This window comes from Microtus pennsylvanicus, chromosome 4 (assembly GCF_037038515.1).
Source record: "Microtus pennsylvanicus isolate mMicPen1 chromosome 4, mMicPen1.hap1, whole genome shotgun sequence".
Lineage (NCBI taxonomy): Eukaryota > Metazoa > Chordata > Mammalia > Rodentia > Cricetidae > Microtus > Microtus pennsylvanicus.
This window is the reverse complement of record NC_134582.1, coordinates 143,531,125-143,819,482: the sequence shown is the minus strand read 5'-3', so window position 1 is coordinate 143,819,482 and position 288,358 is coordinate 143,531,125. Positions and strand designations below refer to the sequence as shown.

The following is a 288,358-nucleotide window of genomic DNA, read 5'->3' as shown; positions in this document are numbered from 1 at the left end:
ATCTATGCCCCAAAGACAAGGGTGTTGACATTTGTAAAAGAAAAATTACTAAAGCTTAAGCCACACATCAAACCCCAAACACTATAGTGGGAGACTTCAGCACCCCACTCTCAACAATGAACAGGTATGCCACACAAAAAGTTAACAGAGAAATAAGGGAACTAACAGATGTTATAACTCAAATGGGTTTAACAGACATCTCTAGAACTTTTCACACAAGCACAAAAGAATATACCTTCTTCTCTGCACTTCATGAAACCTTCTCTAAAATCAACCACATACTCAATCACAAAGCAAACCTCAACAATAACCCCCTGTTTGTTAGCAAATCATCATGGCTTAAAGATAGAATTCAACAACAACACTAATTGCAGAAATCCCAGACACTCATCGAACAGTGTTCAACTGAATCACCCCTGGGTCAATGAAGAAATAAAGAAGAAATTAAAGACTTCCTAGAATTCAATGAAAATGGATGCACAACATACCCAAACTTATAGGACACCATGAAAGTCGTGCTGAGAGAAAAGTTAATAGCACCAAGTGGCTACATAAAGAACCTGGAAAAATCTCACACTAGTGACTTAACAACACAACTGAAAGAACAAAACAAAAAGAAGCAGACTCACTCAGGAGGAGCAGATGCCAGGAAAAAATCAAATTGAAGACTGAAATCAATAAAATAGAAATGACGAAAACAATACAAAGAACCAATGAGACAAAGTGTTGGTTCTCTATCAACAAGATAGATAAACCTTTATCCAAACTAACCAAAAGGCAGAGAAAGAATATCCAAATTAACAAAATCAGAAATGAAATGGGGGAAATAAAAACACACACTGAGGAAGTCCAGAGAATCATCAGGCCATACTTCAAAACCTGTACTCCACAAAATTGGAAAACTTAAAGGAAATAAACAATTTTCTGGATAGTTACCACATACCAAAATTAAATCAAGACCAGACAAACAATTTAAATAGACCTCTAATCACCAAGGAAATAGAAGCAGTCATCAAAAGTCTCCTCCACCCCACCCCTCAAAAAAGCCCAGGACCAGATGTTTTCAGTGCAGAATTTCAAAGAAGAGCTAATAGCAATACTCCTCAAATTGTTCCACACAATAGAAACAGAAGGAACCTTGTCTTTTTACAAGATTACAGTTACCCTGATACCTAAGCCAAAGACTCAACTAAGAAAGAGAATTACAGACCAATCTGCAATGAATACTCAATAAAATATTGACAAACCAAATCCAAGAACACACCAGAAAAATCACCCACCATGATCAAGTAGGCTTCATCCCAGAGATGCAGGGATGGTTCAACACACAAAAATCTGTCAATGTAATCTACCATATAAACAAACACATGATCATCTCATTAGATACTGAAAAGCCTTCAACAAATTCAACACGCCTTCATGATAAAGGTCTTGAAGAGATCAGGGACACAAAAAACATACCTAAACATAATAAAGACAATATATAGCAAGCCAACAGCCAACATCAAACTAAAGAGAGCAAAACTTAAAGTGATTCCACTAAAATTAGGAACAAGACAAGGCTGTCCATTCTCTCAATATCTAGTCAATATAGTACTCAAAGTTCTAGCTAGAACAAGACAACAAAAGAAGATCAAGCAGACACAAATTGGAAAAAAAGAAGTCAAACTTTCACTATTTGCAGATGATATGGTAGTATACATGAGTGACCCCAAATATTCTACCAGGGAACTCCTATAGCTGATAAACAACTTCAGTAATATGGCAGGATCCAAGATTAACTCAAAAAATTCAGTAACCCTCCTATATACAGATGATAAATGGGCTGAGAAAGAAATGAGAGAAACATCACCCTTCACAATAGCCGCAAATATAAAACATCTTGGGGCCACTCTAACCAAACATGTGAAAGACCTGTATGACAAGAACTTTAAGTCTTTGAAAAAAGAAACTGAAGAAGATATCATAAAATAGAAAGATCATTTTTCTCAATTGGAAAGGTAGGATCAACATAGTAAAAATGGCAATCTTCCCAAAAGCAATCTACAGATTCAATATAATCTCCATCAAAATCCCAGCAAAATTCTTCACAGAACTTGAAAGAACAATACTCAACTTTATATGGAAAAACAAAAAACCCAGGATAACCAAAACAATCCTGTACAATAAAGGAACTTCTGGAGGCATCACCATCCCTGACTTCAAGATTTACTATAGAGCTATAGTAATGAAAACAGTTTGATATTGGCACAAAAAACAGACAGGTGGACCAATGAAATCAAATCGAAGACCTTGATATTAATCCATACACCTATGAACACCTGATTTTTGGCAAAGAAGCCAAAATTATACAATGGAAAAAAGAAAGCATCTTCAACAAATGGTGTGGCATAAAAGTTGTTGACATGTGGAAGAGTGCAAATAGATCAATACCTATCATCATGCACAGAACTCAAGTTCAAATGGATCAAAGGCCTCAACATAAATCCAGCCAACTAAACCTCATAGAAGAGTAAGTGGGAAGTAGCCTTGAACACATTGGCACAGGAGACCACTTCCTAAATATAACACCAGTAGCATGGGCACTGATATCAACAATTAATAAATGGGACCTCCAAAAGTTGAGAAGATTCTGTAAGGCAAAGGAAATGGTCAATAAAACAAAAGAGCAGCCTATAGATGGTGTTGGAGGTCCTTCTGTCTATGTGTTGCTTTCATTGGTTAATGAATAAAGAAACTGCCTTGGCCTATTGATAGGGCAGAACTTAGGTAGGCAGGGAAATGGAACTGACTTCTGGGAGGAAGAAGGCAGAGTCAGAGAGATGCCATGGATCTGCAGTCAGAGGTAAACATGCTGAAAATTTGCTGGTAGGCCACAACCTCATGGTGATATAAAGATTAATAGAAATGGGTTAAATTAAGATATAAGAGTTAGCCAATAAGAAGTTAGAGCTAATGGACTATGCAGTGCTTTAATTAATACAGTTTCTGTGTGATTATTTTGGGGCTAAGCTAGCCGGGTGGCTGGGAATTGGGCAGCGGGAACCAAACAAGGTCCCTCCTCCTACATATAGAATGGTAAAAAAAAAATCTCACAACTCCACATTTGATGGTGAGCTGATCTCCAAAATATATAAAGAATTTAAGAAAATACACATCAAAAGAACAAATAATCCAATTAAAAATGGGATACAGATCTAAACAGAGAATTCTCAACAGAAGAATCACAAATGGCCAAACGACACTTAAGGAAATGCTCAACATCCTTAGCTATCAGGGAAATGCAAATCAAAACAACTCTGGGATACCATCTTACACAAGTCAGAATGCCTAAGACCAAAAACACCAATGACAGCTTATGCTGGAGAGGATGTGGAGTAAAGGGAACACTCCCTCATTGCTGGAGGGAGTGCAAACTTCTACAACCATTTTGGAAATCAGTATGGCTGTTTCTCAGAAAATTGGGAATCAATCTACCACAAGACCAAGCAATATAACTCTTAGGCATATACCCAAAGGATGCACACTCCTGCCACAAGGACATTGCTCAACTATGTTCATAGCAGCATTATTCATAATAGCCAGAACCTGGAAACAACCTAGATGTCCCTCAACTGAAGAATGGATAAAGAAAATGTGGTACATTTACACAATAGAGTATTACTCAGTAGCAAAAAACAATGACAACTTTAAATTTGCAGCCAAATGGATAAAACTAGAAAAAAAAACCATCTAGAGTGAGGTAACCCAGACCCAAAAAGACAAACACAGTAAGTATTTACTTATAAGTGAATATTAGAGCAAAGAATAACCAGCCTACAGTCCACAACCCCAGAGAAGCCAGGAAGCAAGGAGTACCCTAAGAGAGACATGCATGATCCCCCTGGGAAGGGTAAATAGACAAGATCTCCTCAGTAAAGTGGGAGTGGGATGAGGGAGGAGGGTGGAAGTTGAGTTGGGAGAGGAGAAGAGGAGAGGGGAGAACATAAGGGATTGGGAAGGTTAAATTGGGAAAGAACAGAGAGGGAGAGCAAGGAAAGAGATAGCTTGATAGAGGGAGCCATTATGGAGTTAGTGAGAAACCTGGCAGTAGGGAAATTCCCAGGAATCCACAGGGATGACCCCAGCTAAGAATCTAAGCAATAGTGAACTTTAATTGCACTTCCCCTATAGTCAGATTGGTATCTAAATATCATCATAGAACCTTCATCCAGTAACTGATGGAAGCAGACGCAGAGATCCACAGCTAAGCACTGGGTCAAACTAATGGAGTCCAGTCATAGAGAGGAAGGAGCAAAGTGGTCAAGACCACAATGGAAAGACCCACAGAAACAGCTGGTCTGAGCTAGTGGGAGCTCACTGACTCTTGACTGATAGCTGGGGAACCCGCATAGTACCCAAATGGGCCCTCTGAATGTGGGTGACAGTTGTGTGGCTTGGGCAGTTTGTGGGACCACTGGCTGTGGAACCAGTATTTATCTCTAGTGTATGAACTGGCTTCTTGGAGCCCATTCTCTATGGAGGGACACTTTGCTCAGCCTAGATACAGGGAGGAGGGCTTTGGTCCTGCCTCAACTGATGTGACAGACTTCATTGACTCCCCATGGGAGGCTTCACCTTCTCTGAGGAATGGCTGAGGAGTGGGGTGGGGGGAAGATAGTAGGAGCAGGAGAAGGGGAGAGAGAGGGAACTGGGATTGGTATGAAAAATAATTTAAAAAAATGGTTTAAAAGATAAAATCAATTAATCAAAAACAAAGTAAAAGAGAAACACTAGGATTTTTTTTAAATAAATTAAAGTTAAAGTAGAAGATTTTAACAACTTCCCTCTAATAGATCAAAGAGAGAGGGGATTATTCAGACAAAAGAAGGTCAAATGACACACACCCGGACACATTCAGGATCACTTACCAACTGCACAGCAAGCAAACAGGCCACACATGCTATTCTATCCTATATCCTATACCATGCTCTTTACCACAGTGTTATTGAATTACACATTAATAATGAAAAGTATGTATCTATCTCTCAAAAAAAAATAATAGCCCAAGTTGGAAAACTAAAAAGTAAAGTAACTAATAATTATAAATCATGAAGTTTGAAATTTAAAAGTAACGGCAAGGAAAATGTACCATATCAAAACCTGTGGAAATGTGCTAAGATGCTATGTAATAATTAAATATTTTGCCTTAAAGCTCCAGCAGTTTAATTCAAAGGGCTAAGAAGAAGCTGAGGGACCCAGTTTAAAAAATCCAAAGGTATAAATATTTCTGAAAGTCCATAAGCTTGGAAGTCAGCACACACAAGCACAAACAAGAAAAAAAAACAATAATCATTTGCAGCTTTTAAAAAATAGCGAAGCACTGCAAACAACTTCAATACATACCATGAAGAAATAAGCAAAGTTAATGTGGGTATATTGGTGTCATGGAACTAAATGTGGCCATTTCAAGGACTAAACTGGGAACCTGGAGAATGTTAGGGAAACTCCTTAACAATGAGGGTACAGACCATATTATAAAATGAAGGCTACAGTAGAACACCATTGATAGAGAATTTCAATACCAATTAATTCTGCTTAGCTTTATGACTTAATAGAAACTCCTCAGGATCAGAAAGTATAGAAGAGAAAAAGATGGAGGTGAGAGCAACCCACATTACACATGGAGAGAGGGACCCTCAGAGGGAGTTGTGAGGAGGCTCTGGCCAGGGCTTTCTCTTACTATCCCAAGGAAAGTGTTGAGGTTTGTTAAATAGGTCTCTGTTTAGATGTTTTGCTTAGTATTTTCTGTATGTCAGAGATATTTTATAAGTAGCAAGAATATTTTATAGAGTAGAATATCTTGTTTGAACTGCTTGTCTACCATATACCACCTTCTTGTAATTTTTGGCCCTTGCACTCTGAGTCCCCCCCCCTTCCTCAATCATTGGAATGCTGGGATTGCAGGCAAGTCACCAAATAGCTTTCATTGGCTGGCATCCATCTGAAATGTATGAATGAACTCGTGGAGAGGCTCAGAGGTAGAGCACTTGCCTCTTCTGCGATTGAACACAGGTTCCAATCACCAGCAGAACAAAGTAAACATAATAAAATAAGGTAAAACTCTAAAGGCATGATTCATCAGCTTGCTATGCCCTGCAGCTGTTCCCAGTCCTGCAAGTTGCTAACCTGTCCTCCTTTGCTCAAGGTACAATGTGGCACAGCAAGCCTGACAATAGCAAGTGCTTTTCAGCCGTGGGGGAAGAACAGTCTTCGGTTCATAGGCTTTTAATTCTATCAACAGCTCAGGCTAAATAAATGAAATACAGGTTCCATTGTTAGATCTCCTGCCCAAGAGGGCCTCTGCTAATATGGAGAAGCAGGCAGAGGCTGTGGGGCTGAGGGTCTGCCTCATCAATGGTCTTGTAGCTAAGTTCAACCATGTGGTTCTTATCAAAGACCTAAGGAGGGTGTTTTGCACTGTAATCTAAAGAGATGAGCCTAGATTAAATGCAGGTTTCATGCACAGACAGTTCAGGATGTGATAGATGTATTTCGATTGTATAACACATGTAGTCATTTCTGGTACATAAATTGGACTTTTACAAGCCTGTATGGAATCTATAAAGAACCTAGCCCTCTTTTTATCCCCCCTTCCTGGCAAGTCTTTGTACGAAAGTTAATATATACCCACTGTGTTGTATGAACCAACTGTTGTGATGTCTGGTGGCCTATAGGATGACTTGGAGGTACTCAGGTCAAGACCCATCAGACAATCTATCTGAGACTAGGAAACCCCACCTTCACTACCAAAGACCACCTGCTGCCTTGTCTAAGCAACCCAAAGAGAGCTCCTGAGAAACTATCCCAACAGTGGGACAGGGACACATGCTTTCTTGCATGGCAAATAGACTTTTCAGACTGACTATGTTGTAGATCTTGAGAGGGGCTCATGGCCCTGGATTAGCTTCATGAGCCAAAGTAACCTCAGGGGCAGAAGGATCCTACTCAGAGAAGAACACTGATGACAGAAGAGGAGGAGGTGAAAGTGGTGAGGTTATCTGAACAGTAAGCTCCAAGCTTTGAAGGCAGAGTCCTCCAATTCAGTAAGGAAACAGTCTCTCTTAAAGACTCCAGGAGTGCAACACCTGGCCTCTAGAACTGTGTTGTTTTAGGCTGCCAAGTTTATAACAGATTGTTACAACAGAAAGCTGATAATTGTTGGGGACTGCAGACCCTCTGACCCTGAATTTTCTATGACCCCTTGCCTGCTGGAGTAAACAACTTATTTTCCTATGTTTGCAAGTGCTCTGAGCATGAGACCCTCATGAGTTCCTGAGAACAAGGAAGTGGTTTCTGGTGGACTTGCAGCTGAAATATCCTGAGAGCTAGGGCGTGGCCATTAGTCAAAGAGAGCACTGTATAAGCTGCCCTGGAACACAATAAAATTGGCATTCTTGTTTCAAGAGTGACCCGTGTCTCTGTATGTTTTTTAATCCCCAGACCCTTGCCCCATTGCAAATCTAGGTGGTGCAGGCGCCACAGGTAATCACTTCCATAGTGAAAGTTCCCCCATGTCCTGCAGTTCTCTATATCCTTGTCACCCCCTCCCATGGGCCAAGTCCTCAAAATTTCAGTGGCTAGCAAGTAGAGGACGTCTAGTTGAAATCCTGTCAGGTTTTGCTATACTGAATGCACAGCACTCTAAACTAATTTTGAGACCTGACGTGAAAGTCTCTGGGGCTACAAAGGGAGATGATATCACATTAGATGGAAGCATAGGAAAAACAGAAGCCCCGCATCCACAAGACAAGGTTACCCCACCCAGGAAAGATGGCCATCTTCCCTCTCCCCTTCACTTTTGCCTGATGTCTGCCTTTCTGCCTCCTTCCACCATCCATGTTTTCCTTTTTCCCTTCCTCCCTCCTCCCACCACTCTCTTTTAAGAGGGGGTCTCCTGTATCTCAGGCTTGTACCCAGAATGACCTTGAACCCTTGATTCTTCTGCCTCCACCTCTCAAGTGCTGGATCACAGGTGTGAGCCACCATGCTGGGCACCTTTCTTGTCTTTCTTGAACTTCTTTGGGACTACATTCTTTTCAGAAAACCCAATCATCTTGAACTGGCTGAAAGAATTCACCCTTCATGCAAAGGTTCAGACATCAATATAAAACACAGCCAAGACCCACTGGGTATCTGAGGAAAGAACGTTCAGGGAAGCAGTTTGCAAAGGAAACTAATGTGACTTGGTTGATGCCTTGGATAACCTTGGAGATAGGCGATGAGGGTACATCATGTCAAGTCCATGAATTTCTATATGAGAGTGATCAGAAGGAAAGGAAGGAAGGCTAAAGCAGCAACCAGGAAATGTAAGTGGAGTGATTCTCCAGAGTTTAAAACATACCAGAATGAAAATAGAGAAATCAGATAAAAGTCTGCACCAAAAGCCAGAAGTTGTTGGGGAAAGACAGGGGTAGATGCATTTTACTGGCAATTTTGACAACTATCAAGTAATTCAAGTATCAAAGAGGAAATGAAAAAAGAAAGAAAAGGAAGGGGACATGGAGGGAGGAAGAAAGGAGGGAAAGTAAAGGAATGAGAAGAGATTGAGAGCAAGAAAAGCAAAGCATAAAGTTGATGGAGTAGATTACCTACTGTCTTGAAAGTTTCTATTGCTGCAGTGAAACACCACAACCAAAGCAAGCTAGGGAGAAAGGGGTTCATTTGGCTTACATTTGCACATCATACTGCATCATTGAAGGAAGCCAGAACAGAAACTCAAACAGGGCGAGAACCTAAAGGCAGAAGTTGATGTAGAGGCTGCTTCCTGTCTTGCTCAGCCCAGGGTGACACCACTCACAGTAGACTGGGCTCTCCCTCATCAATCACTAATAAAGAAAATACCTTACACCAGATCTTACGGAGGCATTTTCCCAGTTAAAAGTCCCTCCTTCCAGATAACTGTAACTTCTATCAAGTTGACACAAAACTAGTTAGAACAAGTACAAACATGAAAGTGAACTAGCAGGTGCCTATGCACCAGTGTCTTCTCTAAAAACAAAAAGGAGTGGGCTAGAGAAATGGCTTCACTAGTTAAGATCACAGCCTGCTTTTCTGCAGAACCAAGGTTCAATTCCCATCACCTACATGGCAGTTCAAAGCCATCTGTAACTCCAGTCCTGGGGGATCTTGGCCTCCAGAGGCAGCAGGCATGCATATGGTACACAGTCAGACATGTTGACAAAACACCCATATACATAAAAACATTTTTAAAAAATAAGTCAAATAGAGAACCATACCATTATGTACATTTTTATTCTCTAAACATATTTTGTGCTTTGTGTGTGGATGTGTAAGTAATGGCATACATGTGAAACATAGAAGACAACTTGCAGGAATAGGTTTTCCCCTTCCACCATGTGGGTTCAGGGAATTGAACCCAGGTAGTTTCTCAGATTGTTCAAGTCATGAGCTAGGCATGTAACAGACACAGGTTTTCAATGTTCATGCAAATATAAGCTTATCAGTTTCAAGATGTATAACTTCTAAAACCCAAAAGTATTTTAAAAGGACAAGAAGCACGAGGAAGGAAAAGGAGATAATAAAAGGAGAAGATGAAAGCACTTCATAAATGGACAAGAAAGTACGGTTAGTAGAACAATGAGCACCACACTACACAGTCAGCTGTTGCAATAATGATAAATGGGTTAAACCCAGGAAATAAAGGACAGATTCTGAGATGGAGCTAAACAGAAACAGAAATGAAATTCCATTTCTATGTGGTTACAGAATCTATAAATCAGAATGACACAGAGCTGAAAGTTGTAAAGTGGAACTGATAAACTTGAGAGATGTTAGCGCTTGGAGACTATTACTATCATGCATGATATAATTAAAGCAGTGAACATACAAAAGAAGTGCTTCCTTTATAGTAGTGAGAGACACTCTCCTAATCCTAATCGCAGTGAACTGTAAAACTGTCATTCCATAAAATAAAATTAACAACAGGAGAAATCATAAACTCAGGCTACATCACTAAAAACCCTGATATGATGGGCCGGGAATGATGAATAAGGGGCAGAGAAAAACCGCTGCTAACTGTTCCCTACTAAGGTTACTCTGGGCAGTAGGAAAGCACAGAATATAGTTTTAAAAAATATTTTGTGCCGAGATGCATCCAGAGGGGTAAGTGTGTGCCTGCTCAGCCAACCAGATGTCCTGAGGACTGAGTGCAGGCCCGCTCCAATTCCCTAAACATTTTTGGCCACTCAGTGGGGCGTCTCCCTGACTACTGGCTTTTTCTATTTACCCCATCCCATCTTGCCACCAAGCACTCCTGTTCATCTGTGGGGTGCTTAAATAAACCACAGCCTGCTTCTGGGTGGAGGGGATCTGAAAGCCAACTCCAGTGCTGAGGGGACCTAAGAGAGGGGAGACCAAGAAAAAAACCCACGTACACAGTTAGCCACAGCAAAGACTGGACAAAGATGCCAAGACTCTCCTGACCACATTTGAAGAAAGAGATGGGCAGGCACCAATGCAAGAATCCCTCCAACAACCTGAAAACAACATGATAACACCAGAATCCAGTGAAGATGCAACAGGAAGACTTGAAAACCCTAATCCAGAACAAGTAAAAGAAATCAACTTTAAACATAACGTGAAAGTGAGAGAGACCCTTAAACAGGATGTGAAAAACTCCCTTAAAGAAATGGAAGAGAATAACAAAAGTTTGAAGAAATGAACAAATCCCTCAAAGATACCCAAGAAAACCAAGAAAAAGCAATTAAACAGGCAATTCAAGACTTAAAAACTGAAATGAAGGAAATGAAGAAAACACAAATCGAGGGAAGGCTGGTTATGGAAAATCTGGGTAAACGAACAGGAACCACAAAGACAAGTATAACCAACAGAATACAAAAGACAGAAGAAAGAATCACAGACGCTGAAGATACTGTAGAGGAAATAAACTCATTGATCAAAGAAAACAGCAAATCTAATTCTAAACACAAAACATACAGAAAATCTGGGATACTATGAAAAGACCAAACAGAAGAATAATAGGGGTAGAAGAAGGAGACCATTTACAGCTCAAAGGCCCAGAAAATATATTCAACAAAATTATAGAAGAAAACTTTTTCAACCTAAAGAAGGATATTCCTATGAAGGTACAAGAAGCATAGAGAACACCGAATAGACTGGATCAAAAAAAAAATCCCCTCACCATATAATAAGCAAAACACAAAACATAAGAAATAAAAAAAAAAGAGTATTAAGAGCTGCAAAGGAAAAAGGTCAAATAACATATAAAGGTAAACCTATCAGAATTACACCTGACTTCTCTATGGAAACCATGAAAGCCAGAAGGTCTTGGATAGATGTGCTGCAGACACTAAGAGACCATGAATGCAAGCCCAGATTACTATACCCAGCAAAGCTATCTTTCACCATCGATGGAGAAAACAAGATATTTCATAACAAAAACAAATTTAAACAATCCATAGCCACAAACCCAGCCTTACAGAAAGTACTAGAAATAAAATCACAACCCAAGGAAACCAACAACACCCATAATAACAGACATCTGACAACCCTCCACCAGCACAACTCAAAGAAGGGAAACACACAAACACTAGCACCAAAAAAAAACCCCTAATAACCAGAGTTAACAGCCACTGGTCATTAATATCACTTAATACCAATGGACTTAATTCACTTATAAAAAGCCACAGGTTGGGCTGGAGAAATGGCTCAGTGGTTAAGAGCACTGGCTGCTCTTCCAGAGGTCCTGAGTTCAATTCCCAGCAACCACATGGTGGCTCACAACCATCTGTAATGAGATCTGGCTCCCTCTTCATGCGGGCATTCATGCAGGCAAAATGTTGTATACATAATAAATAAATAAAATCTTTTTAAAGAAAAGTCACAGGTTAAGAGAATGGATACAGTTCTGCTGTTTATAAGAAACACACCTCAACCACAAAGACAGACATTACCTCAGAGTAAAAAGTTGGGAAAAGGTTTTCCAAGCAAATGCACCTAAGAAACAAGTGGGTGTGGCTATACTAATATCAAACAAAATTGACTTCAAACTAAAATCAATCAGAAGAGATAGAGGCGGATACTTTATACTCATGACAGGAACAATTCATCAAGATGAAATCTCAATCATGCATCTCTATGCTCGAATATAAAAGTACCCATGTATATAAAAGAAACATAACTAAAACTCAAACCATATATCAAACCTCACACACTAATAGTAGGAAATTTCAACACTCCTCTCTCACCAATGGACAGATCAACCAGACAGAAACTTAAGAGAGAAATAAGAGAACTAGCAGATGTAATGAATCAAATGGACTTAACAGACATCTATAGAACATTCTGCCCAAACAGGAAAGAATATACCTTCTTCTCAGTACCTCATGGAGCCTTCTTGAATATTGATCACATACTCAGTAACAAAGCAAACATCCACAGATACAAAAAAATTGGAATAACCACCTGTGTCTTATCGCATCACTATGGAATAATGTTAGAATTTAACAACAAGTCTACCCCCAGAAAGCCTACAAGCTCATGGAAAATGAACAGTCAACTACTGAACCACCCCTGGGTCAAGGCAGAAATAAAGAAATTAAAGTCTTCCTTGAATTCAATGAAAATAAAGACACAAAATACCCAAACCTATGGGACACTATGAAATCAGTGCTAAGAGGAGAAAGTTCATAGCTCTAAGTGTCCACATTAAAAAAAAAAAAAACAGAGAAAGCTCACATTAGAGACTTAACAGCACAGCTGAAAGCTCTAGAAAACTCACCCAGAAGGAGTAAAAGACTGGAAATAATAAAACTGAGGGCTGAAATCAACAAAATAGAAACACAGAAAACAATCCAATGAATCAATGAAACAAAGAGATGGTTCTTGGAGAAAATCAACAAGTTTGACAAACCCCTATAGAAACTAATCAAAAGGCAGAGAAAGAACACACAAATTAACAAGATCAGAAATGAAAAGAAAGACATAACAACAAACATTGAGGAAATTCAGAGAATCATTAGGTCTTACTACAAAAGCCTGTATGCCACAAAGTTGGAAAATGTAAAAGAAACGGCCATCTTTTTAGATAAATACCATATACAAAAATTAAATCAAGACCAGGTGAAAAATTTAAATAGACCTATAAGTCTCGAGGAAATAGAAGCTGTCATAAAAAACCTCCCAAGCAAAAAAAAGCACAAGACCAGATGGTTTTAATGCAGAATTCTACCAGATATTCTAAGAAGAGCTGATACCTATACTTCTTAATGTGTTTCACATAATAGAAACAGAAGAGTCATTGCCAAACTCTTTTTATGAAGCTATAGTTACCCTGATATCAAAACCACATAAAGACTCAACCAAGAAAGAGAATTACAGACCAATTTCACTCATGAACATTGGTGCAAAAATTCTCAATAAAATACTGGCAAACTGAATCCAAGAACACATCAAAAAATTATCCACTATGACCAAGTAGGCTTCATCCCAGAGATGCAGTCAGTGCTGGTTCAACATATGCAAATCTATCAATGTAATATAAACTGAAAGAAAAAAAACATATGATCATTTCACTAGATGCGGAAAAAGCATTTGACAAACTTTAACACCCCTTTGTGATAAAGGTCGTGGAGAGATTAGGGATACAAGGATCATATCTAAATATAATAAAAGCAATATACAGCAAGCCAACAGCTAACATCAAATTAAATGGAGATAAACTCAAAGCCATTCCACTAAAATCAGGAACAAGACATGGCTGTCCACTCTCTCCATATTTCTTCAACATAGTGCTTGAAGTACTAGCAATAGCAATAAGACAACATAAGGAGATCAAGGGGATTCGAATTGGAAAGGAAAAAGTCAAACTTTCATTATTTGCAGATAATATGATAGTGTACATTAGTGACCCCCAAAACTCTACCAAAGAACTCCTACAGCTGATAAATAACTTCAGTGATGTGGCAGGTTACAAGATCAACTAAAAAAAATCAGTAGTCCTTCTATACACAAAGGAGAGAGAAGCAGAGAGGGAAATCAGAGAAACTTCACCTTTCATGATAGCCACAAATAGCATATCTTGGGGTAACACTAACCAAGGAAGTGAAAGATCTATTTGACAAGAACTTTAAGGCTTTGAAGAAAGAAATTGAAGAGGACACCAGAAAATGGAAGGATCTCCCATGCTCTTGGATTGGTAGGATCAATATAGTAAAAATGGCAATTCTACCAAAGGCAATCTATAAATTCAATGCAATCCCCATCAAAATACCAACAAAATTCTTCACAGACCTTGAAAGAACAATAATCAACTTTATATGGAAAAACAAAAAACCCAGGATAGCCAAAAAAAAATCCTATACAATAAAGGAACTTCCGGAGGCATTACCATCCCTGACTTCAAACTCTATTACATAGCTACAGTAATGAAAACAGCTTGGTATTGGTATAAAAACAGAAATGTTGACCAATGGAATAAAATTGAGGACCTCGATATTAACCCACAAACCTACGAACACCTGATTTTCAACAAAGGAGCTAAAATTATACAATGGAAGAAAGAAAGCATCTTCAATAAATGGTGCTGGCATAACTGGATGTCAACCTGTAGAAGAATGAAAACAGATCCATATCTATCACCGTGCACAAAACTCAAGTCCAAATGGATTAAAGACCTCAATATAAACCTGACCACACTGAACCTGATAGAAGAGAAAGTTGGAAGTACCCTACAACACATGGGCACAGGAGACCACTTTCTATGCATAACCCCAGTAGCACAGACAATAAGAGCAACAATGAATAAATGGGACCTCCTGAGACTGAGAAGCTTCTGTAAAGCAAAGAACACTGTCATTAAGACAAAAAGGCAACGTACTGAATGGAGAAGATCTTTACCAACCCCACATCAGACAAAGGTCTGATCTCCAAAATATATAAAGAACTCAAGAAACTAGACATTAAAATTCTAAATAACCCAATTAAAAAATGGGGTACTGAACTGAACAGAGAATTCTCAACAGAAGACATTCAAATGGCCAAAAGATACTTAAGGTCATGTTCAACTTCCTTAGCGATCAGCAAATGCAAATTAAAACAACTTTGAGATACCATCTGAAACCTGTCAGAATGGCTAAAATCAAAAACACCAATGATAACCTAAGCTGGAGAGGATGTGGAGTAAGGGGAACACTCATCCATTGCTGGTGGGAATGCAAACTTGTGCAACCACTTTGGAAATCAGTGTGGTAGTTTCTCAGGAAATTAGGAGTCAACCTACCTCAAGATCCAGCAATACCACTCTTGGGAATATATCCAAGAGATGTCCTATCATATTACAAAAGCATCTGTTCAACTATGTTTATAGAAGCATTATTTGTAATAGCCAGAACCTGGAAACAACCTAGATGCCCCTCAATGGAAGAATGAATAAAGAAAGTGAGGATCATACCATTTTTATGTCCTTTCCTCACCAAGATCTTCAGTGTAATAATGAGAGCATAAATGACGACAGAATGGCCTCGCCCCACTACTGATTTTAGGAGGCAGTGACTCACACTTTACTACTGAGACATCTCTCCATGTAGCTCTTGAACTTTCCTTACTGCCTTGGCTTCCTCAGATCTGGGATTACAGGTGTGCCTCCCATACCTGTCTGTACACACTATGATGTGAGTTTTAGAAAATTAAGAAGTTCCCATTTGCTAAGTATGGCAGTGCATACCTTTACTTCCAGTACTCAGGAGGCAGAGGCAGGCAAATCTCTTTGAGTTCTATGCCAGTCTGTTCTGCATAATAAATTCCAGGCCAACAAAACCTATATGGTGAGACCCTGCCTCAAGCTAAACAAAAACATAAGTTTTCATTATGTCCTACTTTGTTTTATAGTGCTGTGATAAACATCACAGCCAAAAGTGACCTGATAGGGTAGACTTTATTTCGGCGTATAGGTACTAGTCAACCACTGAGGGAAGTAGGAGCAAAATCTATCACCTCCATATGCATAAAGGAAACTGATTTGTAGTCTTGTCTTTCTCAGGGTTTTGGCATCAGGGTTATACAGATTAAAATGAAGGTTTTTGGAAAGCAGTGGATTGTCCTCAACCTTCTAAAAATATTTAAGTTTAAAGAAATTCTTTAAATATTTTATAGACATCATTGAAATTATCTGGCTCTAAGGTTTTCTTTATAGGAATATATATTAATTGCTTTTGTGATACGAGGCATAGAATTAGGCACAATTAAAAATACATCCTTTTTTTAAATGAGAAAGAAGATATTTTTATGTATCTCCCACATACCTACCACTTGAGTGCCCTGCATTCCTCCCCTAACTCCAGGCTCCCACCTGTCATCACCTGGCCTCAGGAACTTCCTCTAAGGCCACAGTGTAGGTATTCTAACAAAAAAGTCCCTGCCTCCATTTATATCAAAGCTCTTTTCAGCTCGTTTTGGATGTCACTCTAGATGGCTATATGATGTGGGGTAGACATACTTTCAAGTTTTATTTAGTAGCTCGACATTTATAAATAAATAAATCTTATTCCTATTGCGGTTTTTCAAGATTTTCTCTCCAGATTTAGATTTTAGAGCTGATTATTATACATCTATGTGTGTCTTTCATTGCATTTTACCTCGGTAAAGTTCTCTTGAGCTTTTGTTTATGAACACAAAGTAGTAACTGCACTATGTCTGGCCTTGCTCAGTCATTGCATTGTTTACCTTTCTCCACCCTTAGTCTCCTCAGTTAGGACTCAGATCCCATATATGTTACACATGGTCTCTGCCATTTTGCCCATTTGGGGATTTTGATTTTACTGTTCCTCAGGTTCAACAGTTGTTCCTACTAGCTTATCTTCAGTGCACCATTGTTTCTTATTCTTCATCTAATCCATGGGATGTTCAGAAAACATCTTATTTCACACTCTTTATTTCTGAAGCCTAATTTGATTTCTTTTATCATCAGAAACCTCTCATGTAGTGATCGTCTGTGTATTCACTATGGACTTTGCCTTTAAGTCTTTGAGTATATTCACAATAGCCACGTTTGTATTCTTGTCTGCTAACACTGCTGTCCTCTCAGAGTAAGGTTCTCTGATTACAGATACATCTTCCAAGTACTCACTTTCCTAGTATATTTCATTTGTATAGAAGAGGTGTTGGAAGGTGAGACCTTCAAAGGGTGTTTAGGTCATGTGGGCTTAGCACTAAGGAGTGGCACAGGGCCATTATCACAGAAGAGACATTGTTCCTACAGGCATGGGTTCCTTATAAAATGATGATCTGGGATTCCACTTGTGAGTCACTTCCTCTCTGTTTCTCTTTGTCTCTCCCCTCCTATGCCTACCCCATGTTATGATGCAAAAGAAGGCTCTTGCTAGATTAATGGCCCTCCCAGCCTCCAGAACCAAGACCTAATCAATTTCTATTCACTATAAATTATCCAAAATGTGGTATTCTATTATAAATTAGATATCATTTTTAAGTGCAATTTATCCAAGGTATACAGGTTCGTTCAACATAAAGGCTGATTAAAAAATAAATAAATGTAACTTACAATGTCAGGAGGCTAAAGACAAAAAAATCGCATGATAACAGTAATAGGCACAGAAAAACATCTTATAAAATCCAACACTCATAATGAGCTTTTCTGCAACTATGAATATAAAGAAAATACCTTGACTTAATAAAAACCATCTCCAAAAACATACAACCAATATGATCCTCAATGACAAGAAAACTGCTTTCCCCAGAGACCAGGAACAATGTAAAGACATAGTCTCAAAACACTCAACATCAGACTAGAAGTCCTAGCAAACTCAATAGGAAGAGAAAAAGAAATTAGATGACAATAGATAGGTAGGTAGATAGACAGACAGACAGATAGGTAGATAGAAGTAGATAGGTAGGCAGACAGACAGACAGATAGATAGAGGTAGGTAGATAGATAAATGGATGTAGATAGGTAGATGACATAATCATCTATGCAGAAAATCAAAAAAGAAACTGATGAATAAAAACAAGATTTACACACAAATGTCAATCACGTCCCTCTATACCAGCAATGAAGCTGTTAAAATTTAATATATCATCATTTACTCAGAGCCCTCTAAAAACTTTGAAAATACATCTAAAAATGTGCATAATATCCATGTGAGGAAAGCTACAAAACTCTGATGAAAGAAAGCAAAGGACTAAATCAAGCAAGAGATACTTCATTTCTGTGAACATAAAATCCGCTGTATCACCCAGCTATCAGTTTATCCCAGATTAGAGAATCAATATCATTCGAAACCCTGTCTTAGAAAGGTATTTTGTAGACATTTTTCAACTGTAAAGTTTGTGTGGCTAGGCACACCAAACAAACAACAGAAGCATCTGTGTTCAAGAGAACAAAGTCAGAGGACTAACACTACCTCACTTGAAGACATTACACGGTAGGCAAGATGTCTCAGTGGGTAAAGGAGTTTGATGTGCAAACCTGGTGATGTGAAGTCAGCCCCTCAAACCCACATAAAAAGGGAAGGAGCAAACTGACACTCACAAGCTGTCCTCTGGTCTCCACATATATGCTGCAGCACACACGCAATGGAAACAAATACTTTCTAAAGTCTTAAGCTACATTGAAATGAAGATGGAGCAATATCAGTGTAAGATTACATCAATGGATCAGAACAGAGAAGTTAGAAATAAACTTAGGTCAGGCATGGTCGTGTACACCACTAATAGCAGGAGTCAAACCTCTGTGAATTTGAAACTAGCCTGGTCTACATATCAAGTGCCAGGACAGCCAGGGCTAAGAAGAAAGATCTTGTCTCAAAAAAGAAAAAGAAAACCTACATAAGTATAGTTGGCTAGTTTTAAATGAATGATATGCAATTTAATAAAAATGGTAACAATCGGAAATTCACGTGAAAAGATGGTTGTAGACATAGACCTGATATCTTTTATTTTTTTTATTTATTTATTAAGGATTTCTGCCTCCTCCCCGCCACCGCCTCCCTTTTCCCTCCCCCTCCCCCGATCAAGTCACCCTCCCTCATCTGCTCAAAGAGCAATCAGGGTTCTCTGACCTGTGGGAAGCCCAAGGACCGCCCACCTCTATCCAGGTCTCATAAGGTGAGCATCCAAACTGCCTAGGCTCCCACAAAGCCAGTACGTGCAGTAGGATCAAAAACCCACTGCGACTGTTCTTGAGTTCCCATTCTTCCTCATTGTCCGCTATGTTCAGCTAGTCCAAATTTATCCCATGCTTTTTCAGACCCAGGCCAGCTGGCCTTGGTGAGTTCCCCATAGAACATCCCCATTGTCTCAGTGTGTGGGTGCACCCCTCGTGGTCCTGAGTTCCTTGCTCGTGCTTCGTCTCCTTAAAAGTATTATTGTCTTAAATATTACAACCTGACCACAGTTTCCGTTCCCTCCTCTACTCTTGGTCTTCCCTCGTATCTCTCCGCTCCCCCAGACCCATGGTCCCTCTATCTCCCCTCAAAAAAGAGCAAGCCTCCCAAGGACAGCAACTAAACACAGTATAATATGCTACAATAAGACCATAGACCTGATATCTTAAGAAAAGTTAACTGAAAATGAATTACAGACCTAAAAGATAGGAAACGTCTAAAGAAATCATGGGAGAAATCCAAATGACTTTTGATAGAACATAAATGATAGCTCATGAAAAAAAAATATTCTAAACTTTGTTAAGGTTAAATTTTTCTTCCTGCAAAAGAAACAATCAAGAAAATGGAAAGACAAGCCCCAGAATACTCAGGTAAAGAAGTGTTATTAAAAAAATCTGCAAAGAACTGTTACAACTCAATAATAAGCAAACAATACAACTGAAAAACTGGCTCAAAGACAGTAGTATACACAAAAAGGCAAATAAAAACATGGTCAACAGAAATGTTTTTTTCTTCTTTCTTCTTTCACATGTAGGGCATCAAGTCACAGAGAGGACACAGTGCTGTGCTCTCCTTATGATGGACCAGATTCCTCTTGGATGTTCTGTGAGCAGAGAAGACATTCTCCAGGACACCTGCTCTAAGCACACCCCATGCTTTGGAAAACTTTAAACAACAATAAGACAGCACTACACACCCACTACAATAGCCATTAGGCGAAGCACTGACAGTACTATAGTCTGGTAAGAATGAAGAGCAAGAATTCTAGTCTCCTTCATTCCAGGAGAAAACAAAATGCCCAGCGAGTAGGATGACAGTTTGATCGTGTCTAGTGTTTCTCCAAGTGAATTACAAGCATGACTATGCAAATGGCTTCATTCATGTATGTTAGAATCTGGAAGCACCAGAGATACATAACACGTGCTATAGCTGGAAGATGGAATATGACAAACTGAGAAAAGATACAGAGAACTCAAAGACAGATTACCCAGCAAAAGAGGCCAATATGAAAACACAGTACTGCCACTCTCTCAGGGTACATTAACAATACCTGTGGCTGCCAGGTGTGGAGGCAGAGAGTGGAATGGAGAACATTCAGGATAGTGCAATCGTCCTATATGATTGCTATAGTGACAATCGGGTACCATTAAACACTTCCCAAAGCCCACAGAAGTGCACCATTGAAATCAAAGCCTAATGGAAACTGTGAAACTTGATAGATAAGGATGTGCCAGTGTGGGGTGGAGCTCACCACAGTTATAACAAATGCATCACACTGCTGGGGCTGGGGTGGTAACTGCTCTTGTAGCCTTATTATTCTTTTTGTGATTAAAAGAAAAAAAACAAGTGAGGAGTGGGTTTTGTAACTAATGATTGCTGAAGAAAAATAAAGGGTGGAAATATCAGCAATACAATGTAAACTTTATCAACAAACCCAAGATTTTTTTCTATTTTTAAATTTTTTTTCATACAAGATATTTTAATCCTATTCTTTGGCAAGTGTGATAAAGGATGCTAGTGGAGGAGCATCAGACTTGGTGGTACACGCCTTTAATCACTGCAGAAGCAGACTTATCTGTAGGTAGGCTATCTGGATTAGCCTGATCTACATAGTAAGTTCCAGGCTAGCCAGAGCTATACAGTGAGACCCTGTCTCGAAAACAGAAAAAGAAGGGTAGGTGTAGAGAGTTAGCTGAAAAGACTTCTGGGTTTTCTAAACAGATTCTAACATAGAAACACGCTCACACCAAGGATGCCACCACTGCCCAGAAGCAGTCAATAGCAAAGCAAGGAAGAGGAATGAGGATGCTGTCCAACTCTGATGAGCCACACAAAGCAGAATTGTCTGAGTCTGAAACATTTAAAGAAGGAAGCTTGTTAGAATGAAATATATTCAATACATTGGTGTCAAAATCATCTAACAATTCATTTAAAAATTTGGTGGAATATGAAACACAATTTTTAAAATGCTTTAAGTGTATCCAGAAAAGTTTGTCTCCTCTCACAAAAAGAAGTCTGGTATAATCTCATTTTTAATCTTTAAAAATGGATTTAATGGACAAGTGAAATAATTTAAACTCTTAAAGTTACTCTGTTTTACAAAACCCTGGTGGAACCCTCATTTTCCTGGGGATGCCTCTATTGAGTCCTCCAAAACCTCTAAGTTGTCTGTGCTTCTATAAGCAATCCTAAGTAAACTCAGTGGCTCACCAAACCCAAACTCAAACCCTAAGCAAACAGAGAACACTAATCATGCACCACAGAAAGTGAGTCAGTCCCTCCTCTAAATGCAAGGTTAATGTGCTTCCTCCCAGTGAATGATCTCTTTAGATGCCTGTCTACTGACTTCAGCATAAACAAGCCACTGTGGAACAGAAAGGTCCAGTGCTAACAGAAAGGTGATTCATAGATGGACTTCACCAAAAAGAAAAACAACAGAGCCACAGAAGAAATCTGGCAAAAGCAAGCATGCACTTGTAAAAATTCTCAGTTAGACAGCATCTTGGGCTGCTTTGAACTTGGCCTTCACCCTGGGCTCGCTCAGGTTATGGACAGCTGCTGCCACCTCCTGGACAACAAAAGGAGGTCCTTTAAAACGAGTTCTGCCTCACACTAACCCTTCCTTTTTCCTCCTGTGAGTGTACGTGCGTGCAAGGTAGTACACGTTCCCGAACACATGTGTGCATATGTAGGCCAGAGGTCAGCCACCCTTGCCTTTGCTACAGGGTGTCTCTTTAGCATGGAATCTGGTGATTAGGCTGGCTGGCCGGAGCGGGCCCGAGTGAGCCTGTCTCTGTCACCAGTGCTGGAATTATGAGCAGAAGCCACCATGCCCAACTCAGGCCTTCATGCTTCTATGAAAAGCCCTTTACCTGCTGAGTGACAGCCCTAGCCCTTGCCCCTTTTCTTTTATTGGGAAAATAGAGTTCATGACCATGACCCTCTAGAAAGACCAACATGATGTATGATTTCCCTTTAAAGTCACAAAGCCAATCTTTGTTTCTGTGTATAGCTACATAAATTTAAACATACACTCTACTCTCGACAGCCACATAATACATGCAGGGGAAAGGAATAAAACATAGTTTCCTCTTGGACAACTGAGGTTAGGGATCATTACCTAGGTTTAGACATAACGTCAGCCAAACCGTGCTCCTGACTGCACAGAAAAACATCCTGACAGGACATGCTGCAGTTTGCCTTAACTTACTTTACAAAGATTGTAGCTAAGCTTCCCTGTTGGAGAACAGCAAATTAAAACTGATTCTGAGGCTTCCTGACCATCTTCTCTACAACATCCTAACAGCAGAAAGCTTGTCTTTCCCTGCAGAAGTGCCAAAGTGCGAGGTGGGATCCACGGCAATATCAGAGAAAAAGGTGTGCTTTTCACCGATGACATGCTCAGTGGAGAGCCGAGTGGGGCTTTTACCAGCCGTTCTGTCTTCTCTTTGAATACTGCACCCAGGTCCACTCCCCTGTCAACTCCATTATAAATCTGAGTTGTAATTTTCTTCCCTGCCCTTGCTTCAACTTAACATAAGAAATGCAGTAGAGCTTGAAAACAAATCTAACTGCTGGGTTCATATTTTGCTTCTCCTCCACAAATGTTTCAAAAGGTGGGAGAGAAAAATCAACATTTATTTTAAATTTAATTATCAAGGCTAGTTTATACAGAAATTTAAGAAGCCTTCAAAGGGAGTCATGGCACACACATGTGCCATACACATGTGCACATCCCCACACTCCAAGCACAACTTCAATAGTTGGTCTTCATATTGCACTTTATTTTTATTCTAGTTATACATTTTATAAAGAAAATTATACTAAAAAAAGCAATAAAACAGAACAGTTTCAGTATTACCATTATATCACATACATACACACTCTTAAGTATCTAAACTAGGCAATGATGAAGATATAAACAATAAAAGAGTCAGTGTATTTTTTCCATTCCGTAGTAACACAAAGCTATTAGCTGTAAGCTGAAGATAAAAAAAAAAAAAAAAAAAAAAAAAAAAAAAAAGCTTTCCTTCCCTAAGCTGCTTTTGGTCATAGTCTTTTATGATAGCAACAGAAACTGTAATGAAGACACGCATACACAAGCATGCTAAATGAACTACTCTTGACCTTGGCTGCTCTATGCAAAGTAAATAATGACACAAAAGATAAATAAGAGAGCCAAAAAAACAGAAATCAAATCAAGTTCTTAGCCAAGAAATCCTTAATAGTTACCAAAAGTATGTAGGTTTCATGTTTCAGATTCTGTAACTATAACAATTATAAATTGTAAGTTTACAGTATGGAAAACAACTCCAGGGAAAATAAATTTCTTAAACATAAAATTAGATTCACTCTTCAAAACAGTCCCCACTCATAAATAGAATTAAAACTGATACTATGATTTAAAAAATATTAGACACTAAAGTGCTTAGGACGGGATGCAGAGAGGTGTGCCTATAATCCCAGAGCCTTGGGGGAAGTAAGCACAAGAGTTCAAGGATAGTCTGGACCTTACAAGACCTGTTTCGGAGGTAAACTAAAACTAAGGAAAACATTGTTTAGCTGCTCCTACTATTTAAAAGATATGATAACAATAAACAAGTTATATAAGCAACTGAATAACTTGAAATAAATATGATGTCAAAATAAGTCATGGAGAATCCCAGGTAATGGCTCAAAACCACACTTTGATGTTTGTGGTCACACAGCATCTAGAGAAAAATATTCACAGTAGATTAATTTCTTTTAAAAAGCTATCAACCAGAAACAAAGACGCCTTACAATAAGTGAATGATTAAACCCAACTCTGGTACAGCACTACCGAAAAATGCTGCTTCTGGCCAGTGAAACAATACTGTTGATACACACATCTTGGATAACCAAGGACTTGTGCTAAGTAATAAGGGCTTATCTTAAAATGTTACTGTGTTCATTACCTTTCTCATCACTGCAACAAAGTTCCATGACAGAAGCAAGGTAAGGAAGCAGAATGAACTTTGACCTGTAGTTGGAGGGTAGAGAACATCACCTCAGAGAAAGTGTGGTGCCAGGACTAGCTCCATAAATATGTGTATAGCAGCAGGTTTTCAGATCTTGATGAACGAGTTCCAGAGAACCAGACTGAAGTTGTGCTAGACTGTAATCCTCAAAGACCAACTCCACTAACCCAGCTTCACCAGTCAGGCCCTAATCCAAGAGGATAACCCGCACCAATTGCTAGGGGCCAACCACATATGCAAACATACAAGGTTGTGGGAGGCAATTCATACCATGCCTCAACAATCATACGCCATGTGATTCCATGTATCTACTCTTTCAGTACTGGAGACTGAACCTAGCTCTTAGCATAGGCTACCTACTCTACCACTCACCAGTATCTTCCATCTGCTAAAGATTTTTAAAGCTTTCTAAAGATTTATTCATTACAGACCCCCAGCCCTGGACCTAGCAACCAGCAATCTTTGTTTCTATACATGTGCCTTCATAGCTTCATTTTCTCATTCTTCCAGAGCCTTCCCGTCAACACACTAGCCATCTCAATATTTTCTAAAATAATTACCCTTCCATCTACAATTCCCTGTCTTCCACAAATGCTTTGATATTTCCAAATTCAAACCCTTCTGCTCTTGTGTCTCCCCTTTCAGGAGCCAGGGACCAGCAGGTTCTGGAGCCACAGTGCTGGTTTTAAGTCACCTGTGAAGATGTGGGTGAGTTATTGACTTCCTGGTGCCAGGGTTTCTCTGTGGGTTTGTGTGTGTGTGTGTGTGTGTGTGTGTGTGTGTGTGTGTGTGTGTCTGTGTATACGTATGTTGTCTTTTTTTTAAACAAGGAAAATGTCATTCTAATGTAAGACAAAGGTTGTTTTTTTTTTAACAATTCCATAATTTCTTGTGGATAGCACTTTGGAAATATCTGCCAAGCTGTTAACCTTCCTCTACTGTTGGCTACTTTCTCCTCTGGTTGCCCTTCAAGCGTTCTTTTCTACTGGATTACAGGAGCAACTCCTCAGTCACCCCTGAGAAACTTTAAGGTCTTTGCCTCCACTCCTGCAACCACACATCACTTAGGCAATTTTGGAAACAAGTACCGGATCATACTCCTTCTATGACACAGCTGGCTAAGCATCCTCCCAGTCATCTATTCCTGCAGAATGCCTTTACATCTATTGAGCACAGAGGACAGCTTTTAGGAGCCAATTCTTTCTATGTGACTCCTAGGCACCAGGCCAGGCAGCAAGTGTTTTTACCCACAGAGTCATCTCATTGGCCCCTCTTAGAACTTAGATGTCACTAGAGGTAGCAATATGCTCAATCCATATTCCCTGGCTTCCTTTATAATTAAATGTGTGTAGGTGGCTATGCTCCAGGTAGTCCTATGAATAGGAAGCTTCATTTCTCTAAAAGGAGTGACCCCTATAAGGCAACAAGCTGGCCTCTCCTTCCTGCAGGGTGTTTCTCACACTGTAGAATCGGATATGAGAAATATAGTTCCATTGCCCTGCAGCAATACAAGAAATGGAATCTTCTTGAGAATAAAAAGCCTAAGGATGGAGATGGCTGCCATGCATCACCTAATCACCATTTGACCTTCTCTTAAAGGATAAACTCTCAAATGTTCAACTGACCATCCTGAATTGTGTCCTTCCGTATGGAAACCAAACTCTACCTGGTTTATGAAGTCCAAATGGTCTAATTCCTGTTCACGTCCAAGCTTCATACACAGCCTTGTTATTCCCCGGGATCTCAAGCTTCTTAATTCAGTCCCTCTTCCCCGAATGCTTCTTTCCCGGATTTATGAACAGTAGGCCTTTCCTGTTATTACAGCCTCAGCTCAAATACCATTTGCTGAGAGAAAGCTTGCTTGAGACTCTATGTGGTATTTTCTCCTACTCATTACTGCTGTTTCGCCGGGTGGTGGTGGCGCCTGTTTCCAGATAATACAATTTGTTTTCACTAAGCCAGGGAAACTAGAAGAATCAAATAAACCTTTGTTGAATAAATCAATCATTATGGTATTTCAAAGATAATATATTTTATGGCATGGTTTGTTATCATCTTGGACAAAAACATAAAAACAACACAAATTCCAAGTACATTACTACCTTTGAAATAGGCACAAAAACCAGTAAACAACTATGAAATAATAGAAGCAAATTAGTATTTGTATACTTCTGGGATGGGATTGCCCTTTTAAAACTTTATTTATTTATAAGTATAACATGGTGCCTGTAGAGAAGACAAAAGGTAAGCTGGGGGAGTTGGTTCTCCCACTCTGTAGAATTAAACTTGGGTTGCATGCTTAGTGGTAAACACCTTTACCCCTTATTTCTCCAGCCCAGAGTTGCCTTCTTAAGAAAAATTCAGAAACAATAAAGGTGACTATCTCTGTCCATAAAAAAAGAGGAAATGTTTTTTGTTGGGGTTTTTTCTTTAATTACAGATCTATAATAGAAAGCACAACCAAGCACAAGGCTTTCCCAAGTACATGTCAAACATACATTAAAGGGCACTGCATTAATGCCTCAGTTGGTAAAATCCTTTGCAAGCTCTCCAGAACCCATACAAACACCTGCGCACACTTGTAATCTCAATGCTGTGGAGAAAGAATCTAAGTCAATGAGATCCTGTCTCAAAGAGAAGGGAAGCAGCTGAAAACCGACAATGAAGACTGTTCTCTGACTCCTGATGTGGGAGTGTCATATATCAATCTGTTGATTTCATTGGTTAAGCAATAAAGAAACTGCTTGGCCCTCATAGGTTAAAACATAGGTGGGAGGAGTAAACAGAACAGAAGGCTGGGAGAAAGAAGCTGAGTCAGTGAGTCGCCATGATTCTCCCACTCCAGGCAGACACAGGTTAAGATCATTCCTGGTAAGCCAGCTTGTGGGCTACACAGATTATTAGAAATAAGCTAGTCCAGGTGTGAGGGTTAGCCGAGAAAAGGCTAGATATAATGGGCCAAGCGGTGTTCAAAAGAATACAGTTTCCGTGTAATTATTTCGGGGCATAAGCTAGAGCTAGCCATGTGGGCGGCCGGGTGCCGGGGACTCAGCCCCGCCGCTCTTATTTCAACAGACTCCCACAAGCACACGCACACAGGACAACCACATACACAAGCAGGCGTACACATGCAACAAAAAAAGTCAAAGGGCTTGAAGAAGAAATTATACTAGTGAAGTCCATGAAGAACATAAACATGCTGTAATATTTATACAGATTATGCAAATTGGTAAAGGAAAATGAAAGAGAAGGAAAAGGAAGCTGAAAATACATTGGTGAAAAATGCAGAAAACGGCCAGGTAAAGTGGAACATTCCTGAAATCTCAGCACACTGGAGACCTGAGGTAGGAGGACCATTGTGGGTACCATCTCTTCAGGCAAGATCCTGTCTCAAAAAAAACCAAACCATACCACAGTTCCATAAAGACAAAACCTAGATAGAAAGCTCTGGTCATGCCAGGTATAGTGGAGGCAGGAGGAAAGAGAAATCAAACAAAATGAAAAAGCAATGTTTGATACTAGGAATGTCATAGACATTGATTTTGAAAGCACTTAGTTGTACACAGTACCTGTTAAAAAAACATCCAAGTGTCTTTAAAATATATCTCAATCAAGTTTTTTTTAAACTACCTTAGAATCTTATCCTCTGCAGACACAAGATACTCTCTATCCCTTTATTTATTGAAAAAGTGATAGTATTTATTCATGGTTAAGTATTCATTTATAGTTAAGTAACTGCCAGTAGCAGAGGAGCAGCAGGTGGTAATTGAAGTTCAAGATGTCAGCCACCAGGAGGAAACTCCCTAATGGATGGATATCCCAGAATGTCTTTTGCTCCTATTGTGCCTTTACATGTTTGCTGCTGCTATCTTTCTCTGATATATGGTATGGTATAAATGGGTGTGGGGAGATGTATGATGTGAAGTGTTTATTTTAGGAAACACCCCCGTTCTTCTGGGCATTTTTATCCGTGGATTGTTATGAAGATGATTCTTCCCTATGCTGTGTATTGTCTAATAATACAATGTTAATAATAACAATGTTAGCATATACAGAGTTTTGATGAATAAAAATAAATATAAGTAAATGTTATACAGCTGGGGCCTATGGGTTTCACCTAAAGAGCTGCATAGATCATAGCTCAAGTTAATGATTAAGAAAAACAATTAAGTCCCAGGAGCAAGGATGGCTCAAATTCCTTTAATCTTGCAGGGTGGTGGTGGAGGTGCACACATTTAATCCCATCACTCAGTGGACAGAGGTAGGTGGATCTCTGTGAGCTTGAGGCCAACCTATCTATAAGAGCTAGTTCCAGGACAGCTGGACTGTAACACTGAGAAACCCTGACTTGAAAAAAAACAAAACAAACAAATAAATAAATAAATGGAATCTTACACAGCTGGAGCCTGAGTTTCACCTAAAGAGATGTATGATCATAACTCAAGTTAATTATTATGAAAAACAACTGGGTCCTAGGAGCCAGGCTGGCTCAAATTCCTTTCATCTTAATGCTGAAAGGCAGTCACAGGTTTCAGTGTGCATCATTAGCTGAAACAAAGCCTTAACATAAATTCAGGTTAGATCAGATGTTTTATTAATAGCTGTGAAATGAAAAACCCCAGGAATCAATATAAAGTTCACAAGGACAGAGCTGAGGTAAAATATGCAAAGCAACCCAACTGTTACTGACATACTTTCTTGCTAGGGTTGGTTGATGATCAAATGTGATGATTCTTTGTACTCATTCCTGTCCTCAATCTCCTGCTATAGGAAACTGTTGATGAATGGGTATGCATCCTAAATATTTAAAGTACAGCTGGCTGTTTTTTATGTAGAAAAATTTAGGTTTGTGATCCCTTTAAGACTCCTCATAAGATTACCTGTCAAGATAAATAATAAAATGATTCTTTGTAACCATAGTATGCAGCCTGCCAACAAGAGTTGGCTGAGGAAAAAAAAAATGCTCTCTGCTTGTTCATGTTCTGTTCATCTGTAACAAGTTACTAAGATGTAAATGTGTGTGAGCTGTTGGGATGACTTTGCTTTTAATCATGTAAGGGAGATGAAAAACATGTTTTTACCTGTACTCATTATAGTCACTCCTTTGAAAAGTAGAACACAACCAGACTGCAATTTTTATCTTGCCTGAAAGATTTTGTTGGGGTATATAAACCGTAGAAAAAAGTATAGTCTAAGAATAGACAATGAAAAAGTAAATCAAGAGAGAGTGTCTTTTCCCCTAATCCCCTCAGATAGATATAGAGGCCCAAAAAAGTGAGCCTATTCCACCTTGCCTGAAGGTGAATAAGAGAGTTTGAGCTTATTTTGCTCTGAAGGTTGTTACAAGTGTGGCTACATACCCTGACCTAGAGTGTGGCTGTTTGATGTTTTGGATATTGGGATGGCCCATAGAGGTACATCAACTCCACCCTGACCAAAGGTAGAAAATGCAAACATACTTCTGTTCCTTCTTTTGAAATAGGAGGTTTGCCTGCAGGATACCTGCTCAAGGGTGTTTTCACTACTTCAAGCATCAAATACTTTACTCAGGAATTAATGACCTGATGTCTTAAGCAGTAGAGCAAACACTGTTCTGGTTGTCCTTTGTATCATGCTAAAGCAGAGTTTTGCCTCCTTTCCCCCTTTTGTATTGGGGTATAAAAGTGTATGGAGAACTAAACATGGGTGGGTGAACTCAGGACTCAGAACAAAGAATTGGCATTCAGTAATTGCAGAGTTGCCCTCCCGGTTCTCTCCTATGTCTGTGCTTCTTTCTGATCTGTTTCTCCTACCTAACGTTTCTAATCCTCATGTCCCTACCCTGGAATGTATGAACCTGCCGTGGCTAGGATCACAGAAGTCACCCCAAAAAGGTGACTCTTGACGGAGAGAAAAGTCTAGTATGCTCCAATGCTATGTTCCCTTTAAGCTCTGTGTTGCTGGAGGCTGGCCCCCCAGGCAGCGATACTGGATAGACTGAACACTTTGCAATTTAATGTGGAATCCAGTGAATTAATGACCATCAGATTCAATGAGAGATGCTGCCTCAAAAAATAACATGGAAATAGATTGAGAAAGACTTCTACTTTAAACCTCCGGCCTCTAGACACACATGCATGCATATATGAACACATACATATAGCATACACAAAAATAAACTGTAAGTTTCCTCATCATTAGTATGAAAGTACACATTCCAATTTGAATTCATCTTTAAAAATATATTAAAATACTCACATTTTGGGGTTAAAAATTTTATGCAGTACTCAGTAGGGAGGTGGAAGCAGACATACATACATTTGAGTTTCAGGACAACCTAGCCTACATATCTCCTGTATCTTGGCAGTCATGGAATTCAGATCTATCCTATGTTATTTACTACTGGAGAAGAAGACAAAGTTGAAGAGTAACAGGGCCAATCCAGATGGCCAAGGGTACAGGGATGCCTCCCAAACACAGGCTTGATTATTTGCAAGGTGAGTTAGTCAGAGAAAAGGTAGGTGATGTTGGTATATGCTGGGAAGAGAAAGAAGTATGCTGATTAGTAACCACAAAATACATGAATAAGAGCTTAACATAATAGAAATACCCAATTAGAGAGTACTCAACCCCCCTCGTAATCAAAGAAGTTCATATAAAGATGTTATCATTTATCAGGTGGTTTGAATGAGAATGGCCCTCACAGGCTCATATACTTGATGGCTTAGTCCCTAGCTGGTGGAACTACCCTTGGGAAGGATTAGGAGTCTTGGTAGAGGATATGTGTCACTCAGGGTGAACCTTGAGGTTTCACTTTCTATGCCTGTTGCCTGCAGATCAGTATGTAAAGCTCTCAGCTACTTCTCCAGTGCCATCCATGCCTTACGGCTTCTGCCATGATAATCGTAAACTAACCCGCTAAAATTTTGTACAACAATTAAATGCTATCTTTTGCTATGAGCTGCCTTGGTCATGATGCCTTATCCCAGCAATGGAACAGCAGGACAGAAGAACCATGTGGACAAAAAACAAACCAAAAACTTGCTAACTATCGCTCGGAAAGTAGATTCAAGAAAGAACAGTAGAAGCCTGACACCTGAATACTACAAAGACTTCTAAACCATAATACCTATTATTTTCTTAAGACCCTTAGTTAATACTCAGAAAAAACAAACACCCAAACCATACTTCAAACATATTGTGGATTTGAATGAGTCTGAGCTAGCACCAGACAGTCAACCACTGGTGCAAAGGAACTATGACTCCTGAGTGTACAGTCCACAATCAAATTTAACTCTGTTGCGTTTAACTAGAATGAATCTACACACGGCAACTCATTCATGAAATATCCCCACCCACCCACCCCAGTTTTGATTTTAAGCAAAAGACCACTTCCAGACTGAATTTCTTTTTTATGTCCAATAAAGAGTGCTGGTGCCATAAGTTTTTGTACCTTTCCTAAGTCTTGAACCTTTATTTTGCATTCTTTGCTGCCTGGATCTTTAGACCAATGATTCTAGGGATAGGGTTCTATCTATGGGATTCAACTGAAATATTTCTATGACATATAGCCACATGGAATGTGAAGGAATATGGGCACACCAGCTCCGCTGTGTTAAGCTGCTAGTAACTCACCAATGAGGAGACCAAGAGTTCGGGAACAGTAGTGAAAACTCATGGACAGGAGTCCAGCTGCATCACTGAGTATCAGGGACCTTAGAGAAGTTGTTTCAAATACCTGTTTGATCACCTTCCTCATTAAAATAGATACAGCCAGATATGATGGACACACACAATCCACACTTCTAGAGCAAGGGGATTGAGAGTATGAGGTCTCTCTGGGACACACAGTGAGATGATCTTAAAAAAAAAAAAACTACACAACAAACTTTTAAAAAAAAAAGATAAAATGGGCACAATAGAAATACAAATACCATGAAGTTACTCTAAGACCTTAAAAGATAGTTCAGTATGTAAGACACCAAGCACCAAGAAAGCCTCAGCAAATGCTCACTACTCGCTAACTAAAAGATAATTCAATTCTTTAAGCCCATGCTGGTTTTCCCAAAACTCAAAAGACCATGTTCTAATAGCATCTGCAAAGAGCTTAAGATTACTTCTAATAATTCTAAAAACAAATCAGCAAAACTATTATATAGGTGATTGATTTTACATGTTAAAGTGGTCACTTACAAAATCTTCCCTATTGCCGGGCGATGGTGAAACACACCTTTAATTCCCAGCACTTGGGAGGCAGAGGCAGGCGGATCTCTGTGTAAGTTCAAGGACAGCCTGGTCTACAGAGCAAGTTCCAGGACAGGCCCCAATGATACAGAAAAACCATGAAAAACAACACAAAACCTTCACTATGAAACACTAATCTTTCAACCATACAGTTAAATAAAAGCCACATTAAAGAACTTGAGTACTACATTCACATGTCCTCTTGCTGATGACAGTAAGGAGAAATGTGGTTCCTGTACAAATTCATCTAGACAGCAAACAATATAAAGTTATAAAATAAACCTATCAAAAGTAATTTATTTGAGTGTATTGGAGTGCACATGTGTGTCCGTATGTATATATAGGGCTGAAGTTGACGCTGAGGCTTCCTGAGTTGCTCTCCACTTTATCCATTGAAGCAAAGTCTCTCTCAATTGAACCTGAAGCTTGCCAAGGTAAGCACTCTAGCTCACTGGCTGGATTCTGGAGACTCTGTCTCCACCTTCTGAATGCTGGAGCTACAGTTGTTGTTACTCACCTGGCATTTTAGGTGAGTTCTGGAGAAACAAACTCCAGTCCTCGAGCTTGTGCAGCAAGTACTCTGTCCAATGAACCACCTCTCCATACACCATAATCAATTGTTAAAAGTTACACTCAAGTGACTCATACTCAAGTTCTGATCAATCCAATGGTAATAAAGATGAAATAACTCAAGGAGTAAGAATAAGCAGAAGTCTTGTCAAGACATATTCAAAATGTACATAAATCGAAAATTTAATAACATGACCAAATTTTAAGTGTACTGTGAGCTACCTTTCTCTAACATTATAGAAGCAAAAGTCTCATATTTAATAAAAATATACAGAATGTATAAAAGCTCTAATCACATGTAGACTGCCAAGTATAAATGAAGTAGAATATGGAAACACCTTGTTCAGAAAAAAGCCAATCTGAAGTAAACCCACTAACACATATTGCAAAGACACACAAAAATGTTTATCATTTATCATTGTACATAGAGAATAAACTGCAAAAATGAATATCAGAATCTTAATAAGGAATAATACAGTGACCAGCCTAAGTACATCGTTACTTATGGAGCATAAATAGCATAGGTCAATGTAAATTAAATAGTGTATGAGTGAAAAAACATACATTGTACTATAACAAGGATTTAGAAAACTGAATACTGTGGGAAAGGTTTATTCTGTACAGGTTGGTTTTTAATAAACTATTGACTACTTGTTACAGTAAATTATCAACAATCTCATTGCAATAACATTTCCCCAACATTCAGAATTTGGAAGCAATAGGCCTTTCTTAAATTATCACTTAGTATTTTCTCTCCCACCTTCAAAGCACAGAAATAGGTTTTTGAATAGTAATTAGCCATTTATGGAAGCCATAAGATCAGATAGTCATTACATAAGCTACAGTTAGGCACCTGGATAAACACTGCCAGCAGGTGTAGGAAAGATGTTGGGTTTTAGAAGTGGAAGGAAGTATTAAAGGAGCTACAGTATACAGTTCATGTCCTTCTGAATCCCAAACAAGGGAAGCCTTGCTGCCATCCTGCCAGACGCTATGTATCTAAAACATGGCTCCAAGGATCAGGAACCCAAAGTGTGCAATGGATTAAAGTTCCAGGTAACTGAGCTAACTACTGGAGTAAATTAAAATACCAAACGGCTTTAAATTATCAATACTATTTTGGAAGCTCCATCAGAACAAAAAAAGATTTAATTATGAACTGGCCTGGGCTCCATTCTGAACTGAGAATTTTACTTAGTACTAAGACTCTCAAACATCCTAAAAAAGCTGTCAATCATGCTTCATTATTCCTCAAGGGAAACTGAATAGGCTTGATGATACCTGCTTACCTCCCCACGGTTCTAGTTCTGCATACCAAGTAATTCAGTAATTGATCAGAGCATTTAAGCAAAAAGGAGAACAAAAGCAGACTTACAGCAACACATCCTAGATGATAGTTTTTTTAAAAAATGACATGATAAATGTAAATCATAAAATCAAATGTACTCATGAAGGTACACCTATTTTACGTTACATTAAAAAAAAAAACCTATAGACTGCAAACTGTGCATGCTTACCATAACATTACATCTGGGAAAGCCGGTGAGGGGTTTCTTGTAAATACTCACTGCCATGATAAAAACAATTGTGTGCAAACTGCAAGGTCCCTAATAGCAGTTAACAGTTTATATACAGAAAGATGTCAATATCTGATCAAATATGCAAGAGAAAGAATCCCCAGAGTTCATAGCACAGAACAGTAACCACCACAGGCTCCTCCGCCATGGCTTTCTTCCCTGTGTGACAGCTTGACTCCTTTGTTCTGGTTCTCACTTTCCCACAGTCCAGGTGTCTGAATGATCTTTTCAACAAGCTCCTCAAAGGCACACTGAACACCATCACAGGTTTTTGCACTTGCCTCTAAAATTCAAGGAAAAGGATCACAGTATAATTTTTGTTGGACATATTCTCATTTGTTTCTGGAGAATTGATATGGCATAAATAGAAGTCTCCAAGATATAAACAATCAAATCAGCATTTCTTGTCACAAGTTTAGAACTGATAAATTTCTTCCACTCTACACACAGAGCTACTTAGACTCAGCTTAGCCCTGAGATCTGTAAGCAACTGCACCTTGTAAGCCACTACTCAAACAGCAGTCTAAGTTTCTTCTTAAGTTTTCAAATTAGCCCCCAAAGCAGATGGCATGACTATTTTAAAAGAAGAAAACCCTGATTTTTCTGAATGTGCAGTTATGTAGTGACACATAGCTGGATGAAATGCCGACAGTCAAGAACACTGGCGCATTTTATATGTGCTCACAGGCCTCTGAGCTGAGTGCTTCTCTGTCTTTCTCACTCCCTTACACTCCTTCTTCACTATTCTATCTCAGATGATGCTCTAAAGTCTGTTTCAGTTTTTAATAATGAGGATTGGATCTATTGCTTTGTGCAAGACAGGCATGTGTGCTCTACCACTGAGCTAAACCTCCAGCTGCTGATCTAGCATGAAAAAGATGTTTGAAAGTGGGGCAACAGAAACAGATTGGCAAGGATTGTCTGGTCATCCCACTAATAAGTTTTACAAGCTTCCTGTCTGAAAAAGTGAGCTGCCCATGTTACTGCCTGAACCACCCCTTCTCTAGCTCCAGGGACCCCACTTCTCATTTACTGAAGGTTCAGGCACTCTTTTTTTTTCTAATGTTATCATTCAATCTAAATGTCTTAATATTTTTCCATCTTATTAAGAGACAGAATTGTTCTATATACCTTTCACGGAGCCACTCAGTGTCTCTATTCTCCAGGGAAATCATCCCAGAGTGTTGTTTGCATAAGCTGCTTTCTCCAACTCACCACACAAGCTTTTCTCAACTAGTAGCTGCCAATCCCATCCAAGGGGCACATATACTATGAGCCTACATGTACAAGTCTTTAATAAAATTTAAATTTTAAATTGGGCACAGTAATAAATAATCAACAATAACTATTAATAAAATTACGCAATTATTAAAATGGAGCATAATAAAATCTCATTCTTCATGTTTGCAGAACAAGACTGACCATGGTAACTGAAACTGTGAGAAGGTGCGCTGCATGTGACAGCAGCACCATCTACTCTGGCCTTTGTTCCCATGACACCATTAATGGCATTCCTTTCACAGCCATCAACATGGCTCCTCCAGTCAGGCTGAGCACACTAACCTCACCTGACATCCTTGGCATTTGGTATCACTTCCCTCATCTCACTCCTGTGACGCCCAGAACAGTCAACATGCCTAGCAATCCTCCTGTCTCAATGGCACATCAATCATGGCCTTGTTGCTGGCCCTTCATTAGAGTATACCAAAGGTCAATCCCCAGCCCTATTGAATCCACATTCTTAGAACAATTTTACCAATAACAGCATTTAAACGCCACCTAAACAACTAGCACGTCTATTGGATATCTGAACACTGTGCCATCCTGTGTCTTAAGTAAAATCCTTGATTCCTACTTCCCACATCAAATCTGCTTTACTTCAATCCTCCACACCAAGGAGCAGAAATACAACCCACTTGGTCAAGCTAAAAATCTGTAGCTGTCTTTAACTGTTCTCTTTCCTTGGCCTCCTCATACAATTTTTCCACATATCCTGTCAGTTTTAACATTCAGAGTATCTCCCATAGCTATCAACTTTCCAAGACCCACAGTACTAAGCATACCACCAGTTTTATTTCTCTGTGCCACAGCAAGAGAAGAATCAGCTTCCTGCTTTCGCTTCATAGACCATTCTCTACATGTTAAGGAATTCTAGAAGTGTAGCAACTATTCCATGGCACACAGAATGCATTTCATCTTGTTACCATATTGTAAAGTCTAATCCCATGTTCTACCAGCCTATTTATCCTAAATGCATGCTAAGCTCCACCTACAAGCTTCCTTCCTGTTCTTAAACACACCATGCTGCCCTTAAGTCTAGAATTACTTGCTACATAAGTTCAATGCAATGTCCAGCAAAATTCTTCAAAGACCTTGAAAGAATGGTACTCAGCTTCATATGGAAAGGCAAAAAAAAACAGGATACCCAAAACAATCCTGTACAATAAAAGAACTTCTGGCGGCATCACAATCCCTGACTTCAAACTCTACTACAGAGCTACAAAACTGAAAACAGCCTGGGATTGGCATAAGAACAAACAGGAGGACCAATGGAACCGAATAGAAGACCCAGACATCAATCCACACATCTTCCAACACCTGATTTTTGACAAAGAAGCAAAAAATACCAAATGGAAAAAAGAAAGCATATTTAACATGTGGTGCTGGCATAACTGGATATCAACATGTAGAAGAATGAAAATAGACCCATATCTATCACCATGCACAAAACTCAAGTCCAAATGGAACAAAGACTTCAACATAAAGCCAGCCACACTGAACCTTATAGAAGAGAAAGTGGGAAGTATACTTGAATGCATTGGCACAGGAGACCACTTCCTAAATATAACTGCAGTAGCACAGACACTGAGAGAAACAATTAATAAATGGGACGCCCCTGAAACTGAAAAGCTTCTGTAAAGCAAAGGACATGGTCAACAAGACAAAATGACAGCTTACAGAATGGGAAAAGATCTTCACTAACCCCACATCAGACAGAGGTCTGATCTCCAAAATATACAAAGAACTCAAGAAATTGGACACCAAAAGAACACATAATCCAATAAAAAAAAATGGAGTACAGACCTAAACAGAGAAGTCTCAACAAAGGAATCTAAAATGGCTGAAAGACTCTTACGGATTTGTTCAACATCTTTAGTCATCAGAGAAATGCAAATCAAAACAACTCAGAGAGTCCATCTAACACCTGTAAGAATGGCCAAGATCAAAAACACTAATGACAACTTATGCTGGAGAGGTTGTGGGGTAAAGGGAACACTTCTGCATTGCTGGTGGGAATGCAAGCTGGTAAAACCCCTTTGGATGTCAGTGTGGCAATTCCTCAGAAAATTAGGAAACAACCTTCCTCAAGACCACTTTTGGGTATATATCCAAAGGATGCTCAATCGTGCCACAAGGACATGTGCTCAACTATGTTCATAGCAGCATGGTTTGTCACAGCCAGAACCTGGAAACAACCAAATGCCCCTCGACCAAAGAATAGATGAGGGAAATGTGGTACATTTACACAATGGAGTATTACACAGCAGAAATAACATCTTGAAATTTGCAGGAAAATGGATGGAACTAGAAAACATCATTTTGAGTGAGGTAACCCACACAAAAAGACATTATCACATGTACTCACTCATAGGTGGTTTTTAAACATAAAGCAAAGAAAGCCAGCCTACAAACCACAATCCCAGAGAACTTAGACAACAATGAGGACACAAAGAGAAACTCACACAGATCTAATCTACATGGGAAGTAGAAAGTAGAAAAAGACAAGATCTCCTGAGTAAATTGGGAGCATGGGGACCTTAGGGGAGGGTTAAAAGGGGGAGAGGAGAGGCAGGGAGGGGAGCAGACAAAAATGTAGAGTTCAATAAATATCAATTTAAAAAAAGAAATACTTGCTACTGTCTCAGCAGCTAAATGTGTACACTGATCTTTCTGATCAACTATGTCACCATGCCAGTATTCTCTCTTTCATTCTTTCCTTCACAGCATTGCTTCCTTGTTAAATCTGCTTTTCCACACTAGAATGCAAGCTAAAGCATTTGTCTGTCCAATGCTATATGCTCCTTGGAAAAGTGGGAAAACTGATACATGAAGATGTGGGACATGCAGCAAATCAACAATAAGGGTGGCATCCAATTCCCTTAGAACAGCAACTAACCAGCCACTTACACCATCCTGCTTCCATCTATGTAAATGTTCAAGTCCACCTGCAAGTTCCTAGTATTTAAATAATACGAGATAACTAGATCACTAATTCCTAAAGTTGCTGACACATCAGAATCAGTGTGGGTAATTCTTTTTTAAACATGACTGTTTGTGTGTGTGCCTGTGTTCACACATGTAAACTTGTCTGCCTTCAGAAGCCAAAGGATCTCCCTGGATCTGTGAGTCACCTATATAGGTGTTGGAAAGCAAATGTGGATCGGCTGTAAGAGTAATAAGCACTCTTAACTGCTGAGTTAACTCTCCAGCCTGAGCTTGAGCACTGTTAAGAAAGCTTCAGTCCCATGGCAGCAGAGAGAAAAGGTTGAGAGGTAATTCAGGTATAGTCAGGCCACTCTTCTAGAGAAAGATTGAGAAACTTCTGCAGGCAGCCAAAAACTAAGTATTTTTGGCTTTGTGAGCCATATAGCCTGATGGGAACTACAAACATTCAAGTATTACAAAAGCAGTCAAGGCAGTAAATAAATTAATAAGCATGCCTGCACTTAATATACAGGGGAGTGATTCATGCTTGCCAACCTTGTGCCCCAAATATTAAAATGCATAAAACTATACAAGGATAGCACTAAAATTCAGATTCCAATTCAAACACTGGGTTACGGCCTAGGATAATGCATTTCTATTAGTACCAAGCTCCTAGATGGTGCTAATGCCCTGTATACCAGTGGGAATAATTCAATTATATTCTATGATTTCAACCAAAAGAAAAGGAATCTCATGCTACAGTTAGATTTTATATCATAAGACAACAATGAACTGCATATATTTTACCATTTCAAAATTTTTCCTTAAGACTGAAAAGATCCAACTTATATACTTACCTATGAACAACATAGAATGTTTGCGTGCAAATTTCAGGCCTTCATTTCTATCAACTTCACGATTTTCCTAAAAGATAAAAGCAACAAATTTTAAAAGCTGCCAGCCATCTGTGTGGGTGGTGGGGTGTGACTGTATTCCCAACTACTTAGAAGGCTGTGGTGGTTTGAATAGAGATGGCAGCCATAAACTCATGTGTTTGAATGCTTGGCCCATAAGGAGTGGCATTAAAAGGTGTAGCCTTGTTGAAGGAAGTGTGGCCTGGCTAAAGGAAGTGTGTCACTGTGGGGGTGGTCCTGGAAATCTCATATGCTCAAGTTATGTCCAGTGTGGTAGACAGTTCATTTCCTGTTGCTTACAGATCAAGATGTAGAACTCTCAGCTACACCTCCAGCACCATGTCTGTCTACCACACTTCCTCCCATGATAATGAACTGAACCTCTAAATTGTAAGCCAGCCCCAACTGAATGTTTTCTTTTGTAGCAGTTGTCTTGATGTCTTCACAGCAAGAAAAACCCTAAGAAGTTGGTACCAAAGACTGGAGTATTGCTGTGATAAGCCAGAGCATGTTCTGTTTGAAAGAATGTGGACTTTGGAATTATAGATTAGAAGAGCAGTTGAACACTTTAAAGTGGGATTTAAATGAGCCTTCCTAGTAGGAACATGGAAGACAGTGATGTTGTGGGCAATCTGAACTGTGGGGGTCTGGCTCAAGAGGTTTCAGAGGAAAAGAATGTTAGTATATGGCCTAGAAACTAGTCATATGATATTTAGGTGAAGAATCTGGCTGGGTTTTGCCCTTGTCCGAAAAGTCTGCCTGAGGGTAAAGTTTTGGATTAATTCCTTTGGCAGAGGAAATCTCAACACTGCCTAGTATAGACTCTGCATTGTGGTCATTGGTGTTCACTCTATGAAGAGCTATAGTGAAAAGAAGCAAGCTGAGAAAGGAAAAATACAAAATGTACAACTTATGGAGTACCAAGAAGTGTAATGGAGTAAAGTCCTGTGTTCAAGGAGATGAACAGATTAAAGGAAAGCCTGATGTTAAATGGAATAAAAGGACTGGAGACCTCAGGGCAAGACCTCATCTAGCTAACACGACAAATTGTAAAGAGAAATTAAAGAACAACTTGGGTCAAGGCATGGTAGTACATGCCTTTCATCCTAGCACTTAGGAGACAAAGGCCAGTCTAGTCTACAGAGCAAGTTCCAGGACAGTCAAGCTTAGGCAGTGAAGGAAACCATCAAAACCAGAAAGTTGACGAAGATGTAAATGAATGAGGGTGCCATGTTCCAGCCCCAGCAAACAGCAGAACTGGGTAGCTTGAGCCTAGAGGTTCTGGCTTTAGAGTCAAGGACAGAAGAGGTTATGGAACCTTCTTCAGAAACTAAAGAAAGCTGCTGAGGCCAGGCACATGGCAAGGATGCACGGAGGCCTAAAGAAGCCACTGTGTCTTGAAGCTGTGAAGGTGAAGCTTGGATTGCCATAGTGTCCCTAGGATGTTTTCAGAGGCATGGGACACCGGCTGAGGAGAATTGCTACCACAGTGGAAGCAGCCCAAGATGCAATCAACATGCTGATAGGAGCTGGAGGTCTGAAGGACATTCTGACATCAGACGTGGAGATGCAGTTTAAGAGTTTATCCGGCTGGTTTTCAGTCTTGCTTTGGTCCAGTATTTCCTCATTATCCTCCTGTTTGGAATGGTAATGTATATCCTGTGTTGGAAGTATGTGATCTGTTTTTCTTATTTTGATTTTGTAGGGGATTATAGTTAAAGCAATTACATGAATCTCAGAAGAGACTCTGAACTTTTAAAGATTGTTGAGATTGTGATAGACTATGGGGACTTTTGAAATTGAACTAAATGCATTTTGCATTATGTAATGGCTACAAGACTATGGGGACCAGGGAGTAGAATGTAGTGGTTTAAATAGGTATAGCCCCCATAGACTCACTTGTTTGAATGCTTGGCCCATAGTGAATGGCACTATTAGTTTATGGCCTTGTTGAAGTAAGTGTGGCCTGGTTGAATGAAGTAAATGTGTCACTGTGACGGTGGTCTTGGAGGTCTCATATGCTCAAATTACACCCAGTGTGGTAGACAGTTCACTTCCTGTTGCTTGTCGCTCAAGATGTAGAACTCTTAGCTGCCTCTCCAGCACGATGTCTGCCTGCATGCTGCCATGCTTCTCACCATAATAATAGACTAAACCTCTGAACTGTAAGACAGTCCCATTAAATGTTTTCCTTTATAACAGTTGCCGTGAACATGGTGTCTTTTCGCAACAGAAACCCTAACAAAGACAAAGGCCAAGAAGATTTTAATTCTGGGACCAGCCTGGACAAGTTAGCATGACAAAATTAAAAAGAGTTGGGATGAAGCTTCATGATAGAATATGTGTTTAGCATGCAGTAAGTGCTATATTTAAATCTCATTTCTCCTCCTCACCCCTCCCCAAAAAGAGCTACCCAAATGTCAAGTGTCTGCTTTTTACCTTATCAATTTTATTTCCAACTAGCATGTTTACTATGTCATTTCTTGTACAGTATGTTTCCAATTCATTTAACCAATTATCCAGTTTAACAAAGGTGTCTCTTCTTGTGACATCATAAACTGAAATAAAAGCAAAGCCACTAATTTAAAAATCACACAAAATAAGAGCAATGACTTATTTCTGATAATTGCTAAAAGCTAACAGTGTATAAGCAAGCCTGGTTTTTGTTAACTCTTCACTGCTTACTAGTGAACACTTAGAACAAATTAAATTACTAACAAACATAGTAACATTATACCCTATGTGGCAACTGACAATCAGTTACAACAAAGCTACAGCTTGATAATGCTGAGGTCTATCTAAGCAAAGCATCTTAATCTAAATCTTAACAAGATATCAAAATATTACATGACTTTAAACATCTATGAACCTCTTTTTTAAACAAGGATCAGAATTTCCAACTTTAAAAAAATGTAAGTGTAGTTCTTGTGTTGGCTAGTTTTATATCAACTTGACACAATTTACAATTATCTGAAAGGAGGGAATCTCAATAAAGAAAATAACTCCGTAAGATCCAGTTGCAGCTGGGCGATGGTGGCGCAAACCTTTAATCCCAGCACTTGGGAGGCAGAGGCAGGCGGATCTCTATGAATTCAACACCAGCCTGGTCTACAAGAGCTAGTTTCAGGACAGGTGCCAAAGCCACAGATTTCCCTCAAAAAAACAAAACTAAAATAAAATAAAATAAAAGGTTCAGCTGTAGGTCACTTTCTTAGTGATTTATGGAGGGGGGGGACCCCTATCCACTGTGGATAGTGCCAAACCTGGGCTGATGGTCCTGAGTTCTATAGGAGAGTAGGCTGGAAAGTCATGAGCAGCAAACCAGTAAGCAGCTCCTCTCCATGGCCTCTGCATCAACTCCTGCCTTCAGGTTCCTGCCCTGTTTGAGCTCCGGCCCTGTCTTCCTTCAATGATGAGCTATGATGTGGAGGAGTAAACCAAAGACACCTTTCCTCGCCAACTTGCTTTTGGTCATGGTGTTTGAGCACAGCAACAGGAACCCTAACTAGGACAGAAATTGAGTGAAAGTGTGGCTTCCTCTGTTGTTATTTTTGTCTTGTGTCATCTTGTATCATTAAGAGTTTGGTTTCAAACTGTTTGCTACTCTTAAAAAATAACATACCCAAATGGAGAATGACTATGAACTCCTCAGCAGATTATCTGAAAACCAAATATTCTAGTTTTAAATTTTGGTTTATTATGAATTCTTAATGGTATTTAGTGCTATTTTTGATTAAAAAAATTCTACTTACTAACAAATACTCTGTTTATAGTCTGAAGCAAGTGTTAATTTACTGATAAATGAAGACTAGTTTCAGTAATACTCTAGGACAGATGTGGGTTAATTTTCAATTTATGTCCTCGTCAATATATTTTTTAAAACCAAAGATAATGATCTTCTCTTTTGTAAATTTCCACACAAAGAATAGAAAAAGGCTAACTTTAATGTTCAGTAATATCAAATAAATTCTCTGTAATTTACAAGCACATACACATGAACACATACACATAAAAAAGTAGCCCTAAAGAAAAATCAAAATACTGATCTTCCTAGATTAGAAATTTCAATGGACAATATTTTATATAATACATTAAAGTTAAACACTTACCTAATATAACTCCCTGTGCACCTCTGTAGTAGCTGGGAGTTAATGTTCTGAACCTCTCTTGACCAGCTGTATCCTGAAAATGACAATAAATTATTACTACGTAAAGCAAACTATAAACAGCATATCTTCAATGTTATTGAATATATTTAAGTAAGCAAAAAAACACTTACTAAAAACACTCAGAAATTAATATGATGTACACTTACTAGTAAGTGTTACCCAAATAAAATCAATTAATACTGGTCATCGCTACAGAAACACAAGTGAAGGTTTTCTGCCATTACAAGCTTAAGAATTTTATCACCATGAAACACATTTCTTTAAAAGTCATGTTTCTTAACTTCAGCTACACAATCAAATTATCTGGGAATGTTTATGTCTAATCCCTGAAGATTCTGACTGAATCCATCTAGGCAATCTAGGTTGGGGACAGTAAAACCCAATCTTCCTAGGTTATTATGATGTGAGAGATACAGGAGTATCATATTTCAGAGAAGGGATTTTAAAGATATGCTTTTTTAAAAAGATATAAAATATATAAAACAAAATGTATTATAGTGAGAGAAAGAAGCAGGGAAGGAGAGAAAAAGAAAGAGGAGGAGGAAAGAGGGGGAAGAAACAAATTTCATCTTCTTCCAGGCCTCCTTCCTAGTTGCTCGAGCACCTCTGGACTGTTTTTCAAGGTATTTAGGATCTTACAATAGAGCTGCATCTGGCAAACTGCTGCTTCAACCTATATAACCTACTCTTACTATAATGAAAGGTTTACTAAATAAAATCTTAGTATTTCCAGGCCCATTCATATACATATCACTATAAGGCCCAAGTTAAGGTTGGATTAAATATTTACTATCTGGCCTGCTGATGAAAGGTAACCTGAATGAAAGTAAAGATACACATCAAACCTCAGCTAGCTGCTAGAATCACTGTGCAAAAGCAACTTTTGCCATGGGACAAGCACAAGTTGGGTTTTTTTTTTTGGTTTGGCCAAAGAAGAGAATGCTGTAAGACAACAGGGAGTATCTGAGGAAATTTGTCGTCTCACAAGAGACACTTAAAAGGAGAACCACTTCCAGCATAAAAAGCTTTGAAATGTCCCATCATTGCTCCCAGATTCACAGCAGCAAGAACACTACCCCTAGCTCTGCTACATTTCAGATAAAGACATGGTTAAACTTTCTGATTAGAAAATTGTAGTGAAAACCCCATTTCTCTCTTCAAATTCCTCAGGCTTCAAAGTTTCTTACAAAACCTCCTTCTCACAATCCTCAATTTGCATACATGCTTAAGTTTTTAAAAACAATTTTATAAACTAAAGCTTCATCAAGCAGACATACTACCTAAAGCAGATTTATAATTGGTAATGATAGAGGTAACTATTTTAATAATCATGACACAAATATCATTGAGTGATCAAGAATGAAATTTGTAAAAGAAGTCAACTGGAAACCATGATACAATTTTTAAATAACAATTAAGTGTCTAATTCTGCCACCACAATAGAATGCAACTGGTTTTAATACACTCCTACAGAATGCACATAAAGGTTTTCTGTCATGTTAGGCTTAAGACTTCTTAATCACACATGAAATCTACTTCATTGAAAGCCAAGAAAGTATATATTACCAATAGTCAAAAATTTAAATCTACAGCTATCTGAGACATTCCAACCCAGGAAAATAGAGGCTAGAGAGGTGGCTCAGCAGTTAAGAGCCCTTGCTGCCCTTGTAGAGGGCCTGGGTTTTGTTTCTAATATCCATACAGTCAATCACTAGTCTGTAACTCCAGTTCCAGGGGAATTCAAAGCCCCTGGATTGATTCATGGCCTCTGGGGACACTTAAGTATGCACCTGGTACACAGAATACATGCAGGCAAACAGTCATACGACATAAAATAAAAATTATACTGTAAAAGAAAGTTATTATAAGAAACATATTCTAGCAATTTACCTACATACAAAGAAATAACAGCATTCAAATACTCAATATCCACAATACTAAAATTCTCAGAATTCCACTGTGAGAAGCATTTTAATACTCCAGGTTTTTTTTTTCAATTTTTATTGTTATCTTTGTTTTTGTTTTGAAAGAGAAAGGGAACATAAGAAAAAGCTACCACTAGCAACACTGTTTCACCATTCAAAACTGTTCCACAAGATTAGTTATGAAACAGAAAAATTCCAGTAAATTAATTTCTAGATCTAGCATAGGGCATTCTAGTGTGAACTCTAAAAACAACTTCAAAAACTGCCTTTGGGCTGAGACGGCTAAGGAGGTAAAAGCTGGCTGTGTTTGATCCTGGGATCCCATGGTGGAAGGAGGTAACAGATTCTGGAAAGTTAATTCCTGATTTAAGCATGCTGTGGCACTTGTGTGCCCTCACTCATTCACAGTAACATACACACACACACACACACACACACCCCATGTAATTTTCAAAATATGTATGTGAGAGTAATTTTGACAATGTGTATGTGAAAATTTAACTAAGACCAGATGTTAAAATCTTGGCATTTTTTGATTCATTTATACAAACATTTTAGTATGATAATTTCTTGCACCATAGCATTAGACTAGAATTTATAATAACTGTGAACTTAATAGTCAGACATTAAGCTTTTGCTTGTGTTTATCTTTAAAACCAGAAATAAATGTAAAGTATATGACATCTTTGTTCAGATGAAAGAGGCCAGTCCTTTTGTATCCCAGGTTATATTTTTCTAATGGAGAAAGGTAAGGAAATTAGAGATTACTAAATCAAATATGGATTAAACCCAAGGGCTGAAAAAGCTCTAGAATGGCTAAATAACAGAATTCAGAGCGTCCAAGTGAGACAAGGGTGTAGAAAAGAGGAGAAAACAAGTTCCCAGAGGCCGTATGTGTCATAGTGAGTGTGCACTTTGGAGGCAGTGAGGGCAAGGCTATGCAGCTAATGAGGAGAGGAATTCACTCACTGTATTTCTATTAAAAAAAATTAGCAGAAATTAGGATAAACTATGGACTCAGACATTTCTCATATTGTCTCGAAGCGCCTCTCTCCCAAATATAACATGAGACTCATATGTTATAAAGAAAACAAATGACCAGATCAAGTAAACACTACAAAGCTTTGGTAAGATAAGAGAATCCCATAAGTGTCTTTCCCATTCCACATTACTGCAGTGGTGTGACAAACTACAAAAACCCTCTAGGGCAAGAGAGTCAGGGCTACACACATGCATAAGAACATAAGCACACATTTACCATACAATTAACAGATTAGAAAACATAGCAAGCAAAGAGCTAACACTTTTACTATGTGAACGCTTTATTGTTCCAAAATAGTCCTTTACTACAGTAAGTGAGAATTCAGTTGAAAGTAAACAGAACAGACAGATAATAAATTGTTTAAGCATCAGAAAAAAAAAACAGGAATCATAAAATCTCTTCATTATGCCTCGAAAACTTTAAAATTTATCTATCTGATGTGACTGTTTACATTATAAAGATAAAAAACCAGCATGGAAGAAATTTCCAGTCCTTAAATGTAAGTATACATTTACAATAACATAACTCTTTATATAAAGACTTTAAATCATGGAAAAAACAAACGCTAATATAAAATGGACTATGAACAGAAGTAAATCCATTTGCAAATATGATCACGATCAGAAAAAACTCAAATACAAATATAAGTAAAAAAGTTATTAGAGAGACATAAATGAGGAAGAATGGTAATGCTTAACACGAAATCTCGAAGAGAGAATATGGCAATATGATTGTGGGAGTGAAACACAGTATCTGGTCTCCACACTCTTTCAGCCACCATTTCTGCTGCTAGCCTTACAACCCTAATAACTAGATGAGCACACGCAGATGCAGAAAGTGGGATGCTTATGGAAACAATGGTTATCTTTGTGGACAACTGTTATCAAATCAAATACCTTTGACTGGAAATTGCTAGAACTAAACTAGAGCATGTAATGGGTCGGAACATTAGGAGGCCACTCAAACTGATGCACCTCTATCTTTACTGATACGGAAATAAGTTCACATGCAAATGGGTGAGTAAGACAAAGAGGAAAACAGGTTAAAAACAAAAAACACTCTCTCCTTTGCAAAATGGCATATTGTATATGTATAATATATCATCACATGCCTAGGTATTTACAAGAACAGTAACTAAAGATAAACTAAACTTTTTTTACACTGATTTTACACTGGATAGAATAGTTTACACTTTAGAATAGTCCAGTATTATTGTTCTGGTCACGGGGAAACCAATATTTAAAAAATATAGATAAGCCCATGGCAAAGATGCCCCTTCAACAATACCATTAGCCTTTTCATAAATCAGGAACTAGATACAGACAAAACAAAAACAATCCTCCTCAGGAGAAAAAAAAAAAAACCCTGTAACCATGGGTCAGAATCTTCTCCAGAGTTTACCTCTCAAAGCAGTAAGCAGCAAGGGCAGAAAGAGGTAATAATCCAACCATGAAAACATGGAAAACCATGATTTACTACAAAAGCCAGGATTTGTAAATTGTTCAAAATATCTTAAGATGTACAAATGACATTTTTCAGAACATTTTCTGTTAGACATTACTGTTCTTATTGATACTAAATACACTTGGGAAAGAGGCAAGTAGACTAAAAGTTCAGAAAACCTCAGGAGGATGAGTTATAACCCACAACCAGGAGCACTTGCTGCTCAGCCTGCTACTAGCATCCGGGACAGCAGTTCTCTTTTACACACTATGATGGGACATATTTGACAACAACCACCTTCCTGGCACACTACAGAAAAATGTTAATACTCTGTTCTATTTTTGAAGGTGCTATACATTTCAAAACTTTTAAAAACTCAAAATATATTCTGAAGGCATTATACAACATTTCAAAAAATTTTAAAAAGCCTCTGTCAAATTAGTTATAAGATGCAATTATCATTATTGTACATACTTTAAGTAGTATCAAATTCCCAAGAAAAGTTATTTAATACAAATTGTCCATTCACCTCTAGGACACTAAACAAAATCAGGTTCTGCTTTGTTACAAAGTACTAGCTGGAGAGATCATGCCTCACAGCTATCTGTAACTCCACATGCGGGCAAAACACCCATACACATAAAATTAAAATAGAAACTAAATAAATAAAATATATGTTAGTGGGCATGAAAGATGGTTCAGCTGTTAAGAGCATTAGCTGCTTGTGGTGGTTTGAATGAAAATGGCCCCCATAGGTTCATAGGGAATGGCACTTAATTTCTGAACTGTAAGCCAGCCCCAATTAAATGTTTTCCTTTTTAAGAATTGCCTTCTAGAGTCAATACTCTTGCCAACCCTAAAATGGCTCCCTTAATTAAGATATATACTTCCCTGCTCCCATATCCACCCTTCCTTTATCCCAATCATCCCATTCCCCCAAGCTCTAGAGGGGTGCCCAGGGGTCCAGAGAGATGTCCCCAGCTAGGTCCTTGGGCAGCTGAGGAGAGCCTGAAAGGGCCCGATCCTATAGCCATACTAATGAATATCTTGCATATCACCATAGAACCTTCATCTGGCAATGGATGGAGATAGAGACAGAAACCCACATTGGAGCACTGGACCGAGCTCCCAAGGTCCAAACGAGGAGCAGAAGGAGGGAGAACATGAGCAAGGAAGTCAGGACTGCGAGGGGTGCACCCACCCACTGAGACAGTGGGGCTGATCTATGGGGAGCTCACCAAGGCCAGCTGGACTGTGACTGGAAAAGCATGGGATAAAACCGGACTCTCTGAACATGGCGAACAATGAGGGCTGATGAGAAGCCAAGGACAATGGCACTGGGTTTTGATCCTACTGCATGTACTGACTTTGTGGGAGCCTAGCCTGTTTAGATGCTCACCTTCCTAGACCTGGATGGAGGGGGGAGGACCTTGGACTTCCCACAGGGCAGGGAACCATGACTGCTCTTTGGACTGAAGAGGGAGGGGGAGGGGAGGGGGGTAGGGAATGGGGGGAGGGGGAGGGAAAATGGAGGGGAGGAGGCGGAAATTTTTAATAAAAAAAAAGGAAATAAAAAAAAGAATTGCCTTCATGGCCTCTCTTCACAGAAATAAAAAATCTAACTAAAAAAAATCTAACTAAAACACAGCTCTTCTAGAGGACTCAAATTGGGCTGCCAACATCCATAGCTGGCAACTTATAACCTTCTATATCTCCTGTACAACATGGCATATAGACATACATATAAACAAAATAAAATTTTAAAAGGTACATTTTGAAAATTCTTACCCATATTGCAAGTTTAGCCTTATTTCCATCCACTGAAATCGTTTTCACCTTAAAGTCAACACCTTGAAGAAATGAAAATTTTGGTAAGTCATCCAATAAAATATATGTAATTTTTAAATTATAAAGAAAACCAGAAAAAAGGAAAAATATTTTTCAAATGCCTAAATTCTGAAAATTCTAGACCTGAAAGCTGAAGGTTATCAATAAGGACAGCTCAGGATTTATAGTATAAATAGGAAGGGCTTTAGGAGTCAAGGTACCTACCTGTACTCCAGAAAAGGAAAACTCAAATTCAGCTGAGATGATCATAATGCACACTGACAACCAGCAGCTACAACTGAAGTGCTAATACAAAGAGGAGTGCATTTTGCTGATCATGGATAGCCGTTGTCTATGAACCTTTGTTCAGAGTATTGTCTAACCCATGATAAGGATACCACATCCATCAACTGTCAGCAATATGGCTCCTGTACCACACAGACACACCAACACAGAGCAGGTAAGATTTTATCCCTATCCCTAATGAAGACTATAGGTAGTCAGTGGCTGCTGAGCGGGAGAATCAGTTTATTTCAGAGAACACTTCTCTGATAGGTTCCCAATCCTACACTGTCAGCCCTAAACACATGCGCATATAGGTATCACAGACTGGACTTAGTAGGCTGGGGCGGGGGGAGCATGTAACAATAATAAGTATAGACATCACTAATTCAGGAAGGGAGATGGGAAGGGTATGGATAAATTGTAGAGGAAAAGGTAGAATGATGTAAATATACTTATGTATGAAATTCTCAAAGAAAGCTTAAAATTAATTTTAAAAAAAGTGTTGTCTACCAAACTCGACCACTAACACAATCTTAGCTGTAAGTGGCTAGGGAACTGCTAAACACGTAAAAGGGCCAACTTCTCCTTGTATTATGAACTCAAACCTTTTCCCCCTGGGAGGGGAAAGAATTATATAACCTAGTGAATGATCACTTGCAACTGTATTATTTTTTTAATGTGTATAAAAACACTTATCCCAATCCCTCTACTAGTGTTCCTAAGTGAAAAGAACTTTGGCCCAAAGTTCTCTCAAAAGCTGCTATGAATACTAAGGAGGGCTTCATAAGAAATCAAATGAGGCCACAAAACATTCTCTCCTTTCCAGGAAAGGAAATTGATGCAGGCCATTTGGCCCAAATGAACAGTAACTGCCCACATGTCTTTAAAATATCATCAGTGTAGGCCACTCCACTGGTCAGAAGGAAATACTACTCAAAACAAGATCCTATGAGCTAGTCACAACTAATTCACAACAGAGCCAACTAAAATAAGCAGCACCCCCTCATATTAAATGGTTTCTTTTTATGTTTTTGTTGTTGTTTTCCAAGACCGGATTTTTCTGTGTAGCTCTGGCTGTCCAAGAACTCACTCTGAAGACCAGGTTGGCCTCCAAGTCAGATCTGCCTAGCTCCCAAGTATTGGGATTAAATGTGTGAGACACCACACCCAGCATACTACATGTTTTCTAAGTTTTATGTTTTGATGGAGGAGGGTCATCTCTCTATCTGTTGTTTCATTGGTGAAGTAATAAAGAAACTGCTTGGCCTCTGATAGGGTAGAATTTAGATAGGCGGAGTAAACAGAACAGAATGCTGGGAGAAAGAAGCCGAGTTGATGAGTCGCCATGATTCTCCCACTCCAGACAGACGCAGGTTAAGATCTTCCCTGGTAAGCCACCTCGTGGGCTACACAGATTATTAGAAATGGGTTAGCTCAGTATGTAAGAGCTAGCCAATAAGAGGCTGAAACTAATGGGCCAAGCAGTGTTTAAAAGAATACAATTTCCATGTAATCATTTCAGGGCATAAACTAGCTGTGCGGGAGCTGGGCAGGAACGCAGCCCACCGCTCCACACTACAACAGAGTGGCGCCCAACGTGGGACTAAATCCACTTAAAAACCTGAGAAGGCTTAAAAATAAGGAAGAGAGAGTTTAACACAGATTTTTGGTGTTTGTTGGTGGCGTGCCATAGAGAGATTTCCTGATTTGGCAACAGCAGCAAAAAAAAAAAAAAAAAAAGCTGCGACATTTTAAAGCACAGCTTCCTGGGGCTGTGCCGCCAGTACAAACTCTGGCTTTAAAGCATTTCAATGGCTTTTATGGGACTGGATGTTTGTGTTCCCGCTTGGGATCGAAAGGAGAGTGCTCTGAGACCGTGCTGATGGCTCAGCACTCCCCGCCTGCACCTGGGCAGACGGCAGAATCAGGCTTAGGCAGGCAGAGGAGCATGGCAGATTCCTGAAGCCATACAGAGACGTGTTTTCAGACTGCGCAGTGCTCTGCAAGTCAGATTTGGCTGTAACTTGGATGAAAAGAGTTTCTGTGCCGCACGCTCAGTCTGAGAGTTAAAGTGCTGAGGGCGGCTCCTACCTGGCGGCCCCAGAGCTAGTAGAAAATGGTACATCCTCCATTTTGAAATTGGAGAGAAGTGGAGCCAATATCCAGAGCAGCCCTTTGCCCTGCAGCTCAGAGGCGCAACTGATTCCAGTCACAAGTGGCTCCGCCATGTTGGACTGGGCGGGGCAAGCCTGCAGTACCTGTTTTTGACCTAGGAATGTCACAGCTCAGATTCTTAAGAACTTAGTGATTTAAAGGCACAAAACAAAGTGTTCCTGAATAGTAAAAAATTTACAGATTCACAATAAAACAGATTCAGACAGACCACTAAATGGATCACAGTGTTGGATGAGTATACGTAGGCTTGAGACAGAGGGAAAAAAAGTTAATGGTTTAAAAAAAAAAGGTAAAGTCTTTAAAGACACAGAATAAAGTGATAGAGTGAAAATAAGCCACGTAAAAATGGAAAATTCACAGAGAGTTTGGATTCTTTGTATTATTGTGTTTTCTTTAAAATTTTTGACTGTGAAGGAGCTAAGTACAGAGAGACATTTCATTACATGGGCTGCCAAGCTAAACCAGAATGGATGTAAGGTATATGTATTATGTATATATGTATTATGACTTCAGAATTTGGGTCTAAGGAGATGATGCTTTGGAAAGGAGTTTCTTCTTTTGTTTTCACAAAGGATGAGACCCTGTGGATTACTTCTATCCCAATATGGTATGCTAGATCATGTCCTCCTGAAAGGTTGCTGTGAACACCCTCAAAAAAAATTACTTGACTCAACTGCCAACTGAGATGACCCTGGCACACAGGTTATACCATGAAAGACCTAATTAACAGCGCCCTCATTCAGCAGGAAGCAGTTTGGAGAGAAATAACTGCGCCCATGTTCCCAAATATTGTTTATAAATGTTCTTTTACATTTAAAGGGGGATATGATATAGATATGAATAATTTGCATTGATATAAATTTAAGGTCAAGTCTGTTATATGTATAAGTATTTCTGCTCTTGATTAAGGTATTGCGATTGTGGAGTTCATTTAAATATGTAATGTATAATTAGGAAATATAGGTTGTTAATGGATAATCATCAATAATAGTCAAGCTTGTAGTCATGTTAGTTAGATTTTCTAGATATGCATAGATATATTTCAGATAGGCATTCTTCATATCTTTCAAAAACTACAGAATATGGCATTTAAAATAGTTTAATAACTTAGGGCTTTTCACGACAATGAGACACGTCTGCTCCTGGCAGCACAAGCTACTTCAAGAAGAAGATGGGAATCGAAGAGGTTCCTTAGGGAGTTGGTTAGCCATTTGGGCAAGAGACTGTTCTTGCCTGGACTGTTGCATAGACTGGACACAGAGAACCCGCAGAGAGAGGACTGTTGAACTTGCCTAAAGGTGAGATGATCTTTCGGGGTTCCTGATTCATGAAAAAGTCTACGAGACATTCTGCAGGACACAGCAGAAAGTGACTGAACTGCCTTTGGAATTTCCTGCTTCATGGAACTGTCTGCTGGAAACTATGGGCCTGTAGACTGAAGATAGATGCCCCTACGGTACAAAAGAACTTTGAGTGACTATACAGGCAGCAAGATGTCTCTGTCATTTCTAGAATTTTAGAAGTTACTTATTTCTTGTTTGCTTAGGTAATATTATATCCTTCTGGAGTCTTTGATGGAGTTGAAGAATGGATAGTTATAGTTTTTCATTATTATGATAAAGATAAAATAGATATAAATATTGTAACTGTGATTCTTGCTTAACAACTGTTTTGCTATATGTAAATTTACTACGTTAAAGTTAAAGCTTTTCTTTTTTGTTTAAACAGAAAAAGGGGAAATGATGGAGGAGGGTCATCTTTCTATCTATTGTTTCATTGGTTAAGTAATAAAGAAACTGCTTGGCCTCTGATAGGTAATCCTTATCTGAAACACTTGGGACAGACTTGCTTAAGATTCCTGGACTTCAGACCACCTCCATAACAACCCCCATCATCACGTTGGTGCTCAGCTATAGACTCAAATTTCACATTTTTGGAGTAGTGATGCTCAACTTCTGCTAATTTTACAGAAGGAAAAAATAATTGAATAAAAGCTGGAAAACAAGTTGGAAAAGCCAGATGAATGAACAAATTCTTAGAAACCCAGTTCCCCAAAATTGACTCTAAGAAATAGGAAATCTTCAAACATAAAAACAGTAATCAATCAAAATAATACTACATTAGCAAAGAAGAAGTGCATGATCATTTTAATTGACACAGAAAAGGCATTGGACAAAATTCAATACACTTTCATAATTAAAAAAAAAATCAACAAACTAGGAATAGAAGGAAATTTCCTCAGAATGACAAAGGTATTTCTGTTCGTCAGATTTCTATTGCTGTGATAACACAACAACTTAAAGTGAAAAAAACATTCCACTTGGCTCACAGTTCTGGTGGGTCACGTTACTTAGCCTCATGGAAGTCAGCCACTGAAGAGGCACATTATGCTAGGGGGCATGTAGTAGAACCTTTGTTCTTCAGCTCAAGACAATCAGGAAGCAGAGGGAAGGGCAAAGGAGACAAGGACTAGATATAGTCCTCTAGTGGCCTTTCCTACTTTTGCAAGTTCGCATCATCTCCCAACACCATCAAAGTGTGATTTATCAGTATTTATAGGTCTACTGATCAGTTCAGAATCCTTATGATCTAAATACCTCCCAACAGCTCATCTGCTGAAACCATGTCTTAACCACATGATTTTCCAGGCCATTCTCAATTCAAACCAAAACAGCATTTTATATCTCTGAAGCAAATCCACAGCTACTAACATATAACATACTCAATGGTAAAAGATGGAATGTTTTTCTCCAAAGGTAAAAACACAATGTCACCAACTTTTACCACTTTCATCATTATACAAAATAATAAAAAATTATTGCCAGAGTTACTTAGAAAGAATATCATAAACAAAAAGGTATCCAAATGGGAGAAGGGCTGTTAAATCTAATTGTTTGTGGACAATACTATCCTATCTGCAGAAAATCCTGGAGAACACACAAAATTGTTAAAACTAATCCCATAAAGGAATGACATCAAAGAATATTACCAAGATGTAGAAGATCATCCCCACAATAGTGAAAAACATTTGCAAATTATGTATCTGATAAGAGATGAAAATCCAGCACAAGTCTAAGAACCTCTATAATAAGACAACAAAATACTTAAATCACCACAATATTTCAATAGACATGTCTGCAAAGAACATAAATGCCCAATAACCATATTAAGATATGCTTAATTTAATCTATTAGTGGCATGCTTATTAAAAACCACAATGAGCTAGAACTTCATACCTATTTCCATGGTTATTTCATATTTTTTTAAAAAAATAGAAAGTAATAAGTATAGACAAATATGTAGCACTGGTCCACAACCTTCCAAATACTGTGACCCTTTAATATAATTCCTCATGTTGTAGTGACCCCCAACCATTCACTGCTTTGTAACTATAATTTTGTTACTGCTATGAATTATAATGTAAAAACTATTGTCAACGGGTGTGGCTAGTTGCCAGACCTTGTGCTCCTGAAATAGGGAAGTAGTTGGTTCCAACCTAAAACAAAAGTCTAAGGATCCAACTAAGTTCCAGTTCCCTTTATGGAAATAACTTGGAATTCCACCCAGGAAGTGGTTTGCCTACAGAGTGTTTGGTCTAGGGCATGAGTCAAGGGCATGAGCAGAGGGGTATAGCCTGCTACTTTCAATTTGTTATATTAATGCAGTCTTTTGTTTTACTCCTACCTTTTGGGGTCAGGGATATACTAATCAGTTGGAAATTAAACAAGGGCGAATTTTCAATACTCATTGAAGAATTCCCTCTGGATACTATCCTAGATATTTCTGCATTTTATTATTTTCATTTGCATCTTCATATTCTTTACTATATTTCTAAATTCCCACGCCTGCACCCTGGAGAAAGGTACTTTTGTCCAGGCTAGCCCCTGACAGTTGTGAGTATAAATCTGTGTCACTACTTAATGCTTATGAAATGAACACTCTTTAAAAATCAATCCTTCTCAAAAATGTCCTGCCTATCAAAATCCCAGCGGTTTCTACTTAAAATAAACAAACCAATTCTAAAGTCCACTAAGAACTGTAATGGTTGTTCTGTCTCTTTAAGAGACAAGCCATGCCCACTCCCTCCCCCAACCACTGAGACAAGCTGATCTTCAGCTTCCAGCCTGAGTTCTCTCTTTTCCATCTCCCTCTCAGAGAGACAGCTTCTACCTCTCCCTTCTTTCTTCCCCCTCCCTCTCTGCCCTTCTCCTTTCCCTTCCATAACCACTAAATAAATATCTAACCTCACTCTGCATGGTGTGCCTATCTGTCTCTCTCACCCGCCACCCACATGGCTCACCTTCAGTGACCAGCCATCTTCAGAGACCTGCTACATGGCCCCATGAGCCAACCCTGCCTGGGACTGGCTGCTCTCAGGACCCCCTGTCCACTGCCTGCCCGCTGGGATCCCACAGCAAGCTACTCGGGGATCCACAGCAATTTTTAATTTTTCCATTACAAGAACCAAAACAGCTCAAACACTTTTGGAAGAAGCAAAAAAATGAGAAGATTAAGAACAGCTAATTTATAGATTTATTACAAAACTACATAAAGGAAGACAGTGAAATACTAACATAAGGACAGATATATACAATCCAGAAATACACTGAGATACCTAAAGACAACTGACATTTTTATAAGGGCAGGAAAGCTATTTAGTGTGGATTCTTTTCAGCCAGTGGTTTTGGAACAACTAGATACCCATACCAAAAAAAGAAAAAAGAAAAGAAAAACAAAAACATGTGGCCTTCTGCTAGCAGAAAAACAATACTGAAGTTGTAAAACTCTAGGATAACTCTGAAGCCATTTCTGACAACTCTGAGGCCTCTCAGTAGTAGTGCCCTCCCCCCCAGGAACCAAGGACCTAACAACTTCACATGCACGTACTAGAAGGTTGGGGATTTTCCATCTCGCTGTGTCCTTGTGGACGTTCTCCAGATAGAACTCAGTTATTGGAATTGGGGCAAGATAACCCTTAGATGTTGGCTCAGTTCCTCAGCCTTGGTCAGGGGATACTGACTCAGTTCCTCAGATACAGTTAGGATGAAAAACAACCCCCAGACTTCCCCCTTGTTTCTGTAGCTTTTTGCTTTAAAAGTAGCCTGTACCAGCTATTCAGGGTCCCTGGCTTGAATGCTGAGTGACCCTGTCATGACAGAATTAAAATCCTCTTGCTTTTACATCAACTGCGGTGTGGCAGTATTTCCTTGGGGTGACTCCTCCTTGGTAATTGGACTCTAGGGTCCAACAAAGTCATTATACATAAATGGAAAAGTTGATACACTGAATTTCACTGCAATAAATTTGTGCACTTAGAAATGTAGTATTAGAAAAGTAATAAGAGTGAGTCTAAAATATCTACAAAGAAAATAACACCTACCAAAAATTTACATGGTGAATATTAAAAAGAAAATGCTCTCAAATTTCAACATTAAGAAAACAATACAAGGGCTGGAAAGATGGCACATGTTCCTTTTTGAAAGATCTGGGTTTGTTCCCAGTACTCTCTTATCAACTAACAACAGTCCCAAAGAACTGAAGGTTCTCTTCTGGCCTCTGCCAGCACTATGAACAAGTGATGTACAGACAAACCACAAATACATATAAAACAAAAATGAATTTTAAAAAAGAAAACAACCCAACAAACAAGAAAACTTAAGACTCAGATACTTTACACATATGTGGACAGGAAAACAAATAAGAACTTAATATGATCAACATCAGTAGCTATCACAGAAATCCAAATTAAACCATAACAAAACTCCACACAACAACAAAAACAGTAATAATCTGAAAGACAGTTAAGTGTGTCACTTCTCAACAGTCACTGAAGTTAGAAATGAAATCATCTCCTTCGCTGATAGAAGGTAACATTTTCTGCAGGCATGGCTTGTTTGTATAGCTTCTCAGCTTCATCACTCCAAACATATTTTCATCAACAAGAGGTCTTGACTTGCAGGGCCTCATCTTATGAAGCCTTTCGTACTGGCTCTGCATTCTTCAATGTGGCATCTTCTCTACTTCTTCCCACTGTAGTAGCTTGATACTCCACTGCTTTAGGTTGAGGAATAATCTTTTTGTACATGGTGAAGATTTGTCACTTGGATTGGTTTAATAAAAAGCTCAATGGCTAATAGCTAGGCAGGATTTTCGGGGCAGAGAGGACTCTGGGAAGAAGGCAGCGATACCAAGAGACTCAAATCAAGCAGGATGGGAAATATGGAGACGGGGTAATAAAGCCACAAGGCAGAAAGTAAAGGAATAGAAATGGGTTAAGAGCTAATTAGAAAGAAGCCTAAGCTGTTGGTTGAGCTTTCATAATGTTAAGTCTGTGTCCTATTATTGGGGAGTCCACGAGAAAGTCCAAATACAAACGACATCTAATGTGAGGTCCATATATTTCCACATAAGACCTGAAAGAGCTTTAAAAAGGTTCCAAACACAGAAAAACAGAACTGAATGCAGTTGCTAAGTCCCATAGCCTCTCATGTGGGCCACCGTACAGGACTGCATCATCTGCTGCCAGCAGGCTTGTGTTGTAATAGGAGCAGTGGGGCTGCGTCCCCGGCACCCGGCCGCCCGCATGGCTAGCTTATGCCCCGAAACAATTACACGGACACTGTATTATTTTAAACACTGCCTGGCCCATTAGTTTCAGTTTATTAGCTAGCTCTTACATATTGGCCTAACCCATTTCGAGCTGGCTTACCAGGAATGATCTTAACCTGCGTCTGCCTGGAGTGGGAGAATCATGGCGACTCCTTGACTCAGCTTCTTTCTCCCAACATTCTGTTCTGTTTACTCCGCCTACCTAAATTTTCTGTCCTATTAAAGGGCCAGGGCAGTCTCTTTATTTAACCAATGAAATTAACACAAAACAGAAGACTCTCCCTCATCAGGCTTGAGCCACCAGTCACCATAAGCTAAGATACACAGCAGTTTAAGTTTTGTTCATGAAGACAGAAAAGGTTATAGATACGCAGTAAAGCAGGTTCAGACAGAAAAAAAAAATGGTTACAGTATATTAACAATGTGAGTAGGCTTAAGGGAAAAAAAGGAAAAGGATATAGACATTTATAAAAATAGTTTTAAAATAATAGTCTTTAAAGAGAAAAGTAATATAAGAAAATATTATGGACATGTATTGAATTGTCCAGTAACAAAATAAAGCAATAATATAATCGAAAAAAAGAGAAAAGTAATAAAAATAATAATAAGTCAACTGAGGATGGAAAAAATTATAAAACAGGGAGTTTGGACCTAATGGTGCTTTGTTAAGTTTGAATTTTTTGAATACTAATGAACAGACAACAGCTGCTAAGAGACACTGGATTGTGGAAGGAACTGCTATATTAAACCTATTTTTTTTAAATGTCTTAATTTTAAAATGGAAGTCAAATGTATTGATTTAGAGAAAACATTATGCTTATATTTCCACAAAATACAAAAGGCTATGGATTACTTCAAGGTTGACAGAGATTGGGTTTGATTGGCTACAGATAAAGAAACAAACTCCGAAAAACTACAAGACAGGTACCGCACAATTTACCTGTTCGAACATAATAAAAAAAAATCATCTTTGGCTGCCTTGTGTACAACACACAGTCCATACTTGTGTTAACACAGAAATGTATGCCACCTTTGAAAGCCTGTGTGTTTTCAGAGCAAAAGGACCAGATACCAATGAAAATGGGTGTCCCAGGTGATCCAGCCTCTCAGAGTGCCTCTGCTGCAGTTTTCTCAGAGTTCTACATCCAGAATAACTTCAAGGCTGCTGGCTGAGATGGTCCAGCCTCACAGACTATTCTAGCCAGTACTATATTGGGAAAAGCCTTGTGTTTTCCCAATGCACTGAAACTGAACAACAAATGTTATACCCAGCTCTCCCAGGACTTGGCCATTATCCTAATTTTTTCAAGGTCCCCCAAAGATGCCATTGCCCCAGACAACAGGAAGCAGACTAAAGAATACAATGCCCACATTCCAAAGAGGTAGGATGGGAGGTTTTTGGTTATTCAATGGGTAATAGATATTTGTCATCATTTAGAGAGGTTGCTTACAAGTTGTTATTGGTAATGGTCAGGAAAGCACTGAACAAAAAAGATTAGATTAAGGAATATCATTCTGAAAGAAAAAAGGGGCAATATAGAAATAATAGGATAAAACAGTAGATTTTTGATCCTAATTATAAAATAAAAAAGCAATTACTAGTCTTAAATAATTTATATTACTATGGATTTTTGTAATATTAATACAAATTTAAGGTTATGTTTGTTATACTGCACATGTTTCTACTCTTGTTTAAGACATTCTTGTATATTGATATAAATTTAAGGTTATTTCTGTTTGAACATACTGTATATACAGTTCTACTACTGTTTAAAGTATTGTACCTATGCAGCTCATTTAACAAAGTAAATTTCTAAACCTTGAATGTTATTACAAACTATTTAGGATAATAAAGAAATGCAGGTTAGCAGTTAGCCACCTAAAACAATCAAACTTGTAGTTAAGTATGTTTTCAAGGTCAAAAAGAGATATATTTTAGATAGACAGGTGGTGTTCAAACCTTCAGAAATCTACAGAATATGGCATTTAAGAGGTTTTAATAAAATAAGGCTTTTCATGACAATGAGATATGTCTGCTCCTAGCAGCACCAATCTACTTCAGAGAGGATGATGAGTATCAAAGAACCTCCATATGGAGTTTGCTTTCTTTGTGCAAAGTTACCCACTGGGCAAGAAACTGCCCTTGCCTCAATTGCTGATAGTATGCTGTCCAAATTGGACAAGCAGGACACAAAAAAAGCAACTGCCAAGCTTTGCCTAGACAAGGTACAACAGTCCTTCAAAGTTCCTTCTTTATATAAAAGTCTACCAGATAATTTAGGCCGTAGGCCAAAGATGGACACCTCACATTACAGGGGAACCTTGTGCTGACTGTCCAGGCAGTCAGATGTCTCTGTCATTTCTTTAGTTTTGGAAGTTACCTATTCTGTACTTCCTATTTACTCAAGTAATATTTTATCCTTCTTAGGACTCTGATAGAGACTAAAACCTAGACAATTATAATTTTACAGTTTTCCTTGCTACCAAATTCAAAAAAGACACACAAGAGATATAAAGTTTATAAGGTTAAGAGACATACAAGTTTAAATTGTCTAGTTTTGAGGTCTAGAAAGTTTGAAGACAGTAATACAAGTTATAACAAAAATGGTTTATGTACAAAACTTCATCATGATAAGATAAATAAGAGTTTTCTTTAAATATGCCAAATATGAATAGACTGGACATTGTGGACCTAATTCTTAGTTGATAATTTTTCTTATTGTAGATACTTTCATTTGTTAAAGTTAATGTCTTTCCTTTCTATTTAGACAATACCTGATAATTGTTCTTATTGTATATAATTTTACTATGTTCGAGTTAAAACATTTTCTTTTTATTTAGACAAAAAGTGGGAAATGTTATTGTGGAATAATCTTTTTGTATACTATAAAGATGTATCACTTAGATTGATTTAATAAAAAGCTGAACAGCCAATAGCTAGGCAGGATTTTCAGGGCAGAGAGGACTCTGGGAAGAAGAAGGTACAGAGGTGAGGTAGTAAAGCCACAAGGCAAAAAGTAAATTAACAGAAATGGGTTAATTTAATTATAAGAGCTTGTTAGAAACAAGACTAAGCTATTGGCCAATCTTTCATAATTAATAAGGCATTGTTTGGGAGCTGGTTAGTGGGACAGAGAAAAACTCGCTACAGCTTTAAGTATTGAGTCCATCTGCCTTGTGGCTTGAAGTTTTTTAGCTGTCTTCTATAGTGGGATATTGGGACTGTGTTTTAGTATTTCCCTCTCTGTTATGTTAGCTAATTAGTTAAGTACCACTGTGAAACACAATATGTAACAATTATCTAAAATTTTTCTTTATACATGATAGTCATTTTAATCTCTAATTATAGTACTGACATACAAAGATATATGTTCATAGTCTACTGTGAGGTAAAATATTGGTTTTGTATAAAACATTTTCACAACTGAAAAAAACAGACAAAACAACTGAATCAATTGTTTTTATCTTTAAAACCTATTTGTGTAATGGTTGCAACAGAAATCAGAATGTAATCTCATATCCAAATGTAAAGATTTTAAAAACCTCAGGGCCTAGTAAGGGAACTAATTATAGATATTCTTATTATATGCAAGTATTTTAGTATTTGTTTTGGTAAAAGACAACGCCTTTTTAGTAATATAGACAATCCATGGTGGCTGCCATTCTGTGAGTCCTTGTGTTATTTCCGTTTACAATGACACTTTTATATTAAACATGATTTATTTCTTCACTAAACATTCCATTTCCGTCAAGTTTCCCCTCCTGTTAGTTGCTACTCGTTTATGCTTCACTATCTATTACTGAGCAAAACAACCCATACTTTGAAAGAGCAGGTTTTATTACATAGTTTAAAATGAGCAAATACATCAAAACCAGAACAAAATGGAGTTTGACTTGCTAGTATCTTAAATGATTCCCTTTCTTATGCCATACAGATGCTAAGTAATGCTTAATAAAATGTATTAAAAATTTAGAGACATTTTGAGTCTGTATTGATAGGAACAAATAAGGATGAATGATTCCTCACAGAAATCTAAGTATTAAATGTGGACAACAGAAGTGCATTTGAAAAGTCATTTGACAACCAAAGCTGGGATGACAGAATCAGGTATTATCTTTCCTATCTGTTTCAGGTTAAAACAAGAGCACAAAACCATGAGAAGAAACAGGACATATATATACTCTCAAAAGAATCTTTCTACAGGAAAGCTACAAAGAGAAAAATAAAAACATTACAATGACGGAATGGGGCGTCTTATGTGACCAACAGCACCAGAACAATACACACGAGGCACCTCTTGCTATAATATTCTAAGAAGATTTTTGTGGAATTCCTACCAAAAGAAACTGCATAACTAAACTCTACCTTGGAAGACACTGGGCAAGCAAAATGAGGACAGTCTACAGAGCAACTGGCCTGTATTCTTCAAAACTGTCAGACAGGGACAGACAACCAAAGACCAGTGAACTGATAAAATTAAAAGAGAGTGAAGAGATGTGGGCATGGTAGCTGAAGCCTATAATCCCAACATCTGGGAGGCTGGGACAGGGGGGTTATCACTACTTTCAAACCACTGCACACTACAGAGTGAGTTCCAGGACAATCTGAACTAGTGTGAGAACCTGCCTAATGCAGAGTGAAGGGTCAGGAACTGGAGATGACTAAATTTGCTTGAACCAAAACATAGTTTAGTCCTAACTTTACTTTTGCTATATAGGGTATTGATAGGTAGTTGAGGAAATCTATCAATGGGCAAAACTTTATCTTTGTTCATTTAGGAAAGTAGACATTAAATTACTTAGATATTAAAGACAAAAGTCTGCAACATATTCTTAAGCAATTCATTTAAAAATAATCCTGTGTGCGATGCAGCATAAGTTATTGGCAGTAAGCGTAAGATTAAGAATAGTAAGTGTTAAGTAAGTGTAAGAATAAGGCATAGTGCACGCCTTTAAGCCTTTAATCCCAGCATTCGGGAGGCAGAGGCAGGCAGATCTCTGTGAGTTCAAGGCGAGCCTGGTCTACAAGAGCTAGTTCCAGGACAGGCTCCAAAGCTACAGAGAAACCCTGTCACAAAAAACCAAATAAAGAAAAAAATAAGGAAGGATAGAGGGAGATGACTAAGGACCTGAGTTCCATCCCTAGAACCCAGAGAAGAAAAGCCAGGAATGGTAGCACATACCTGTCACCCTAGCACTTGGAATATTCTGCTGGCTAGTTTTATGTCAACAAGTCCAACTAAGACACAAGTCATTTGGGAAGTGGGAAGCTCAACTGAGAAAATACCCTGCCAGAATGACATGTGGGCAGGTCTGTGGGTATTTTTCTTTATTAAAGTTGATGTGGGAAGGCCCAGATTACTGTGAGCTATGCCATCCCTGGGAAGGTGATACTGAAGTATTTAAGAAAGCAAGCTGAGCAAGCCTTGAGGAACAAGCAGCAAGCCAGTAAGCAACACTCCTCCAAAGCCACCGCATCAGCTCCTTACTCCAAGTTTCTGCTCTGTTTGCCTTCCTGCCCCAACATCCCTGGATCATGACTGTGATGTGGAAAGATAAAGCAAAATAAAACCTGATAGGGATCATAGGTATGGGTCCATTCTACCTTGACTAAAGGTCAGAGAGTTGGAACTTATTTCTGTTCCTTCAAGGTTATAGTCAAGGGTTCAAATAACAAGTCAGAGAGTTCTGCTCTCTCAAGGTTATTGTCAACAGGTGTGTCTAATATCCAGACCTGGTATTTCAGGTATTAAGAACTAGATCTGTTTCTACCTCAAGCAAAAGTCTAAGGCTACAACTAGGTTCTACTCCCTTAGGGAGATAACTATGGACTCCACCCAGCGGGTGGTTGGGTCTAGGGTATGAGCATTGCTTATCTTATTTTAGCAACAGAACATTTAACTAAGAATGTAGCCTGTAATCCTTCAGCTGGTCTGTTCATTCCTTGTATCGTGGGAATACAGTTTGTTTGTTTGTTTTTTTTTATCTTACTCCTACCTTTCGGGGTCGGGGTATTTAAGCAAATGGAAATGAACCGCAGGCGACTTTCAGTACTCACTGGATGTCCCTCTAATATTATCCTATGGTTTGGTCTCTTATTTCTCCTATATCTATGTTCCTTTTGCCTAATAATTCTAATACTCACATTCCTACCCTGGAATATACAAATCCACCGTGGCTAGGAGAACGGCAGAAGTCACCCCAAAAAGGTGGCTTACAACAAAAGCCTTTCCTCCCTAAGTTGCTTTTGGTCATGGGTATTTCATCACAGCAAAAGTAACCCTAAGATAGAGGTGCTTGCTGGCCAGCCAGCCTAGGCTCCTTGGCAAGTTACTGATCAAGGAAAGACCATGTCTCAAAAAAAATAAAGTGCCTGAGGAATGAGCACATATGTATACACATGTGCACATGCTCATACATAAAGAATAAAGCAAAAGTGATAAATATCAGCACTTAGAGAATATGAATAGAATATTTAGTATTTCCCACTTTCTCACTAACCTGAAATTATCCCACAATAAATAAAAACAAAGCCAATTAAAAGGAACTTCCTACCTTCACTAACAATGGCATTAAGATTCTTTAATAGTCTAGATAAAGAGTCACTTTTAAGCACTCCAAATTTTATTTCGAAAATGCTTTTGGGGCTGCGGGGAAATGATTCATTCAGTAAGTGCTTGCTGCACAATAATGAAGACATGAGTCTACACTCTAGCACCCATGTAAAAGGGGAAGCAGAGACAGGAGGGTCCCAGTGTATTGGTCTGTCCTGTCCCGTTAAGAGACAAGCCCCCCTCACTCCCTATCCCATCCACTGCCACTGCTAAGGCAGGTGGATCTTCCTTCAGCTTCCAGTCTGAGTCCCTCCTTTTCTGTCTCTTTCCTGAAGAGGTAGCTTCTGCCTCTCTCCCTTCTCCCCTTCCCCCTCTATTTCTCTGTTTCTCCTTCTCTCTCTCTGCCTCTCTCTCCACATCCCCATTCTCCCTCACTCTCCCCTTTCCCCTTCCCTTCGTAACCCGCTAAATAAATATTCAACCTCACTCTGCGTGGTGTGCCTGTCCTTCTCAGTCTCTCACCCGCCATGCAGCTCCTTGCCTGTGATCTGCTGCCACTCGTGGCCCAGGGGCTACTCAGGGAACCACAGCATTTTACCACCACAGCTCCTCGTGGCCCACTGTCAGCTGCAGCCACTTGCTACCGTTTTACTTTTACCATAGCACCTAGGACTTGCTAAGCAGTCAGTCTAGCCAGACTGGAGAAGTTCTGGTTCAGTGAGAAGCCCTAACTCAAAGATTAAGATGGAAGGTGATAGAGGAGAAAACCCAATGTCAACCTCTGGCCTCTAATCATCTATATACTTGCATGTGAACATATACACAACTGATTTTGGTATCACTGCTCCTAATTTTACTGGTATCAAGGATATAAAGTTATAATACACAATAAATACTGTAGCAAATATTAAAAGTATAAAATTAACTGACTTTGACCAAGTTTGTTATATTCATCACTATAATGATAGTGGGTGGTATGCAGTAAATATTTAAAGTACTACTATCTGATGCAGAATAAAAATAATCCATAGTACGGGAATAAAATGTGTGCAAACCATCATATCAGTAGTGCTTGGCTTTATGGACACCAAAGCTAAGTCTCACAGACAAGGACTCTACACACAGTGCAGGTGCTGAGAAGAAGGGAAGGGATGAAGACAGAGTCCAAAGGCATAAAAATATATGGCACTTCTACTGTACTTTTAAACTTAGCTCACCTATTGTTGCGGCAAGTTCTGGATCAAAGGTGTCATCTGTGAACCGCAGGAGCAGGCTAAAAGAGAGTTAAAGACAGGTCAGGACCTTAACTGCTTATTTCTAATCATATGACACATATGTTACATTTTAACACAATGATTATTCAGATACAGATAGAAGAGCTGATGTAGGTCTGCAGGGGAATTAGCATATTGAAAAGGCAGTAACTGAATTGTAAATTCCTAAGACTCCCAAGACTAAAGAAATCCACTAACAAATATGCCTTATGCTCTCTACCCAAAATTTCTCAAGAGTCAACAGTTTGCTTTTTGTTGAAATCTGTATTAGTGCACTCTTCTGAGAAAAAGAAAGCAATATCTCACACTGGTACAGATGGCAGGGGAACAATAGTCTCTTGGAATCAAAAGAGCTCACTATTTCACTCTGTGTTAAATAAAGACTGAAAGATGTACAAGCACAGCAAATTATAACAAGTAATAAAATATAAAGATGTGTAGTCAAACAACAGGGAGAAAGATGATGACAGCCAGGAAAATGCAGGGGGAAGCACAGAATCCAGAAAGGCAACTGCAACTACAAAGGGCTTTTAAGGGCAGTATGACAAGGACTGGTCTACAGTCTGAAAAGTTAACGCCAACCAAAATGGAGGAAAACCAACGGGAGATAACTGCCATGGTTAAAGTGTATGGTAAAAATATTACAGAACGGGAAAATGGCAGACTAGAAAGGTCCACTGAGGCTCTGTGGGACCCACACTGTTTTACTGACTGTTAACTGTCCCCTACTAGAGGCTCCTTGAGAATAAACTATAGTTTTTCATTAAAGCCCCACATTTACAAAGCTAATAACCTCCTGCACACCAACTCCTGAAGTACATCATTCCACCCGGCTGAGTCTGAGTGAGAGTCTTGAGGAACACCCTACAAGTCGTGATTACTGCTGCTAGTGATGTGTCCGTGGACCACAACAGCCTCCTGGTAGTGCCAAAAACAGCACTATCAATTATAGGAAAAAACTCTTTTTTCCTAGTTCTGCTATGTTTTATTTCACACAAAACAGACACAATATAGTCAAAGTAACAAAGAACAGTAAAAATCTAGAGATTTCTACTTGGCATCTGGACATGAACTTTTCTTTACTTCCAACATAAGTTAAGTGACACCATGTACATGAACCACACTTTAGGCCAGGACCCATACCCAGAAGTGGACAGCCAAAACAAAATGAACTCAAGGGCATTTGGGGAGATTTTTTTTGACTCAGAGTGCTTTGTTTGGTTATTTTTTTAATCTTACTGATTATTTGCTTATGCATTAGGATTTCTGATTTTGTATGTTTATGGTGTGTGTATGTGTGTACACATGCTTTTTTAACTCTGATTTGTTTATTGGCTTGTTTGTTTTCTAAAGAGAGAAAGTAGGTACTGAACTGGATTGGTGGGGAGGTAGGGAAGATCTGGGAAAAGACACAGGAGGGGCACCATGAGGAGAATATGTTTAAAAAATATTTTCAATAAAAAATATTGTGCAGCATGGTGGCACATGCCTTTAATTCCAGCACTTAGAGACAGACACAGGTGGGTCTCTGAGTTCAAAGCCACCCTGGTCTACAGAGCTAGTTCCAGGGCAGTCTGGGCTACACAGAGAAACCCTGTCCCAAAAACACAACAAAAAAAAACAAAAGTAAGTAGCAACTTATGACTCTTAATAACTACTTGTTCAAAGTATCCTGTCCCGACACACCCAGCTACCTAGAACTTAAGAATAGAAAAGACATACCTGTATACCTGGTCATCACAAAAAAAAAAAAAAAAAAAAAAACAACTGCCACAAAAATGCAGTCTAGCCAGGTTTGATGATGCACACCTTTAGTTCCAGCACACTAGAGACAGAGGCAGGCAAATATATGCAGATCAGCCTAATCTACAAAGTAGAGTTCTGGGACAGCCAGGGCTACATAGAAAAACCCTCTCTGAAAAAAAAAATGCAGACTAATATTACCTTGTAATTACCATAAAAAATGCAGGCAATCAGAATAGTATTGAGAATTTTAACTGAACAAAAAAACAATATGCCTGACATTGAGCCAGAAATGTTTTTTCTGTACTTGCTAGTCCTTATAAAAGGTACTTTGTCACTAGAAGTACTTAGTTAGCAAAGACAGGGAACTGGTACCATATGAAGCAAAACATTTTAATACAAACAAACCCTGAGTATAACCTGGGGTACATCAGTGCCCCAAATGTGTTCTAAACTCTATGTGGGTATTGTATTTTACTCTATAAGATTATGAAAGGAATCCATAAACCCCCACAAATAATTAAGAATTCACTGTTCTTACATAGTATCCTTATACAAAACATTCCTACTTTCAAAGCTAAAAGAGGAAAATATTTTGCAGATAGAACTACAGATGGTAGGAGTATGCCATGTAGACAATACTAAATTTATAATAATGTGAAGAAGCTAGGGTTTGTCTTTTTTTGGGGAGGGGGGAGGTGCCTGAAATGTCAGAACTTGGACGGCTGAAGAAAAAAAAAAATAGGACTGCTCCAAGTTTGAGGCTTGAGACCAGCCCGGGTTAGCAGTGAATTCCAGGTGAGCCTCAAGAGTCTGTCTAACACATTAAAAATAAAAAACGGAGTAGGAGGGCTATGGAGATAGTTTAGCAGTTAAGACCACTTGCTATTCTTAGGGCCCATTCCATTCCCAGTAGTTGAGCCCCTGTAATTCCAGCTTCAGGGGAGCAAGTACCTCTTATGGCCTTTGAGGGGACCTACACTCACAAACACATAAACAAAAATATTTTTAAAACAGCTCATCTATATTTCTTACTGTAAAAATAAAATCCACTTAGAAAATGGGAGGGAAAGGAGTGTAGAATGAATTGTAATTTACATGGTAGATTTCTGTATTTCATTCCAGCACTTACACTCACTTTGCTACATTTTTACTTCACCAAACTGAGCCACAGAATCATAGCCTTGAACTGTACATTTAAGTATCTGAAGGGTTTCTATTCCAGCCTGATTCTCCAAGAGTATTATACTGTTCAAGTATCAAACACAAGGTACAAACCAATCCTCACCTCATTCTACTGCAACTTTCTAACAGCTGAAAGCAACAAGGAAACAATCTGCTTATTCAGACTAAGGTTATCCTCTGCTAAAGTAATTTCTTAACACTGCCACCTCACTTGGTCTAGCTCCATAAAAACAGACAAACAGCTGCTGGTTACAACAACCCTTCAAAATCATGTCTAAGACAAATGTTTCTGTACTAATCTGCCTTAAAGGGCAGAGGCTTCTATTACTAGAGACATTTATTCTTGTCATATCCACAAAGATAAATAGTCAAGACTATTTTCCACAACATATCACAGACCAATATTCTAGTTCTCTAAATAAAATACTGATTTGTTGTTGTTGTTGTTGTTGTTGTTGTTTGGTTTTTAAAAAAAGAATTTCTCTGTATAGCGCTAGTTGTCCTGGAAGTCTCTATAGACCAGGGAGGCCTTAAACTCAAGATCCATCTGCCTGTCTTCCAAATGCTAGTATTAAAAGCATGCAGCACCATGTTGGCCCAATACTGCTTTAAATGGGCAAAAATATTTTAGGAAAAAATTTTAGTGAGTAATTTGTAACTCATTATTATGTACTAAAAAAAGAGTTTAAAGTACATTTGCCAAATTAAGACTGTATAGGAGAATGGATGAGAGAAATCCACTTACCACACTTTGAAAGTGTGATCAGAACCAAGCCTGGTATAGTATGGCTATAATCCTAGTACTTTCCCACACCAGTTCAGAATTAAAAAAAAAAAATCCTAGTCCTTGAGAGGCTGAGGTAGCAGGATTGTGAACCAGGCCAACTGCTGTTTACAAAACTAGTCCTAGGCCCACAGTCCATGTAACCAGAACCTATTTCAAGAAACTAAACAAAATAAAAACAATAATACAAGGGAACTTCAGTTATGTAGTTAACTGTACCTCCAGTTAACCCTCTAGACAACAACAAACTCAATTTTTCCCATTTAATCATCGTCTCAGCCAACCATATACTGGATTGAGATGACAACCTGTTATTCTTGATTTCAAAAACAAGCTCTAAACAGGCAGGGTGATACATGCCTGTAATCTTTGTGTTTCGGTGGATGAAGGAGGAGGATTCCCAGTTTGAGGCCAACAATGTGACATAAAAATTTCCAGGTCAGCCTTGATCACATAGATAGACTCTATGCCAAAAGACAGGAAACAAAACAAACGTCATGTAGGTTCTTTCTCAAATTAAAATGGAGAAAAGAAAGATCATGAAGGTGTATGATTCCTAGTAAAACTATATTTTATTCATAAGCTGTTTATCATCCATGTGCAGAAGAGTAACAATAAAGATTTATTCGTTACTTTAGCACACATCGTTCTACTGCTACAGGATGCTCTTTTAATTTGCTCCTTGGTATTCAGAAGCATGTCACTATGGGACACTAAAAGTGTACATTAAAAGGGAACAAACTTTTAAAAATACAGAATGATTTATTTAATAAATGATTCGGATTTATTTAGTAAGCTTGCTAATACTTAAGTACCTAAAAATCTAAGTCTTTTATGAAATGCTTTAAAAAGTTGATTGGAAGATCTCAAGCTAAAGCCAAATATGAAATTGCTGCTAGCTCTCTGGGTTTAAATACTGCTTAAAGATCAAGAGAAGCTCAAAAAACATTTATTCATAATCAGAGGGCAAGGATGACTTCACCTGGAGAACTTTGTTCAGACCTGGATGAAATAATAACCTTATGGCAACACCCACTCTACCGTTAATATAATCCTTCCCAAAGAGTCAAAGCAAAAAGACAACAGTATTTTTCCTTTCATGTCTTATATGATGTGGCAAAACAAGAATAATCTCTCTTATTACTGGTGGCTCACTGCTTAAGAACCCTGTGCCTTACTTAAGAGGTTCAAGCAGTTACCTAAAGAGTTCGTTCACTGCAAACAATCAAATAAATAAATGATGGAACAAAGATTGCGCTAAAATGAGGCACGAATGCGACCTAAGTCACCAAAGTTTCTGGGTAGAACATTAAGTATTCAGTTCTACTGAAATCGCAAAGTGATAAAGTTACTATTGATCCCAGCTCCGGAGATGGCGACTGGCTGAACTCTACCGTTAAAGGTCAGCTGGATTGTAGGGAGGGGTGACAGGCTGGCTGAACTCTAGGGCTGACAAGCAGGCTGGACTCGAGAGGGTTAATAGGCCGGCGGGGTCCGGACCGTCTCGGCTGGATCAGGCCCAAGCCCGGCCGCCGAGCAGTGAGGATCCCGGCCTGTGAGGCCTGAGCCGGGCGCCGGGCCGGGGCGGAGCCAATAGGGCCGCGGCGACCGTTCCTGAGAGCAGCCCGCAGCCCAGAGGCCGAAGACCCGCCGCGCACCGCCTCACCTGGACTTGCCCACCCCACTCTCGCCGATGATGAGGATCTTCAGAGTGGTCAGCACGTCCTCGTCCATCCTGCGTCCACTCTGCTCGGACACAGTCCCCGTCCCCGTCAGCGTTCCCCAGCGGCGGCGAAGACGGCCTGCGCATGCGCACCTCCGTGGCCACCGCCTCCCTCTCCCACAGGATTAGACCGCCCGGTTCCGCCCAGAGGCAGCTCTGCGTCTGCGCGCTCCCTGGAGCGCAGGCGTTTTCCGGGCGGCTCCTGCGTTGTGCAGGGGCTGATGGGCAGGGCTGCGTGTAAGTCCGCCTACCTTCTTCCGGGAACTGGCTCCGCCCCAGCCCTAACTCCTCCCGCTTCTGGTTTTGTACTCGGATGACTGGGTATTACTTCATCATCCTCAGAACAGCTGTTGCGGTGGGCAAAACTTGGTGCTTTGAGGTGAACTGTCTTAGATGGAGGCACAGCCTTGTGGCATTGCTGAGCCTCCTCCACTCTCTCCCACATCAGGGCCAACATTTTTAAAGTAACAGCTCTTAGAATTGTTGGGTAGACTGAGTTCAGTAAAGTAAGTGCTCAAGGGTAGTTGTGAACAGGCAGTAATTTCTTGGTTTCCCTCTGTCAGGTTTAAGAATGTTCATTTATCTTGTGAGGAACTAAAGGTAGATCCAGTACATACAGATCTTTGGTTCAACTTCAGCTGTTTCTGGTGATTAAACTACTCCAAAAATTACATGTGTATGCCCATCTATCCACTAAACTGCAAATCTTGATGAAATTACCAGAACCCTCTAAATTACCTAGCAAAGTGCGCTGGTGGACGCTCAACATTAATTCTGTCTTGCTTCCTTGTGGTTGTAGCTAAAATCATGTGTGACAGACATTTGGTTTAAAAAATTGGTAAAATTCTGAATCAGTCAAGAAATTAATTTTTTAGCCATGCGTAGGGGCACATTTTCTTAATCCCAGCACTCAGGAGGCAGAGGCCGGTGGGTTTCTGTGCGAGTTTTAAACCAGCCTAGTTTACATAGCGAATTCCAGACATAGACCATGTCTCAAAAATAAAACAAAACAAACAAATTGTTAAATGCCTTGCAAAGTTCTTACGATAACTAAACAGTGCCTTTGGGTCTTTTCCCAAATGTAATTTTAATGAGGTCAAGTACTTGTCTATACTTATAAAATTGACAGATATCTCCAGCATTTCCTATACATCCTTTGATTATTTTTTTCTATATAACACCTTCTGAAATACTACATGTATGTTATTTCATTTATTCACTAGTCTTCCACAGAGATGTCTTGTTATCATTATCGTTAAGTTTCTTAATATCTAATAGAAAAGGGAGAGTGAAGAATCGCTGTGAGAATTGAGTTGGTTTCCATTTGTTCCCACCTTGTGGCCATTTCTAGGTTTTTTTTTTGTGCAGACCTAATTATCATTTGAAGACTTTTTGCTGCTTGTCTGCTAATCTAGTTTCATCTTCTAAGTGTGTGTGTGTGTGTGTGTGTGTGTGTGTGTGTGTGTGTGTTGTACTGCCCCTTGATATCTCTTGGATCAACACTACTTCTTCAATTTACTTTGATGAGTCTTACAGTTATATTTCTGACTTAGATGTTTCTCCTCGAGTTCAGGCTCACACACACTGAAAACTGCCTTGGACCAAGGCTGACACTGAACTCATTATCTTCTCCTCAATGGGTGTTTTTATCTCGACTCCTTCCTAATGAGTAACATTAACACCCATCTAATTTCCTTCCCTCACTCCACATCCTCTTAGTTCTCACAAGTCAAGCATGCCTAAAATCACTGACTCCATGTTTCTCAGCGTTACCATGTCAGTAGCACACAGGAATCCTACCTCTAGTCTCTTTTCACCTTATTATAATACCACAGCCAAAATGAAATCTTTTAAGTGCTGACTTAAGACATTCTGTTGTTATGCCTCCAGCTTCATTTCTTGATACTTTATGCCTTGTGTTTTCTAGTCCAGTCAAACTAAACATATCTTCAGTGATCAGGAACCTTGCACACAGTTCTTGTGCCTGGAGGAGTGCTTGTCCTGCCCCCTTCCCCTCCACATAGTCACACATCTTTGCCAAGACAGTCCTTCATATTCTAGCTCTTCAATCTCTTTCTCTGGGTTGCCTCCTCCTTTCTGGACCTCCCAGGCCTGTGTCACCGACTTATCTCAGAAATTCTACCAGTACCGTGTGTTCCTATGGCAATATGTATTCCACAGTATTTCAACTGTGTTTGGCTATCTGTGCTTCTTATGTGTATGTGTGTGAGAGAGAATGTGTACGTGAGGCAGGAGAGAGAGAGACAGAGACAGAGAGAGAGAGTACATGAGTGCAGTTGGTCACAGAAAGCAGAAGAAGGTTCAGCTCTACTGAAGCCAGAGTTACAGTTTAGAGCCAAGCAGCATGGGTGCTGGGAACTGAACTTGGATGCTCTGGAGGAGCTGCAAGGTCCTTTGTCAATGAGTCATCTCTCCAGCCATGCAGTATTTGCTTCTTAAAAGCAGAGTTACATAATATCCACTCATTATTTTTGTCTCCAGCTCTTAATGCAATCCTTGCTCTGGAGAACTTGCTTTTAAAAATTTTCTTTCTTCCTCCCCCCTTCCTTTGCTCCCTCCCTTCCTTTCTTTTGCAGTTCTTGGGATGAGACCTAGGGCCTCATTTGTGTTTAAAACTATTTGTTGATTTGAAAAATCTCAAAGCATCATCAGGAATTTGGAACAATATAGTTTGCTTACCTGTTATTAGAATAGATTGGAATATCTCCTAAAACACTATCCTGAGCTAGACAATGGTGGTTGCAAGCCTTTAATCCTTTAAATCTTTAATCTTGGGAGGCAGATGCAGGTGAATCTCTGAGTTTGAGGCCAGCCTGGTCTACAGAGTGAATTCCAGGACAGTCAGAAACACACAGAGAAACCCTGTCTTGAAACAAACAAACAAAAAAACTGCTATCCTGAACATTTCAGTTGGGAAAAGTTCCCTCAATAACATCTGGCACACACTCACTACCAGATACTGCTGAATAGAAATACGCTGTTGTGCACCTAAAAGTCAACTGAGCCTTCGAGGAAATAATTTAAGAGAAATGCATATATATACCCAACAAAGGTGCAACCTAAATATATTCTTTTAGGAAATTGGGACATGGCTCAGTTGCTAAAGAACCCCGTGTGAGCATAAGGACCCGAACTTGGTGCAGCAGCTGCCGTGTAAAAGCCAGACATGGCAGGACTGAGTCAGGAACATCAGCATGACTAGGGAGACATAAGAGCCAGAGCCCTGGAGCTCGTTGGCCACCCAGCCTAGCCATTCAGTGAGCTCCAGGGTCAGTAGAAAGCCTGACATAGAAAAATGCAAAATAAACAAGTAAAATAAAACACATCACGGAAAACATCTGTGGTGATCTCTGGCATGCAAAAACATGTGGACACACACACACACACACACAATTTTCTATCTGTATTTGAATTTGAGAACCTGAAACCTAAAGACAACAGAGGACTGACATGACTCTTGGTTACTGAAGCTTACAACGACCAGGAAGAGATTCATGAAAAAAGGAAAAAAGTCCAGTTTACGCACGCATGATGGACAGGATCTTGTCCTGCTATTGATAGGAACACAGAGTATGAAATGACCCACCCTTGGATAGTATCTAATCAAGAAATGAAAACGACAAGGAGAGGCTGGCTGAGTACAACATTGACTCCTGACCTAAGGGGTTGGTGTTTTATGTTTTGGATAATGTTAAGTATCAAAAGTTTTAGACATCAGAGGGACAAGTAAAGTAATTCTTTTTGATGGAAAAAGGGCATGCACACACTGAACAGTAAGGAGATAGAGGAATAAAGGCATACAGACTCATGGGAAATTATCTAGAAAACCCCAGTTGTAGGGAGAGTGGAGTGGGGCTGCTGGCAATAAAAGGATGATTACAAAAAATGGGAATATTGTTCCATGGCCAGTGAAGGAGAGAGAAGGAAAAGAAAGGAAAGCAATGTTTTCCCAATATTTCCCACCTCAGTGTTCCAGATAAAAAAGAAAATCAAATAAAGAAGTCAGTGGCAAATGTGTTAGGTTTACATCATTAAAGTTTATGTGAAATATAGCCTTGGAGGCAAAGATTTTAGAACTTTTTTAGAGCTATGGTTCTAAAATTCAGGGTAGCATTTTTTGTTTTGTTTTTTGTTTTTCAGTTTTTTGTTTGAGTAACATGGTTTGTATTCTTTGAAATTTTTACACATGGATACAATGTGTTTTTATAATCCACTGAGTCCAGCTAGTGCTGCTCGTTTGTGTGCAGAGGTGGGGCCTTCCCCTAGGGCATGGGCAATGTGCCAGTGACACTCCTGAAAAAAAAGTGATCATTTCTCACTCAGCAATCAGTAGGCCAATAGCTCCTCCTGAAATGACAGGGACCAAATAGAAATCAAGATGGAGTCATTTCTGCTGAAATTGCATGCCTTAAGCAGAAACAAGTAAATATTGGACAGTGTGGGGAGTCCAGATCAGAAGACCCAGCTCTCCCAGCAGGCCCTCTTGATTCAGCATGATCAGGACATTCCTTTGCCTTCATCCTTACATAAAAACTTAGCCCAAAGTGGCCCAGTGTCTGCTGTGTTTCCTTTATCTTGTGTCTCCGTCCCCACTTCATGGGTCAGATAACTCTGAGGTCAGTAGTTGCCTCTTGTTCTTAGTTCTGTTCTTTGCAACCCAGATTGCTTAATCAATCCACATACAGTATTACTCCGTGGAAGCAAAAGTTATCTATTCTAACACTGAAAATAAGCCCAGTTAAAAAATCAGACAAAGTTGTGATTTTTTGTTCTTTCGTAGCTGGAAGCAAGACACACACACACACAAAGGTGAGGTATATGTCCTTAATGGTTTGCATCTCTGTGTCTCTGTGACACTCCATTGTCTTTGAATGACTGGAGAAGAGTCAGGTTCATATGCATTCTTTGGGCATGATTGATTGATATGTACCCCAGCATTAATGTTTCCCACTACATTCCGACGCTGTTATCTGCTGACAATGTGATAGCTCTACCAGTATTCCTTCCCTCTTCTTTTCTCCTGATTCCTTGCTTTTTCTGATCTGCTCTTTTCCCTCTCTCTCTTCCCTTTTTCTTCCTCCCATTGGGATGAGATTCAAACCCAGAACCTTATAGAAACTAGTGAAGCACTGTAACAATAGGAATTATTTGTCATGCCATGTGATTCCAACTGTAATATATGACATTCTACAGAAGACACACTATTAAGACATCAAAAAAGATTGTGAGAGACTGGAAAGTTGACTCAGCAATTAAGAATGCCTGCTGCTCAATCATGAGGGCCAGAGTTTGGGTCCCAGACCATAGCCAGTAGCTCAGAACTTCCTGTAACTGGAGCTCCGAGTGATCTAATGCCCTCTTCTGGACTCTGGACATGCACATTCTCTCTCTCTCTCTCTCTCTCTCTCTCTCTCTCTCTCTCTCTCTCCTCCCCCCACCCCCACTGTGTGTGTGTCTGTGTGTGTGTGTCTGTGTGTGTGTCTGTGTGTGTGTCTGTGTGTGTGTTTAGTTGGGAGTTATGGAAAATCTCTGTACCTTTCAATTTTTTTCTGTGTCCCAAGAAATAACATGTATTCTTTAATGGTCAGCAAGATACTCTACTAAGGAAGGATAAGAAATAACTGAAAAACACTTGGGAAATGATACAGATTCTGCTCATCTACACAAGACCTAGAGAACATGAAGATAATTGGATGCCAATTTGTATTTTTCTAGGTTACATTTATAAATATTACAAGAAACCAAGTATATCACCTACCTTTCTATGTGGACAAAGAATGGCACGCTCAGTGAAAACAAAGTGGGACAAAAGCTTCAGTCCCAGATAATTTATAGAGATAAATACTTACCAACTTTTTGTTGTCTATTGTAATTGTTCCCTATTTTAGTTTCTGGAACGTTAATGAGAAGTACTTTGTAGACAACAGAACAGAAAAAGTGCACAACTGTTTGGATATTTTTATAACACTCAGAGCATATAATCCAGAGAGCAGGATTTACATTTTTATACTACAGTCTAATATGATAATATGTTGTTGAATGCCTTCATCCCCTGACCTTCCATTCTATCTTTTAAATGTAGTGTGTGTGTGTGTGTGTGTGTGTGTGTGTGTGTGTGTGTCCCTATGCATGCATGTGTAGGTCAAATGAAAGCTTTAAAGAATAGGTTCTCTCCAACAACCATATGGATTCCAGTGATGAAAATCAGTCCTTAGCCTTGATGGCTACTTATCAAATTCTGTCTCTACAAAGACTTCACTGTTTCCATAGTAAAAATCCAATTTTATGTTTTATTTATACAATGAAATCTGAAGATACTCCAAACCTGACCATGTCTATAAATTGTGCATTGGCACTGTTTGGTAAGCTTCAACTTTTAATTTGTAGGATAGCTATAGAGCTTAAAGGCATAGACAGATATATAAGTAAATAGCACACACAGTACATTGTCATACAGGATATGGTAAGTATTTCACAATACATGATTAAAGGGGATATGTTTTAGATAGTTTTGATAAAATTTAGGATGTTTCTATATTTACAACTAACTTTTTACTTTGAATGACTGTTGTATTTGTCAAATTCTTCCTTTTCAGTAGGTATGACGTCCTTGTTTATACAGTGGGTTACATGGGCTGATTTTCCCCAGTGGTCCATTCTTACATTCCTAAATAAGGCACAGTTAGCGATGAGTTACTATTCTTTTATTTAGTCATTTGTTTGTTTATTCTTAATCAATTCAATTTACTAATGTTTTCTTGATGATATCATATACATTTTAAATGAATATTGATTCTAACATTCTCTGTATTTTTTTTAGTTTTAGTATCAGGTTATTGCATGACAGAATAAACCAAATTATAGGGTGTCTTTCTTCTATTTTCTGAAAAGTTCTCTAGAAAAATGGCCTTTACTAAACATTCATAAATCCACCAGTATATCTATAAATTTGGGTAAAGTTGTTACTCATGTTGCTCTTTAGAAATTTAGTAGAACTGGAGTTATTACTTCATAGAATTTATCAATAAAACTATTTCAACCTGGAAATTTCTTATTGAGAATTCCATACATATATCCACTGTGTTTTGATGAAATGAACCCTTCTTTCTTCCCCAACTTTTCCCTATCCCCCTTTACCTACCAATTTTACATGTTCTTTCCTAAAAACAAAACAAAACCAAAAAAAGAACTTAGTACTTGTATGTACATGAGTGTAGGGCTTCCCACTGGAGCATGGGTAGCCATTCAGGAGCTGCACCCCTGAAGAAAACATGCCCCCCAGCCCAGCAACTGTCGGTTGTCAATATATTCTTGCTAGAGTGGACTTTATGAGTCCCTCCCCTGTATATCAGATTTGTTTTGCTGACTTCATCTTGTGCATGTGGTCCCAAACAATGTCAGTTCATATGTGCAAATGGCGCCCTCATGCCCAGGAAATGTTTTGCTGAAGTCATCCATAACCCCGGCTCCTACAATCTTTCTGCCCTTCCTATGATGACCTTTGAGCTTTGCGGGAAAGGTGTGGTATCGATGTCTTATTCAGAGCTGAGCACTCCTGGAAAGATGTACTCCAAGTTGCCAACATTTGTACCAGTTACTAGTGAATTACTTAATATTGTGATGTGACTGTTTGGGTTGTTGTGTCAGTTTGACAGTTTGGTAGTTGCTGCTTTTTGCAGAATTACCCAGTTCATGCAAAATGCCACATTTGTGTAAATAGAGTAGTTCATTATCCTCTCATTGTTTGAAACATGTATAGTGGTTTCTCCATATCTTTCCTGATATTAGTAAATTATGAATTGTAGGGGAAGCCCCAACCAATCACCTTGCTTGTAGGGCGGGGTCCCCTGAGGATATTTTTTACTGCTAAATATTGCAAGTGTGCTCCCCCCTTCCCTTCTGCTTTCCTGTTCTCCACGGGAACTTCGGTTCTGTAAGTCTTTTCCTAATTAAAGCTGAATATTTTATTATAATTTCTGTCTGCCATTCATTTACGCCGCTACAATGAATTTAACCTTTTCCCTTTGATCTAGAACTTGTAGTCTTCCTACCTCAGTTTCTTGCATACTAGGATTACAGATCTCCCTTCCTCTGTCCTCCCCATTCCCTCATGCTCCTTCCCCCTTTCCTCCTCCTTTCCTCCCTCCATCCATCCTTCTCTTCATCCCTCTATCTCTCCCTCCCTCTCTTTTTATCTGCCACAGGCTCATCAAATTCATTGAACTTTTCAAAAAATTATCTTTTGCATTATTGGTTTTGTAATTATCAGTTACACTGATACCTCTTATCTTTACTATTTCCTGGCTTATATTTGCTTTAAGATTATTTTATTTTTGTTGTTATAGTTTTTATATAAGGAAATTATTGGTGCTGGTTTGGCAACTTTCTTCTAATATAAGCACTAAAGGCCAGAAAAATTCACACTACCCACTGATGAAGCTATACTCCAGGAATTCAAAGAGGTATATTTTCATTGTGCTTTATTTCAAAACCTTTTCTTATTTCTCCTAGGATTTCAATTTTGACCTGTGAATTGCATTACATAAAAACACTTTAATCCCCAAGCATTTGGAGGTTTTTCCTCTTTTGTTGTTGGTTTCTGCTTTGATTCCCCTTTGTGATTGTATCTACATTAATCATACTGTAATCTTCCTTGAGGGATAGTGTATAACCAGTGTTAGCAAGTGCTTTGTGAACACTTGGAGTCAGTGGATACCCTGGTCTGAAGTTCTTTTTTTTTTTTTTTTTTTTTTTGGTTTTTTGAGACAAAGTTTTCTGTAGTTTTAGAACCTGTCCTGGAACTAGCTCTTGTAGACCAGGCTGGTCTTGAACTCACAGAGATCTGCCTGCCTCTGCCTCCCGAGTGCTGGGATTAAAGGTATGCGCCACCACCGCCCAGCTTACCCTGGCTCTGAAGTTCTATAAAGATCCACTGATCCGGTTGGTGGGTGCTATTCAATTCTTTCCTAGCTTTGCTAGTATTGTGCCTGCTATAAAAGAAGAAGATTAAAATATCAGTTGTGAGTATCTATTTCTCCTTTGGATTCTATCAGTTTTCCTTCAGATATTTGAAGCTCCATTATTAAGTACAAAATCATTTGTATTCCTGATTTACTGACCCTTTTGGCATTCTGCAGTATTTCTCTTTATTCTGGTGTTTTTTCTGCTCTGGTGTCTATATGAACCGTTATCAAAATCTCTTATAAGTGGTGTGTTTCATGTGGCTGTGCTGTACGTGAGCTTTGGTAGATAGAACTAACCACTGAGCCATCTCTCCATCCTCTGTTTATATTCTGTGAGATATAGCACTGGATGACAGTGTCAGGACTGGCCCATGCTAGTCTCAGCCCAGTCACATTGTCAAAGAATTAGCTGTTCACAAACAGGCTACTTGTCCTTTCCACAAACCAACAGCCTGCCAGCCCAATACCAAGGCAAAGTTCTTGCCCCAGTGCTCTCTGCTGAGTGTTACAGCGAGCACATGTAACCCCAGTGTTCCAGAGGCACTGGCTAGGCACATCCAAATAGATCTGGGACCTCTTCCACTCAGATGCCCCACCTTCTTTCATCAGTGTACCGCAACATTAGTCCCCTGCAGATAAGGCCAGCTGCCTGGAATCCACTTCCAGGTCGACTCTTGCCAGCCTTGTTGCCTTGGGGCTGAATCCTGTTCTTCCTTAGTTCTGAGATAATTCTTAGAAGGCTGAGTCTCTGCACTTACTGTTCACACTTCCCTGTTCCTAAGAAACCTCTCTCCTTGTACTTTTTAGATCAGGTTCTCCTTGTCCATAAACTGAACTGAATCTGGTTGTGTGGTTTTCTTGGTAGAACAATGGCTTCCTGTTTTATATTTGTATTTGTCTGCGCTCTCCTTTAGCATGAAATAGCATTTGGTAACAATATGTTAGATAATGGTGATGATAATAATCATTTTTGTTCTTTTTGTTATAGATATAAGTTGTTTCTTATTATCCAAAGTATGTCTTCTCTCCTGCAACTAGAACACCCTATTTTTCTTACAAAACCTCTCATTTAATGTCACCTGGGTAAGCTTATCTGCTATTTCACCAATCTGGGAATGACATATTGACATATCGCCAAGTCCTAGCTGATAATTCAGTCCCCTAATAAATACTGGTTTAATCTAAGAAAGGGCATACAATTCAATTCCATAGAATGAAGTTCTCAAGATATACTGAAGCTGTTTTTTTAAAATAAAAAAAAAGAAAGAAAAAAAGAAAAAGAAAAGAAAAGAAAAAAAGGTAAGTTCCTTTTACAAGGCATTCCAGCAAGTTAAGACAGGCCTGGAGGTGTGAGAGACCTTTGTGTTATCACTAGAAAGGACCTGGCTCAGTGAAGACTCCACAGAGAAGAGAGGAGAGCTGAGGTGAGGAGAGCAAGCCCCTGCCAGCATCTAACGGCTGGCAGGGTAAAGCCAGACTCAGTCAGATACTAACAGATGTTCCTGGAGAGAGTCTGTATATTATTCCCTTCTGAAAGTAATTTGTAAAGTATTTAAAAATAGACATCTGAGGAGCACGTAAAGAACCAAGTTTTATCAATGGATTCAGCTTTCTTCTGTTAGATGCTTTACTGTACAACGATAACACTCAGCACAGTTTGGAGACACTTGATGATCATCCCTGACCCCATGCCTATCACCCAGATATAACTGCTAATATATTCAGTGTTTGTTATGTCCATACACTATGTTATGTTTTGTTTCCTACTTATGTATCTTAAGTTTAAATTTCATAATGTTGTCAAATTACATATTTCTGCAGTTTTTTGTCTAAGGTTAAGTTTTGGGGCTTAAATAAGTGGAACAATTTACATCTTTGTTCATTTACAATGCTATATTTTGTGTTCCATAGATCTACATATTCATCTGGTCTTTCCGAAGATATGGCACTTTGCCATAAGGATTAGTTTATCTGAACGCATTTGAAATCAATAGAGGCAGAGGATTCCTTTCCAGAGCTTCTCTTTTGAAAAATGAAGACTTCTATAAACACCCTTCCCTGGAGAAGCCTTATAGCAGGAAGAAAGTGGATAGTCAATCAGAGACGGAGCTGCAGTGACCAACCAAACTACTACGTGGCAACAACAACAAGCTCCATTTGTCTTCCCTACGCATTTACCTTCTGAGAACCTAAAGATCTCTCTTCATCCTGTCACCTTCCTACAAACTGGATGTTCTTTGTTAAGATGTTATAAACAGCAACCTTTAACCACCCCAAGAGTTACTCGTATGTGTTTTCATGTGCATGGCCACAACAGGTGGTAATAAGCTGTTTCCCTCTTAGTGTTCCCTTTGATCAGTCTTGTACACAGGGCCTCGGCCTAGGAAAATAAAAGAAGAAAGGTTTTACCACCTCTCTATTTCTAATGCTTTATAATTATACTTGAGATATGTTGCACCTAGGTTCCCCTTACTCTTCAACTGAAGATTCTTGCTCAGTCCATCCAGGAAACCTCTAAAAATTCCCCAGGTATCGCTTTCATAAAGCTGCATAAAACCCCAGCATCAGAGTCATTCTTGGCTCAGGAGTGGTTTCTGGAAGGCTCTCACAGAGTGACTTACCCAGGAAGAACCAAAGATAGATTCATCAATCTGCACAGAGCACAGCATTGTTGTTACTTCGGGAATCTGTCTCCTAGAGGAAGGCAGGGCCTTGGAAGGAAAACAGTAAGTGATTGTCTTCATGTGGATGCTGAAGGGAAGGAAACTCCAGCTGAAATGTGACTGGAGGAGATGTCGAGAATCCAAGGCTGACATAAAAGCAGCAGGCCCCTGGGAAGGTTTAGCAGCTTTGCCGTAATACTAAACATGACAACTTATTAGAGACTGCAGCCGTCAGACAGAGCAGACTTCAAAAGGCCACTTACTCACTGTGATCGGAGGCAAACCATTGAGGTTTCTGAGCCTCGGTTTATTCATTTATGGCATGGAATGAGTTATAGCTCCCTCAGCATGGTGATGTGTCGTGAGAACACAGGAGCATTCTCAGTGGACAGTCCTCAGGAGGTGGTGGCCGTGGTTACTTGTGCACTCAGTCCCTTCAGTCACTGTCGCCAGTGTCACTCATTCTCCATGTTTGTTTGCTTTTTATTTTTGTTTTCTGAAGCAGGATTTCTCTTTGTAACAACTCTGACTGTCCTGGAGCTCGCTCTGTAGACCAGGCTGACCTCAAGCTCACAGAGATCCATCTGCCTCTGCCTCCCAAGGGCTGGGATTAAAGGTGAGCACCACTAACCAGCTCCATGGGTTTTTCTATGGAAACCCGAGAACTGCTTGCTTTGGGATTATCTTGAAGCTGTATTTAAATGGAAGAGTTTTACCAGGAATTATGCTTTTTCTAACAAAAATAGTCCTTAAAAGACTGGAGTGGGTTAAATCATCAAATGTGATAGCCATTCTATTCTCAACACGAATAATGAACTTGAAGACCAACTAAAAGAAGCCTGAAGAGAAAGGGACAGGAAGAAAAGGTAGACTATAGAGACACTTTCCTTTAAACTGGGCATTACTATCATGAAATACCCAATAGTTCAAGACTCATAACAAAGTTTCGTGATGGCAGCATGATCTTGAAGTGTAGATGGTAATAGTTGGATTGTGGGCAAAAACAAGTGTATTATTTCTGGGACTGACAGCAGAGAGGCCCTGGAAAGGGTTGGGTTGCTCCTTTTATAACAGCCCTCTGGCAAAGCTTAGCATGGGAAACACCAAAGGGTTGAGTGAGGACTACCCAGGCACCAGTGACCAGGACTCCAGATGATGCACTTGACCCCAACCTCCTCCTCTCTATTCCTGGATTCCATGAGGTGGGCTCCCCATCAGAGTGTCTGTCTCACTCAGTACCCCCAAAAGTAACTGGCCTGTTACTGGAGCTTAAGAGCTGCGTGGGTCCCTGCTCAACCAAAAACCTGGCAGACTGAAGTCAGTGGAAGGAAATAGATTTATTAAAGGCTGCCTTGCAGGAAACAGGAGAGACCTTTTTCATCAAAATCTCCACTTTTGGGATTTTCAGTGTGGAAAGAGCTATGCTGGGAGGGAAGAGGTAAGCAGAGAGCCGGCAAGCAGGAAGTCAGTGTGCCAGGCAAGGAGGGACTGGCTCTCTCTTCCCTGGCAGGCACACTGCAGTGGATTTTGGCCTCTTGTGGTGTCATGGTCCAGGACCAGTCCAGACCTAAATTATTTCTCTGGCCAGAGGGAAGGTGTGGGAATAATTGAGACACATCTCACATAACTTTATCTGAGGGAGTTCTCAAGGATCCCGCATGAAATCCTGAGTTCACATCCTGAAAATTCACCCGCGTTTATTCTCCAAAAAGTTTTTATATCAAAAATAAACCGAGGGGGAAATTTATTAGCATTCTGTTTCCTAGGTAACCGGGAGAATGACTGTGGTCACATACCTTATCTATGTCCATTTTTGTCATGTTATTCTATCTTCCTGCTCTGTCACGGAGACTGAATTAACACCTCTTTCCCTGGCAACCTCCTAAATTACAAAGAAGGGGCAGAGCGACATTAGCGTATCCTGACCTTTGTTTAGGATGGCGTCAGTTTGTCTCAAAGGCTGGTGACCACCTCCTGTGTGGCAGGTGCAAACTGTGGCCTGAAAGTCTGGCCGCCATACATAGTATAAATATGGGCTTGTATAATATGGCCCTACACTGTGGCTACTTAACTAAAACCTAGGAAGGGCTTCTTTTGTGGTACAAATGATTAGGGAGAGGCCAAGGTAAAAAGGAAAGGGTAAAGGGAACAAGGGAAAGTTTCAAATCTTTAGAACTCTTAGAAACCAGATGATATTAGATGACACCTCTGAAACCGTAAGCCAAAATAAACCTTCCCTCCTGGGTTGATCTGGGGTATTTTGTCACAGTGATGAACTGCTGACTAACAGCACCAAAAAAAAATTGGAGGCTCTTTAGTGGCTGGGGAAGAACCCCACCTGAGACTGACAGGTGGTGGGGGGACAGACTCTAAGAAATCCCAGAACAAAGGCTCCTCTCTTTCCTTCTTGAACCTCTAATCAACAAATCAACAATATTCATACAGCAATACAATTGCCATGACCTGAGCACAGACCAGTATAAGCAACTGTGCCTCTTGTGTAAGCTTTTTATTTTGACATAGGTTTCTCACTACAAAACCCAGGGAGGGCTGGAGCCTGAGACTAGATGCAGCAGTTGTAAAACCATATTACTCAGTAGAGAGTCTTCTTCATTAAAAATAGTACATGGGCTGGAAAAGGGACAGAGGCTTCTGGCACACACATTAAGATTCTGTTTCTCATTCTGGATGCTGGTCACACAAGTATATCCAGTTAATAGAAATTCACGCACGCTTGTGAATTTTCTGCCTTTCAGTGTATATTCTACGTTTCAGTATTTAAAAAAATTAAAGCTTCTTTTGCTTTGCAATTTCTTTCTTAAAGATGTATGTGAAAGTTGGTTATGGAATCTTATGGAAAAACAACTCTCTGTACTGAATTACAGTTACAGAGCCTTCGGAGATTCATGAACATGGTTGGTAAAAATAAAGAGAGAGAGAAAAAATACCAAGTCTTTGGCAGTTCTTCAGAGCTACAAGAGTGGAAACAGATAACTTCCTGACAAAGTGGTTGAATCAGCCTTCAAATGTGCTGATGTAGATTCAACATGAAGAGAGAGTAGCAAGCTACTCCCCTATCCTGTAAGTCCTAAAGGGGAAAGGACGCAGGGATCAGAGAAAGAGTTACCAAAAGATGAGGTGGATAAGACTGATGGTGGTGGATTTGAGGCCAGGAGCGAGATGCTCAGAACTGAGAACATATTCTGAAGATGCTGTGACCACAGGACTTTTAAGAAAATGAGTATCTACAAGTGCGCTGTATTCAGCTGTAAAGAACAATGAAATCTCACCCCTAAGCTTCTTCGTTTATCACACTTTCTTCCAGAAGTTAATTGTGGTTCCCATGAGAACCAAGTCAATTTTTTCTAGTACTGTGTCTGCAATGACAAACAGTAATACATTCTAGATCCTACCTCTTAAAGTTAGACACCAGAAACCAATGCGGCCACCCTGAGGACCTAGTGCCACATGAACCTTTAGGAGGCATTCAAACTATAACAGCATATGCTGCAACTTGGTAATTTATGGATACACTCTTAAATAGTAAAATAGAAAAGTACAATTGTGCCATAAAAATGACTTAGGATCTTACAGTATGCCCACTTCTGACACATAGGTAGTTAACTGCTGTTCTCACCTCCTAGGGGTGTGGGAACAGTAAATCTCCAAGTCAGATGAGCACAGCTAACTCCCTGGAGAAGCTAGTTACTGTCTCTAATCTTGTTTCTTCTATAAAAAAGCAGGGACAATGACTCTATGAACAAATCAGCTGGTGGCAAAGTGAGAATGTATTTGAAATAAACCTTTTGGCAGATAACAAACAGATAATAAGTACCCAATAATTTTTTTCTTCTTTCTCCACCACAGCTTAAATACAGAAATATTTTACAAATTATCAAGTATCATCAAATATTGCTGCTATTTTAAATTGCTGGATGATTGTACAGCGAACCACATTTCTTCACAGCCATGCCCTTTAAGGAGCAAACAGAACACTTTGGAACACTTTGGCTTTCGTGCAGTGGTTTTTAACCTAGAGCGACATTGTCTTTTAAGTATTGTTCAGGAAAGTCTGCAGACAGTGTTACCACTGCTTGTGGAACAATTCTGGCATGTGTGAGTAGAGGCCAGGATTCTGCTAAGCAGTCTCCAATGAGCAAGATATTTTCCCACAACAAAGAAGTATCCCAACTCAAATGTTCCCTTGGAACCCTTTGGTGGTAAGACAAGTTAGTCTGGTCATCCTTGGTTGCAGTTCTGCGAAGTGCCTACGCACGTATTAATGTTCTCTGGCTTCAAAGATTCCTTTCCGTCTCAAAAAGGAAAAGAAAAACATTCCCTTCAACTGTGACCTGAGCTTCCTTTCTCACATGCTCAGATCAGGAGCTTTTCATCAACCAAAGATGTGCTGTCTGGCCTGGAAAGGCCTAGACAATTGTATCCACACTCCATTCAAAGATATATTGTTTTGCTAAATATTACCAACTGGAAGACCTAGTCAGTCCTGCTGGTCTCTAGGAATAAATAGTAAGTAAGCCAAATTGCATGGTACTCCACTCATCCAGTACTCAAGACAGGGATAGGTGTTATACTGTAAAGAAGGTGGTTGCTTCCGGTAAGAGCTCTCTTTCATACTAGCCCTGTATCTTAATTTTAAACATCACAATGAGAGAACTCAAAGCTAATGGAAAGACTGCTTAGAAAGGTTTCTGTTCCCACACAATGATGTTCAGAACATTTTTCCAGTTACAAATCCAACCAGGGTGTGGTTAGCAAACGTGTGAACCAAGCCACTCATGTTTCACTGTTCAGCTTCTCCATCTCCCACTGTGCCTCCCACCACTGCTGATTATAGGGCCACATGATCCAGCAACAAGGTTAGAACTGTGTCCACAACAAAGAACACTGGGAAGCCAGGGTGCAATCAGCAGCAGACTCACAGTGTGTCTGTGATTTATTGTGTACTTTCACAACTCGTTACTTATTTGATCTTTCCAACAACCCACAGCAAGATAGATTTCACCAGCCCTAGTCTCCATATAAAAAAGAAAACCCCCAGATCTATAAAGTTTGAGAGCCTCATCCTATATTGTGCAAGCAAGTGTTACAGACCCAGGACTGGGAAGACTTGAGCGTTCTCTATGCTGTAGCACAGAAGATCAAGCACAGCATGCGCTACTTCCCACCCATCCTCTGCATCTAGTCACTAGTCTCCATCTCGGGCGTATAAAGAGAACGGAAACAACTGGTCTGTACGGCGTGACCGGCAGCACAGAGAAGGAGCAGCGCCTTCACCAGAGCACGGCGGCTGCCTGCAATTTCTAAACCAAAAGTCACCTACCTGCTTTCTGCAGAACCATAGGTTCCCGGTGGATTCTGGGGCATCAGTATCTGCAGCTGTATGCCCACCCAGGGGCTGATCAGGCTCCTGTAGACAGTACCAAGTCCATGGTCACACAGGCAACCTTGGTTTAACTCTGTGGCCTCAAAACAACAAGAAAAATGTCTTGAATGTGGGAAGAAGACTTGTAGGGAAGAGGGGAGTAGTAGAGGCAGGAGGATGTTTAGACAGGGTGTTGAGATTAGGAGAGGGTGTTGATCTCAGAGGTGTTCACAACAATCAGCATGAGCATTCTATATTCATGAAATTACCAAAGAACACATTTAATGAAAGTGAAAACTGCCTTTATGGAATTATTCATTTCCTAAAATACTGTTTTATCACATAATTACTTATCTCAGGTAGATTTCTTTCATAGTCTTTATTTCTTCTTGCCTAAGTCCAGCTGTTACTCCTGCTGCAATCTAAGATGTTTGCCTTCGATTAAAAAATTGTTCCAAAGGAGCTATATCATGACCAGAAGGCATGCATTAACCATGTCATGACCAGAAGGCATGCATTTATTCCATTTATGAACTCAACTACAGAGCCTTCCCAGAAAGGCTCCTCAAGTTCCTTAACTTCCTTTTACTTAAATGTTCACTGTCTTATGCTCCCAGAACATACAGATCTTTTTTGTACAGATCTTTTTTTGTGTGACTAGGAGTGCAGAGCTGTGTTTGCTCCTTTTAAAGGAAATAATTCTAGTAAGCTCTCGTGCTCTCTCCCTCTTTCTTCCCCTCTATCCCTTTATCCCCCCCCCCATGTGTGTGTTTGCTCAGCAGTTATTTTAGATTTTTTCTTGTCTTTGGAGGAGTTTAAAAGTTCCTCAGATAATTCAGTACTATTTACAGTTAGATTAAACACAGCTGTAAAACTGAAGGCTGTAACTGCAGGACAAAGCTGAGATAGCAAGGCTGCAGCAGGGCACAGCAAGTGCAAGCCCGAGAAGAAGACATTAGACCACCATCCCCATTCACTTGAGTACTTTCAATTTAAAGACTTAGAAGAATGCCAAGTAGGAGACAAGAGTCATTCTTTTCTCTGTAATACAGGAAGATTCAGCTGGAAGAAAATTCTAGAAATATTTTGTTCTGGAATCTTCTACATCTCAGAGAAAACTGGGAGTTTGGAGTTTGTTTCAGAAGTCCCTATGGACCCTGAGGGTACAGCAAGAATGCAGCAGAACAAGGCGGTTGTTGGGTGAAGATGCTTCAGCTCAATTATCCTGTAGCAGCAAAATCCTTGTCTAGGTTTGAACTATATAGTAAAGACTTCCCTTCTTATAACTGAGTGCATATTTTCTCATGTTCAACCCATTTTTTTAAGCAAATCCTTGTTATTGTAAGTTTACAGGCACCAAAAGAATGCAGCCAGCAATGTCTTTGACTTTCTGTCTCTCACAGTCACACAAATACACATTTTAATTGCAAATATTATCTATGCATAAAATGCACGTGCATGCTTAGCAAATGGCTAAAAATGTACACCCATGTATCATGCAAGTGGAAAGATAGACCATTGCTGACACTAGCATCCCTCCAGAGCAGAGGTCCTCACTTACCCCCCTCTCCATTATAAGTCACTGTTGTTCCAACTTCTATGATAGTGATTCCTAGCCGTTCTTTATAGTTTTACCATCTACATTATTTTCTTTTGTTTTTGTTTATACTTTTTTCTGGATAGGGTTTCTCTGTGTAGTCCTGGCTGTCCTGAGACTCACTCTGTAGACCAGGCTAGCCTTGAATCAGTGATCTGCTTGCCTCTGCCTTCCAAGTGCTGGGACTAAGAGTGTACACAAGTACTGCCTAGCTGTTTTCTCAATTTGTCCATGAAATGCAGCTGGATTGCAGGCAACTTTTATTCATCTCATTTCATTTCTGTGTGAAACTCAATTCTCAATCACCTTCTTCTTCTTCTTCTTCATCATCATCATCATCATCATCATCATCTTCTTCTTCTCCTTCTCCTCCTCCTCCTCCTTCTCCTCCTCCCCTTATCCTCTTCCTCCTTCTCCTCCCCTTCTCCTTCTCTTCCTCCTCTTCCTCCACCTCTCCTTCTCCTTCTTCTTCTTCATCTTGTTTCTAGCTTTGGCCAGTCTTATCAGTAAATTTTCTGGGAGGATTTCAGTATATGGTTTAGTGTGTGCCTAAGAGTGAAACTTCTGAGTCATGAGGTGAGCCTATCTTGAACATTGCCTCAGCATTCCTAAAGTTGTCTTGCCGATTTAAATCTCATACCACACACATGCTGGTTCTTGCAAGTCTGCTTCTTAGCCAATTCTTGGCAGGGTGAGATTTTACATTATTCTGTTAATCATCGTGATAGCTAGTTTTTAGTCAATGTGACAAACTCTTGAGAGAAACTAAAGAAGGGAGGTTCTATCTTTTTTATTCTCCTTACTCTTCTTCTTTGGAGATGAAAATCTCACTATGTACCCCTGGCTGTCCTGTAACTCTATAGAGTAGGCTGGCTTTGAAGTCACAGAGATCTGCCTGCCTCTGCTTCCTAAGTGCTGAATCAAAGGTTTTTGCCACCATGCAAGTCTCTTTTGTCAGTTTTTTAACATTATGTGTCTTTTTTATCAATAATTCTAAACATTCTGAATGTTACCTGTCAGTTATATGGTTGAAAAACACCCACTGCATACTTAGCATATATTTTCACTGCTTTTATTTTTTTTAGTGAAATGCAATTGCAAATGTAGTTGAATTCTTGTACATTTTCCTTTATGAAATTTTGGGGATTTTATTGTATAAGGAACCTTTCCTTTCACAAAAACAATGAAGAGGGGGTGACCCTTATTATCACATAAAATACAGTCATTCTGACATTCTTCCTTCTCCTCCCATATGACTGGATTTCATTTCTGTTTATGAGGTGAAATTAGCAGCTCCATTTCTCTTGATTCGCTCTGAGCACCCCACTCCCACACTCTAACTGAGAAACTTTTCTTTCTCGCCATCCTTTCACATGTTATACAATAAGGTCCATATGTACAGGCTCCACTTACTCTCCTCTATTTGCTCTGCTAATTCCAGGCCACCATTATGCCAGAACTTTGGGAAGTGTCTTCCTATCCGATGTCTCGGGGAACATGCTATAATTCTTTCAGAACAACTTGGCTAACCATAGCCTTTACATTTTGCATGCAAATGTTAAATTTAGAGTTTGTCATTTGCACAAATTTTGGGAACCAATTTTTGTGGTTCACAAGTACATCTATTAGATTTTTTTCTTAAAATTTCACTGAACATGTGTTTTGAGAATGCTCAGAACCCATAAACTAGTTTTTGGAGAAAATTATCTTTGCATTATTGAGTCTTTTGATCCATGAATAGTAGAAACTCACTTCAGTTTCTTTTTGATCCTCAGTTAAGCTTTGCAATTTGCCCCATAAAGATTTCATATGCCTTTAGTAGGAATTATTTGTAGATAATTAACTTTGATGTTGTTGTAGATCACATTTGTAAAAGTTTTCTTTCTAACTCTTTTCTGGTTTTCAGAAACACAAGTAAACTTCATCCATTGATGTCTGTTGTCATCTTGCTAAACTCTCTTAAGGCTGATATTTTATGTGTATATTACTTTATCTGCAAATACAGTCAAATCATACACGAGTCGTGGAAGTTTCCCTTCTATCTTTGCAGTACACTGCACGATGTCCTTCTTGTATTGCTCTACCTGGGGTAACTTGTGTGTCCTGGTGTGGGGGGAATTGTGCTGCACATTGTGATCTTCACTTGAAGCCCAGGAGACATCTACAGTGATTGCCAGCTGCATGGGAAGCTTTTGGAAGGCTAGAATCATTTTTTTGCATTCCACAATTGCTGAGAGTTTTCCATTGTAAATTGTAGTAAAAAATGATGGATGCCATCTTCTGAATCTTTCCAAAGTTTTTATTATGTCACAACTTATATCCTTTGTCAATAGATTTTTCTGATTGATAGGTCCATGCCTGAGTTGCATTTTTTATCCCAACCCCAAAAAATGACAGATTATCCTGCTTACATAGTATTTGATTTGATTTGCTTGTGATTTTTCCTTCCTGTATTATCCTTGTCTAGTCTCTAGAGAAGTTATGCACACTGTGGCACACAAGCCTTACTATGCTTACTTCTGGCATCTGGGATAGTTGGTGCGAGATAGATTCTTGCAACCATTATCCTGCCCTTCTGCTTTCCAGGCTCTCTACCTCCTTTCTGGGTTAGGCCCGCGTTCTCTTTACTCCTTAGTTATATCCCCTACTCAGCGGGCCTCATGTGATCTCTGTAAAGAATTGCTCAGGCTTTAGAGACGGCTGCCTCCTTCTGCTATGCACAGGAGAGTGACCTTTTCTATATAGACAGTAGAAGTGAGCCTTTTTTATAGAGGTTATTGCTGCTACTCACGCTTAGAATTCAGAGTGTACACGGCCCTTCACCCACACCAGAACTGTGGGTCTGGAATCTAATTGTGCAGTCTCCTATACCTTTGGTTTCTGGGATTGGTTTTCAGTTGTATCTATGTATCTTCTTTGGTAGTTTAATGAGGGTTAGTTGAAGGGGTTATATCAGGCATGTCTACCCTCACATTCTTTAGGGTATTTGTCCAATATTTTTATTACTTATATTTTCATTCAAACAGGAAAATCCAAGAAATTTGGAAGAAACATCTTCCATATATTCACCATCTAGATTCTTTCAAAGTGTTGTTTTTACTAATGCTAAATTTTAATTTTAATTATTTATTACAATATATTTCAGCTTAGGTCAAGTAAACTGTTGTGGACATCCTTATGGCTTACATGTATTATGTGTGTTCTAAAATAGCAATGATAAGAATAACCAGAGAAATCAAAATAAGAATATGTGTGTTACTTTTTACGGTTTGCTACAGTCAGTTGAATAGTTTTTCAAATTACTCCATTTTGTAGATAAAATTGCTCATATGAAGTAAAAAGAAAGAAAGTGAACTGCGTGTTAACTAGGCTGTATTGAACTCTATAAAATAGTATTTAATCTTAGATATCAAAGGACCACCTTTTATAGGCTTTCAAAGTATTGCTATAATATACATTATTGTCTACATGGTGTGTGAGTATGGTGCCATCACACACTTGTGGAGATCAAAGGACACGTTTTGAGAGCCATTTCTTTCTCCCATTTTGTTTTGCTGCACTGAGTACCCAAGGCTAGCAGGCTAGCAAACCTGCACTGAGTACCCAAGGCTAGCAGGCTAGCAAACCTCTGGACACTTCTTCCTTCTCAGGTTCTTACCTAGTCACTGCAGTGCCTCACGACATCAGGCTCTCCGTGTGAGTTCCAGCAGTGAACTCAGATGGCCAGGTTGTTCGTTAAGTGCTGCTACCTGCTGGGCCATTTCACTGACCCTGGCCCACACACAGCCTGTGGAACCTCTCTACAACTGAGCTCGGTACCCAGCACTTTTGTAGACAGGCTTTAAAGAAATAGCATCACCTGTCACCTCACGGTGGGCGGAGGAAACTACATGACCCCACTTGGCCTCCCTCTACACCACTTTCAGTGTTTGATGACCGGGGAGGAAGTCATGAAAGTTGAAGCAGTAACTTCAAGTGCATCTGCTTCTTGAGGAGCATGGTTTCCAAGGCCTCTAGGAGTGCTTACATTCCAGCCTCAATAAGCATGTGTTTCCTATGAAAATCATGTTAGCCGTGTCCCTCCACTTTACCTTCCCCTTGTAATATAGCATGTGAGACACCCCAGAGGAGAGACCTCAGAGCAGTCTGACCCTTACTCAATTCCCTGCCATATGATTATTTCTTAAAATTGTATTTCCCTGGCACACATAACATAGAATTTTTTTGTAGATTCAAACCAAAAGCTTGTACAGAGGCAAAGTTCTTTTCGGTTCCAATCACCAGCCATCTGGGTTTGCCTAGGATTGGCAGTCCAAAGGGAAAGTACTGCCTGAACGTATTACAGCCTCTGATGTGTTCGCTGCTCAGGTGCAGAGAAACAAGATTAATCAGGAGAGGTGACAAGGAGAACAGGGCTGAAAAGGAATTGTGGGAGGCAGCAGGGTTCAGAAGGCCTAAGCCTTGGCAAGGCATACTAAGAAATAAACGTCTTTTGGACAGAATAGTTTGAGAAAGAACAAGGTTGTTTGTGATTCTGAACGCTTGCCAGAGCTTGTAGACACTTTTCAGCTAGAAATGCTTTCAGGACAGTACTGTTCCTACTGAAGAAGCTTAAGACCTGAAAGCCAGCTCTATTTGGCAATTATGAAACTTCACAATGCATAAAAATGCTAAAGCCAAGTCGATGGCTTACTTGCACCACACACACAAAGTGGCTTGATGTTTGCTCCTAGAGAGAGACTCCTTTTACTTCTAGGTTGTTACATAGAGATCAGGCATTCGATCTTTATGCAAGCTAAATTTCAGAAAAAGGAAGGCAGGGAAGGTAGTTTTGTTGGCTAGTTGTTATTTTCTTTGTCTAACAGACCAGATTTTGCTGGGTCAGTTTTGGTTGAGTCCTTCCAGCTCTGGGTGGTTTTGCCATATTGACTCTGCGATACTGCCCTAGGACATGTACTAACAACCATTTCCCCGGGGTCCAGAACATAGTGGATCTCCCCTAATGCTGCTAGGGATGAGGTATATGCATTTTATCTGGGCAACAGGGCTGATCTGGGCAATATAGGCTGATCTGGGCAGTTTTATAGAGAGAGTTCAGGGAAGGCCCAGGTGAAACTTCCAGCTGTTTCCCTCTGGAAGGAGAGATATGAATAACTAATTGACCTCAAAGGCCTACTTCTTCATTTGTAAAATGGGACCAATAGTAATGTCTACCCTGTAAAGCTGTTTTTAGAACTGAATGGTACATCTGGAGAAAGAAGAAGTCAAAGCTGGGTTTAGTGGTCATCATAGTCACATGGGAAAGACAATTGTGCAATTGCATCGCCGCTGATTTTTCTCTGTGTCATCAAGATTTCACTGCCTGCGTTCATTAGATACACCCTAAGTGAGATACTCGTATAACTGGGAAGAGGTGAAGAAGGAAGAGGAAGAAGAGCACAGGGAAGTGATTGGATAATCTGGACAGAGAGAACAGGACAGCCCTGGAATTGGTCCAGAGAGCACTGAGCTGTGACCATCAAAGGGGGCTTTGTTAGTCCAGGAGGAAGGACTCTTGGAAGGTCTCTAGAACAGACTTCTCTGCTTTAGGAACACATGCCACAGATCCATAGAGAGAAATCAGCAGAAAGAGACAACGAGCCTGGAAACAGCACAGGGACATCACTCTCTCATGGCTGCCAACGAGTGTGTCTACAGAAATACTTAAGATTATTCACAGCAGCAAGAAAGACTCCAACAGACAAGACCAAAATAAAATGCTTTTAATAGCCCTATTTTCTGTATGACACTTATTTATAATTTAGTTTCAGATAAATTATCAAAAAATGAAACTATGAAATGAAATGTGGTCTGTATTGGGCAGTTTTGGTGCTTTGCATGCACGCTGTCAGTTACATACTTAACATGAAGCTTGGGTGCCACTCGGTCACAAAATCACTGCAGACCGATGGAACATGAGCTTCACTGAAACATGTCTAGATTTTTGGAACTTTTTTTTTTAAGAGAGAAACTCTATAGAGCCCTGGCTGTCCTGGAACTCACTATGTAGACCACACTGACCTGGAAGTCACAGAGATCCACCTGCCTCTGTCTCCCGAGTGCCAGGGCTATAGGTATACAACCACACCCTGCCTGATTCTTGAGACATTTAATTTTACTTCTTTCTTTCATAATTACTTCTTTTATAAGAAAAATGTCATTCCATTTTCTCATGTGCTACCAGAGAAATATGGGAGACATCTTCACTCCCACGAGAAAGTCTCTGTAACATGTCCTCTGAAGTCTGGGGCCTGGTGTCCGTTCCGTGCCATCAGGGAACTTAGCTCACTAATGTTCAAACCTATAATATGGTTTCTTACTCATCAGGATTTATTTTATTGTCCCATTGGCCAAATGATAGGGGGAGAGCTCTGACGTGATCTGCTTCAACAAACACAGCAGTGACTCTGTTCATTCGCCTTTCGCTGTGCTCTCCTGTCACCCAAATTCTAGGATATGACAGTGATGCTGATGTCTTTCTTGCAGGTATCTCAGTGGGGATCAAAGCCTGAGACTAAAAGGATTTGATCCAGTCACTGCTAGGAATATATTTCTATGTAATACCTCATATATAATATTATACTTATGCTTTTTAAATATAATTTCTTTTCTTTTTTTTGACACAGGATTCCTCTGTAGCTTTGGAGCCTCTCCTGGAACTCACTTTGTAGACTAGGCTGGTCTACATAGAGATCTGCTTGCCTCTGCCTCCCGAGTACTGGGAATACAGGCGTGTGCCACTACCGCCCAGCTTAAATATACTTTCTTTATTGATTCTTTGGGAATTTCACATCATACACCCCAATTAAGCTCATCTCCCAGTCCTCCCACATCTTCACCTCAGCCCTGCATCCCCCAAAAGAAAAATTTAAAAAATCAAGTCAAAACAAAACATAGCAAGCAAGCAAATAAACAAACAAGAATAAAGCAAAACAAAAATGCACCCCCCCCCAAAAAAATCTTCACTTTTCCATCTACCCCGCCTCCCCAATACCTCTTCATCCATCTTGGTGGCATTGGGAGCAGTGTGTCACATAGACCCTTTTGTCCAATTCGCTTTACTAGCAAATTTTCATTGCAATAAGTCATTGGTATTGTTCAAGGCCTCTGATTTCTGGCACACCATCTTCACTGCATCCTCCCCAAAACTACTCTGGGATAACCAACCCCCAGTTGCCCCAAGTCATGGAGATCCTTCATATATCATATGACCCAAATAACCCCCCCCCTTTTATGAGCTCCAGAAGGTCCTAGATGGGATAGATGGGCCAACCCACAGCCTGACTATAGGCCTGGGAGGTAGCTGAACTGGTTGGTAGGGGCCACTGGGACTACCCTTCTCAGGTAGGGGTTGGAGTCAGCTCCTCTAAGCCAGTGCCATCAGGGTCAGTTTTCCTTCACCTGTGCTGTGGAGTGGGGCCATCTCTCTAGCATGCAGGGGTCAGGACTGTGAGGGTCAGAGCCAGATCTCTTGCTACAGTGTCCAGAAAGAGCCAGGGACAGCGTTCCCAGGGTTAGTGTAGGATGGGGCCACCTTGGCATGGTTCCTATGGCTCCCTGAGGTGACACGGGCCTCAGACATCAACACAGATCTCAGCTGCAGCTTGGTCATGGACCCAGACATGGCCCTTGGCAACAGCTTGTGACTGGACAGCGCCAGAGCCTCAGTGGCAGCACAGGCCACCCAGACCAGCATAGCTGCAGCAGTAACACAGTCTGCAGATACCAAAATGACCACAGGTTGCAGCCCAGACCCTGGATTTCTGTGTGCTCTTTGGTGACAACATGGGCCATGGATGTCCACACAGACCCTGGTTGTGTAGGACCAAGAATCCAGACATGGCCCTTGGCAACAGCCTGGGCCCGGACATCACCATGGCCCCGAGTGGCCAACAGGCCTTCCACATCCATCTACTCCTCACCAATACATTTCCTCCTTTCTACGTCTTTCCACAGCACGTGAATCATTCTGCTTCTCCTTCTCTCCCATTTCTCCACCACGGATTTGCTCATCATATTGGGAGTCACCGGCCCAACAGTTGGCAGATTCGTGGATGTTTTCCTTGAGGACCCAGGCTGACATGTAGGTGGCTGGCCGTAATAGGTGTGAGTGTATATGTGCATGTGTGAGTGAGAGTGTGAGTGTGAGTGTGTATGTGTGTGTCCATTCTGTGCAAGCGAGTGTCTGTGGAGATTAGAGGCTGATAGCTGGAGTCTTTCTAAAATCTCTCACTGAACCTGGAGTTTGTTGGTTTAGCAAGGTGGCTGGCCGACAAGGTCCCTCTTGTCTCCACTTCCCCAGTACTAGGATCACTACCACACCCGCCTTTCACGTGGGTTCTGAAGGTTGAACACTCACATTCTCACACACACATGCTCATGTGGCAAGAACTTTATTGACTGGGTAGTCTTGCAGCTCTAACTACTGATTTCTTAAGTGTCAGTGTTCCAATTTATTTTAGATGTTTTATCAGACATTTATAAACACCAGCTCACTCCTAACACAGTGAGTTAGGATTGTAGAGCACAAAGTAACTTTCTTGAAAGAGCTTTGGGACTTTTCCTTTAAAACACCCTTTGTGTGACTGACATCCTGCATGGCAGGCACAGGAGGCTTGGTTCATAACACAAGTTGTAAGAGGCTGTCTGGGTGGTAGAGGCCTTTGACCCAGATACCAGAATGCTTAAGAAAAAGAGGCACGTTTAAACTTCCCTGAGTTGCAGAGAATTCAAGTTCAACCCCGACAACTTATTCTGCCTCTGACTATAATAAACAAACAAATAAAGCAAAGTGGGTGTGGGGGGTGTTTGAGAAGGGTGACTCAGTGGTTAAGAGTACTTGCTGCTGCACCCGAGAACCAGGGTCTGAATACCAGCAGCCTTACTGGGTGACTCACAAAAGCCTGTTAGATGCCTATGCCCACACAGAAACATAAATAAAATCCAGTAACTCTTAAGAAAAAGAAAAGTAAGAAGGCTGACAGGGCAATGTAGCTGAGAGGTGAAGTGTTGGACTGGCATGTAAAAGGCCCTGCTTTCAACCCCCAATATTACAAAATCTCTCCATCACCAGCAACCCTTTAGGTTGACTGAAGTGTAGACACTCACTGGTTAGCATGTGAATGTAATCCGTGTAAAGTCCTTTGTTCGTTCGCAGCACCAAATAAACAAAGTGAATCAAGAGACCAATAATACTTTTTTCAAATGAGGATATTTTAAAAGTCAAAAAATATTATTATTTTCCAAGATAATTTCACCCCAAATGTTACCATGCCCCAAAATAGCACTCACTTCCTTCCCATCAGCAGAAGCCTGGTATCAACTTAGCAGATGACCTCACCAAACACCTGAAAGTGTATACTGAAGCCACAGGCTGGAGGATCACTCCTAAGTCCTTTCTTCCTTTCTCTCACATCCAGCATTTGATATGAGAGCAAAGTCTTTAGCTCCATCTTCCCCAGCGGTCTCCTAGGCAACCCTTCTCATCACCTACATCCTGAGGATCTTAGACCGCCATTCCTTCTAGCATGATTGACAGCAGCAAGTTCCTACCTGACTTCCTCTTCCACTCTTGTGTCTACACTGATCTACAGTTTTAAAACTCACCTTTCTAATACACCTTTCAGGTGTCTGCTGCTTGTCTGCCTTTCCAACGTGGTGCTGTTTTGTTCTTGCCCCCAGTCTGCTCCACTGAAACTTTCTCCCTGTGCTCTCCCCCTTACCTCCCATTCCTTTCCCAGAGCAAATCAAGCCTCCACTGATCGCAGGACCTCAGCCGTGTGCTCCATCTGCCTAGAAGGTGGCTCACTTAAGCACTAGCCTCATTCCCTTCATGCAGGCCTCTCTCCAGGTTACGCATTCCAAAAGACTTTCTCTCACGGCCTACCAAAATACTGCCTATTGTTTCTCTAACCCAGTGGTTCTGAGCTCTAGTGGTTATTGGACACACCCCAAATGCTTAAAATTACAGATCCCAAACTTTATTCCACACCCAGGGACACGGAATCTCCTCAGGTGGCACCTAGCACACAGTTTGCTCCAGGTATATGCAGCATTGAAGACCAATAATCCAATGGTGAGGCTGGGACCGAGCTTCATTCACACCTCTTCTTAGCGTTTAGCACTAGCGGTGCTAGATAGCCGATCTGTCTCTCACTCTCTGGAGTCTGCCCTGCATTTAGAGACTCTCTGTCAACTTCTTAAGACAGGTAACAATTCCTTGAAAACTGTAGCATTTTTGACCAATAGCCTAAGAAGAAGGGCATTTCTTCTGCCCAAACAAAAAGTTATGATCTTCAAGGAAAACAGAACAGTCCTGGTCAAGAAGGAAAACTTGGAAACTTTATTTTGGAATTTTTAAAGTATGAATACAGAAATTATAATATTATGTGCTGTCATAATGTATGGTGTGTGGTGATTTTTCTCCTTTCAGATAGGTTTGTAAGCTAAGAATCTATATTCAGCATCACAAGAGGAAGGAAAGTGCAAAGTCCAGCTTGTCAGTGTCCACTGTTGATGCCATGTCCCCAAAAGAAGCTGAAGCCACTGCTGTCAATCAGCCTGTGACAGTCCACCAAGATACTTAATGGAGGACCAGCGAGATGGCCCAACAAGCAAAGGTGCTTGCTCCCAAACCTGATGATTTGAGTTCAGTCCCTGGAACCTGTGTGGTGACGGGGAGAACCGACTGCCCTGAAAGTCCTCTAATCTCCACATATTCACTGTAGTGTTCATGTACACATATTCATAAGAAAGTAAATAAATAATGCAATTTTAGAACCTTTAAGGACATCTAGACTATCAGTTTCTCAAAGCCTGAAATAAACCAGCTCCTAAAAGACAAAAACTATAATTCACACTTTGTAACCCGCTAAAACTGTAAGATTATTTTCATACTGAATTTAACTTTCATAACTGAAATCTTAGCCTGCAGAAGATCAAGCAGGAGGAGCTATTGGCAATGGATGGCTGCTGGGAGGTGGAGACTCTGCTTTCTGCAGGAATTCAGCTCCAACATTCATGCACAGACAGGCAGCCCAAAGTGCTGTGGGTTTAAAAGAAAAAAAAAACAAATATGTGGAGTTAGGAGAAAAAAGCAGAGCATAAGGGACAGATTGAAAGACAGGGATGGGTTAATTTGATTAGAGTACATTACTTGCACATATGAAATTCTCAAACAATAGAAAAATGGGTCTTAAAGCTGGCATAATTCCAGTGACAAAGCCAGACTGACCAGGTCAGAATATTCATTGTTGGTTAGCTAATGAGTTTGTGTTGGTAAAAACTTCTTACCAGCACCCAGGGGTGATTTCTTAGGATAAGAGAGAGCTTTTTCTTGTTTGATGCTAAAAGAATATAGAATTGCCTAGTAAATAGCCAAGAAGGCAGATGGAATCTGTCAGTTATTTCTGAACAGTTTAAAATTTAAAATTGCTACTCAGGTCGAGATTCAGCAGTTATTTATTTTTGTTTTAATGTCGAACTCATTTCATACCGATAGTTCATCTTATTATGAATATTTCCTTTGCTATGGTTTCATGATATATATGGGTATGACTGCAAAACATTTTCAACAAGAACAGAAAATAACGGATAATGCTTTCCATCTGTGACATGGTCTGTCCCCAAAAAAACTGTTGGCTCCGCAAGTGCAAATGTCTAATGAGTTCATGGGGACCTTTGCTTAGACATCCCTGTAAAAGCTACCATATGCTTCCACACTGCCATTATCACAATTGGTGCCCGATGGTGTCACTTCCAAAGCTTCACGCTGGAAAGATCTTTTCAAAACCTCTAATTATTTTAATTTATTTATACAAAACGGACTGTCATCGGGGAAATTGAGCTAATGGCATCTTTCTAAATATCTAATTTCTAAGATTAAGCTAGGAATTCTGAAGTCCCCGTCTTAATTAGTTTTGGAGCTGTGTTTTGTTTTTTAGACAAGTTCTCTAATGAATAAAAACCAAGACAGGTGTCTAATAACCACAAAGGCAGAACACATTGCAGAAGAAAGGTGGGGTGGGGAGCTATAGAACTCCATAGACTGTCTCTGAGCTGAGAACTGGTCAGAGTGTGTGGAAGATCCCTATGTCCCCACCCTTCTTTGTCCATCCCAAAAAGCTGCCAGAGGAGCAGGACAAAAAGAGACGCTCTGAGACTTTTTCTAGAAGAATCTGTCCACCAGCTGGGCACAAGGTGCAGACCCGAAAGGGTTCCCATAGCCGAAGCCACTCTTCCAGGTATTAAAGACGCTGGCGTGATTTGCAGTTTAGGAAACAATGAACAGTGTTTAGTTTTACAGCGCACCATTGCTGTCCCGAGGTGAGCCTTCAGCTCCCCCTGCCGGTGTGCAGGGCACACAACCGCAGTTCTTTTTTTTAATTCTTGTGTGTGTGTGGTACATATGTGTGCGGGGATATGTAACACAGAGGCAGAGGACAACGCCAGGTGCCCTGTCACTCTCAACCTTATCCCTTGAGTCAGGGTCCCACACTGGGTCCGGAGCTAGGCTAGTGGCCAGTAAGTTCTAGCGGTCTCCCTGGCTCTGACTCAGAGACAGCACACCTGGGGTGACTTTTCATTGAGTAATGGGATTAGAACTTCTGTCCTCATGTATGGTGATTTGAATAACGGTCCCAAAAGCTTAAATATTTGAATGCTTAGTCACCAGGGAGTGAAACTCTGTGGCCTTGTCGAAGGAAGTGTGTCCCTGGGGCTGGGCTTTGAGATTTCAAAAACCCATGCCAGGCTCAGTCTCTCTCTCTCTCTCTCTCTCTCTCTGTCTTCCTCCCCCACCCCTGCCTGTAGAACAGGATGTAGCTCTCAGCTCCTTCTTCAGCACCATGTCTGCTGTCATGCTTCCCACCATGATCATCGTGGCCTAAACTGCTGAAAGTGTAAGCAAGTCCCCAATTAAATGCTTCCTTTAAAAGAGTTGCCTTGGTCATGGTGTCTCTCCTCTCCTTAGTTTCTTCTCCTGGTACTATCATTAAATACTCTGACAAAATCAATTTAAGAGAGGAAAAAATGTTTTCAGTCCACAGTCAGAAAAAAACAACAAATGCATGTATGTTGAAGCTCAGCTTGCTTTCTCCGCCCTGTTCAGTCCAGGATACCCTGCTAAGGGAATGGAGCCTCCCTCAGGTAAGATTCACATAATCAAAACAATCCTTCACAAACATGCCCAGAATCCACCCTCCAAGTGATTCCAGACTGTCAAGGCAACAATCAGAACTAGCCGGCCTTGTAATAACCAGCACTCTCATCCACCATCTCTCCAGCTGTGCAATGCCACTTTCTGAATGACCAAGTGTGAACAGCTAAGTGCATTATTATAAAAGTGAAATGCTGAACACTGGCACACACAGATATTTGCCCGAGGCTCAGCCATGTGACTTTTGTCAGTTACCCAAACATGAAGAATCACCACATTAAAATCCTTTCAGATATAAAAATGGAGGTTTTTGCACATAACTCTGGTATGTGGGATGAGCATTAGTTCATGCCGACTCTCATTATCTCTTAAAGTAAAGTAATACCCCCCATTGCAAGTGGTTCAAAAGCAAACTTGGGGGGAATGTTTGTGATGAGCTTTACACCGTGCACACAACCACATTAAATTGACGCGAAATTAATTGTTGATGCTACCCATGCTAGAATCTCTGACAAATCATTCCTTCCTATGTTTTCTAAAAAAGAAAGCAATTGGCTAGGTTCTGTGGAAGAGCTACTCCCTATAAGGCCCACACATCTTAGCCAAGGTCACTGAGATGAACTTGTTTAGTGTCCATATTTGAGTTCAGTACAGAATCCACACAGCTCAGCTGCAAGCTTGTGATTTGCAGAAATTCTCAACTGAAGAACAGTTCACAAGCACTTTACCGCTGAAAATGCCAAAAATTCAGAAACTCAACCACAAATGAATTGAATTGTGTGGCAAGATGGAGCAGGGTAGTGATGAAATTCCTGAGTGGGGAGTGATCAATTAGGGCAAAGGCAAGTGGACTATAAGGTCCTCTAACCTGCCCAAGCATGGCAGATGTGGTTCTGCCAGGCCTTGCCTTTCTCCCCTATTCCCTCTGTCTTGCTAAAAAACTATTAGATTACACTCCTAAAACTACCCCCAAGATCTAGTTCATTATTTGGCCACCTCCTAAGACCGACTACCAAGGTTCAGCTATTAAAATATTGAAGCAATCAAAAGTTCTCTTTGTCTCACCTAATTAACATGTCCAATTAAAATTAAATACCTCATCTAACACAAGGTTTTTCCTTTTACCTTTATAAACTGCCATTTGCCTATGGGCCACGCCAGTCTCTGCTCTCCCCAGAGGCAGTCCATTCTATTGAAGGTGGTCCTTTTGCCCCCTCCTCCCCAGGACAAACACCTCTTCCCCTTCTCTCTTGTCCTCTGTCTCCTGTGTTTCTCTCTTATTCCCTGCAGGTTGTCTTTCTGGGGCAGATAAATCTCCTTTGTGCTCAGAACTTTGTCCTGGGGTGTCGTGATTCGACTCTGAGGTTCCCTACACACTACATATGTACACTTGTAAACACATGCATAAATTAGCATAAGACGCCAGAAAAAAAGAACTTCAATAAGCTTACAGTTTGTTTTCTCTCTTCCTTTACATAGCAAGTGAGTAAGATCATTGATTGCTCTTCCAAAGCACATAGTCTTGATTCCAGCGTCCATGTGAAGGCTTGCAACCATCTGTAACTAGTCCAGAGGACCCAGTGGCCTCTTCTGTCCTCTGTGAGAACCAGGCATGAAAGTGGTACACAGACATGCACGCAGGCAAAACACCTATGCACATAAATACATTTAATTACATCTATTTTTATGTTATATTGTGGGTGTGTCACACACATGCTACAGTGTGCGCCTAGAGGCCAAAGGACAACCGGTGAGAGTCACCAGCCTGTGGATGAAGAGTGAGGTCACATCATCAGGGAGTAGTGGGAAAGTCTGCACCTAAGTGTCAGCACTCTCAGGGGACCAGATAACATCCATAAGACACCAGGAATTGTTGAGTTGTTTTTGTATCTTTAACCTGGAGTGATTGACAGAGAAAAGAAAGTATCTCATGGCTGCCCTTACTTACCCAAAATCTCTGATGCACATTCAGTGTCTGTTGTACAACAATATGAAATACAACAGATTTTTGAAATGTAGTTGGTGGCTTCGATATGGATTTTGGTTACAAAAACAGAAAGAAATTCTCTAGCACTTAGCTGCAGCCTGGGTCTGATGTTTCTTGCATTTTTATTTATTTATGTCTACACTCACTTACTGGGGGCAGAGTACAAGAGCCGGGATTTGCCAGGGTCAGAACTACCTGCTCTCTGCTTCTGCCATGGTGAACTCAGTTGTCAGCTTAGCAACAATTTCGTGTACTTGCAGAACCATCTCACCACCCCGTGATGTTTGCATTCTTAATCACCCCTCTACAAATTTCATTTCCCTAATTAGATACCATATACAAGCATCACCTCCCCGATTGCTTTTGGGGCTTTTGTAATAAGATCTAGTCTTATCAGAGTCGCCAGCTTACTACTTCCTTGCATTGCTTTGTTCTCTATCACAGGCCCAGATGCTGTTTTCTTTAAAATCTCTCTCATGAAATCCAACTTCCAGTACATTTAGCAACAGAGGATAAGACTTTAGGTTTTTAGGTGAGTATATGTCATGCCAACACTATTATTGAAAAAGGAGATTGCTGGTTTTTATGAATATATATATATATGTATGGATGGATACCCTATATATCCAAAGCCTATAGAGCAGGATCAACCCAGTGCTAATGCAAAAACTCAGTTTTAAACTTAGAAAACAAGAAAGTCATCACTTGGGATGCAGTAAAAAATACAAAAAAATTGCAGGAAGGAAGTAAAGGCAAAGGTAGAAATTAAATAAACAGAAAGATCAAAAATTAAAGAATGGGGAGGAATGAGAACGTGAGCAAAGAGGTCAAGACCATGATGGGTTCACCCACTGAAATAGTTTACCTGAGCTAGTGAGAGCTCACCAACTCCAGCTGGACTGGGAAGGACCAAGCATGGGACCAAACTAGTCCCTATGAATGTGGTTGACAGTTGCATGGCTGGAGGAGACTAGGGAACCACTGCAGTGGCACCAGGATTTATCTCTACTGCGTGTACTAGCTTTTTTTTTCCTCTTTGGACAAATGCCTTGCTCAGCCAGGGTATGGTAGGGAGAGCCTTGGTCCTTCCACAGGGCAGTGTGCCTTACCCTCTCTGAGGATTAAATGGGGGTGGAGTGGGAGGGTTTGTGCAGGGCGTGGGGGAAGAGAAGGGAGCAGAAAATTAAATTGGTATGTATAGCAAAAAGGATAGTTTTTTTCTTTTTTAAAATAAATAAATACATACATATATAGATATATATATCAAAGAATATTTATACAAAAATAACTTTAAGGTCAAAAGCTTGCTTTCCTTTAAAAATCAGCACTTAGGAAAAAAACTTTGAAATTCTGGTTAAGGAAAAAGAATAGAAACAGACCAATACTAATAATTGAAAGTTATAAAATAGAAACATTTATAGACCATATTAGAACACGTTTTAATATTTAAATAGAATTATTAACTGCAAATGGTGAAACACGCCTTAAATCCTAGCACTCAGGAAACAGAGACAGCAGGATCGTAAGTCCAACATCTGCCTCTACTCAGCCATATAAAGAATTAAGGGCAAACCTCAGACACATGAGACCCTGCTGTATGCTTTGGTTGGGGGTGGGGTATAAATACTTTGTAGCAATGTTTCTTAAAATAATAAATAAAACCACAAAGAAAGCCTAATGATAAAAATTGTCTCAAACCAGTTCTAAAGATTAAATCACACATTAAACTCCACACACTAATAGTAGGAGACTTCAACACTCCACTCTCACCACTGGACAGGTCATCAGACAAAATATTATAAATAAATAAGGAAACTAATAGTTATTAACGACTTCTGGACTTAGCAGACATCTATAGAAACTCTATCTGAACATAAAATAATATACCTTCTTCTCAGCACCTCAGGGAACGGAGGCGTAGCGGCAGCCAGACGCGGCTTAGCGACACAGCATTCAGGAAGAGGCTTTGGGAGACCAGCGCGGCAGCAGATGCAAGCGGCAGGGCCAGGCGGGCAATAAGGAGAGCAGATCGCCCTACTGCAATCAAATCAAAGAGGTAGGCCTTTGGTTGGCCAGGTCACTGGCAAACGGGGAGCCTGGTCCTGTCCTGAAGACCCTTCGGAGGGGTGAGAGGGTTCTTGGCCTGCGGCAGGAACCAGGAAACAGAGCAAGGGCATTTTGTAAGCTGAGCCCTGGGACAGCAGGGAAACCTGATCCGGTTTTTAAAAGACCCATTAGATAGGATTAATAGGAGGAGATGGGCAGACGCCAAGGCAAGAACTCACCCAATAATCTGAAAAACAACATGAAAACACCAGAACCCAAGGATCCTACAACAGAAGTATTTGAGCAATCTAACACAGAAGAAGTGGAAAAAATTGACTTTATAAACGCAATAGAGTCCCTTAAACAACATGTAAAAAATGCCCTTATAGAAATGGATGAGAAGTATAACAAAAAGTTTGAAGAAATGAGTAAATATGTACATGATACCCTGGGAAACCAAGATAAAACGATCAAACAGGTAATGGAAACAGTTCAAGAATTGAAAACTGAAATGAAGGCAAGGAAGAAAATACAAACTGAGGACCAGCCAGATATGGAAAATCTAGGTCAACGAGCAGAGTCTACAGAAACAAGCATAATCAATAGAATACAAGAGATAGAAGAAAGAATCTCAGATTCTGAGGACACCATAGAGAAAATAAACGAACAGATCAAAGAAAACAGCAAAGCCAACAAATTCTCAACACAAAACATTCAGGAAATATGGGACACAATAAAAAAAAACAAAGTTAAGAATAATAGGAATAGAAGAAGGAGAAGAGTCACAGCTCAAAGGCCCAGAAAATATATTCAACAAAATTATGGAAGAAAACTTTCCCAACTTAAAGAAAGATATTCATTTAAATATTCAAGAGGCATACAGAACACCAAACAGACTGGATCAAAGAAAAACATCTCCTCGCCATATAATAATCAAAACACAAAATATACAGGTTAAAGAAAGAATATTAAGAGCTGCAAAGGAAAAAGGGCAAGTAACTTATAAAGGTAAACCGATCAGACTTACACCTGACTTCTCTATGGAAACTATGAAAGCCAGAAGGTCCTGGATAGATGTACTGCAGAAGCTAAGAGACCATGGATGCAAACCCAAACTACTATACCCAGCCAAGCTATCGTTCATTATCAATGGAGAAAACAAGACATTCCAGGATAAGAATAAATTTAAACAATACGTAGCCACAAATCCAGCCCTACAGAAAGTAATAGAAGGAAAATCGCAACCCAAGGAATCCAACACTGCCAACACTGCCTACAATAACCCAGGAATCTAGTGACCCTTTACCAGCACATCTCAAAGAAGGGAGACACACAATCTCTACTACCAAAAGCAATAAGAATAACCGGAGTAAACAACCACTGGTCATTAATGTCACTTAATATTAATGGGCTCAATTCACCTATAAAAAGGCACAGGCTAAAAGATTGGATACGAAAACAGGATCCAACATTCTGCTGTTTGCAAGAAACACATCTGAACCACAAAGGCAGGCACCTACTCAGAGTAAAGGGTTGGGAAAAGGTGTTTCAAGCAAATGGTCCTAAGAAAAAAGCAAGTGTGGCCATATTAATTTCTAACAAAACTGACTTCAAACTAAAATCAATCAGAAGAGTCTGAGATGGTCACTTTATACTCATAACAGGAACAATTCATCAGGATGACGTCTCAATTCTGAATATCTACGCCCCCAATATAAAAGCACCTACTTATGTAAAAGAAATATTACTAGAACACAAAGCAGACATCAAACCACACACACTAGTAGTAGGAGACTTCAACACACCTCTCTCTCCAAGGGACAGGTCAATCAGACAGAAACCTAATAGAGAATTAAGAGAATTATTGGAGGTAATGAAGCAAATGGACTTAACAGACATCTATAGAACATTCCACCCAAATAGGAAAGAATATACCTTCTTCTCTGCAGCTCATGGAACCTTCTCAAAAATTGACCACATACTTGGAAACAAAGGAAACCTCCACAGATACAAAAAAATATCAGTGTCCACCTGTGTCCTATCTGATCACCACGGATTAAAGTTAGAAGGCAAACAACAATGCTACCCACAGAAAGCCGACAAACTCATGGAAACTGAACAGTCAACTACTGAACCACACCTGGGTCAAGGAAGAAATTAAGAAAGAAATTAAAGTCTTCCTTGAATTTAATGAAAATAAAGAGACAACATACTCAAACCTATGGGTCACAATGAAAGCAGTGCTAAGAGGAAAGTTCATAGCACTAAGTGCCCACTTAAAGAAAATGGAGAATGCATACATTGGGGACTTAACAACACACCTGAAAGCTGTAGAAAAAAAAGAAGCAGACTCACCCAGGAGAAGTAGAAGACTGGAAATAATAAAACTGAGGGCCGAAATCAACAAAATAGAAACACAGAAAACAGTCCAAAGAATCAATGAAACAAAAAGCTGGTTCTTGGAGAAAGTCAACAAGATCGACAAACCCCTATCCAAACTAATTAAACGACAGAGAGAGAACACACAAATAAATAAGATCAGAAATGAAAAGGGGGACATAACCACAGACACAGAGGAAATTCAGAGAATCATTAGATCTTACTACAAAAGCCTGTATAACACAAAATTGGAAAATATAAAAAAAATGGACACTTTTTTAGATAAATACCATATACCAAAGTTAAACCAGGACCAGGTGAACAATCAAAACAGACCTGTTAGTCACAAAGAATTAGAAGCTGTTATCAAAAACCTCCCTACCAAAAAAAGCCCAGGACCAGATGGTTTCAATGCGGAATTCTATTAGAACTTCCAAGAAGAGCTAATTCCTATACTCCTTAATGTATTCCACAATATAGAAACAGAAGAGTCATTACCTAACTCCTTCAATGAAGCTACAGTTACTTTGATACCAAAACCATACAAAGACTTAACCAGGAAAGAGAATTACAGGCCAATCTCACTCATGAACATCGACGCAAAAATCCTCAACAAAATACTGGCAAACTGAATCCAAGAACACATTAGAAAAATTATCCATTATGATCAAGTAGGCTTCATCCCAGAGATGCAGGGCTGGTTCAACATACGAAAATCTATCAATGTAATCCACCATATAAATAAACTGAAAGAAAAAAATCATATGATCATTTCATTAGATGCTGAAAAAGCATTCGACAAAATTCAACACCCCTTTATGATAAAGGTCTTGGAGAGAATAGGGATACAAGGATCCTACCTAAATATAATAAAAGCTATTTACAGCAAGCCAACAGCTAACATTAAATTGAACGGAGAAAAACTCAAAGCCATCCCACTAAAATCAGGAACACGACAAGGATGTCCACTCTCTCCATACCTCTTCAATATAGTGCTTGAAGTTCTAGCAATAGCAATAAGACAACATAAGGAGATCAAGGGGATTTGTTTTGGAAAGGAAGAAGTTAAGCTTTCGTTATTTGCAGATGATATGATAGTTTACATAAGTGACCCCAAAAAATTCTACCAAAGAACTCCTACAGCTGATAAACACCTTTAGTAATGTGGCAGGATACAAGATCAACTCCAAAAAATCAGTTGCCTTCCTTTACACTAAGGATAAGGAAGCAGAGAGGGAAATCAGAGAAGCATCACCTTTCACGATAGCCACAAATAGCATAAAATATCTAGGGGTAACCCTGAAAAGGAAGTGAAAGACCTATTCGACAAGAACTATAAGTCTTTGAAGAAAGAAATTGAAGAAGACACCAGAAAATGGAAGGAACTCCCTTGCTCTTGGATTGGGAGGATCAACATAGTAAAAATGACAATTCTACCAAAAGCAATCTATAGATTCCCCATCAAAATCCCATCAAAATTCTTCACAGATCTGGAGCAGACAATAATCAACTTTATATGGAGGAACAAAAAACCCAGGATAGCCAGAACAATCTTATACAATAAAGGATTGTCTGGAGGCATTACCATCCCTGACTTCAAACTCTATTATAGAGCTACAGTATTGAAAACAGCCTGGTATTGGCATAAAAACAGAGAAGTCGACCAATGGAATCGAATAGAAGACCCTGACTTTAACCCACAAACCTTTGAGCACCTGATTTTCGATAAAGGAGCTAAAATTATACTATGGAAAACAGACAGCATTTTCAACAAATTGTGCTGGCACAACTGGATGTCAATCTGTAGAAGAATGAAAATAGATCCATATCTATCAACATGCACAAAACTCAAGTCCAAATGGATTAAAGACCTCAATATCAGTCCGAACACACTGAACCTGATAGAAGAGGAAGTGGGAAGTACTCTACAGCACATGGGCACAGGAGACCACTTCCTACGTATAACCCCAGCAGCACAGACACTAAGGGCATCATTGAATAAATGGGACCTCCTGAGGCTGAGAAGCTTCTGTAAAGCAAAGGACACTGTCACTAAGACAAAAAGGCAACCCACTTACTGGGAGAAGATTTTCACCAACCCCGCAACTGACAAAGGTCTGATCTCCAAAATATATAAAGAAATCAAGAAACTAGACCGTAAAAGGCTAATCAATCCAATTATAAAATGGGGCACTGAGCTGAACAGAGAATTCTCAACAGAAGAACTTCAAATGGCCAAAAGACACTTAAGGTCATGCTCAACTTCCCTAGCGATCAGGGAAATGCAAATCAAGTCAACTTTAAGATACCATCTTACACCTGTCAGAATGGTTAAAATCAAAAACACCAATGATAGCCTTTGCTGGAGAGGTTGTGGAGAAAGGGGGACACTCACCCATTGCTGGTGGGAATGCAAACTTGTGCAACCACTCTGGAAAGCAGTGTTTCGGTTTCTCAGGAAATTCGGGATCAACCTACCCTTGGACCCAGCAATACCACTCTTGGGAATATACCCAAGAGAGGCCCTATCATACAACAAAAGTATATGCTCAACTATGTTCATGGCAGCATTGTTTGTAATAGCCAGAACCTGGAAACAACCTAGATGCCCTTCAACGGAAGAATGGATGAAGAAAGTATGGAATATATACATATTAGAGTATTACTCAGCAGTAAAAAACAAGGACTTCTTGAATTTTGCATACAAATGGATGGAAATAGAAAACACTATCCTGAGTGAGGTAAGCCAGACCCAAAAAGAGGAACATGGGATGTACTCACTCATATTTGGTTTTTAGCCATAAATAAAGGACATTGGGCTTATAATGCATGTTCCTAGAGAAGCTAAGTAAGAAGGTGAACCCAAAGACAAACACATAGGCATCCTCATGAATATTAACCTTCATCAGGCGATGAAAGGAGACAGAGACAGAGGAGCACGGGACAGAAATCTCAAGGTCCAAATCAGGAGCAGAAGGAGATGGAGCACGAGCAAGGAACTCAGGACCGTGAGGGGCGCACCCACACACTGAGACAATGGGGATGTTCTATCGGGAACTCACCAAGGCCAGCTGGCCTGGGTCTGAAAAAGCATGGGATAAATCCGGACTAGCTGAACATAGAGGACAATGTGGAATACTGAGAACTCAAGAACAATCGCAGTGGGTTTTTGATCCTACTGCACGTACTGGCTTTGGGGGAGCCTAGGCAGTTTGGATGCTCACCTTAGGAGACCTGGATAGAGGTGGGCGGTCCTTGGGCTTCCCACAGGTCAGGGAACCCTGATTGCTCTTTGAGCAGATGAGGGAGGGTGACTTGATCGGGGGAGGGGGAGGGAAATGGGAGGCGGTGGGGGGGAGGAGGCAGAAATCCTTAATGAATAAATAAATTTAAAAAAAGCACATTAGGGTTTTGTATAACCCCACAATCAACAGTATATTAGAGTATCTTAAGAGGATATAGAGCTTGGCTAAAAGTATTTTAGACCCTAAAATACAACATTAAGCTTTGTTTGTTTTGGATTTCCAAACCAGGATTTCTCTGTGTAATATCTCTGGCTTTCTTAGGACTCACTTTGTAGACCAGGCTGATCTCAAACTCACAGAGATCTGCCTGCCTTTGCTGTGTGCCACCACAATCCAGCACTTTGTTTTTAATAAATTTGTAAAAATAATTCAAATTAAAAAAAAAGAAATCATCAAGTCATATTTCAAAAACCTGTTCTACACAAAATTGGAAAACTTAAAGGAAATAGACAACTTTCTGGATAAATATCACTTACCAAAATTTAATCAAGACCAGATAAGCAAATTAAATAGATCCATAACTGCTAAAGGAATAGAAACAATCATCAAAAGTCTTCCAACTTAAAAAAGCCCAGGACCAGATGGTTTCAGCTCAGAATTCTACAAGATTTTCAAAGAAGAACTAATACCAATACTCCTCACACTATTTCACACAATAGAAACAGAAAGAACATAGCCAAACTCTTTTTATGAGGCTACAATACCCTAATACTCAAACCACTTAAAGACCTTATTAAGAAAGAGAGTTACAGACCAATCTCACTGATGAACATTGATGCAAAATAATAAATAAAATATTGGCAAATCTAATCCAAGAACACATCAGAAAGATCCACCATGATCCAGTCGGCTTCATCCCAGAGATGCAGGGATGGTTCAACATATGAAAATCTGTCAACATAATCCACCATATAAACAAACTGAAAAATAAAAACCACATAATCATCTCATTAATTGCCGAAAAGGCCTTTGAAAAAATACAACATCCCTTCATGATAAAGGTCTTGGAGAAAGCAGGGATACAAGGAACATACCTAAACATAATAAAGGCAATATACAGCAAGCCGACAGTCAATATCAAACTAAATAGAAAGAAACTCACAGCAATCACACTGAAATCAGGAACAAGACAAGGTTGTACTCTCTGTCTATATCTATTCAATAGAGTTCTTGAAGTCCTAGCTAGAGCAATAAGACAGCAAAAGGAGATCAAGGGGATATAAATCAGAAAAGAAGTCAAACTCTCACTATTTGCTGATGATATGATAGTTTAGTAAGGAACCCCGAAAATTCTATCAAGGAACTTTCACAACTCATAAACACTTTCAGTAATGTAGCACGATACAATATTAACTCAAAAATCAATAGCCCTCCTTTACACAGATGATAAACGGACCGAGAAAGAAATAAGAGAAACATCACCCTTCACAATAGCCACAAAAGGCATAGAATATCTTAGAGTAACTCTAACCAAACAAGTGGAAGACTTGTATGACAGGAACTTTAAATCTATGAAGAAAGAAATTGAAAAAGACACCAGAAAGTGGAAAGATCTCCCATGCTCTTAGGTAGGTAGAATTAACATAGTAAAAATGGCAATCTTACCAAAAGCAGTCTACAAATTCAATGCAATGCCTATCAAACTCCCAGTAAAATGCTTCACAGACCTTGAAAGAATACTCAACTTCATATGGAAAAGCGAAAATCCCAGGATAGCCAAAACAATCCTGTACAATAAAAGAATTTCTGGAGGCATCACAATCCCTGACTTCAAACTCTACGACAGAGCTACAGGATTGAAAACAGCTTGGTATTAGCATAAAAACAGACAGGAAAACCAATGGAACAAAATCAAAGACACCAGACATTAATCTACATACCTATGAACACCTGACTTTTGAAAAAGGAGCAAAAAATATAAGATGGAAAAGGAAAGCATATTTAATAAATGTGCTGGCACAACTGGATATCAACATGTAGAAGAATAAAAATAGATCCATATCTACCACCATGCACAAAACTCAAGTCCAAATAAATCAAAGACCCCAACATAAAGCCAGTCACACTGAACCTCATAGAAGAAAAAGCAGGAAGTACACTTGAACACATTGGCACAGGAGACCACTTCCTAAGTATAACTCCAGTAGCACAGACCTGAGAGAAACAATTAATAAATGGGACCTCCTGAAACTGAAAAGCTTCTGTAAAGCAAAGGACATGGTCAACAAGACAAAATGGCAGCCTACATAATGGAAAGAGATTTTCACCAACCCCACATCAGACAGAGGTCTGATCTCCAAAATATACAAAGAACTCAAGAAACTGGTCATCAAAAAAAATAATAATCCAATAAAAAAAAAGGAGTACAGACCTAAGCAGAGAACTCTCAACAGAAGAATCTAAAATGGCTAAAAGACACTAAAGGAAATGTTCAACTTCCTTAGCCATCAGAGAAATGAAAATCAAAACAACTCTCAGATTCCATCTTACACCTCTAAGAATGGCCAAGATCAAAAACACTGATGATAGCTTATGCTGGAGAGGATGTGGGGTAAAGGGAAAACTTCTGCATTGCTGGTGGGAATGCAAGCTGGTACCCTTTGTATATCAGTATGGCGATTTCTCAAAAAATTAGGAAACTACCTTCCTCAAGACCCAGCAATACCACTTTTGGGTATATATCCAAAGGATGCTCAATAGTGCCACAAAAACATGTGCTCAACTATGTTCATAGCAGCTTTGTTTGTCATAGCCAGAACCTGGAAACAACCTGAATGCCCCTTGACCAAAGAATGGATAAAGAAAATGTGGTACATTTACACAATGGAGTACTGCACAGCAGAAAAAAAAATGACATATTGAAATTTGCAGGAAAATGGATGGAGCTAGAAAACATGTTGAGTGAGGTAACCCAGACCCAGAAAGACAATTATCTCATAAGTGGTTTTTAAACATAAAGCAAAGAAAACCAGCTCACAAATCACAATCCCAAAGAACCTAGACAACAATGAGGACCCTAAGGAGACATGCATGTATCTAATCTATATGGGAAGTAAAAAAGACAAGATCTCCTGAATTAATTGGGAGCATGGAGGGTTGATGGGGAGGGAAGAGGAAAGGAGAGGAGCAGAGAAAAATGTATAGTTCAATAAAATCAATAAAAAACTGTTTCAAACAGTAATGATAAAGGGTCATGTTGTCCTTGATTTTCATGCATAATTAATAATTTTATGTTTAAAATAATCAGCAGAAGAATCCCGTACTAGGAATTATTTTGTCCATTTGATAGATGAGGAAAATGTGATCCAGAAAAATGAATTAGTTTGCCTGAAGTAGTTTGCTCTAATAAGAGGTAGAGCACAGATCTAAGCGCAGAAGTTTTTGCCTCAGGGTCCACAAGGGTACACAAAATGGCACTGTTATTTTCAACCTACGGGAGTCAGACTTCTTCCCGGGGAGCACTCCACATTTCTCTGTGTGACTTCTTCAGACATAGTGATTATTGTGCTGTTCTGCATCTGTATAGTCCTGTCTCAGAAGAGCAAGCCCAGCTTATTCCTTTCCTTTCCTGCTTTGAAGGAGACTTTAAGATCTCACACTTTCTTTTCTTCTCTATGTGACAACCAGAATTCTAATTCAATAAAAGAAGCCTGCATATTCTCTGCCCTGAACCCCAGTTTGTCTCGACCTCCCTGGTTCATTTCATTGGCATCATTGCACTACAGGAAATGAGAAATTTACTTTGTTGGAGCAAAAGTATTTAAGGAAAGTCCAGAACAAAGACACCCTGCCTGAAAGATTTACTCCCAGCATTGAGAGCCTCAGTCATATTAGTAAGAAAACAAACCCCAGATACTTTTATTCTAATATGCCATACAGTTATGTTCTGTGTCCAACCAATCAGCATGAAGCAGGGCTACAAACGGTCATGAATTTGGGGATCCATGATTCAATGGGGACCATGAATATGTGCATGCACCTGCTATAGGCATGTCGGTCATGTGAACCCCCTCTAGCCATTATTCCTGCCATATCTTTTTTCATAATATTTTATTAATTTGGAAATTTCACATCATAAACCCTGAGCACACTCACTTCCTAATCTTCCCAAGTCTGCCCCCAAACCTTGGAACGACCCCTGTAACATGGGGGGGCCTGCTTGTTGGGAATTATGTCCCACCCAGTACCCCACAGCCGGCAAGTCCCAAAGAAAATCACACAGAGATCTCTATGAGTTATAAAACTGATTGGCCCATTAGCTCAGTCTTGTTATTAGCTCTTGTAGCTTACATTAACCCATTATTCTGATCTATGTTAGCCATGTGGCTCGGTACCTTTTTCAGTGGAGCATGTCACATGTTGCTTCTTCGGTGGTCTGGGCAGGAGTGGGAGGAATGGGCTTCCTCCTTCCCAGCATTCTCCTGTTCTCATTGCCCAGCCTCTACTTCCAGTCTGGTTGACCCACCTATACTTCCTGCCTGGCCAATCAGCATTTATTCAAAATAAACAGATTAACAAAATACAGACAATTCTCCTGCACCACCACCTCCAAAAAAGAAGGAAAAGAAAAAAGTGAAAATGAACAAATAAATGACCACAACAATAACAATAACAAATAAAACAAGTCCAATTTGTGTTGCCCATATAGTCACTGGAATGTGGCCAAATGCCTGGTAGTCAGCCCCTTAAAGAAAACTAAATCCTTCTCCACCTATACTCTGCCAGAAGCCATCAATTGTGGAGAGCTACACTTCAGCATTCTTACCACCACTATAAAGAGTTCTCTTCGATAGCTTTCTTTTTACGGGAGTAGGGGTTGTCACAGAGGCCTTCTATGTCCCCTTTCTCAACAGGGAGTCTGTAGTCAGCAACACCATGTAGTTTCCTCATCCTTTATAGTCAGTGGGAGCATAAATCATGGATTTACACATGATTCCTGGTGACAGCACAGATCACAGACATCCATATGATCTCCAGTGTCAGCATGTGCCATGGACCTCAGCATGATCACTGGTGGCAGCACAAACCATGGACATCAACATGGCCCTCTGCCACTGCACGGGCCATGGACACAATCATAGAACTTGACAGTTGCACAGACTAAGGACGTCAACATGGTTTTGTTCTACAACACAGACCACAGACACCATCATAGTCTTCAAAGACATGGGCCATGGACATCAACAGAGACCCCAGATTCAGTAGGACCTTAGACCCAGATACGGCCCTCAGAAGCAGCATGGGCCCAGACATCAACATGGCCTCAGATGTCATATCAATATGCCTCCACTGATATCTCCATATCTTAATAACACAAATTAAGAAAGTAGGGCACCAGGCAAAAGCACCTGAATATAAGAACAGGGAGATGCATGGCTAAAAACATTGGCTTTCTCCCCATTTTGAACTACATCAGAATATTTTTTCCTCATTCTTATTAGCATTCATTAATTATGCAAACTAAATATACAAACAAAACTAATGGATTTGTTAGGACCTTTAAACATTAATAGGATATACTTTGATCATCTTCAATCCCTTACCATATTCTACTCTCTTCTCTCATGGTCCACGAGCCCTACCTCCTACCGTCATGCATTACCTCTATTGTTTTCTTTTTTCCTTAATTATTACTGTTCCATTGAGCTTCCCCCAACCAAGGCTGGCAGGTCAGCTGGTAGTGCAGAAGTTCATGTTGTTTGGGGCAGCTATGTTGTTGTAATTCTTGAGTGCAGCTTCCTTGTCCAGTGTAGCAGACACTTCACAGTCCTTTCTCCCCCTCTTCCACAATGCTTCCTGAGCATTAGATGGATTGTAGATGTATCAGCAGGGGATTGAGCATTGCTGGGTCAGTTATTTTCTGCATTTTGACCAGTTACAGCTTGTTTTTCCATCTACTGCAAACAGAAGCTTCTTTGATAGGTGATGAGAGCTACACTTCTCTGTGGAGACAAGGGACAAGGATGAGTGTTTGCAATACCATTAGAGATTATACAGATAAGGAAAGTGGTGGTAATTGATTCTCCTGTAGATTCCACGGCCTCACCAGCCATTGGTAATTGGTTGGATTTAAAGTGCCCTGCAGGAGCCCCTGCCATGAATAGAGTTCCTGCTTCTGAGTACTTTACAGGGGTTAGAAACTGATCTCATTATGAAAAGTGTTCTTTTTTTTCTTTCTGGTTTAAAAGCCAGAAGGATTGGTTAAAGCTAAAAGAAAAATCCCAAAGAGAGGCTTGATTGGAAGTCGCTTCTGTTATGTTATAATTGATTTAATGCAGTAGGGTCTCAGCACTGACTCCAGTATGAGAGAGATGGAGAGTCTCACAACCCCAACATAATAAGGAAGCATGAAGCATTTGGCCTCAGCTGACTTCCTAAACTTTGTAAGGAAGTCAAATTCTTCTTTAAAATGCCACAAGGACACCAATTAATGTGAAAAATTATTGATACTCAAGAGCCGTTCACCGTTAGTCATATAGTTACCTTTTCAAAATTACTTATGTGAACACTTGTGCACTTCTGTGTGGATATATGCACACTGAACATTTCTGTGTAATTGCACAGGTACATGGGGATTCCTGAGGGGACCAGAAGAGGATATTAGGTCCCCTAAAGCTGGATTAGAGCTAATTGTGAGCTTCCTAAGGTGCGTGCTGGGGACTGCACTCAGGTCTTCTTCAAAAGTAGCAAGTACTCTTAACTGCTGAGTCACCTCTCCAGCCCTTCCATATCTTGATGATACCTTGATTGCTCAAATAAAAAGGTCTAGGTCACATCATCTAGAACAGCAGTTCTCAACCTGTGAGTCATAACTCCTTGGGGGTCACCCAAGACCATCAAAAAACACAGATACTTACATTATGATTCACAATCGTTTCAAAACTATAGTTATGAAGTAGCAACAAAATAATTTTATGGTTGGTGGTCACCACAACATGAGGAACTGTATTAAAGGGTTGCAGCATTAGGAAGATGGAGAGCCACTGGTTAGCATGTTTGTTACTACTTTAAAGGTAGAACGTTGCTGCCACCTTGAGGCTGAACTGACAACCTCTTTTTGGGTAACCAACAATTATATCTCCCTAGGTGCTTATTCCCGCAGTTGGACAATCTGGAGACTTTATCCACATGAAAACATGATTATTATTAAACTGCTAGAGCTGCGTGGCTACCAACCATGTGTAAAGGGGACAAGGTGGGGAGGCTGGAGAGATGGATCAGAGGTTAAGAGCATTGCCTGCTCTTCCAAAGGTCCTGAGTTCAATTCCCAGCAACCACATGGTGGCTCACAACCATCTGTAATGGGGTCTTCTGGCCTGCAGGCATACACACTGACAGAATATTATATACATAATAAATTTAAAAAATGGGGACAAGGGGGATGTGTAGTTCTGAGAACTGGCTATCAACTAAGAGATTACTGCAGAAATTTAACCAAGACCAGACAAGCTAATGGCAGCACCCCTCCTGCTGTAGGAGCGAATCATGCCTCCACCCAGGTATTCTTGCTCTGTCTGTTGCCCCTGCTCCCTGAGCAGCCACATCAGTTATCAGATTGTGTTACAGAACTGTTCCAGGTTTCCCTTATCTTACTTGGTCATGGCCCCAAAGCCCTTGCCACCCAGATAAGAATTCAAAGAGCAGCTGTAGTCCTCACCAAAAGCCCATGGGTGAGAAACCCATAAACCCTAGCGGAGAAGCTACTGCTGTTGTTGTGCTACGTGGAGACGACGGAGTAAAATTTTCTGCTAAAGATGTATGACTGTTCTCAAAGGTCAGTGCTGCTCTCAGCTCTGGTCAGAGAAGCGTTGCTTGCAGAGGGCCATGTCTCTTTTGAAAAACTCCCAACTCATCAAAATGCTGAGAGTGGTGACTAGTGACTGCTCAGTCTAGAGAACTTCTAGTCCAGCCCCCTTCGTGGCTCAGGAAACATGGTGGAGGACGGCAGGCAGAGGAAGGAGCGGAAGGCTTCCCATTGCACTCTAGAACTCTCTGTGGGCTGTTGCTGGGGATGAAAGGAGCACTTTCTTTAGCGATGTAACCACTGACAAGGTGCACACATTCCTGTAAACAGCCTCCGTCTTGTCGCAGTAAACATGCCCAATTAAGCTTATAAAGGGCGACTAGTTGGGGGAAAAGGAGAACTGGCAGGAGTGGGCAGAGGACATGAGAGGGTAATGGGGTGAATATGATCAAAACGCATTATATTCCAATACAAAAACATATTTTTATAACATAATTCTTTATCCAATCTTTGGGAATTTTACATCATCCCCCCAAAGCCCTCTCACTCCCCAGTCTCTCCATATATCTGCTCCTCACCCCTGCAGCATCTTCCCCAAAAGAAATCCCCCCAAAATTAATTAAAAACAAAACAAACAAAACCAAAAAAAACCTATCTTGCTTCGCCATCTTTCCATGGTGTTGGGTGCTCCAGTGTGCCATGCAGCACACCCCTTTATCCAATCAGCACACCCATTGATGTTTGTAAGGCTTCTAGCACAGGGTGCACTGGTCTGAGGGTGGAGGGAGCAGAAGCGGGAAATGGCTCTGGGCACAAAGGACAAAGCCCTCCAGGAGATGAAGTCGGCGAATCAGCTGGTCTTTATTTCACAGTATAAGGAATACGCAGGATTGGGAAGCCTGGGAACAACTAATTTACATAAACAGCATGCCCCATCCTAAGGCTCCGGTGGCAAAGCTCCTGGTCCCAGTCTCAGTTACCATCTATGCAGCAGAGGAAAGACTGCTAGAAGTTAACTGTACCAGTGGTCACCCTAGAGATAAATCCCGCTTCGAGCTAGAGACAGCTTTCAGATAAGGCCAGTCCTCTGAGCCAGACGACATTCTCCAGATAAGGCATGAAGGGAGCAGGAAGTTTTGCTGGGGAGGGAATCCTCATGTCACTGAGCTTTGGAAAAAGCTGCTAGGCCATGATAAACTGCAACCTTTGACCAGCAAAGCCTATGTCAGCACACCATCGTTTCCGGACCCTCACCAAAACTGCTCTCAGACATCCTGCTGTTGTCCTGAGTCATGGAGATCCCGTGGCTAGTGCTCCACAGGACCAGTCCCTGAGGCACTCCAGCAGGTCAGAAATGGGGTAGATGTCAGGGTGAGCCAACCCAAGGCCCAGGATGTGGGTCTGGGTGGTAGCCGAGCTGATCAGTCTGGGCCACTGGACCACCCCTCTCAAGCAAGGGACACAGCCAGCTCTCCTCGGCCCATGCTATTGGGTCAGCCCTCCCATGCCTGTGGTGAGGGGTGGGGCCATCTCTCCTGCTGCAGTGCGCCAGCCATCCCAGGGCCTGTGAAGGGTGGGGCCAGCTCAGAACGGCCCTCGAATTTCAATGTGCGTGATTACTGTTCCTTGCCCCCCCCCCCCCGTGGTATCAAGGGCTATAGACATCAACACAGACCCTCACTGCAGCAGGAACACAGACCCAGACATGGTCCTCGGCAGCAGCTCAGATCCAGACGTCACCATGGACTCTGTGGCAGCACAGGCCACCCAGATCTCTATGACCCTAGCAGCAGCCTGGCCCCCAACACCAACATGGTCTTAGGTGGCTGACCAGACCCTGGTCATCTGCACAACCCCTAGTGGCAACAGGAGCTATGGACAGCCACTCAGACCCTAGCTGCTATAGGACCATGGACCCAGAAATGATCCTCAGCAGCAGCCTGGGCCTGAATGTCACCATGGCCCCAGGTGGCAGCACAGAGCACTCAGATCATCATGGCCCTGGTGGTGGCATGGACCTTGGATACCAACATGGCCACAGGTGGTGGCCCAGACATCTGAAGTGGTATCAGAAGCCATGGACATCAGTACAGATCCTGGGTGCGGAAGGGTCACAGACCCAGACAAGGCCCTCAGCAGCAGCTTGGGACTGGATGTCACCATGGCATCTTGTGGGCAGTGCAGATCTCTCAGATTTGTATGGGCTTGGCTGCAGTATGATCCTCTGATCCCCACCCAGCCTCAGCTGATGGCCTCTGGTGGTAACAGGAGCCATGGACATCAGCACAGACCCTGGCTGCAGCAGGACTATGAACCCATATATGGTCATACACTGCAGCCCAGACCCAGAAGTCACCATGGTCCCAGGGAGCATCCCATGTCACTCAGATCAGCATGACCCTGACAGCATCATGAATCTCAGACACCAACATGGACTCAGGTGGCTGACTGGACTCTCGGCATCTGTACAACCTTCGGTGGTTACTGAAGCCATATACTTCAATCAATACAGACCTTTGCTGCAGTTGAACCATGAACACAGACATGGCCCTTGGCAACAGCTCAGGCTGGGATGTCATCCAGTGTGGGAAGAGGGAAACAGGAATAAGTCAGTCACATGTCCTGCCTTTTGTTCTTTATATTTATCTTTTAATTATGTGTATGTGCATGTGTCCACAATCACTGTAATTGTGTGTGTGCATAAGCGTGGGAGTGCGTGTGACCACATTAGCTGGAGCTCTTAACTATGAGTCACCCCTCTGGCCCAGTCCTTTTTTCTCTTTAGATTCAGTAGTATTATCTTCTTGGGCTAAATATGGAGGTTAAATGACTAGCATTAAAGATCATTTCCTAGGTTTCTGCATGGCGCAGACCTGTAAAGAAAACACACAAGATAGTATGTTAGAAGGCAATAACTATCTTAATGCAACAGCAGTTACCATAGAGCCAGCAAGACAGTGCAGGCCCTCTCTCCCAAAAGAAAATGTGTGAACTCAGAAATCAGTATCAAACACTGTGCCAAGTGGTGGAAGAGCAGGGCAAGCCAGTGGTGTCGCATATGAGCAAACTGGGGAGAAGTGGATCAGAAAAAGGGAAGTGCCTAATCTCCCACAAATTATCCTCCGTAATTAGTATTTTGTTCTCTTTTCCAAAATCAGTTGGGGTCAGCCTCAACATTGTTTAAAAAAATGGATCTTGGATGATAACTTATATACAGAGTTACTTTAACAGTATTTATTATATCAGAGGGCTCGCCATACGCATTTTCTTAGGAAGGAAAAAATAATAAAAGCCAGCTGACAATGGAGGCTTCCTATGAAGCAGCCCAGGGCTGTTTACTGTGTGGCAACAAGTCTTCCCAACAGACAGTCAAGCCCTCCAAGCCTCCGGTGTGTGTGGCGGGCCTGGAAGATATTTTATACAGCACCATTACACTTGTTTTATAGAGAACTTTTTTTCTTTTCTTAAAGAAATCAGAGCAGAAAATAAAAGAATTCTGCTTTGTAACACCCAAAGCCACCCAATGGCACATTTTCCTCAACCTCAGTGGGCTACTTGTCCCCACAGACACTGCTCATCACTGGCAAATAGGCTGACTCTGGGGATACACAAACTGCAATATCCAGCAACAGAGAACTGTAGTAAAAAGTATGGGACTATACTTCAGGCAAAGCAGGTGATTAGATTTGGTGCTGGAATGCCAGATGTCCAGAGGCGTCAAAACAGACTCAGGAAGTACAGTTCATTCCTACCCAGTAACACTGGTCTAACAGAGTGTCCAGAGGCATCCCAAACAGACTCAGGAAGTACGTTCATTCCTCCCCAGTAACACTGGTCTAACAGAGTGTCCAGAGGCATCCCAAACAGACTCAGGAAGTACGTTCATTCCTCCCCAGTAACACTGGTCTAACAGAGTGTCCAGAGGCATCCCAAACAGACTCAGGAAGTACGTTCATTCCTCCCCAGTAACACTAGTCTAACAGAGTGCAGGTTGCATACAGCTTCAGGGGGAATCCAGCGACACAGGCAAATGACTCAGAGAATCCCCACCTTCCACGACATGAGCAGGAATATCAACGAGACCTGATCTGAAAAGATTCAGAAATGAGTGGGGTGAAATAATGACAAAATCTTCCTCATCCACAGCCGGACTAGAAGCCAGGTGTTAAACTGCTAGGGAAAACATAAAAGAAATACTAATAGGAAAAACACACAGCTAGTAATAAAAACCTAAAGCCAGAGAAATGTTGAGCCAAGAATCAATTGTTCTGAGGAAGCCAGTGAGGGTGTTTGTTGTTGTTGTTTAAAATATTTATTAGAAAAACAGATTTTTGAAAAAAAAGTAGAGGATCTTGGAGGTTCTTAGTATAATTTTCAAATCACCATTAGCAGTTATCAGTGGAGGTAACAACCAGCGCTCAGGCCCAGCACACAGCCATGCAGCACCACCTAGGGTCCCCTAGATTTAAAGGCATTGTAAGATTTCACCTTACACCGTCTCCCCCACCCTGTCTTTCTTTTTCTGTTCAGTAGAATCCAGTGGGTTGTTTTTGCACATGGTGATCTTTCTTCATTGTTTTATTTCCCTGAACCAGACAACTTAACGGCATCATACAAACCCACGCCCACGTCAGTACTTTCTTTCCTCTCTTCTGTCTTCTACCAGTATTGGCTGTGTCTCCAAATCCGTCTTATTTGATGTTTGTTATTCAGATACAGGCGCACCTGCATCTTTCATCAGCTCTGATGGAAATGACGCGTGAGCCATCTCCCATGGTGCGGCTCAAAAAGTCAAGGAGAGGACAGGCTCTTATGAATTTTTCAGATTGCTGACCCAGAAATACAGTTCATTTCCTTCTTTATCGACGTCATTTGAAATGATGCTCACAATATTTCTGAAATTGAATTATGCAAGCAATGGCTTATTTCACAGCCTAGTGAGGACTTATAAAGGGAAACACTTTATTGAGGCACTTGCCAATTTTTCCTAATAATAACACAAGTAAAGCTGATGTTGTACATCACAATTTCCTTCCTGGTAAGAATGAGTATCATTTATAATTTCAGATTTTAAATCTTTGCAAGGTTTTTGCCTACTGATTCCTTATTTCACTCGCATACAAACATGCTTGTTATATTCCTTTCTTTATTTAGCGTGCAGCACAGCACAGCCGTTGTGCACCTTGGAAGGTCGGTGTGTGGCTCTCAGAAACCTGAGCTCAGATTATCAGGCTCCTTCCAGGAATTTACCCCTCTTCTCAGGGTCTGTGGCAAGCGCCTTTACTATTGATCCATCTCTCAAGCCCACACATACGAGCCACCGTCCAGCACCCCTGCCCTCTTTGCTTGGTGTAGTGTGATAACAGGATTACAGCTTCTGGTGAGCTTGTGAAATGTTCAAAAGAACCTTGTATTCCCTCAAAAAAAAGCTTCATTATTTCCTTATCCAAGTTCTGCTCCCATGAAGCCATTCTCATGATGGTGTCCGAGAGTGCAGCCTTTCACACAGCTCGTTTCCTGGGCAGAGCCCCAACCTTCACATGTGTTTTTCTCACTCCGTTCTTGCTGTTGTTGGCTAGAAGAAAATAGTAAATTTTAAAAGGCACCAGTCAACAATAGCTATTTGCTTTCAAATGGCTTTGTCACCGTCAACTATCTAAAGAAAGAAATCTTTAAATCATGTGATTATCAACAAAGAAGAGCATGTGTGTCGTACCCAAGATCCTGGGAACAGCTTTGGTCCTGCATCACTATACCACTTTCCCTGGTTTAATGTGAGCAGTTGGGTCTGTCTTTGGTTGGATAGTCAACACCTACCATGATTCCCACCAAGATGATATTGGACTAAATGTCTGAAACCGTAAGCCAACCTCCAATTAAATGTTTTCCTTTATAAGAGTTGCTGTGGTCCTGGTGTCTCTTCACAGCAATAGAACACTGACCAAGGTAAAGGGGATGTTTTAAATTTCTGCCCTGGCGTCCCTGAAATAATGCAATAATAATGAAGACTAGTGAGTCAAGTAAACTCTTTTCTCTCTTATGCCACTTTTTGTGAAGTTACTTGTCATGGCAAAAGAACTGAAGCTAGAACATGTGTCTCTGTATAATCACAAAATTCCTTGAAACAGAGAAGGGAAGAAGGAAATGTAGAATCAAGGAATGGCCCCAGGCTAGGAGTGCAGCTAGCCTCTAGAAACTGGAAAAGACAAGGTGAACTGTCCTCTTAGAGAGAGTCTGAAAGGAATGTGGCCTAACCAAAATCTTGATTTTTTTTTTCTCCTGGTGAGGCTGATTCCAGGTTTCTAGAAGTGTAAGACAGCAAACTGCTGCTGCTTTAAGCTCTGACACAGTGCTAGGTGCAGCACTAATACGATGATGTCTTCGCCAGGGTTTCTACTCTGTGATAAGACTACGGACAGAAGCAATTGGTGAGCAAAGGCTTTTCTTCACTCATGTGTCCACATCATAGTCCATCAAAATGTCTAATGGGAACTGTAAGTCCACTAGATAGCTGCTGGCTACCACCAAGATGTAAAAGCCACTGCTGCACCCTTAGGAGTTTCTTGTCATACAGGTCATTGCTGTGGTTCACGGCCGTCATAGCTGGTACAACCATTGGTTGCTTTCCTCCCTTGGAAGCTGGCCTAGCACCTTCCAGTGATATGAAAGTTTGTTACCAGGAAGGAGGCTTTCAGGTCAGACCCAGGTCAGATCCTTCAAGTCTTGTATTCTAAATGTGTGCTGCCTGCAGCAATACTTATGTTCAACCCCTGAGAGGAAACGAAGGGTACAACAATAGCCTATATTGTTTTGAGATTCTCTTGAACTCATAAGGTTATTTTTGTGCCTGGTACTGAGGTTTTGTTAACTCTTGAAGAAGCTTTGTTAGCACAAGTGGCAAAATTTCATGTGTGTGTGTGTGTGTGCGTGTATAACATATATATGTATACATACATATGTTTATATATACACACAAATAATTATGTTATATATAATATATTTGCACATGTGTTTATATATAATTACAATTATGATTATATATGTGAATTGTATTCTATGCTATTTTAGGTAATTAAAAATAATTTTTATGTCTTTTCCAAACATCCCTAGTGTTATTTTGCACACCTTCCCTTCCTCCTTCTACCCCAATTAAAATACCCTCCATTTTCCCCATTTCTCTCTTTGTATCACCCATATTCTGACATTCCCCCTCCATGGTGCCGATTTACCTTCCAGACCTGCAGTTACTCCAGCAATGACTGTGTTCTCCTTTACCTAAGACTCTGACAGCATTTATTGGAATTTGGTTTTATTTTCTGTTTTTTGATATTTTTTAAATCTTACCTATTCTGATAGGAGTAAGATGAAATCTCTAAGTAATAAATTTGCTTTTTCCTGATGGATAAGGATGTTGAACATTTTTAAAAAGTTTCTCAGCCATTTGTATTCATCTTTCGAGAAAGGGTTAGCACGTTGGGGATTCAAAAATTCAAAACTAAACCTCCCAGTCAGGCTCTTTTTGTTCCTGCAGTTTTGCTGTGGATGAAAGTTAAATTCCAAAAGAAAGAAAGAAAGAAAGAAAAAGAGAGAGAGAGAGAGAGAGAGAGAGAGAGAGAGAGAGAGAAAGAAAGGAAGAAAGAAGACACAAACTTGAGCAGGTAAGGAAGGGGTGAGTCTGGGATGAGTTGGGGGTGAGGATGGTCAGAACACATTCACAGATGTCTCAAAGAACTTAAGAAATGAACGTGTTAAATATTCTTCAGAACTAAAGCTAAAACAGTTTTCTTAAGGAGAAAAATAAATAAATCATTGGTTGACTTCTCTGTTTTTATGCCAATACCAAGCTGTTTTCAATACTGTAGCTCTGTAATAGAGTTTGAAGTCAGGAACAGTACACTCTGGCCCGTACGGGGATCGAACCCGCGACCTTGGTGTCTTTGGGGGAGCCTAGGCAGTTTGGATGCTCACCTTAGGAGACCTGGATAGAGGTGGGCGGTCCTTGGGCTTCCCACAGGTCAGGGAACCCTGATTGCTCTTCGAGCAGATGAGGGAAGGGGACTTGATCGGGGGAGGGGGAGGGAAATGGGAGGCGGTGGCGGGGAGGAGGCAGAAATCCTTAATAAATAAATAAATTAAAAAAAATAAATCATTGGTTTCTTTCTCCAGTTCTCTCAAGAAATGGACTCCTGTCAGTAGAATTTTCATCATTGAAAATTAAATATGTAAGTATAAAGTAAATATGTAAGTATACTCAACACTGCTCTGTGATCATTACAGCAGCTTCTGGGGCTTGGCCCAGACTGCCTGCCTCTTTTTTACATTTTTTGATGTTTTTGTGAACCTTAGCTTTAATGGCTGAGCTGCAACCCCCTTCTCTCTCTCTCTCTCTCTCTCTCTCTCTCTATATATATATATATATATATATATATATATATATATATCTTAAAGCGTGTGTGTGTGTGTGTGTGTGTGTGTGTGTGTACTGCACATGTGGAAGTCAGAGGACAATTGCAGGAGCTGGTTCTCTCCATCTACCATATGAGTCTTGGAACTGAACTCAGGCCCCTCATGCTTGGCAGAAGATGCCCTTATTCAGAGGTCCAGGGCTCTTCTCTCATTCTTCAGGACTCCTGGTGAGAGCCCCAACATTGTGAGCACTTACATGCAGGACACTCAACTCACCTTGTGACCACGCATCACCACTAGCACAGGACCACGCATCACCACTAGCACAGAACCACGCATCACCACTAGCACAGGACCACGCATCACCACAAGCACAGGACCACGCATCACCACAAGCACAGGACCACGCATCACCACTAGCACAGGACCACGCGTCACACTAGCACAGGACCACGCGTCACACTAGCACAGGACCACGCGTCACCACTAGCACAGGACCACGCGTCACCACTAGCACAGGACCACGCATTACCACTAGCACAGAACCACGCATCACCACTAGCACAGGACCACGCATCACACTAGCACAGGACCACGCATCACACTAGCACAGGACCACGCATCACCACTAGCACAGGACCACGCATCACCACTAGCACAGGACCACGCATCACACTAGCACAGGACCACGCATCACACTAGCACAGGACCACGCATCACCACTAGCACAGGACCACGCATCACCACTAGCACAGGACCACGCATCACCACTAGCACAGAACCACGCATCACACTAGCACAGGACCACGCATCACACTAGCACAGGACCACGCATCACCACTAGCACAGGACCACGCATCACCACTAGCACAGGACCACGCATCACACTAGCACAGGACCACGCATCACACTAGCACAGGACCATGCATCACACTAGCACAGGACCACGCATCACACTAGCACAGGACCACGCATCACCACTAGCACAGGACCACGCATCACCACTAGCACAGGACCACGCATCACCACTAGCACAGGACCACGCATCACACTAGCACAGGACCACGCATCACACTAGCACAGGACCACGCATCACCACTAGCACAGGACCACGCATCACCACTAGCACAGGACCATGTATCACAGCAGCCACAGCCCTACCCCATCCCCACCGTCTCTATTCTCTTCAAGGCCCCAGGAAGTTGCCAAGTCAGAGTCTGGGAATAGAGTGAGGCCAAAGCTGAGTGCCTTGAAAGTATCCAGCTCCTGCCTTGGGCATGCTAATACCCAAAACTTGCTTTTTTTCTTCCCTCACTTCAACTGTTTCCTGGGGAATGCAGCTCTAAGCTCAGCTCTTCACTTACTGGCCTTCTCACTCTATCTCACACCCAGCTGACTGGCACATTCACAGGCAGGGACTACTAGCCAAAGCCACGTCATATCTGTCTACCTGTCTGTCTTCTGGCAAAATCCCCAGACATATATTTTACCAAACATTTTACCAGCCTGTACCAGGGAATTTCTATGAGCTTACACTGCCTTTGTGAGCGCACCCAAGTAGATCAAAACATCTGCACGGATGACTAGATCCCATGTACATACTGAGGTCATGAATCTCCTCCCCAAACCCTTTGATAACTTGCAGATGTACCTGGCATTGCACATGTCTCATCAAATGTGTTACGAATAAACTCAGATGCCTCCCCCTTAATCCAACCAAGTTGTCTGTTCTCTAGACAGCTCACAGGCCTCCCCAAACCCACGTTAACAAGAATCTCCGCTAACTACATTCTGCTGGAGCAGTCCTTGCCTTTCCACATGCCTCTGCATCAGACTGCCCTTCTGTGCAGCTAATGGTCTCCCTGTCATCCTCTAAGGTGGACAGAGATGCAGCCTGAGAAGCCCTGAACAACACACTTGGTAGGCTCTGCCACAGGGCTACACAACAGTCACACCTGTCACATGGCAATATGTTTAGAGTACAGATTAGGCAAGTAGAACCTTGGTAAGAACCAAAGACCAGCATGGTCGCACTGTACACCTAAGACTCCAATTTCTGCCATGCACTCATTCTTTTTGTGAATATCTATTGAGAGTTAAGCACCTGTCCCAGGGTTGAGGAAGACATCCACACCCATGTGGTTCCCATAAACAGTACACACAGGATCAATCAATGTTATCAAGTTATTCTTCTGGTTAAAGTGCAGAAAGTTCCATAGGCAATACAGAGGAAAGTTCTGGACATGGAGTGACAGCAATGAAGAACTGAAGAGCTATGCTCTCAGTGGTGAGAGCAGGGAGGAAATGTAGGAGGGTACAAAAAACGTGACCCAGCTTCCGAGGCTCATTTCTGCTCCCCAAGTCAGCATCGGGAGATCATGCAGTCAGCCACACGCGCACTAGCTTTGTCAGCTTCCAAAGCTTCAAAAGCACTAAAATAACATTTTTGGAATTATAAACAGCTCCTCAGAACCTAATACTTGTAATTCTGAGGTCCAGGGCTATGGTCAAGTTTTCTCAAGCATGGAGAGTCTGTGTTAGTTATAAACTGATTGGCTCATTAGCTCAGGCTTCTTATTAACTTCTTATTAACTCTGATAACCTATATTAACCCATTCTTATCTATGTTAGCCACATGGCTCAGTACTTTGTTAGCGGGGTAGGTCACATCCTGCTTCTTTGGTGTCTGAACAGGACTACAGAGAGAGCTTCCTTCTTCCCAGAATTCTCCTGCTCTCATTGCCTTGCCTCAACTTCCTGCCTAGTTGTCCTGCCTATACTTCCTGCCTGGCTACTGGTCAATCAGCGTTTATTTAAAACATAATTGACAGAATACAGAATTGTCCCGCACCGCCCACCCCTACCCCATTTTAATTTTGAGAATACTCCTTCAATCCAGCCGCATATGCTTGGTGAACTTTCTCAATGTTTCAAGGGTGGACCACAACACACAGGCATAAGCCAATGAGCATGGCTCAGGAGCTGGATGCATGAGTGTGCATCTGAATGGTGGCTTGTCCCCAAGAGACTAGAACTTCCTTGGTAATTTGCTGTCCTCAAAGAAAAAACTTTGAAGTCTGGAAGATCTAATGAGCAGCTTGAACACAAAGACAAGGCAGTGGGAGCAAGAGAGGAGGGACCCAGGGAAAAGTCATCAAATCCTACAGACATCAAGCCAGAACCCCACTCTGCCAGGTGCCAACATACCTGTGGACCTTTGCAGCTGAATGAAAAAATAAAGCCATCTGTGGCTCAAGTCCTTTGAGCAGATGTTCTAACGCTTGTAAATTAGCACAGGAAAAAAATAGGAGACATGCTTAATCCAAAACCATCTACTGGGTTCCAGGCCCCATCCCAAAGAGATTTGAGCCTCAAGACTGAGATGTGCATACAGCAGGATTTGAAGGTCTCAAATCACTTTAAACCCTACATCACAGTGTGTTCAGCCAAATCTCATTTTGTAGACACTCTCAGAAATCTGAATTCCATTTATGGAATAATCAAGAAGAAGTACTTCAAGAGTACTTAGAAACAACCCATGGCGAACATTGATCTTGGGTATTAGGACTCACAAACGCTTGAAAAAAACAGAGGAAACTAAACAGCACGAAGCTGTCACTGCCTTTGCTCTCTGGCACGCTGGGAAATGGTCATTGCGCGGTTCCTCCTTTTGCAAAAGTAAAATTAACCTGACAGATTGAACAGCGTGAAGAAGCCTCAACAATTGCCCATCACTGGCTTTGAACGTGACACTCTGTACTTTATTTGTGAAAAAAATTGCTATAATCTACACATCTACATTCCAGGGCGACTATAACCAAACCAACCAACAGTTACAATGTTGAGAAAAATGGAAACAAGAGTGTGAAAAGTTTAAAATGGAAAGTTGGGAGACACAGCGTCTGCCGCCAAGGGCGCAGACGCAGCAGAGATGCAGCGCAGAAACGTGATCTTATATTTTTTGATGGTCCAAGCTTGAAACAGTGAAGCCCACACTGAGAGCAGATCGTCCCACTACAACTAAATCAAGTATGTTTTTTGGTGACTGGCCTGCAGAGTGGTAGGCCTTTTGCTCCCTCCTGAGTGGTGAGAGTGTTCTTGACCCATGGCGGGACCCAGGAAAAGAAGTGGGGGCATTCCCCGACCCCCTTGACTCCCCTGTCAGTCTGTAAGGGCTGCTCCCCTCTGCTGGGGCTGTTCCTCCTCAGCTGCGACCTCTCTCTACCTGGCCCACCCCAGCTTATGGCCAGGGGCTTCCGTCCTTCTCCCTCCCTTCTGCAGGGCCTAGGGATCACCCAGTTCAGCCTGTTTGGGCACTGGGTCGAGTGCTCGGGACAGAGGGCAGCGGGGAGTGTCTTTGTTTTGGTGGCTGGCCTGCAGAGTGCTAGGCCTTTTGTTGGCTAGGTCCCTGGTGAACGGGGAGCCTGGTCCTGTTCCCGAAGACCCTTCTGAGTAGTGAGAGGGATCTTGGCCCACAGCAGGAGACAGTAAATGAAGCAGGGGCATTTTGTAAGCGGGGCCCCAGGCCAGCAGGGAAATCTGATCCTGTTATAGAAGACCCATTAGATAGCATTGGTAGAAGAAGATGGGCAGGCGCCAAGGCAAGAATTTACCCAACAATCTGAAAAACAACATGAAAACACCAGAACCCAATAATCTTACAACAGAAAGACTTGAACGCCCTAGCACAGAAGAAGTGGGAAAAATTGACTTTATGAATGCAATAGAGTCCCTTAAACAACATATAAAAAATGCCCTTATAGAAATGGATAAGAAGTACAACAAAAAGTTTGAAGAAATGAGTAAAGACGTACATAATACGCTGGGAAACCAAGAAGGAACGATCAAACAGGTAATGGAAACAGTTCAAGAATTGAAAACTGAAATGGAAGCAAGGAAGAAAACACAAACTGAGGACCGGCTGGATATGGAAAACCTAGGTCAACGAGCAGAGACTACAGAAAAAAAGCATAATCAATACAATACAAGAGATAGGAGAAAGAATCTCAGATTCTGAGGACACCATAGAGAAAAAAAATGCACTGATCAAAGAAAACAACAAAGCCAACAAATTGTCAACACAAAACATTCAGGAAATGTGGGACACAATAAAAAAGACCAAACCTAAGAATAATAGGGATAGAAGAAGGAGAAGACTCACAGCTCAAAGGCCCAGAAAATATTTTTAACAAAATTATGGAAGAAAACTTTCCCAACATAAAGAAAGATATTCATTTAAATATTCAAGAAGCATACAGAACACCAAACAGACTGGATCAAAGAAAAACATCTCCTCGCCATATAATAATCAAAACAAAAAACATACAGATTAAAGAAAGAATATTAAGAGCTGCAAAGGAAAAAGGTCAAGTAACTTATAAAGGTAAACTGATCAGACTTACACCTGACTTCTATATGGAAACCATGAAAGCCAGAAGGTCCTGGATAGAGGTACTGCAGAAACTAAGAGACCATGGATGCAAGCCCAAACTACTATACCCAGCCAAGCTATCGTTCACTATCAATGGAGAAAACAAAACATTCCAGGATAAGAACAAATTCAAACAATACGTAGCCACAAACCCAGCCCTACAGAAAGTAATAGAAGGAAAATAACACCCCAAGGAATCCAACATTGCCAACACTGCCTACAATAACTCAGGCATCTAGCAAAACTCAAAGAAGGGAGAAACACAAACTCTACTACCAAAAACAATAAGAATAACCGGAGTAAACAACCACTGGTCATTAATATCACTTAATATTAATGGACTCAATTCACCTATAAAAAGGCACAGGCTAAGAGATTGGATACTAAAGCAGGATCGAACATTCTGCTGTTTACAAGAAACACATCTCAACCACAAAGACAGGCATCTACTTAGAGTTGGGGGTTGGGAAAAGGTTTTTCAAGCAAATAGTCCTAAGAAACAAGCAGGCGTGGCCATACTAAATTCTAACAAAACAGACTTCAAACTAAAATCAATCAGAAGATATCGAGATGGACATTTTATACTCATAACAGGAACAATTCATCAGGATGAAGTCTCAATCCTGAATATCTGTGCCCCTAATATAAATGCACCCACTTATGTAAAAGATATATTACTAGAACTCAAGGCAGACATCAAACCACACACACTAGTAGTAGGAGACTTCAACACACCTCTCTCACCAATGGAGGTCAATTAAGAATTAAGAGAATTATTGGAGGTAATGAAGCAAATTGACTTAACAGACATCTATAGAACACTCCACCCAAATAGGAAAGAATATACCCTCTTCTCTGCAGCTTATGGAACCATCTCGAAAATTGACCACATACTAGGTAACAAAGGAAACCTCCACAGATACAAAGAAAATCACTGTCCACCTGTGTCTTATCAGATCACCATGGATTAAAGTAAGAAGGCAACAACAATGCTACCCCCAGAAAGCCGACAAACTCATGGAAACTGAACAGTCAACTACTGAGCCACACCTGGGTCAAGGAAGAAATTACGAAAGAAATTAAAGTCTTCCTTGAAATTAATGAAAATAAATAGACAACATACTCAAACCTATGGGACATGATGAAATCAGTGCTAAGAGGAAAGTTCATAGCACTAAGTGCCCACTTAAGGAACACTGAGAAAGCATACATTGGAGACTTAACAGCACACCTGAAAGCTCTAGAAAAAAAAGCAGCAGACGAGCCCAGGAGGAGTAGAAGACTGGAAATAATCAAACTCAGGGCTGAAATTAATAAAATAGAAACACAGAAAACAATCCAAAAAATCAATGAAGCAAAAAGTTGATTCTTGGAGAAAATCAACAAGATTGACAAACCCCTATCCAAACTAATTAAATGACAGAGAGAGAACACGCAAATAAATAAGTTCAGAAATGAAAAGCGGGACATAACCACAGACACAGAGGAAATTCAGAGAATCATTAGATCTTACTACAAAAGCCTGTATGCCACAAAACTGGAAAATGCAAAAGAAATGGACGTTTTTTTTTTAGATAAATACCATATACCAAAGTTAAACCAAGACCAGGTAAACAATCTAAATAGACCTGTTAGTCACGAAGAATCAGAAGCTGTTATCAAAAACCTCCCTTCCAAAAAAGCCCAGGACCAGATGGTTTCAATGCAGAATTCTACCAGAACTTCCAAGAAGAGCTAATACCTATACTCCTTAATGTATTTCACAATATAGAAACAGAAGAGGCATTGCCAAATTCCTTTTATGAAGCTACAGTTACTTTGATACCAAAACCACACAAAGACCCAACCAAGAAAGAGAATTACAGGCCTATGTCACTCATGAATATCGACGCAAAAATTCTCAATAAAATACTGGCAAACTGAATCCAAGAACACATTAGAAAAATTATCCATTATGATCAAGTAGGCTTCATCCTAGAGATGCAGGGCTGGTTCAACATATGCAATCCTTTCCATGTAATCCATCATATAAATAAACTAAAAGAAAAAACCATATGATCATTTCATTAGATGCTGAAAAAGCATTTGACAAAATTCAACACCCCTTTATGATAAAAATCTTGGAGAGATTAGGGATACAAGGGTCATACCTAAATATAATAAAGGCTATTTACAGTAAGCCGATAGCCAACATTAAATTAAATGGAGAAAAACTCAAAGCCATCCCACTAAAATCAGGAACACGACAAGGCTGTCCACTCTCTCCTTATCTCTTCAATATAGTGCTGGAAGTTCTAGCAATAGCAATAAGACAACATAAGGGGATCAAGGGGATTCGTATTGGAAAGGGAGTAGTTAAACTTTCGTTATTTGCTGATGATATGATAGTATATATAAGCAACCCCAAAAAACTCTACCAAAGAACTCCTACAGCTGATAAACACCTTTAGTAATGTGGCAGGATACAAGATCAACTCCAAGAAATCAGTGGCCTTCCTATACACTAAGGATAAGGAAGCAGGAGGGAAATCAGAGAAGCATCACCTATCACGATAGCCACAAATAGCATAAAATATGTTGGGGTAACTCTGACCAAGGAAGTGAAAGATCTATTTGACAAGAACTTTCAGTCTTTGAAGAAAGAAACTGAAGAGGACACCAGAAATTGGAAGGATATTCCTTGCTCTTGGATTGGGAGGATCAACATAGTAAAAATGGCAATTCTACCAAAAGCAATCTATAGATTCAATGCAATCCCCATCAAAATCCCATCAAAATTCTTCACAGACCTTGAGAAGACAATAATCAACTTTATATGGAAAAACAAAAAACCCAGGATCGCCAAAACAATCTTATACAATAAAGGATCATCTGGAGGTATTACCATCCCTGACTTCAAACTCTATTACAGAGCTACAGTATTGAAAACAGCTTGGTATTGGCATAAAAACAGAGAAGTCGACCAATGGAATCGAATAGAAGACCCGGACTTTAACCCACAAACCTATGAACACCTGATTTTCGATAAAGGAGCTAAAATTATACAATGGAAAAAAGAGAGCATCTTCAACAAATTGTGCTGGCAAAACTGGATGTCAATCTGTAGAAGAATGAAAAAAGATCCATATCTATCACCATGTACAAAACTCAAGTCCAAATGGATTAAAGACCTCAATATCAGTATGAACACACTGAACCTGATAGAAGAGAAAGTGGGAAGTACTCTACAACACATGGGCACAGGAGACCACTTCCTACGTATAACCCCAGCAGCACAGACATTAAGGGCAACATTAAATAAATGGGACCTCCTGAGACTGAGAAGCTTCTGTAAAGCAAAGGACACTGTCACTAAGACAAAAAGGCAACCCACTGACTGGGAGAATATCTTCACCAACCCCGCATCTGACAAGTGTCTGATCTCCAAAATATATAAAGAACTCAGGAAACTAGACCGTAAAAGGCTAATGAACCCAATTATAAAATGGGGCACTGAGCTGAACAGAGAATTCTCAACAGAAGAAGTTCAAATGGCCAAAGGACACTTAAGGTCATGCTCAACTTCCCTAGCGATCAGGGAAATGCAAATCAAGACAACTTTAAGATACCATCTTACACCTGTCAGAATGGTTAAAATCAAAAACACCAATGATAGCCTTTGCTGGAGAGATTGTGGAGTAAGGGGTACACTCATCCATTGCTGGTGGGAATGCAAACTTGTGTAACCACTTTGGAAAGCAGTGTGGTGGTTTCTCAGGAAATTCGGGATCAACCTACCCCTGGACCCAGCAATACCACTCTTGGGAATATACCCAAGACATGCCCTATCATACGACAAAAGTATATGCTCAACTATGTTCATAGCAGCATTGTTTGTAATAGCCAGAACCTGGAAACAACCTAGATGCCCTTCAATGGAAGAATGGATGAAGAAAGTATGGAATATATACGTATTAGAGTACTACTCAGCAGTAAAAAACAACGACTTTTTGAATTTTGCATGCAAATGGATGGAAATAGAAAACACTATCCTGAGTGAGGTAAGCCAAACCCAAAAAGAGGAACATGGGATGTACTCACTCATAATTGGTTTCTAGCCATAAATAAAGGACATTGAGCCTATAATTAGTGATCCTAGAGAAGCTAAATAAGAAGGTGAACCCAAAGAAAAACATATAGTCATCCTCCTGGATATTAACCTTCATCAGGCGATGAAAGGAGACAGAGACAGAGTTCCACATTGGAGCACCGGACTGAAACCCCAAGGTCCAAATCAGGAGTAGAAGGAGAGCACGAGCAAGGAACTCAGGACTGCGAGGGGTGCACCCACACATTGAGACAATGGGGATGTTCTATCGGGAACTCACCAAGGCCAGCTGGCCTGGGTCTGAAAAAGCATGGGATAAAACAGGACTCGCTGAACATAACGGACAATGAGGACTGCTGAGAAGTCAAGAACAATGGCACTGGGTTTTAATCCTACTGCACATACTGGCTTTGTGGGAGCCTAGGCTATTTGGATGTTCACCTTACTAGTCCTGGAAGGAGGTGGGAGGTCCTTGGACTCCCCTCAGGGTAGGGAACCCTGACTGTTCTTCGGGGTGATGAGAGAGGGAGAGTTGAGTGGGTGAGGAGGAGGGAAATGGGAGGCGGTGGCGGGGAGGAGACAGAAATCTTTAATAAATAAATAAATTAGTTAAAAAAGAAGAAAAAAAAAAGAAGAAGAAAAAATAAATAAAATAAATAAAAAATAAATAAATAAAGAGCCGGGTATGTAGTCTCCCGGGCAACACCTGCCTCACTGGGCCCTGAAGGTGCTGCCTATTACCTTACCCATCTTGATGCAGTTGTGGAAATGACAGTCATGACCACAATCGCTGGTGTTCTTTGCCCAGCATGAACTGCAGGAATGTACATTAGAAATCGTGTGTATTTTTGAGTTATTTACTTATGACAAAATCCTGTTAACTTTCTGAGTTTTAAAAACAATCTGGTAAAACACATGTATTTGTATCTTCTACATAAATACAGTTGATGGTTGCCAATTCTTTTTAATAAATATAGAAAGAAAGAAAGAAAGAAAGAAAGGAAGGAAGGAAGGATGGATGAAAGAAAGGAAGGAAGGAAGGAAGGAAGGAAGAAAAAAGAAAGAAAGAAAGAAAGAAAGAAAGAAAGAAAGAAAGAAAGAAAGAAAGAAAAGAAAAGAAAGAAACTGGAAAGTTGGCGCCACCTTGTGGTTATGCAGTATCATTAGTAACAACCTCACAGGTTCCCACAATAGGCGCAGTTCAGTTCCTTCTGGACCTCAGGAACTTTAATGTGTTCACTGGTGAATCACTGGTCTCATTTTTTAATAACTGAGCGATCACAGAAAGTTACCTCCCTTTGTCACACAAACCATACTGGGATTTCTGTTTGCCTTCAGTTTTGTGTTGGTCCTCTCCTGTATTCCAACAATGCATTCCGAGGAAGAGGCTACAAATGGTAGCCACTCTGCAGGCTTCCTCTAGTGGTAACAATAAAAATCAGAAGGACGTTAAATTACCAATGCCAGAATGTACCCAGAGGAGTAGTATCAGCAGCAATTGAAGGTTATGATCTTCTAAAAACAGCTAAACCTTTGATGTCTATATTTATGGAAACTCTGAAAAATTAACCTATACAACTTAACAATACAAACTGTCACTTAGAAATTTGCATAAATAATTAAAGATCAACTCTATGAGAATAGAAAAATAGGAAATGCCATATGAAATGAAAAACGGAGAAATAAAAACTGTCCTGGACTAACGGAGGCTCATTTATTAACAATTTTTCCAGAACTGCACTGTCTGACAGCTTTCACAGTCCACAGATCTTGTGAACAGGGCTCACTGAGCACTGTGCTTTTGTGGAGAGGCATGGGCCTGGCTTGCTGTGGCTCCTTCCCACTCACATACACAACTTCAATGATATGCCATCTATGTACTCTAGCTCGCCTTGGTAGAGCTGCTTCAGGGCTTCCAGATCCTTCTTAACTAAGTGTTCTTGGGCGTGTACTTCAGAGAGGGCAGATTTGAGCTCTTTCATTTCTAATTCCATCTGAGTTAGGACTGTAGCGCCTGGATTCTCTTGAATGCACACTAAGTTTTCTTTCGCTGCTACTTCTCCCTAAAACAAATGAAAGTGGTGTGTTATTTAAAATCCGAATCCAATGACCTGTTCTGAGTTTAATGCTCTAGCTTTGCATCAATAACTCAGAGAACAATTTCAGTGCCTGAAAAAGTAGGCTACCATTTTGAATATGTAAAGTCAGCAACAAGTATTATAGGGCTTATATTTATAGGGTTGGAGAGATGGCTCGGGGGTTAAGAGCACTTTTGCTGTTCTGGAGGACCAAGTTTGGTTCCCAGTGCTTGGCAGGCAGCTCAACCTCCTGAAACTTTGATTCTAAAGGATACAATGCTCTCTTCTGGTCTCAGAGGGTACCATCACTCACATGCACATATCTACATTTAGTCATACATAAAATACTTTAAAATAAAATAAATTAAAAATAACATAAACAATTTAGATTCATCTTCTTGCTGTGGTTTGTAAGCAGGCCCTGGCACAAGTTAGGTAAGCTCTCTTCCATTCTACACCCTCACCTCCAATTTACATTTGTGTTAGTATTTGTATAATATGTAATTTGTATAAAATGTAAATTATAAAGTTTCTGTCAGGCAAAAGACAGCATCAATAGGACAAAACAGTGTCTACAGAATGAGAAAAGATATTCCCAAACCCCACATCCAACAGAAGGCTGATTTCTAAAACATAAAAGAACTCAAGAAACTAGATATCAACAAACCAAATAATCCAATTAAAAATGGGGTACAGATCTAAACAGAGAATTATCCACAAAAGAATCTCAAACGCCTGAGAAACACTTAAGAAGAGGTTCAACATCCTTAGCCATTAGGGAAATGCAAATCAAAAGGACTCTTATACCTGCCAGAATGGCCAACATCAAAATCACAAGTGTCAGCTCATGTTGAAGAGGATATGGAGCAAGGAGAACACACTCCACCGCTGGTGGGACTGCAAACTTGTACAGCTACTTTGGAAGTCAGTGTGGCGGTTTCTCAGAAAACTGGGTGAAGGGCCCACCTGTCTACCCCCCTTCTCGGGTTCATCTTGAGGACAGTTTCTGGCCAGACATCTTGTTGCAATTTCCAGCTAAATACCCTGTTTGTTCTTGTGCTCCCTCTGCCCTACTCCTGGGGGTTAGTTATAGGGCCATTGTTTACTCCATCTTGGACCTGGTAATTTTCCACCTGCCTGGGAGGAATTCCAACGTGCAGCAGCTAGGTATATAAGGTTTTTCCTAAGCTTAAGTAAACGGCATTCAGCATTATCTCCTCACAAATGGCCCATATCTCTTTTAATCTCCAGGCCCTTATCTTGTTCACAAAAGGTACAGTAGCGCGAACTGTACCCTAGAAAGAAACACAGGCATTACAGTTGAAGGCCCATCAGCGAGATCAGGAAGAAGGGGACCACTCTTGGAAGGCTGGCCAGCAGGTAATAAATTGATGGTGAATGCACAAAACTCAAGTCCAAATGGATCAAAGACCTCAACATAAAGCCAGCCACACTGAACCTTAGAGAAGAGAAAGTGGGAAGTACACTTAAACGCATTGGCACTGAAGAACACTTCTTAAATATAACCCCAGCAGCACAGACACTGAGAAAAACAATTAATTAATGGAACCTCCTGAAACTGAAAAGCTTCTGTAAAGCAAAGAACACAGTCAACAAGACAAAATGACAGCCTACAGAATGGGAAAAGATCTTTACTAACCCCACATCAGACAGAGGTCTGATCTCCAAAATACACAAAGAACTTAAGAAATGGGTCACCAAAAGAACACATAATCCAATTTAAAAAAAAAAAGGAGTACAGACCTAAACAGAGAACTCTCAACAGAAGAATCTAAAATGGCTGAAAGACACTTAAGGAAATGATCAACATCCTTTGTCATCAGAGATATGAAAATCAAAACAACTCTGAGATTCCATCTTATACCTGTAAGAATGGCCAAGATCAAAAACACTGATGACAACTTATGCTGGAGAGGTTATGAGGAAAAGGGAACACTTGCATTGCTGGTCTGAATGCAACCTGGTACAGACCCTTTGGGTATCAGTGTGGTGATTTCTCAGAAAATTAGGAAACAACCCTCATCAAGACCCAGTAATACCACTTTGGGTATGTATCCAAAGGATGTTCAATCGTGCCACAAGGACATGTGCTCAACCATGTTCATAGCAGCTTTGTTTGTCATAGTCAGAACCTGGAAACAATCTAAATGCCCCTCAACCAAAGAATGGATAAGGAAAATGTGGTACATTTACACAATGGAGTACTGCATAGCAGAAAAAAAAATGACATCTTGAATTTTGCAGGAAAATGAATGGAGCAAGAAAACATTATTTTGAATGAGGTAACCCAGACACAGAGACAACTATCACATGTAATCACTCATATGTGGTTTTTAAACATAAAGCAAAGAAAACCAGCCTATAAACCACAATCTCAGAGAACTTAGACAACAATGAGGACACTAAGAGAGACTTACACAGATCTAATCTTCATGGGAAGTAGAAAGTAGAAAAAGACAAGATCTCCCGAATAAATTGGGAACATGGGGACCTTGGGGGAGGGTTGAAGTGGGGAGGGGAGAGATAGAGAGGGGAGCAGAGAAAAATGTAGAGCTCAATAAAAATCAATTAAAAATGCATTAATCAAAAAAAAGAAATTGATGGTGAGCATGAATTCAAAATGGGTGCTAGTAATTCAGTATTAAGGGGCCAATTGATAGTACTTTTAAAAAAGCAAGGCTCCAATTGATTGACGGGCCAATTGATAGTTCTTTTAGAGAAACAAGGCACTGGTATTAAAAGTAAGACAGCACAAGAGTTCATTAAGACAGTTTTCTTTTGTGTGAGGTAGTTTATTGCCTAATATTTTGAGAGAGTTTAATCCCTGGTTTCTACAAGCAGGGGGCTTTAATATTTCTGATTGGAAGCAGGTAAAAGTAAAAAGCAATTAGAAAATTTGGCAAAAACCTTTGAGGAGATTCAGGTTGAAGAATCTGTGAAGTCTCTTAAGAGTTTTGAGGAGTGGAAAGTTAAAAGTACTAAAAGGGATATAGAAGAGGAAGAAGAAACTTTAGAAAGGGAGATTGTACTGCTAAAAGACAAATTAGAAAAAGAAGAAAGGCGGCTTTCAGGGCCTTTCTTTCCAGAGGAGATTGTTGTGGCTAGGTGAAATGCAGGAGGACGGCGTGGACACCGCGGGTTTCCCCCAGTGTAACCTTGACGTGTTAACTGGTGTGGGACAGTGTGCAGGCTTAGCAGCACAGATTACTTATGGCCCTGCTGTTTATGCTCAGATAGCTGCTATTGCCGTTAAAGCACAGAAACCTTTATCTAGTAAAGGAGCAGGGAACAGCTGTCTAAGGTACTTCAAGGACCCACAGAACCTTATCCTGTTATAGCTAGGAGGTCACATTTAGGGGGATGTGGGCTATGAGAATGCTAACAAATACTGTCAGGAGGAGGAGTTTAAATGACTATATTGGGTAATGCAGGGACGCTGATGGCACTCCTGTGATGTGATGGGACAGCTTCTGCCCTCAGGGGGAGTCAAGGTGGAGCTAGATCAAAGACTTGTTTTCAATGTGGCAACCAGGACATTTCAAAGGGAATTGCCCTGTGGGTAATGCAGGGGAAATCCAGGTGTTTGCCAAAATGTCAAAAGGGGGCCCATTGGGCTAATGAGTGTCACTCTAAAACTGACATTCAAGGAAATTCCATTCCCATGTAAGGAAACGGGAGGAGGGGCCTGGTCTCCAAAATACAAGTGTAAAGGGCAATGAACAGATGGGCTGATCCCATCAGATTCATTCCTCAAAGAAATGGCTCACTGTCCATGATCTTGTCCAAGGACCCCAGGAAGTGCAGGACTGGACCTTTGTACCTCTGCCCAGGCAGTATTGACCCCATAAATGTGTGTGCAGGCCTTGGGGACTGGAGTATTTGAACCTATTCCAGAGGGTTCAGTAGGTATAGTTTTGGGTAGAAGTAGTTCAGCACTTAAAAAAATTAAAATTTGACCAGGGATTATTGTTACAGGAGGTCCTCCCACTCCTCCAGCCTATCGCCGCTGAGATACCAGCCCCTTGGGGCGTGGTCTCTCTCCCTTTAAAAAAGCGGCCACTTCCCTCTCCTCTCTCTCTTCACTTCCTGCTCCTCCGGTGACTTGACTTCCTTCCTGGTTACGCAGAGGGCTGACAGTGATCTGTAAGTTTTTTCCCCTTTAAATAAATATCACCCTATTAATCATAATCCCAAATTGGTGTGGCATTGTTTGTGACTTACACCTTCATTTGGCGCCCAACGTTTGGTTTTAGAACCTCTCCCGGCTCGCAGCCGCGAGTTCGGCTTGGCGGCCGGAAGTTCGGCTTGGCGGGCGCTTGTTCGGCTTGGCGGGAGCCCTTGCTTCCTCAGCCGCTGCCTGTGGATTTAAACTCCACAGGCCCGCGTAGTCTCTGCCCGCGTGATTTGCTCTTTTCTGAGTCGTTTTCAAATCTCCCTTGCAAGCACAGCTCTTAAGTGGCGTGAACCAGAGCACGCAGTTGCTGAAAGCTGCAACCCCTAAGGGTGACTCTGTCACGTGGAGGCATAAGTAGCTTCCAGATTGCTCTTCTCTACCCCTGGATTCTAGGTTTCTGGTTCCATCTCTGGAATTGATTTAATTACATTTACTTTGTTGAGCAACTTACATTTTCCAGTTTTTAACAAATACTAGGCGGACTCTGAAACAGGACCGTGTTTTCGTCGAGACTTGGCAACAGCGCCACCTGCTGGATAATAGGTAATATGGCAGTTCTCGTTTCCAACGCGAATTTTACTGTTCTGGTTACCAATACAATGGGTTATATATTGCAAGGTTTATATGACTATGGGGATAACTTAATTTACTGGTTACTAGGTTTCAGTATTCTTTTGCATATTCTATCATTTAGGAAGATCATGGCACTCCTAAGAACCATACAATCTTTACTAGAAACTCATGCAGGTCAGGAGATTAAGGATTCAAAAGAGACAATAATAAAAAGACTTGAAATGATTGAAGAAATGATTGGAGCTGGTGAACAGAGTAATAAGGCACAAGGACAGGATACAATGCCAACACCAGCTATTAGAACTGGCTTACCAAAGGTTTTAGCAGCATACCCTATACTTAATTCTGACAAAGCGTCAACTTCTAAAGGCTCAAAGGGAGTCAGAGAAGCTAGATGGACGCCAATAGCAATGAATGATCTAAAAGAAAGTAAGCAAGCTATTGTTAATTTTGGCTTGCACTCTGCATACGTAAAGGAAATGATAAGGACTTGGGCTTCTAATGCTAGAGCTACCCCCCATGATTTCCATCAGTTAGTGTCTGCAGTTTTAGATAATGGACCTTCCTTGATGTTTGGAATTTATTTCAGAGAAGAATCCAAACATATGGAACAGCAAGGGAGAGCAAAAGGTATTGAGGCTTCCCAAGATCAAATTCTTGGTGCAGGAGAATATGCTGATCCACAGGTCCAAGCTCTTTATGATGATGAAGTACTGTGTCTATGTCACCAAGCAGCTTTAAATGCTTGGAATAGGATACAAGATCCAGCAAAAAGGGTTGAATCATATACCAGAATTAGGCAGGGACAGAGAGAACCCTTTATTGACTTTTTGCAAAGATTAATTAAGGCTCTGGACATAGGGGTAACAGACCCAGAAGCTAGACGAATACTTCTTGAATCTCTAGCTTTTGAGAATGCAAACATAGAATGCAAAAAGATAATTGGGCCTTTAAAGTCTAGATCAGCACCTATGGATGAATGGATTCAGCATATGATGAATGTTGAGACGTTTAGCTATAACGATGAATCTTGGGTAGGAGAAGCAATTTCCAAAGCAATGAGGAGACATCACACTGCCAGGTGTTTTAATTGTGGTAAATTAGGACATCTGAAAAGGGATTGCAGGCACAGAATTTCTAGGAATATTATCTCCTCTGGGAATGACAAAGATAGGAGACCTAGGCCTTCAGGTATATGTAGGAGATGCGGTAAAGGCCGACATTGGTCCAATGAATGCAGGTCAACAACAGACAAACAAGGCAACCCGATACCGTCGGGAAACTCCTTGAGGGGCCTCTTGCAGGCCCCCAAGCCAACAGTGGCCCAGTCATTCCCAGTCACAGTGGAGAACGTGCCTCACCAAGAAAATTAAAAGCTCCAATTTCTGCTGTAAAAAGTAATACTGGTCTAAATGATGAAATCCATGTGGAGGATGAGTCAAAAAACCCAGTTGGACAGAGTAAACGTATATTTTGGCAGACTTCTATTAATGATCAAAGACCAAAGCTAAGAGTCTGTATAAATGGCACTTTTATTGAAGGCTTATTAGACACAGGTGCGGATGTAAGTATCATTACCCCAGAATCTTGGCATCCGAATTGGCCTCTTCAAGAGGTAGATGTTCAGTTCCTAGGAATTGGAACCCTATCTCGTGTAAAACAAAGCACAAGATGGGTTGAATGGATAGGGCCCGAAGGGCAAATAGGAAGACTAAGGCCATATATAGCCAATATTGCCATAAATTTATGGGGCCGTGACCTGCTACAGCAATGGAATACCCAGATTAACATTCCTGTAGTTCCAGGAACTCATAATTCTGGGAAGTATATGATGAGGTATTATGGAAAAAGGTCACCAGCCATTCAGGCTGTACAAGAACATACAGCAAATACCAAACCTTTAGAGGTACCAACAGCCGTACCTTTAAAATGGCTAACTGAGAAGCCAATATGGATCAAACAGTGGCCTCTAGCTGAAGATAAACTACAGGCATTGGAACAGCTGGTGCAGGAGCAACTAGATGCTCACCACATTGAAGAATCAACCAGCCCTTGGAATTCTCCTGTGTTTGTTGTAAAAAAGAAATCTGGTAAATGGAGAATGGTGACAGATCTAAGAGCTGTCAACAAAGTAATTCAACCTATGGGCTCACTACAATCTGGAATTCCTTTGCCTTCTCTGTTACCAAAAGGATGGCCTCTTATAGTTATTGATTTGAAAGATTGTTTTTTCACTATACCGTTACAAGAAAAGGATAGAGAAAAATTTGCCTTCACAGTGCCTACTTATAATAATTCTCAGCCCAATAGGAGATATCAATGGACTCTACTCCCACAGGGTATGCTCAATAGTCCTACACTGTGCCAATATTTTGTAAGTAAGCCATTGGAAATGATTCGTAAACAATTCCCCAAGTCCATTATTTATCATTACATGGATGACATCTTATCTGATTCAAATAAAGATACTTTAGAAAGGATGTTTGAAGAAGTAAAGAAAGTCTTGCCTAGGTGGGGATTACAAATTGCCCCTGAAAAGATTCAAAGAGGAAATTCTATTAATTACCTAGGTTACAGAATAGGGTTAGAGAAAATTAAAACGCAAAAGGCACAAATTAGGAGAGACCGGTTAAAGACTCTTAATGACTTCCAAAGATTGTTAGGAGACATTTCCAGTCTACGACCAGCTGTTGGGATAACACCTGATCTAATAGTTCATTTAAACAAAACCTTAGATGGTGATAAAGATTTGAATAGTCCAAGAAAACTGACAGCTGAAGCAGAAAAGGAACTGACAATGATTGAGGAAAAATTACAGGAGGCACATGTGGATAGGGTGAACCCAAATCTTAGCTGCATCCTAGTCATATTGCCTTCCAGAATTTCCCCTACAGGGATTCTAATGCAGAGGGAAGATATTATTTTAGAGTGGATATTTATACCTAATAAACCAAGTAAAAAATTAAAAACTTATGTGGAAAAAGTCTCTGAATTAATTATAAAAGGTAAGCTGAGACTTCGTCAACTAGCAGGTATAGACCCAGCAGAAATTATAGTGCCTTTTACTACAGAAGAAATAAAAAAGTTATGGGAAGACAATGAACCGTGGCAAAGAGCTTGTGCTAATTTTTTGGGAGAAATTAATAGCAACTATCCCAAAAGTGGTAGACTTAACCTCATAAAAAGAACTTCTTGGATTCTTCCTAGAATTGTACGTGATGCTCCAATAACTGGAGCCCGTACGTTCTATACTGATGCAAATAAATCAGGGAAAGCAGGTTACAAGTCAGATGAATTGAGTAAGGTGGAACAAAGCCCTTATAATTCTGTCCAGAAGGCAGAATTATATGCCATTCTTATGGTGCTAAGGGACTTTAAAGAACCTCTTAATATAGTTACAGATTCACAATATGCAGAAAGAGTTATCTTGCATATTGAAACCGCTGAATTTATACCAGATGACACAGAGTTGACTTCATTGTTTATCCAGGTACAAGACATAATCAGGAACAGGCTTTGTCCGATGTACATAACACACATCTGTTCCCATACAGGTCTGCCTGGTCCTCTAGCCCAAGGCAACGTTGAGATTGATCAATTATTGATTGGAAGTGTGTTGCAGGCCTCAGAATTTCATAAGAAGCATCATGTCAATAGTAAAGGCCTAAAGAAAGAATTTTCCATTACTTGGCAACAAGCTAAGGACATTATAAAGAGATGTCCTACTTGTTCTTTCTATAATCAAACACCGTTGCCTGCAGGGAGTAACCCAAAGGGTACTAAGAGAAATGAAATCTGGCAGATGGATGTGTTCCACTTTATAGAATTTGGTAAATTAAAATATGTACACCACACCATAGACACGTATTCAGGTTTTCAATGGGCTACTGCCCTGAGCTCAGAAAAGGCTGATTCAGTAATCACACATTTATTGGAAGTTATGGCCATCATGGGTATACCTGCACAAATAAAGACAGACAATGGTCCAGCATATGTATCTAAGAAAATGAAATGCTTTTTTGATTATTATAATATAAAACACATTACAGGTATACCAAATAATCCTACAGGTCAGGCAGTTATAGAAAGATCAAATCGTACTATAAAGGATATGCTGAACAAACAGAAAGGGACCGAAAATACCCCCAGAAATAGATTACATAATGCTTTATTAACCTTGAATTTTCTTAACGCTAATGAGAAAGGAACGACAGCAGCAGAGAGACATTGGATAATGGAAAAGTCTGCTGAACTAAATCAACCGATTTATTTCAAAGATGTGCTGACCTCTTAATGGAAGCCAGGAGATGTGCTACGTTGGGGAAGGGGTTTGCTCTTGTTTCCACAGGAGAAGAAAAATTGTGGATACCATCAAAATTAATAAAGTTTCGATTTGAAGAGGAGAAACCTCTTGGAAAGGAGAAATGACAACTCATCCGCAATGATGATATTCATACAGGTGGTAAGAAAAACATATAGAATGGGGGCAGGGTTCTGTTCTTATCTCCACAGGAAAACACTCATCTTTGAGAAATTCAAGGGACCCTGGATATTTGGATACTGACAGATGGAAAAATACCTGCCCGATAGGAAATATCAAGAAAACTGAATGGGTTGTGTAAGTAATATTAAACTATATTTCTAAATTTATAAAGCTGGTTTTGAAGTTGAACTCTGGCTCAGTCCCTCTCCAATTCCAAGCCTGTTAGTAAGAGAAAAACCCAAGAGTTTCTGGAGTTTCTGTCTCATGTCAAGAGCCATGATGTGGGACAGAAAGAAATATGAGTTTAGAAAACATCTTTGCTTTTCTTCATATCTATCATACTTTTCATTGAATATATATATCATGTCTTTCATTGAATATATATATATATATATATATATATGTCTATATGATTAATGCTTAAGTTTCTCATAATGAACAATGAGTTTTTCCTGAAGTGACATTTGAAGTTTCCAGGAAGAAGATGGGGCCCCATAACAACAACTCCACCTGGTTGATATGACGTCATGATACTGATAGCGCTACTACAAGACCTGCTTTGGGTACCAGCTGCACAAGACAGTTCCAACTTGGTTAGCTGAAATGGTGCACATCTTATACAACATTTTGGCCAGACCTGCACAAAATATTCAGAGACTATTGGCAATTTTAAAAGACATTGATCTTGAAATTTAACCATCATTTTACTTTCACAGGATCCCCCAGAAAGAACGTCGCCCCTATGACAGCTGGAAGTAATTCTAGAGGACGACATCCCCTCTCCCAGTAAAGTTTGCCCTTGAGTTTAGGGACATCATTTAGGGGTTGATTATAATTAGTATACGATTGAGGGTTGGGGGAGGAATTTTATAAGCTCAGGGATCATTTTGGAAAAAAAAAAAGAAGGATGATGGGATAATAGATTGGTAATTGTGAGTTACTGTTTTTAGACAAATATATTGGTATGGATTCTTGTATATTGATACAAAGTTAAATTATATTGACTATTGTATGCATGCATGTTTCTACCTCTGTTTAAAACATTCTTATGTATTGACATATATTGTATTGATATATATATATTGTATATATTTACCATATTGCAGTGTACATTTCTACCTCTGATTAAGATACTTATATAATGTTTGTGTATTGATATATATTTACCTACTGCAATGTATATTTGTACATTGTTTATCTTTGGAGGTCATTGTCCTCATTTGTTTCACAGTCGTTTATTGTCTTAGTCTTTAAGTTAGATAGTATTGAGAATTATATAGACTAATAGTCATCTAAGTTTGTCATTTATAATTAGACTAATCAGGTTCTTTAGATATATAGAGATTATACTCAGTATAGATAGATAATCTTCAACTTCTTCAAAGAGCTGTAGAAAATGGCCTTTAATCTAACTCAGAGTTTTGTGGTAGTGAGACACAATTGCTCCTGGCAACACCACTCTATTCCCGAGAGAATGTTGAGCACCAAAGACACTCCACCTGGAGCCTTTCTTTTTAGCAGAACTGGCCTTGGGGCAAAGAAATGCCCATACCTCAACCACTGACAAAGATAAAGAGCGTGCATCAATGGATAAAACAGGGCTGTCTTATCCTGCCAAGACAGGGTAAGATAGTTTTGAAAAGTTGTTTGCCTTTGAAAATGGTGTGTCAGTTATGTTAGGCCTTAGCCAAAGTTGGTTGCTTCAACGCTGCTAATGTGACTTTGGGTGATTGCCTAGGTAGCTAGTTGTCTCTGTGATTTGTTGCATGTTTTGGAAGTTGTTTTACTGAACTTCCTAATTAACCAGGTAACATTATTTCCTTTCTCAGATCTTCGATGGGGTTGAAGACTATATAGATGTAGTTACTTTTCTCTCATGACTTGGCCAAGTTATTTATTATACAAGACCTAAGCTAGTTAGAATAGGATATTTGTACTTATTGTATATAATTTCATAGTAGGTTTAGAACTCTCTTATTTAAACAAAAGGGGGAGGTGTTACGGGAGGTCCTCCCACTCCTCCAGCCTATCGCCGCTGAGATACCAGCCCCTTGGGGCGTGGTCTCTCTCCCTTTAAAAAAGCGGCCACTTCCCTCTCCTCTCTCTCTTCACTTCCTGCTCCTCCGGTGACTTGACTTCCTTCCTGGTTACGCAGAGGGCTGACAGTGATCTGTAAGTTTTTTCCCCTTTAAATAAATATCACCCTATTAATCATAATCCCAAATTGGTGTGGCATTGTTTGTGACTTACGCCTTCAGATTATAGACTGTTATATTGGAGAAATTAAAATTATGATTGAAGCTGGGGCAGGAGTCCTTGTCATCCCTCAAGGAGCGAGAATAGCTCAACTAGTACTTTTGCTCATGTTTCACTCTATTAATCCTTTCTTAAACAAGAGCCAGGGGACAAGGGGTTTGGCTCCACAGGATTCCCTGGTGCTTTTTGGGTTTCTAGTTTAAAGAACCATCACACACTTACATTAGCTATTAGTGGGAAAAGGTTGAAAGGCCTTGCAGATACAGGGGCTGATAGTTCTGTGATTGCTAAAAAAAAACAACACTGGCCTGCAGCCTGGCCTCTACGTCCAGCCTCTATGGCATTACAGGGGATAGGAATGGCCAGTTCTCCAGAGTCCAATACTTAATATTTAGAGTGGAAGGATGAAGACTGCCATACGGGCATTTTTAAATAATTTGCCCTGGAACACCTTCTTCTCAATTTGTGGGAAAGAGATATTTTGTAAGCTATGGGAGCAGTTCTGACCACTGAACCTGTGCAACACATATTAACAGACCAGGGCTTTGTCCCAGGTCAGAAGTTAGGAAAAAAATCTGCAGGGAGACATGCAGATTTCAGCAGACAAGAAAATAATACAACGGTCACCTGGACAACATGCAGGGCTGGGAAATTTTTTCTTAGGGGCCATTTCAGAACAGTCAGAAAGCATTCCCATAAAATGGAAAACTGAAAAACCTGTATGGATAGAGCAATGGCCCCTAAGTAAGGAAATATTACAGGCTGCTCATACCCTGGTCCAACAACAGCTAGAGACAGGACACATAGTGCCATCCACTTCTCCCTGGAATACTCCTGTCTTTGTTATTAAGAAAAAGTCTGGTAAATGGAGGCTGCTGCAAAGTCTTAGAGCAGTGAATGATTGTATGGAAATAATGGCAGAAACTCAACCTGGGTTGCCTAAGCCTGTGGGTATTCCTGCAGGATATCATCTTTTAGTTATTGACCTGAAAGATTGTTTTTTCACCATTCCATTGCATCCAAAAGATTCTGATAAATTTGCTTTCAGTATACCGTCTATAAATTTCAAAGAACCATATAGATGCTACCAATGGGTAACATTACCCCAAGGATTGGCTAATAGTCTTGTCATCTGCCAAATGTTTGTGGCCCAGGTTATTGCCCGAATAAAGTATAAGTATATCTCAAGAGCAGGCCACTGATACTGTTTTGAAAAAAATGCTCTCTGTGCACAGAACTTTTAGCTGTTCCTCATTTGGGAATTAATCCTCATGGGCTTGCCCCTAAAAATATATGGCAAATGGATGTTACCCATGTCCCTTCTTTTGGGCATATGCAATATGTTCACATAACCGTAGAGACATATTCTCATCTTATTTTTGCCTTAGCCCATATAGGAGAAAAATTACAAGATGTTAAAAGTCACTGTCTCTAGGCTTTCACCTACATGGGAGTTCCAAAAACTATAAAAACTGACAATGGGTCAGCCTACACCAGAATTGGCTTTGCTAAATTTTGTTCTAAGTTGTCTATTTCTCATAAAACAGGAATACCTTATAATCCTCAAGGACAAGCTATAATGGAATGCGTGCATGGTACGCTCAAAGCCTATTTGCATAAAATATAAAAGGGGGAATCTGGTCCCACCTCTGAGACCATTTATCTTTTATTTTATACATCTTAAATTTTTTGACTGCTGATGCTCAATCTCATACCGCTACTGACCTGCATTGGCTGCCAGTTTCTTCCATGATGCCTCATGTCAAATGGAAGAACCTAGCAGATGGAATTTGGTGTGGTCCAGATCCTGTACTGGTGTGGGGAAGAGGGGCTGTTTGTGTTTTCCCACAGGATGCTGACAGTCCAGTGTGGGTCGTGCTGTGGATTTTCCTGTCCAGGAGCCTGAGGACAGGACAGAGCCAAGAAATCAAATAGACACTAGTAAAGAATCCTCTTTTTCTGGTGCCAGTAGAATTGTATAGCCCTATGTGGCCCTATTTCCTATCTGTGAATTTTTGCAGAGGTAATCCCACTGTGTCTTTGGATACCACATAAAATATTATCACAAGAATTTGGAAAATTCCTCAGTTGTAGATACTTCTGTTAGCAGAATTTTCCCAGGTCCAATCAGTTGCTGCTGGCCTGGAATCTTGAGTTATGACTGAAGTCCTTCCATACTTTGGTCTGAGTGCATTACTGCCTCCCCCTAGACTCTTAATTCCCATTCAGCAAAAAAATTGTACTTTATCATCCTGCCTTTATCATCCTACTAATATTTCTAGAGTTTTAAAATTTTCTGAGCAGGTTTGTCAACTAAAGAGTTGCTGGGGTCCTGAGGAGCTGGGTGTGGTGATCTGAGTGGCAAGGATTGTCCTTCTACCTGTCAACACATCCCGTGATGATCAACTCATCCTGCATTGAACAAGAAGAAATTTTGGTAAAACAACCATAATGGCCGCCATTGCTGTGGCTGCCACAGCGGCTATGGCTGCTGGAGTTGCCACATTAGTCAGTTAGTTGCTTCTGCTAGCACAATGGATACCTTATCGGGACAGGTTGCAAATTCCTTGGCCACTCAAAATAATATTAATAGCTATATTCACAAAGAAATAATGCAGTTACCTTTGCAATTGATTTTGGTTCAAGACCACTGCTAAGGCTACAACTTAGGAGATACAGTGAAAATGCTTAATGCTGCTATTCACAGACCCTGGAGTGCACAATTTACAAATTGGCTCTTGAGATTATTCTAGTTAACAACACCAGGGTTCCTTCCACCAGCAATGAGACCTTACTTAAAGAGCTCTAATTTGCGGGCAGACTCATTAAGGATTGAGCAGGCACAGTCTCCTTAAGAAGTGCTTATATGTGCTGGAGCATCATCTTCATGTTTTCATGGTGCCAGAGCCAGAGGCAAGCTCAGGTCAAAGTCGCCACTCAGCTATTGCCCGGAGGATTTTTCAGCATAGATCTGACTGAAGTTGGTGATGGGTGCCTAGTGAGCCAATAACAGGAAAGGTTTTGGGGGGCTGCCCCAACCTAGGACAGGAAATGTGTTTTCATCTGGACACTTTCCCATGACAGGTAAGGGGTGTCACCTGATGTCCAATGCCACCCAACACAGGCCTAGTCATGTAATTTATATAAAAGAGGGAACTGTAGGGCCCATGCGTCTACCCCTCCTCTTGGGGTTCATCTTGAGGACAGTTTCTGGCCAGACATCTTGTTGCAATTTCCAGCTAAATACCCTGTTTGCTCTGTGCTTCCTCTGCCCCATTCCTGGGGGTTAGTTATAGGGCCATTGTTTACTCCATCTTGGACTTGGTAATTTCCCACCTGCCTGGGAGGAATTCCACTGTGCAGCAGCTAGGTATATAAGGTTTTTCTAAGTTTGAATAAATGGCATTCACCATTATCTCCCCTCAAATGATCCATGTCTCTTGTGCATTCCTTTAATCTCCAGGCCCTTGCCCAGCTAGTGAATGGTACAGTAGCGTGAACTATACTGTAGAGAGTAATGCAGGCACATTACAACTGGGAATCAATCTGTTGTTGGAGGCTGCTTGTTCTTTTCCCAGCCACGCAGACTTCCGAAATAATCACACAGAAATCTGTATTAATTGCAATACTGTTTGACCAATAGCTTAAGTATATTTCTGGCTAACTCTTATATATTAAATTAACCCATTTCTATTAATCTGTGTATCACCACATGGCTGTGGCTTATCAGCAAGGTTCTGGTAGGCTCCAGTGGAAGCATCTGTCTCCTGCAGGCAGCTATATGGTTTCTTCCTGACTCCACCTACTCTCTCTCTCTCTATATATATATATGTGTGTGTGTGTGTGTGTGTGTGTGTGTATCTTTCAGCCTGGCTTTACTCTGTTAAACCATTGGCCGAAAGCAGCTTCTTAATCAATCAATGGCAATAAAACATATTCACAGCATATATCACCACCCACACCACCCAACTATACCAAATCTTGAACATATATCCAAAGGATGCTGAATCATACCTCAAGGACACTTGCTCAACTATGTTTGTAGTAGCATTATTCGCAATAGCCAGAACCTGGAAACAAGCTAGATGCCCCTCAACCAAGGAATGGATAAATAAAATCTGGTACATTTACACAATAGAGTACTACTCAGCTGTTGAAACAAGAGCACAAGGAAATTTGAAGGTAAATGAATGGAACTAGAAAAAAAATCATCTTGAGTGAGGTAATCCAGACTAAGAAAGATAAACATGGTATGTACTCACTCTTAAGTATAAACTAACTGTAAAATAAAGGATAACCATGCTACAATCCATAGCCTCAGAGAGCTAGGTAACAAGGAGGGTTCCTGGGAAGGGGAAATGAAGAGATTTCATAAGTGGACTGAGGGTGGGTATGGAAGGGAACATGATCAACAGGTTGTAGGGGTTTGGTGCAGAGGGGAAGAGTACTGAAAGAGATGATTAGAAAGGGGGATGATTTCAGGGTCAGGAAAAAAACCAGTAATCTACAAGAAAGACCCTAGCTTAGACTCCTAACAATAGCAGATAAGTAACCTAAACTGATCATCTCTTGTGACCAATGAAGACCTAACCCAGTTGTCATTAGAGAGGTTTCATCCAGCAACTGATGGAAACAAATGAAGACTCACAGACAAACACTAGGCAGAACACAAGAAGAAAGGATTGTATGAGTCAGAGGGGTCAAGGACAGCACAAGAAAACCACAGAATCAACTAATCTGGGTTCATCAGGGCTCACAGAGACTGAACCGACAACCAGAGAGCCTGTACGGGACTGACCTAGGTTCTCTGCATCTATGTTACAGCTGTGTAGCTTGATCCTCTTGTGAGACTCTTGACAGTGGGAACGGGGGTTGGCTGCAACTCTTTTAAAGGCTTTTGGGACCACACTCTTCATACCAGGTTGCCTTGACCAGCCTTAAACACATGGGGAGGAACTTAGTCTTACTACAGCTTGGCATGCTATGTTTTGTTGATACTCATGAAAACCTGCCCTTTCCTAAACAAAAACACAGGATGAGTAGATTTGGGGGGGGGGGGGAACAGAAGTGGATGAGAGGAGGGGAAAAGGAGTGAGGGGAAGCTGTAGACAGGATGTAAAATAAATAAACTTATTTATCTATTTTAAAAAAAAAACAAGGTATGAGTGTGGCAGTCTCTAGGCCTAGAGAAAACAGAAGTGATAAGGGCTTCAAGGTCAATGGGAAAATGTTGAAAAATTCTGGCAAACTAGGGACTCAGCCAAGGGCAGCCAGAGGTGGAGCTGATGTGAGATGAGGAGAGATGAAACACAAAGGAGCCAGCATACACTGGCTCCAAATACTTGATCCTATCACACAATTCTAAAATAATTGTCTTCTGAAATGAAGTCAAATCCAGACTGCTGTGAGAACATATGGTGTGAAGACCCAGCCATGACCATGACTATGACTATATGCTGAGACTTCAGAAACATGGAAACTGGGACTGAAGTTCCTAGATAAACAATAGGGTTACAAAAGTCTTAGGGGCATTGCTGGGATACAGCGTCCCAAGCATTCCAAAGTGAGAAATTTTATCTCAGAGATATTTACAAAAGTGGCTTTTACAGTGTCATGAATCCCAATAAAATTCAGGGAGACTCAATTTCCTTAATGAAGTGAAGTAACAAAATACTGCCTATTTACTTGGATTAATAGCAACTAAAACAACTTCAGTTGTACATATATACATATGTGTATAATTGAACATAACACACATATATATTAGAGAGAGAGAGAGAGAGAGAGAGAGAGAGAGAGAGAGAGAGAGAGAGAGCAGTAAAAGTGAATGAGGCCTCTGAATGTTACAAGTTCTCTGTACTCAGATATAAACATTAGGTAATTTCTCTTTCTGGGGGAAAAATAAGAAGAAAAAGAAAGTGCCCCTGAGGATTCAGCAAGAGCCCTGGAGAATCATCCCCAAACTGAAGTCTCATGTCAGCAGTGCCTCTTACGTGTCTCCCATTTCTGTCTGTGAAATAGGAAGGGTCTGACAGGTTAGCAGAATATAGTGTGTGGGTGAGGACACCTTGTCTCCTGAGCTCTGAAGTCTCCACATAGAGAGAAATTGTTTCAAAAAATATTACCCTAATAACCACATCCCAGGAACCAGAGCCCCACCTGGACCTGATGATACTGATAAGACATGACGACTGAACAGTGGCAGGTACTGAGATCAAGTGGGAGGTGTCAGCCACTGCAGACATAGAGCAGAGTACACTGGCTTTAGGCATCCATCCTTTCATGGTCATTCGACAAGAAGGATGGACAGAGAATAATAACTTTCAACATCAGGTGGAGAGAGGTTCCAGCTGCCACTCCACAAGACCTTTCAGTCCAGGACAGGAGTTCCAGCTGCCTCCCCAGGAAAAGAGGCATCCTTGAATAATGTAATATCTCCAGCCACCCAGCTGTTGGGGCCATTCTCGACAAAAATACCTTTCTCCAGAGTGGAGGCGTGGGAATTTAGAAATACAGTAAAGAATACGAAGAAGCAAATGAAAAATAATAAAATGCAGAAATATATATCAGGATAGTATCAGCAGGGAATTTTTCAGTGTGTACTGAAAATTTACCCGTGTTTAATTTCCAACAGCTTAATATACCCCTGACCCTAAAACATAGAAGTAAAACAAAAGACTGTATTAACAGACCATTGCTCATGCCCTAGACCAAGCACTCTGTAGGCAAACCACTCCCTGGGTGGAATCCCAAGTTAATTCCACAAGGGGAACTGGAACTTAGATGGATCCTTAGACTTTTGTTTTAGGTAGGAATTAACTACTTACCTATTTTAGGAGCACAAGGTCTGGCAATGAGTCACACCTGTTGCCAAAAGCCTTCAGAGAGCAGAACTCTCTGATTTGCAACTAGGTGGGACCTTTGTTTGAGTTAGAAGCACAATAACATTGGTTTCTCGCAAACTCTCTGACCTTTGGCCGCTTTTGGCTGCCACACCCAGCTACCAGAGCTTGATCCAGCATCCAGCTGTTCCAACTTCTGCTGAGAGGAAGAGACAGTCAGCTCTCCAGAGTTTCCCAAACCACAGATTCGAAAGGAAATACATCTGAAGCCACTAAATTTAGTAATATAAAAAGAAAAGATTGGTTTGAGAAAGACTCAGAAGGACAGCCACTTCTACCACAGAAGTTAGTGTTCTTTAAAGAAGAGCTGGAAAACACTGAGACCAGGCTGATTAAACATCAGCCAACAATGCTGATGAGAAGCACAGAAGCCCAGGAAAGTTCTCTACAGCTATGTGGAAGGTTCTGCACAGCACCCTCCTGTGTAAATTCTTATAGTGAGGACAGTGTGTCTCCAAAATTTCACCTCAAATTAGGGATTATAGAAGGTGAGTATTGTTTAATTATGTATTCACTAACCACTGTTAATTCTAGTAATTTAAGGGTTACATTTCATGGCATGTTAACTATGGCCCAATAAAGATGTTATAAGAAAGCCTGACTTCCTACTTGTGAATCTTAGCAGTGTCATGGTATGCTGCTTAGCTTTATCCAGAAGCAAGTTTTAAAGACAAGAAAATCAATCGTTTCTTTCTAATAAGGAAAAAAAAAAAGACATGTGTTTCCCTGATAAAATGTATGTAATACTATAGCTCAGTCTTCATTGGCTGTCAGAAGTTTTCAGACATTTATTTTTTCAAGATTAAATGATTTTGTTCCCACAAATGGTTACATGTACGGATAAGTCCTGCCCCTTAGGGGGCGTGTTCGCCTCAGGCTAATGTTTGCCTATAAATTTGGCAAGCATGCTCCCAACCGTCCTTTTTCTGCTTTCCTGGTCTCCGCAGGAACGGTGGTTCTGTAAGTCTATTTCACCATTAAAGCTATATATATTTTTACAATCTGTCTGCATTCGTTTACGCTGTTACATTTTGGCGTCCTACGTGGGCTATTTTGCCCCCGACTCAAGCTGGTAGCCAGCTAGCTAACACAGCACCCTCCCGGATGCTGTTTTTTAGTTCGTGAATCCAGCCCCAGTGCCGAGTCCGAGACATATTCATCCACACAGGCCCATTCTGCCTGCCTTGGCTAAGTTTGCAGTGGAACCCCACTGCCTGAATTAGCAGAAGCTCAAGTACCTGCGGTTTTGCAACAAAAGCTGCCACAGCAGCACATTTGGTCTGATACAAAGTGACTTAGCCGGGCAGTAGTGGCGCACGCCTTTGATACCAGCACTTGGGAGGCAAAGGCAGGCGGATCTCTGTGAGTTTGAGGCCAGCCAGGCAGTGGTAGCACACGCCTTTAATCCCAGCACTTGGGAAGCAGAGGCAGGCAGATCTCTGTGAGTTTGAGGCCGGCCAGGCAGTGGTAGCGCACGCCTTTAATCCCAGCACTTGAGAGGCAGAGACAGGCGGATCTCTGTGAGTTCGAGGCCAGCCTGGTCTACAAGAGCTAGTTCCAGGACAGGCTCCAAAAACACAGAGACCATCACTGGCAGGAACCGATCATTGCAGGTAAAAAAATTTTTCTTTTAAACATAAAATGTCTGAACACATTAGTATTCAAGAATTTAACAGTTTTTTTAATTGTACCATATGGGAGATTTTACAAGAGGTGTCTATCACCCCACATCTATGGATCCTTCTGGGATTCGTAGTTTTCATTGGCACCAAATGGTTTGATAATAGAAATATGATAAAGTCTTTACGAGATGAATCCAGGATTCTTAAGGCAGAGATTGAATGCTTAAAAACAATTGAGAATCAGTTTGAAGTTCGCCAGGCTGATGTTAAGAAGAAATTCATTACTATGGAAGAGGGAACAGCTGATCTGGATCGTAAGCTTCAGTCCCTTTCTGTAGGAACTGAAACATTAGTGGCTGATATTAAGGAGAACTTCATTACTATGGAAGAGGGAACAGCTGATTTGAATCGTAAGCTTCAGTCCCTTTCTGTAGGAACTGAAACATTAGTGGCTGATATTAAGGAGAAATTCATAACTATGGAAGAGGGAAAAGCTGATTTGGATTGTAAGCTTCAGTCCCTTTCTGTAGGAAATGCAGCATTAACTGAGAGAATCAAAACTGCTGAATGTGACAATCGGATTTTGTCTAAAGCTTATGACAGAATGACGGAAAGATTGTCAATACAAGAAGGCACGGTTTATGCCATAAAAATTATGTCCAAAGATGAGATGTTATCTCTAATGGACAAACTTCATACTTTAGAATCCTCAATGAAGGCTTTGGAACATAATTCTGGACAGGAGATTCAGACATTGCAGAAGGCAATGGTGAATAGAATTGAAAAGACTGAGGAATTTCTAAATTCTGATGAAGAAGAGCAAAGGGTAGAAAGGCAAATTTTAACTCCATCTGTGGGTAAATCTCTCTGGGACAATTTCCACAAAACTCTACCTACAGCTCTACCTGCCTTTCCAGTAATAACAACAGAGACGGTGGTTGGTTCCAGAAACCCTAGGGTCATCAAGGAGGATACATGGGAGCCTGTCCGTATGAATGACCTCGAGGAAATTAAACAGGCTGTCATGACTTTTGGGATGCAAGCCTCTTTTGTTAAAGAGATGCTAAGATCTTGGGGCACGACAAGCAGAGCAACCCCCTCGGACTGGCTCCAGCTGAGCTCTGCGGTCCGTGAGAGTGGACCGCAATTGAAATGGAAATGCTTATTCAGGCAAGAGGCTAGACTCTTAGAACAGCAGGAAAAAGCGAAGGGAATTGACATTTCCCTAGATAAAATTCAAGGTGAAGGGCTCTTTTCTGACCCTCAGGAAGAAGCTAATTTGGATGAAAACACACTCTCCATGAGTACTACAGCAGCCTTAAGGGCTTGGGACAGGGTACAAGACCCAGGACAGAGAATGGAATCATTTGTCAGAGTTAAACAGGGTCACAGAGAACCCTTTAGTGACTTTTTACAAAGATTAACTAAGGCTGTACAAATAGGGATATCTGACCCAGAAGCAAGACGTATAATGATTGAGTCTTTGGCTTATGAAAATGCAAATGTGGAATGCAAAAAGATTTTGGGGCCTTTAAAGCTCAGATCAGCGCCCTAGGAAGAATGAGTCTTGCATACACTCAATGTTGATACATTTGATTATGGCACTGAAACATGGGTAGAAGAAGCAATTTCCAATGGTAAAAGGAGACACCAGAATACCAAATGTTTTAATTGTGTCAAAATAGGTCATATGAAAAGGAATTGTAGACAACGGATTTTCAGAAATACTATTACTACTACTACTAATAATAATGCATCTTCTAGAAATAACAGAAATAGAAGGACTGAGCCTTCAAGTTTATGTAGAAGATGTGGAAAAGGCAGACATTGGACAAATGAATGAAGGTCTACAAGAGATAGACAAAGCAACCTGATACAGTCGGGAAACGTGAGAGGGGGGGCCTCACAGGACCCCATGGCAAACATGGTTCAGTCATTTCCACTTTCTGCAGAGAACGTGCCTTGTCAGGACAATTAGGAAGCCCCATGCCTACTGTTACAAGCAATAATGATCAGAAAGATAAGTTACATGTGTTTTGGCAAACTTCTATAAATCATCAAAGACCTAAATTGAGAGTGTGTGTAAATGGCATTTTTATTACTGGCCTGCTGGACACAGATGCTGATGTAAGTATCATTACCCCAGAATCTTGGCATCCGTATTGGCCTCTTCAGAATGTAAATGTTCAGCTCCTGGGAATTGGAACCCTATCTCAAGTAAGGCAGAGCACGAGATGGGTTGAATGTATAGGGCCAGAGGAACAAATAGAAAAATTAAAGCCATATGTAGCCAATATTGCAAAGAATTCATGGGGTCGTGACCTATTACAACAATGGAATACCGAAATTAACATTCCTGCTACTTCTAGAGCCTATATTTCTGAGAATAATATTAAAAGATATCACAAACGGAGAAAACTGGCCATTCGGGCTGTACAAGAACAAGCAATTGATGTCCGTTCAGAGATACCAACAGCCTTGCCTCTAAAATGGTTGACTGAGAAACCGATATGGACAAAGCAATGGCCTTTGGGTGAGGAAAAGTTACAGGCTTTAGAACAGCTGGTACAAGAACAATTAGATGCTGGACATATAGAAGAATCTAACAGCCCTTGGAATTCTCTTGTATTTGTGGTTAAGAACAAATCAGGCAAATGGAGAATGGTGACAGATCTCAGGGCCATCAACAAGGTTATTCAACCGATGGGCCCTCTGCAATCTGGAATTCCTTTGCCCTCTTTATTACCAAAAGGATGGCCTCTCATAGTTATTGATTTAAAGGATTGTTTTTTCACTATACCTTTGCAAAAAGAAGATAGTGAAAAATTTGCCTTCACAGTGCCTACTTATAACAATTCTCAACCTTCAAGGAGGTACCACTGGACCATTCTCCCCCAGGGTATGTTAAATAGTCCCTCCCTCTGCCAATATTTTGTGACCCAACCATTGCAAATAATACGCAAGAAATTTCCCAAATCTATAGTATACCATTATGTGGATGACATTTTGTTATCCGATTCAAACATGGATACCTTCAACAGACTGTTTGAAGAAATAAAGATACTTTTACCTAAATGGGGATTGCAAATTGCTCCTGAAAAGATTCAGAAGGGAGATTCTGTTAATTATTTAGGTTATAAAATAGGTTTGCAAAAAATTAAGACACAAAAAGGACAAATTAGGAGAGATCTCCTATGGACCCTTAATGACTTTCAAAGACTGTTAGGAGACATTTCTAGTCTACGACCAGCTATAGGAATAACACCTGATCTAATAATTCATTTGAACAAAACCTTGGATGGTGATAAAGATTTAAACAGTCCCAGAAAATTAACAGCTGAAGCAGAAAAGAAACTGACAATGATTGAGGGAAAATTACAACAGGCACATGTGGACAAGGTGAATCCAGAGCTCGATTGTATTCTTGTCATACTACCATCAAAAATTTCTCCTACAGGAATTTTAATGCAGAGAGATGATATTATTTTGGAATGGATCTTTTTACCACATAAACCAAGTAAGAAATTGAAAACGTATGTGGAAAAGTCTCTGAGTTAATTATAAAAGGCAAGCTGAGACTTCATCAACTAGCAGGCATAGACCCAGCAGAAACTATAGTGCCTTTCACTGCTGATGAACTAAAGAAATTATGGAAAGATAATGAACCATGGCAAAGAGCTTGTGCTAATTTTTTGGGAGACATTAATAACAACTATCCAAAAAGCAAGAGGCTTAACTTCATAAAGAGAACTTCTTGGATTCTTCCTCGAATCATCCGTGATGCTCCAATAACTGGAGCCCGTACATTCTATACTGATGCCAATAAATCAGGGAAGGCAGGTTACAAATCAGAAGACTTGGGTTAGGTGGAACAAAGTCCGTATACTTCTGTCCAGAAGGCGGAATTATATGCCATTCTTATGGTACTAAGGGATTTTAAAGAACCTATTAATATAGTCACTGATTCACAATATGCAGAAAGAGTTCTTTTACATATTGAAACTGCTGAATTTATACCTGATGATACAGAACTAACCTCATTGTTTCTCCAGGTTCAAGATTTGATCAGGAACAGGCTTTGCCCTATGTACATAACACACATCCGATCCCATACGGGTCTGCCAGGTCCTCTAGCACAAGGTAATGCAGAAATTGATCAATTATTGATTGGCAGTGTGCTACAAGCCTCTGAATTTCATAAAAAACATCATGTCAATAGCAAAGGTTTGAAGAAAGAATTTTCAATTACATGGCAACAAGCTAAGGAGGTTGTAAAGAAATGCCCTACTTGCTCTTTCTATAACCAAATGCCACTGCCTGCAGGGGCTAATCCAAAGGGCACCCAAAGGAATAAAATCTGGCAGATGGATGTGTTCCACTTTGCAGAATTTGGCAAATTAAAATATGTTCATCACACCATTGACACTTATTCAGGCTTTCAGTGGGCAACTGCTTTAAGTTCAGAAAAAGCTGATTCAGTAATCACTCATTTATTAGAAGTCATGGCTATCATGGGTATACCTACACAAATAAAAACGGACAATGGTCCTGCTTATGTTTCTAGGAAAAGGAAACGGTTTTTTGATTATTACAATATCAAGCATGTTACAGGTATACCATACAAACCTACAGGTCAAGCAGTCATAGAAAGATCAAATCGAACTATAAAAGGTATGTTGAACAAACAGAAAGGGGTGGAAAAACCCCCCAGAAATAGGCTACATAATGCTTTGTTAACCTTGAATTTTCTCAACGCTAATGAGAAGGGAACAACGGCTGCAGAAAGACATTGGATAATGGAAAAGTCTACTGAACTAAATTATCCAGTTTATTTCAAGGATGTGCTGACGTCACAATGGAAACCAGGATATGTGCTACATTGGGGAAGGGGTTTTGCTCTTATCTCCACAGGTGAGGAAAAATTGTGGATACCATCAAAATTAATAAAGGTTCAGTTTGAAGAAGAGAAGCCACTTGGAAAAGATAAATAACAATTCTTTCATAAGAATGGCGAACATACTGATGGTAAGAAATACAGATAGGTTGGAGGCAGGGTTCTTTTCTTATCCCCACAGGAAAATACTCATCTTCAAAGAAATTGAAGCCGGGCGGTGGTGGCGCACGCCTTTAATCCCAGCACTTGGGAGGCAGAGGCAGGCGGATCTCTGTGAGTTCGAGACCAGCCTGGTCTACAAGAGCTAGTTCCAGGACAGGCTCCAAAACCACAGAGAAACCCTGTCTCGAAAAAAAATCAAAAAAATAAACAAAAAAAACAAAGAAATTGAGGGACCCTGAATATTTAATTACTGATGGATGGACACATTTTGTAAGTATTAATTTTTATTTATATGTCTTATTAAACATTTCTTTATAAATATATAGAGCTGGTTTTGAAGTTGGACTCTGGCTCAGTCCCTCTCCAATTCCAAGCCTGTTAGTAAGAGAAAAACCTAGAGTTTCTGGAGTTTCTGTCTCATGTCAAGAGCCATGATATGGGAAAGAAAGAAATATGAGTTTAGAAAACATCTTTGCTTTTCTTCATATCTATCATACTTTTCATTGAATATATATATGTATGTCTATATATGTCTATATGATTAATGTTTAAGTTTTTCACAATGAACAATGAGTTTTTCCTGAAGTGACATTTGAAGTTTCCAGGAAGAAGATGGGGCCCCACAACAACTCCACCTGGTTGATATGACGTCATGATACTGATAGCTCTACTACAAGACCTGTTTTGGATACCAGCTGCACAAAATGATCCCAACTTGGTTAGCTGAAATGGTGCACATCTTGTACAACATTCTGGCCAGACTGCCACAAAATACTCAGAGACTATTTGCAATTTTAAAAGACATTGATCTTGAAATTTAACCATCATTTTACTTTCACAAGATCCCCCAGAAAGAATGTCGCCCCCATGACAGCTGGAAGTAATTCTAGAGGATGACGTCCTCTTTCCCAGTAAAGTTTACCCCTGGGTTTAGGGACATCATTTAGGGCTTGGGAGGTTGAGGGAGGAATTTTATAAGCTCAGGGATCATTTTGAAAAAAAAAAAGAGGGATGATGGGATAATAGATTTGTAATTGTGTGTTACTGCTTTTAGACAAATATATTGGTATAGATTCTTGTATATTGATACAAAGTTAAATTATATTGACTATTGTATGCATGCATGTTTCTACCTCTGTTTAAAACATTCTTATGTATTGACATATATTGTTTTGATATATATATATTGTATATATTTACCATATTGCAGTGTACATTTCTACCTCTGATTAAGATACTTATATAATGTTTGTATATTGATATATATTTACCATATTGCAATGTATATTTGTACAGTGTTTATATTTAAAGGTCATTATCCTCATTTGTTACACAGTTGTTTATTGTTTTAGTCTTTAAGTTAGATAGATATTGAGAATTATATAGATAAATAGTCATCTAAGTTTGTCATTTATAATTAGACTAATCAGGTTCTCTAGATATATAGAGATTATACTCAGTATAGATAGATAATCTTCGACCTCTTCAAAGAGCTGTAGAAAATGGCCTTTAATCTAACTCAGAGTTTCGTGATAGTGAGACACAATTGCTCCTGGCAACACCGCTCTATTTCTGAGAGAATGTTGAGCACGAAAGACAATCCACCTGGAGCCTTTCTATTTGGCAGAACTGGCCTTTGGGCAAAGAAATGCCCATACTTCAACCACTGACAGAGATACAGAGCATGCATCAATGGATAAAATAGGACTGTCATATCCTGCCAAGACAGGGTAAGATAGTTTTGAAAAGTTCCTTGCCTTTAATAATGGTATGTTAGTTATGTTAGGCCTTAGCCAAAATTGGTTGACTCAACTTTGCAAACGAGACTTTGGGTGATTGCCCAGGTAGTCAGTTGTCTCTGTCAATTGTTGCACATTTTGGATATATCTCATTTGTTGAGTAGTGTTTATTCCCTTCTCAGATCTTTGACGGAGTTGAAGATTATATAATTGTAGTTACTCTCTACATTATTTGGACTCCTTGAGATAGAATGTTTAGCAAAGCTTTTGTTCTCAATATTGTTTGTTATATTTATTATTTGTTGTTATTGTATATAGTTGTATTTGGTTTAGTTCTGTCTTATTTAGACAAAAAGGGGAGATGTAGGGATAAGTCACGCCCCTTAGGGGGCGTGTTTGTCTCGGGCTAATGTTTGCCTATAAGTTTGGCAAGCTTGCTCCCAGCCGTCCCTTTTCTGCTTTCCTGGTCTCCATGGGAACGGTGGTTCTGTAAGTCTATTTCGCCATTAAGGCTATATATATTTTTACAATCTGTCTGCATTCATTTACGCCGTTACAGTTACAAATTACCTCAGGTCTTACCATGGCAACTGGAACGTTCACTTCAGCATGACTGACTTTTGAAACCTCACGAAAACTCTGTCTTCTGCCATCACACCCATGTCCTTTCTTTGGGGGCATAGTCAACATCTTCTTTATACTGTAAGAAGGCAAAGGAGGGGAGTTTTTGGCGAGTAAACACCTGATACTTGTTTAAATAAATATTATACCCTATTATATGGAGGGAACATCTGTAAACCACAATCCTGTCTCAAAGCGACTTTACTTGAAATCATTTGGATTACATTATACTCTTAGATAATTGATGTCTTAGTGGTTACTATTGTGATGAAACATGACCAAAAACAACTTGGGAGGGAAAAGGTTTATTCTGTATGTGTATTTTGAATCATTCCATCAAGGGAAGCCAGGAAGTCAAGACAGGAAACCCAATGGGACGGGAACCTGGAGGCATAAGTTGATGCACAGGCAATGGAGAAATGCTGCTTACTGGCTTGTTCCTGCTGGCCTGTTCAGTCTTCCTTCTTATAGAATCTGGGAACACCAGCATAGGGGTGACACCACTCACAATGGACTGGGCCATAAATCTAAGAAATCTCAGGAAAATGTCTTACAGGGTAGTCTGCTACAGTTGAATCTTTTGGAGCCATTCTTCAGTTGAGATTCCCTCCTCTTATCTTGAGTCCACTTGACATTGATATGCACACCAGAAAAATGGTTAATAGTATAACTACATATAGAATTTTATATGTATATTAGCATAGAATATTAGTTTAATATTAACCATTAGGTAAACCCCAGAAGTCAGTAGCTAAAGTGAAGAATAAAAGTGGATATAATGTTTTCAAATATCTATAAAAATATGCTTTGATAACTGTAGAATATGTTCTATAGGAAGAAAACAAAGCACACACAAGAAAATATCCGGGTGGATGGGTGACACAGAAGTGCCGGAGGCTGTGTTTATAAGCCTCACTGTAATAAAAAGGATTGCTTGTTGGTTCCTGACTGCCTGGCTAGCCTAGACCAGAAATAATCACATAGAAACTGTATTATTTAAAACACTGCTTGGCCCATTAGATCTAACTTCTTATTGGCTAACTCTTACATCTTAATTTAACCCATCTCCATTAATCTGTGTATCAAGACATGGCAGTGGCTTACCAGCCAAAGTTACAGCAACTCTATCTCCATCAGCAGCTCCATGGCATCTCCCTAACTCTGTCCTTTCTTTTTCCCAGTGTTCAGCCTTGCTTTCCCTGCCTACTATAGGTCCCAGTGTTCTGCCTTGCTATAGGTCCAAAGTGTTTTTTATTCATTAATGATAATCATAGCACACAGAAGGAACATCCACATCACCTCCCCTTTTCTGTTTGAATAAAAAAGAAGGTTTTAACTTTAACGTAGTAAAACTGCATATAACAAAACAGGAAACAAACAAGAATTACATTTACAATATTTCTATTTACTTTATTTTTTTATCATCTCAAGAAAGAGGTTGGAAAGCTGAAGGATACAACCAATTTAACTAACAAAACTTGGTTAACTGAGATACTTTTGTAAATGGTACAGACTGGTAGTAATTTATTTAAAGGAAGAGTCAGCACTCTGGAGAAGGAAAGAGCTGATTTGGCACATAAAACCCATCAATGACAGTGGGTGCTGAAACATTATTTGACAGAATTCACACAGTTGAGTGTATCAATCGGATTCTGTCAAAGGGGTATGACAGATTGATTGACAGAATGTCTCTCCAGGAAGATAATATGCATGCTATAAAGATTATGTTCAAGGATGAGATATTATCTCTACTGGACAGTCTTCATACCTTGGAATCCTCAATGAGGGCATTAGAGCAGAACACTGGACAGGAGATCCAGATGTTACAAAATGCAGTGGTAAACAGATTTGAAAAGACTGAGGAAATTATCAAATTTGATGACCAGGAACAAAAGATAAAAAGGCAAAATTTAACCTCATTGGTACATAAAAATCTCCAGGATAGCTTCTCAAGAGTCCTGCCTGCCTTTCCAGTAATAACATCAGAAAAAGTATCTGGCTCCAAGTACCCTAAGGTTGTCAAGGAATATACATGGGAGGCCATATATATGACTTATCTAGAAGAAATTAAACAAGCAATTGTGGCTTAGAGACTACATTCGTCCTTTGTAAGGGAAATGGTCAAAAAGTAGGCTTTCAGTAACAAAGCCATGCTTCAAGATTGGGCTCAGTTAATCTCAGCAGTCTTAGAAAGTGGACTGCAATTGCTTTGGAGTTTCTTTTTAAAAGAGGAAGTGAGAATTTTAGAGCAACAAGAAAAAAACAAAAGGACTTGAGATTTCCCTAGATGAAATTCTAGGTGAAGGACTTTACCCTGATCCTCAGGATCGAGCTCTTTATGATGACCACACCTTGTCCCTATGAACCACAGCAGTTTAAAGGCTTGGGACAGAATTCAGGAACCAAGAAAGAGAGTCAAATCATATTTTAGGGTTAAACGGGGTCAGAAAGAAACTTTTAGTGACGTTTTTCAAAAACTAACTAGGGCTGTACAAATAGGGGTAACTGACACAGAAGCTAGATGCATAATAATTGAATCTTTGGCTTATGATAATGCCATCATTGAGTGCAAATGGATCCTTGGGCCTTTAAAGATCAGATCAGCACCCATGGATGAACAGGTCTAGCATACAATGAATGTCAAGACACTTGACTATGGTACTGAGCATGGCTGGAGAAGCAATTTCCAATGGTAAGAGAATAAGAATACCAAATGTTTTCATTGTGGTAGAATGGGACATCTGAGAAAGGACTGTAGACAACGGATTCCTAGAAATGGCAGAAATAGGAGGACTCTGCCTTCAGATATATATAGAAGTCATATGTAGACAAGGCAACCAAATACCATCAGGAAATGCCATGGGGGGCCTCTGGCAGGCCCCCATGATGAATGTGGTACAGACATTCCCAGTTACTGTTGAGAACATCTCTCTCCAGAAAAATTAAAAAATCCAATACCTGATGTAAAAAGCAATATTGGTCTGAATGATGGATTAAATGTGGAGGATGAGTCAAAAACTCCAGTAGGACAGAGGAAACGTATATTTTGACAGACTTCTATAAATGATCAAAGATAAGGGTTTGTACAAATGGTATTTTTATTGAAGGCTTATTAGAAGTGGGTATGGATGTAAGTATCATTACTCCAGAATCTTGGCATCTAACTTGGCCTCTTCAAGATGTAGATGTTCAGTTTCTGGGAATTGGAGCCATATCTTGGGTAAAAAAAAGTATGGGTTGAATGCATAGGGCCTGAAGAGCAAATAGGAAGACTAAGGCCATTTATAGGCAATATTGCAGTGAATTTGTGGGGTCATGACCTATTGCAGCAATGGAATACCCAGAATAACATTCCTGAAGGCCCATACTTCTGAGAAAAACATTAGAAGACATACAAACAACTGCACCAGCCATTCGGGCTGTACAAGAACACAAAGCAATTGATAAAACTTCAGAGGTACCAACAGCCCCACCTTTAAAATGGCTGACTAAGAAACCAATATGGGTTAAGAAGTGGCCTCTGGCTGAGGAAAAGTTGCAGGCTTTAGAACAGCTTATACACGAGCAAATAGATGCTCGACATATAGAAGAATCTACCAGCCCTTGGAATTCTCCTGTATTTTTTGTTAAAAAGAAATCTGGAAAATTGAGAGTGGTGACAGATCTAAGGGCTATCAACAAGGTTATTCAGCCTATAATATGGTTATTCCTCTACAATATGGAATTTCTCTGCCTTCTCTGTTACCAAAGGGATGGCCTCTCATAGTTATTGATTTAAAGGATTGTTTCTATACTATACCTTTACAAGAAAAGGATAGAGAAAAGTTTTCCCTTACAAAGCCTACTTATAATAATTCTCAGTCTACTAGAAAATATCAATGGACTATCCTCCCACAAGGAATGCTCAATAGCCCCACCCTGTGCCAATACTTTGTCAGCCAGCCATTGGAAATAACATGTAAGAAATTTCCTAAGTCTATAATATACCATTACATGGATGACATTTTGTTATCTGATTCAAATGCAGATACTTTAGAAAGGATTTTTTTGTTGTTGTTTTTTGTTTTTTTTTTTTGGTTTTTCGAGACAGGGTTTCTCTGTGGCTTTGGAGCCTGTCCTGGAACTAGCTCTGTAGACCAGGCTGGTCTCGAACTCACAGAGATCCACCTGCCTCTGCCTCCTGAGTGCTGGGATTCAAGGCGTGTGCCACCACCGCCTGGCTAGAAAGGATGTTTGAAGAAGTAACGAAAGTCTTGCCTAAATGGGGATTACAAACTACTCCTGAAAAGATTCAAAGAGGAGATTCTGTTAATGACCTAGGTTACAGAATAGGTTTACAGAAAATTAGAACACAAACAGCACAAATTAGGAGAAACTCGTTGCAGACTCTTAATGACTTTCAAAGTTTATTGGGAGATATTTCCAGTCTACGACCGGCTGTTGAGATAACACCTGATCTAATAATTCATTTAAACAAAACCTTAGATGGTAATAAAGACTTGAGTAGTCCCAGAGAATTAACAGCTGAAGTGGAAAAGGAATTGACGATTGATAAGGAGAAACTACAGGAGGCACATGTGACTAGAGTGAATCCAAATCGTAATTGTATTCTGGTCATATTACCTTCCAGGATTTCTCCTACAGGAATTTTAATGCAGAGGGATGATATTATCTTAAAATGGATCTTTTTACTACAGAAACCAAGTAAAAAATTTAAAAATTTATGTGGAAAAGTTTTTAAATTAATTATAAATTAAGGTAAATTATAATTATAAATTATAATCATAAATTAAAGGTAAATTGAGACTTCATCAATTAGCAGGTATAGACCCAGCAGAGATTATAGTACCTTTTACTGGTGATGAAATAAAAAAGTTATTGAAAGACAATGAACCCTGGCAAATGGCTTATGCTAATTTTGGTGGAGAAATTAATAGCAATTATCCCAAAAGCGATAGACTTAACCTTATAAAGAGAACTTATTGGATTCCTCTCTGAATTTTACGTGATGATCCAATAACTCCAGTACATTTTATACTGATGCATGTAAAACAGGGAAGGCAGGTTACAAATCAGAAGAATTACGTAAGGTGTAACAAAACCCTTATAATTCTGTCCAGAAGGCAGAATTATATGCTATTCTTATGGTACTAAGCTATTTTTAAAAACCTCTCCATATAGTTACTGATTCACAATATGCAGAAAGAACTGTCTTACATATTGAAACTGCTGAATTTATACCAGATGATATGGAATTGACTTCATTGTTCATCTAGGTGCAAGACATAATCAAGAATACATAACACACATCCAATCTCATTTGGGTCTGCTGGGTCCTCTAGCACAAGGTAACGTAGAAATTAATCAATTATTGATTAGAAGTGTGTTGCAGGCCTCTAAATTTCAAAAAAAAATCATGCCAATAGCAAAGGTTTAAAGAAAAAGTTTTCTATTACATGGCAACAAGCTAAGGACATTAGAAGAAATGTCCTACTTGCTCTTTGTATAATCAAACACCATTGCCTGCAGGGAGTAACCCTGAGAGTACTCAAAGGAACGAAATCTGGCAGATGGATGTGTTCTATTTTACAGAACTTGGCAAATTAAAATATTTACATCACAACCATAGACATGTATTCAGGTTTTCAATGTGCAACTGCCTTGAGCTCAGAAAAGGCTGATTCAGTAATCACACACTAAACTAGAAGTTAAGTCCATCATGGACATTCCTGCACAAATAAAGACAGACAATGGTCCAGCAATGTATGTAAGAAAATGAAATGGTTTTTTGCTTATTATAACATAAAGCACATTACATGTATACCAAATAATCCTATAGGTCAGGCAGTTATAGAAAGGTCAAAATGTACTATAAAGGATATGCTGAACAAACAGAAAGAGATGGAAAATACCCCCAGAAATAGATTGCATAATGCTTTATTAACTTTGAATTTTCTTAACACTAATGAGAAAGGAACAACAACAGCAGAGAGGTATTAGATAATGGAAAAAAGTTCTGAATTGAATCAGCCAGTATATTTCAAGGATGTGCTGACCTCACAATGAAAACCAAGAGATGCGCTATGTTTGGGAAGGGGTTTTGCTCTTGTTTCCACAGGAGAAGAAAAATTATGAATACCATAAAAATTAATAAATATTCGTTTTGAAAAGGAGAAACCTATTGAAACAGAGAAATGACAGCTCATCCACAATGGTGACAACCATACAAGTGGTAAAGAAAGCCATATAGGGTTGGGGCAGTGTTATGTTCTTAACTTTGCAGGAAAATTACACGTCATCAAAAATTCAAGAGACCCTGGATGTTTGAATGCTGACAGAAGAAAAAATAACTATCCACTAAGGAGCATCTAGAAAACAGAATATGGTTTACGAAACAAGGTACTGTTTCACTTACATTTATATATATATATATACACTCATATATATGAATATATTAATAAATATAATTAGCATTAACATACTAATATATTTAGCTGGTTTTGGAGTTGGACAATGGCTCTGTACTTCTCTAAATCCAAGCTTGTTGTTAAAAGGTACATTCAGAATTTCTGTATCACATCGGTAGCCATCTGGTATGGGACAGAAGAAAGACTTTAGGAAAAATTTTACTTTCCCCATGCCTATTTTGTCTATATCATATTCTTCATTGTATGTATGTTTATATGAATGATGTTTAAGTTTTCCATGATGAACAATAAATTTTCCTACAGATCCTTTTCCTGTAGTAATCTTTGAAGTTTCCAGGAAGAAGATGGGGCCCCACAGCAACCACTCCACCTAGCTGAGATGACATCGTGATGTAGACAGCACTAGTATAAGACAGCTGCTGAAATGGTACACCCTCTCATATTCTGGCGAGAACTCCAAATGAGAACTTTGGGGGAAAAAACAACCTATTAACTGCTTGGAAATTGTTTGCAACAATACTAGACAGTAACTTTGGAACTTAAGCACAACTTATTTTTGGAGAATCCCATTAAGAGAACATCTTCCCCATGACAGTGGGAAGCAATTGCAGAAGACAAATGCCCTTGTCCTAAAAAAATTTGTCCATAGGGTTGGGAACACTGTTTAGGGGTTGTAGATTATTACTTGTACTAGATAGAGGGTTGGGATAAAAACTGTTTGTTAAAAAAACGGGGGGGGGGGAATGATAGTGGGTAATAGAGTGAATACTTGTGAGCTATTATTTATGGATAATTTACATTGGTATATCATGTTCAAATAATATTTGTTACTTTTGTTTATATTATTTTTACATATATACAAAAGTTATTTTGTCAGATTGTAAATATGCATGTTTCTACCTCAGTTTAGGACATTTTGCATATTGATACTACTTTTAGTGTATATTTTCATATTGCATTATATATTACTCCTACCTCTGATCAAGATACTTATACATTGTTTACATTTTGAGGTCATTGTCCTCATTTGTTGCACATTTGTTTACAGATTATTTAATATTCTTACATGAAGTTTTAGTCTTTAAGTTATACAGGTATATAGGTCAATAGTTGTTCATGTTTGTTGTACATACAGTCAGATCAATTAGGTTCTTTAGATACATAGAGATATTATTCTGTCTAGATAGTATTCTTCAACCACTTCAAGGATCTGTGGAACATGGCATTTAAATAATTTAGGGTTCTGTTGACATGAGACATGATTGCTTCTGACAGCACCAATCTATTCCCGAGAGAATGTTGAGCACCAGAGATACTCTACTTGGACCTTGTTTTCTTCTTGGTAAAACTGGCCTTTGGGCAAGGAACTGACAATGCCTCAACCACTGACAACTTACATAGTATTCAGAAATGGATAAGCAGGACTGTCAAATCTTGCCAAGACAGGGAACAATAGTTCTGAAAAAATTCCTGCCTCTTAAAATGGTCTGTCAGTTACACTAGACCTTAGCCAAAGTTAGTTGCTTCAACATTGCAAAATGGGACTCTGGGTGATTGCTCAGGTAGCTAATTGTCTCCGTCACATATTGTTCACTTTGTAAGCTACTTGATTGTACTTCCTGCCTGCTCAAATAATATTATCTCCCTTCTCAGGCCTTTGATGGGGTTGAAGATTAGATAGTCGTAGTTACTGTACTCTTATGATTTAGCCAAGCCATTTCCTATAGAAGACGTAGACTCCATAGAATAGAATGTTTATTAAAATATTTAGCATGTGTTCCTTGATTAATATTAATTATGCTGGTTGTAATTCTAATTATACCTGATATCTGTTCCTAGTGCATATAGTTTTGTATTGGGTTTGGAACTCTCTTATTTAAACAAAAAGGGGAAGTGCTGTGGGAGCACATTCTGCTCCTTCAGCCAATAGCCTTTAAGATACCAGCCTAATGGGGTGTGGTCTCTTAGAGTTTAAAAAGCAGTGGGAACCATGCACCCGCTCTCTTGCTTCCAGCTCCCATTCTGGCTGCTAAACTCTGTTCCTGTTTGAGCTCAGAGGACTGTTGTTTAGGATGGTAATCTCTAAGTTTTCCCCTTAAATAAATAACCCTTTTATTATCCTAATTCTGGATTGGTGTGGAATTGTTTTGCAGCATCACTGCTTGACCTATTAGCTCTAGCTTCTTATTGGCTAACTCTTATATCTTAATTTAACCCATCTCCATTAATCTGTGTATCGCCACATGGCAGTGACTTACTGGCTAAAGTGCCAGCATGTCTATCTCCGGCAGTGGCTTCATGGCGTCTCCCTGACTCTGCCCTTCTTTTTCCCAGCATTCAGCCTAGCTTTCCCTGCCTACAAAATTCTGCCTTGCTATAGGTCCAAAACAGTTTCTTTATTTATGGTAATCACAGCACACAGAGGGGGCTCCCACATCACCACGCTCTAAGCACACATCAGGGCGTCTGGGTGACACAGAGGCTGTGTTTATAAGCCACACTCTAAGCCCAGCCACAGCACAAAGCTCAAAGCACCAAGAACACCCAGAGTTTAAGACAAACAGAAAAAGTCCTTGAAGTTTCTATAGAGAGGGAAATTAAGACAGAAAAGTTTTGGGATGGAGGAAGTCCACAGAGAAAGAATGAGTTTAAAAAAAATGGACTTTTTAAAAACTACATATCTTTGCTAACACAATATTGACTGAACACATGAAATAAAAAACATGTACAGAAATAGTTAAGTAGGAGGAAAATACTGATTACACTCAGCAAAAAAAATCAAATACTCAGAGAGTAGGTATAACAGCAGCCATGTGTGGGGTCAAGAAAGACTCCAGAAAGCATTCCAAGTTTGGTCTGGTAGGATAAGCATGAGATCATTTCATTCTTCTGTTCAGGTCATACATGAGCTTTTGTGCACATGACCCAATACACAGTTGAGCCTTCCGAACCTCTAAGTTCTCTGAGCAAGGCCAACTGCAGACTGGAAATATTTGAGAGAGCATCTGTCCCCACATGTACACATGTGCACCCCTTTTCTTCTAATTCCCTACACGACACAGTGGAACATGAGGGGGCTGGCTTGTTTGTTTGTTGGGGTTTTTGTCCTGCCTAGTACCCCACAACTGTTTAGCCCCAAAGGAAATCACACACACACAGGTCTCCAAAAATTATAAGCTGATTGGCCCATTAGCTCTAGCCTCTCACTGGCTAACTCTCACACCTTGATTAACCCATTTTTCTGATCTATGTTAGCCACGTGGCTCAGTACCTTTTTCAGTGAGGCAGATCACATCCTGCTGCTTCGGTGGTCTGGGCAGGAGTGGGAGGAATCAACTTTCTCCTTCCCAGAATCTTGATATTGTATGCTATTATTCTTTCTTTGAATAGTTTAAAGGCTGAGGAAAGAGAAACAGCTGCTAAAAGACATTGGATAATGGAAAAGTCTGCTGAACTAAATCAACCAATTTATTTCAAGGATGTGCTGACCTCTCGATGGAAGCCAAGAGATGTGCTATGTTGGGGAAGGGGTTTTGCTCCTGTTTCCACAGGAGAAGAAAAATTGTGGATACCATCAAAATTAATAAAGGTTAGATTTGAAGAGGAGAAACCTCTTGGAAAGGAGAAATGACAGCTCATCCACAATGATGATAATCATACAGGTGGTAAGAAAAACATAGAATGGGGGTAGGGTTCTGTTCTTATCTCCACAGGAAAACATACATCTTTGAAAAGTTCAAGGGACCCTGGATGTTTGAATACTGACCAATGGAAAAATAACTATCCAATAGGGACTATCAAGAAAACTGAACAGGTTCTGTGAGTATGGGGCTCTGGGATATACTAAATCAGATTTCTAAATTTATAGAGCTGGTTTTGGAGTTGGACTTTTGGCTCAGTACCTATTTTTAGTGGGGCAGATCACATCCTGCTGCTTCGGTGGTCTGGTCAGGAGTGGGAGGAATCAACTTCCTCCTTCCCAGAATTCTCCTGTTCTCATTACATCATTTCTACTTCCTGTCTGGTTTTCCCACCTATATTTCCTGCCTGGCCAATCAGCATTTATTTAAAACATGATTGACAGAATACAGACAATTCTCCCGCACCAACACAGAATTACAATTAAGTGTCTTTTTAAAAAATAAAAAATAAAATAAACCTGAAGATTCTTTAAAGGTTTTTTAATATTTAATTAATATTAAATTTATTTAATATTAGCTGGGCAGTGGTGGCACACGCATTTATTCTCAGCACTCGGGAGACAGAGGCAGATGGATCTCTGTGAGTTTGAGGACAGCCTGGTCTACAAATGCTAGTTCCAGAGCAGGTTCTAAAACTACAGAGAAACCCTGTCTTAAAAAATAATAATATTATATTTATTGTTGGGGAGCACACATGTATGAAACCCTGTGAAACTAAAAACTCCTGTATAGCAGAGAGCACTACCAGCCAAGTAAAGAGGCAGCCTACATAGTGGGCAAAATATACAAAGAACAGAACAAAAGACCGAAGACCAAGAAAGCAAATGACTCAATGAAAAACAGCATGAAACCAGCAACCACAGAAAGCTGAAGCAGAAAATTGAGCTAAAGGGCCAGCAAGTGAGACTGAAAAGCCTATGGTGACTTTGAAGTTGGACTAAATGCATTTTGCATTGTGATATGGCTATGTCTATGAGGGCCAGAGAGTATAATGTGGTTATCTAAATGATAATGATCTCCATAAATTCATATATTTGAATGTTTAGTCACCAGGGAGTAGCACTATTTGAGAAAGATTATTAGGTGTGGCATTGTTGAAAGAAGTATTTCACTAGGGGTGGGCTTTGGTGTTTCAAAAGCCCATGCCTGGCCCAGTCTCTCCTCTCTCTTTCCTGCCCCGCCCCCTCTTACAGATCTAGATATAGTTCTCAGCTAATACTCCATCACCATGGTGATGCTTCCTGCCACGATGATAATGGACTACACCTCTGAAACAGTAAGCAAGTCTCTAACTAAATGTTTTCCTTTATGAGGTTGCCCTAGTCACGGTGTCACAGCAACAGAACAGCAACTGAGACAGAATGAACACAGAGATTCAAAGAAGAAATGCAAATGGCTGAGAAAATCTATCTTTCATATTTAGTATTTTTAGTTATCAGGGTCTTTCTCAAGAAAGGCTAAGATTTTTGGGGTTTTTCTTTGTTTGGTTGGTTGGTTGTTTTTTAAAAGGCAGGAAAGAAAACCAATAAATGCTGATATGAATGTGGGGAAGGAAATTGTTATTCACTGCTGGTAGAAGGGTAGACTTGTACAGCCACAATGGAAATCAAGGTGGATATTCTTCAAAAATGCTAGAAATGATCCTGAGCATAGTCCCAGAAGATACATGCTCATCCCTGTCCATTTCTGCTCTTTGCACAATAGCTAAAACATGGAAAAGGCCTGGATGCCCATCATCTCAGGGGCAGATAATGAAAGCGTAGTTCCTAGATACAGTGAAATTTTATTCAGCCATAAAGAAAAATGAAAAATTTGGGTAAATGGAATTAGACATAACCATTCTGCATGAGGTAACCCAGACCCAGAATGAGAGAAACCAATGCTGCATGCTCTCCCTTACACATGGAGATACGTGTGTTTACAGTGGGAGCACCCACAGAAGGCAGGACACTAGTCAAGAGCTATGGGTGTGTAAGTAAAACCTATTGCTGAAGACACCACCTATCTGTTTCCTATTTCAGGGAGAAATCAAGCTGTTAGCAACTCACACGGATACTTCTTAGCTACTGGCTGGAAAAGTCTATGCATACTACCAGGAATAGGCAGCGGTCTTACCCAGCTGTGAATCCTGAGAGCTCCAATCGTGGATGGTCTGGTGTGAAGTGTGCGCTGCTGCAACAGTATGGCAGTAATGAAGCACCTTCTGCTTGGACTGAAATCCTACACCACAAGACCAAACTCAGCCCTGCTCTTGTTAACTGGCCCCAAATCTATGGCTAGCTAGGGAACGGGCCCTAGGGGAAAACTGAGTACTATTAATATGCTAAATGGACATAGTGACACAATTCCCTCTACATTCTTGTCTGCGTACCATAGGTCAATGTGTCTCCTAGTGCTCATCAGAGAATCGTCTTTCTGCAGTAGATGGTGATTAATACAGTGACATACAGAGAATAAGAGACTGTGAGTTCTAAGCTCTAACTGGGACATATATACCACATTCTTTCCTTTCAAGGCTCAGGGACCATTGCAGAAGAGAAAGACAAGACTGTAAGAGCCATAAGTAGTGGACATCTGCACGCAGCAAAACATTTTTTTTCTGGAGACAATAGGACTGCGGCACATGAACTCCAAACAGCAGTGACTACATGCACAAGACTTGCACATGATGAAGCCAGGCAGAATCCCAGGATAATGGGAGGAGGAGCTATCCTACTTAGTGTTCTATTGCTGTGATGAACACCATGACCAAAAGTAAGTCAGGGAGGAAAGGGTTCAGTCGCCTTAACTGTCCACATTGCAGTCTGTCACTGATGGAAGCCAGGACAGGAACAGGGCAGGAACCTGGAGGCAGGAGCTGATGCAGAGACCATGGAGGGGTGCTCCTTACTGACTTACTCCCTATGGATTTCTCAGTCTGCTATCTTATAGAACTCAACACCACCAGTGCAGGGGTGGCCCCACTCACAATGGGCTGGGCCCTCCCCCACCAATCACTAATTAAGAAAAATTCCTATAAGTTTGACCACAGCCTGATCTTAAGGAGGCATTTTCTTAATTGAGGTTTCCTCTTCTCAGATGACTCTAGCTTGTGTCAAGTTGACATAAAACTCTCCAGCACTGGGGCTGCTTACAAATTTCCCCTCCTAGGTGAGGAACTATTGGCAATTAATGGCTACAGGGGGAGGGAGAGTCAGTCCTGGAAAGGCCAGTCACACTCCAGTAGATGACCCTACACCAATTCTCACACAAGTATCACTAAGAGACTTGGTATGTCTATTAAAAAAAAAAAACGCACACAAAGTTTGGAGGAAAAAGTGATGAGAGAGGAACAGGGAGAGGAGGGGAGGGATAGGGAGATGGATTTAATCAAAACCTATAATGTGTATATATAATATCTTAAACAATAAAAAATTTAATAACATAATAAAAAATTTTTGTGTAATAAAATTGCAGTATGTTTTTTCTTTTTTAGTAATTATCAAATTTTCACATGAAAATTCATGTGAAACTAACTTGACCCTCTTTTATTTTGAATCAAGTTATTCTAAGTATAAAACAAAGGAAATGGATGACAAAATCCACAGAAATAAAAATTCAGGGTAGACGAAGAAGCATGAAGTTGGCATTATTCTTACTGTTTTTAAAATTATTATTTAAATTTAACATTTTGACATTCAAAAAGGTTTAGGTTGCATTGCCAGAATCTGAAGTCCATGTCATAGTACTATACTTTCAGTATGAATTTGTATTTAGGTTTTCATGAAATTAGAGTTAACGCAAATGATTTAGGAGGGTCTTCTTTCTATGTGTTGCTTTCATTGGTTAAATAAAGAGACTGCCTTGGCCTTTTGATAGCACAGCAGCTTAGACAGAACAGAATGCTGGGAGAAAGGAGGCAGAGACAGAGAGCCGCCTGCCATGAAGCTGCCAGGTCAGACATGCAGAATCTTTCCCGGTAAGCTACGAGCTCATGGTGACATACAGATTATTAGAAATGGGTTAATCAAGATGTGAGAGTTAGCCAATAAGAGGCTAGAACTAATGGACCGGGCAGTGTTTAAATGAATACAATTTGTTTGTTGTTATTTCGGGGTATAAGCTAGCCAGGCGGCCGGGAGCCAGGCCGTGGGAAGTGGCCCACCACTCCTCATTGCTACACTCAGATACTGGTTGGGGGGTTTGAGAACCTGAACTCTTACTCCGTTAGCTCTTTCTGTAACTTTACAGTCCTCCTCTTTTCTCGGAGCAAAGCACAGAGCAGAAAATGTACTGAGTCCATCAGTTTTCTCCTTGCTTTTTCCTTGTCTTCAGACTTTGAAAAGAAATGAGCACAAAGTTATTTTTTAAACAAAAAGACTTGCACGTCTTCAGGGCTCCTGTGACCCCACTACTGCAAGGGCAGGGTTGAAAGCCAGTCTGTGCCCGTCTGTTCGCAGCACTAACACGAGCACTGACAGCATTGTCTACTGGAAATGGGAGCTTGGGGTAAGTTTTTTTTTTAACTTTTATTCTTCTCTCACACCTTACATCCCAACTGCAGTTTCTCCTCCCTCCACTCTTCCCAGCCCCTCCTCCACCTCTCCTCTCCCCCAGACCAACTCCTTCTCTAAATTTTCCTAATTATAAATTTTCTCTTTTCCTTATGCACATCATTGTAACCTTGTCTTACTAAGTAGAAGTCAACCAAATATCTCAGTAGTTCACCCCAATTAGGCACCAAGAAAAGCCACGAAGTTAAAGCCCAAAGGAAGAACGATTAAACTCACCCAGCTCCTAGGATTTTCCATGAACTCACAGCTGGCTTCTGGGCTTTGGGAGAGGTGGGGCACACTTCCTTGTGGCTCCATGCTGCTGCTTGTGAGATATGCACCTTGAGGGCACGTGGGGCAAGACCCTACAGAAGCCACGGTTGCAGAGGTGTTCCACCGTATCTTCTCAGGCTTTGCACTCTGCCCCTCTGGATAGTTGCAAGTCCTGAACAGTAAAAAATGTAAACAGTGAGTATGTCCCATGGTCCCCCAGATGACTGCAGGGTTCTTAGAGAATGATGACATGGAGCAAAATGGTACACTAACACTGAAGCTGTGACAGGACACCAGCTGCACACAATTGCTGTCTCGGGGCTATTCTCAAGAAACACAGCTAGGCATACAAGCATATTCCCGTAATCTAAGCACTTAGGAGGTGGACACAGGAGTATTTTGAGTTTAAGGCAAGACTAGGCTATGTACTGAGTTCCAGCACAGCCTCATCTACAGAACGAGACCTTGTCTCAAAAGACAACAAACAAACAAAAAATGGTTTGTCTATTTTTAGGATATTTTGAACGAACTAGTGAATCAAACAGCATAGGATGGAGGAAAATCACCATCAATGATAGGTGGCTTAACAGTTAAACCGTGGCCCATGGAAGGAATCTACTCTGATTCATTTTTTTTATGCACCTCTGAAGACTTACATTTCTAAAGAGTAACTCTGCAAGATAATAGCATACTTGATAATTATAATAATTCCATCCCATATGAACATACTCAAATATCATACTGTACTACTAAAATATGTACAATTTATAAAAGTTAAGAATATTTGAGTTGGGTGTGGTGGCACAATGCCTTAATCCCAGCATTTGGGAAAAAGAGGCAGGAGAATGTCCATGAAATCTAAGCCAGCATAGTCTACCAAGACAATTCCAGGACAGCCAGGGCTGTTACAAAGAGAAATTCTGACAAGAAAGAAAGAAAGAAAGAAAGAAAGAAAGAAAGAAAGAAAGAAAGAAAGAAAGGAGGGAGGGAGGGAGGGAGGGAGGGAGGGAGGGAGGGAGGGAGGGAGGGAGGGAGGGAGGGAGGGAGGGAGGGAGGGAGGGAGGTCCATCCTGATACAAGAGGTACACAAAGCACGACAGAACCAGAAAAGAAACACCGTGGGTCATATTACAGTTAAAACACTGACTGTACAGAACAAAGAAAACACGTTGAAAACTGCAAGAGAGAAGAGTCAATTCACATACAAGGGTGGTGGCACCACAGTAACTGCTGAGATTTCAATTCAAACACGAAAGATCCCAACTGTCAATCTAATACACCCACAAAACCGTCATGACTGAAGGTGAATGACAAAAGCAGGCTAAAGGAGCTCATGACCAAGCCAGCCCTACAGAGGGCACTGCAAGGAAGACTTCAGTGTGACAGACTAAAGGAGGAAAACAGAACTGTTGAAACAAAGTCTACAAAAGTGTAAAATCAACAAAAGTAAGGAAACAATACAAATCTGTACTGGCTTACATGTGTCTTAGGACAACTTTACACAAACTTAGTTATCTAAAAAGAGGGATTTTAATTTAAAAAATGTCTCCATAAGATCAGACTGTAGGGCAAGTCTGTAGGCTATTTTCTTAATTAGTGTTTGGTGGGGGACAGCCAAGGTCATGGGGGTGCCAGTGATAGGCTGGTGGTCCCGGATTCTATAAGAAAACAGGCTGAACAAGCTATGGGAAGCAAACCAGTAAGCAGCACTCCTCCACGGCTTCTGCAGCAGCCCCTGCCTCCAGGTTCCTGTTCTGCATAAGTTCTCTTCTGACTTCCTTCCATGATGAACAGTAATAAGGAAGTGTAAGCCAAATAAATGATTTTTGGTCATGGTGTTTCATCACAGCAATAGAAATAATCCTAAGACAACACCTTTCAATAATAATTCTGAGTATCAGTGGTCTCAGTTCACCTATTAAAAGACACAAACTAGATGTTTGGAAAGAAAACAGAATATCCATTTTGCTACCTCTGAGAAACATAGCTATAATCAAAGATATACACTACTATAGGGTTTATATTCCAAACAAATGAAACCAGTTGCTGTTCTAATATCAGACAAAACAGACTTCAAACCAAACGTGTCAGGAGAGGTAAAGGGAGGTAAATAATAATAAATGTTACTTCATTCTGATCAAGAGAATAATCCAGCAAGCAGAAACTATAATTATAAATATATACACACAAGAAATAAGCAGATCCAATTTTGTAAAGCAAGCATTGCTACATTTCACCCCAACACAGTAACAGTATTGACTTCAATACTCACCATTCACCATTAGACAGATCATCCATACAAAAAGTGAGTCAAGAAAAAGGAAGTAAAAGATATGTCAGATGAAACGGACCTAGGAAACCTTTATAGCACTTTCCCCAAACACCAACAAATAGACATTTTCTCAGCAGCTCACGGAACTTCTAAAATAAGGCATGTTGTATGATGTAAAACAAATCTCAACAGATTCAGGAAAACTGAAGCAATGTCTCACTTTCTACCTAATCATGATGACATAAAGCTATAAATCAACAGCACGGGAAACTACAGAAAATACACAGATCCATGTAGATTAAGCAACGAGTGGGTCTTTGAAGAAACCAAAAAGAAAAAATTTTAAATCCTAGAATTAAATGAAAATGAAAACACAGTTACCTGAGCCTGAGGGTTATAGTGAAAGCAATCTTAAGAAGGACGTGCCTACATTTCAGAAAGCAGACATCTTAACTAGACAAACAGGAGACAAACATTAAGGAATTGGAAAAAGAATAAAGCAATCCCCAGAGCATCAGACTGATGGAAATAAATAAGACCAGAACAGAAATTAATGAAATAGAAATAAACCAAAAACAATAAAAAGAATCAATGCAACAAAGACCTGGGTCTGTGAAAAGATAAACAAAATTAATATACCTTTAACCAAGTTAACCAAAGAAACAAAGAAGATTCAACCTAATATAATAAGGGGTGAAAAGGGAGAGATTGCAATAGACACAGAGGAAATTCAGAGGATCAAGAGATCCTTTAAAAAAAATTCCACTAAATTGGAAAAATCTGAACGAACTGGATGGATTTCTAGATGTATTTGACCTACCATAGTTAAACCAATATAAAACAAACAGATACAAAACTACCAATGAGATAGAAGCAGTAATTAAAAATCTGCCATCCAGGCCTGAGCCGGCAGAGAACACAAATGGCTCCCCCACTGCCCAGACTTCTTGGTTTGGGGAGGGGGGCTGCACATTCAACCAGAACTGGCTTGATCCGGTTCTTTCCAGGCCTGAGTCAGTGGAAGACACAGATGCCTACTCGCCCCCATCCCTAGACTTCTTGGTCACCATTGTACCAAGGACTGCCTGAGGTCTCTAGACCTGGGCAAGTGAGAAGAGAAAAAACTGCTTTTCTTAAGTTCCATGCCATTCCTGTGTCTATGACGGGCAGGACCCACCAAGAGCCCTGGTACCAGGTGGTTGGGCACCATACGGTGAGTGACTAGAGGACAGGAAATGGGGGAGAGGCAGAAGGGTCCATGGGCTGCGGAGAGAGGCGGATCTGAAGAGAGGAGAGTGGTAAGGGACAGGCTGATGTGAATGGCCTGCTTGCCACCAGAGTCCAAGGTGGTGTCCAGCCCTGGACTATTGTCCAGGTATTTAGACTATTGTTAGGTCTTTGTCTGAGGCCCTGAAACAGCCAAGGGGGGCTGTGTTGATGTCTGTGGTTCCTATCATCACTGAGGGCAGTGTGAAGGCCTGTAGTCTGGGCTACTGCCTAGTGCCATGGTGGTGTCCAAGGGCCATATTGTCATAACATAAGAAAGGAAGAAACACTTTCAACTCCTTCTTACAAAGTCAGACACCCAAACCAGATAAAGACCCAACAAAAAAGGAGAATGATAGGCCAGTCTCACCATGATCTAGGAGGCTCCATTCTGGGGATGCAGAGATGGTTCAACATATGTAAATCAGTAAGGGCAATTTATTACATAAATATATCCAAGGACAGAAACTACATGATCATTTCATTAGGAGCATTAAAAGCCTTTCACAAAATCCAGCATCCCTTTATGACAAACCCTGGAGAGACAAGGGATAGAGAAAATACATGTCAAACAAATGAAGGCTAAGTACGGCAAACCAAAGCCAAAATCATAGGGAATGGAGAAAAAGCTGAGGCACTCCCACAGAACAAGACAAGGCTGTGGGTGTCTGCTTTTGCCTCTCCTGTTCAACAGTGCTTGACATCTTAGAGCAACAGGACAAGAGAAGGAAATAAGAGGGACACACATAGCAAAGGAAGTTGTCAAAGCATTTCTGTTTGCAGGTGGCATGGTTCTACACAGGACAGACACCAAAGACTCCACCAGGAGACTCCCAGAGCTAATGAATACTTTTAGCAATGTGGCAGGTTACAAAATTACCATCAGTAGTTTTCCTACACACTGAAGACAGACTGAGAAGGAAATCAGGGGAACTATACCATTCACACAAACATTGAGAAATCAAGTTGGCACTACCAGGAAGCTTCCTCCCCAGACTAGCTTTCATAGTACCAGAAGGTTGATTGGGAAGAAAAGTCATCAACTGTCTTAGCCATCTATGAATGCTACACTAATGATAGTACAGAAAGATGTGCCCATAGAAACAAGAGTGACATAAATTATGGGGGTAACCAACCACTTCCTGATTGAACATCAGGTCTACTTCACAAGAGAAAACACATGTGTGGTACTATAAATCTGCTCAAGAACCAATGGCTGGGCGGTGGTGGCGCACGCCTTTAATCCCAGCACTCGGGAGGCAAAGGCAGGAGAATCTCTGTGAGTTCGAGACCAGCCTGGTTTACAGAGCGAGTTCCAGGACAGGCTCCAAAGCTACAGAGAAACCCTGTCTCAAAAAACCAAAAAAAAAAAAAAAAAAAAAAAGAACCAATGGTTGGAGAACTCATAGGCCCCAACAGGAAAAATCCCTATTATTATTTTGCCAAATGAACATAGTATCAAACTATCGTCTAAAATGGTACAGATTGGAAAAATTTCTGTGTTCAGAAGTCAGTGGCTAATGCAGAAACTCACAACTGGCCAAAGTACGGAGAATAAGTCAGTGGAGAGCTAAGCACAAATGGGAAGCCTTTGTCAACTTCTCCCCACAAGGCTCAGAGACCAGAGGTCAGGGAGGATCTTCTAGGCATGCCAGGAGTGCTGCCTTCCTGAACTCACAGTGGCCGGCTCAAGACCAAGCAAGTCAACACCCCAGCGTGCAAGGGGGAGGAATTCTCAAGCCCCCACATAAGAGGAGCTGTGGACAGTTTATGGCTTCTAAGGGTGAATCAGTTTTCTTTAAGGCTGTGGTCCCTGGTAGGTGGACCAATCCTCCAATAGATGGCCCCAATCCCACGAGTATATGGGTAGCAAAAATTGGACTCAGTGAGTTACAATTCTGAGGGAAAAATAACAAAGACAAGAATTAGGGAGATTTGGGAGGGGAGTGAAGGTGGGCACAGACACCCTAAAATATTCTCCTCTGCTCTCTGTCCATTGCTCCCATAGGAAGAAATCGAACCTTTGCCACTGAGGAGGAATTCAGAGTCTAAGGAGGCCAAGACACAGAACAAGAATCTGAAACAGCCCAAGCAGTTAGCTCAGAACATCCTTACCAAGGTGGCGAGGCGGAGCGGCATTTTCTATCGGCCATATACTCCCAGCCCACACAGAACAAGGAATTAGTCTAACCAGCTGGGATTTCCACTTCCCTGCCCCTCCGGATTGCTCATTTCCTGTATCCCAATGCATTCTGGGATAGAAAAAAAAAATCGCTGAAGGGCAGCAGCTCTGTGGCTCCCTCTAGTGGTGAGACTGAACCACAGAAAAGTTCAGTTACCAATGCCAGAAAATGCCCAGGGAAGTAGTACCAGCAACACGTGACAGCTTGGTTTAGGTTATAACCCTCCAAAAATAATTAAGCTTTTAATATTTATATTTATAAAAACAAGTTATAGTAATGACTGTGGTAACTAGAGAGTTTCATAAACATCTAAAAGTCAATAGGTTAAATCAACTAGGGGAGAATACTAAGGGGGAAAACAGATGTATAATGAAGAACAGAGGAGTAAAAAGTGTCCTGGGTTAACATTTCAAAGTCAGTTCATTTGCCAACATGACTTCCCAGAATTACAGAATCTACTTGCTTTCCCTATTGACAAAGCCAGGAGCCTGGTTCACTTAGAGCTAGACTTAGTGACAAGGCCGTGAGATGGGTTTGTTCTCAGCATCTCTCTCTTCCCTCGCTGGTTCACTTAGAGCTAGACTTAGTGACAAGGCCGTGAGATGGGTTTGTTCTCAGCATTTCTCTCTCCCTCGCTGGTTCACTTAGAGCTAGACTTTGGTGACAAGGCCGTGAGATGGGTTTGTTCTCAGCATCTCTCTCTTCCCTCGCTGGTTCACTTAGAGCTAGACTTAGTGACAAGGCCGTGAGATGGGTTTGTTCTCAGCATTTCTCTCTCCCCTCGCCTACTTGGAAGAGGTGAGAGTAGGGTATTATTACTTCTTAGTTTTAAAGATACAGTTCCTTGAATTTTTCCACTTCAACTTTATGAGAATCTTCTTGCAATCTCATTTTAGAGAGCTCAGATGTGAGCTTCGTCAGCTCTGCCTGACTCCACACTGCGCCACATGCTCCCTTTTCTTCCCTGGCTCTGCTTTGTGTGCAGCCTCCACCTGAAACCAATTACAAAGGTGGATTTTTACAAATCAGAATACAAGGGACTACTGGGAACTTGAAGACTTGTCAGGTCACTCTCATGACTGAGTAGCTCTAAGCATGACAGAAACAGAATACACATTCTGTAAAGAGACACTGAGGAAAATAAGCTGACCAGCAGAAAGGAGGTAAGGGACACAGGGAGGGCAATGGGTTTTCGGGAAGTGCGACAATGAATTTCAGAATCAACTGTATTAAATGTGACTAGTAAATATCTATGATGCATTTTTTGCATGTGTGAGTGAGTGTATGCATGCATGTGTGTGTGCATGTATATGTGTGTGGTATCTGTGGGTGTGGAGTGCTGTACTTTGAAAGCCAACCTTGTCTCAAACTAGATAAGCTGAGTTACAACCTCAGCCAGAAATCACCTTGTGTTAGCTCCTGTGTAATTTCATAATTCCAAAAATAATAAAAGTCAATTCAGAAATTTTAATTACAAATATTGGAACCTAAAAAGGAGCCAACAAGTTTCTGGAGAGGGAGGAGAATCACTGCCTTTAGTTGTGTATCTACTTCTGAGCCCACCAGACTACAACTCATGGTCACACAGAGATGGCTGCCGTTAATCACACTGGGTCATGAAACAAATGCTTATCCAGAATTGTGAGAAAGAGATTTATAGGGAGGGAGAAGAATGGACAGGGGTAAAAGAGAGTGGGGGAAACAGTGGTCATCATGCAATGTGTACATGTGAGAAAAAAAATTTTTTTAAAGTTAAAAAAAATAAGGTAAGTGTGATATGCCTTGGGATTAAAAAGAGATGGAAGCCACAGGGGTTCCATGGGTGATAATGGATGCCTGCTGATGCTTCAAGAGGTTGTCTAGAAGGGCTTGAAGGCTGATGAAGGGATGACCTTGTGACACAGTGCTGACAGCCAATCAACATGCAAGCTGAACAAAGAGCCTGGACTTGCTGAATCAAAGATCTGTATCCCATTTGTCCTCCCGTGTGTCAACTGTCATGCAATGCAAAAACAAATGGCTTCTGGGTTAGCACACCCGATCCAGGGAACACGGGGTCTAAAGATGGAACCATGATGGTGTCTGTAAAACCCCTCATAGCTTACTAAGTAGGTTTAAAGTGTTTCTTAATCCATAATGGGTTCTGAGGTTCTAGAATTCTCACATCAATGTTCTAGAACAATTTCTTAAGAAGCCCAAGTGGTAAAGTTCACCTCTTAAGGATTTGCAAATGTATCTTTTCAAGTTGTACAAATACCAATGGTTTTTACAGGCCAAGTCCGTAAAAGAATCAGCCCTGCAGGGCTGGGCCAAGAGAGACCCAGGCTGCAAAACTAAGAGAGGGCTCTGGGTGTTGGTAGTTCTCCAGTGAGGAAGCAGGGAGAGAAAAAACTCAGATACAAAAATAGATTGTTGTTTTGAAAGGGAAAGACGAGGGGAGTGGAAAGAGAAAGGAAAGAAAGAGCTGAAGAGATGGTTCAACAGTTAAGAGGTAGCTTCTGCCTCTCACCACTTCTCCCCCTCTTCCTTGTTTTTTTTTCTCTCTCTGTTCTTCTCCCCTTCTCCCCTTCCCTTCCATAACTCACTAAATAAACCTCACTCTCGCCTGCCACATGTCAGAGAGAGAGAAGGGGGGGAGAGGCAGAAGCTACCTCTTCAAGAGGGAGGTGGAAAAGGAAGAGACTCAGGCTGCAAGCAGGAAAGAACTGCTGCCTGTCTCAGGAGACGGGAGGGGGGGTGTCTTATAAAGAGACAAAACAGATCATTACATTACCTTCTTTTTTAAGGGAATTGGGGCATCGGATTCTCAAGACTGCTTCCTGCTTTTTTGTGGGTGTCGAGTTTGTGGGAGAACCTAAGAAAGCTGAGTGCTGGTCACATCCTGGTATAACTGGTCTCTTTGTTCATGTCCGGTGTTTGTGGTATGGAAATGACTGGTGTCTCTTACACCTGTTTAAGGTATTGGCAGAACAGAGGACAAAGTTAAGTTTAGGGAAAAAAATTTAGGACCAGGGGATTGAAAAGGGTGTATCTGATCTGTTTAAGGTGGATCCTTTAACTCAGCTCCCTAGAACTCACAAGAATTCTTTGGGTTTGTGAAAAAAAAGTTTTAGACATATGCATTGTATAAACAGTAGCATATTTATGTTAGAATGACTGGGACAGTTATTTTACACAATGAAAAATATGGAAGGCAGCATGAGAGAGAAATTTGATAGCATGCACTTGTCCTCACACCTTTATAACTTGCAGGTACTCACCTTAATAACTTGTATTTGTAATTTACTGAAATTTATTTGGTGAGTTGTCCTTTTAAACTGACAAAACCTCTCAGCTGTCAAACTGTATCAGAGATCTTTGAGAAGGATAAAATCTTACTTGACTTACTGATTAAAAAACAACAGAGAACTTACGTGGTTGGCACCTAGAGCTACTCCTCAGGGTCCTCCATAGTCACCGAGGGTCATATTTGCCTCTGCTGTCTAACACAGAGCCTGCCAAGCTCCAGAAGACCCCGTGGGCTAAGAAGTCTGTAGGAAGACAAGCCTACCTTGACCTGAGCAGCTAGGCTGTCAATTCTAGCAATTCTGTCCACATCTGTAGATCTTAAGTTTAGATGAAAGGCATTTTTTTCCAGTTAGCACTTAGCAGTTGATGAAGTGAATTGCAGATGGATGTTGTTCTGTGCCCATCTATCTTCTGTCTTCTTTGGAGAAAATAGAGTGCTGCTGCTAGGAGCAAACCTGTCTCTTTTTGTTATAAAAAGTTTTTTAACAATTAAATATTTAAATGCCATATTCCCCAGATCTCTGAGCAGTTGACAGCTGTTTATCAGGTCTAGAGTCTGGGAGAGCTGGGTCTGAGCTTGGCCTTACTGGCTCTTAAGAAGTAAGAGTGACACTTGTAAAAGACAGAAAGAAGAAAGACTGCTTGCAATAGAAGGTTAACGGCAGAATTGACAGCAGTAGAGAACATCTCAATATATTTTAAATGAGGGTTAGATTAAATATAAAGTATTTTTGTAAGAGATTTAAAAGTACATACCAGTTAAATATGAGACTTATTGTTTTTGTAGTCTGAAATGAGATGCAATGAACAGACAATTATAACACTTAACAGTAAACATAGGTGCATTTAAGTTACATGTATAAACACATGCACACAGTGAGCAGGAATTGAGTGAAGTAGATGCTCTTGGTGGGCCCTACCAGAGGCATGCCACTGCACAAAACACACATGCAATAGAGTCAGCAAGAGGAATTTAGAGACAAAAACATAAGTAAACCAGGGTCCAGGCAGGGTATACTTCGGTAAAGATGGCAGGACTTGGTTACCTGACCTGGATATTAGTTAAGATGGTGGTAAAGTCACCTGACCTCAGTCAGAATGGTAGTGGTCACATGTTGCATGGAAAAGGCACAATTTTGAGCTGCATGGAATTTAAGGTTAATAATAAAAAAGAGACCTAGAGGCATGATCCAACCTCTCTCTAAGCTGCCATGCCACAAGCCACAGTAGGAAGCAAAAGGCTGGAATTGAAAACAGCCGCCTCATGAATCTGACCAATTTTGTTGGCAGAAGTAGTGGCAGGGACAGCTTGAGGAAACTCCTTCCATTTGGCTGTGCGCTGACAGAAAGCTTCTGTGAAAGTGGAGCCAGGGAAGAGAGGGTGGGAGCAGAAGAAGTAGGACTTTAAGGCCTGTGGTTTTAGGGCCTCTAAAAGGCATCCATCCCAGGGGAACAGACAGGGATGGCTTGCTACCCATAGCTGAAACTAAAAACCCACAAAATGGTGACACCACAAGGCCTCCAAAACAAAAACAGGCAACACAGCAGGGGAGAAAAGAAAAGACAAGGAAAAAAAGAGAAAGAAAAACAGGGACTCTTGGCCCCCAGTTGAATGCACCACACAGAGTGTGCAGTGCTAGCATTGGAGGACTGACCCTCGGTCAGTCCAGGCCACTCTGAGTGACCTTTCATGGCGAGGGGAAAAACAAGGAAAGGAAAGGAAAGGAAAAAAGAAAATGAAAAGCTGAGGGACCCTGGGCCCCCAATCAAATGCACTGCACAGAGTGTGCAGTGTTAGTGCAGAAGGACTGACCCTGGATCAGTCCAGTTATGATTTTAGATAAGGGAAGCAATCCAGAGAAGAATGTTAGCAGAGGGCTCAATCATAGCAGAATGGGGGAAACTCACCAATCGAAGCCAGTATTGTGTGGAGAAATCACAATCAGGTATATGGAACACATGGTTGTTGTGGAAAAAATACCTGGTTCCGGATCCCGATCCCAGGGTTTGGGGCAGGAAAGCCTCCCAAGTCTCATGGCACCAATGTAATGGTAAAATTGCTGCAGGATCTCTGGTGGCTGCAGTAGCAGAAATGCTGCAGGACCCTGAGCTGAGGGAACAAGGCATGTGGCAGAAGACAGCAAGCAGCAGGTCCCGAGAGCAGCCAGTCCCATGCAGGGATGGCACAGTTCCACAAGTGGCTGCAGCAGGCCATGAGGATAGACAGACAGATGGGCATGCCATGAGACCACGCTTCAGGTGTCCAAAGGCGGCTGGTCCCATGCAGGCAGCCACGTGGCAGGCGAGAGACAGACAGATAGGCATGCCATGTAGAGAAAGGCTGAATTTAGTGGGTGATGGAGGGGGGAAGGAGATAGGAAAAGAGCAAAGGGTCAGAGAGTGAGAGATGAGAAAGAAGAGAGAGATGGGAGAGACAGAAGCTGCCTCTTCAAGAGGGAGAGGGGGGAGTGGGCGTGGCTTGTCTCTTAAAGAGACAGAACATACCATTACAGTAACTGTCTCCCACCCATTGTGGTCTCCCACCCACCAGGGAACCTGCCAAGAATCATAACATTGGTGTATGACTCAGCCAGGCTTTCTCTGTGTTCCCGCCCTCCAACAGGCACCACTAGGACCACTTTCCAACTTCCTGTGCCCACTTCTTCGCTGCACACTACTACAAATAAATGGTAAGGTCTCCTGCTCCAAGTCAGCTTTCACTGACATTCATCTCTGGCAATTCCCCATGGCTGGGAACTGGGATCTTGTCTCATTTCTTGTCTCAGACTGTAGTCCCTCAGGCCACTTGGAGTGGTCTTGGTCCCCACACTCTGTTCTGACAAACCTTTGTATGGCTTGACCAATCTGTCCAATCCTTGCATTATTTTAGGGATGCCTTGAATATTTTGCTTTTGGGTCTCATCTCTCATCTTTCCATCAACTCTGGGAAATGGCCTACATACTCCTTTATAGGGGCTGAATTATAGAGACCCATATTTCTACATTGTATGGCAGTCAAAATTCTGAGTGACCTGGCAAGGTACAATTTGTGCCTGTCACACAGAAGGTGGTTGCCTAGCCCTTTGATAGTGAGACAAACAGACACCATCCAAAGTAAGGGTCAGGATATGCTAATGTTGTTCTCCTCCTTCTGTGTAATTTGGGAGGTTGCCAGGGAAAGAAGTGTAAATCTATGTGACAGAGCAGGAAGATAGATAGATAAAAAGACATGACAAAATGGTCATAGAAAAGGTGTGGATGTGACCATAATCATTCTCCCTGCTACCATAATGCTAATGAATTTCCCCCTCAGTTTTAAGATAAAAGCTGTTTGGAGAATAAACGTGGGTGATTTCATGAAGGATCACAGAAAACTACCTACTGATAAAATCATGTGAGTTATGTCTTTCTTCTCATACCTCCACTCTGGTTTGAGAGATAATTTATGGTCCAAGCTGGTCCTGGACCCCAACACTCTTTAAATACCAACCTAAAGTGACTGCCTACCAGCAGGTCCCAACATGGAAGCTTTCTAATTTCTGTCTGCAAACAGGCAGATGGAAAAGCCATACTAAACTCTGGATCCTACAGCATATCATCTCAGCAAATTTTAGCATCTCCAGTGCTTCTTGCTACTAGAACAAAGAATGGGGAAAGTTACAACTAGACAAGTACGAGCTTGTCCACCTCATGTTTACATTTCTTCTCAGATTTTATCGAAGTACAGATGGACTCCTTCCCTGCATACTGCCCATAGTTACTCTGTGTTATAATTGAAAACATAGCAGCAAGGATCTGGTGATTTGTAAAGCCTAATATCACACTATCTGGCTTATCCCAGAAATATTTTAACAGCAATAATGTTAAAAACACATCATTAGTTTTGAATTATATTTTATCATACTTAAGTTGAGATGATTGGTAAAATAGTGTAAATTCCATGTGGTAGTAACACATTTTTTTACTTTCAAACATCTGCTCACTGACTTATTGATGATAAAAGTTAACATGATACCTTCCTTAAATGCTATCTTATTCACTGTACTGTTGTTGTGAAGGGACACCATGACCATGGCAACCCTTACAAAAGAAAGCATTTAACTAAGAGCTTGCTTAAAGTTTCAGAGGCTTAGTCTGTAAGGATAGCCCAACCCCCTTAGAGGGCGTGTTCGCCTCAGGCTAATGTTTACATATAAATCTGCAGAGAGAGAGAGAGAGAGAGAGAGAGAGAGAGAGAGAGAGAGAGAGAGAGAGAGCCCGCCGCCCTTTCTGCTTTCCTGTTCACCACGGGAACCTCTGGTTCTGTAAGTCTATTTTCTAGTAAATGGCAACAAGCTAAGGAGAGTGTAAAGAAATGCCCTACTTGCTCTTTCTATAACCAAACGCCACTGCCTGCAGGGGCTAATCCAAAGGGCACCCAACGGAATAAAATCTGGCAGATGGATGTGTTCCACTTTGCAGAATTTGGCAAATTAAAATATGTTCATCACACCATTGACACTTATTCAGGCTTTCAGTGGGCAACTGCTTTAAGTTCAGAAAAAGCTGATTCAGTAATCACTCATTTATTAGAAGTCATGGCTATCATGGGTATACCTACACAAATAAAGACAGATAATGGTACTGCTTATGTTTCTAGGAAAATGAAACGGTTTTTTGATTATTACAATATCAAGCATGTTACAGGTATACCATACAATCCTACAGGTCAAGCAGTCATAGAAAGATCAAATCGAACTTTAAAGGATATGTTGAACAAACAAAAAGGGGTGGAAAACACCCCCAGAAAAAGGTTACATAATGCTTTGTTAACCTTGAATTTTCTCAACACTAATGAGAAGGGAACAACCACTGTAGAAAAAACATTGGATAATAGAAAAGTCTACTGAACTAAATCAACCAGTTTATTTCAAGGATGTGCTGACCTCACAATGGAAGCCAGGAGATGTGCTGCGTTGGGGAAGGGGTTTTGCTCTTGTCTCCACAGGTAAGGAAAAATTGTGGATACCGTCAAAATTAATAAAGGTTCGGTTTGAAGAAGAAAAGCCACTTGGAAAAGATAAATAACAATTCATTCACAAGGATGGCGAGCATAAAGATGGTAAGAAATACAGATAGGTTGGGGGCAGGGTTCTTTTCTTATCTCCACAGGAAAATGCTCATCTTCAAAGAAATTGAGGGACCCTGAATATTTAATTACTGATGGATGGACATGTTCTGTAAGTATTAATTTGTTTATATATGTCTTACTAAACATTTCTTTATAAATATGTAGAGCTGGTTTTGGAGTTGGACTATGGCTCAGTCCCTCTTCAATTCCAAGCCTGTTGATAAGAGATATCTCAGAGTTTCTGTCTCAGGTCAGGAGATATGAAATGGGACAGAATAAGAATAATTATGTACTTGATAAACTTTCTTTGCTTTTCTTCATATCTGTGTCTTTCTTTATATGTCAGTATATGTCCCTGGTGTTAATGTTCAAATTTCCCATAACAAGCAACAAATTTTCCTACAGTAATCTTTAAAGTTTCCAGGCTGAAGATGGGGCCCCACAACATCAACTCAATCTGCTTTTTATGATGTCATGAATTTTTTTTAAGCGCTAATATTAGACCTGTTTTTTGGTACCAACTGCAAGAGACAATTTCGAATGGTGCACATTTTTGACAACACTCTGGCCGGACCTTCTCAAAATGATCAGATACTAGTTACAATTTTCTTAGGTCAAAGGTTAATTTGGGAATTTTACCATCATTTGCTTTCACAGGAGCCCCTAAGGAGAACGTCGCCCCCATGTCAGCTAGAAGCAATCTTAGAGGATGATGTCCCCTCTCCCAACAGAGTTTGCCCTTAGGGTTAGGGACATCTTTTAGTGGTTGGTTTAGGGTTGAGGGGATGGGGAGATATTTTATGGAATTAGGGGTATTTTTAAAAAAAGGGGGGGGATTAACTGGTTTGATGGGATGATTGGTATTTGTGAATTACTGTTTTTAGAAAATTGTATTGGTACTGTTTCTTGTATATTGATATATTGAATATTGAATGTGAGTGTTCCTACCTCTATTTTTGTATAAGAATATGCTTATAAGTTTGTCTATATTATATTGATACATCTACCATATTACAATGTACATTTCTACCTCTGATACTATTTATATAATAACATTGTTTACATTTGATATGTAATGACATTGTTTACAGTTAAAGATCATTGTCTTCATATATTGCACAGTTGTTTATTTTCTTAGTCTTAAAGTTAGATAGATATTGAGAATTATATGTTTGTCATATTTATTTTTAGGTTAATCAGGTTTTTTAGACACATAGAGATTATATTTAGTGTAGATAGTATAATCTACAGCGTCTTCGAAGAGCTGTAGAAAATGGCCTTTAATCTAACCTAGAATTCTGTACCAACGAGACATAATCACTCCTGGCAACACCACTCTACTCCCGAGAGAACGTTGAGCACCAAAGACACTCCACTGGGAGCTTGTCTTCTTGGCAGAACTGGCCTTTGGGTTAAGAAAAGCACATACCTCAACTACTGACAAAGATACAGAATATCCATAAGTGGATGAAACAGGATTGTCTTATCTTGCCAAGACAGGGTAGGATAGTTCTAAGAGAGTTCCTTGCCTTTAATAATGATATGTCAGTTATGTTAGGCCTTAGTCAAAGTTGGTTGACTCACATTACAAACAAGACTTTGGGTGATTGCCCAGGTAGTCAGTTGTCTCTGTCATTTGTTGCACATTTTGGATATCTCTCGTTTGTTAAGTAATATTTATTCCCTTCTCAGATCTTTGACGGAGTTGAAAATTATATAATTGTAGTTACTCTCTACATTATTTAGACTCCTTGAGATAGAATGTTTAGCAAAACTTTTGTTCTCAATATTGCTTATTATATTTATTATTTGTTATTATTGTATATAGTTGTATTTGGTTTAGTTCTGTCTTATTTAGACAAAAGGGGGAGATGTAAGGATAGCCCAACCCCCTTAGAGGGCGTGTTCACCTCGGGCTAATGCTTACATATAAATCTGCCGAGCGAGAGCCCGCTGCCCCTTCTGCTTTCCTGTTCACCGTGGGAACCTCTGGTTCTGTAAGTCTATTTCCCCATTAAAGCTGTATATATTTTTACAATCTGTCTGCATTCATTTTACGCCAATATTAGTCCATTATCACGGCAGTGAACATGATGGCAGCATGAGATACAAGGCCTAGCATGGGCTTTTGGAACCTCAAAGCCCACTCCCAATATCACACTTCCTCCAACAAGCCCTCACCTCGTAATCCTTCTTAAATACTACATTCCCTGATGACTAAATATTCAAATCTATGAACCTATGGGGGCCATTCTCACTTAAACCATCACACATCTCATGGGATCATTTCCAGGGACATTGTCTACCAGAGCCAGAAACTTTTTCAGGTCCAACTCCAGCCCAGGTACTTCTGCAGGAGGGGTTCCAGACCAGGATTTACAGAAACAAGGCAAAGCTGGCAACCTAGGCCAAAGCAGTCCTGAGACAGCAAACTCCAAGGGGGCAGAGCAAAGGACAGGAGCCCTGAGCTATCTCCAGGAGCACGGAGTAACCAATGGGGTAACTAGAACTGTGACACTGACTGTACCACAGAGAACAACCATCTGAGCTTTGGATTCACTGGCACCTTGAAGAATATTTTATAGAATCTCAGACAGCCCCAACCACATCTATTAGAGGAAAAGATGAGTAGAAAAGGTAAGAATGCATGTAACATCACAAAGAGCCACACAACACCATAAAACCTAAAGAGTCTATAACAGCAAGACCTGAACACCTAAATATGGATGAAGCAGAAGAAAATGATCAAAAAAAAATAACTTCAAGAGAATGTTCCCTCAACAAAATGGAAGAAAAGACAAACAAAAAATTGGAAGACATCAACAAATCACTTAAAGAAAACCAAGAAAAAAAAATCAAGCATATGAAAGAAACTATTCAGGACTTGAAAACTGAAATAGAGGTAATAAAGAAAACATGAACTGAAGGAATTATTGAAACAGAAATCATGAAAAAATGATCAGGAACCACAAATGCAAGCATGAACAGCAGAATACAAGAGATGGAAGAGAGAATTTCAAGCACTGAAGATACAATAGAGGAAATAGACTCGTCAGTTAAAGAAAACATTAAATCTAACAAGAGCTTAACCCAGAATATCCAGGAAATATGGGACACCATGAAAAGGCCAAATCTAAGAATAATAGGTATAGAAGAAGAATTTCAACTGAAAATCACAGTAAATGTATTTAACAAAGTCATAAAAAACTTTCCCAACCTAAGGAAAGATATGCCTATGAAGATACAAGAAGCTTACAGAACATTAAGCAGACTGGATCCAAAAAAAAGTCCTCCCACAACATAGTAATCAAAACACTAAATATACAGAGTAAAGAAAGAATATTAAGAGCTGCAAAGGAAAAAGGCCAAGTAACATATAAGGGTAGACCTAACAGAATTACACCTGACTTCTCAGTGGAGACCATGAAATCCTAAAGGTTTTGGTCAAGCATTATGCAGACATTAAGAGACCACGGATGCCAGCCCAGACTACCATACCCAGCAAAATTGTCACCATAGAAGAACAAAACATGACAAATGTAGATTTCACCAATACATAGCCACAAACCCAGCCCTACACAAAATACTAAAAGGAAAACTCCAAGGAAGTTGGCTACACCAACAAAAACACAGAAAATTGATAGTCTCATAGCACCAAATCCCAAAGAAGGGAAAAACGCACAAATTAACATCACCAACAATGAAAACTAAATTAACAGGAGATAGCAATCACTGGTCATTAATATCCCTTAATGTAAATGGACTCAACTCACCTATATAAAGGCACAGGCTAACAGATTGGATAAGAAAACAGAATCCATCCTTCTTCTGCACACAAGAAACACACTTCAACCTCAAAGACAGACATCACCTCAGAGTAAAGGGTTGGGAAAAAATATACCTATCAAATGGACCTAAGAAACAAGCGGGTGTAGCTATCATAATATCTAACAAAATAGACTTCAAGCTAAAATCAGCCAAAAGAGACAAAGAAGGTCATTTCATATTAGTCACAGAAAAAAATCCCATCAAGAGGAATTTTCAATACTGAACATCTATGCCCCAAATACAAGGGCACCCTCATATGTCAAAGAAACACTTCTAAAGATTAAATCATGCATTAAACCCCACACACTAATAGTAGGAGACTTCAACACTCCACTCTCACCACTGGACAGGTCAATCAGACAAAAAATGAACAGAGAAGTAAGAGAACTAACAGATGTTATGACTCGAATGGACTTAACAGACTCCTATAGAATATTCCAAACAGAAAAGAATATACCTTCTTCTCAGCACCTCATGGAACCTTCTCAAAAATTGACTACATAGTCAGTAAAGAAAAAAAAAAAAACCTCAACAAATACAAAAAAAAATGGAATAACCCAATGTACCTTATCAAATCATCATGGTATAAAAATGGAAGTCAACGGCAATACTAATTCCAGAAAACCCACAAACACATGGAAATTAAACAATGCTCACCTGAATCATCAATGGGTCAAGGAAGAAATAAAGGGAGAAATTAAAGAGTTCCTAAAATTCAATTGAAAATGACCACAAATATCATCAGATCAATTCCAGTAAGAGTATAATGACATTGCTGTTATCAAATACCTGTTTTAGTTTCTGAGAAGCCGTTAAATCCTTAGTTTGCCTCCTCTTGACTGAAAAGAGGTTTTAGTCATTTTTTTATTTTAAGTCTTTCTTTCCCTGGGGGAAAGCTTAGGTCTTAGTTCTTAGGTTTAATATTTTAATCAAAATCAGCTCTGTGTTCCGAAGATTAAAACGTTCAGATGTTCAGTCTGTATCTTAGCTCTAAAGCAAACAAGATTCAAACTGCAGAAAACTGTAGTCACCACGGTCAGGTCATCTCAGCAGGGCCTCTGTATCTGTGTCCCAAGTCTGGAAGCAGCTCAGCATCTGTTCCTTGGAGCAGGTGGTGTTCCTGGGTGAGGTGCGCTGGATTCAGCTACCAGAAACAGGAAACACATCTTGGCAATTATCTCAGCAGGGTCTCTTTGTGTAGACTCTCTGGAGGCAGAATGGCACCCTGCAGTGTAGCATGGAGGCAGAGTTCAAATCAGGCATTCCTTTCTGTGGGGACTGGGAAAGCTGGGTCACAGGTTCCTCTGGTATCTTCTCTTTGTTTTTTCTGCTGGGCCATTATCAGCTATGATGTCATCAGGTCTGGTACTCCTTTACTGTCATTTTATCCAGCTTTATTTTCTTTCTATGAAAAAAGAACATAAACACATTCCTGACCCCAAATATATACAGGTTGGGCCTTTTATAATTATTGCAAGGGCATTTTTACCTTGCCTTAGCAAAGGTCACCTTGGTTCCATGTCAGGTCTGTCTGTGACTTTTATCCCTTAAGCTGTATTCAAGGAGCCATATCATGCTCAACAATTCTTTTGTATTATTAACCATATATGCAGTCCTTCCGTTGGAGGAGCCATTTGTAAAATTAGCATAACACCCTTTTAAGGGATTTTTAGCTATAACATTAGCAAAATACAGTTGTGTGAGTTGCAGCAATGATATCTGGGGAAAGATTGTTACTTTGGCCTTTGAATTGAGCAAACATAATTGTCCAAGAATAAATCTTAAAATTATCAATTAATCTATTGCTTAGCATAGGAAATATTGATCATAGTCAATACTCTGTTAAACTATCTCCAAGATTCCATCCTGCTCTTTCGTATTAAACAGGCTACTGCTTTAAATTAAGAGTTTAATATCTTAACTGGCAAAATTGGAAAGATGCAACTAAAAAAAGCATTCTGTTTTTTCATAAAACTGCTGTAGAATAAGTTTTGTACTTAATACACACATTGGCTATAGCTGAATTATAATTAATATACTTTATTTGTTGATTATTATATACTTTACCTGCTGATCTATACTCTACCTGCTAAAGTATCTGTTTGGCAGCTTCTATAAACTCTCTATTAGAAATTGGCTTATTTATCCCCTTAAGAATTTTACTTTGTATCTCAAGATCTCCCATAATATTATAACTAAAGTTTTAGCCATTGACTATCTAATTAAAAGTTTGTAAGCTATCCTCCTCTTAAGTTGCAAGTCTGTCTAGCTGATAGAAAAATGGGAAAGGGAAGCATTTTAACTAATGATGCTGGCTTAATTAGACATCAACATGTAAAGAATGAAAATAGATTCAAATCTATCTCCATGCACAAAACTCAAGTCCAAATTAATCAAAAGACCTCAACATAAAACTAACAATACTGACCCTCACAGAAGAAAAATTACAAGTACACTTGAATGCATTGGCACATCTCAAACACAGCCTCAGTGGCACAGACATTGAGAGAAACAGTTAATAAATGAGATCTCCTGAACTGAGAAGCTTCAGTATAGCAAAGAATATAATCAACGAGACATAATGTCAGCCTATAGGATGGGAAAATATCTTTTCTTATCACTAATCTGTTTCAAAAACATACGAAAAACTCAGAAAATTAGTCATCAAAAGAACAAATAATCCAATAAAATTATGTTACAGGCCTAAACTGCAAACTCTCAATAAGTGAATTTAAAAATGACTGAAAGACACTTAAAAATGCTCAACATAATATTCCTTAGCCCTTAGAGAAATGCAGATTAAAACTCTGAGATCACATCTTATCCCTGTAAGAATGACCAAGATTAAAAGCTACTGCTAACAACTTACGCTTAAGAGAATGTGGAGTAAAGAAAAAACTCCACTGCTGGAAGTGCAAACTGGCACAGCTGCTTTGGGATTATAGTACCACAATTTTTTAAAATTAGGCAACCATATACCTTAAAACTCAGCAGTACCCCTTTTGGGCCTATACATAAAAGATGCTCAACCATACCATAAGGGCATGTGCTTAACTATGTTTACAGTAGAATTACTTTGTCATAGACAGAATCAGAAAACCAAAAATGCACCTCTTTTACACATATGATAAACGAGAGACATCATTCATAATAGCCATAAATGCCATAAAATATCTTGGAGTAACTCTGACCAAACAAGTGGAAAAACCTATATAAGAACTTTAAATCTTTCAAGAAAGAAATTTAAGACATCAGAAAATGGAAAGATCTCCCATTTTCTTGGGAAAGTAAGAACAACATAGCAAAACTGACAATCTTACTGAAATTAATCTACAGATTTAATGCAAATGCCCATTAAAGTTATAGCAACATTTCTCACAGAACTCGAAAGAACAATCCTCAATTTTATAAGAAAGAGATAAAAACTCAGGATAGCCTAAACAATCTTAAAATCCTGTACAATCAAGGAACCTCTGAATGCATCACAATCTCTGACTTCAAAACTTCACTATAGAGCCACGGTACTGAAATCAACCTCCCTTGGATACGAATTCACATGCCTACAAACAGCAGACTTTTGACAAAGAAGCAAAAGTGTGAAATGAAAAAGAAACATATTTAACCTGCGTGTTTGTTTTTAGTTGTCCTAAAGTTGCAGCTCTCAGAGGCTACCTTATTTCAAACCTGCTTCCAGCTTCCATTTGAAGCTGCGCCTGCAGAGCAGGGGGTAGGACACAGTCCCTCTCCTCCTGCCAGACTGCCTTTCCAAGCTCCGGTGGGCGGATACTCCTCTGGTCTTGAGGGACTCCTTGAGTCCGTGTATAAACAAATCCTGTTTATCGAAAGCTTGTCCTATGATATTTTACCTTGCGGGGCTGTGTGTCCAAATCTCCAAATCTGACTCACAGTCGGGTTATCCGTGGCAATTCTCGCTGAACCGGTGCTTAGCGCTGCTGGCCACAGAGGCTCAATGAGTGAAGACAGGCCTGTCCTCCGTGTGCAGCGGCGTTCCTCAAATCTCCACGGTTTTCTCAGGTCCCTGTTCAGGCACCATTTGTCCCAACCAGCGGGAAACGAACAGGGGTTCCTGGGCCCTGGAAGAGAGAGGAATGAAGAGACAAGAGACACGAGAAATGAACAGCAAGTCTGTATTCTGATCAAGCTGCCAACTTTATTTTTTCTCAGGAGCATTAACTAGCAAAAGGGCAGGGGGAGGGTAGGATGCTGGAATGTCAGGTCTGGAGGTGTCGCCTAGCTGATAGGAAGAGATAGGAGATGCTGAGGGTCTGTAAATATTTACTAACAAGGGAAATGCTAATTACTTCTGGCGCCTGGGATCCGCAGGTCCGCAGGGGAGATAAGGGTTATCCTAGGCCCGGAACTTGCCCTACAGAGGCTTCTGAATAGCTTACTAATTTGTGACTAAGATGGCTATAAACAAATACAGGTCTTTGCTTCCAGAAGCCTTGGCCTGTAGTGCAGGGGCAACAGGGGCAGGTTTGCCATATAAGCACGAGGCTGCCGGGCAGCACACATGTAAGGACAGGTGGCTGGGCTGTACAGCCTTGTTGTTACAATGTAGCAAGACTGCCAGCCACAGCTGTAGAGGGCAGATGTACCCCAATAGGATTTCAAACACTGAACAGAGAATCTGGGGCTAATTGCTATGGCTGGAGAAGTTAACAATCTTTTTCCCCCATGCTACATGCCACCCTGTCCCCTCCCATCCTGGTGAATGGGGTCCCTCGGCCTGCCCTGGGGACTGCTTGCCAAATCTGACCAAGGTTTGGCTCTGCAGGCCAGGGACTCTTGCTATAGGTGGTAAGCTTCAAAGGCCACGTTGTGACACTATAGCCAAATTTCCCTCTACCAGAACTGCTTTGGTCATTCGGATCCAATGTGTTATAAAAATCTGTCATCATTTAGAGGGGCTGGTTACAAATTATTATTGGTTAAGATATGGGGGGAAAAACTACTATTAGTCTCAGATGTTTCTGGCTGGTACAGGATATTATGTGATGTAAATTTAAAGTTATTTTTCTTATAGTATATGCATGTTTCTGTTCTTGTTTAAAATATTATAGCCATATGATATATTATATACCACTGAGGGAAATCATAAGAAAGACTTTGGTAAGCGTTTTTATGTTGTCTGAAAGTGAGAAAGACTTTGGTATGTTGTCTGGGAAGCAAGGGAGAAAAAAGGTATATAAAAGTTACAGAATGTCAGAAAGGGATGTGAGCTATGTTTGCTATTGTTTCTCATACCTGCAAATACTGAATATGCTTGTTTTGTTGAAAAGTTTGTCCCTGTAAGTTTTCTTGCAAGCATGGAGCTGAGACAGAAATGGTCCGGCTAATTTTGCTGTCTCTGCCGCCCATCACTGCTGTGGCCCCATTTATGGTCCTGACTTTAGAATTTATCTCTGAGCTCTGGTTACTGAATTTGGGTTAGAAGAAATTCAGAGGACTTTTTGGTATAGATAATGTTAAAACTGTTATATGCTGGTTTGTTTTTTTTTTATTGAAAAGCTGGCTCTAGAATTGGATTATGGCTCTTCCTTCTCTAGACCCAGGCTTATTTAAAAGTTTCCTCTGTCACCCTGTCGGTCTGAGCCCCCAACACGATGACAAGGAGAAGAAAACAAAGCAGAACTGTCAAAAAATTTGAACTTAGTCTATGTGAACATTCTGTAGCTTCAGACTTATAAATTTATTTTATCAGAGATGGTCAAAACTCTGTTAAAATAAAAATAAAACTACTTAAAAGTTAATTAGTAACACTGAGAATTGATCATTTAAAATCTATGCACGGGTAATTTTAAAGAAACCATAAAGCATAATTCCATTTTAAATTTTAGATTGCCATTTTCCTAGAGTTAAAAAAAAAGAATGCCACATTGATTTTACTACCATCTTGATTAAAGGTGACCACGTGGAGTGGACCTAACAAATCTCCAAGATAGTTTGGATTGGGATAGGTTGTTGCATGATGACTCGTGTCCTTTCCTAAAAAACAAGGTTTAAAATAAATGTGTATATATAGGATTTAAAGTATTAAAGCTGTACTTCAATGTTTTTATACTAAAAAATATACCTTGCTCTGCCATCTAGACTTAGTTAATTTAAGAGTCACCCAGGTGATAATGGTTATAAAGACATAAAGGGATCATAAAAAACAGCTGAGGTTTATAAATGCATGGCAGGACTAGAGTCCCAAAGAATGTGCAGTTGCCAAGAATGAATCTTAAAAGTTTTAGAAATGCCAGGGCCAGGTGACAGCCACCATAAGTACCAGCTACAGTGAAATGGAGCAGGCTGAGATCTAAAAGACAGGCTATGTATATGCTGTGGAGGGCGGGACCAAAAAAGTACTTTATATTTTATATTGCAGGAAGACATTTAAGAGATTTTAATTTCTTAAGAAAAAAGTTTTTAAATAAATGTGGGACATCTGTGCTTATAAAATATTTTATAGTGTTAATATTTGAATTTAAAATAAAAGGCTAAAAGTTACGGTCAGAGACATAAGCTACAAAAGCTAACCAGAAATGGAAATTTCATTTCTTGTGATGCAGAAGAAAGTGACCTAAGTAGTTTGATAGAGGGCTTGGAGCAGCATCGAGCCTATGAATCTCAATCTTTTGGGGGTTGCACAGGGGTAGTCTGGGACCACCTGCATGTCAGATGATTGAATTGAGATTCACAATATAGGCAATACTGCAGTTGTGAAATAACAATGGAAAAAATTTTATAGTGGGGGATCACTATAACATGAAAAACTATATTAAAAGGTCAAAGCATTAAAGATATTAACTAATGATTTAAAATTTTATTTCCTTGTTCAAGAACTATTCAGGCTTAAAAATTATGTTTAGCCTCCTTGTCTTTGCTATCTTGGTTGGGTTTAAGCTATTTAGATAAACTGAGCCATAATTTTTTGTATTGATACTAAGAGGAACTTCAGTTGGAAAAAATGTTGTTTTTTTAATGCTCATACTTAAGAGAGATAAAACTACAAAGCCCTTTTCCCAAGGTCAGACATTTGAATGATGCTCCCAGTCCCTCAGGTTGCTTGGAGAAAGTTCACACTCCCTAAAAAGAGTGTCACCCTCCTTATCTCTGCCAAAACGGAACTTATGGCTCTTCCCTAACAGTTGACTGTAGTACCTTAGAACTTGTCAAGAACAATGCTAGTCCCTAGGTATTATGAATTCACTGCTGGTCCCCAGCCATGTAGCAGTGGGCTGGTCCCCGCCAAGCCCAGCAAGCAGGGTGAGCAGACGGCAGGTAGGAGGCACATAAACAGGCACATTATACAGAATAGAATTGGATATTTATTAGTTGAGTTATGGCGGGGAAGAGAAAAGGGGAGAAGGGGGTGAGAGAGAGGGGGAGAGAAAAAGAAGAAGGAAGGGAGAGAGGGGACAGAGAGAGAGAGCCAAGATGGCAAGGGAGAGACAGAGGCTGCAGGGAATGGTTGTGGCTTATCTCTTAAAGGGACCGAATATTACATTCCCAGCTCTTTTTTATAATAAAAAGCGGGACATTCGCACCGCAGGTTGAAGGAGTTGGGGCTTCGGGTTCTCAAGACTGCTTCCGGCTTATTTGTGGGTGTTGTCTTTGGGGGGGAACCTGAGAAAGCTGGGTGCTGGCCACATCCTGGAATATCTGGTCTCTTTGCTCCTGTCCGGTGTTTGTGGCATGGAAATGTCTGGTGTCTCTTATCCTGTTTAAGGTATTGGCAGAACAAAGAACAAAGTTAAATTAAGGGGGAAAAAATTCAGGATCAGGGAATTGAGGGGGGGGTGTATATGACCTGTTTAAGGTGGATTCTTTAATTTGGCTCCCTGGAACTCACAAGAATTCTTTGGGTTTGTGAAAACAGAAGTTTTAGACACACACATTGTATAATGACTGTGACATATTTTTGTACAATGAAAAGTATTTTTAAGACTATGGAAGGCATTATAAGAGAGAAATTTGATCTGAAATTTGCTTGGTGAGGTTTTTTTTTAGATTTATTTATTTATTATGTACACAATGTTCAGCCTCCACATATGCCTGCAGGCCAGAAGAGGGCACCAGATCTCATTACAGATGGTTGAGAGCCACCATGTGGTTGCTGGAAATTGAACTCAGGACTTCCGGAAGAGCAGTCAGTGCTCTTAACCTCTGAGCCATCTCTCCAGCCCGGTAAGGTTTTTTTTTTTAAGACTGGCAAAACCTCTCAGCTATCAAACTGTATCAGAGATCTTTGAGAAGTATAAATTTTTTACTTGAATTACTGATTAAAGAATGACAGAGAACTTACTTGGTTGGCACCCAGAGCTTCTCTTTAGGGTCCTCCATGATTGCTGAAGGTTGCATTTGCCTTTTGCTGTTTAGTGTAGGGCCTGCCAGGCTCCAGAAGATCCTGTGGGCTGACAAATCTGTAGAAAGACAGGCCTACCTGGACCTGAGCATCTAGGCTGTAGATTCCAGTGATTCTGTCCACATCAAGAGATCTTCAGCTTAGATGAAAGGCAGCTTTTCCCAGTGGTCAGCACTTGGCAGTTCAAGTGAACTGTGGATGGACGTTGTTCTGTGTTCGTTTGTCTTCTGTCTGTAGTGTGGAGGCAAGCAGGCCTGCTTTTCATCCTGCCCAGCTCACACATGGTTAGCTTTACACCCAAAACAATCACAGAAACTGTATTCTTTTAAACACTGCTTGGCCCATTAGCTCTATCCTCTTACTGGATAACTCCCACATCTTGATTAACCCATTTCTAATAATCTGTGTAGCACCACAAGGTGGTGGCTTACTGGGAAGATTCTAGCCTACGTCCATCTTGGGTTGGAGCTTCATCATGTCTGCCTTGGAGAGGAGAGGTATGGCGTCTGCATCACTACCTTCTTCCTCCCAGCATTCTGTTCTGTCTTCCCCACCTACCTATGTTCTAACCTATCAGGTCAAGCAGTTTTCTTTATTAATTAACCAATGAAACAACAGATAGACAGATGACCCTCCTCCATCATTTCCCCTTTTTCTGTTTAAACAAAAAGAAAGGCTTTCATTTAACATAGTAAAATTACATATAACAAAATAGTTATCAAGCAAAAATTACAATATTTAGATCTATTTTATCTTTTACCATAACAAAGGAAAACTATAACTATAACTAACCATTCTTCAACTCCATCAAAGACTCCAGAGGATATAATATTACCTAAGTAAAAAAGAAGTAAGCAACTTCCAAATCTCTAGAAATGACAGAGACATCTCACTGCCTGGACAGTCACCCAAAGTTCCTCTGTACCGTTGGGGCATCCATCTTTGGCCTACAGGCCCATAGTATCCAGAGACATTTCCATGAAGCAGGAAATTCCAAAGACAGTTCAGTCACTTTCTGCTATGTCCTGTAGAATGTCTCGCAGACTCTTTCATGAATCAGGAGCCCTGAAAGACCATCTCACCTTTAGGCAAGTTTAGCAGTCCTCTCTCTGAGGGTTCTCTGTGTCCAGTTTATGCAATAGTCCAAGCAAGAGCAGTATCTTGCCCAAATGACTATCAAACTCCATAAGGAGCCTCTTTGATGCCCATCTTCCTCTTGAAGTAGATTGATGCTGCCAGGAGCAGACGTGTATCATTGTCATGAAAAGCCCTAAGTTATTAAAACATCAAATGCCATATTCTGTAGTCTTTGAAAGATATGAAGAATGCCTATTTAACTGAAATATATCTCTATATATCTAGAAAATCTAACTAACATGACTACAAGCTTGACTATTATTGATGATTATCCATTAACAACCTATATTGCCTAATTAAACATTATATTTTTAAATGAACTACACAATCACAATACCTTAGTCAAGGTCAGAAATACATATACATATAATAAAATTGACCTTAAATTTAAATCACTAAAGCATATCAATGTAAATCATTCATATCTATATCATATCCCCCTTTAAATGTAAAAGAACATTTATAAACATTATTTGGGAATATGGGCACAGTTTTTTCTCTCCAAACTGTTTCATGCTCAATGGGGGCACTGTTAATCAGATCTTTCATGGTGTAACCTGTGTGCCAGGTTCGTCTCAGTCGGCAGTTGAGTGAAGTAATTTTTTGAGGGTGTTCACAGCAACCTTTCAGGAGGGCATGGTCTATCATACCATATTGGGATAGATGCAATCCACAGGGTATCATCCTCTGTGAAAACAAAAGAAGAACTTTTCCAAAGCATCATAACCTTAGATCCAAATTTTGAAGTAAAGGTAGTTTTAAAATATCTATCTTGGATTAGTTCAGCAGCATTTATAAACAAATATTTTTTAGCAGCTGTTGCTCCTTCCTCAGCATTCAAACAATTCAAAGAGAGCATAATAGCATATAGTATCAAGATTCTCTGTGTATTTTCCATCTTTGTGTGGCTTTATTTTAACCTCTATTTCATTTATTTTTACTTTTATTTTTTGAGACAGGTTCTCTGTATATCTTTGTTCTGAAATAACTCTGTAGACCAGGCTGTCCTTGAACCCTCAGAGATCAGTCTGTCTCTGCCCCCCAGGCATTGGGATTAAAGGTGTGTCCTGCCACATCTTGAAGTCACAGAGGTCAAACTACCTCTACCTCCCAAGTGTTGGGATTAAAGGTGTGTACTACCACACCCAACAACTCCTTTTTTTTCTTTTTTACTTTAAAGAACTTTAACCTTTAGTCTTCATTTTTTTTTTTTTTTTGATTTTCGAGACAGGGTTTCTCCATAGCTTTTGGTTCCTGTCCTGGAACTGGCTCTTATAGACCAGGCTGGCCTCGAAATCATAGAGATCTGCCTGCCTCTGCCTCCCGAGTGCTGGGATTAAAGGCGTGCGCCACCACCACCTGGCCGCCTTCATATATTTTTAACACACTGCAAACCATTTAGAGGTTTTTTTTTTTGTCTTTGAATCTCTCTTTACTGTATATCTCTCTTTTTCTGACCACATGAGTCTTTATGGAGAGGATTAAAGCCATGGCTTTGATGGCTAAATCCAGCTCATTCTTTAGATTTCTAGCCTCATGGTGGAGGTACCATTGGAGCCATTTTTATTGCCACAACTCTATGGCATTTCAAGGTCCCTGCCAGCAAGCAAGGTGCAGCATTCTGCTCACAGACCACACTCAGTCAAACTGCCTGTCTGAAAGAGTCAGAGTTTGCCCTGGCAGGACAGCCCAAAAAAGCTGGCATTTTAAAATGGCACAGCTTTTTTTCCTGATATGACTGAAAATCAAAAAGCATGTGTTCAGCTTTTCATCAACACCATTTAAGTGTTTCGTGACAGGACCTCTTAAAAGAGCTGCAAGGTTTTGCAGCTAAAGCTGAGTCAGGAAGCCTCTCTTAGATGAGAGCACTTGCTTGCCTCTAGCAAGCAGGGCAGACCTGAGAAACTGCTGCTACCAAGAAAACATGCTTTACTCTATTCTTTTCCAAGCTTTCTCAGGCTTTCTATGGCTTCAGTTATCCATGTCTGGGTGCCATTTGTAGTGACGAGGCAAGCAGGCCTGCTTTTCGTCCTGCCCAGCTCCTGCATGGTTAGCTTTGCACCCAAAATAACAACACACAAACTGTATTCATTTAAACACTGCCTGGCCCATTATCTCTAACCTCTCACTGGCTAACTCTCATGTCTTGACATATAGGAAGTTATTTTGTCCTCCATGGTGGCTCTCTCTGGAGAGGAGAGGCATGGCATCTGCCTAACTTCCCTTCTTCCCAGCATTCTGTTCTGTTTACTCCGCCTACTTAATTTTCTGTCCTATCAAAAGGCCAAGGCAGTTTCTTTATTAACCAATCAAGGCCAAGGCAGTTTCTTTATTAACCAATCAAAGTAACACTAGACAGATGACTCTCCCACATCAAATATGAGCCTAAAAGTTTCAAATGTATTATTTTTATTTAAGTACAAAAATTTTAACTTCTGTTCCTAGTTTAAACTTATCTCAATAGGCTTCCACTTGACTGGCAGACACATCTAAGCATCAGTTGCTGACTACAACCGTCTCTGAAGGACTGTGAGCTTGGGACTTGCTGAAAAATGATGTGGACCAGTCCAGCTGATATGAATGCTCCCTGACCCTTCAACAGAGTCTCCCTCCTTACCTTTGGCTAACCTTTCAACCTACTTGGGCCCTGATAACAATGCCCCAATGTCAGCTTGAAGTAATTGCAGAAAGGAACATGTTGTACCATGCTCCCTGCCCAAAATAGGTTGAAATACTGAAACAAGGGGGAATTTCCTGGCATGAAGGACAAAATAACTTCCGATAGTGCCCATTGATATACCAGAAAAATAGGCTCACAGTTGTCAATTAATGAATTTATTAATTAAAATTGTCCTACAATAAAAAAAGACATTTTGGTTCTTTATGCAGGACCACAGAACCAAACAGCACATCTAGGATTATAATTTCAATTTGGTTGTACTCAAAAGATTAGAGCTACAGGGCCTAGTAGGCTGGCCGCTGCCCTGGAAAAATCTGTTAGCTCTTGATGGTCTTAGGTCCCAATAATACCTCCTTAAAACCACAGGCAAGCAGGACTCATGATTGTGTCCTGTCATCTGTGCTTGTGAAGGAGAAATTGTAGGACTCAGCTATGATAAACTGAATAGGAACAGTGGGACCCAACCATGTTAATGGGGGCCTGAGTCTCAGTAGCTTACCCCAAGGCAATACCTGGTTGCAGGAAGAACCACAAACTGTGATTACCCAGGAACCACCCAAGAACAGATCATCCAAAGAAAATTTTTAATGTTCCAACTGTTGTAGATAGGATCACCTGCCAGCACACATTCACCAGGACACCCATAGACAAATGTCAGTCAATTAGGGAATAGATATAAAAACAGGATCCAACATTCTGCTGTTTACAAGAAACACACCTCAACCTCAAAGACAGACACTTTCTCAGAGAAAAGGGTTGGAAAAAGGTTTTCCAATCAAATGGACCTAAGAAACAAGTGGTGTGGCTATCTTAATATCTAACAAACTTGATTTCAAAATAAAATCAGTCAGAAGAGATGGAGAAGGACACTTTATACTCATAATAGGAACAATTCATCAAGATGAAGTCTCAATCATGCATGTTTATGCTCCTAATATAAAAGTACCCATGTATATAAAAGAAACATAACTAAAACTCAAATCATATATCAAACTCCACACACTAATAGTAGGAAATTTCAACACTCCTCTCTCACCAATGGACAGATCAACCAGAGAGAAATAAGAGAACTAGCAGATGTAATGAATCAAATGGACTTAACAGACATCTATAGAACATTCCGCCCAAACAGGAAAGAATATACCTTCTTCTCAGTACCTTATGGAACCTTCTTGAATATACATACTCAGTAATAAAGCAAACATCCACAGATACAAAAAAAATGGAGTAACCACCTGTGTCTTATCGGATTACCATGGAATAAAGTTAGAATTTAACAACAATACTACCCCTAGAAAGCCTACAAACTCATGGAAACTGAACAGTCAACTACTGAACCACCCCTGGGTCAAGGAAGAAATAGAGAAAGAAATTAAAATCTTCCTTTAATTCAATGAAAATGAAGACACAACATATCCAAACCTATGAGACACTATGAAAGCAATACTAGGAGGAAAGTTCATAGCACTAAGTGCCCACATAAAGAAAACCAAGAAATCTCAGATTAGAGATTTAACAGCATACCTGAAAAAAAATAAGCAGACTAACTCAGGAGGAGTAGAAGACTGGAAATAATAAAACTGAGGACTGAAATCAACAAAATAGAAACACAGAAAACAATTCAAAGAATCAATGAAACAAAGAGCTGGTTCTTTGAGAAAATCAACAAGATTGACAAACAACTATCCAAACTAATCAAAAGACAGAAAGAGAACACCCAAATTATCAAAATCAGAAATGAAAATGGGACCATAACAAGAGACACTGAGGAAATTCAGAGAATCTTACTACAAAAGCCTGTACTCCACAAAATTGGAAAATATAAAAGAGAAAAGAAATGGACACTGACTTCCTCAGGCCTATACATGCCCCCTCTAATAAATTCCTAAACAGGTTTGTTACGTGTTCTGTGTTTCCTTCTTACTCACGCCAGTTAATTTTATTGGTTCTGTGAGACTTGGGAAGCTCTCCTGCCACAAGCACCTCTCCGAGGGTCGGGATCCAGAACCGGATATTTTTTCCACAACAACCACGTGTTCCATCTGTCTGAACATGATTTCTATGCATACCACCTGATTCAATTGGTAAGTTTCCCCCATTCTGATCAGCTTCATCATTTCTCTGAACCCAAGGAATTGACCATTGAGTTCCCAGCAATCATCTAGTGTTTTTAGAAACGGGGTGGGGGGGAATACCCAACCATGGTCTTTATGGCTACTGTTGAGCCCTTCACTGGCATTCATCTCTGAATTGCTTCCCTTAACTAAAATCATGTTTGGAAGACCCAGAGTTGGTCCTTCCATGACTGGAGCCCAGGGTCCCTCAGATTTTTCTTTTTCCTTTATTTCTTTCCTTTTTCTTTTTTTTTTCAGACCACTCATCAGTGGTCCCTGCCATGGCCTCTCTGGCCATCGAGTGGCCCTGACCAGAGCCAGTCAGGCTTTGACACCCCACCTGTAGGTAGAGGACGCTCTGCTACAAGTCCTGCAGGGTTCGCTGCTGTCAAACCCCACCTATAGTGAGGAGATGTCTGCTTATAAGCCTTGTGGTGTCACCATTTTCACAGGTTTTGACGGTTTCAGCTATAGGTAGCAAGCCATCCAAGATTATCAATCCAGCCTCCTCCCAGGATGCCTTTTAGAGGCCCTAAAACCCTAGGTTTTAATATTCTACTTACAGATTCCCACACTTGTCCATCTTTGTTCAATTGTTCAAAAAATGGCCTTGTTACAATTTAGATAACAATTTAAAGTGGCCACCTAATGGCACCTTTGATCCTGACATTCTATGGGAACTTTCTAACTACTGTCAGTACACAAGTAAATGGAAGGAGTTTCCTTATATCCAAACCTTTAACTCTAAGCTCTAAGTCCCAGTCTTATAGGCTCACCTTTCATGATATATATGATCCTATCTAATAACCTACTTCCTGAAGAGCACAGGCAAGTTTGGGAGCAGGCCAGACTATATCCAGACAAAGTTCACCAAACACATGGAACACACACACCCTGGGGGTGGGGGCAGAGATGGTCCCTGGGTGGGAATCACAACACCCCAGGTGGGATTTTAGCGAGGGACCAGTTTTGACTGGCCTTCTACCAGGTCTCTGTAAGGCTGCCCTCAAGCCAGTAAACTATAATAGGCTGTCAGAGGTCATTCAAGATATGAAGGAAAATCCTCTTCTTGGTCCCACAAGACCTTTTTCAAGACGCCATAGGGAAGGACATTGGGCAGTTGATTGTCTTTGTGTACATTGTGGCATGGAGACATCAAACACAGAAAATTTCCAAGTTGACCTTTTGGTTTGGCCACGGATGAGTGAGGCTGCATAAGCTCCTTTGACTCAACCACAAACAGCATCTGTAACAGGGAGCCACAGGTTAACATTACAGTATCAGGATGGCCCATCTTATTTCTCTTGGACACCAGAGTCACATACTTGGTACTTGGGGAATTATAAAGGCCTACCTCTCTTCTAGTTTCCCTATTGTAGGGGGACAGCCTTATCTACCTCAGCAGACCCCACCACTTAACTGTATTTTTATGGTTATTTATCTTACTTGTTCATTTTTATTCATGCCCACCTGCCCAGTACCTCTTATGCGAAGAGAATTTTTAGCAAAAGTAGGAGCTTCCATTTTGTTTGTTCCTTCCATTCACCTTAACCCAGACCCATAAACAGCTCCCCTCCTCCTTCTTCTAGCTTCCCAACCTCCCAGCTCCATTGTGTCTTTTCTAACAGCCTCTCAGGTGGACCTCCAAGTCTGGGGCACCCAAAGCCCCTCTTGCTAAACACCATTCTCCATTGTTATCCAATTACAAGACCCTACTAAGGGGGCTGGAGAGATGGCTCAGAGGTTAAGAGTATTGCCTGCTCTCCCAAAGGTTCTGAGTTAAATTCCCAGCAACCACATTGTGGCTCACAACCGTCTGTAATGGGGTCTGGTGCCCTCTTCTGGCCTGAAGGCATACACACAGACAGAATATTGTATACATAATAAATAAATATAAAAAAAGACCCTACTAAGTACATTACCCAGGTTCAGTATCCTCTTTCTCTCCAGAGCCGTAGGGAACTTAAGCCTATTATCTCTGACCTTCTAAGAAAAAACTCCCTCGCCCCACCTTGTCTCTCTTTAACACCCCTATACTTGCTGTTAAAAAACCTAAGAGAACCTACCACCTGGTTCAAGACTTCCCACTCATTAACTCCACAGTGGTCCCTCTTCATCCTGTAGTACCTAACCCTTACACACATCTTTACACTATCCCCTCCAGGAACCTCCCACTTCTTAGTTCTAGATCTTAAGGATGCTTTTTATTTCTCTATTCCTCTCAGCTCTCAATCTCAAAATATCTTTGCCTTCACCAGACTGACCAAGCAGTTAGAACAGCAGGAGTCCAGAGCCCAAATATACCTCAATCACCTCAGGGAGTTCATATAGTACAGCACATATTCTCACAGGCACCCCTGGCATCCGGCAAGTCCTGTCCTACCTACATCAGTTCTTTCATCCTAATTACAAAGCTCTGTTTCTTTTTGTCAAGGCTCAGCTCCAACCTATCCCTGAGGACTTAGAGTTTTTAAAAGCTATCACTGTCTCTTGTGAAATCTGTCAAAAGTCAGATCCCAAGACCAAATATTGTAGCTTCCCTTTTCCCACCCACCATGCCAAGGGCTCCCTTCTGGGAACTGACTTGTAGTTTGATTTTACTCATATGCCCACAGTCAGAGAGTTAAATATCTTTTGGTTTTGGTGGATACCATGTCTGGGTGGCCTGCGCATTTCCCACCACTAACAAGAGGTTTCAGACAGTTTCCAATGTTCTTCTCCAAGAAATTATCTCCCAATTTGCAATTCCAACTTCTCTTCAGTCATAATGGCCCAGAGTTTGTCTCCCAGATCTCTCAAACATTATATAAGGCTCTTAACATTCCCTGGCATTTTTATATTCCATACCCTTCTCAATCTTCAAGAAACAAACTAATCGTTCCTTAAAAAATGTTCTTGGTAAAACTTTGCCTTTGGCCCTTCTTAGGCTTAGGTCACTTCCCCAAATCCCCCTTTTCATCTCACCCTTTAACCCCCAGCCTCTCACCCAAAACCTCTCCCCTTTCTGATCACCTGCTTACTCCCCTGTTACCCATCTTTGCTCCCTATTACGGGATTTTACCAACTACTCATTACCTCAACCATGTGACAATTCATGCCCACCGCTGATTAAAATAGGAGATCAGGTACTATTCTCTTCGCCAGTCCAATGCCCTTCACCCTTTTCCCCTAAATGTCAAGGCCCCTTTAAAGTAATTCTTGTAACTCCCACAGTTGCCTCATTAGATCCACCTGTCTCATCTTAAAGCTTTTGCTCTTCCAGATCAAGATACCCCTCATATATGGTAACTCAAACAGGGCCCTGCTCCCTTAAGTTCCAGAGCACACCAAGCTCAGTCACTTTTTCTCCAGTTCCAGAAAAATAAAGTTTCATCACTGTACTCAATTCTCCTATGCCAAAAACTCCATATACTTTCCCTCTTCCTCTTTCTCCTGTCTGCTTTACCAACTTCTCTGTATCTCCAATGTCAGGCTTAAATTTCCAGATTAACCACTCAGTTGTTATTACAGGGACCATCAATAAAGATAGAGCCAGAGGTACAAGGATTGCCGAAAACTCAGGTGGTAAGAAACAATAACAAATTTGAGGACATTCATAGCCCCAAACTCCAAAAACTCACAAAACAGACTTTAACATAACAGATTTATCACTAACTCCAGCAGTGTCTCCTGCTGGATGTTAAGGTAATACCATGATGTTAAAGGAAAACAAGTGCCTTGAGATTTACTTCAGGTAAAAACACTGAGGGGTCTAATCATTCCCCTTTCTAATAATTCCCCCTTCTTTTCCTCCCTCCTCTCCACTGTCTTCCATTCCAACATTATATTATTGTAATCATAAATTTTAATATGTCTAAAATTTATTTATTTTCAAATGTTTTTTTATATGCTCCAGGGAGCCAATTGGACCTATGTAAACAAACCAGACTCGCCCAGAATAAGTATCATTTAATTCTTCCCTTATCAATCCTGGTCTCAGGAACCCCTGGGAAATTCCCTCCTCCACCCCCTAAATACCCCTCCATCGTCAATCTTGGGACTCTCCTCCCTTAAACACCAAGATCTAAAATATTTTCCAAACATAATTTTCTGCCTTTCCAGCATCTTGTGAGGTCCAAGCTGCCAGACAGCCTGTTCCACAGAGCCTAGAAAAAAACACAAAAGTAATCAGCCATCCCAGGACATGGTCAAGCACCTCAACTCTCCAATGCCTACAAAATCAGCAGGAAGCAGACACGAGATACCTTACAACACCCCATTCCCAACCATTAAATATCCCAAACTCCCCATATTTTTATAGCAAACAAAATGGTGGAAAGTTTTGATTTCAGCCACAATAAGGCTTACAGTTCTGGGTTCGAGGGCCACACATGTGCAGAAGTGCCTACTCGCCCTGGGGCCCAGTGTGACTGAAAGACCCTCAGAGAGGACCTTTCCTCTCTGATGAAGACCCCAGAACCAGGACACTCCGAGACCAGGCCACAGGATGCAATTAGCAAGAGGTTTATTGAGTAAACACAGGTACCTGCGGGCAGCAAGTCTTTCGGAGGACTTGCGCGCCTGCAGACTGGGGGGAGGTCTTTTTATAGGGAAGAGCAAAAAGCAAGTTTACAGAAGCAAAAGCATGGTTATCGGTTGACCGGAATGAGGCGGGGGCATGAATGGTTTCCTCTCTCAGCATGGATGCCTGGCAACAGTCATCCTGTTCCTATCTTACAGCTAACCTGCTTTGTTGATATCCTATCTTATTGACATCTTGCCTTGCAGTCTTCCTATCTCTATCTCCTGCTCTCTCAGGCACATGGGATGTTCTTACGGGAGCAGGCTAGCTGCTGATCCGGAAAGGTTTTTTTTTAAGCAAACAGGACGTTCCCCCGGGAGTATGCTAGCTGCGGGTTTTGAGGAGGGGGTCTGTAGGGTCTTTCATGACACATGCACATGCGCAGTTGCATCATCCACGTATGACTCAGCTAAGCCCTTTTGCACATGCATGAGCCCCTTCATTTGTACATGACATAGCCATGTCAACTCCCTGTGCGCATGCACTAGGCAGCTTTTAAAAGCTGGACTCACCATCTCTCTCTCTGTGTACACTGACTACCCCAGGCCTGTACATACCCCCTCTAATAAACTCCTAAGCAAGTTTGTTGTGTGTTCCATGTTTCCTTCTAACTTGCGCCAGGTAATTTCACAATGCCTTGGAATGTTCTGGCCTACCATGGACCACGTGTACACAATGGTCCCACAAGACTGCTGGTTATAGTGCTGTGGTAGAGACGGGATTGTGCGAGCACAGTGTTTGTGTGAGCACAGGACTGTGGTCTTTCCTCAAGTGACATTGCCTAACATCACATTTCTCAGGTTATATCCCTGTCCATAGGCAAAACACAGCTATATGTGTCAAATCGAGGCAGTATTATATGCTGTATTTATGAAACAAAGTCAGAAATATGAGATTTTACCAAATATTAATTCATTTCATTCCAAGCTTTTTCCTCAGTTTCTGCCCAAGGACACATGTCAGGTTGTGTCACATTAAGTTTCTCTAGGTATTGCTGTATTTCAGTTCTCAAGTTTTCTATGTTGCTAGAAGGCAACTGTGCATTTATCTCTTCCTGTGAGGCAAATCTGCAGTTAAAGATGTTTTTATTGAAATTATCTGATTATTCATATGTTAATTGCTATCCAGTACAATTTTGTTCATTTCTCACTTAGAACTTTTCTGAAAGACGTACACTTGGATGTAAGCATTCTGCCAATGGATAAGTTTCTCTTCTTACTAATTCTATTTAATATTATGGATTTCCAAGAAAAGTGGCAACTTCAAAGTTCTTTTCTACACATCTCCTCAATCCAACCATTTAATTTACAGCTTGGTCTATGTAGTGAGTTTTCGAACAGCCCGGGTTGTGTAGAGAGATACTATCTCAAAAGAACAAAGCTCCAACACAAAATCAAAAACTAAAAATATCACTGTTTGCCATTTTATAGACAAGTTTATATAATTGTGAACCAGTTTATAACTTTACTAGAAATAAAATTCTATCTTCACAAAACATTATGTTGACTACTTTAAGGTATTTTTCAAACACCATGCATTACTAACACTCAAAGCGGGCCATGAAATCTAGTATCTTCTACCACATAGTGTTTGAGACAGTTTTGGACAATGTTTTACACAGGATTTCAATCTGTAGCTCAGATTGACCTCATGTGCTGAGAGTACAGTGTGTTCTCCACACCCGGATGCTACTGCATTGTTAAACATGCTTTCTATGGCATTTTCAGTTCATCTTGTGTCTTATTATAGAATTTATAAACCTTTTTAAATATCATTTTGAACAGTAGAGATTACTAATTAACAATAAAAATGATACATTTTCAGCACAGAAATTTGAATTACTTTTATCTATGTGTGAGGGAGAGGTGGTATGTAGGCAGCATTTCTTCTTCTTGCTTTTTAAGACTAAAACTACATCTGGGGTGAGCCTGAGCCTGTTAGTTGGCACAAGGCCTGGGGTGAACCCACAGCAGTACCAGAAACACGCATCCACTTCAAACACTTTCTAGCTCAAGAAGAATGCTCATTTCATAATTTGTTTGTGAAATTGGGAATTAATATACATTTTCTTGATATTTAGAGATGTCAATTTATTTTTAGTTTGTGGAAACAAGATGTCATTATATAGTCTATGAGTTTGAGACCAGCCTAGTCTACAGAGGGAGTTTCAAGACAGCCAGGACTACAAAAACAAACAACAAACAAACAAAAAAACCCCTCTGTCTTGAAAAACAAAACAAAAAAATAAACAAACAAAAAAAGAATAAACTTAACCATGAAGTTAAAAGACTTTTACACTGAAATCTTTAAGACACTGAAACAAGAACCTAAAAAGATAATAGATGATGGGAAGCCTTTGCAGAGTCTTGGAATGACAGAACTAAGACTGTGAAAGTGTATGTGCTACCAAAAGCAACCTACAGATCAATGCAATCCTCATCAAAATTCCAGGAACCTACAGATCAGTGCAATCCTCATAAAATTCCAGGAACCTACAGATCAATGCACTCCTCATCGAAATTCCAGGAATATTCTTCACAGACCTAGGGGGAAAATGTAAAATTCACATGGAAACACCAAAACCACAAATAATCAAAACAACTTCTGGCAGAAAGAACACAGCTGGAGGCTTTGACCTCAAACTATACTACAGAGCCATAGTGATTAAAAAGTCATGATATCAGCATGAAAACAGACATGTAAGCTAATAGAATATAGTAGAAGACTGGATGGGGAAATCAGTGTGGAAGCCTCTCAAAATACTAAAAATACAGCATCTACCCAAAGGTATCTCCTACAAATATATCTGCCCATCCACGTTCACTGGTGCTCTAAATAGCTAAAAAATGAAGTCAACCCAGATGTGCATCAGCAGAAGACTGATAATCATAGGGCCCACAGGTCTACCCCTCCTCCCAGGGCTCATATTGAGGCTAGGTTGCAGTTTCCAGCAAAATATCCTGTTTGCTCCTGTGCTCCTTCTGCCCCCATTGGTGGTTAGCTACAGGGCCATTGTTTACTCTCTCTTGGGTCTGATAATTTCTAACCTGCCTGCGGGGTGATTTCCATTGTGCAGCAGTTTGGTATATAAAGTTTTTTTCTAAGCTTGAATAAACGGCATTCGGCATTCTCTCTTCATAGGTGACCCACGTCTCTTGTGTTCCTTAATCTCCAGGTCCTTGCCCAGCTTGTGAACCATACAGTAGCATAAACTGTACCGTAGAGAGTAATGCAGGCATACAGATAATGAAAATGTACATATTGTTAGGAAAAATCTTAAGACGAGTGGCTCAACTGACACAAAGAACTCCAGTCAGACCAGATCAAACCAAATTAAATGCCCGTGTTTAATAGAAAGCACACTCCCAGGTGGCTGGGAGAGAATGGGAGGGGAAGAGAGAGGGAGCATGCATGCAAACCCAAAACCTTGTGCTCCTCTTTCCCGCATGAGCTTTAACATCCTGTGGGGTCAGGACTTGGCAGGCTGGGAGCTGGAGTCCACATGCTTGGCAGGCTGGGAGTGACAGTTCCAACTCAATATTACACATATATGCAATGGAATATTATGTATGTCTAAAGAAAAATGAAATTTGCAAGAAAATGAACGGAACCGGAAAACATTATATTGAAGAAACCTAGACCTATAATGACAGACATTATGTATTCTACCTTACACAAAGATCCAAGCCTCTAACTGTTAAATAAAAAAAAAATGTGGATTCAGAGAGAAGTAAATATGGATAAAAATAGAAAATAGGAAGGGATCCATAAGAAGGGATAGGAAAAAGGCTTTAGAAAAAGGGGGCTGGAAATGATGGAAGAAAATGGAAGGGAGAATATTGGAAGCCAAACACACAGGAAGGAAGGGCAGGGAGATGATGAGAAACGAAAGCCAGTCAACATGAAGAAAGTTACACAGGGAACCCAGCTACTCTGTGAGCTAATTTTTAAAAATAAACATTTTTAAAAGGAAAAGTTAGAGATAATGAATATAATATGACTCTTTGGAATTAATTTAACTTCAATCTAGCTTTTCTTTGGTTGCTATGTGAATTCAGAAAAGTACATACAATGGATGAAATAGTTGTGAAAGGATGCAAAAAAAATAACATAACGTTCTAGTGACACACACTAAAACCCACAAGAAAACAATAAAGATTTTTAAATGCTTTTCTTTGCAGCGTTAATTAAAATACAAAACCCCTCAAACCATTAAATTTCATTATTAGCAAAATCTAATGAGTGTCTATGCAGACATTAAGCTGTGATTTGGAAGAATACCCTCTACATTATAATCAAACATGGTAGACAAAGTGTTGTATTATTTCTAAGAAGTCCGCACCTAGATGATCATGTTTTCCCCTGAAGAACTCCACATGTTAAGTCTACAATGACAAGACGCCACTACATTTGTGAAATAGAACTAGCATTGTATGCTTTAAGTTACAGGACCCTTTTGTCCCTGTCACCTTTTCCTGCGGTGACTGTGGCCTTGCATAGCTTCCTTCTGACAACTCCTCCCCGATGCTGCTAAATTTATAGTCCACATTTTTATTTTTTTTCTGTAAATAGATCACAGCGATTTTCTTCAAGCCCCATTGCTTTTTCATTTGTTCTACAACCTGCATTTCCAAAAGGCTTTCAGAATCTACATTAAGAAGAAAACTTATTTCTAAAAATTCATGCATGTAGTGGTGAGTCCGTTTTCATATTTACTAAATCATAACTCTGAGCCAGCATCCACCAAGTACCTCAAACCTGCAGATAAAGCCCTGGCATGTTTTAGGGGTTGCCAGGAGCATCATTTACTTAAAGCCATTTTGCTCAAAGATGTGGTTTGACAGGTGTCTTTGTGACATCTGTTTGACAGGTTATACTTTGCTTTATCTGGTCATCCAAATATCACATTGTAAACTTCTGTCATAGCCAACACATGCTTTTCTTCTCAAGCATCTCTGTAAGGATAAGTGAAATTTAGTACTGGAAAGGGAACAAAAGCCCTCCGGGAAAAACACCCCTTCCCCTCTCCCTTGTTCCCGTCTCTTCTCCCTTATCCTCTATCTCTTGTTTTTGTCTCTTAGTCCCTGCTCTCTGTACATCTGGAGCAAATAAATCTTGGCTATGGTGAGAATTTGGTCTTGGGGATCCTGAACTGATCCTTTACCTTTCCACTTGGTGACCCGCTTTAGAAATTTAACACTTTTAGCAAAGCAGAGGGAGCGGGGAAGAATGGTAAGGCCTGCCAGAGCCATGCGTGCGGTACTCGGGCTGGCTACATTCCTGTCAGCATCTCCTCCCAAGAAAGTCTGACATCCAATCTGTGGTTCACAATATTCTCTGGGAATTCATATTTGTTTTAGTTGTCTGGGATGATAGACTGACAGTGAGCTAAACTATGCTCAGGTTGGATGCCTCTTCAGTTCCTGTTCTCGGTGCTGGTGTATTCTGCCTCAGCTGAGGCCTAAAGCAGAGAGCTCACCTCACCTTGAACTGTAGCCATAGGACAAAACAATTTTTTCTCCTTTAATTCATTGCTTCTAGGAATGAATAGTAGATCATGGTGGCTAATTTTGATTTTCGACTTGGTTAGGGTTAGAGACAGCTAGGGGACTAGTGGCAGCAGCAGGGTGTTGGTAAAGGCATTTACAAAGAGGGGGTCTGTGTAAGTTGACAGAAGATTCAGAGAAAATTAATTGAGGGGGAGAGATGAGCCCTGAGAAGGCAGCACCATCCAATGGTGCAGGATCCTAGAGCAACAGAGAACAGAAAGGGAAAGCTGGCGGAATGTGGCAATGCCTTTTTTCTACTTCCTGACCTGGTGTGACCAAGCAGCCTTGTGCTCCCTGGCCAGTATCTCCCTGCTATGGTGAACTCTCAAATCAGGAGCCAAATGAACACTCTTCCTCTGTCTCTTAAGTTACTCCCTGCCAGGTGTTTAGTCAATGAAAATAACAGACACACAACTAACACATCACCATAAATTAGAGGAAAAACTGGGGTGTTTGGTAACTTAAGTCATTTAGGGTGAAATTCACCCCAATGTTCTTCAAATAAAGCAATGTAAAACCAAGAGTAATTAAAGAGAAAAATGTGCTTAAAACCTATGTGCATTTCCTATAGCTCTGTGAAGGGGAAACCTATGTGCACTTCCTATAGCTCTGTGAAGGGGGAACCTATGTGCACTTCCTATAGCTCTGTGAAGGGGGAACCTATGTGCACTTCCTATAGCTCTGTGAAGGGGAAACCTATGTGCACTTCCTATAGCTCTGTGAAGGGGAAACCTATGTGCACTTCCTATAGCTCTGTGAAGGGGAAACCTATGTGCACTTCCTATAGCTCTGTGAAGGGGGAACCTATGTGCACTTCCTACAGCTCTGTGAAGGGGGAAGCACAGGGGGAAATGCTACAAAATGCTGAAGTATTTCACTGAGAATAAAAAATTAAAACAAAACTTACGTGATAAAACAAGTAAGACTCATACAACAGCTGTCTACCTACTGTATGGTCATATGACTAGATGATGTTGGATTTAAATAGTATACATTAGATACCTAGCAAGGTTCTTCTATTCTGCTCCGCCTTGCGGAGCCCCCCTAGGGAGTGTCTCAGCAATGGTTTTCAGCTCAGTCCTCTTAGAGTTGTCCCAGCCACGTTCTTCTTGTCTGCACCAGGGAATGAAGGTCGTCACCCAAGACTCTTTTGAGAAAGAGATTTATTTGGGAAGGAGGAGTCCAGGAGAGCGGCTACCTCTGCCAGAGAGGGGTTACCAGCAGCCTTTAACTGAAGGGTGGAGAGGCTTATATAGGGCTTTTTAGGGGTGGAGTTTTCCCAGGGAGAAGGGGGATTGGTTAGCTTTTCCCTGCTCAGGAATTGGTCAGTTTAGCTGGTCAGGGGCAGAAATGGCTCTGACTTTATGGCCAAACTGTGTTTCTTTCACTGGTCCTTTTCAGCTTTTTGAACCTAATCTTTTGACCAGGGCATATTTCTTTCACTGGCTCTGATTCTAAGGACAAAGTGTGTTTCTCTGACACTAGTTTCAGAGGCAGGGCACATGTCTTTAGTCCTGGGTTCAGGGATAAAGATGTTTCTTTCCCTGGCCCAGGTCTCAGATACAGGGTGTGGTCCTTTCACTGACTCTGGGTTCAAAGTTAAGGTACTCAGTGATTGGTTGGCTTTCATGCTCCCGTTGTCCCTTTTACCTTACACTCCCCAAACACACTTCAAACCTTCCACAAGCCTTTGCCTCCCATCTACACCCAGACCTTTCTAGACCATACAGACAGGAGCTGCCTCTTCCATCCACTGCCCCAAAGCTAACCATAGTGCTAAAGGGTCTCAGTCTTTTCACCCCATGAGTGGGCAGGCTACCTTCTCATCTCCCGTGCAGGTTTCTCCATCTGTGCTCCAGTGCTGACCTCTCCAAAGGAACCTCATTTCAGCAGAAAGAGTCCATGATCATTTCTCTGATAAATTTGAGAAAACTAGGTGCTACAGGTCCAGTACAAATGAACACTTTAAACTCTGTTCAGTTTCTACTTAACAGGGTGGGCTGAGTGGGTGGTGGTGGCAAACATTCATGTTTAAGGAAGCCAAGTTGTGGGGATACAGCAGGTAGTACTTTCCAAGAACATGGATGTTCCCTCCAGATTCTGAAGAGACTTGATTCTCATCTATTGATGATGTCAGGAACCCAGGCACTAATGGCAGACACTCCTGTTCAGACAGGGTCGCTAAGAAAGTGGGACATGAATTAAAGAACATAGCAGAACACCTGTGTTTGCTTCTCATTAAATGACCATTTTCTTCTATAGAATATGAAAGGTCTATATTTCATTTGTGTGAATGCTTAATACAGAACTGTATTTGCACATAAAACAATAATGTTGTGATCCTAGTACACATGCACTATTTCAAACTAATGTTTATTCTGTTTTTATTTTGGTTATCATGTGCTTTCTTTCATGTTAGGTAAATTTACAAGAAATAAAAATACAGTGGACCATCAAAAATTCTAATACATGCCCTTATAGATTGATTTGAGCAGTCTGGAAGTCACTAAATCACTTGCGTTGTTAAGGAAAAATGCTAAAGAGAAATACATAATTGGGTTTGCAAGACACTTAACTCCCACAATGAAAAACACAATGAACACAGTTAGGCTTCCAGGAATCCTAAGGGAATATAACTAGTTAACAGTATTGGAGAAAATGTCTTTAAAAATTTTAGCCAGGAGCAGCCTTCGGAGATCCCGTGGATCTCTGTCTTGCTTCAACAGTGTTTGGACGGAACAGACCCAGGGCCTCCCTTTGTTACCTTCCACCGTCCTCATCTGCAGCCGCAGCCTCCGGGATCACCGTCTCTTTGCCGGTAGCTCCAGACTGCGTCTCAGCCATGACTTCCTAGATTCGTCAGAATTATTCCACCAAAGTGGAGGCTGCCGTGAACTGCCTCGTCAACCTGCACCGGCGGGCTTCCTACACCTACCTTTCGCTGGGCTACTATTTTGACCGGAATGATGTGGCTCTGGAGGGTGTAGGCCACTTCTTCCGCGAATTGGCCCAGGGGAAGCGCAAGGGAGCCGAGCGTCTCCTCAAGTTGCGGAGGCCGTGCACTCTTTCAGGATGTGCAGAAGTCATCTCAAGATGAGTGGGGTAAAACCCAGGAGGACATGGAAGCTGCCCTGGCCTTGGAGAACAACTTGAACCAGGCCCTCTTAGATCTTCAGTCCCCGGGCTCTGCTCGCACTGATCCACATCTCTGTGACTTCCTTGAAAACCTCTTCCTGGATGAGGAGGTGAAGGTCACCAAGAAGATGGGCAAAGACCTGGCCAACCTCCGCAGGTTGGCTGCTGGACCCCAGGCGTCTCTGGGCAAGTACCTCTTTGAGCAGCTCACTCTCAAGCATGATTAGGAGGTCTCTCCTTCCGAGGGGCTCCTATCTCTGTTCTGCACCATCCCGCCTCAGGACCTTCACCGGAACCTCTCAAGAAGCCACTAGGCAGCTTTGTAACACCCTGGAGCTCAAGTCTTGGACCAAATAAAAATAAAGCCTTTTGAAACAGAAAAAAAAAAAATCTTAGCTGGGCAGGGTGGCACACGCCTTTAATCCCAGCCCTCAGGGAGACAGAGGCAGGAGGATCTCTGTGAGTTGGAGGCCAGCCTGGTCTACAAAGGGAGTTTCAAGACAGTTGGGACAGTTACACAGAGAAACTCTGTCTCAGCTCCCTCCCTCCACCCCAGTCCCAACTATCAGCATCTGAAAACTCCTAACAGAATGAATTAAAATATATATTATAAATTAAGTATTAATTATAATAAATTAGTATAAGTTTGGAAAGTCAAAAATATATTCTATATATACATAGGTAAAGTAGGTGGCCATAGGTAGCATGAAGCCACAAAGAGAAGGGGGGCCCCATGTGTCAAGGCACAAGAGATCAGAATAGATTCTTTCAGTAATGTCAAGTCCAGGCTTCTGCAGTAACTCAACACACCTGGGTGCCATGTCCAGACCACAATGGTTGGGTTTTCCTCTTTGCTGTGGGCGTCTTGATTAGATCACAAAGCAACTATTTGCCTGTGAAACCATTTCTTTTCTTAATATCATGATTTACCAAAAAATTAGTTCTGGTTTGGAACAGAAATAGTCATAATGCCTTCTTTACCTACTCCCAGGGCTTTTTACACTTCATTTATATTGAATTGTCCCAGGCTGTTAAATAAATGAATGATTAGTTGAGACCAATTGTTGAAACTAATTCAAATAATTTCTCTTTGTAGTCTCACTAAAAATACTCTTTCCAGGGCTTATAGATCCAGGCTGATCACACCACAGTTCCCCCAATGTGACAGACAAAACTTCAACGAAAACGCCTCCAGAATCTGATACTACTTTTCTCCTGGAGAAAGCCTTGCTTGCTGTGATGTTTATTCTTGGTTGTCAACCTGACTGCATCTGGAATGAACCAAAGCCCCAAAATGGAGAGCTCACCTATTTGAGGATCTTCCTCAGTTTGAACCAGGAAGATCCACGTATAATACAGACTTTCAAGGTAGAAAGACATGCTTTTAATCCAGATTATATCAGCTAGGCAAAGACATACCTTTAATCTGGATCTTGAGGTAGAAAGAAATACCTTTAATCCAGATAATTTAACTGGGAAAACCCGCCTCTAATCTGGGCCACATCTTCTGCTGGAAGCTTATATAAGGACATGGAAAAAGGAAGCTTTTGCTCTTTGCCTGCTTGCTTTTGCCTCACTAGCAAGTCCATTCCTTCACCAGCATTAGAGCCTTAAGAATTATAATTCTTAAGGATTCTAGCCTATACTTACTAAAAGAAAGCCATTTTCTTTTTTATTGTTTTTATTGAGCTATACATTTTTCTCTGTTCCCCTCCTTTTCTCCCCCTCCCCTCCTATTCTCTCCCATGACCCCCACACTTCCAATTTACTCAGGAGATCTTGTCTTTTTCTCCTTCCTATGTAGATCCATGTATGTCTCTCTCAGGGTCCTCTTTGTTGTCTAGGTTGTCTGGGGTGGTAGACTGTAGGTTGAGTTTTGGTGTGGGAAGTCCTTCTGTATATGTGTTGCTTTTATTGGTTAATGAATAAAGAAGCTGACTTAGCCTGTGATAGGACAGAGTAGAGCTAGGTGGGGAAAACTGAATGCTTGGAGAAAGAAGGTAGAGTCGTGAGATGCCATGGAGCCAGAGGAGAAAGATGCAAGCCACCAGCTGGAACGTTGCTGGCAGGCCATGAGCCTCATGGTAAAATATAAAATAATGGAAATGGGTTAATTTAAGAGATAAGAGTGAGATAGAAATATGCATAAGATAACAGAACAAGCAGTGTTATAGTTAATACGGTTTATGTGTGATTATTTTAGTTTTGAGCAGCCGGAAAAAACAAGCGGCCTCCCTACAACAGAATTTTTTCCTTGATTTATGTCTAAAAGCACTTATGATTGACTGCATATTATATTTGCCTTTCTGGGTCTGGGTTACCTCACTCAATATGATGTTTTCTAGATCCATCCATTTGCATGCAAATTTCAAGATGTCATTATTTTTTTACCACTGAGTAGTACTCCATTGTGTAAATGTACTGTATTTTCTTTATCCATTCTTTGGTCGAGGGCATTTAGGTTGATTCCATGTTCTGGCTATGACAAACAACACTGCTATGAACATAGTTGAGCATATGTCCTTGTGGCACAATTGAGCATCCTTTGAGTATATACCCAAAGGTGGTATTGCTGGGTTTTGAGGAAGGTTGTTTCTTAATTTTCTGAAAAATTGCCACACTGACATCCAAAGGGGATGTACCAGCTTACACTCCCACCAGCAATGCAGGAGTGTTCCCTTTACCCCACATCCTCTCCATCATGAGTTGTCATCTGTGTTTTTGATCTTGGCCATTCTTACAGGTATAAGATGGAATCTCAGATTTGTTTTGATTTGCATTTCTCTGATGACTAAGGATGTTGAGCATTTCCTTAAGTGTCTTTCAGCCATTTTAGATTCCTCTGATGAGAGTTCCCTGTTTAGGTCCGTACCCCATTTTTTTTTATAATTGGATTATTTGTTCTTTTGATGACCAATTTTTTGAGTTCTTTGTATATTTTGAAGATCAGACCTCTGTCTGATGTGAGGTTAGTGAAGATCTTTTCCCATTCTGTAGGCTCCCATTTTGTCTTGTTGACCATGTCCTTTGCTTTACAGAAGGTTTTCAGTTTCAAGAGGTCCCATTAATTAATTGTTTTTCTCTGGATCTGGGCTGTTGGGTTATAGTTAGAAAGTGGTTCTCTGTGTGTTCAAGTGTACTTCCCACTTTCTCTCCTATGAGGTTCAGTGTAGTTGGTTTAATGTTGAGGTCTTTGATCCATTTGGACTTGAGTTTTATGCATGGTGATAGATATGAATTTATTTGCATTCTTCTACATGTTTATATCCAGTTACGCCATCACCATTTGTTGAATACATTTTCTTCCATTTTATATTTTTTGCTTCTTTGTCAAAAATCAGGTGTTCATAGCTATGTGGATTGATATCCTAGTCATTGATTTGATTCTATTGGTCTTCCTGTCTGTTTTTATGCTAACACCAGGCTGTTTTCAGTACTGTAGCTCTATAGTAGAGTTTGAAGTCAGGGATTGTGATGCCTCCAGAAGTTCCTTTGTTGTACAAAATTGTTTTGGCTATCCTGGGTTTTTTGTTTTTCCACATGAAGTTGAATGTTGTTCTTTTGAGATCTGTAAATAATTTTTCTGTGATTTGGTTGGTTTTGTGTTGAATCTGTAGATGCTTTTGGTAAAATTGCCATTTTTATTATGTTAATTCTACCTACCTAAGAGTATGGGAGATCTTTTCATTTTCTTGTGTCTTCTTCAATTTCTTGTTAAAACTTTTAATGTTTTTGTCTTTCACTTGTTTGGTTAGGGTTGCCCCAAGAGATTTTATTTTATTTGTGGTCATTGTGGAGGGTGGTGTTTCTCTGATTACTTTCTCAGCCCGTTTATCATCTGTATAAAGGAGGGCTACTGATTTTTTTCTTTTTTTTTTAGTTAATCTTGTTTTCTGTTACATTACCGAAGGTGTTTATCAGTTGTAGAAATTCCTTGGTAGAATTTTTTTGGGTCACTTATGTAAACTATCTCACTATCAGCAAACAGTGAGAGTTTGACTTCTTTTCTGATTCGTATTTCCTTGATTTCCTTTTGCTGTCTTACTGCTTTATCTAGAACTTCAAGTACTATATTGAATAGTATATGGAGAGAGTGGACAACCTTGTCTTGGTCCTGATTTCAGTGGGATCACTTTGAGTCTCTATTTAGTTTCATGTTTGCTGTTGGCTTGCTGTATATTGCCTTTATTATGTTTATGTATGTTCCTTGTATCCCTGTTTTCTCCAAGACCTTTATTATAAAGGGGTGTTGAATTTTGTCAAAAGCTTTTTCAGCATCTAATGTGTGGTCATTTTCATTGAATTTTAGGAAGTCTTTAATTTCCCCCTTTATTTCTTCCTTGATCCATTGGTGGTTCGGGTGAGAATTATCCAATTTCCTTGTGTTTGCAGGCTAAGAAAACCATTTTCTAAAGATATTCTAAGTGAAATGGCTAATTGACAATTATAACAAGTGTTGTGTAATTTTTTGATCCATTAGTTATTGCCAGTAGTATTTCTTTTAACTTGCCAATCAATGGAAGCTGAGAAAGAACGTTTGGCAAATATTATTGAAAAGAAGAGATTGCTAGCACAGTATATAATCCTACTCCAATGCTGGTAGAATTCTCCCAAGTTTTTGAGATCTTGGGGATCACATGTTATACTCTTCCTTATTAGGAGTCATCAGAATATTGGGGAAACACTGAAATCTCCATGTCCAGTCCATATGGGGTCTTTTGAGTCAGACTGTTAGGAGGAAACCTGGATTTGTAATGGTTCAAACTGTCCCAAGACACTGTAATGGACAGTCTAATAGAAAAACAAATATGCATCCCATTTTAGCCTTGTCTTTCACCCACATGACTTAGGCACCTTACCATCTGGGGATATGGCCAGATGGAGAAATAAGACACTTTTGTTTGAAGAACACTAATTTCCCTAATTAGGAGCAGAACAGGGGCCAGGAATTCAAGATGCAACTTCATTTGATAGTATCAATATCTGGAGCAAAACTGTAGAAGCAGAGTTTGAGCTCCTCCCGAAGGACTTGTGTTCTGACCCCCTCTGCTCTCCACAGCCGCACCTTGGCTGCCTCCTTGGGCTTCTAGAACTCATGATGATGATTACCACCTCCACTTCCTTTTGATACAAGAATGTGGAATATTTAAGTATTCAGTTAACATTGCTTCTGGGTAATGTCCTTAGATAGCTCTGTTTGTAAATTGACCTTCACACTTAGTGCCCCTGTTCTCCCTTCCTTTCCTCCTCCTCTTCTTCATCTTTTTTTGCTGTAATTTCACCTCTAGATAGAAATCACTTTGATAATTTTTCAAGAGCAACAAGATTCCATTTATTGTAAAATATAAATACTTTTGTTTTCTTTATGATGAAACCTGTTTCCAAGTCCAATTTTGCTTCCCTATGTTAAAAATCTTGGTTGAAAAAAAGATTTTGAAAATTTTGAGTTTTGCTTTTAACAAATTCAGGGGTTTTTTTTTTTTATAGTCACCATGAGTGTAGGGAAGAGAAGGTTATATCTTCTACCATTTCTTCAAAATATTCAAATATACAGATAAACTTTGACAAGTTATCTCAAAATATTTGTAATCAGGATACATGAGCTGCTACATGGTCAAATGCACCCACAAATGTCAGTCACTGCCGGTGCGAATGCATGGTGGGCCACAGTGGTGCCACGTATGTCGGCCACAGTGGTGCCACGTATGTCGTTCACAGTGGTGCCACGTATGTCGTTCACAGTGGTGCCACGTATGTCGGCCACAGTGGTGCCACGTATGTCGGCCACAGTGGTGCCACGTATGTCGTTCACAGTGGTGCCACGTATGTCGTTCACAGTGGTGCCACGTATGTCGTTCACAGTGGTGCCACGTATGTCGTTCACAGTGGTGCCACGTATGTCAGCCACAGTGGTGCCACGTATGTCGGCCACAGTGGTGCCACGTATGTCGGCCACAGTGCTGCCACGTATGTCGTTCACAGTGGTGCCACGTATGTCGTTCACAGTGGTGCCACGTATGTCGGCCACAGTGGTGCCACGTATGTCGTTCACAGTGGTGCCACGTATGTCGTTCACAGTGGTGCCACGTATGTCGTTCACAGTGGTGCCACGTATGTCAGCCACAGTGGTGCCACGTATGTCGTTCACAGTGGTGCCACGTATGTCGGCCACAGTGGTGCCACGTATGTCGTTCACAGTGGTGCCACGTATGTCGTTCACAGTGGTACCACGTATGTCGTTCACAGTGGTGCCACGTATGTCGGCCACAGTGGTGCCACGTATGTCGTTCACAGTGGTGCCACGTATGTCGTTCACAGTGGTACCACGTATGTCGTTCACAGTGGTGCCACGTATGTCGTTCACAGTGGTGCCACGTATGTCGGCCACAGTGGTGCCACGTATGTCGGCCACAGTGGTACCACGTATGTCGTTCACAGTGGTACCACGTATGTCGTTCACAGTGGTGCCACGTATGTCGTTCACAGTGGTACCACGTATGTCGTTCACAGTGGTGCCACGTATGTCGTTCACAGTGGTACCACGTATGTCGTTCACAGTGGTGCCACGTATGTCGGCCACAGTGGTGCCACGTATGTCGTTCACAGTGGTGCCACGTATGTCGGCCACAGTGGTGCCACGTATGTCGTTCACAGTGGTGCCACGTATGTCGTTCACAGTGGTGCCACGTATGTCGTTCACAGTGGTGCCACGTATGTCGTTCACAGTGGTGCCACGTATGTCGGCCACAGTGGTGCCACGTATGTCGGCCACAGTGGTGCCACGTATGTCGTTCACAGTGGTGCCACGTATGTCGGCCACAGTGGTGCCACGTATGTCGTTCACAGTGGTGCCACGTATGTCGGCCACAGTGGTGCCACGTATGTCGGCCGGCCACAGTGGTGCCACGTATGTCGGCCACAGTGGTGCCACGTATGTCGGTCACAGTGGTGCCACGTATGTCGTTCACAGTGGTGCCACGTATGTCGGCCACAGTGGTGCCACGTATGTCGTTCACAGTGGTGCCACGTATGTCGTTCACAGTGGTGCCACGTATGTCGTTCACAGTGGTGCCACGTATGTCGTTCACAGTGGTGCCACGTATGTCGGCCACAGTGGTGCCACGTATGTCGGCCACAGTGGTACCACGTATGTCGTTCACAGTGGTGCCACGTATGTCGTTCACAGTGGTGCCACGTATGTCGTTCACAGTGGTGCCACGTATGTCGGCCACAGTGGTGCCACGTATGTCGGCCACAGTGGTGCCACGTATGTCGTTCACAGTGGTGCCACGTATGTCGGCCACAGTGGTGCCACGTATGTCGTTCACAGTGGTGCCACGTATGTCGGCCACAGTGGTGCCACGTATGTCGGCCACAGTGGTGCCACGTATGTCGTTCACAGTGGTGCCACGTATGTCGTTCACAGTGGTGCCACGTATGTCGTTCACAGTGGTGCCACGTATGTCGGCCACAGTGGTGTCACGTATGTCGTTCACAGTGGTGCCACGTATGTCGTTCACAGTGGTGCCACGTATGTCGGCCACAGTGGTGCCACGTATGTCGTTCACAGTGGTGCCACGTATGTCGTTCACAGTGGTGCCGCGTATGTCAACCACGCAGGTGCAAATGCACTTCGGGTGCCTTGGAAATAAATTTGTGTCATCTGTGCTTTGTTCTTCTCTCTGGGTTTGCAGAGTGTGAAGGGAGCGTGGCCACCATTGAGGTCTTCATCTACGTGCCACAATGGGGCCACAGTGGTGCCTTGCCTGTCCACCAAGTCACATGAGCTCACGGAGACGCCTGGGAATTCTTACAGCATCAGATCCCCGTGGCAGGTGAGAACAGATCATGCACTATGTTGAAAGCAGACTCACAGCCACAGCAGAAAGCAGATTTTGGGCAGCTCCCTGCTTGACCTAGAGAGGACCTCAGGATAATCCCCGAAAAGTCTCCCCTGTTGGAAGCCCTAAAGCTTCCTTGCTGACTGGAGCTGCAGCAACAAGAGCTGTTGTCTCAAGCGTTGGAGAAACTAAGTGCAGCCTCCCAGGACACTGGCAAAAGCATTGTTCCCGCTTCGGGGCCTCCCATCCTTCAGCAAGAGTACATGTTGTGTTGTATTTTCAATTTGGGCCATGTGTAAGATACTTTGACAAGCATCCATTTGCCAGGAAATCAGTTTCCTGTGTGAAAATGCTGCCTAGAGGCCCAGTGCCAGCACCAGAGCCTGGGGGTGCTCCTGTCACCCTACTCCCTCCTTCCGCTGATGATAGTCTCTGAAGCAGTCTCCAGCAGAAGCTCACACTTCCCCAGGTCTCTGAACTCGTGAGACTAGTGTCCTCATCTCCTTCACTCTATAGCCCATTCTGATGCCACCCTAGGTCTCCATCATCCCCATCTCTTCTCCTAGGATCCACACTCTGACAGATCCAGCCTCCCACCTCCCAAGTGTCTCCTATGGAAGTCAACTCACTGAGCTTGCCATTCGCAGACTCAAAAGGAAACACAGTGTCCCCACAGAGATGACCACGCCCTAAAGAGCTAGTGTGGGAAGGAGGAGACCAATCTGGTATGGCTGCATGTCAGACCCCAGGAGCACCCTCTGCCACCCAGAGCAGAGCTAAATACCTTGCTCTTCTTCCTTGACGCCTCCGGACCACCAGCCCCTGGCTTATAAGGCAGATCTTCAAACTACCACATTGATTTTTTGAATTCTGTCCTCTTATTTCTATCATTTGGAGAAATTAAGGACAAAGGGGGTAGGGCTCACCCCAATAACACTGATGAAGAACTTGTAGCTGCAGATGTGGAGAGGCGATTTTGATCTGGACTCGCAGTTGACACAGAAGTGGATAGTCAAGTCTGGAGAGATGCTCAGCAGTGAAGACCACTGGCTGCTCTGCTAGAGGACCAGGGTTTAATTTCCAGCATGCATCTGTACCTCCAGTTCCAGGGACATTGGTACCATTTCTGGTCTCTCTGGGCATGAGGCTCTCACATAAACGTACAGACAAGCATGCAGGCAAAGCACTCATATAGATAAATGAAAATAAATAAATCTGTCTTTGAGAGAAGTAAGTAGTCTGTATTGTCCTGGGAGTGTACGTGCTGCAAAAGTCACAGATATAAGAACATTGTCTTATCACTAAGGGTGCAAAATATGATGCAACATAATGGAGAATAAATTTATTGCCAAAAGTTGAGACTTTATTAGTTAAATAGACCAAGGGTGAATAACTCACCTATGTAACAGATGCATAATTTATAAGGAAACATGTAAAACATCTTCAACAATTAAACGTATAAACTGACACAATAAAATATTATCACCATTTGAACAACTATGTCACTTCAACAAAATGGCTATGACAAGATTAATTGAAAAAAAGAACTCTGAACTATGTGTGTGTCATGTTTATATGTGAACATGGACAGGAAGAGAACATAAAGATTGGATTGAGTTGGTCGGTTAGAGTTGAATTTCAGCTTCATATTCTAGTTCTCCCTTGCTCCATCTTAGTATTGATGGAGCTGCTGGGGAGGGCAAGCTATAAAGTGCCAGAGAAGGCAGAGCAAAGGCCCCTCACGTGTGGTTCCTGAGCTGCAGGAAGCAATTTGCTCCAGGCAACCCAGTGGCAGCTCAATGAGCAAGTTACTTGAGGGCCAAGGAGAGAACACCTACGTGCCCTGAGGACCGCTTCTATGGCATCTGCATGCGCACTTGGCAAAGCACAGATGATTCTGGTTATAGCAATTCTACTAGTGCACTTGTTCTCCATCTTCTTTTTCTCTCTCACACCAGTGGCTTCTGAAAGAATGGATATGCCATGTGGTAACTTGAGTCTTCCTCATCTGATAGAATGGGCAGGCATTGAAGCCATAAAACAGGTTGTGGAAGAAAAGAAACCTGACTGATGAAACAATTGGGGAAATTTGGGGGAAATGCAGAAATTGTTCTTTGTCTGATTACAAAACTCGACAAAAGAATTATACTAAAACAAAAAAGAACTTGGCTATGAAAATAAAGTTTATGAAGAACCTACAGCTTTAAGGATGACTGCCTATGGCCTTATAAATCAAAATTGGAATTGTGAGAAAATTTTGGGAAATTTGGGGGAAAACAATGGGAAAGGTACGACAATGGAGTAAAACCCACTGAGCAATGCTTCTCTAACAGCAAGTAGTTTGCCTCTGAGGGAAAGCCTGAAAAGTTGTTTTATGATTAACTCAGCTCAGAGTTAAGAATATAGTGGCTGGCATGGGGCTTGGGAACTGGGGAAATGTTATGATTGATGATGATGTTGTGATTTCAAAGAATCTTCATACTGCTTGTGAACTGCTTTGCCCAGGTAATGATTGGCTTGTGGCAAGAAAAAAGAATCATTTTCCTTGTGTAAAATTTACAATAAAAACTGCAGTTTGAAGCTCAGGATGGAAGAAGAAGAAGAAGGAAGAGGAGGAGGAGGAGGACGACGACGACGACGACGAAGACGATGAGGATGAGGAGGACGAGGATGAGGAGAAAGAGAAAGACAGTAAGAGGAGGAGGAGGAGGAGAAAGAAGAAGAAGAAGAAGAAGAAGAAGAAGAAGAAGAAGAAGAAGAAGAAGAAGAAGAAGAAGAAGAAGAAGAAGAAGAAGAAGAAGAAGAAGAAGAAGAACTTGCCCTGCAGCTGATAGCTTGTCAGCCTACATCAGAATCCTGTGTTCATGTACTCATTTTGCCTCCCAGATTTGAGACCTACTTCTGGTCCCTGGCAACAAAGGTTGGTGCCCAGAGAACTTGCTCCCTGACTCCACATTCTATGATCCTGTACCTTATTCAACTAGAGAGTAACTCTTGTTCTTAAGAACCAGGTGTAGTAGGAGCTAGCAGGCTGCTTGTCGACCTGGCTGCCTTGCTACTTACACCTGAAATAATCACACAGAAAGTGCATTTATTTAAACACTGACTGGCCATTATATCTAAGCTCTTCTTGGCCAATTCTCACATCCTGATCTAACCCATTTCCACCAATCTGTGTATCACCACGAGGTCGTGGCTTACCAGGAAAGATTCTAACCAGCATCCGTCTTGGGCAGGAGAACCACGGCATCTGCCATACTGGCCTTCTTCCCAGCATTCAGTGCTGTCTTACCCACCTATCTAAGTGCTGCTTTATTAAAAGGCCAAGGCAGTTTCGTTATTCAACCAATGAAAGCAACACATAGACAGAAGAACCTCCTACACCAACCAGGAATGTGCATTAAAGACCAATGTACAAACAGAATTACATCAAATTTCAATTAAATGTTTTAACATGACAAGGATGATAATTGTGAGTATAATGATGTGATGATTGACACATAGTATTGTTGACCATCATCACAGTTGCACAAGTGCGATTCACTTACAGCCAGTTTCCAACCAGAAAACTATGAAATACAATTTCTTTTTCTTTTCCATTGAGATGATTGAAATCTGTTCATTCATAAGCTTGTTTGATTACACAACTGCGGCTGATTGAATATGAATCCCCATAGTCTCAGGTACTTAGGTGGGGTGCTGTTTGAGGAGGTTTTAGTTGCACAATCCTGCTGAAGGAAGATGGCACTATGGTGGCTTTGAGGTTGAAAAGCCTCCATCACTTGCAGTTTGCTCTCTCTGCACACTGCCATACCTCAGCTACACCAGCATGGACTTGCCTCCCTCTGGAAACTAAACCCAGGTAGACTCTTCCTTCTGGAAGTTGCCGTGGTCCTATCACAGCAACAGAACAGTAGTACCAAATGACCTCTGCTTAGTGTGAATGTATCATTTACATATTAACTCTGTGATGGTTCTTTCCTAACTACCTTCTGACATAACAAACCCCTGTGTAATGTGCTAAGTGAAAATCCAGGGGAGCTCTTATGTAGAGAGGTCCTCCATGGGACCCACAATGTACTTTTCCAAGTTCAAGCTACTAAACGAAAATATAGAACTATAAATTCCACAGAGTTCAGGGACATCAAGGTCTGTAGCTTGAGAATCTACCACAGATAAGTCCTAAAAATAGGAAGTGACAGACACGTGTCTGAAAACTGGGTTTCTTCTTGTAGTGATGGGGATCAATGGCAGGGTCTCACACATGCTAGGCAAGGGCTGGACTACTGGGCCTCTTCCTGAAAGTTAGTAGATAGCCCTGTGCCAGGCTGTTGCTGAGTAACAGCAAGGGTGCTGACAAGGGTCTTTCAGAGCAAAGGCTCCTAGGCTCCTTCCCTTTCCTGCTGTTACACAGGCTCTTTGCTCTCTCTCCTTTGCAGGAAGAAGCATGACTATGGCCTGCCTTGATCCTGAATCTTTAGGAAGGAGAAACTCAGGGGTCAGGCTTACCACAGTAAGTCCACATTGAATGTTAGACTGATGCATGTTAATGTTCACTGGAGTCTTGAGTTCATTTAGGAAACTCCAGGAGATGGGTGTGCACAACCGAGTGTGTATCCTGTGGTGGCGGCATGTAAGGAGGTTCACTGATGAGGGCACACCCACGCTGGATGTGCACAGCTGTGTCCCTCAGGCTGGGGTCTGGACAGAATCAAAGAAGAAAACCAGCCAAGTACCCAATTCTCTTCTGCTTCCTGACCGAGTGTGGTGTGAACTGCTCAGCTGCACCTGCCCTCCTTGTCATGATGGACTGAGGCCTGTGAAGCTGAGAGACAACTTGGTTTTCCTTACTGTGCTGCCGGACAGTACTCAGTCACAGCAATGATGGTGCCAGCTACAACAATACTGAAGATTTGGAGAGAAAATGGAGCCTTTCAGTCCATGAAGAGAGGGATTCAGGATCTCTTTCCTAGGTTTAGATAGTCAAACTTTATTGTGAAAATGCTCTGGTTTTCCCTGTGAACATTTTAAATATCATCGTTTGTATTACTTTAGTGATAACAATTTTGTGTTATTTCATTTTCAGCTCTTCCTTTGATAAAGGTCTAAGATGCAGGTTTTTATCCATAATTCACTTATGACATGATAGTCCCTTATTAGCTCTACAGATATCATGGAGGCTCACTGTTTTACATACACAATTAACCTGTGACCTGTAAGAGCACTTTCCATTTCTGTTTGTGTACAGACACACACATCTCTTCACCATGTTACATTTCCTGTACTGTCTTGCCATGGCCAGTCCACTGCCCCTGCTGTGGTGGACTGGCACAATCTAACTCCACTGATGTGGGAGTGTCATATATCAATCTGTTGATTTCATTGGTTAAGCAATAAAGAAACTGCTTGGCCCTGATAGGTTAAAACATAGGTGGGAGGAGTAAACAGAACAGAATGCTGGGAGGAAGAGGAAGTGAGCCTAGAGGCCATGCTCCCCTCTCCCGGGTAGATGCGATGAAGTTCCGACCCAGGATGGATGTAGGCTAGAATCTTCCCGGTAAGTGCACCTTGGGGTGCTACACACATTATTAGAAATGGGCTAGTCCAGGTGCGAGAGTTAGCCAAGAAGAGGCTAGATATAATGAGCTAAGCAGTGTTTAAATGAATACAATTTGTGTGTTGTTATTTCGGGTAAAGCTAGCCAGTGGTGGGAGCTGGGTGGCGGAATGCAACCCACAGCTCCTACAACACTCCACATCACCAGAAGCTGATTCTGAACCAGTCAGGATGAGGGTCTCTCAGATGACTTCATGCACAACTGGGGCCCCAACTCATCTCACCCTACACAGATCTTACTGAAGCTCAATTCCTATGCTATATGGACTGTCTGAAATATAGGCATTTGCCTCTAGAGAACTAAACCTTGTTTGATCTTTTCCCATGTCGTGGTGACTGAAAGGAGGGCTCCCTTCACTCCTAGGAAACTATAACGAGCAGATCTGTGACCCCTAAGAAGTCTTGTACACCCTAACTGGCTTCAATTGGGGAGACAAGGGCCTTAGATGTCCAAAGTCACATATGTGGGACATCAACAGGTGGTAGTCACCAGTGGAATTTTCCTGGGTAGGGCCAAAAAGCACAGAAGCACAGCTGGTTTGTTTCCAGGTCATATCCACAAACACAGAAGGAAATATAAATAAAAGTTTGACAATGTCACTCCCAGACTATGCACAACATTGACAAAAAGCTAGGCATTACTTCAAGAAAATCAGCATGATTTAAACATCATCAATAACATAGAAGAGTCTTGAAAACTCTGACACTCACTCTTCAAACTGTGTACTGAATATGAGCAATGGTGGGTGTGTGCCCGGCCTTGTGCTCATGGGAAGCAGGGATCTCATGACATTTTGCCCTCATCAGACCCTGAAATGGTACTGCCACCCCATGTAAGGAACCTGAAGCTAAAGCAGAAGTCCCTGTGAAGGACACCTGGGCAGCCTGACCCTGGCTGCTTGGCCCCCAGTGCACAAGCGGCAGTCAGCCTCACCTCTCTGTGTGTCTAGCACATCTCTCAGGCATTCTTCTGGCCTCTGTCAAAGCAAGCGCTTTGCCTCCTTATCTCCAGTATGGTCTCCATGTATCTGCTTATGGACATTGCTATCGCCATGAACAAGCATGCTGAGTGGACATCATAACCATAATTAAGGCCATGAAAATCAAGCACTAATGATTTATTAAAACCATACTTTTCACACACATTGAAAAGAGCCAGAAGACTAAAGAGGCTATCTCTTGGGGGAGGGGAAGTTGGCTGTGGTGCAGTGACTGGTGCTGGATTGAAATCAGTCACTCTGTGGGGAATAGCAGAACTGGTGCTGTCTGCAGAGCAGATATAGATGGACAACCAGAGGAAAGAGGGGTGGCAGGGCTGTTCTCTGGGGAGCCGGACCCACTGCTCTTAAGGTAAGGTGTGTGAAAGTTGCTCAGTGTCTCCTGTTATGGTGAGACACACAGAAACCGCAGCTGCTATTGCTGTCCTGGCTCAAATCTGCTGTCATGTCTGGTCCCAGCAGCAGAGGTATCATGGAATCTTCTGGTGGTGTTGGTGCTCTTTGACTCTGGTGCGCAAGTTGGTTCTGGCTCCAGATGACTGGCTTCACTGCTGGTTAGTGATCTGGATCTGCAGACGTGTGGCTGCCCAGGTCTAAGGATGGAGACAGATGTGCTGCAGATGCAAGCATCTCTAGAAGGGGAAGTGGCGCTGGAGGTACAGTTAGAAACAACACACCCAAAAATGAGACACCTCCTCATTCTTTCCAAACACAGAGGAGACCATGTTTGTTGGGAATCCCAGATCCTATCCTACAAAAGGAGATGTGGTCAGGCTAGGGTCCAGTGATAACTTTTGCAAACAGGAGCCTCTCAAGCGTCCCCCAGCACACCAGGTACTGACATACCTCACAGGGTGTCAAACATCTACCTGAGACTTCTTCATCCTTGGCCTCTGTTTCAGTGGCCTTTTGTTCCTCCAAATGAGTCAGGAGCATATGAACACGAAGAACAAGGTCTGAGTAGGGAGTATGTACAATCAAGTAGTTCTTCATCTGTTTCACGATGGACAGAGCTGAAGTCTGGCAAAATTCCTCAGGTTTCTTGTCCATCCACGTGTCCAGGAAGGTACAAATGGTCCTAGGGAAGAGTACAGACAACAAAGTTAGTTGCCTGGACTTTCCTTTTCAACCCCTTGATGATTCCCTTCCGTGAGCACTGCAAGGCAGAAGACATCCAGCCCTTATGCACATGAGTACAGTGAGCAGGGATGTGAGGGCCTTGTGAACAGGGAGCTGCACACAGCTTTCTCAGGGCTCTAATGGAGGACAGCTGACCAAACCTGCCTGGCATGAGTCTCACAGGGGCACCTGAGGACAGAGGCTTCCCACATCTTCCCATGCAATTCTCCTCACCCTGCACAAATGCTTACATGTCAGTGTGGGAGTAGACACTGAGAAGTTGACAATCATTAGCCATCCCTTACCCTGGGTACACAAATGACCCCACTCTGGAGAGACAAGGCCTTTCTCCTGTTGTAAAGTCCACTTACTTCTTTACCCGTTCATCCTCTTCACAATAAGGGCGGAAGTATTCATACCTAGAGGAGACCAGAAATGATGTCACCTGTAAAGCCCCAGGTCCCCCTGCTAATAGACATCTTGGGGCCAGGCTCATTCCTGGAGAGGAGGTCCAGTTCTCTGCTCTCAGGATTATTGGCTCATATGCACAGTACATATGGCTGAACACAGACATCTCTCTCCAGACACTTCAGTCCCTCAAATTATTCCCCGTGGCTCTCATTCACTACACATTCAATTCACTACACTAGAAACTTCTTTACAAATGGGAAAATGCTTTGACCAAAGCATCTAAAAATTAATCAGGGACAGGGAGCTTCTTCAAGGTTCAAGGGACACCCACATTCATTACAGTCCCAATCTAGACACCCCAGTCCCTAGAGCCTAGCCTTCAGGAAGCATTTTCTGACTTCATGCTGCTGGATCCTACAATACTCTAGAAAACAAGTAGGCTCAGATAGAGGCAGAGTGCTTCCTAGAACCAAGAGGAGGATCTGAGGCCTCTGGTCTTGGAAGTGGCACTCACCGCTTGAACAGCAGGTCCAGCACCTGCTGGGTAGTGGTAAACCTTCGGTAGGTGTAAAGAAAGGCAGGGACAAAGAAGAGGTCCCCACCCTGCAGGGAAGGTACCAGGTGGTTCACCAACGTTTCCACCATGTCTGCACTGATGCGGGACTCTGTACAGGGCTTCTTCAGGTTCTTTGGGGCAGACTCCTTCTTAACCTGAGGAGAGATCATGGGGGATTGTTCAAGCAGGTACAGGACTGCACGTTCTGATTGGTTATTATCACTTTGAGTTTTCCTGAACCATTACAATGCCAAGCACCCCAAGTGAAACCAGAGGAAGATCTCAGACTTCAGAGTGTTACCTGTTCTGTGTGTTCTTGACTCTGGCTGCCCTTGGTCAAGTTTGTTTCCTTCCTACCAAATGGCCAGAGGCATTGGAGGCAAGAACGGACCCGCTGTCTCCAAACACCACCATGGCCTTCGCTGTTGTCCTTCTTGAGGCCAGTACCGTGAGTAGTCTGAAGGCAGCAAGAGAACATTCTGCTCTCTCTAGAGTCTCAAGGACGAGACCCTGCTAGCCTGATCCTCGGCAGTTGGCTGTCTGGGTACGAGGGTTCTGAACTGTTAGGTCCTTGTCAAGGAAGTGAGGTCACTTCCTGGAGACCACTTACCTGAGTCTCCTCCTCACACATGCTTTCCCAAAAGACTCTAGGACCTACCCTACCTCCCAGGTGCAGCAGTAGCCACGGTTACACAGGTGCTTCCCATTCAGTGCTCCCAGGGACTTCGGGTACAGGCAGACCCCCAGCTTTGCCATCTGAGACCCTCTTCTGTTGAACTGCATCTGTTACTCTATTCCTAAACTCACCCCTACTTGCTCTAAGCCACCATCAACCCTAGCTGTTATTTTGTGTGTGCTCTGTGTGCAATGTGAGCACATACATACATGTGCCAGACCCCGACCTCACAATGTCATTTTCCTTGCACAGAGATTGTCTTGCCTAGTGCCACTTTCCGCCCCCATGACCGTCCCAGGCCTCCAGTCCAGAGGGCTGGAGCTCTCGTGAATAGCTGGCCCAGCCACAGGCACAGCCTACAAGATGGCGCTGCCCCACACCGCTCCCTGGCTCACGCATTCTCCATTGTCCTGACTGTCCTCTGTGACGCACTGTGACCTGTCACCTGCAATAAACGGTCTCCTTCCCTAAGTTGCTTTTGGTCACGGTGCTTGTCCCAGCAACAGCATGAAACTCAAACACCACAATTTCTTGTCACTGTCCTCTGTCATGTGGCAGCCAAACTCTTCTGTAGCTCCTTGTGACCCTCCCTCCTTGGTGTCCCATCTCTTCCTCTTTGCGCAGTGTTTATCTTTGCCTGTGGTCCAAGGGGTCTCTGCTCTAGAGCCAATCAGCATCCATGCCCTGGTCGTGTGCTTGTGTTGGGACTTCACAGGGAACCATAGAGTAGGACAGTGTATAGTGATTGAAATCTGCGTGCTTTGTCGAGATGAAGTGCAGCTGTGTCCATCCTTGCTTTTCTCCTCTTTGCAAGGCGTTCATTGTTTCTGTTACAGACTCCCTCAGTCTACACACCTAGGGATCGCTGAGGTTGCCACCTTTATTCTGAATGTTTGCCTGCACAAGAGGCAGTGCAGGGAAAGACACTGCAGAGAGACCCGGACAGGAAGCCTGGAGCCTTCAGCAGCTCTTCCCAACTTCCCAACTCTCCAATGGCTGCTGACGCTCACTACTGCCCCCATGTGGAAGAAAAAGACACGGCAGATGAAAGTTTCCTTTGGTGCACTATAATTATTTTATGAATAAAATTGTCTGAATGATAACTTCACTGGGATAAAAGCAAGTTATGAAAACCTTGATGAATAAGTAAGAAATGAATTTCAAAATTTGATAAAATCTTTGATGAAATATCTGGTAAAATATCTAAAATCTACAAAATGTTCTTGAGAAAATGAAGTAGTCTATAGACATGGAGATACTAGGTTCAAGAGGCACAGATTTTTTTATTAAAAGGTAATTTTTGCCGGGCAGAGGTGGCAAACACCTTTAATCCTAGCACTTGGGAGGCAGAGACAGGTGGATCTCTGTAAATTTGAGGCCAGAATGGTCTACAAGAGCTAGTTCCAGGACAGGCTCCAAAGCTACAGAGAAACCTTGTCTCGATAAAAAACAAAAACCAAAGAAAAAGAAGAAAGAAAGAAAGAAAGAAAGAAAGAAAGAAAGAAAGAAAGAAAGAAAGAAAGAAAGAAAGAAAATAAGAGGTTAATTGTCCTGAGAATGGCTCAACAGCAGGACCCTTGGACGTGTTTTGTCCATAATGGTCCCAACATTTCCAAGGACATCTACCAGTTGAGCTCAGTGACACGACACTTGACTGCTTTGAAAACGGGCTACAATTTGATGCTCAGAGATTTTTTTAAAGTCATATATTACTGAACATGTTCAAGAATTGTCAAAATAAGCCGGGCGATGGTGGCGCACGCCTTTAATCCCAGCACTCGGGAGGCAGAGGCAGGGGGATCTCTGTGAGTTCGAGACCAGCCTGGTCTACAAGAGCTAGTTCCAGGACAGGCTCCAAAGCCACAGAGAAACCCTGTCTCAAAAAACCAAAAAAAAAGAAAGAAAAAAAAAAGAATTGTCAAAATAGTCCTGAAAAGAACAGGTTAGGAGAGGGAGTGATTTCAACACGTACATATGATAAACAAATAGTGTGTTGGATTAAAGGACATCAAATATATCAAAGGAATAGAATCACAGGTGCTACAAGAAGTGTCTACACATTAGTGACCAGATCACTTTTGGAGAGGACCAGTGGCAATACAGTGGAGACTGACCAGCTTGTCAGTATGTGAATAAACCTACATCTGTACAAAAAGTTAAAGACGATCTGTATCTCACACCACACACAAAGTGATGTAGATCCACATGTAAAACCACAAAACTTAGAAAAACAGCATGTGGCAGTGCATTCTTTTAATCCCAGAACTTGAGAGGCAAAAGCAGACAGATGTCTGTGAGTGTAAGGCCAGTCTGGTCTGCATACAGAGTTCTAGGCCAGCCAGGCTCCAAAGGAATACCCTGTCTAAAAAACTAACAAACTTCTAGAAGAAAGCACAGATGTAAATCTTTGGATTCTGGTAATAGATGGAATCTTTACTCTGACATAAAACACCAAACCTCATGAGTGAAGAAACATGCACAAATGTTTTTAGGCTGGACCTGACAAGACTTGTTACCTGGTCAATGGTGGCATGGATGTGTGGGTGTAACCAGCCACATTCTAATTGGGCTGAGCCCCACTCTATAAGATGGAACCCTTGTCCAGCAGCATTATCCATGAGCTTGTGGCTAGATAAATCAAGAACCGAAGGGGAGAATTGACTACTATTTTTTGCTAAACAAACTCGGTATCAAACTGACCAGCAATGCCTATGCTATGACCATACATGAGTGCATCTCCCCACTCCCATCAAAGAAGCTTCTTTGTGCAGTAAATGACAGTTAACATTGAACCTCACAACTGTTGTGGGATATTTGTACAATGTCTGCAGATATTTTGCTGTGATTGCTGTAATAAAAAGCTGAATGGTCAATAGCCAGGGAAGGGGTATAGGTGGGACTTCCTGGCAGAGAGAGAATACTGGGAAGAAGAATGTCAGCATTGCCAGTAAGAGACAGAAAGAAAACAAGAGGTGCAAGATGGAAAAGAGGTAGTACCACGTGGCAGAACATAGATTAATATAAATGTGTTAATCTGAGTTATAAGAGCTTGTTGGGGACAAGCCTTAGCTAAAGATCAGACTTTCATAATTATAAGTCTCCAGGTCTTTATTTGCCGGCCCATTGTGCAAAGATAGTCAGACAAGAAAATTTACTACAAATGTAACACATGGTCCAGCATGTAAATCCACATTAGGGTCTCAAAAAACTGGGGGAAAAAAGTTTCAAGTAGACTCAGTGCTCGCAGCATACAGAGGCATGGCTCTTTTAAGATGCCCTGCTACTGAGCATTTTGGATCCGGCTTTTGAGTAGCAGACAGCACACTACTGGGTGGCAGAATGACTAAGTACAAATGCCTACTACAGCATGCACTCAGAAGCTTCCCAGAGCTGGGCTAGACTGGCACCAGGCCTGGGCTGGCAGGCATAAGGTTGCAGTCTCACCAACCTGAAGTGGGTAGAGTCAGTCGCTAGACTCTGTGCTAAGTGAAACTGTACGCAGAGGGCCCAGCCACCAATTAACAACTTAAGGTTTCTGACCTGCAGTCAGAGACCACCGAAAGTGTGCAGCTGCAGACATGCAGCTCCGACAGGCTGAAGCCCCTGAACAGTTACAGCGTGCAGCTGCACACATGCAGCTCCAACAGGCTAAAACCCCTAAACAGTTACAGTGTGCAACTGCACACATGCAGCTCCGACAGGCTAAAGCCCCTGAACAGTTACAGTGTGCAGCTGCACACATGCAGCTCCGTCCAGGCTAAAACCCCTAAACAGTTACAGCGTGCAACTGCACACATGCAGCTCCGACAGGCTAAAGCCCCTGAACAGTTACAGTGTGCAACTGCACACATGCAGCTCCGACAGGCTAAAGCCCCTGAACAGTTACAGTGTGCAACTGCACACATGCAGCTCCGACAGGCTAAAGCCCCTGAACAGTTACAGTGTGCAACTGCACACATGCAGCTCCGACAGGCTAAAGCCCCTGAACAGTTACAGTGTGCAACTGCACACATGCAGCTCCGACAGGCTAAAGCCCCTGAACAGTTACAGTGTGCAACTGCACACATGCAGCTCCGACAGGCTAAAGCCCCTGAACAGTTACAGTGTGCAACTGCACACATGCAGCTCCGACAGGCTAAAGCCCCTGAACAGTTACAGTGTGCAACTGCACACATGCAGCTCCGACAGGCTAAAGCCCCTGAACAGTTACAGTGTGCTAAAAACTGCTTAGATGTTGGAGGAAGAAAAGAGAATGAGTATAACCTGTCATTAAAAAATAAATGAATGGGGGGCTGGAGAGATGGCTCAGAGGTTAAGAGCTTCGCCTGTTTTATCAAAGGTGCTGAGTTCAATTCCCAGCAACCACATGGTGGCTTACAGCCATCTGTAATGGGGTCTGGTGCCCTCTACTGGCCTGCAGGCATACACACAGACAGAATATTGTATACATAATAAATTTTTAAAAAAAGAATCCATGTTTAAAAAAATAAATAAATAAATGGTTAGTAATAATAATGTCTTTAAAGAAAGAGTAAAGAAATATAAAAGGAAAAATACACATAAAGTTGGAAAATACACAGGGTATCTGGATCCTGTAGGGTGCTTTATTAACTTTGGATTTTTTAAAAGCTAATGAACAAAAAAGAAAATCTGCTGAGAGACATTCACTATGGAAACTGCTAAATTAAACCAACCTAAATATTTTTAAAATGTCTTAACTTCAGAGTGAAAGTGAAAAAGTATGTTGTGCTGGGGGACGGGTTTTGCTTTTGTTTCCACAGTAAACCAAACTACAGATTCCTTCAAAGTTAATAAAGTTCAGGTTTGTTTAGGGAAGACCTCCTGGAAATCTTGGCTATGGATATGAAGAAACAACAGTACAGGTGACATACATGCTGAACCTCCACATGGGATCAGCTCTGGGGTGAGATGAGACATGATAAACCCTGTAGGCTCCAGAGTCCTCAGGAGTAATTAGTACATGCCGTCCGTTCATATGCATGGATAAAGCTTTGCTTATACAGTCTGAAAAATTTTATAAAGTTAACAGATGCCTTTTACCTGTTCAAACATAAAATAAAAGAATCTTCTTTAGCTGACTTGTGCATACTACACATTCCATACTGTGCTAATACAGATATATATGTTGCTTTTAATAGTTTGTATGTTTCCAGAAAAAAGGACCAGACAAATGAGAACTCAAGAACAATGGCAATGGGTTTCTGATCCTACTGCATGCACTGGCTTTGTGGGAGCCTAGGCAGTTTGGATGCTCAACTTACTAGACCTGGATGGAGGTGGGGGTTCCTTGGACCTCCCACAGGACAGGGAACCCTGATTGCTTTTCGGGCTGGGGGGGGACTTAATTGGGGGAGGGGGAGGGAAATGGGAGGCGGTGGCGGGGAAGAGACAGAAATCTTTAATAAATAAATAAATTTATTAAACAAAAAAAAAGGACCAGACAGCCATGAAAAAGTAGCCCAGGTGAACAAGCCTTTCAGCATGACTCTCTTGAAGTTACCTCAAAATTCTGTATCCAGAACAACTTTAAAGTTGCCAACTGAGATGGTCAAGCCTCACAGACTACTCAAGCCAAGACTTAACTCTACACTTTTCTACCACACAGAGACTAAAAAACCAGACAAAACTACAGCTATCTCTTCCCCAGAACATGACCCTTGTTCTAATTCTCTCAGGATCCCCTAGAAATGCTGCTGGTGCAGACAACAGAAAGCAGTCTAGAGGACACAGTGCCCATGTTCCCAAAAGGTGGGGTGATGGTATTTGATCATTCAGTGCTTGTTTATCATCATTTATGGTTACAAGTTGTTGGTCATGGTCAAGGGAAAAGGTGAGCAAACGAGATTAGATTCAGGTATCTCTTAAAAAAAAGAGAGATAAAACAGTATAAAAATGATGGGATAAAAAGGTACATTGTTGGGTCTATTTTTAAATTAGAAAGCAACTACTAGCTTCAAATATTTTACATTAGCATGAATTTTTGTATTTTGATACAAATTTAAGGTTATTTTTGTTATACTGTATGTATGATTCTATTCTTATTTTTTGGTTTTTTAATCTTTTTTATTGATTTTAATTGAGCTCTACACTTTTCTCTGCTCCCCTCCCTGCCTCTCCCCTCCCCTTCAACCTGCCCCCAAGATCCCCATGCTCCCAATTTATTCAGGAGATCTTGTCTTTTCTACTTCCCATGTAGATTAGATCTATGCATGTCTTTCTTAGGGTCCTCATTGTAGTCTAATGACCCTACCTAAGATCCTAAGCAATAGAGGAGAGGGGGCTTATCTTGACTTGCCCTGTAATCAAACTGATGATTATCTTAAATATCACCATACAACCTTAATTCAACAACAGATGGAAACAGAGACAGAAACCCACATCAGAGCACTGGAATTAGCTCCCAAGGTCCAGTTGAAGAGTAGAAGGAATATGAGCAAGGAGGTCAAGACCGTGATGGGTTCATCCACTGAAACAGTTTACCTGAGCTGGTGGGAGCTCACCAACTCCAGCTGCACTGGAAAGGAACAAGTATAGGACTAAGCTAGTCCCTCTGAATGTGGTTGACAGTTGTATGGATGGGGCAGACTGAGGGGCCACTGGCTTTTTGGGATCCTACTCTCTTTGGATGTATACCTTGCTCAGTCTAGATATGGTAGGGAGGGCCTTGGACCTTCCACAAAGCAATGTGCCTTGACCTCTCATGGTGGTGGGGTGAGAGGGTGTGTGGAGGAAATGGGAGGAAGGGAGGGAATGGGAATTTGAATTGGTATTTAAAAAAAAAATCTAAAAAAAAAACAGGGAAGCTCTTGCTGTAGACAGATTCCCCCACATGAATCACAATGTGCTTTTATCATTTTAAGTTATTAAATGAAAATATAGAACTTTAAATTTCACAGAGTTCAGGAACATCAGGGTCTGTAGCTTGAGAGTCTAGCACAGATAAGTTCTAAAAGGAGGAGGTGATAGACAAATGTCTGAAAACTTTCTTTCTTGAGACCATGGGGATCAATAGCAGGGTCTCACACATGCTAGGCAAGGGCTGGACTACTGGGCCTCTTCCTGAAAGTTAGTAGATAGCCCTGTGCCAGGCTGTTGCTGAGTAACAGCAAGGATGCTGACAAGGGTCTTTCAGAGCAAAGGCTCCTAGGCTCCTTCCCTTTCCTGCTGTTACACAGGCTCTTTGCTCTCTCTCCTTTGCAGGAAGAAGCATGACTATGGCCTATCTTGATCCTGAATCTTTAGGAAGAAGAAACACAGAAAGTCCACATTGAATGTTAGACTGACGCATGGAAGGGTGGCAGTTAATGTTCACTGGAGTCTTGAGTGCATTTAAGAAACTCCAGGAGTGCCCTGCCCTGTGAGGTACAGTCCCGTTCCATGACGTTGGAGATGAAGCTGGGCCTCGAGTCTGCCCTGCATATTCCTAAGGCTTCTCAGAGTCCTCTGGACCGTGACAGGAGACAAACCATGCAGGAAACAGTCATAAATCAGGAAATCTATGAGGGAGTCTGCGTGATTGGGAAATTGCATTAGAATTTTACTCACAAAAATGCCTTCTTTTCCAGATCTCATCAGTGATTACAAGTTGTTGGTTAAGGAAAGAAGAGGATCTGCACAGCTAGCTACCTGCTGAAGGTTAACTTGGTGCTTGTAATTAATTAGATACAATTTGGCAAAGTTGCTGTATTAGGGTTTAACACTGAACATTGTCAGTGCTGAGCATGCACTTTTCTCCCTAGCTATTTTTGGTCTGGTAAATGTATATCGATGTCTAGGTTTGTGCTTTATCATATATGTGGTCCATTTCCTGGTAGGATGTACGCTGACTGCCCCAAGACCATATAGACCACAAGTGGTATGAAATGGGATACAGAACTTCTATAAATAAATGCCTGACAACTGAATTAAAGGAAAAAGAAATAAAAAAAGAAACTCCAGGAGATGGGTATGCACAACCGAGTCTGTATCGTGTGGTGGCGGCATGTAAGGAGGTTCACTGATGAGGGCACACCCACGCTGGATGTGCACAGCAGTGTCCCTCAGGCTGGGGTCTGGACAGAATCAAAGAAGAAAGCCAGCCAAGTACCCAATTCTCTTCTGCTTCCTGACCGAGTGTGGTGTGAACTGCTCAGCTGCACCTGCCCTCCTTGTCATGATGGACTGAGGCCTGTGAAGCTGAGAGACAACTTGGTTTTCCTTACTGTGCTGCCGGACAGTACTCAGTCACAGCAATGATGGTGCCAGCTACAACAATACTGAAGATTTGGAGAGAAATTGAGCCTTTCAGTCTGTGAAGAGAGGGATTCTGGATCCCTTTTCCTTTTCCTTTTTTACTTATACACACAATGATTAACACAGTACACTCAAAACACTATCAGTACCTTGTACTGTCTTAAAATAAATTCCCAACTTAAAATAAAAGACCAGGATCCATGACAGAATTCTCGTAGACTTTAAAATAACTAAACCAATGTTTCTCAAATATTACACAAAATAGTAAGGGCAGCTATGCCTCTAAACCCTTTTTATGAAACCAGCATTGTCCTGATCCCAAAGTCAGATGAAGGGAAAAAAGGAAAATTATATACCTATCTTCTGGTGAACATAGATGTGAAATCTTTTAGGAAGGAGCTGGAGGGGAAGGGTCAAGCAGTTATGTGGTGGACCCTTCAAGCTCTACTGCTGGTAGAGAAAAGAACTATGAGAGGCAAGAAAGAAAATTCAATTTAGCCAGACTTAGTCAGTACTGATTCAAAATTCTGGAGTCTGATACCAAGTCAATATATTTTAAACATATTTAAATCCAGTACAATTTTGGGGAAAAAAATCCCTGGCAACAATTATCCCAATTCATGTGTGAAAGACCCTACAGACCCCCTCCTCAAAACCCGCAGCTAGCATGCTCCTGGGGGAACGTCCTGTTTGCTTTAAAAAAAAAAAACTCTCCGGATCAGCAGCCAGCCTGCTCCCGTAAGAACATCCCATGTGCCTGAGAGAGCAGAAGATAGAGATAGGAAGACTGCAAGGCAAGATGTCAATAAGATAGGATATCAACAAAGCAGGTTAGCTATAAGATAGGAACAGGATGACTGTTACCAGGCATCCATGCTGAGAGAAGAAACCATTCATGCCCTGCCTCATTCCGGTCGACCGATAACCACGCTTTTGCTTCTGTAAACTTGCTTTTTGCTCTTCCCTATAAAAAGACCTCCCCCCAGTCTGCAGGCGCGCAAGTCCTCCGAAAGACTTGCTCAGCCCACAGGTACCTGTGTTTACTCAATAAACCTCTTGCTAATTGCATCCTGTGGCCTGGTCTCGGAGTGTCCTGGTTCTGGGGTCTTCATCAGAGAGGAAAGGTCCTCTCTGAGGGTCTTTCATTTGGTGCGTTGGCCGGGAATTGAAGACCCCGACCCAGGAGCTACCGACCCACCACCGGGAGGTAAGCTGGGCAGCACCGATTCGTTAGTCTGTGTCTGTGTCATTTGTGCTCTTTGTTAAGCTCTGTACGCTCAGATCTGAGCGCTCTGAATCTGGCGAGGTAGAAAGGAACTGACGAGTTCGGACTTTCCCTCGCAGCCTTGGAAGACGTTCCAGGGGCGTCTGGAGCCTTTGGGGCTCAACCCGTATTGGAAGGATACGTGGATCTGGTTGGAGAAGGGAGGTCCGGACTCCCATAGTCTCCGTCTGAAATTTTGCTTTCGGCTTTGGCGCAGCGCATCTGTGTTATCTGTGTTGTCTGTGTCTAATTGTTGTATTCTTGGGTTTAATATGTTCTTTGTTTTGTATATCTGTTTGTACTCCTAAATCTGGTACCATGGGGCAGTAAATAAACATCTCTTTGACCCTAACTCTATGAAAATCCAAAAGGAACGCTGACAGTCTGCCCCTCCTTTACTTCTCTAGGCTGTGCCTTGCTGAGGCTGTGCTGCTGAACTGCCTTGCTTGCTGTTGCAAGGGGGGGAGGGAGCAGGGCTGTGATCTCCTGAGGCACAGCCTGGAGCCAGGCCTAGGCGGGGCAACCATCTCCAGCTCTAAGCAAACTTCTCAGCAAGACGCAGGGCAGGGCATGGCAGCAACCCTGGCCCGAGTCAGAGAAGGGGGCAGCCGTGGCCCCCCTGAAATCCCTGTGCTGAGAGTGACGTCCTCCCTTGCTGACCTGAAGTCCACCAGCACCGGCACAGGAGGACTGGGGGAGGAGGGCTGCCTTAGACAGTCCAAGGTGTTCCCTCCCCCTACAGCCAATGCAAAGGTCTTCCCAGCTGCTACTGGCAGCGTGGTGGCTAAAGAGGAACGGAGTTGAGGCTTCCAGAAGGCAGGCGGTGGGCGCGGACCAATCCTGACCTCACAAGTTCCCTGAAGGGAATGCCTCCTGGGGCCTCTGGAATCCCATTCAGAGAAAAGCTGCTAGATTGCTGTGAGTACTGAGGTTGGGTGTGGGAAGCTTGTGCTGTACAACTAGGAGCTCACTGTGGACGGAGCTGAGGCTGAAGCCAGGTCCTGGGAGGATCCCCAGTGGGATTCCCTGTGGAGAAGGCTTGTTTTCCTTGGAAAATAAGGTGGTAGAGACTGAATGGCAGCCCCCATCTGCAAATGCCATGTAAAACCTTGTGCCAAAGATCTGTGGCCATTGCCCAGGGGAAATAGCTGGTGCTAGCGCCAGGGTCACAGAAGTAAGGCCTCCTGTGGAGACACATGCCAGCCAGTAGGGTCAAAGCTGGTGCTAATTCCTCCCCACAGGACCCAGTAAGCCTGGGAACCTGCAGTAGGCTATTTCTCTGGGGTCAGATACCCTATTAAAAAGCAAAGGTCCCCTAAAGAACCTGAACCTTTCCGTTTTGGCAGTAGGGCAAGAGATTGCAAGTAAATATCCCTGTGGCTGTTGGTAAATGGTGAATGTGGATTCAGGAGTGGCAGGTAGTGGAGTAAGCTGACATTAAAAGGGCCTACCAGCCCTGATAACATCTGTCTTCTGGGGATGCTCTATACCAGTCATCATGTGCTGCATCCAGGTAAAAGCCTCTGGTTTAAAAATTGGGAAAATTAAATTAAGTCACTTTAAAATAATATGCTTATAAAAAAACTACAGATTGTTGGTTTCTATATTTCTTACTATGCAGTGTGTCCAGAGGAAAGTAAATTCCCAGCTCTGTTTAGATGGATGCAGGACTACACTGTCTTCAAGAACTATTGCTGTAAAAGGCCTGGCACAGGGCCAGGGCCATATGAACAGCCCAGCTGAGCTTCTAAGCCAGCCCATGTTTAGATCTGAATTTAACACTTGTCTGCTCACAATGCTTGTGATAAGGTGGGGGCCCCGAGTTGCCCCACAAGGCAAAGATCTGCTAAAGCCTCTCACCCCACTACGATGGCAAAGGGGGTGTTACTGAATGATGAGGTTGAGTTAAAATGGCCCTTTTGACTCTTTATAATGTTTATGACTATTTAAAAAAAAACATGGTGAAGATTCTCATTTATTATTAATATAAAAAAGGTGCATTTGGGGTTGTTTTCAGATTCTGTCAATGATAATATAAAGGATGTTGCTAAGTTTTTAAGGTAATATGTTATCTAATTCTGAAAATCCACCATGCTAATGTTCAAAGTAGCTGTAAGCATAAATTGTCAAATGATATTTTTAATCTTGGTCAGTTTTACAAGAATAAGATAAAATCTCAGAATTGTTTAATTTGCATTTCCCTGATGATTAAGGATGTTATATTTAAGCAAATTTTAAATATCTTTCAGTCATTTCAAGTTCATTTGTTGAGAATTTACAGTTTTGGTCTGTGACATAATTGTACTGAAATATTTGTTTTTATGAGGATTAAGTTCCTAAGTTCCTTATATGTTTCATGATGCCTCCCCATTCTACAGGTTGATATTACATTCCATTGATTATATCCTTTGCTATACAAAAAAGGGTCTCAGTTCTAAAAATCTTATTCATTGATTGTTTCTCTCAATGTCTATGCCACTGAGGTTGAAAATGAATTTTAAACTTTTTTTCCTTCTATAAAAAGTTCAATATTGTTGGTTTTATGTTAAGGTCTTTAATTTGTTTGTATTTCAGTTTTGTGCATAGAGATAAATATGGATCTATCTTCATTCTTCTACATGATAATGTCTAATTAATTCTTAAAGGGAGAAACTGACAGTCAAAATGCTGGGCTCATGGCAAATCTCAGGGGGGGGCTGCAAGGCACCCCACTAATTCGGCCAAGGTAAGAGAGGTTCTCCAGGGGCCAGTTAAAATCTGTGTTCCTTAAATGATTAATAAAAAGTTTACAGGCATTTTACCCAACCTCTTAAGGTCAGCAGACAGTAGTAGCCATGGCCTACATAGGACAGGCAACATCAGATATAAGAAAAAGTTACAGCAAGTAGATAGGTTACAAGATTATACCTAGTAAAATTTGGAGAGACCAAAAAAAAATTGTTAAATGAGGGACAGAGAAAGGGAAGCAAAAGAGAGAGAGGCGGGAAGCAAAAGAAAGATAGGACTCAGACAGATTAGGAGCCTGGGCAACAGAAGATCAAAGACAAATGAAGAGGGACACTGAAACTGAGTAAAGAATACAAACTGGACACCTTATGAACTATAAATTTGGGAAAAAGACAAATAAATGACTCGTTCCTCCCTGGTCACTTCTGTTGTTCTTTTGCCGAACTACAGTTCCCAGCATTCTCCTGGATACGGACATTTCCCAGAAGCCTTTGCATTCCCCGTTAAAAGCGAAGGTCGTCACGAGTTCGCTCTCTTCTCCTTTCTCCCTCCACCCCCCGCCTTTCCTACTGTGTTGGCACACCCTCACCTGCCTGTTACCCCTCCCCCATTAAAGTGCACCCACGTGGGACCGCCGCGTGTCTGTGTCTTTTCCTCGCGTAACCATCTTTGCCCTCTAACCTGCAGCCAGACAGAAATTAAGAACAACATTGGTGCCGTCCTTGACTCGGTGACCTCTTTGTCCTGGTGCCCGAGGCTTTTGCCTCTGGGTTTCACCGGCACAAGGTCTGAAACCGACCGCCTGCACTCATCTCCACCTGTTTGCCATGGCCATTCACTGCCGCCTCATCCTCATCCATGAGTTGACCTAAGTTGGCTTCCCTTCCCCCGGGGCGCTCAGAGACTATCCGGCTGGCTTTCTTTGGTGTGTCCTGGACTGGGTTGCCAACCTCCCTCCCCCCCCCCCTCGCTTTTTGCCCTTGGCTGAGACCTGCCTCAGTCCGCGCCCGGGAGTTCGGTGCTCTCGGCCTCTTTTTCTTTTTTCTAACCTTTCCTATCCTCTTTCCGGCCGGCTCTGGTGCGGTGCCTTTGGGCCTTACGGTTGGCCCCGATAAGCTTAATTGTCTCCTCCCAGCCGGAGTTTTTCTCCCCATCCAGTAGCTGGGCTCGGGCCAATTAAGCTTTAGCACGCCCCAAAAACACTCGGACGCCTGTGTTTTTTGGCCTGCCGTTGCTCACGGTACCTTTTTGTGGGTGGGCTGCACTTCAGCTATGGGCTCTAAGCATTCAAAACCAATCCCCCCATCCTCCCCGCTTGGGCAGCTTCTGGAAGCTCTTGAGCCTCACGCCCTCATCCCCTCCATAAAACTATCCAAGTTAACATGGCTTTGTTCCAAAACTTGGCCTAAGTACAATTTACAAGGTTCTATCCGCTGGCCTTCCCAAGGGTCATTTGACCCCAACACTCTGTGGGAGCTGGCCAATTTTTGTCACCGGTCAGCTAAATGGAAAGAATTAATGTATGTTATGGCCTTTTTCTACATGGCCCTAAAGACTGACCCATCCACCTCATCGCACTGTTCACCTGCTCACATGTTTTTGGCCCTGCCCTCCCTCCAGGAACCTTCAGCTCCCACCATGGTCTCCCAACCCTCCGCTCTGACCATGGACCCCGCCGACGACCCCCCGCCCCTCCGACCTCGTGGGACCACTCCTTCTCGCCCTGCCCAATCGGGGGCTACCTCCCCTACCCCCCCTTCAAAGGTTTCTTTTAGGTACAGAAAGGATTCACCTACACCTTCCCCCCATGCCTCTAAATGCTTCATTCCTAGGTCTCCAGGAGCTCGGCATAAATATCCTTCTGGGTCGCCTTCCCGTTCCTCTAAATCCCCCGAAAAATCTCATTCCCCCTGTCTCATATATCCCAGCCTTTCTGATCCTGCTTCACCCAACTTCTCTCTCAGCCAGACTCGACTACGAAGGCAGCTAACAATTTCTTCCCATCACAGGAGGCGCAGGCTATCAGAATCAACTTCAGAATCCTCCGATTCACCTCCCCGCCCCACCCCTCCACCTTGGTCTTCCAAAACCCCTCAGGCCCTAACCCCACCCGCCGCCTTGCGCCTAACTTCACCCCTCCCCTCACACGCTCGCGAACCGCCGCCGCCGCTGCGACAGCAGACTCTGATCAATTCAAACCAGCTACCATCCTGCCCTTAAGGGAGGTAGCTGGCGCTTAGGGGTTACTCAGGGTCCATGTACCCTTTGCTTTATCGGAACTTTCACATATTTCTAAGCTACTGGGGTCATACACAGCTGACCCCACTAATTTTACAAAAGAGTTTCAATATTTAACCCAATCTTACAACCTAACTTACCATGATATTTACATGATTCTCTATAACAACTTGCTTCCTGAGGAACGCCGACGGGTCTGGGAGCAGGCGAGACTGCACGCTGATGAAGTACATCAGACTCAGCCTTCTCACCCACCTGGTGCAGAGGCCATACCCTACCAGGAACCCCACTGGGATTACAACTCCCCCGGGGGCATTCTGGCCAGAGACCGATTCCTAACCTGCCTCCTGGTGGGATTAAGGAAGGCCGCTCTTAAACCAGTAAATTATTCTAAACTCGCAGAAATTTTCCAAGACACTAAGGAAAATCCTTCTGCATTTCTTGACCGCCTTACCAAAGAAATGTTACAGTTCACAAACATGGATCCAGAATCCACGGCGGGCAGACAGCTCCTGATGACCCACTTCGTTAACCAGTCCTACTCAGACATCAAGGCAAAGCTCAGACGTTTGGAGAAGGGTCCCCTAACTCCACAGGCACAGATCCTAGAGACGGCCTTCAAGATCTACCACGCGAGGAATGACAAGGCCCGAAATCATTGCCACGTGATCACTGCACCCGCCAGGCCAGCCGAGGTGATGGACTCCACTGCCCGCCCTCCGCGCGCGGCTCCCCCGCCCCCCGGCCCATGCTTCAAGTGTGGTAAGACAGGTCACTGGGCAAAGGCATGCCCCAATCCCCATCGCAACCCAAGGGGCCCCTGCCCAAGGTGTCACAGGGAGGGTCATTGGTCCACAGACTGCCCTCGTTCGTTCAATGACGCGGGGGCAGCCGCCCCAGAGGACCCCCAGGTTGACCTATTGGGTTTGGCTCTGGAAGACTGAAGGTTCCCAGGCTCCTCTACCGACAACCCCACTGCTACGCCCATTTGCAACCAGGAGCCGCGGGTACTTCTTACAGTGTCGGGACGCCTCATCTCTCTTCTTTTGGATACCGGAGCAACATATTCGGTTCTAAAGGAATTTTGGGGGCCAACCTCCCCCTCAAGTTCCCCTATTGTCGGGGTAGGGGGACAGCCTTATCTACCTCTCCAAACTCCACCTCTCAATTGCATATTTAGAGGTATCTTTCTCACTCATTCATTCCTAGTTCCACCAACCTGTCCAGTCCCACTCTTGGGAAGGGATCTTCTGACCAAGCTGGGAGCTTCCATTTCTTTTGCGCCCCCCACCCGTTTCGTTTCAGATTCATCAGTGACACAGCTGCTACTTCTCCTGGCTCCGCGACCCTCTGATACTAACATGCCTTTTCCCCTCCCAGCTTCTCAGGTGGACCCTCTTGTGTGGGACATCCAAAACCCAGCTGTTGCTAACACCCCCCCCCGTCGTTATTCAGTTAAAAAACCCTACTGGGTATATCACTCAAGCCCAGTACCCGCTTCCTTCCCAAAGCCTCAAAGGACTAAAACCTATAATCTCTGATCTCTTGAGGAAGGGGCTGCTTCACCCCACCTCATCTCCCTTTAACACTCCTATACTGGCTGTCAAAAAATCTAATGGGACTTATCATTTGGTTCAGGACCTCCGGCTCATCAATTCTGCTGTCGTTCCCTTACACCCAGTGGTACCTAATCCTCTCACACTTCTGTCTAACATTCCTTCAGGGACCTCCCACTTCTCAGTCTTAGACCTAAAGGATGCATTTTTCTCTATTCCTCTCAGCCCTCAGTCTCAGAACATCTTTGCCTTCACCTGGACAGATCCTGATACTAATTTCTCCACTCAACTAACCTGGACCGTTCTCCCTCAGGGATTCCGGGACAGCCCACACCTCTTTGGCCAGGCTCTGGCCTCTGATCTGCTCTCACTGTCCCTCCTTAAATCAAAACTGGTACTCTATGTCGATGACATCCTGCTATGTAGCCCCTCTTTGGAGACTAGCAGGACTGACACCGCCACCTTATTAAATTTTTTATCAAAAAAGGGTTACAGAGTCTCGCCTTCTAAGGCTCAATTGTCCACCACTCAGGTAACGTATTTGGGGTTAACCATAACCCCAACACAAAAGGCTATCACCCTAGACAGAAAAAGACTAATTCAATCTCTTGCAGTTCCTTCCACCAAAGAAGAGGTTTTGTCATTCCTGGGAGTGGCCGGTTTCCTGCGATCCTGGATTCCCTCATTCTCTCTCCTCGCCCACCCCCTATATGAAGCAGCTCTCGGCTCTATGAATGAGCCCCTCCTTCACCCCATCACCAAACCTTTCCAGAGACTCCAACAGGCCCTTACCCAGGCCTTAGCCCTCCATCTTCCGGATTTAACTCGCCCCTTTTCCCTTTATGTAGCAGAAAAAGAGGGCTATGCCCTGGGAGTTCTAGGCCATCAACTGGGACCTTCCTTCGCACCTGTGGCTTACCTGTCAAAGAAGATGGACCTCACTACTCGGGGCTGGGCACCTTGCATACGGGCTTTATCAGCTGCTGAACTTCTTATTCGTGAGTCAAAAAAACTGACCTTCGGGGCACCCACTACGGTTTTCTCTCATCATAACCTGTCTAACCTCTTAACTTACAAAGGCCTACAGACCCTACCTCCTTCTCGAGTTCTTTCACTTCAGGTGGCGCTGGTGGAAGATACGAGTCTCACATTCCAGTGCTGCCCACCTCTCAACATTTCAAATCTTCTACCTCCACCTGGTGTTAATGATTCCCCATCCCATTCCTGCATTGAGGCCCTAGAGGACCTACTGCCCCACCCCTCACATATACAGGAGGGCAGTCTGTCCCAGGCTACTCACACCTGGTACACGGATGGCAGCTCCTTTCTATGTGACGGGACCCGCAGAGTAGGTTATGCCATAGTGTCAGACACAGAGATAGTCGAGGCAAAGGCACTCCCTGCTCATACTACCAACCAGCAGGTTGAGCTGATAGCCCTCACCCGTGCCTTTCAGTTAGCCGTGGGACAATCTTTAAATGTTTACACAGATTCTAAATATGCTTGTCATATCCTGTTATCTCATGCAGCCATCTGGAAGGAATGCGGGCTTCTCACAGTGAAGGGATGGTCTATTACCAACTCAGAGCATATTATGGACTTACTAAGAGCCTCCTATCTCCCTAAAGCTATAGGAATTATTCACTGTCAGTCCCATCAGTCTGACAGTTCTATTGTTTCCAAGGGAAATAACCGGGCTGACAGGGCAGCTAAGACAGCAGCACTTAGCTCAGATCTGCCTCAGTTACCTCAGGGAGTCCTTACAGCACAGCCCACAACCTCGCAGACACCTCCTAACACTCAACAGATCCTGTCCTACCTACATCAGCTTTTTCATCCCAATGAAAAAGCTCTGCTTCATTTTGTAAAAACACATATCAAACCCACGCCTGAGGACATCAGGTTTCTGAAAGCCACCACTGCCTCCTGTCAGATCTGCCAAAAGTCAGATCCCAGGACTAAATATCGTAGCTTCCCTTTTCCTACCCACCAGGGAAGGGGCTCCATTCCGGGAACTGACTGGCAGCTGGATTTTACTCATATGCCCACAGTCAGGAGAATTAAATATCTCCTGGTTCTGGTGGATACAATGTCTGGGTGGGTTGAAGCCTTCCCCACCTCTAACAAGAGAGCCCAGACAGTCTCTGATATTCTTCTCCGAGAGATTATTCCTCGGTTTGGAATCCCAACTTCTCTTCAGTCAGATAACGGTCCAGAGTTTACTTCTCAGATTTCTCAAAATCTGTCTAAAGCACTCGGGATCCCCTGGAATTTTCACATACCATACCATCCTCAGTCATCAGGTAAGGTAGAATGAACTAACCGCTCTTTAAAGGAAGCCCTCGTTAAGATGTCACAGGAGCTTCACCTTGACTGGATAAGACTCCTACCCTTAGCTCTTCTCTGGCTCCGAGCTCTTCCAAGGGGCCCTCTCCTCATTTCACCCTTTGAACTCATGCATGGGCGGCCAGTCTTAACCCCTGGCTTCTCATCGGGGACCTCCCCCCTTCCTGACCACCTGCTCACTCCCCTCCTTTTCCACTTACGTTCACTACTGTGGGACTTCACAGATCATTCACTACCTCGACCATGTGCTAATACATGTCCACCGCCAGTTAAAATAGGAGATAAGGTATTACTCTCACCTCCAAGCCAGCACCCTTCACCCCTTTCCCCTAAATGGCAGGGCCCTTTCAGAGTAATTCTTTTAACTCCCACAGCTGCCAAGCTTGAAGGAATCCTCATTGGATTCACCTGTCACATCTTAAACCGTTTATCTCCACAGCTCAAGATAATCCTTCATATACGGTAACTCAAACTGGAGCCTGTTCTCTTAAGTTCCAAAGGACGCCGGATTCAGTTCCCCCTACTACAGTCTAAGGAGAACAGTGGTCCCCATCCGTCGCTGTGTTAACACACCCTCCCTTCTTTAAATTCATAAATAACCATCTAGCTGTCGTTACAGGTACCATCATCAAATACGGAGTCAAGTGGTAAGCAGATTCTTCTCTACAAAGCTCTTTAACATAACAGGCCAGCCGCTGACTGCAGCAGTGGCCCCTAAAATGTTAAGGAATGTATGGTTAGAATCTATTCTTTTAAGACACTTTTTTTAAGCTCCAGGATGCCAGCCCAACCCACCTAAACAAATCAAACACAAGCGGACCATTAACGGAATAAGTATTTTTTTTTTATCATTCTTAACCCCGGACATCCTAGCTCCCCCCCCCCTTTTTAATTTTCTTCCTTTTACTAATGCAACTTTTGCCTTCCAGCATCTTAATGATGACCCAGCTACTCAGGAAAGCCAGACAGATTTCTTCAATCAGCCACCTCAGACAACAGCCAGAACTTCAAATGCCAGCGGTACAATCAGCCATCGCCAGCCGCCCCAGGACTTCAAATGCCAGTGGTATAATCAGCCATCGCCAGACACCAACGACCTCAGACACCAGCGATCAGCGACTTCAGACGCCAATGGGACATTCCCTGGACCCCTCAACGCCCAAAGCCAGCAGGAAGCAGCCATGAGAGACCAGACTATGCCCCCATTCCCTACCCTTCAAGGTTCCCCAATTTTTTTTTAATCAAACCAAAAGGGTGAAATGTTGTTTTTTTGCCGAACTACAGTTCCCAGCATTCTCCTGGATACGGACATTTCCCAGAAGCCTTTGCATTCCCCGTTAAAAGCGAAGGTCATCACGAGTTCGCTCTCTTCTCCTTTCTCCTCCTACCCCCCGCCTTTCCTACTGTGTTGGCACACCCTCACCTGCCTGTTACCCCTCCCCCATTAAAGTGCACCCACGTGGGACCGCCGCGTGTCTGTGTCTTTTCCTCGCATAACCGTCTTTGCCCTCTAACCTGCAGCCAGACAGAAATTAAGAACAACAACTTCTGAATGTATGACCAAAGCCTTTTGTTGACCAAACGAGGGACTTTTGCTTTCGCTGCTGTTTTCAGTTCTGCAGGAGATACAGGCTGCTTGTCTGCCTCTGCCTCTACCATGCTCTCCTCACCAGGATGACCACCGCTCCCTGCCATCACCACTGAAGAAATCCTCACCTCCTAACAACTGCCTTGGTGCTGTGCTTGCTCTAAAGCCTGCATGAGACAGTCTTGCTCCCCTCACCCATGTCAGACTGCGATACAGCAGTCAAATGCTACCACAGGTGCCCTCCTGTGCCAGACTACTGCTCCTGTGCTGGGCTGACGCCGATGGACTATGGATCCTGCCAGCATCTGCATAAAGGACAGGTGAATGGCAAAATGGCAGGCTAAGCTGTGCCAGGCAGAGCCAAAAATGAGGGCAAAGCTTGCCAGGGGCACAAGGCTGGCAGTCCGAGCTAAGAGATACACAAGACTGAAGGTAAGCGGAAGGCGGGGGCAACATTGGTGGACAGGAAGCAAATGATCTGGGCCAGTAACCTCCCTTCAGGGATGGCGGCCCGACCAGAACGCTGAACTTGTGGCTTTGATACAAGCTCTACAGATGGCAGAGGGAAAGTCTATACTAACAGCAGGTATGCTTCAAAGCAATATACAGACAAAAAGGACTGACATCTGTGGAAATTTTGAGCCTCCAGGAGGCCACGCATTTGCCAAAGAAGATAGCCATCATACATTGACCAAGATTGAGACACCCAATGTAATGGCTAAGAAGATCATAAAAAAAAATCATCCTAAGGTTTGGGATGCCCAAGATAATCATGTCCCATAATAGACCTGCCTTTGTTGCCCAGGTAAGTTAGGGTGTGGCCAAGATATTGGGGATCAATTGGAACTTAAGCTTACCAACCACAAAGCTCAGGTCAGATAGATAGGATAAATAAGATTCTAAAAGAACAAATTGACATAATTGGCCCTGGAGACCAGCAAAATTGACTGGACAGACCTCCCTCCCTCCTGTCCTGTCCTGGGTTCAAAACACCCCGGCAATCACTGCTACTAGTTCTGTTGCCTGGCTAGTTAGCTGCTGCTCATGTATCTGCTGACAGTGGCTGACCCTGGTGATGAAATCCTGAGCTCAAGGCTTACACAGGGCAGGCACATCTGCTATAAGGTGGGCTTACATCACCTTTAATGCTCTTCTTTCCTAGAGTCAGAAACCCACAGGGCTCTGCTCATTTTTTTAGTGTCTTTTGAAGCACAATATCAGACAGCAGAAGCAAAAGGCAATTCTGTTCTGTTCCTCCACTGTGTGTCTGGGACCTATTGACAGGAATTATTTTGTACAGTTTGAGATTTTTCCGGATCAGATCGTTTTGTGCAGATAACTGCAGAGAAAAAGCAAACACACCTAAAGCTTTCTTACCTCTTGACAGGTTTTGTTTTTCTACAGGAAAATCTTGTTTTAATCTGTGGGGTTATGAAATGATATGGCTTTCAAAAGATAAACAGATGTGGTTTAGTATATGATAAAATAGATGTCAATGGGATGTTAAAAAAATTTTTAATGCTGTACTTACAAATGTAAAGCCTGGGTAAGGTCAGATTCAAAAAGATATTTATGTCCTCATTTGTTGTCCTCTGTCTTTAGGGCTTTTTGTTTTGTTTTAAACATTTTTCATCCTGTATTGCATTTTCTCTCATTGTCTGTTAAAGTTCTCACAATGGACACAACCCTGTACATTTGGATAAAGCTGATGCTAGAGGATGCAATGGAAACCCGTAAATGCCATGTGGTACCAGCTGGACCGAAACTGACTTCTCCGGCACATTCTCTGGAGTTGAGGAACAACACTCCCAGTGTCTACAGCAAAAGAGATTTGTATTCATAATACTGAACTTGCCTCTTATGAGAAGGCATCCATGTGTTTCTTAGGGCTGAGTTAAGCTCTTTGTAGTCAATAGACTATTATTGCCACAGTGTTGGGTGCTATTCTCGGGCCTACAGTGGTTCACAATGTCTACCATGTAGTTACTTTCAAGCCTTATTCAGATAATTTTGTTAAGAGCTATTCTGCACACCCTAGAGATGTTCTACTATCTTCTCCCAATACTGCTCTGTAAAGTATAAGTTATTTTGTCCCATCAGTTGTACTAGTTTTCATATGGCTATTGTCTGAGCAAACCTTTCAGAGGTGGTGCTTCATAACAGGAGGGGCCTGGACTTGTTGCTTTTAAAGAAAGGGAGTCTTTGTGCTACACTCAAAGGAAAATGTTACTTTTATGCTGACCATACTGGATTGGTTAGAAGATCCATGACCAAGCTTAGAGAGAGGTTAAGACAGAGACAAAGCTGTTCGAATCACAACAAGGATGGTTCGAAGGATGGGTTAATAAGTCTCCCTGGTTTACAACTCTATTGTCTTCTTTGATGGGTCCCTTGATTATCCTCCTTCTGATTCTCCTGTTTGGGCCCTGCATCTTAAACCGCCTGGTCCAGTTTATAAAAGACAGGCTGTCAGTCATTCAGGCCCTAGTACTGACCCATCAGTATCACATGTTACCACAACAAGATACTGAGGTTCTGTAATTGCTTTGAGTAAAAGATTTAACTCATTAACAAAAAAGAAAAAGGGGGAAATGAAAGACCCTACAGACCCCCTCCTCAAAACCCGCAGCTAGCATGCTCCTGGGGGAATGACCTGTTTGCTTTAAAAAAAAAAAACTCTCCGGATCAGCAGCCAGCCTGCTCCCGTAAGAACATCCCATGTGCCTGAGAGAGCAGAAGATAGAGATAGGAAGACTGCAAGGCAAGATGTCAATAAGATAGGATATCAACAAAGTAGGTTAGCTATAAGATAGGAACAGGATGACTATTGCCAAACATCCATGCTGAGAGAGGAAACCATTCATGCCCGTGCCTCATTCCGGTCAACCGATAACCACGCTTTTGCTTCTGTAAACTTGCTTTTTGCTCTTCCCTATAAAAAGACCTCCCCCCAGTCTGCAGGCGAGCAAGTCCTTCGAAAGACTTGCTGCCCGCAGGTACCTGTGTTTACTCAATAAACCTCTTGCTAATTGCATCCTGTGGCCTGGTCTCAGAGTGTCCTGGTTCTGGGGTCTTCATCAGAGAGGAAAGGTCCTCTCTGAGGGTCTTTCAATGTGCATGATAATGCTTACAATATGACCATTTCAAAACTCTTTTGCAAAGTACTTGTGACCTCTGCCATGAAGATGAGTTCTACACTATAGCTTAAGAGCTTGGATCTGGTGTGGTCTCGGACCAAAATAGGCTATGAAGATGATGTCAGCAGGCTAAGAAGATGATAGGACTTTTCCCATGATGTCTCCCCTAAGGATGGGTTCTATTGACTGAGAAACAAAACTAAAGATAAAGGTCTAGGGGAAGTCTGGGATGAACATTCTGGGGGATTTAGGTGAGGTCTGACTCTACAGACGGCAAAGATCATCTGGTCATTAACAACATCCACTCTCGGCCTTCTGGGTAGAAAACAGGTATTCATTTCCTTCACTGAGAAACAACCTTCCATGATTAACATTCTTGACTTCTCCAGGTCTTCTCTGTGAGTACTGTGCCTTCTAAACAGTTAAACAAGCACAAAGTCTGATTCCCAGAATTCATGTCAGATAACTCACAACCACCCTTCACTCTTCTCCAGGAAATCAAACACCCTCTCCTGCCCTCTGTGAGGACCTGCATTTATGTGTACATAACACACACACACACACACACACACACAATTAAAAATAAAATAATTTTTTGGTGTTTTTGAGACAGGATCTCTCTGTGTAGAAATGGTGGTACTGGAGCTCACTATATAGAGACCAGGTTGGCATCAAACTCACAGATCTTCCTGCCTGTACGGCTCATTGGCAGATAAGACAGGAAAGGAAATCAGAGGAACGGACCCTGAGTTGTTTACAAAACCTGATTAGACATCAGAATCTGATGTCCGCGCATGGATGCTAGAGTAAATGCAGGCTATCTGAGCACATGATAGGGTGATCTTTAAAATGATTGGCTGGCTCCTTTTCCTCCACCACCACCGTGGCCCTGCAATTATTTGCTTTAAAAGATGTTTACTGTGCAAAACTAAACAAGTTCCTGACTCCCCACTGTGTTTGACTGTCTCCAGGATTGAGGGAGGCTGGGAAACGGGTGAGCAACACACTTAACCTTTCCTCGGACCCAGCTCATTCTCATATGGGTGGGAAGAGCCCGCATCTGGAACCCAACGTGGGGTTCGAAGAATAACATTTCACCTGAGGCTAAGTGGTCTACCAAGGTAAGTGAAACCCTTAGTATGGGTAATTCCATTTCACCCAACGAAGAGCTGGTCTTAGAGGCTTTGCGGCTCATGCTTAAGTCCAGAGGTCTTGAACTATCCAATAGTAATGCTGTCAAGACCTGGGACACTATTGTTACCCTGGACTCTGGGTCCCCAGCACCAACCTTTTCTTCTTACCACCTGGGCCCAGGTGGAGAAGTTAGACATAGAAAGGCAAAAACATTTTAGTATTGAGCCACCCCTGGGGTTCTATCCCACCACCCTTAGAACATCCTTCCACCCAGATACAATACTGCTCCCCCTCAGGGGCCCACAGAGAGAAAGAGGATAGTTCAGAGCCCAGGAAAGACAAAAGAAAACACAAAAGACAAAGAGGAAAAGGAATGGACCAGATTCAACAGGGAGTGCATTAACCAAACCGAAGCACACACTGGAGGTTAAGACAAAAGTAAACGTTACTCCTCTTGATTCTTGCTCCCCAAAGGATCCTGGGCCCCCGCCTTATGAGCCTGGGACTGGGGAGGAGACATTGCCCTATGCGGCTTTGTGGACTTGTATGACCAAAACTCCTATGACCAGCCTTCTACCCAGGGACAGGGATGGGAAAAATGACCTATGCAGAGGCTTATCTTGTTAAGGAGGGATCACAGGGGACTCAAATCTCAGGCCATGAACACCCCCCACCCCAATGCTTATCCAGTTAACTTGGCCCCTAGAATGGTACCCATGGGAGATCAAAGATCTCAAAGAGCTTGTTTAGTAAACATGGCTCTACTCTCTTGTTTAGGGAAACAGTGGCTGCATTCATCACATCTCAGCTTTCCTGTGAGTCAGAAGAAGGCTGGGGCAGATTCATAGGAAGCAGTGGTGACCTTATTTTTTTTTTTTACGTATGATGCCTGACGGTCATCAACTTTTTTTTAAATTTATTTATTTATTAAGGATTTCTGCCTCCTCCCTGCCACCGCCTACCATTTCCCTCCCCCTCCCTCATCAAGTCCCTCTCCCTCATCAGCTCAAAGAGCAATCAGGGTTCCCTGACCTGTGGGAAGTCCAAGGACCGCCCACCTCCATCCAGATTTAGTAAGGTGAGCATCCAAACTGCCTAGGCTCCCCCAAAGCCAGTACGTGCAGTGGGATCAAAAACCCATTGCCATTGATCTTGAGTTTTCAGTAGTCCTCATTGTCCTCTATGTTCAGCAAGTCCGGTTTTATCCCATGCTTTTTCAAACCCAGGCCAGCTGGCCTTGGTGAATTCCCGATAGAACATCCCCATTGTCTCAGTGTGTGGGTGTACCCCTCGCGGTCCTGAGTACCTTGCTTGTGCTCCCTCTCCTTCTGCTCCTGATTTGGACCTTGAGATTTCTGTCCCGTGCTCCAATGTGGGTCTCTGTCTCTGTCTCCTTTCATCGCCTGATGAAGGTTAATATTCAGGAAGATGCCTATATGTTTGTCTTTGGATTCACCTTCTTATTTAGCTTCTCTAGGATCGCGAATTATAAGCTCAATGTCTGTGAAGAATTTTGATGGGATTTTGATGGGGATTGCATTGAATCTACAGATTGCTTTTGTTAGAATTGCCATTTTTACTATGTTGATCCTACCAATCCAAGAGCAAGGGAGGTCCTTCCATTTTCTGGTGTCCTCTTCAATTTCTTTCTTCAAAGACTTAAAGTTCTTGTCAAATAGATCTTTCACTTCCTTGGTCAGAGTTACCCCAAGATATTTTATGCTATTTGTGGCTATCGTGAAAGGTGATGCTTCTCTGATTTCCCTCTCTGCTTCCTTATCCTTAGTGTATAGGAAGGCCACTGATTTTTTGGAGTTGATCTTGTATCCTGCCACATTACTAAAGGTGTTTATCAGCTGTAGGAGTTCTTTGGTAGAGTTTTTGGGGTCGCTTAAGTATACTATCATATCATCTGCAAATAACGAAAGCTTAACTTCTTCCTTTCCAATACGAATCCCTTTGATCCCCTTATGTTGTCTTATTGCTATTGCTAGAACTTCAAGCACTATATTGAAGAGGTATGGAGAGAGTGGACATACTTGTTGTGTTCCTGATTTTAGTGGGATGGCTTTGAGTTTTTCTCTGTTTAATTTAATGTTAGCTGTTGGCTTGCTGTAAATAGCTTTTATTATATTTAGGTATGACCCTTGTATCCCTAATCTCTCCAAGACCTTTATCATAAAGGGGTGTTGAATTTTGTCAAATGCTTTTTCAGCATCTAATGAAATGATCATATGTTTTTTTTCTTTCAGTTTATTTATATGGTGGATTACATTGATAGATTTGTGTATGTTGAACCAGCCCTGCATCTCTGGGATGAAGCCTACTTGATCATAATGGATAATTTTTCTAATGTGTTCTTGGATTCAATTTGCCAGTATTTTATTGAGAATTTTAGCGTCGATATTCATAAGTGAGATAGGCCTGTAATTCTCTTTCTTGGTTGGGTCTTTGTGTGGTTTTGTTATCAGGGTAACTGTAGCTTCATAAAAGGAATTTGGCAATGACTCTTCTGTTTCTATATTGTGAAATACATTAAGGAGTATAGGTATTAGTTCTTCTTGGAAGTTCTGGTAGAATTCTGCATTGAAACCATCTGGTCCTGGGCTTTTTTTTCAAAGGGAGATTTTTGATAACCGTTTCTAATTCTTCCTAACTAACAGGTCTATTTAGATTATTCACCTGGTCTTGGTTTAGCTTTGGTATATGGTACTTATTTTAAAAAAATGTCCATTTTTTTTTGTATTTTCCAGTTTTGTGGCATACAGGCTTTTGTAGTAAGATCGAATGATTCTCTGAATTTCCTCTGTGTCTGTGGTTATGTCCCCCTTTTCATTTCTGATCCTATTTATTTGCGTGTTCTCTCTCTTCGTTTAATTAGTTTGGATAGGGGTTTGTCGATCTTGTTGATTTTCTCCAAGAACCAACTTTTTGTTTCATTGATTCTTTGGACTGTTTTCTGTGTTTCTATTTTGTTGATTTCCACCCTCAGTTTTATTATTTCCAGTCTTCTACTTCTCCTGAGCGCATCTGCTTCTTTTTTTTTCTAGAGCTTTCAGGTGTGTTGTTAAGTTCCCAATGTATGCATTCTCTGTTTTCTTTAGGTGGGCACTTAGTGCTATGAAATTTCCTCTTAGTACTGCTTTCATCGTGTCCCATAGGTTTGAGTATGTTGTCTCTTTATTTTCATTAAATTCAAGGAAGACTTGAATTTCTTTCTTAATTTCTTCCTTGACCCAGGTGTGGTTCAGTAGTTGACTATTCAGTTTCCATGAGTTTGTCGGCTTTCTGTGGGTAGTATTGTTGTTGCCTTCTAACTTTAATCTGTGGTGATCAGATAAGACACAGGTGGACACTGATATTTTTTTGTATCTGTGGATGTTTCCTTTGTTTTCGAGTATGTGGTCAATTTTCGAGAAGGTTCCATGAGCTGCAGAAAGAAGGTATATTCTTTCCTATTTGGGTGGAATGTTCTATATATGTCTGTTAAGTAAATTTGCTTCATTACCTCCAATAATTCTCTTAATTCTCTATTAGGTTTCTGTCTGATTGACCTGTCCCTTGGAGAGAGAGGTATATTGAAGTCTCCTACTACTAGTGTGTGTGGTTTGATGTCTGCCTTGAGTTTTAGTAATATTTCTTTTACATAAGTGGGTGATTTTATATTAGGGGCATAGATATTCAGGATTGAGACATCATCCTGATGAATTGTTCCTGTTATGAGTATAAAGTGTCCATCTTGATCTCTTCTGATTGATTTTAGTTTGAAGTCAGTTTTGTTAGAAATTAGTATGGCCACACCTGCTTTTTTCTTAGGACCGTTTGCTTGAAACACCTTTTCCCAACCCTTTACTCTGAGTAGATGTCTGTCTTTGTGGTTGAGATGTGTTTCTTGCAAACAGCAGACTGTTGGATCCTGTTTTTGTATCCAATCTCTTAGCCTGTGCCTTTTTATAGGTGAATTGAGCCCATTAATATTAAGTGATATTAATGACCAGTGGTTGTTTACTCCAGTTATTCTTATTGTTTTTGGTAGTAGAGTTTGTGTGTCTTCCTTCTTTGAGATGTGCTGGTGAAGGGTCGCTAGATGCCTGAGTTATTGTAGGCAGTGTTAGCAATGTTGGATTCCTTGGGTTGCGATTTTCCTTCTATTACTTTCTGTGGGGCTAGATTTGTGGCTACGTATTGTTTAAATTTGTTCTTATCCTGGAATGTCTTGTTTTCTCCATTGATAGTGAATGATAGCTTGGCTGGGTATAGTAGTTTGGGTTTGCATCCATGGTCTCTTAGGGTCTGCAGTACATCTATCCAGGACCTTCTGGCTTTCATGGTTTCCATAGAGAAGTCAGGTGTAAGTCTGATCAGTTTGCCTTTATAAGTTACTTGGCCTTTTTCCTTTGCAGCTCTTAATATTCTTTCTTTAACCTGTATATTTTGTGTTTTGATTATTATATGGTGAGGAGATGTTTTTCTTTGATCCAGTCTGTTTGGTGTTCTGTATGCTTCTTGAATATTTAAATGAATACCTTTCTTTATGTGGGGAAAGTTTTCTTCCATAATTTTGTTAAAAATATTCTCTGGGCCTTTGAGCTGTGAGTCTTCTCCTTCTTCTATTCCTATTATTTTTATGTTTGGTCTTTTTATTGTGTCCCATATTTCCTGAATGTTTTGTGTTGAGAATTTGTTGGTTTTGCTGTTTTCTTTGATCTGTGTGTTTATTTTCTCTATGGTGTCCTCAGAATCTGAGATTCGTTCTTCTATCTCTTGTATTCTATTGATTATGCTGGTTTCTGTAGACTCTGCTCATTGACCTAGATTTTCCATAACCAGCCTGTCCTCAGTTTATGATTTCTTCCTTGCCTTCATTTCAGTTTTTAATTCTTGAACTGTTTCCATTACCTGTTTGATTGTTTTTTCTTGGTTTCCCAGGGTATCATGTACGTATTTACTCATTTCTGCAAACTTTTTGTTATACTTCTCATGCATTTCTATAAGGGCGTTTTTTACATGTTGTTTAAGGGACTCTATTGCTTTCATAAAGTCAATTTTTTCCTCTTCTTCTGTGTTAAGGTGTTCAAATACTTCTGTTGTAAGGTCATTGGGTTCTGGTGTTTTCATGTTGTTTTTCAGATTGTTGGGTGAATTCTTGCCTTGGCGCCTGCCCATCTCTTCCTATTGATCCTATCTACTGAGTCTTTTAAAACCGGATCAGGTTTCCCTGCTGGCCAAGGGTTCCGCTAACCAAATGCCCTCGCTCTGTTTCCTGGTTCCTGCTGCAGGCCAAGAACCCTCTCACCCCTCCGAATGGTCTTCAGGATTAGGACCAGGCTCCCCGTTTGCCAGTGACCTCGCCAACAAAAGGCCTACCTCTTTGATTTAATTGTAGTGGGGCGATCTGCTCTCGTTATTACGTGCCCGTCCCTGCCGCGTGCATCTGCCGCCTCACCGGTCCCCCCTCGGGGTTTCTCTTTGATTTAATTGTAGTGGGGCGATCTGCTCTTGTTATTGCGTGCCCGTCCCTGCCACTTGTGTCTGCCGCTGCGCCAGTCCCCGCCGCTTTTTTTTTTTTTTTTTGCTCTCTGGGCAAGGAGATGATACAGTTCCAGAAAGTGAACCTCTCTATGACCGAGGTTCCCTCTGTGTGCCCTGGGCTTGTGTATACAGAGCTGGCACTTCCGTTGTTGTGGGCTTGGGTTGATTTTGCTTTAGTTTAAATTGGTAATTTTTATGCTTCTCTTCAAGGCTGGCTTAAGTATAAATTTGTTTTTTAAAACTCTTGGAAAATTAAAGAACTCGTTTTATAAAAAAGGGGGGTCTCAAAGAACTCCATAAAGCGGTAACTGAGGAGGATGGCCCAAACTGCAGGACATTTCCTACCATTCATGTGTCCCAAAGGACTGGCTGGATGTGGCCAAGACAGTCTTCACTAGCTTTCAGTTCATCAATGGTGTGCCCTCTTTAAAGAGCAATGCAGGGTATAGGTGGAGGCCAACCAGCAAGCCCAGCACATAATACCTATCTGTAACATGAAGAGCTAGCTTGTTGGGGTTTCTGTACCACCTAGTACCCCACAGCTGGCAAGCTTCAAAGAAAATCACACAGAGATCTCTATAAGTTATAAAGCTGATTGGCCCATTTGCTCAGGCTACTTATTAGCTCTTGTAGCTTATATTAACTCTTTATTCTGATCTATTTTAGCCATATGGCTTGATACCTTTTTCAGCTGGCTGGTCACATCCTTCTTCCGCGGTGGTCTGCATAGGACTGGGAGGAATCAACTTCCTCCTTCCCAGAATTCTCCTGTTCTCATTGCATAATTTCTACTTCCTGTCTGGTTTTCCTGCCTATACTTCCTGCCTGGCCAATCAGCATTTATTTAAAACATTATTAACAGAATACAGACAAGTCTCCCACACCATTGATCACCTATGGTATGCTGGTGGGGACAGGGGAGGGATATTACACTGGAGTGCAGCAGGTAGCGATACCTGGCCCATATTGTGATTAGGTGAGACTAAGTCCCCCCTAGCCAGGGTGAGGCAGAAACCCTGTGAGTCTTTGCTGGACTTCAGAGACTGGGTCCAACAGAGCGTCTACCATAAATTACTAACAGGAGATCTCCGGAACCAATTTGTGAAGTTGTTAGTTTGGGAGGGTATGTACGCAGATCTCTACATGACCTGCACAGGACTGAGGCAAAGTTCCCTGAGCAGATGGGCAGTGGCCTCCCAGGATGTGGGTACACACAGCATCGATCTCAATCACTGGCCCTGTCCCTACAAGCCCAGATATCAGCAATGACTGAGGTTAACACCCAGGCATTAGCGGCCCAAGGTCAAGGGACTTCGAGGTCTTCAGGGAGAGGGACCTGTTTTAAATGTAGGCAGGGGAGGTATTTCAGGAGAGAATGTCAACAACATTCTCCCTCCAGCTGGCTGGGGGGGGATTAAAGCCACCCCACACCCTCTGCCCTAGATGCAGAAAGGGGTATCATTGGAAAAGGATTGCAGGTCCAAATTTGATCAAGAGAAAAAGCCTTTAAACTAGAGGAGGGGGGTCCTCTAGCCCCTTCAACTCAAGGAGGAACCCCCTCCAAAGTGAGACCAACCCAGGCTAGCTAAACTGTCCCCCTGGTAGAGGGACTCTGTCCTGAAATGAGTGTCTTCATAGGCAAAATAAATAAATAAATAAATACTGTCTAATTGACATGGAAAGCAGATCGAACAGTGCACTGAGAGGAAGGGGTACCTCCTGACTGTGGAAGGAAACTCCAAGATCAAGGAGTCACCCTCATGAGGTGGACTAGCCTGGATAGGGAGCAAGGAAAGATACATCCCTGGTGGCCAAAAACCTCATAGCCAACCTCTTGGGACAGGACATGCTAGGACAAATGGACACTGTGGTCACCATGGACCACTGGGCCTTTTATAAGGACATGTTAAATGAGGGGGGGAAGCACATAGGCATGGATGGGGCTTAAAAGGGGTCAAAGAAAAGAATTTTTTTCAACAACTACAGGGATGAACCCAAAAATCCCACTCAGGCATACTTCCAATCACTGCCCCCTGGGTATCCCTTATCAGGTGGAAGCTGGGAAGCCCCATTTGGGTGGACCAATTGCCATCAATCATACCCAAACTATGGCACTCCACCTTCTGGTGGAAGAGCAGATAACCCTTGGACATATACACCCTTCCATGAGCCCTTGGAACATGCTCGTGTTTGTTATTCAAAAGTCATCTGGATCCTGGCATATGCTTCAGGACTTACACAAAGTAAATGAGAGAATGGAATTAGTGACACTCCCTTAAGGGGCATGCCCTGGACCACCCTATACCCTCAGAGAATACTCCAGTTATGATTGATATTAAAGACTTTTTTTTCTCTATCCCATTACATCTGGATGATTGTAAAAAAAAATTGCCTTCTCCATTTCTTCCCTTAATTTTTCCAACCTGAATAGACAATACTTCCCCCCCAAGAGATGACCAATAGCCCATCCTTCTGTCAACAATACCTGACTACACTCTTGGGGCCTTGTTGGACACTGATACCTTTCTTGCCCATGCCTATATGGATGATATAATTTTGGGGCACAGAAACCCTATCCATCTGGAGGGACTTTTAACCCAGGTCCTCGCAATACTTAGTAAAGTAGGATTTACTAGAGCCCCAATAGTAAGTATCAAAAGGTACCCCCTTTAAGGTACTCAGGTCTCATCTTACCTTGACTCAAGCCAGTCCCCTTAAGCCCTTGATGGATAGATATTCCACAGGGACAACTGAAGCTAGATTTCAAAAACACTGGGGTCAATTGAACCCTAGACCTGAAGTCAAACTTATATGGAAGGACCCTTTGATGCAACAGTGGAGAAGACCAGACTCCCTAATCACCGTGGCTAAAGGGTTCAGATGCATCTTCCCTATAGGGGAGACAACTCCAATTTGATTTCTTGCTAGAAACCTTAAGTTCGTACCATTTTTCCTCTATATAGGAAGATGCCCAAGGACAAATTGACCAACAAGGAGAAAAAAATGGCTATGGTAGTCACAGCTCATTTTTAAAAGGGAGAGAGCCAAAAAGATAACAGTTAACCACCCCCCAGAGCACCCAGCCCTTGAGAACCTCTTACATTCCCTAACAATTGCAGATGGCAGTATTCCAGATGTTGGTTGTCCTGACCCTCTTGGTTCTGGCTGCTGCCCAGAGGAACCAACACCAACCTCAGCAAGTGTCTTGGATTGTGATCATTGCTGTCAATGGAGAGATCCTCAATAGTACCAAAAATGAAGTTCCTCAGACCTGGTGGCCCGATCTCTACTTTGACCTTTGTAACCTGGCCAGAGGATCTTGGGACATTGGGGACTGGACCCGTCTTCATAAAGGGCAGCCCGAATGTGGGGCTCCAAGAGGATGCAACTTGCCACACGTGTCCAATCCCCAGTATCCGGGCTGCTCACATGTCCTAAAGAGAGCAGCCTTAAGAGACACTGACTTATATATATATGTCCTAGAAGTAATCAAACCGCCACAGATCTTTCCAATTGTGGTGGGACAGAAACTTAGTACTGTTCCCAATGGGGATGTGAAGTGACTGGGTCAGGCTATTGGATCAAACATAAGGGGTCCATCATTGTTCAACTGGTCTCAATTCCTAAACTTAATAAAAAGTCTCCTATATGGTCGATGTGCTTCATACTTATGTAACCCTGTTCAAGTGACCTTCATGGAGGAAAGGAGAGAAATAACCAATTGGAAGGTTAGCAGGATGTGGGGGCTCTGGTTATATCAAAGGGGATATGACCAGGGTCTTTTATATCCAGAGGTTTATCAAGCTGATACAGGGCCCACAGTTGATAGGGCTCCTACAACCAAAATTGCCCATGACCAACCCCCACTCAGGGGCTCTGTTTTCCCTATCCCCTCCTGGGATAGGGGCTCCTTACTTACCTGTACCATTGGAGGGGAAGGACTTAATTTTATCCACTATGCATTTAGCTTTTCAGGTGATAAATCAGAGTGGCCAAATCTTACTGACTCCTGCTGGCTATGCTTGCTGTACACACTGCCTTTTTATGAGACCTCAGGTATTAGAGGGGGATACCTTGTTGAGGACTCCCCAAGTAAATGTAGATGGGAGGATCGAGCTGAAACTCACCCAGCTGGACTAATTTTCCCATTGGATATGACAAACATGACTTGTGTCTTGGCTAAGGGTGCATCCGAACCCAACTGTGGAGAATGCCATGTCTTTAACCAAACCCAGGGAAAATGGTTGGTGCCTAAGAAACATGGCACTTTTTGGCTCTGCTGACAGACCAAACTGACCCATTGTATCTCACTAGATACAATGCTACAATGGATTGATGCTTGTGCTATGGTAACACTGCTGCCCCATGTACTGTATCATTCAAATGAAGAGATGATGATCCATTCCTGCAGTAGAGTATGAAGGGAACCACTGATGGTTCTGGCTGTAACTACCCTCCTAGGGCTGGGGGCTACCAGGGCTGGTTTAAGAGCAGTTTCCATTGCACTCCAACAAAGAGAGTTCCAGGAACTACAGATGCAGATAGATTCCAACCTAGATAAGGTGGAAACTTCCATTAGATTTTGAGTGACTACACCAGAGTGGTCAGCATAAAAACAGCATTATTCCCCAAGTGCCTGGCATAAGCCTCTTGCTGTAAAAATAAAAGATCCAGTCCTAGCCTGTTTTGTAGCGGGACTTGCACTAGGGAATCAAGGGACTTTTATAAATATCTCTTGTATGTGGGATGGTGGATTCTCAAGACTACCTCCTGCTTATTCGTGGGCATCATCTTGGGGGGGGGGACTTGAGAAAGCTGGGTGTTGGTCACATCCTGGGGTAGCTGGTCTCTTTGCTCCTGTCTGATGTTTGTGGTACTGAAATGTCTGATGTCTCTTACACCTGTTTAAGGTATTGGCAGAACAGTTAAGGTATAAACAAAGTTAAGTTTAAGATAAAAAAAAATAGGACCAGGAAATTGAGAGGGGTGTTTCTGACCTGTTTTAGGTGGATCCTTTAATTAGGTTCCCTGGAACTCACAAGAATGTTTTGAGTTTATGAAAACGTAAGTTTTAAACAGCAGTATATTTATATCAGAATGACTGTGACAGGTATTTTTTGGACATTGAAAAGTATTTTCAAGACTATGGAAGGCAGCATGAGAGAGAAATTCGATTAACTTGTATTTGTCTTCACACCTTTATAACTTGCAGGTAGCATCTTAATAACATGTATTTGTATTTTGTTGAAATTTGTTTGGTGAGGTTGTTCTTTTAAACTGATAAAACCTCTCAACTGTCAAAGTGCATCAGAGATCTTTGAGAAGGATAAAATTTTACTTGAGTTATTCATTTCAAAACAACAGAGAACTAACTTGGTTGGCATCTGGAGCTATTCCTTAGGATCCTCCATGGTTGCCTAGGGTTGTATTTGCCTCTTGTTTAGTGAAGGGCCTGCCAGGCTCCAGAAGATCCTGTGGGCTAAGAATGAATGGAAAGTGGTATAAGAGGAATAAACTGAGAGAAGAAAAATGAGTTACTGTCAATGGAGGTTTCTGTCTCACCCAGTCCCACTGCCATTCTGTCCCAAAGAAACACACAGAGGATTGCATTAATTATAAACTGTTTGACCTATTAGCTCAGGCTTATCATTAACTAACTCTTACAACTTAAATTAATCCTTAATTCTTGTCTATGTTTAGCCACATGGCTTGGTACCTTTATTAGTGAAGAATTCTCATCTTACTTCCTCTGCTCTTGGCTGATGATTACAGACTGAGCCTTTCCTCTTCCCAGAATTCTCCTAGTCTGGTCAACCTCTCTATACTTCCTGTCTAGCTACTGGCCAATCAGTGTTTTATTAAACCAATACAAGTGACAAATCTTTACAGGGTACAAAAGCATTAACCCACAGCAAGTTACAGATGTAATCCATAGTCAAGAGACTATTGTAAATGCAAACCACATTTAGGTATCCTGTGTTAATTGTTGACCTGAATGGATCGAAAGCACCTAGAGAAGAGCCTCTGCACATACCAGTGAGTGATTATTTAGCCTCTGGGAATGCCTGTGAGGGATTATGTTAATTACCTTAAGTTTGAAAAACTATACTAAAAGTCCTTGATAGCATTCATTGAGCTTGGATCCTATACTGTATTAAAAGGAGACAGCCAACTGAGCTCAAGCATTTGTGCTGCCTTCTCCCTGACTGTGGACACACTGTGCAGCTGCTTCTAGCTCACATTGCTCTGATTGGCCTGCTGTGATGACTTGTATGTACCCTTGACCTGAACCCAGTTTCCTGATGAAGATGGCACATAACTGGCCCAGCTGTTCTCTGTCCTACCCTGATATTTACCACTGGGGATAGAGGAACAGTAGGGAAGTCTGAGCTGCAAAACAATCTACATTGAATGAGTAAATTGATTTACGTAATATTACCAATTAACCTTTTCAATTCATAAACATGACATCTCTTTACATTTTTCTCTGTCCAAGTTCTGCTGATTGTTGAAATTTACTATTATATACATTTGAAATTCGAGCTATATCACTGCTGGCATGTAAACATGAGATATGGTCTTGTAACTTTGTCCTACTTGTTCACCAACATTCACATTTTCATAATTCCTCAGGCTTTTCTACATAATAACAAGTAAATTGCGTCATGTAAGTGGGCATGCCCTTTGCCTTTAATTCCCTTTGTTTTTCAGCAAAGTCACTCCTCTGCCAATCTTTTGAACCACCAATGGTCATTTAAAGTACATGGGGGCAGTGGGTTTTTGATCCTACTGCACGTACTGCCTTTGGGGGAGCCTAGGCAGTTTGGATGCTCACCTTAGGAGACCTGGATAGAGGTGGGCGGTCCTTGGGCTTCCCACAGGTCAGGGAACCCTGATTGCTCTTCGAGCAGATGAGGGAGGGTGACTTGATCGGGGGAGGAGGAGGGAAATAGGAGGCGGTTGCAGGGAGGAGGCAGAAATCCTTAATAAATAAATAAATTTAAAAAAAAAGTACATGGGGAATGTTTAAAGAACCAGAAAGTGTCCAGGCTCTTGCCAAGACTATAGTTTGCTCCCCCACAAACTGACAGCAAGGCCCCATTACTGAAAGCAACTCTTACACAACTCATTGATCATGGAATGTGGCAGGAAGCCATGAGAGTCTGTTAAGGGTTCTCAGAAATTTATTTAGGTATAAAATAAGGGTAAACACTCATTGATACAGAATGGTTTGGATGCTGCCTCTGATCCAGCTGACTTCATCCAGTCATTCTGTCCAGGGGTGAAGAGCAAGCTGCCTGATCCATTCGAAACACCCAAGAGAGTGCAGGAACAAGAGAAAGCAAGACCCTCTCCCTGAGCTTCTCAGTTATCTTGTCCACAGACAAGACCACCTCTAGGATTTGTAATCTCCACAAGCCATTGTCTAAAGGGTCCAAAATCCCACAACAATGGAGAAGTTGAGCTGGTGTCTACACAGAGTGTTCACCCCTACATGATAGCATCTTTGGTACAGGAAAGTACTCTGCAAGCTACCAAAGGAGGAACATAAACACCAACCCAACCACAAATCCTTTGATCTACAACTGTGCCCTGCTTGCAAGATACGCTAGTGCAGTAGCGGCACAAAGCTTGTGGGAGTAACCAACCAATATCCATGAGATGGAACCTATATCTGACACTGTTTGGATGACCAAAAACCTGAGACAAAATGTCCCAAGATTTAGGGTAACACCAAATTCTACTGTTCTAAAGGGAAAAAAAGGAGAGAGCAGTAAAATGACTCCTACTATACTCATAAATTAGAGCCCTTTCTCAGCTATAGTCAGAGAAACTTCCTACTTCAGCGGATGGGAAAAATACAGGGACCCACAGTCAGACATCATACAGAATGAGAAACCTAAGAGCATTCAGTCCTAAATGTGATGTCTCCATCAAATTCACCTGGCTCCACCAAGGGGGTTCCCCATGGAGGAGGCAGTGGAAAGAGTGTAAGAGCCAGTGGGGATGAAGAACACCAAGAGAACAAGGCCCTCTAAGTCAACATGGTTGATACACATACAAATGCGCAGAGACTGAGGGTTCTGTACCAGGTGGGGTTCTAGAGCTGAAAGAAAAATTGGACACATGCCCCCAATCTTAACCCAGAAGCTGTAAGCAGAGACTGCTTGTTCAATTCCCAGCTTCCCAGACCTGATAATCACACAGAAACTATATTAATTACAACACTGTTTGGCCAATAGCATAGGTGTATTCCTAGCTATCTCTTATATCTTAAATTAACCCATTTCTATTAATCTGTGTGTTACCACAAGGCTGTGGCCTACCGGTAAGGTTCTGGCATCCTTCTCCTTCAGCAGCTACATGGCGTCTCCCTGACTCTGCCTACTGTCTCTCTATATATATCTGTTTGGATTTCCTGCCTGGCTTTACTCTGCTAAGCCATTGGCCAAAACAGTTTTACTCATTATCCAATAAAAACCACACATATACAGAAGGACCTCTTACATCAAGAACAATTGATATCAATTTGTAATTGATAACTACTTGCAGATGAAAAAAAATTAGTTTCCTCCAAGAGGGTCTCAATTAAAAAATAAACTACTCTTTTTTATAACTAGAAACATTATTAATGTTTATTATCATTATTGTTATTATTATATCCTGACTACAGTTTCCCCTCCCTTCTCTCCTTTCACTCCCTCCCCCCAACTTCTTCTCTGTACCACCCTTTCTATCCGTTTCTCCTATGTTTTTATTCAGAAAAGGACAGGCCTTCCAGGGATATCAACCAACCAAGGCATATCAAGTTATAGTAAGACTAGACACCTCCACTTGTATAAAGACTGGGCAAGGCAAACCCAGTATGAGGAGTAGGATCCCCAAAACACACAAAAGTGTCAGAGACACACCCTGCTCCCACTGTTAAGAATCCCACGAGAAGATCAAACTCCATAACTGCAATATATATGCAGAGGGCCTAGGTCAGTCCATACAGGCTCTCTGGTTGTTGGTTCAGTCTCTGTGAGCCCTATGAGTCCAGGTAAGTTGATTCTATGGGTTTTCATGTGATGTCCTTGATCCCTATGGCTCCTATGACCTTTGTTTTTATGAAGGATTACTTGAGCTGTACCTAATGTTTGGCTGTATATCTCTGCATCAACTGCTTACATCAGTTCCTGAGTGAAGCCTCCCGGATGACAGTTGTGCTGGGCACCAATCTATGAGTACAGCAGAATATCATTAGGCATCATTACATTGACTTTTTTGACAGTCATAGAAAAACAAACCACTCCTGACTGCAGTAGATGGCCCAGCAGTAGATGGCCAATCGAAATGAACCAAAAGGCATCTTCAGAGGTTTCTTGTCTCATAGTGTCCTGTTAGGGTTCTTCCTCTTTCTCCTTCTTTAAATTTTTCTTATTATATTTTTGCCTCTATTTTTCCTTCCCTCTTTAACCTCTAGGTCCTTTATGTATATCTTATGGCTTCCAGTTTAGTGTTTTTACGGGATGCCTGAGTGTTTGAACAGGTGGGTCTCCGTTTCTTGTGACTTCTCTTGGACTCTTTTCCTTCTCTTTATTTGCTTTTTCCCATTCTGATATGTTAGTTTTTGTTCTATCTTTTTATATTTTGTTTGTTATATTTCATTTTATTTTTATCCCATAGAAACCTGCTTCTTTTCTAATGAGGGACAGAAAGGGGGTGGATCTAGATGGAAGGGGCAGTGGGGAGGAGCTGGGAGGAGAAGAAACCAAAATCAACATGTATTATGTAAGGGTAAAAAAAATCTATTTTCTATAAAAAGAAAAAACTAAAAAATAAAGAAACAGAAAATAAAAATGTTCTATCTATACAAGGGGAGGCTGAATGGTAACAAGGACAGCAGGAATGACTGTGTGAGAGGTCGCAGAACTGGCACTGTCTTCACAGCAGACAGAAGATCAGTTGCCAGGGAAAGAACGGGTCTGATGCTGTTATTTCTGCAAAAGGCAGACCCCCTACAGCAAGAGTCAGAGGTGTAAAACGTGTGTTATGTCTGCTGAAACACAGACACAGAATCCACAGCAGCCAGCACGTGTACTGCCTGGAACGCTCTTGCCACATCTGCCTCCAATGGCGCATGTGTCATGGAATCTTCTTGTGGTATATGAGCTCTCTGGTTGCTAGTAAAAGCAAGTAGAAGCTAGTGGAGGGTCAGAAAAGCAGGCTGGTAATACCAACAATGCGCCTGTCACAGGGAGAGGCAGCTAGCAGACACAGCCTCCAGAGCTGTAAATTCTTCCAACATGGCCAGACTTCTTGATTTTCCCTGTATTTAAAGAGACCTATGTATGTAAAAATGATTAACTTCCCTAATTTTTCAATGTGTTCTGCCAGATGATCTCAGAGTTGTTTTGCTTCTGCATTGTGATGGGATCAGCTCCAGGTTTCCAGCCATGGTAGGCAAGTGCTGTACCACCAAGCTGCAGCAGGGTCAATGCAAGAATTAAGAGCAGTAATCTTAAAAGCGTCCTGGATTTCAGGCCATGGTGGTACACACCTTTAATCCCAGTACTTGGGAGGCAGAGGCAGTCAGATCTCTGAATTCAAGGCCAGCTTGGTCTAGAGAGAGAGAGAGTTCCAGGACAGCCAGAGCTATACAGAGATACACTGTCACAAAAATAAAATGCCGTGGATTTTCCTGTACATCATCTGGTTACACTATCTGTCTTAGTTAGGGTTTCTATTGCTGTGAAGAGACACCATGATCCTAGAAACTCTTATAAAGAAAAACATTTAATTGGGGTGGCTTACAGTCTCAAAGATTTAGTTCAGTATCGTCATAGCAGGACATAGTGGCGTGCAGGCAGACATGGTGCTAGGGAAGGAGCTGGAGTTCTACAACTTGATTTCCAGACAGCAGGAAGTGAACTTTCTCCCATACTGAGTGTAGCTTGAGCATAGGAGACCTCAATGCCCACCTTACTCCAACAAGACCACACCTCCTAATAGTGCCACTCCTTTTGGAGGCCATTTTCTTTCAAACCACCACACTACCCTTGTCACCATCCTGCATTATTTTGGCACTCCACCTCTTCTCTAACCCCTCATCTCCTTCACTCCCCGTCATCCCATATCTTCCTCTACTTAGTGCCATTTCCATGTGTTTCAAGTGGCCCGTGTTTCACAGTCATTTACTGTTCACTCATCCAAATGAGCTTGGCCAAGGATCAGCAAGCAAATGAGCAGTCTGACTAGTGACAACTGCACCCATGTGTGACTTCGCACGGAATCTAGAACTGTAAGTTTTTAATGCCACTTTAAAAAAAAGACCTTCCCTTTATCAAAGCAAAGTACAATTGTGTTAATTATGTAATCGCTCCTGTCTGGGTTATTTTTGTGGCTGCTATTACATATACTTGTTCAGTTATGTAATAGTGATCTCTGGCTTGGCATCCTTTATTCTGAAAGTGTGTTAACAGAAAAGAAGTAGAGAGGAAGACCTGGGGGAATGGGGCTGTAAGCGATTGGTGTGCTCATTTTTATACATTTCTGTCTTCCAAGTGGTTTGTGC

The 288,358-nt window shown here is 41.3% G+C and overlaps 3 protein-coding genes, 2 non-coding genes and 1 pseudogene across 5 annotated transcripts; 2 read left to right on the top strand and 4 right to left on the bottom strand.

Annotated features, from left to right (window-relative positions):
- Positions 1-19,945: 19,945 nt before the first annotated feature.
- Positions 19,946-20,071, bottom strand: LOC142849130 (small nucleolar RNA SNORA11). Its single transcript, XR_012910531.1, has one exon. It is a non-coding gene; the product is annotated as a small nucleolar RNA SNORA11 (small nucleolar RNA).
- A 13,298-nt stretch (positions 20,072-33,369) lies between these two features.
- Rab18 (RAB18, member RAS oncogene family) lies at positions 33,370-72,891 on the bottom strand. The gene is made up of 7 exons (XM_075970763.1): positions 72,590-72,891; positions 67,155-67,210; positions 50,276-50,337; positions 44,018-44,090; positions 42,348-42,466; positions 39,852-39,918; positions 33,370-35,071 (listed from the first exon to the last, which is right to left on the bottom strand). The coding sequence occupies exons 1-7, from the start codon at positions 72,655-72,657 to the stop codon at positions 34,896-34,898; spliced, it is 621 nt and encodes a 206-aa protein (XP_075826878.1). The 5' UTR covers positions 72,658-72,891; the 3' UTR covers positions 33,370-34,895.
- A 68,806-nt stretch (positions 72,892-141,697) lies between these two features.
- Positions 141,698-226,377, bottom strand: Ankrd26 (ankyrin repeat domain containing 26). Its single transcript, XM_075971193.1, is given in 12 exon segments — positions 141,698-141,916; positions 169,328-169,457; positions 183,710-183,822; positions 184,277-184,484; positions 190,819-190,864; positions 190,867-190,971; positions 190,974-191,025; positions 206,166-206,353; positions 222,047-222,192; positions 223,622-223,668; positions 225,595-225,773; positions 226,290-226,377. Coding segments are annotated over 12 exon segments (1,521 nt in total).
- A 3,139-nt stretch (positions 226,378-229,516) lies between these two features.
- Positions 229,517-230,036, top strand: LOC142848957 (ferritin light chain-like; annotated as a pseudogene).
- A 12,184-nt stretch (positions 230,037-242,220) lies between these two features.
- On the bottom strand, positions 242,221-246,828 carry LOC142849089 (ral guanine nucleotide dissociation stimulator-like). The gene is made up of 5 exons (XM_075971192.1): positions 246,652-246,828; positions 246,309-246,505; positions 245,755-245,802; positions 245,134-245,342; positions 242,221-242,351 (listed from the first exon to the last, which is right to left on the bottom strand). Exons 1-5 carry the CDS (start codon positions 246,826-246,828, stop codon positions 242,221-242,223), a joined length of 762 nt encoding a protein of 253 aa, XP_075827307.1.
- Positions 246,829-254,348: 7,520 nt separating this feature from the next.
- Positions 254,349-254,529, top strand: LOC142849102 (small nucleolar RNA SNORA73 family). Its single transcript, XR_012910506.1, has one exon. It is a non-coding gene; the product is annotated as a small nucleolar RNA SNORA73 family (small nucleolar RNA).
- The last annotated feature ends 33,829 nt before the right edge of the window (positions 254,530-288,358 follow it).

Excerpts from the sequence above, each read along its gene's own strand:
- Rab18 (XM_075970763.1), bottom strand. The coding sequence starts at position 72,657 with ATGGACGAGGACGTGCTGACCACTCTGAAGATCCTCATCATCGGCGAG. Across the intron at positions 67,211-72,589 it reads AGTGGGGTGGGCAAGTCCAG|CCTGCTCCTGCGGTTCACAG; the intron begins GTGAGGCGGTGC and ends ACTCTCTTTTAG. Across the intron at positions 39,919-42,347 it reads TTGGAAATAAAATTGATAAG|GAAAATCGTGAAGTTGATAG; the intron begins GTAAAAAGCAGA and ends TTTATCTTTTAG.
- LOC142849089 (XM_075971192.1), bottom strand. The coding sequence starts at position 246,828 with ATGTTCTCTTGCTGCCTTCAGACTACTCACGGTACTGGCCTCAAGAAG. Across the intron at positions 245,803-246,308 it reads CTGGACCTGCTGTTCAAGCG|GTATGAATACTTCCGCCCTT; the intron begins GTGAGTGCCACT and ends GGTCTCCTCTAG. Across the intron at positions 245,343-245,754 it reads GAGGATGAACGGGTAAAGAA|GACCATTTGTACCTTCCTGG; the intron begins GTAAGTGGACTT and ends ACTCTTCCCTAG.